At 41.9% G+C, this 243,793-nt stretch overlaps 4 protein-coding genes and 1 long non-coding RNA gene across 10 annotated transcripts; 2 read left to right on the top strand and 3 right to left on the bottom strand.

The window, feature by feature from the left end:
- Positions 1-1,794: 1,794 nt before the first annotated feature.
- LOC119651896 (palmitoyltransferase ZDHHC6) lies at positions 1,795-41,321 on the bottom strand. Of its 2 annotated transcripts, none has more exons than XM_038055723.1 (6): positions 41,085-41,321; positions 40,205-40,386; positions 19,435-19,516; positions 18,999-19,297; positions 2,803-3,015; positions 1,795-2,739 (listed from the first exon to the last, which is right to left on the bottom strand). In XM_038055723.1, exons 1-6 carry the CDS (start codon positions 41,140-41,142, stop codon positions 2,275-2,277), a joined length of 1,299 nt encoding a protein of 432 aa, XP_037911651.1. In that variant the 5' UTR covers positions 41,143-41,321; the 3' UTR covers positions 1,795-2,274. The 2 variants fall into 2 exon arrangements, with proteins under 2 accessions (XP_037911651.1, XP_037911650.1); XM_038055722.1 differs by lacking the exon at positions 41,085-41,321 and adding an exon at positions 40,832-41,040.
- A 335-nt stretch (positions 41,322-41,656) lies between these two features.
- Positions 41,657-53,762, top strand: LOC119651897 (evolutionarily conserved signaling intermediate in Toll pathway, mitochondrial). Its single transcript, XM_038055724.1, has 2 exons — positions 41,657-42,812; positions 53,418-53,762. Exons 1-2 carry the CDS (start codon positions 41,894-41,896, stop codon positions 53,678-53,680), a joined length of 1,182 nt encoding a protein of 393 aa, XP_037911652.1. The 5' UTR covers positions 41,657-41,893; the 3' UTR covers positions 53,681-53,762.
- On the bottom strand, positions 53,746-113,971 carry LOC119651895 (GTP-binding protein 2). Of its 5 annotated transcripts, none has more exons than XM_038055720.1 (3): positions 113,673-113,971; positions 69,594-71,106; positions 53,746-54,577 (listed from the first exon to the last, which is right to left on the bottom strand). In XM_038055720.1, the coding sequence occupies exons 2-3, from the start codon at positions 71,100-71,102 to the stop codon at positions 54,308-54,310; spliced, it is 1,779 nt and encodes a 592-aa protein (XP_037911648.1). In that variant the 5' UTR covers positions 71,103-71,106; positions 113,673-113,971; the 3' UTR covers positions 53,746-54,307. The 5 variants fall into 5 exon arrangements, with proteins under 5 accessions (XP_037911648.1, XP_037911645.1, XP_037911649.1 ...); XM_038055717.1 differs by having other exon boundaries at positions 113,687-113,971; XM_038055721.1 differs by lacking the exon at positions 113,673-113,971 and adding an exon at positions 100,180-100,625.
- Positions 81,579-93,126, top strand: LOC119651898. The gene is made up of 3 exons (XR_005249504.1): positions 81,579-81,715; positions 81,777-81,890; positions 92,952-93,126. It is a non-coding gene; the product is annotated as an uncharacterized LOC119651898 (long non-coding RNA).
- Positions 113,972-135,858: 21,887 nt separating the features above from the next.
- On the bottom strand, positions 135,859-232,596 carry LOC119653260 (tubulin beta chain-like). The gene is made up of 7 exons (XM_038057868.1): positions 232,208-232,596; positions 171,105-171,339; positions 170,371-170,600; positions 153,548-153,715; positions 144,100-144,364; positions 136,331-136,653; positions 135,859-136,171 (listed from the first exon to the last, which is right to left on the bottom strand). Exons 1-7 carry the CDS (start codon positions 232,262-232,264, stop codon positions 136,073-136,075), a joined length of 1,377 nt encoding a protein of 458 aa, XP_037913796.1. The 5' UTR covers positions 232,265-232,596; the 3' UTR covers positions 135,859-136,072.
- Positions 232,597-243,793: the final 11,197 nt, after the last annotated feature.

Raw genomic sequence — 243,793 nt, 5'->3', positions numbered from 1 at the left:
GATGGATGAGCATTCTACGTCGGATCACAGAATAATTAAATTGGACATTGAGAGCAACTTGGTAGTAAATAGAATAAGATAACCCAGGAGAACATACTGGGACTCTAATACAAGACACCTGAGTGACAACATGGCTCATCTACAGGTGAACGGTGGCATATAGCAACGCGATCAGGGAATTCTGTGAGTGGATAGAACAAACCAGGTTATATGAAGCTATAACCAACGACAGGACAATATTTTCTGTGTGTCTGAAGAAGGAAAATGGGACATTTGCCGAGAATGAAGAGGACAGGATGAATTGGCTTCTCAGAACTCATTTCCCGGGGTCTTATTCCACGGTGGCATTTTGCCTGACACCTCAACAACAGACAGAAACGGGAAAAAGGTGAACGGGAAACTAGCGAAAGGGGTATGCTCGGAAGCTAGAGTAAGATGGGCAATGGGAACCTTTACACAACTGAAATCACCCGGATTATATGGCATTTTCCCAGCCCTACTCTTGAGAGGCTTAGAAATTCACGAATTTCTCCTATATATATCAAGTACGCGGAGACGGGCAAGAGTCGTGTTTATTCCGAAAGCCTTCTTCAACCTCAAAAGGATCTATAGAAGGCAGAACCAAGTGGCTATTAAGGCACGTAGCTCCTACCAGGTAAATTCCAAACTGGTATGGGAACGTCTTAAGAGAGTCAATACGCTCGGTCCCCTCAATAAAACTCTCTACTCTGGGTTCTAGGCTACATTGGGTTAGAAGGCAATGAAGCAGCGGACGAGCTAACCATTATTCTGTGGAGTCGGAAATGGGTTTATGGTTACGGACTTGAAAGAGGAACGGCTGAGAGAACTTTGCTGGTCGAATGGAACGGTCCAGGGTGTTAATGGGGGATACGCAATAGATTGTTTAAACTTCACCAAGAAGAGCCTTCGTAGAGGTGGCGATGAGGAAGACGGGGCGGCAACCCTGTCGGCTAAACTAAAACCAAGTGGCCGAGGAGAACCTCCATAGTGGTGACACCGGGAGACGCTGTACTCACTGTGGCTTGACGGCCGTGATGCAGTAGGCGAATGCTCCAAAGGCCTAATCAGGGTGATCAGACAGTACAGCTCGGTTGTTACGGTTGGTCCCCTAGTGGGAATTTCATGGGGGTTATTGGTTATACTCAAGCGAGAAGAGACCTTCGGGCCTCGGCGTGGTGTTGCGTTTCAACACGGGTGCCGTACTCCTTAGTTCGGTAGAGATTGAGGTAGGTCCTGCATCTACCAGTATGAATGCTAAGCCATGCACTTGGTATAGACTGGTACCATTGTTGCTTGTCTCAGCGGGGCTCTGATTGTGGTCACGAAATCAATCCGTGTCTTAAGAAGACCGTGGGATTAAGTCGTCCAGACAGGTGCTCACGTAAACCCTCAAGGACTCACCAATTGCTTGACGACAGTCGTCATCGAAAAACATTTCTCTTACATCAAGATTCATGAGTAATGATTTCTACTGTGACTGTTTTAATCGCGTATTTTAGTTGATTCCACTTTCACTTTTAGTATAAAGACTGTTGGTTTATACTACTCCTACTCTCGTTCTCGTTGGTTATGCGCTGGAGATTATGGCCAGTACTTCCGCCGTAAACTGACTTTTGATTTTTGGGCATTTCAAAAGATATTCGTTTTCAAATCCTGCGGATATTTTTGAATCTACATTCAATCGAGTAAAATCTCAACGAATTGAAATTTAGTTGGGGATTCAGGACCCCTTAAGACAATCCATACCAGAACTATCAAAATCAAGAAACTCTGTTTTTTCAATGTTATAAAATATTTCTCTGATATATTTTCTCTTTTCGTTAATAAAATTACAAAAAATATCACCGTATACTAAATTAAAAATACAATAATTAAGTAGATAGAAGAGAACATGTTCCTAAGCTTAACCATAATTTTGTCATTACAATTAATTGATGTCGACCTATGACTGCGATATTCACAAAATGTTGCTGGATATTTATCAGACAGGCAAAGATATTCTTCAAGATGATGCGGGCAGAAACTAAGGCATACTAGAAATGTCGGAAGTGCTAACATTGGACGACTGGGATTACAATAGGAAGAGGAGGAGTCTTCAATGCGGGAGAGGAAGAGATATGTTGAATTAAAATAGTTTAGTATAGTATAAGAATCTGCGAGGACTGTGATATTAGTTTAGAGAATGAGTTGAGGTAGTCGTCTTTAACGGTCTTCCAAGCATAGCAGTATACTTACAAGTATCTAAAATTCGCTCTATTTAGTTTTTTTCTCCTCTTGACAGTCTACATGATTATGTTCGTCGCTTTCTTGGTGTTGATCGTAACTACCACTGATCTCTTCATCTTCGTTATATTGAATGGTACCTCGATCGTCATCAGGCTGTACAAGCTCCACAGCGCAACGACGCGGGAACCATCCACGTGGCAATCTTTTTGGCGATATCGAATTCGATTTGGATTTCGATGTTGTATTTTCGTTGTTGATGGCGACAGAAGATGGGCTTTCTCGTTCACCGAAGAGCCAGTGCTTTCGCCATCGTGTCACACGGACAGTATCACCGACTTCTAGCTTTATACGGGGCTCGTCGGTGCAAGGCGGGGACAAGCAAACCTTAAAGCCTTGAGAAAATAAAGGGATGTAGCTTCCGGTGGCGGGTCGTATGATTTTGTACACGCGGGTGCGGGCTCGTTTTTCCGCTTTCTGGGCAATTTGTTCACACTGGAAGCATCAAATATAAAGTGGTTTCAAATTGGTTAAATTTTAGGCAAGTGGAGTACTTACTGTGAGCGTGTATTGATCACAATCGTCTCTCACTTTCCAAGTTATACCGTCGCCAATCGGCGTGCAAGTTAAGCTTAATACTTGGAAAATGTTTTCTTTGACCCCCAAATCGTAGGGGTACACAAATTTTTCGGAAGTGCCTTCGCGTCTGTAGTTGGCTTTTTCCAGAATCCAGTCTTCAATTCCCGTCCGATTTCTCATGATAGCGCGTATCTAGAAAATATGGTCAAAATGTTTGCATATTCATTAGAATTGAAACAAAATGGAAATAATAACGACTGAGCTGTGCTTGTGTAGAACAAGCAAAATTCACGTAGTTTCTATTACTTTAAAAAAATAAATGAATCAAAATCGCGATATTGGAGAGGTAATGAATGCCTTACTCGTCCTTGAAAATATGCTTGTTTTCTACAAAACAAAAGTTATCCGACAAAAAGATACCTGTTGCCTTGTTAGAATGGTACGGGTTAGTATGGTTCCGTTTCGTAACACCTACATGACATTTTCTGGCAATTCACATACGATAAAATGTGCGTGTTTTACAGCAGTGCATGTCTCACAATAATATTGAAAGAGGGATTTCCGCATAAATATATACATACTCCATACTATTCTTGGTAAAGTGAATTGCGTGGCCTTTCCTCCTTTTGTTAGTTGTTCTAGTTTCCTTTTCTTTCAAGTCCCTTCGTAATTACGTGAAATTTAATAACGCATGAAGTTTTAATTATTGAAATTGCTCAAGTTTTGTGGTGAATCATTTCTATGGTTTCAGGCATGGTGGGTTTCGGTTGCTAATCTTACAGTGGCGAAATGTGAAAACAAATTTGTCGGAGGCAAGTTATAAACAGCAAACGGTTTGTAATAAAATTCATTAAACACTAAATTCTTTTGGAGTTGAAATCGAAATTCTTGAGAGGGTAATAAAAAGTTCCGACTATAAAGAATGTAATATATTGATAACGTCCATTTTCATATTAATAGAGAGGTAAGTTTCGAAAGCTTTTTAAATTTAAGATTGATTCCAAAATTCCAACATGTTTCCATTTCCTTTTCGGTTTTTGAAGGCTCTATTTTCACTAAAACATTTGAGGAGTTTTTCATTTTCCAGGAGAATTCATTCTGCAAGTTCTGAAACTGGAATGTGCGCACGCTCCTCGACAACGGTAGCGAGGGTCCTCAGAATGCTTGTTTTCTCCAACCTGGGTGGGAATTCCAGCGATATAAACTGGACATTCTGGGCCGAACCGAAGTAAGATGGTGAGGCTCTAGAGAGTACTCCTCTCCTTCTTGGGGCAATTTGCCTTGTACTTTGGAAAGCCAAGTGGTAGCAGACGCGAATCCGATGTCGGCTTGCCTTTGACAGCTACCGCAATGTGGGTTCTCTTGATATGGGAACCGGTTTCTGACAGGTTGCAAGATTTTAGTTCAGGATTCAATTGTACACGCACCAATGGAGACTTTCGATGTAGTGGAGAAGCATTGCTTCTACGAGCAATTAAACGCGGTTTTGGACACGCTTCCTAAAAGTGACACTGCGATCGTGATGGGTGATCTGAGATCTGACAGTCGCTTGCGTGTTGCATCCGCCACTTCTCGCAGGGGCGTTATAAGATCTGGCTGACTGCGGAATCATGGAAGCGTATCGATGGACGGAAGGGGTTCAAGGTTCTACTGATCGCTGCGAATGATGGCAGGCGTGACGCGCCCGAACTCCGATACCGAGCCAAATCCTGAGAAGTTCAATGTAGTGTACACGGTGACAAGAGATAATTTGCTATTGCGCTGATCAGGGAAGCGGAAGATGCCGCAGATCGCATTAATTTCAGGAGTGTCTACCACATCAAATCTTTCGATGGTCCTGTGAATAACGTCAACGGTCGACTTTCCATCTGTGTGTTCTGCGCATGTTTTACATGAAATGTGTGTCGATGGAACCTATATGGTTTTGGTACCCATGTGACAAGTCATAAACAATTGTGTAATTTTTCAAAGTGATGTGATATTGTAACGACGAATTTAGAAATTGCTGACAGTAAAATATACGTATTCTTCTGTACTATGACATATTATAATGACTAAATCGGATTGTCGATGGTCAGACGACCATCCTGAGTCGTCGGAGACCCAAAAAGATGTGGGGACACCTCAATCCCTCATGTGTCACTGCACAAAATTCACGGGTCTTTTCCAGTGCGTGGGTCCGCATCGGATTCTGAAAGATAAACACACACAACCGATTGCACAGCTATTCTGCTGAGTCCGAGAGAGTGTTGACGTGAGGGAGGACTGTCGGGAGGATCAATGATATCCGCCCATATGCGGATGCCGCATATGTCTCAGGACTGATTGTTGTTTACCTTCGGATTTCGTCCGGACGGAATCAATGTCGTTCCCCCTTATCTCATCGTTAACCCAAAATTTATACCTTATTTTCTGCTCAAGTTAAAACTCGCATAGGATTTGTTTGCACCTTTAGTATGTTCACACCCTTGTGGTGAAACCTGGTAAAGTGCGTCTTTGCATTGATACGCAAAAGTGATCAGTGTAACTATGAAGGACGCTTATCCTTTACTTCTCATCGAGGGGATTTTCAGCCGTCTCTCGAAGGCTTGATTTATTACGGGTCTAGATTTGAAGGATGCGTTCTGGAAATTTTCACTGAATGAGTCGTCTAGAGAGAAAGACTGTCTTCACAGTCCCAGGACGACCGCTTTATAAGTCCTAATGGCGACTATGCCGTTAGGGCTTTGTAATGCACCTTAAACCACGAAGCGACTGATGGACAAAATCATCCCTACACACTTGTGCAATCAAGTTTTCGCATAATTAAATGACTTACTGCTCATCACAGTGGTCTACGACCAGCACTTGTTGCTCTCAAGGGAAGTGGCTCTCTGTATGAGACGCGCTGGCTTGACATTGAACGTCCGGAAGAGCAAATTTGTAATGCAGGAGGTTCGATATTTGGGGCACATCATCACGATTTGTACCGATCCCGACAAGGTGCACGCCGTCAAAAATGTTTCGCGGCCGAAAACCATCAAACGGTTAGGGTTTCTTGGAATGTGTGGATGTTATTAGCCATTTGTGCCAAATTACGCTTCGTTGACCGCACCATTAACCATTTTGGTTTTTCACGCTCTGACAACGAGTCTCTCGCCAGCTCCGGTCTTGCACAGCCCGGACTTCTCCAAACCTTTCGCTATCCATTGTGACGCAAATCAACATGGCATAGGAGCGCTGCTGACACAGAAGACAAAGGAGGGAGATGAAGTTTAGATAGCGTATACGTTAAAGAAGCTGACTCAGCCTCAGGGAAACTACACTGTCACTGAACAGGAATGTTTGCCAGCCCTGGAGGCAGTGCGCAACTTTAGAGCGTACGTCGAAGGCACAACACTCGAAGTGATAACTGTCCACGCTTCGCTCAAATGGCTGATTAACCAGTCAGACTTTCATGGTAGAGTGACCAGGTGGGCATTGAAGCTTCAAGAATTCTCGTTTATCATCATACAGATTCAAGTATTAAGTCGGTAGTTAGGTCTCTTGTATGTAGCCTTCTTGGGCTGGATATTACCCATGCTCACCACATCCGGTGCAGCTCTAGATACACTGAGGGTGTTGAGCAGTTTCTAATCACTTAAAAAAATGTTCATGAATGCAGAACTCATTTGACTGTTCATACATATAGATTGAATACTCCGTTGTCTGATCACTGTGGCGTAGAGGGAAATCTACGCTACGCGTCGCGGCGAGAAACTGCACTGCCTGTCAAAATATCTTTTTAAGGTTTTGTATGCAGCAATATGGTGTTCCGAGCTCGAATAACAATACCACCTAGAATCACCTCTGACAATCAGGTGAGAGTGAACACTGAAGCCATCCACAACACAACCCTCCGCGACACCTATAAGAGGGAAATGGATGCCGCAATAACTGCAGTCAACAGAGGACCTGGAGATGAAGCATCAACAAATGGTCTTCACAATCACCTGAAGAACGTTATCGTGGATACGGCCACAAGCATACTTGGCCCCAGCCGCAAAACGGAGTCGGAACGGCTGGTTTGACGATGAATGTAAGCTAGCAACGGAACAGAAGAACACTGCATCTGAGTAATGCTGTATTCTCAAAGAACGCGGGCACGCGCGGAGACTTATCACGAACTCCGGCGAGCGGAGAAGCGACTTCACAGACGGAAAAAGGAAGCCTGGGAGAACCAACAAGTCTGTGAACTAGAAAAGTACAGGGAGCAACCGCACCAGGCGCGGAAGTTTTACCAACAAGTCAGCAGGATGAAGCCTTATACACCTCGATGCTCATTCTGCCGAGACAAAGAGGGAAATCTGATTTCCGACAGAACGGGAATATTGGAACGATGGGTTGAGTACTTTGATGAGCTACTGAACAACCAGAACATCGGCGAGTTGGAGGTCCCGCCAACTGAAGACGACGGACAAATACTGCCACCACCAAGTTTAGGAGAAACAGTCCGTGCAATTCACCGGCTAAAAAATCATAAGTCGCCAGGAGTCGATGGAATTACAGCCGAATTGGTTAAATATGGAGGCGACCAGTTACACCAAGTGGTCCATCAACTTGTGCTCAAGGTATGGGACAGCGAATCAATGCCTGATGATTGGCAATGAGGTATTATCTGTCTCATACATAAAAAGGGAGATATCACACAGTGCTGCAATTATAGAGGTATCACGTTGCTGAGTACCATCTATAAGATATTCTCCACTATCTTGCTAGGCCGGATAGCCCCATACGCCCAGAACATCATTGGCTCATACCAAAGAGGCTTCACTCCAGGCAAATCAGCAACAGATCAGATTTTCTCTCTGCGCAAGCGATGGAAAAACTGTTGGAATATGGACAACAGTTGCACCATCTGTTCATCGACTTTAAAGCCGCCTATGATAGCATAGCCAGGGTAAAACTGTACACGGCCATGAGAGAATTCGGTATCCCGACGAAATTAATAAGACTGACTAGGCTGATCCTGACCAATGTGCGAGGCCAGATAAAAGCAGCAGGATCACTCTCAAGACCATTCAACATCAACAACGGTCTACGACAAGGGGATGCGCTATCATGCGTCCTCTTTAACCTGGCCCTCGAGAAAGTGATCCGTGATGCTGAGGTAAATGCAAGAGGTACGATCCTCTTCAAGTCCGCCCAACTACTGGCCTATGCTGACGATATCGACATCTTGGGAAGAACCACCCGAGACGTACAAACTGCCTTCATCCAGATCGAGCAGGCGGCGATTGGCGCGAGATCTTGGGCTGCACATCAATGAAGGCAAGACAAAATATATGGTGGCAACGTCAGCGCCGAAGACGAATCTACCAACAACATCAAACCGCATTTTTGGCCCCCTACATGAGGATGAGGATGTGTGTCCGGATAGCTGAGTGGTTAGAGCACAAGGCTGTCGTACGGAAGGTCGCGGTTCAAATCTCGCTGGTGGCAGAGGGATTTGTATCGTGATTTGACGTCGGATACCAGTCGACTCAGCTGTGAATGAGTACCTGAGTCAAATCAGGGTAATAATCTCGGGCGAGCGCAATGCTGACCACATTGTCTCCTACAATCTTCTGTAGTGTACCGTTACGGTCTTGAATGAAGTGCTCTAACACACTTCAAGGCCCTGATCCAATATGGATTGTTGTGCCAACGATTATTATTATTATTATTACATGAGGATGGACGATTCCGTAGCCTATACAATGACGAAATCTATGAGCGATACCATGACCGTCCGGTTGTGGATAAAATCCGGCTCAATAGGTTACGGTGGGTGGGTCATTTAATCCGTATGGATGAGGATGATCCCACCCGGAAAGTCTATAAGGGCAATATCTATGGTAGGAAAAGAAGACGAGGCAGACCTTGCCTAAGATGGAGCGATGGCGTAGGCCAGGACGCCAGACAGCTTTTAGCGATATCGAATTGGTGGACCTCGGCGCAAAACCGGGATGTCTGGAGTTCCTTATTAAGGCAGGCCTAGACCGGATACCGGTTGTTGCGCCGTTGATGATGATGATGCAGCAATACACACTTGAGCGACATTGCGGGATGCGGCATTCAGTCAAGCGACTGGCGGCGGAATTACCATATGGTGTAGTTTTTTTTTGTAGTGGAGTAATGGAAATGAGGTTTCGGCGATTAAGAGTGTGATTAGGTCAAGCACGTCGCATGATTTACAATTTCTTCAGTGCACTGACGAACCTTGCTGTCAATGTATTGATGATCGTTTTCGCCGCCTTTTACACATTTGGGATTTTCGTCTGGCACTTTAGAATGCTCACTTGGCCTGTGTGTGCAATCACAATTATTACAGCGATAATGAACGTGGTAGTTGTTGGTGCTCGAACCTCCTAAAGTCGCGTTGATACTTGTGTCTAATGAGACAAAGGTTTTTACAATTCCTGAATAATATTTTTCTTCAAGGTCAGAGAATGAGGCTCGCATTTTGCTTTCTCAGTAAAACAATATTATGAGTCTTTTCGGCGCTAGCGCCTGCAGGAGCGTTTTTCAAAGTTCGTCGAAGTGGTTTGCATCTAGAACCCGTGGCCTGTTGTTACCGCTGCGACGGAGCTGCATATTTTTTTATGATTCCATTTCCTGGCTCTACAGTTTTTATTACTTTGAACATTGGGAGCGGAGATATTTTTTATGGGCATTTAAAGCGGTTTCGTTCTTTACTCGATTTTAACTTTTACTAATTTGCTTGGTTGACTCTTTCGCAGTTTAATATATCTAACTGCAAAGTAGCAAGACAGCTTTTTCACTTCCCCTTTCTTTTAAACGTTTATGGTTCTTACAGTTCTGTAAGCGGTAACACTTTCTCACTTTATTCATGGTGGCTCGGCGGCAATACTATTGCCAGAGTGGCAATTCACAGTTGACTATCGCTCACGATCGGAACTTGACCGATTTTTAGTCGTTATCTGATGTACTTTGCATCTGGATCGAATTTCATGCAGATTTTGATAAGGTTTTTACTTGAATGCTTTTTACCAAATGATTGGGTTCATTGAGAATTGTGTCTTACGTATTTGAACAAGGTTTTGAGAAAATCTCATTTATATTAAGATCTTATCGCGATCACAATGTAATTTTGTAGGGCTTGATTATATTGATCTTCATAAAAAATTCCCCAGCAGTAGGTGTTTCATAATACTTCGCAATTTTAATGTCCGTAGTCAGTATCAGATAGGACATCCGCTCCCAAGTCGTGGAATCATGTTTCCTAGACAGTATATGAACAATTCCAACTACTTGCGATAATCGTTGGAAAGTTCATCAGAGTGCAAGATAAATGTATTTACCTTCAATAGAAGGAATTTCCTCTCAAGCAGCAAAAAAAAAATAATTCTTAGGATACCCTCGGCATTGTTATCGAAGATTATGTACCTATTTCAATGGACGCTTTGATTGCCGTGCCAAAGTCAGGGTTTGGAAGTCCTTTTAAATATAACGCGGAAATTATGATCCGGTAATAATCTCAAATTGAAATTCTCAAGCGGCTAGTCAACAAATTTGCTCTTTTTAAGGTCAGTCTGTCAGTCACATGTACTTTTCTCGGAAAAATTAACACCGATTGACATGAGTTTTGGTGGGAAGGCTGGAATTGTGAACCTTCCTGAAAGAAAAAACATTACTTCCCCGAAAAAAGGCTTCACTCATAGGGTTTTGTACAAGGAAGACTATTGAAATTGCTATCAAGTCTCGGTTTTCGAAGGGGTGCCAAAAGTTCAATAAAAATTTCTAGATTAAGAAACCACAAGAATTAAAATCTTTAAAATTTCTACTTGTTTTCAAACATTATATAAATCTAAACTAAAAAGGGGATTGACAGAGCAGCATTCTCCCAACGAAACTTATTTTTTCTCTTTAATAATGATATCTTCAATGCTGTCTTGGTTGGAGGAGGGGTTCAAGGAACCATGATATTTTTCTCCAAGAATCTCAAAGAATAATGATCGTTACCGAAATTGTTCCGGATTTGGAGAAGTAGATAAGCAGATTTGTACTAAAGATAAACCCTACCAAAACCAAGGTTTTAATCTGACGGGTTATCGCATTCTTACTACTACTTTTATTAAAGATGAAAATATCGAATCGAATTTGTGGGTGGTGTTGTTTCTGCCGACGACAGCGAACCCATTAACAGGTTCTCCAAAATCTAGAAAAGCAACTATCTCAATACTTACACTTAGTTTAGGAAAAGCATATGGAAAACCACAGCCACTGCTACTTGGAAACTCCAAGCCTCCATCAACTCGAGTTTATGCCGTGTCATCGTGATACTCCGACCTGAAATAGGTCAGCTTATGGCCAGACACCCATGGGCAAGTTGGCCAGACGACGGAAGCTACAGTGGGTAGATTACACATTGTGGAGATTGCGCACTATGGCATGCATGGTGGGGGATTATTTTTAAAAAGTATCGAGGAACATGAGATGAAAATTGAAAAGCCATTAAACGCCTTACGAAAATTGCTCCTTTTGGAGATCGAAGAGAAAGCAAATGCGATTCTTATTACTTTCTCCTCTTAAGCAGATGCACTAAGTTGAACGACATGAGGAAAATTAAAGCAGTAGCACATTCCGCGGTATATGGGAATATTCATATTTTTACCTTAGGTAAACATAAATTTATTCTAAATTGCACTTTTTACAAATTCGTAATAAAATACATTTTTCCGGCAAGTTCATTGTATCAGATATCTTTCTAGCATATGCCGGATGTGCATTTTCGAAGTAAGCATAAAATAAAATGTATAAAAGTCAGAAATATAAATTAACAGCAGAAGTTGTAATCGGGATTTTGGCAGAAATGCTGCCCTAATAAATCGTTAAAAAACTTAAACTTTTGTTTTTTTTTTTTAAAAAGGGTTAATGTATAACCCATAACTCGCCCGCCCGTGCTTATTACCCTGATTTGACGCAGGTATTCATTCACAGCGACCTTCCGTGCGACAGCCTTGTGCTCTAACCACTCAGCTATCCGGAATCTAAGCTTATAGTCAATTCAGCCATGCTGCTTTCAGGGCAGAGATGAGGTAACGTTTGATCATTTGTCGAAACTACAGTTCTCAGCAACGAAAAGAAGTGCGCAATTTGTGAGAATACATATAAATGAGAGAAATTAATTGATCATAATTGTAAAAACTTTACAACTAATTCCCAAATATTGAATTTTTCAGGAAAACCCACCCTTCCTTCAAGCGTGGACAGTGCGACAGTTTTCGCCAACAAAGACATTAACTGTCCTATTGCTTTATTTTAAAGTAAATATTTTCGTTTAAAATGCACAAATCGCAAAATAGGAATCGAAACGTTGCATTTCATCAGCTCGTTAAATACTAATGATAAACTTAATTTTCCTAACTATAAAATTGACAGGAACGATGCAAAAGAAATATTCATATTTTCCGGGAACAAAAGAAGGTAGGCATTGAATATCGAACTTTGCAAGAGTAAATAAAGCTGGTAATATTCTCTACGACTTGATATGTACAATGTGTTGGTTCATGATAATCCTGAACATACTTTTCATCCAACTAGCGTATTGAAATATTTATTACGAATAATAATACACGTCATAAGCATTTAATTTGAAAAAGTTCGAAGATAATTTTCTAATAAGAAGAAAAGTATCAAAAGATTTGCCGACCCCGGAGATTCCCAGCCAATTGGTAACACATGGTCTCTGTATATCATAATATAGATGATCTTTATATGCGGGGGTGCAAGTCTTAAGTCATTAGAATTATATAGTATATAATATAGGTCAGCAGAATAATATATAGCTAAAGCTCTTTCCCCCAAATATAGTGCTTACGCTTCTAGTCCGACCTATTGCTTCGCGATGATAAGGTAAACATAGCTGATCCCTAAGCTCAATGTGTACTACACTCCTACTTCCAGTGACGACATCAATAAGGATGCATGCTGCAGAACTTATGATGTTTTCAGAATATTTCTAAATGGAAATATCGATCCCCAAACTTTAGACCCAACCTGTTTGGTCGATTTTCATAAAATTGATAATATGGTATCAACACTAACCAATAACATGAACTGCCGTGGAACACAGCACAGTAAAAATTACTAAACCCTAAACTATTCGCTTCTAACTTTGGATAAGGAATCAAGGCAAATGAATTAAGAAACTGGGTAAGGTGAAAATGATAGCCTGCGACAATCCAGTGTAAATGGTTTATGCTGTGAATCTGGAGATACAACGTACTTATCTACCATAGGTTGTGCCAAAACATAGAGTCAGAGGAACCTGTGTGTTGGATTAAGTTGCTCTACAGCGATCCGAAGTGAAACGGCGCCCTTCATACTACCCTATGTCCTATATATTATCCTATAAAAAAATCTGACAACAAAGCTGATCTTTAGCAACAATAATCGCCCCACAAAAGTACGATCTCCGAATAAATCCGTAAATCGGATCAATTCTATCAGCTAAAGGCGAATTGTGTTATAAAATTGCTTCTCGCATTACTGCTACTTAAATGAGTGGTGTTCCACAACTAGCGTTCTTTGTGATCGGTGCATCAACTAACATCTCAAATGTAAGATATACTGCAGTGTCGTTCGCCTTGTCGGCTCCCATGGTCCTGTGCAGTCAAAGACAATGAATGGCACCTCGCGGTAATGGAGGCAAAAATGTTATTTTGGATCAGTGGTGTGACACACCATAATGACATCCGAAATGAGGATACTCATAGATATAGCGTTGCTCCCATCGTGGAAAAATTGTCAGAGACGTCTTCGATGGTATGGTTATGTGATTCCCGCTAAAGAGAACTCACTAGCTAGATTGTTGAGCATTGAAGTCGATAGAAAACGACCAAAAGGCCAACCGAAGCAACAATGGCTTGATACGGTAGATGGCAATTTGAGAGTGTTATGTAGTAATACGTAGTATGATCATTTACAATGTATATACGAGTACACATTGTAAATTATCAGAGCTTCTCCCATGCATTTCTAAATGATCATAAATCGTATCGAGAAATAACATGATTATTATTTTATTTTCAGTAACTGACCGCGTATAAGATAAAGTGAATAGCAAGTCAAGCAGTGTAAACATATCGCATGTGTTCTAGTGCATGTGCGATGTTTACTTTGTTGAGATGGCCATACAAATAACTCCGTCTATGGTCATAAATGGAGCTGAAATTTTTACACATTATTCTACACATTAGTAGTTCTGGTCCATAATGATGTATTTTCGTTAAAAATTTCGAATTTTTATTTTGGATTTCCAATGAAAAATAAATCCGAGTTTTGAAGATTTGCTTCACAACTCCGTCATTTTCATCTTTAGTAAGAATTTTTATCGTGGTTCGGATGGTAGAGGCAAGTATACATAACAGGAAAACGTTTGAATTTTTGTTTCTAGAGTGCTACAAATAGGGAGGAGCTCTCTTTATTCGTAAAAAAATAAATACAAACGATTATCCAATTCATTAGTTAAAAAATGTTGCATAATAATAAGATCTCAATAATAATATATCAAACTCTGCCGTAGCCGATCCCAATCCCGATAGTGAAAGGGAGAAGGATGGATAGCTTCAGTCTGAATGCCTGTACGCCACTACAGAGGCTCAGGAAGTAGGTGCGAAAGTACAGGATCTTCGCAAGTCTTGCAGACTGGCAGTTAGGTATAAAATGCAAATCCATCGAAGGACAAACTTAAGGAGGTCATCCCGTGTGAGGGCTGCTTTTTTCGCTTTTTTAGATTTTTTTGTGAACAACTGGATAAATATACAAATACGAATTTTTCACCATAGATTTATTAATATCGTGAGCGTGCATAGTAATTTTTCCAGCCTGATCGCATGGTTGGTTATTGAAATACAGAGCAATTTATACCCCCATCTCCAAAAAAAGGTATTTTTATTAAAAAATATTAAAAGCTAAATTTTTGGTGCTGTGTTAAAGTTTCTTTTTGTGAATTTTGCTGTTTTTGCACGGCTTCTTCAATGAATAAAAAAAACGACTGAATGAATCGCAATTTTCCTAGTTTGCGGACCGTCGAAATATGTTTTGAGTAAGCCGTGAAAATTTCAAAGAATTTCGTTGGATAGATTTTGGGCTATGGTGGCAGCTGATTTTCAACATGCAATTTCGAGAAAAACACATTTAAAAAGGAGAATGCGATTTTCAGCCATAAAACTTTAACTGACAATTAATCTTCCATTTCTAGTCCATAAACCTTAGGTTTCTTCAAGAAACACATGTACAGCCTTAGCTTCAATTCTTGTCCTTTAGGGGAAATCATTCGGACCGATAAATACAAGCTTTATTACGGCGATCGACATAAATCTGGTTTATCACGTGTTTAACACTACATATAATTTCCGAACGACTCCGAATATCAAAAAATAACTTTGCCCAGATGTTCTACACTATATCTAGATACAATTGATGCCAAAAACAAAAATTCGATTCAGCGGATCTGACACACGGGATGACCCCCTTAAGGTCCGAGCGAGTCGCAGACTAGTACCGCTTTATTACTCGCAGTGACACAATCCCGGCCATCATCAGGGAATGTGTTCGACTTAAGTTCGTCATAGAAACTGGTCACCAGGAGTCAATGGGGGCATCAACAACACCGCGCCGCACTGCAGCCAATAGTTTCAGTACTCGCGTAGCTCTCTCCTTCACTGTCCGGCTGAAGTCTCCACTGATGTTCGGGACGAATTCAAAGAGCGTGTATAGAATTCTCGGAAATGGCTCCTTTGCATAGACCAGGTATCCCCAGGCTCTATGCATCTCAAGCAAATTCGAGAATTGTAGAACCTTGCTAGGCTGATTCAAGTCAGCTCTGACAATGCCAGCAGACGGGTAAAAAATAAATTCTAGTGGGTTTACAGGAACTGTCATTCCCAGTGAGACATTCGTAGTTGAAATTGTGGACACACTAAAGCAGAAACTTTCTGTCGTATGCTTTCGATTGCCTCGTTATGGCGAAAGTCACTCCAGACTGCAGAATGCAACGTACGTGAGGAATCAGCGGAGTTTTTTCAGATCACCCAACGAATCCCAATAGAAACAGAAACGAAAAATATTGGGATGGACTTTGGGGGCTACCCGCCTAGGATGCTGAGTGGATCACCGCCGAAGGCACCCACAATGCCACTGCACCGCGCATGAATTTTGCGGATGTTACCGGCGAGCCATAAACAGCTTGAAAAATTGAAGAGGCCCTGGTTTGGATCGGGTGCAGAAGTTTACCAGACGTATAAAAAGTTTACCAGTTTACACAGACGGTTGACACATAGCATAAATCATAAAACAAATCGGCCGGCGGAATTTCCACCTTTCCTCACTACGGGAATTACCTATCTTGTCCCTAAAAAGGACATGGTGTAGGACTCCGCAGACACAAGACCGATTACTTGTTTATCAACCTTCTATAAATTCGTAACGTCCATTATTAGTGGAAGCGGGAATGCGCACCTCAAAACCAACAACATTCTGTCCGAGAAGCAGAAGGGCCTGGTGGTCAAAAAAACTCTTTAGTCGCTATATCGATTAGGCCAAGGTTTTGACAGCATCCCGCACACCTAGCTAATCGATGTCCCAGGTCTGTATCGCATTGACCTTAAACTAAAAAAGTTCTTGGCGACATTCTTGAAAGGGTGCCATACCACCTTATCACTGCGTTAATCTGAGGGTACCAATACCTCAGAGCCCATCGATATACGGAGAGGAATCTTCCACGGGGGTCCCATCTGGGTTTGCATGGCACTTAAATCCCTTTCGCGGCTACTGAATGATGCTAGAGGGCATGGTTTTGCAATCAAATATGGCCTACGTGCTAAGTGCGAGCTGACACACTTCATGTGCTTAGATGATATCTGTACGATGGTATCGACGATCACCTTAGAAGTTTGTTGGGAATAGTAGACATGTTGAACCGTGATATTCGGATGGAATTTGGATTAGACAAGTGTCGAATCCAAGCCATCCGCAAAGGTCATTATGAGCCGCATGCCGGACATAGCACTGGTGACCTCCACATCGAAGCTATGATCGAGACAGACAGACTTCTACAAGTACCTAGAAATTCTGCAAGGAACCCATGCTCGAATCGGTGACCTGAAGGGTGTTTTGCTGTCCGAATTCCTGCGACAGGGAAAAATAAAATAAGCGCATTGAATCTATTCCCTATTCCTTCACTGGCTTATGCATTTGGAATATTGTCGTGGACCAAAAGTGGTCTGGAAAACGTCCAGCGCCGGATATGGACTACTGTGTCCAACTTCTGAATGCATCATCCAAACTCTGCTGTGGAACGGATGAACCTGACTCGAGATTTCGGAGGCAGGGGCGTGATTGACGATGCGGCACATCATCGGCAAGTTGGCTCACGGTAAACACATGAATTGTTTTTGGCACCTATTTGTCGAATAGCAACAGCGTCTTTGCTGAGACGGAAAGATTTATTTGACCGCCCGGATAGCTGAGTGATTAGAGCACAAGGCGGTGTAAGGAAGATCTCGGTTCAAATCTCAATGGTCTCAGTATCTTTAGGGTAATGTAATCCTGTAGTGTACCGTTACGGTCTTGGATGAAGTGCTCTAACACACTTCAAGTCCTTGATCCAATTGGATTGTTTCGCCAACGATTGTTATTATTATTATTGTTCAGAAAGGCATGGTCACCACCCGAGTTTATAAAAAGCCCGTAACGAAAAAGCGAGCGACCAGTGCAGAACGTGTGGCTCGGCGTTAGAGACGTTGGAAAATCTCAATTCTGCCTGCACTGTAACGACCCCGCAATACACCAAAGACGTAATGCTGAGTGTAAGGTAATTCATCGAAATTTTGCAACAAGCATGGGAACATGTTCGATTTACCGATGTAAGCCGCAGGCTGTACTTGATAGTTCTGCTTACAGCATATATTCTAACAGATTGCCACATACCACACAAGCCTGATGTGTTGTTAGTTGACAAGATAGGTCGCTCCGTGTATATTATTGATGTTGCTATTCCCATAATAGCAACATTGAACGGAAATACATGGAAAAGAAGATGAACTATGAGCCACTGGCACGGGAAATCAAAGAAATTAGGTGTCTCAAGAAAGTGGTTGTGCTTCCCACAATATTGTCACCTAGAGGTATTGTATCTAAATATCTCACCTCTACCCTTGATTTCCTGGAACTCTCACACAGCCTGGTTCAAACCATGCAGAAATACACCATTCTGCATACGTGTTCGATGTTGCGGGGAATTTTCGATGGATTCTCTCATTAATCTACCACCGGGCACCACCACCAGAGTCCCTTTATTTTTTAAGTAGGTAGGATCGTCCGAGCTTAAATGATTGTAGGTAAAGTCCGGCAGAAAGATGGAAAACGTAGCATTTTTCTTATTGCCAAAAAAACAAATTCTAAAGAAAGGTTAGAATAGCGAGCGTCAAATAGGAAATCCCCTTTAAATTAGAAATCTATCATTGTCATCGGCTTGGAGACCTTATCGGGACTATCCGGACAATAACAGCCTCTCAACTCCTCCTTTTGCACGTCAGAGATCAAACTCATGACCGAGAAAAATGAACCATTCAATCAAGACAAGCTGTCCCAGCCACCAAACGGGACAAAAGAAAAGAAGAAGTCGTCTAAATTATGCTCTCTAATCCCTCCTCTTTAGATCTCTCTAGTTGCCAGAATCAGGCAGTTTTTGGATTTAGTTGTACATTAGTCGATATTTTTTTTAATTTTCATTATAGAAACCATAATGCTATCAAAATCTAGTCCACAACAAGTAGCTAGCAGACCAGTCAAAGTGATATAGGCGTAGCTCCTGGCCACTAGAATTGAATCTGAATTGTATAATATGCTGAATCGGAATTATACTGACTACTAACTTTCACTTTGATTAAGATTAGCTGAAAAACACAATTTTAGCGACCAATTTTTATGGATTATTAGTTTGTGATGTTTCTTCTCCAGAAGACACAGTAGAAGAATTGGGCCGCCATACTTCAATTGGCTGTTTCATTTTCGATCTGCTTTTGTCAAATTTTGGAACAGTGGGGAGTACCCATCCAAATCCTAGTAAACTAAAGCATAAATCCCAGTAAACTAGAACATGAAACATTTTTACTTTGAGAAAATTGTAATAAAATTCAGTTACTCACTTGAAAATAAAGCAACATTCCCACTGCGATTACAACTCCTATCGCTAACCCCAAGCTAAATATGCATAATATCAAGCTCCAAAGTCCGAAATGTACTGTAGCAAGCTGAAATTGTCCATGATACAAATACCACTGGCGATGAATTCCTCGATAAAATGATCCTACTAATATGATAGACGCCTGAATCGATCCGATAACAGCGAATGCAAGAAAACTGGTGAAATATGCATGATTCGCCCAGCCAACACAGTTGTTTATCCACGGACAATGATGATCCATTTTCTTAACACAACGATTACCTGTTGAAAGTAAAAGTGTATCAGAATTTCAAGTAAATTTTAGTGTTTTGCTTTCGGGACGCTTATTTTGAAACGATGTATGTGATAATCGTATGTCATAAAAGCAACCGTCCTTATCAACGTCGTTAAATACTTACATTTCCGACAATGGTGAGAACGTGGCGCTTTGTAACCCTCACATACGCTACAATATTGTAAGAACTTCGTATCGTTTTCATCCTGTAAATAGAAACAGAAATGAGCATGTAGATAGGGCAAATTCCGGCAATATAGAATAATTGACTGACATTTGCTAACCGCCGGCACCTCCATAGGCACTCAATCAGCTAGTCACAGCCTTGTCTACACTTACAATTAGATCGAGTAGTGATTTTATCGGATATCCTGCGGTGAATTAGTTCCTTAAAGTTCACCCGGAAATCCAATTTGCATGCTTAATTAATTGCTTGCATGTCAGAGCCGACGCGCACTAGTACAGGACACAATTACTTGGGTCAGTTATTCTGACCACGGGCCGAAGGAGAGTTATGGGCGCGTAAATTTACTTGAGGTAGGCATTTCCCTGTACTGGAGAATTTGCATATTTGCTATTGATTATATTTTCATGAGACTCTCAGTAGTAATTCCGCCATATAAATGAATTATGGATTTTTAAGAATATGTGCAATAGCACTTGTTTTACGACGTTATTAATGTAATAATGGCACAGTTACGACCCTTCGGACAACTAGGTGGAAAATGGTTTTATTCCACGTAGTAATGGGACCCTAATAATGTTCAACTCGAAGCTAGTTCTCGGTTTCATAATTGGTTTTTATTTTATAATTGTTAGTGTGTGGTGGACAAGGCTATTATTCGAAAAAGTTTGCTCCTCTGAATGTGTTTTTATTGACTTACGAGTCCTCCTTCTGCTCCAAACATATGTACATACATATATAAGTGGGCTACGACATTATCTGGGATTCCAGCACAGTCTGTCTGTCTTCCACTCTACTGATCATTATCATTTGAAATATTGCGCCACTGCCGGCCTGAATCCCCGGAGCTTTTCGATGTTACTCATGCATAGTGTTTTTTGCGAAACACAAGATCCTTGTCCAAAAAATTACGCCGTCACAAAAAAAATTTATTTCAAAACGACATGCAACTTTCGACGGTTAATAGACACCGGCCTTATGTGGAGAAGTCAAGATATTTTATGAGTCCAATGGGCTATCCTTGATGTACATTTGTACATTCTGGAACAGCATAATTGCCCATTTTAGCACGATATGATTAGAGCGTAAAAATGTGAAAACGAAATATGTCATTCTTAAGGAAAAGGAGAAAGAAAGGTGTACCATCACGAATTTCTCAGCATGTGGTCTTAAAAATGATGGATTTAATCGAAAGAGCTCTGCAGCAAGATTGCTTGTCTGATGTTTACTTGTTTTGGATCATATTAACTTTTCATGCAATTTCATCAAACCACTTATCGCGCCGCCAGTGTAAAATCGGAAGCGTGCCAGGAACTAAGTCTTTTTGTTTCTGTTATTTTTCCCATTTCTTTTAATACTCTGATCCTTATATATAATTAACAGAATCTGCAACGAAGGTTCAAACACCGAAACGATCCGCCAAAGATGGTCTTAAACCCATTTGAGAAAGGAGGAGGGACGAATTATGGTAGTCTCAATGACCGTCTAAAAGCCACGCGTTTTAGGTAGTAGATGGGGCTTTTTTAATAATAATAACTGTTGGTGCAAAAATCTGATTGGATCGGGGCCTTGAAGCGAGTTAGAGCACTTAATTTTCGATCGTAACGGCACACACCGATGCACTATAGGAAACAATATGATTCACATGGCGCTGCCCATGATTTGAATCAGGTACTCATTCATAGCTGAGTTGATTGATATCCGACATTCAAGCATGATACACATTCCTCTGCCCCCAGTGAGGTTTGTACCGCGACCATCTACTGCGACAGTTTAGCGCTCTAACCACTAAGCAGTATTAGTATTCATTATTAATCGACTGTATCTTTATCCGACTAAGAAAGTGATTCTCCTGTGAAGGAGGACTAAAAATAGGAACCAGTGGACTAGCAACTTGCAGATTTTGAACCTTTCTTGTTAAAGAAGTGTCAAACATGCCCGGAATAAGGATATACTTACCGGTAGCGACCGTCGGCTATCGTATTAGAACAGGAGCTAATGTTTTGGAATGTGCGTGCGCTCCTCGACAACTGTATCAAAGGGCCCCAGGAATGCTTGCTATATCCAACTTGAGGGAGGGTTCTAGCGTTACAAGCTGGACCTGCTGAGGTTAAGTGACGTTAGATGGTGGAACTCTGGAGATGAGTCCTTCCTATTTTGGCACTGTTGTATTGTACTCGGGGAAGCCTGACGGAAGTACGCATCCGGCGTTATAGTTATTCTTATCGACACCGCATGGCGCGCCTCACTACTTGGGAGTCGGGTTCGAACAGGATATTGACTGTGACATTCCGGTCTAAATAAAGGAACATTTCACTCAATGAGTGCAGCCATTTGTATATTTCAGCTTCGCATTTATAGAGGGAAGACCTTATTTTCAACCCCTGCACCTTGATTGACTTTGCTAAGGTAGGTTGGCCTCTATGTTAGTAAGTCGTTTGGCGAAATGACTGAAAACAGTACAGTCGTCTCGACTGAGATTGGGATATCTGTCAATTTTTGGAGTTCGTTATTCTCATGTAAACTTAATCGCTAATCACTTATCAGCTCTCAGATCTTCTATGCTGATTCTCAGATCCCTATGCAGATTCTCATTTCCTATGTACTAGGAGCCGTTTACTATGCTTCTTAAGATTGTTTTGAAAAATTTGTACGACTTTCAAGTTAGTTTGCTTGGTACAGGCCCCGAATTGTAAGCCGTACGTCTATATGGGTTCTGGGATTTGCTTATAAATTAGTAATTTGTAAGCTGGGAAATCCTCCCCACGATGTGGCTTTTCAAGCTAAGCTTAGAATCCAGTGTCATATCTGCCTCACGCCTTGTCCGTTGATGATGACTTTTATATTAATGAAGTAAATGTAAGTCTATTTGATTTTCCATTTCTAGGGCTATTCTACAATGTGATCAATAGCTTTTTATAGCTTTATTGTTGCGTCTGTATTATTGTTTTCCGCGGTAAGGATAGCAGTGTCATTTACAAATGTCGCTCTTTTGGCTTGATCACTACAATGAGCAGTTGAAGAGGAAGAAGTATCGCTTCAGTGCGGTTTTCAACTTCCTCCAAACAGAAGAAAAATCATCGCGACCATCAATGCACTCAAACGGAATAGTCACTGGGCTTGGTGGTTATTCAGAGTTATTCGTCCCTGCTGCTGTAGTTCCTGCAGAGCAGCATCTTACACTTATGCGGAAATGCTGGGAATAATCCGAGAGCTGATCACTCCGAAAAGGGGCAACAGTCAAGCGATATTTGCGTACTCCCTCCTGAATATCTAATAAGGAATATCTGCGAAGTCTAATCGAGAGAGAGTAGGCTGGTTTCTGTTTCCAAAGCGACATTTGTTGGCGCAAAATGTAACATGCTTTACCGAGGCAAACTCTCAGGAGCTCACCAAGGCTACATTTTGTCATCGATATTACTTCTTCTCGTTATCGCTGACGTTCTTCGTGTTACTTTGTCTGCAAGACGTGGAGGACTTCAATGGACTATGACATTTTTCTTCTAACACCTCGACTGCATTGACATCTGTTTGCTCTTTCACCAAGTCATGGACCTTGGCCAAAATGCGGTTATCTCAACACCAATGCCAAATGGTTTCTCCTATGCTGCAAAGGAGGGGATTGTTACTCGGAACCTTCGTTAACACTTTTCTACGACGTGCCATCGGGGTACGCTTGATACAATTTCGAACGAAGAACTTCATAGGGGCACAGGCCAGTTACCCGTTGACGTGTTGATCAGAAGGCGAAAGTTAGGAATGGAAGGGCGATAACTCCACGCCATGCAGTGGAATCCACTATCCCAAGATGGCTGACGAGTAGGAGGCAATGTGGCCAGATGTGCGCTGATTTGATTTAGACATAGAGACTCATTCACAGCTGAGTAAATTGGTATTCGACATCCAGTCAAGATACGAATTCCGCTGCGATAAGGGTAAATGTCAACCATATAATATAACCGGAGGTTTAATCAGATAGCACAGGACTCATCTGAGATAGAGTTTTTCCAAACCTCCATTGTGTCAATTATTTGCGATTAATCATTTTGTGGTAATATGTCGATAGTAATAGGTGCCCAATATTGCGAGGGAAAATGACTCCATCCTGTTAAATATTTTTGTTCTTCACAGAGAATTATGTAGCCTAGTTCCTTCAATAGAAGTGCCGTTTATTCCTAGGTAGTCTCGTGAACAAGAAGTGCGTGCTCAGCCGAGTGTTTAGCTCGGTTCACGAATTGAAATTCAAGAAGAGTGCTATGGAGTCCCAGTGCTCGTCGATGAGGGATTTAATGGTCTGCGCGAAAATTTTGGTGGAGAAAGACAGAGTAGAGATAGTCCTCTATTTTTTTTATTTTGAGCCATTTCGGTCATCCTGCTCTCAGCGCAGAGGTGAGGCAGCGTCTGATGAGTTGCCTCAGCCCTGGAAGAAACATCAGTCAACTTTTTTTGATAGCCCTCTAGCTGTCTGGATGAATTGAGTTAAATTTTTTTGAGATGAGAGTTATGCGAGTACTTTTCCAATTATTAGGAAAGTGGCTATTGAGGAGGCAATGATTGACAATTAAGGGCGTATTTCGCCACGAATATGGAGAATACAGTGGTGTGCTTGTAGGGAGTGGTTGCCTAGGACGTTCACTCTTTCTGGAGTGGAGCTCTTTTGTGGCAAAAATTGTGATTTATTGGTAATTTTTGCCCAGACGTCGATTTCGTTGCGGAAAGAATAAAACTGCGGAGAGTATGACTTCTAAATAGCAACGTACAGTATTCGTCTGGTCCATAAACCTGATCACATCTAATGCAGCGACAGGTTAGGTGGCAGTTGGTTGTCGCGTGACCCACTTGCTGACAGTTTTTAAATTGCAGCACCTGTTTGTTTTTTATTATCTTAATACCATTGTGATGTCCTAACTCTCCTTTATGCAAGCAGTGTGTCCCTCGACGAACGAGGAGCCAAATGTGATCAACCAGAGATCTAGATTTGATGTGAGTTGCCTAATTTTTAATCAGTGTGCTTCGACGAATTTTCTCAACAACCGATTATTTCGTCTGAATTGGACCTAAAGAGGGAAAACAAAACATTCTTCTTTCATACTTTCCTGAATTGAGATCTAGACCTAACCCTTTTCTGTTTATTATATATTTCAGTTTGCATAGTCCATGTATAATTATTATACAAAATCATCTCCTCCATAATCATTCAACAGCCATGAATACCATACTGGATCGTTGCGGATCAATAAATGCTTTTCATAAACGGATGATTGACGAGTTGTTGATATCCTCATATGAAATTTGCAATGTCCTTAATTCAAAGCTCTTCAGATAACGAGGTGCTTGCAGAGCGTTCCACTAATGAAGGATGTGATGAGTTTACAAAGTGGTGATTTGATGAGAATTTTCACAGTATGTACAACCAATAAAGAACTTCCCGTCGCTCGAACTAGACAAAGTTAGTGTGGGCAAAATAACAATGCTATTTACATGAAAAACGTACCTTTATTATTGCTCGTTATCCCAAATTACTCAAATCAGGGTAATAATTACGACGCGTGAAGTGCTAATAAATCGATACAAATACGGTTCCAATTTAAGTTGCATCAATACACTTCCGAGCCTAAATTAACACTGGATTCTTCCGCCATCGATTCTTAATACTATTATTATAATGACATTGTCAACCGCCTTTGACTCTGGTAATAATGGATCTTTCCGATATCCACCTTGCGGTTTTTCACGATTGCATGTTCTACTACTACTGACGAATCAACTCTTTGCTTGCCAATGTTGTGCTGATGCTTGCGGGATTCAATTCCCTCAATGTATCGTATCCAGGGGTTATCATGGCTTTTGGCTTCCAAGGTAGATGATGATACTATAGTTTATAGTAACTATCGATCGAAACTACGAAACTACGAAGGCTGTTATTGCCGTTGGAAGTGGAGAGAACGTAACACACTTAAGTTCTGGGAACATTCTCGGGAAGTTCAACGTAGTGGGAATCTATTTTCACGTTGATAAGGAAGCAGAATTTGCTTCAAATAATGATAGCGTATAGCGAAAAAAACTAGCATGACCCGGTCAGGGATGTTAACGGTAGACTCATCATCATGACGAGCGGTTTAATAGGTGGAAGCAGCACTTCACTGCAGCCCTCAACCGTATAAACTTTTGAGGAGTTCCACCTTTTGTGGATGAAATGATTGGTCATCATAACATGCGGATATGTACTGTTCTTCCAAATAAAAGCAGAATCGTAAGCTTCCTACCTTTGGCGCGTGGAGAGATGATCAATTATATGGTCATGCGTCCTTCTGGAAATTCCTTCGCAAACATCAGGTGGCTCCAACGCTTGTTTCCAAATATCTTTGAGAATATACTGTCGCAATTACCAAAAGTGGAGATTGGTTGACAAATAGCCAGCAGATTTGGAAATGGTTTGACATTTCGGAAAAATTATGTCCATATTCCAACAGAAAATGTTTGAAACAAAAATGCCGGTAACATCATTGGTTTCTAACATTAAATAGCAAGCCGATATGAAGCCAGTTGGCTAATTGCCACGAGTTGCTGCTGAAATTTGATCGACTGAACGAAACATTTTTGATGTCGCTTCCACCAGGCTGACAGACTAGCTCGCCAAACTTTTGGCTTCGACCGCCGACGCCGGCTCAAGGGATCGTTGTTTGTGAGGTGACGTGGTGCTGCATTTCGGGTAGCAGTCGCCAGAACTTCCGGCAAGTCTGATTTGCTTGGTGAGAAATTGTAGCGACTGGTATATTTTTAAGTCTTTTCAGCGAAACTACGATGGTATACAACATGCCCGGCACTTGCCGAAGGTGCCGACGACCTACTAACCGATCGCCCATTTCGGGAGGTGAACCTAGAGCTTGATCTAATCCTACTCCCCGAATGCAAGATACAGTTGGCCTCTGCCAACTCAGAGACGATGGCAGTTAATGCTCCCACCATCTGCTGTAACTGAGCTACCTGTCCCGAGACACCTCACCACCCATGATTCGCACGTGGATCTCATGAATTTTGTCCGCAATGACGAACATACCAGGATGGTCTGTGTGCTCTCCGGAAGCCTCTGCAGCCACAAAAATTGTAGCAGCTCGGTGCTGACTTTGTCATCAACGGCGGTACCCGCACGCCCGTGGTAGTTACTGAGAACATCGTTAGCGGAATCGAAAAAGCCAAGAGAGAAAGCGCGCAAGTGAAAGCCGAGAAGAAGAAAACGATCCTGCGCCGTTCTCTTTTTCTATGATAACAGAAAGAGGCAGTTTCGGCTCTTGCGGGCTGACGTTTTTCTTTACTTTAGAGAGAGAGAAAAAATTATAAAAAATTAACTAATTGAATAATAATAAAAATACATATGACATGTCCGACTCGACTGCAGGCGCGGAATGGGCGCAATCTGAAGTCGTGATTTTGATTCGCTTAATATTCTCCCGAAATTCCAGGTCCAGACGATTTTCCCCTGGAATGCAGGCTGGCCCATGAAAACGGCACCGATGTCGATGTTGTTGATGGTTTCTGCTGACGTTATTTTGTGTTGGTGGCTGAAAAGCTTGTGTTCCCTAAGGTTGATAGTAATTTTGAGTAGGCTCGTACGTTGATAGGGATCGATTCTGAGCTTGCTTAGGCCGGAGCAACGTGCTATTTTGAACAAACATTGGAAGAAGACGTTCAATTTGTTATCGAGAATGAGGTCCAGGTCATAGTCGTGCGGAGTGTGTCCAACGTCGAATACATCAATCAATTTCGAATGTTTCTCAAGCGTTCCCTTGTGCTTGTGACGATTTCATTGGCATAAACACTTGCTTTGTGACAAACAAATGCATCATCAAACAAATTATCAAAATGTCCAATGGCGCACAGCGGCTACCCTACACACAAACTACACGCCTCAGAACAAAACAAAATAGTTCAACGCGCGATGACGTGGAGCAAGATCAACGCAATTGGACTGATAGGTTGATTTTCTTGCACTTTCCATTAACCAGTTTTCATTGATTGTCCCCGTCTTGCTTTACGTTCGAACTCCTACTGACACCGAAAAACGATCTTCATTGTCAAAAATTGTTTTTGGATATTATGGTCACTACGATTCACACTCGCGTGCGTCCGACACGCAAGTTGTTCGTTCCGCAACACTCTGATAGGGCTTTTAATGGGACACTGCTCCTTAAACTACCACATGGAAAAAGTGAAGGTGGCCTCGGTAGTCCTGCACTTCACTTTTATATGTAGTTATATGGCCTCCTCAGACCGTAGACAAAGTTACTTTGGAAAGATTTTCTTCACCAAGGGATCTGCGCATTCTATGCCTCTTAGATGTTCCCATATTCGCGAAAACCTGGCGCAGGCTAGAATCCTCAACGGTCTTCCGCGATGCTTTTAGGGGACAGTGCAACGGGCTTAAAATAAAAAAAGGAAATTTTTTGTTCTGTTGCATAATCTTTCAAAAACATGCAACCTTGATCAAAGTTACTATCGTGTGGCGTTCCTACTGGCACGATTTAAGTGATTTTTGGTTAGGTAGGCTCCAAATTGTAAGCATCATAGCTTAACAACTGCCGCGGTGGCTGTGTGCTTGTATTCCATTTTTTCAATTTTAAAAATGGAATTGGATTTGCGTCGATTTTACTAGACGAAGATATGATTTCCGAGACTGGAAAAACACGCAGTTTTCAGTTGAAAAAGAAGACGATGCTCAAGCTTTTATCGATGGTGTTGTTCCAGAAGTTTACGTAAATCAATTCGTTTAAAAGGGAAAGAATTTGGGGCCAAAGAACTCGTAGGTTTTCCATCATGATGAGCACATCATCGCACAATGCTATTATTAACTAAAATTTTTGATAAAACTCGCAACAGATACCATCCAATAGCCATCAAAATTCACATAATTTGGCTCTCCGCGATTTTTTTCTGTTTAATAGAGTCAAAAAAACCCACTACGAGGAAAGAGTTCCAGCTGTCCAGAGGAGTTAATGGAAAAATCGAAGATGGCTCTAATGGACTTACCAGACACGCTGATATAAGTGCGTCGCAGTCGGTGGAAGTTGCCTTAAAAGGGACAAATTTCTATTTTTAGTTTTGCACTTTTCTGAATAAATACCGGGAACTTCTCAATCAAGATAGTATGTTATCAGTTTCTTTTAACAACATCATGAATTCTAGATAATTTTCATTCTATAAATACAAAAAAATTATCTTGTGTTATGATTTCCACCGTCACTGTATATAGTGCTAAAGAACGCATGACATCTCATCATAGATTTGAGATAGAATTTTTCAAGACGCCGGAAATAGATAAGACGTGAAAATATAACGACAGGGGATATGTTTTCGTATGATGATGGTGCTCTATGATGACGAACGAGCTACGATGTGTGCTAGATATATTTCTTACTAAAAGACGAGAATATAGTAAGGATGTTGCCTTTGTTTCAAATGGGCTTTAGGTGTTAGTCTCAACTGATAACTGGGGTGTTACCTCATTGTTACAGCAAGACTGAAACCAGTTGCATGGTTGAAGAAAACGATTTTCTAGTCAGGATATTTTTGCAGTGAATTTACTGGGGCCAGCACATTTAACGGAACAGCCGGCGGTGGTCAACCCACGATTATGCCCGCAAAAAGAACAATGGATATTCACTAGGCCAGAGGACCCTATTTCGCATTTTTATGTACCTCTTTGGATTCAGTGGTGGTTGTTACTTAATCGGGGAAAGCTATCCATCTTTAATTCGCCAGCAATCATTTCATCGTTTTGGTTTTTGTTGATCGTTGTCTTATCTGAATTGTATTATTTTTTCATCACATTGAAATTAACATTTATAACAATTAGCACCTTCCTGAAGAGCAAGTATCGTCGGTTTACTGACATATGTAAATAAATTATATCCCCTGGCGAAAAGCACAATTCGATGCCTTTTTACACATTAAAAATCCGATCGATGACTGTTCATAAAGCCAAACCCACAGACGACCTCATAACTCCAACTTAATGCTAATTATGCTCTAATCCGTTTCCGTTAAATAGTAACGAGTTCTTAGCAGAGTATTGCGTGTTCCGTAGTTTTTTCTCTGCCAATATGTCTGAAAATGTCACCTATCCACAGCCTTGCAAAAAAGGATCGTCTCTTTATAGTAAATTACTTGTTGTGGGTGTATATTTCAATCAAGATTAGCATTACCCACTGTAAACAGCGGTGAGCAGGCAGGAAACTGTGTTCCGATAGATAAATACCTTAGATTTGTTAGATATTTCCCCCAATAAATTAACCGTTGTTTATTTTCTACTGAAATTTTGTTATGGCAGAAGTAGGCGCATAATTGGGGTGGCAGAGCTGGCGTTTTAAGGACATTCTATGGGCCTCTAGCGCCATTGCGCCATACCCAAATTGCGGTTGATACTGTTATTTTTTGGGGAGCGGTTCACTATATAGTACGAAAATATTGTTTGTTTCTATCCGGCGTAGTGTAATAAAATGTTTTGTTCCTTTTAGGGTTGGGAGCGTACTTCATTATGGGTGTGATCCACGTGGATTTTAAATGAACGAGTGAAGGGTGGCGTTAGAAACAAGTCATTATCAAGTGTTGGACATTTCATAAACAGCGACATTCAATCAATTATATATTTGTCAAGCCAAATCGGCTGAATGATTGAAACAAATGTTCAGGAACAGGCGAATGAATTCTTTTCGTGATTAGCAAAAATATTTCTTGCTGGGGTTTATAAAGAACGCAAGATCATATTGCCTGGAGTTGCGGAGATAGTACAAAATACTTAAAAAATTGTGGGCTAAATTGAAGTATAAAAACAAGAGCTGTCTATAAAAGTTTGTAGTCAGTTAGAGATTTACCCTAATGGAAACAGTTTCTTCCTTTCGTTTCGTTTCGACTGTATGGACTATAAATGTCACTGTCAATCATACGAGAAAAGTGAAATATTACGTCAAACCAGGGTTTTCGATCGGTGGTCAGAACTATATATGGTTGCCATACATCCATTGGTGGTCAAAGGGTAGTATAAGTCCCAGGGTGAAACGTGGATTGGTACCCACAATGGAGCATAATACCTGGGAAATGCCTGCTGAACCAACACCAACAGCTCTACTACCAAACCCTATCTCCATCTCCACATGGTGACCGCTGGGAGCTCTTTCTTAACGAAAAGCTGCAGACGGAGAAGAATGAAGGCGAGTCTCCCGCGCCTAAAAACGGAACAAATTGTACCAACTGGTCCTCCAGGTTGAGGGTTGCGTAGGGCTGACAACCCTACACGGAAAACAACTTGTAACGAAGCCACAACAGGGGCCTCGGACTGGACGGATTACACAACGACGAACCCGGCAACGACAAAGGAATAGCGATTTGCAAATTTTCTCATGGAACGTGCGCTCCCTGTACAGAGATGAAGCTGCTGAGCAGCTAGCCGATACCGTGTCCCAATACAGGGCTGATGTAACAGCGTTACAGGAGATGCGTTAGACAGTTTCCTGGAGAAGAGCCGCTACACCATATATTATAGTGGTAATCCAGTAAACCATGAGCTCGGAGTAGGTTTCTTAGTCAGCCAAAAAATGAAACCTGCTGTTATCGGCTTTGAAAACATAAGCGAAAGGCTATGCGCTCTGCTCTTGCGAGGCAAGTTTAGAAATATAAGCCTCATTAACGTTCACGTCCGTACAGGGGAAACTGCAGAGTCGGAGAAGGATACTTTCTACGAGGCAGTAGAATGAACCCTCGATCCCAGATATGATATCAAAATCATACTTGGGGATTTTAACAGCCAAGTAGGAAAGGAGCCCGTATCCAGGCGATACGTTGGCTCCCATAGCTTACACCAAAATACAAATGGTAACGGACTGCGGATTATTCAGTTAGCAGTGTCAGACGAAATGGTTGTTGGAAGTACCTGGTTTGCGCGGAAAGCGGTCCACAAACATACATGGGCCTCTCCAGACGGGACCACTTTCAACCAAATCGACCACGAGTAGATCTAACGCCGCCACTTCTCAGCCTTGATGAATGTTAGAACATATAGGGGGGCCAATATAGACTCGAATCACTATGTCGTTGGCATGGTGCTCCGAGCGCAAATAACAACACCACCCAGAATCCCCTCTGATAATCAGGTGAGAGTTAAAACTGAAGCCATCCTCAACACAGTCCTCCGCGACACCGGGAAATGAAGAAGAAGCATCAACAAACAATCTTCACAACCACCTGAAGAACGTTATCATTGATACGGCCACAAACATACTTGGCCCCAACCGCAAAAAGGAGTCGGAACGGTTGGTTTGACGATGAATGTAAGCTAGCAACGGAACAGAAGAATGCCGCATACCGAGTAATGTTGCAAGAACGTGGGCACGAACTCCGTCGAGCGGAGAAGCGTCTTCACATATGGAAAAAGGAAGCCTGGGAGAACCAACAAGTCTGTGAACTCGAAAAGTGCAGGGAGCAACCGCACCAGGCGCGGAAGTTTTACCAACAGGTCAACAGGATGAAGCCTTACACATCTCGATGCTCATCCTGCCGAGACAAAGAGAGAAATCTGATTTCCGACAGAACGGGAATATTGGAACGATGGGTTAAGTACTTTGATAAGCTACTGAACAACCAGAACATCGGCGAGTTGGAGGTCCCGCCAACTGAAGACGATGGACAAATACTTCCACCACCAAATATAGGAGAAACAGTCCGTGCAATTCATCGGCTAAAAAATTATAAATCACCAGGAGCCAACGGAATTACAGCCGAATTGGTTAAATATGGAGGCGACCAGTTACGCCAAGTGGATCATCAACTCGTGCTCAAGGTATGGGACAGCAAATCAATGCCTGACGATTGGCAACGAGGCATTATCTGTCTCATACATAAAAAGGGAGATATCACACAGTGCAGCAATTATAGAGGTATCACGTTGCTGAGTACCATCTATAAAATATTCTCCTCTATCTTGCTAGGCCGGATAGCCTCATACGCCCAGAACATCATTGGCCTATACCAAAAAGGCTTAAACGGAGGCAGGCGCGACGGTGGATGGCATTGAATTGACGTAATTGACGTTATATTCATCATTCATGAGAATTTTGATTGAGTTTACTGCGAAGAGCTCCGGATTAGTTTGATGAAGGTCCAGAATTTTGAAAGATTTGAAGAATGGATTTTTGCTCAACTTTCGGGTTTCAATGTTGACCTTTGGCCTCCCGGACTTTTTGTTACCATTCTTCTAAAGCTTTTTTTGGATAAACTAAAACTCCTTAGATTTGATGTGGAACGAAAAACTTTCGTTGAAAAAAGGTTCTAGAGAAGGGTTCCACAAGCCTTTTGGTTTCCTAGAGTTGTTTTTAATGTGAAAGATGGCTTTACGTACTTTAGACTGTAGGCACCTTTGGATCGTAGAAGTGGATGAAATTAAGATTGGGCTGTGGTGACTGTTGCTGATATTGGCCATCAACGTACCCCACATCCAACCTAAGCTGGGGTTGTTGATTAATGTTAGGTCCGGGACCGAAAGGTGTGTCCATGTGTTGTTGACGAGATGGTGGTAGGTAGGTTTCCCATTATTAAGGATTTGAAACTCTATTCCAGAGAAGAGTACTGAAAAAGCTCGTCCTTTGGGAGAATTGATAGCGTTACCCCATGTCTGGGTACGTGCATTGAAATCACCAGCTTGGACGTTTGTTCTGTCCAAAAATTGAAGTAGTCTGTTGATTTCTGTGCAAAAGGTAGATACACTGGTTGAGGAAGGAAGATATTCGCAAATAATTGTGATGCTGATTTGTAGGTTTTTAGTGGAAGCTTTGATAATGTTATGGTCTGTTTGATATGGGACTCTTTGGAAAGCAATGCTGTGTCTGCAGGAGATTATGACACCTCCAAAAAGGTCTGGTCTTAGTTTGACAACCGTATTGAAACCAAAAATGGAGAAATTATTACTTTTTTCATACTTATTGAAAATTTCTGCGAATATCACTATATTGGCATTAAGATTGTTGTTAGAATAATATTCAAGAAACGCTTTGTTTTTGCGAAGACTTTGTATATTATGTTGGAGGAACCATACCATTTGCTGCCTTTAATAATATTAATCGTTGGCACAACAATCCATATTGGATCAGGGCCTTCAAGTGTGTTAGAGCACTTCATTCAAGACCAAAACAGTACACTACAGTATACTGTAAGAGGCAATGTGGTCACCATTGCGATTGCTCGAGATTATTACCCTGATCTGACTCAGGTATTCATCCACAGCTGAGTCGACTGGTATCAGACGTCAAATCACGATACAAATCCCACTGCCACCAGTGAGATTTGAACCGCGACCTTCCGCACGATAGCCTTGTGCTCTAACCACTCAGCTATCCGGACACTGCATTTGTTGCCTTTACAATTTCCAAATCACTTGTAGTATTAATTTTATTCGCGTTTTTGTGGAAAATATGATCTAATAAATAAATAAATTTCACAGTATTAGACGGAAGAAACTCCTCAGGATTCCCGGGATTTCTTCTGTTTAATCGTTTCACTTTTACATCTTCCATTGGGGAGGTGATTCCTTCGAGGATTTCCTCCTTCATGAAGGAAGTTGGTATCCTCTTTACAATACCGAAGCTATAAACATAGTTTTGAGGAAGAAAGGCTCTCAAGCATTTCTCCTCCAACTTTTCATTTTTGACAAAATTGTTCCCATTTTAGTGGTGTCGAAGGAGACACGAAAACGTGGGCCCTGTGTTGCCAGACTCAAATGTTTTCCCAATTTGATTTTAATTGCCATATTATACTTGTTATAGACTTTCAATTATTTGCCACTTCACGTTTCGTTATTATGCCAGCTTATATTAATTTTGGTGATAATATAGACGCAGAGTTAAGTGATTTGTTTTATTTGAAACCGGTACTACTTATTTACATCTATTTTAACCAGGCACATGAAAGAGGGGATATATGAGATGGATGGGATCAACTGGGAAGGGTGCTTTGGTATAGGTAACGTCTTGTGGCTTGCGAAATTCACAATTTCTCACGAAAAGCAAAGTCAAAGAAATATGAAATAAAACGTGAGAGTAGACGCATGGTTCTGAAGCTTGATTCTTTTAGGAAGCTGATCAAGTCCTCCATCTGGTGTTGGCTTCCTTCCTTTAAAAAAGGAGGGTTGAAAAACTCTTTCCAATTGAATTTGTTCCTAGCCACACTGTGCCTCCTATACTCAAAAATAAGGTGGTCTATTGATTCCTGCACACCACATTTTAGACAATTGTCATTGTTGAGTTTGCCAATCTTCCGAAGTAAAGGTTTGCTGTATACATGGTTTGAGTAAAGTCTGTTGAAAGTCTTTGCAGTTGCTACACTATTTTTTCAGATGAAAGCTGGTATTTTAATGGGTAGTGCCTTTTAATCTGGACGTTGCCTGGTGTTCATCTTGCCATTCTGCACCACCCATTGAACAAAGAATGAAACTATGGTTCTCCCGCTGATTAGGGCTGCTTTTGCTATTGAGTGCGCCATCTTGATCAATATAATTCCACTTTTAGCTGGGCATCACAGTATTTTCTATCTCCTCGAAGTTAGAATTAGCGATTGCGTTAACTATTTCCCAGACAATGGGATGTCTGATGTCTTCCTTCTCCATATTAATTTCAATTAATATGTAAAAACAACGCATTAACTGACGCTCTCAGATGTGGAGGCACCAAATAGGAAAGAAACACTGGAAATTATAAGCACTCCACAAAGCAAAAGAAAAGCACCACGATTTGTATATAACGGCAGCTGGAGGATGATTGGGTGTACAGTATGCAAAATTCGTATTGGAACACATAGGTTTTTAACAGTTTTTTGCTTAAACCTTCGAAATTCGCACGAATTTTGAAAAATTAAAATGTGTTTTGGATTTTAAAGCAAAATATTTATTCAATTGTATAAAAATAACTAAAAATTTTGGTAACAAAAAAAAAATAATAATTTCATACTTTAACAAAAACAAAATTCGTATTGGAACACTAAAATGGATTACAAAAATTCATTTTCTTAAACACATCTAATATTTAGTTGGGTAGCCTTTTTGCTTTATAACAGCCCTTAGTCGTTTTGGCATCGACTGCACCAATTTTTCAGTCAAGTTTCTCGGAATTTTTTTTCATTCTTCCTGTAATGCAGTTTTAAGGTCACTGATGTTTCTTATGCTATGATATCTTAACCTCTGTTTAAAAATTGACCACAAATTTTCAATAGAGTTAATGTCTGGGCTCTGAGGAGGGGTTTTTAAATATTTTCTACAATTGTACAATAACCACAAGCGAGTGTTTAAAGCGGTATGCTTGGGGTCATTGTCTTGCTGAAATATGTAGCGGTCCTCAATGCCCAAGTTTCTCGCACTTTTATGCAGATTTTTTTTTAAAATGTCGATATACTGCGCGGCATTCATATTTCCTTCGATAAAGTGGAGCTCTCCAACGCCGGATGCAGCGAAACAACCCCAAACCATTAATGAGCGGTACCCATGTTTAAAGGTTGGTCGCAGATTTCTCGGATGGAGGCGAGTATTTCGTTCACGCCAAATTCGTATGCGACCATCCGACGACTTAACATTAAATTTACATTCGTCGGTAAAAATTACATTTTTCCAAAATCGGAAGTTTTTATTTAAATACCTTTTTGCGAATGTAATTCGCTTTTTCCGATTTACTGTATTTATAAAAGGTTTTCTTGCACTTACGTTGCTCCGAAATTGAAGCCGGCGAATGTAATTTCGAATAGTTTGAGCTGTTACACTTACTCCACAATATTTCTCTAGGAGGGCAGCTAGCTTTACAGCACTTACGGCATTATCCTTTCGAATTTGACGGAGAAGAAAGGACTGATGTCTGCGAGTCAGAAGCATTCGATTCGGATTATGCGATTTCTTATTGACCCTGCCGCTTGATTTGTATATTTTGATTATGTTGTAAAGCGTCGTATGACTTCTTTGAACGATTGTTGCTATTTCCCGGAGCGATTTCCCATTTTCATGCAAATTAAGGGGGGGGGGGGGGGGGGGGGGGGGTAGGGTATTTAATTTTTTTTTTTTTTCATTTTTTTTTTATTTTCGAAATTCAATCCGTAATATCTGAAGAATATTGTGTTAAATTTTCAAGTCAATTGGAGCAAAATTGACGAAGTTATGAGTATTTTTATACCTGCCGGATTTTTGTACCTATACCCGAACCAACCCCAACGCCCCGAGCTGAAGCTGAACGACAAACCAAAAAAGGCAGGATTCTTCGTAGGCAGGAGCAAAAAGATGCATTAGACATCATCGATGATAGCAACATCCTCTATGGACCTGGCATTGATGACTCAGTGTGAGGTATGTCGATAAAATTCGCTTATAAACGTTTTAACTAGATTTTTTTGTGATTAAAACTTTAAAACGTTTTTCCCACAACTCACGTTTTCAAAGTCGGTGCCCCTGATAACTCCAAAACTACTGCACCGATCCTTTTGAAATTTTAAACACTATTTCTGTACATCATTTACGAGGTAACGCTGTCGAGTTTTTTTTTTTTTATTCATAATTTTGATTTTGCAATAACAAATTAACCGATTTTTTTCCACAAAATTGTGTTTTTCACTTTAAAGTGTTCGAAAAAATGAAAAAAATTTGGAAAAAAAAAACTCGACAGCGTTACCTGGGGAAAACTATTATCTAACGAATGAACTTTGATTTTTTGATTTCAAATGATCCAGCACCAAGTTATGAGGGGCACCGCAATTCAACTTTTTTTCGAGACACGTCCGAACAATTGCTGCCATTGCCGTATTTTTTAATATTTCTTTGTAAAAATTTGATGAAACATTCTTCGAATGTCATACTTTAATGTACCATTGGTTGAGTAAATAAATTTTAACTGTGTCGTTAGAAAAAAAATCACAAAAACATGGCTTTTTTTGTACGATTTGACCTTACCCCCCCTTAACGATTAATTTTCGAACATCGTTTGATAACTCTGTTGACTTCCGACCCATTTTGATAAATTTTGAATAGTATAACTACTTATGGAAAATAAATGTAATTTTTATACTTAAAACTATTCTCTAACTCGATACACAGCCGATCATTAACTAAAACATCACAATCTGTGCAAATTGTGCATTTCCTGGAAGCGTAAAGTGTCGCACCATTAGTGTTCTAATACGAATTTTGCTTCGACTATAATGATCTATAGCCCATTATGAAAAACCGGTTTTGTTATTTTAAAAACTTTTATGTGTTAAAAGTGTCTTAACTCAAATGCAAATAATTAGAAATATAATTGTGCTAAAATCATTTAATTTTCTCGTAGAATAAACCATTTTTCTGTAAAATCATAGGTGTTCCAATACGAATTTTGCATACTGTACGTCTATCTGTAATAATTTTCCACAGAATGCTGAATAAAAACGATATGACAGTTTGACAGCAGTCACATGTGATCCGTTAAAAAAAAACAACCGTTGGTGCGTCAGTCCAATTGGATCTGGACCTTGAAGAGTCTTCATTTAAGAACACTACAGGCACAGTTAGATACTAGGCAGCTACCATACTCTCCCTTGCCCGTCACGGGGGGAATCAGTGCGAATATGCACGATTTCAAATTGTTTTGCCCTTGAGCATGAGCGAGATGTAACGAAAATCCGATCAGCTGTGTTTGACATACCGCCCGGACTTGCCAATGTATTGGTGAGATCGGCAAGTTTTTGCTTATGGGTAAGTGAATACGTGAAACAACTTTTTGCTATTGGGTGAGCGCGCCGTAGTACCAGAATAGCAAAAGCTCACCGATCTCTCTCTTACCAATTCGATTTGACGAAGATTATGCCTTTTCCTTGTTTAGCGTCTCTGATGTGTACAGATAAGCTTCTGCACGCCATTTCGCAAGTGGGGTCATTTTAGTGTGGGCACTGCCTATAGTAGATCTACTGTCACAGTAGATCTACTATAGGCCACCTTTGTGCGTATGGGTTCGTATCCCCCAATAAGCACCCTGGACTTACTGATTCTTAGGATCTTTTATTATTTATATTATATTATATATATATTATATTTATTTTTTCTATTTTTGATAGGTCTGCTTTAGCGATGAAAGCACGTTTTGCAGAATAGAACTCAATTTGTGCGCCGTCGTCCTGGAGAAAAATTTAATCCTGACTGCGTTGTTCAAACTGTGAAGCATCCGACAAAGGTTATGATCTGGTCAGTTATCAGTGGCAAAGGTACTGGACGTTTGTACGTGGTAAAAGACATTATGAGGCAAGATCAGTATATAGAAGTCTTAGAAACCCGGTTGGTTCCCCAGCTCAGAGAGTGGTTTCCGAATGGGGAGCCATTCGCTGCTCCCTGTCACACAGCGCGATCCGTGAAAACTTATTTGCAAGAGCAGAATATTCCTCTATTGGATTGGCCGCGTAATAGCCCCGATATGAACCCAATTGAAAATGTGTGGGAGCTGAAGAAGTGGGAAGTGGCTAAGGAGGTGATCACAACCAAAACCCAGTTCCTAGAAAAAATAAACCATATGCGGAACCATCATCCTTAATTGCCGAAATAAGTACAATCTTGCATTGACAGTATGCCGCGCAGAATTGAAGCTGTCATAGCGGCAAAAGGTGGCTCAATAAAATATTAATATTTTATGGTATACTTTTCAAAGTTCTCTAGCAGTTAATAAATATATATTTTTTCTAAAAAGATGTTTTATTTTTGTTAACAATTAGGTAACTAAATGTGTCTATTAATAAATTTTAAATCTAAAAAAACCTCACTCACACTACTTGAAGACCGCTCTTACAAGGTAGAAAAACCACAGTTAGATACTAGACAGCTACCTCACTCCCCCTTGCCCTTCAAGGGGGGAAATCAGTGCGAGTACACACGATTTCAAATTGTTTTGCCCTTGAGCATGAGCGAGATGTACCGAAAACCCGATCAGCTGTGTTTGACATATCGCCCGGACTTGCCAACGTATTGGTGAGATTGGCAAGTTTTTGCTTATGTATAAGTGAATACGTGAAACAACATTTTGCTATATGGGTGAGCACGCCGTAGTACCAGAATAGCAAAAGCTCACCGATCTCTCTCTTACCAATACGATTTGTCGAAGATTATGCCTTTTCCTTGTTTAGCGTCTCTGGCGTGTACAGATAAGCTTCTGCAAGCACATTTGCAAGTGGGGTCATTTTTGTAAGGGTACTGCCTATAGTAGATCTACTGTGAGAAAAACTTTACAAAAATGTCAGGCGATGACGGCTTTACGGTCTCTTACCAAGGCAGAGGCAAATCGTCAGACGCTGCCTCACCTCTGCCCTGGAAGCAGCGCCTTGGTAAGAAACCGTAAAGCCGTCATCGCCTGACATTTTTGTAAAGTTTGGGTGCAAGCCCTAAACGAGGGGTCCGTGGAGTTGCTCCCCATTTGGTCCGGTCCAGCATTAAGTTGGTGCGGAATTCTCACAATTCTCAAAAAAAAAAACTTATTGAGAAGTAACTTCCTCAAGTGTCGCCGAATTCAATTTTTATGCACCTGTAGCTTCCTCTATTGCTGAGAAACGGATATTTCTTTTTCACTAGACATTATTGTTTGTATAGGGACGGAAATGGTTGCGTGATGAACAAATGCACCGGTAGCATGCACACACATCTTACCCCTTCAACTTGTCACTATTTAACGGTACTTACCTTCGGTTTCCATCCGAGTTCCAAGTAGCCGGCTCCTGTGAACGTGGCCATCAAGAAATTGAAAACAGTCAGCGAAGACAGCAGCAGGAAAAGGAACTTATTCAGGAGCCCGCCAACCGTGTTCGGCGGCCACCACATGTTACTCATGTACAAGGTCATTAACGTGACACACTTGATTATGCCTGCAATCGGAGAGAGATTGTGGTAAGTTGGAGCTCGCAAACTAGAGCAGAGTAAAATGTAGGTCCGCGCGAAGGTTCACCGACTGACGCTACGTGCCCGTAACTGGCGTTCGCAGTAATGGGCGCGATTAGGGAGTTGGGTGTTTACGGGGTCTGTGGGTAACAAGCGATGGCGCCGACTGACGAAATGGACCCGGTCGCAGCCACACTTCCGGACTGGCTTTCTTTGCGCTGGCTGAAGTAATACCGTCTAGTCACGGAGCCGGTGCCATTCTGCAGCATACGATTAGGGAGCACTTTCACCGGGCCGGGGACCACGGGGCGTTCTTCCAAAAAGCGTCTACCGAAAACCTCCCACATGTTTTTGCACGGAAAGTCGCTTCCAACAAGAGAATTTCAATTATAGCACGCAATTTAGTCCGTCCCAGCTCCTCACGTTTCTCACCCTTGAAAAGTAAGCGGACGGGCCAAGGAATAGTCGCGATGACTCCAATCAGTAATTGAGTGCCATTTTGCATTTGTTGATAGAAGTGGGCGCTGATAACGATGCTGGCGGGAGTTCAAGCAGCTGTCGCTTCCCAATCTAGTTGGCTGCTTAGCTCCGGTTGGGAACGGGGGAAGGATACGTCAAGGAAATGTGAAAACAGGTAACAGGTGTTGAGGAGAAAGGCCGGCCCGACTGCACCCGCGGCACTTACTTAGGGCGATGATTGGTCCCCAGTGGAAGAGGCGGCGGAGGCCCGTCAGAGAAGCCATTCTACGCGAACGTTCGTCTACTCAATTATGCACGGATCATGAGATAGGGCCGAAAAGAAAATGAATTTTGGGGCAAGCGAGGAATCCTCCGAAGGACTCAACTCAACGCGACGACACAGGACTCACGCAACCGAACACTTTCACATTTACAGCGCGACTGCACAAATGTCTCATTTTCCGTGTTTGAGGATTCTTGGCGTGTTTCATTCTACTTTGTTCCTATACCGGTGAATGAGAAAGAGGAGCATAGATATCGAAAGTTTACAAACATCTGATAATGGTGTTGACAACTCGACGGCAGTTTTGTGGTGTTGACAATGCGTGGGAAATTTCTGACAGGTGCGTGAAGAAATTTTTGAAGATTATGATGGGGCCAGGCCAGTTGGAATTAGTCTTACAACAAAGTACAAGTATCTATTTGTGAGTATCATTGGGAATATTTGTCTATAAAATCTTAGCAACAGATATGTTTTCTAATGTTCAATTCAAAGATGTTTTGTTACGTGACAGTTATTTCAACGCAGCCCTGACACTTTTTGACAGTTGCCATCAGCTGTCGGCCTGCTGGTTTGTTGTTCTTGTCCGGCAGATTTAATTCCACAATAACAAGAAGTTTTTGAATTAACACTAAGACGTAAAGTTAAACTTATCGCGTAAACACAACTGACTCTAATGTGGGGAAAAGTTTTCCCGGTGTCCCTCACATATAACCTCTAAAACAGTTGCCGACATTTCGAACACTCCCGGGAAGATGATAGTACTCCGCCGGCTCATCCACCCAGCTTTTCGGACCACAATTACCGGAATACGACCTTCGATATCTCACTTACGTACCACGGCGGCAAGAGCATCTGAAAAACCACCAGAAGACGATGCCAGTGACAAAAAGAAGGAAGAGAAAACATTTACGCGGGACCACCTCCCAGCCGTCTTCACCAATTTCGAGAACATCTCGGACAAAAACAAGGAAACATATTTAAATATGGTGACAATCTTTGAAACGAAAAGTGTACATCGTCGCAACCACGTAGAGTTCATTTACGCGGCTCTTCGAAACATGGAGGAGTTCGGCGTGCACAAGGATATCGAAGTGTATAAGGCTCTGATCAACGTCATGCCCAAAGGAAAGTTCATTCCCACGAATGTGTTCCAGGCGGAGTTCATGCACTACCCTAAGCAGCAGCAATGCATCATTGACTTGCTGGAGCAGATGGAGGACAACGGTGTGATCCCAGATTACGAAATGGAGGACATGCTCGTGAATGTGTTCGGGCGCCGAGGACATCCCGTGCGGAAGTATTGGCGGATGATGTATTGGATGCCGAAATTCAAGAACCTCTCACCATGGCCCTTGCCTAATCCGGTACCCAATGATGCCTTGGAGCTAGCCAAGCTGGCGGTGGAAAGGATGTGCACGGTGGACATTCAGTCGAGGGTGGATGTTTATAACACCGAAGACATCGAAGAGGCGATCGATAAAACGTGGATCGTGAGCGGAATTAGCCCCGAGCAGGTTGAGTTGATAAAGAAACACGACAAGAGGAAGCCGATATACATCGAGGGACCGTACTTGATTTGGTTGCGAGATAAGTGTGTGAACTACTTCACGTTGAGGGCAGATGTTGACCCTAAATTGAAATTTGAAGACGACGAAGAGAAGGATTTTGATGGTAAGTTATTATTGCTAATAAAAACTTAGAAGTCAGGTTTTTCGTTAAGGATCGTCTTCAGTTTTCGTATTGGGAGGGATGCTTTCACGGAGTATGCTATATCAATAAGACTCCCCGCCCTATTTTGATTCATCATCGTCACGGCGCAACAACCAGTATCTAGTCGAGACATCGCGGTTTTGCGTCGAGGCCCACCGATTCGATATCCTTAAAGCCAGACAGCCTTCCTGGCCTACGCCATCGCTCCATCTGAGACAGGGTCTGCCTCGTCTTCTTTTTCTACCATAGATATTCCCTTTATAGGCTTTCCGGGCAGGATCATCCTCACCCATACAGATTAGGTGACCCAACCACCGCAATCGCACCGGTCGTCGTATCGCTCATAGATTTCATCGTTATAGAGACTACGGAATCGTCCATCCTCATGTAGGGCGCCAAAAATTCTTCGGAGACTTCCGCTGCTGAACTATGTACTTCGTTTTGCCTTTATAAATTTGCAGCCCTAGATCACGCGCCGTCTGTTCGAACCAAATGAAGTCTATCTTGGGTTTTTCTTTGCATAATGTCAATATCGTCAGCATAGGTCAGTAGTTGGGTGGACTTAAAGACGATACTGCCTCTCGCATTTACCTCCGCATCACGGATCATTTTTCCATTACAGGCTAAAGAGGACCCATGATAGGGCATCAGTTGTCTTAGACCGTTGTTGATGTTGAATGGTCTCGAGAGTGATCCTGTTGGCCTCACACATTGGTCAGAGTCAGCCTAGTTTGTTTTATCCATTTCATCGGGGTACCGATACCGCGTACAGTTTTACCCTTTCTATGCTATCATAGCCACCTTAAAGCGAAAGAAAAGATAGTGCAACTGATGGCCATGTTCCAACATCGCTTGCCGCAGAAAGGAAATTTGATCTGCTGATTTGCCTGGAGTGAGCCTTTTTGGTATGGACCAATAATGTTCTGGGCGTATGGGGCTGTCCGACCTAGCCAGATAGCGGAGAATATCTTATAGATGGTACTAAGCAGCGTGATACCTCTATAATTGCTGCACTGCGTGATATCCCCCTTTTTTATGGATGGGACAGATACTGCCTCGTTGCTAGGCATCAGGTATTGATTCATTGCCCCATACCTTGCACATCAGTTGAAGAACCGCTTGGTGTAGTTGGTCGCCTTCATATTTAACCAATTCGGCTGTAATTTCATCAGCTTCTGGCGACTTATGATTTTTAAGCCGGTGGATTACGCGGGTTGTTTCTTCTATGCTTGATCGTGGCCGCGGTCTTCAGTTGGCGGGATCTATAACTCGCTGTTATTTTGGTTGTTGAGTAGTTCATCCAAAATACTCACCCCATCGCTCCAATATGCCCATTTTGTCGGAAATCAGATTTCCCTCTTTGTCTCGGCAGGATGAGCATCGAGCTGTATAAGGCTTCATCCTGCTGGTTTGTTGGTAAAATTTCCGCGCCTGGTGCGGTTGTTTCTGGGCCAAGTATGTTTGGGGACGTATCCGCATATCACGATGGCTAACCACTTCATCAACAAGGGGTGGAATTTTATCGAATATGGTACAGTTCACGACTATGGCGAAAAACTTCCTTCGTTTCTTATTGCATATCACTGTTGATAAGGGGTTAATCGTTAACGTCGTCTGAGAGCCCATTGAAGGATTTGCGACCACCCCCAGTGCTTTCGTGATGAGGTACAGGGTTATGAAATCATTGCTATCTATGGAAACTTATGCTTTCCCGACCAGCGCAATAATAATTTTCTTTTGTCATGACACAGAATACACTAAACTTCCTGGGATTTTGCACGGTATCGAAACTGAAGTACGCCATCACTCTGAGCGTTCAATGGAATCTTGAATCCTTTATTTAGTTCGAGCCACTTCGACGACTCCGCAGCTAGCTACATCTTGTGATCTCAGGCTCTCCTACTCTCGAGCCGCAACTGCATCATATGAGGGGTCGATGTTGAGCTATGTGGATCGAAGCCTGCCAGAAGAGCCGGACATGACAGGTAAGCGAAGGCAAACGATTTAAATGATGACGACTAGATGATGATCCCTTTCGAGGCCGATGTTAACGACTCTCTTGTTACGTACATCCAGAAAACTGCTACTAAATCTGCCGCTGATTGTCTTTTAAGACAAGCAGAAAACAGTGATTGAATTCTGAATCCATACCTCACCTCATAATTAAGTGAACACATGAATGAAGGGGAATTAGCTCAGCTGCTAAATAGGCTTTGTAGGGGTCTCATATGCAAAGTAGGTACAAGGAATAGGAATGAACTGAAACACATATCAGTCTGAATGGCTTCTAAAAGCCACGTTTAGATAGTTGATATAATTTGAAAGTGAAACTACCTCCATACTTAGGTCACTTTCTAATTGTCCTGATTTTATGTAGGAGGAGAGACCCGAGCTCAACATTCAACTCAGCTGCCAGTGGGAGGTGAGAGTGGCATCAGGTTGTTCACACCTAATGGCATCGCGGCCAGAGCTACCCTTAGTTGCGACTGAGGTATTAGATAGACTTCACATCCGCTGGTATGAATGCTGAGCCTGCATTCAGTGCAAACCAATACTTTTGTTTTGTGCCTGTCATGGCGGGGCTCTAATTATGGTCCCCAAATTAACAAGTATCCGAAGTGGACCGTGAGAGTGATAACGCCTACATGGCCACCAACCACCAACCATTTCGTGCAATACGGATAATTGAATAATTCGCAGTCCGTTATCATTGAATAATTCGCAGTCCGTTATCATCGATATTTTTACGTAAGCTGGTAGTCAACGTATCGTATGGGTTCCGTCGCTACTTTACTGTTAAAATCTTCAAGTATGATTTGGATATCATACATACAGCCTCGTAGAAGGTATCCTCTTTCCGCTCTGCAGTCTCCTCTGTAGTGCAAATCGTTATTCCGTTTTCGTTGCTGGGTTCATCTTTCTAAAATCTATTCACTCCGAGGCTCCTTTCCACCTGCCTGGACGATCAGTTGGTCAAATTTATCCCATTTTTAGGCGAGGGAAACTCGCCTCCTTCCTTCTCCGCCTGCAGCTTTTCGTTGAGAAAGAACTCCCAGCGATCACCATGTGGAGGTGGAGATATTGTTTGGTAGTAGATGCTTTTACTCACGGATAAGCCGAAGGACTCTGGTTCTTACGTATCGGTGCTTGTACCGATGCGTTACTGATGCTGTCGAATTTAGCCCCAGACAATCACAACATAATCTTTTAACATGACAGAAGCAACCGGGAGAAACTACCGAGTACCTGTAGCAAAAGGAAGTGAGACGACTGAGATCTGGATGAAGACAATTTGATCACACCAGTTCACTAATAATTTTCAAACCAAAAAGATCTTACTCGGCACTTTGCATATTCACCATTTGAAATCAAGCAGTACTGTATTCCCCTTAGGATTTTTGATGACGATACTGTCTGGCTTGAGAACAATATTACAATTTATGAGAATAGGAATGCAAAAATTTGATGACAGTGTATTGAATTTAGTGATAAGATACGTAACGCGACAAATTCAAGATAAAAAAAAATGAAATGTGATAGAATGCAGTTAAAAATAATGAATCAAGGATAAACAACATGCGAGGCATTTAATATTGTTGATTCAATCTTCGGTTTGCCTTTGAATTTTGACTATTGGGAGATTCCAGATCTGAAGTCCTTGACTTCCAGTTTTCTCTGTAAATTTTCCAGAGGAGGTAAACGGCGACTCCGATTACCAGAGAGAGGCCAATGTACGAGACTCCCAGATGAGAATAATGGGTTGCTCCAGCGACTAATGTTCTGAACACTTGAGCAACCCCTTCACTATGCGCTGATGGCGAGAGGCTGGTATAGTCGCATGTTATAGTAGAGCCCTAGATCCAATTCACTGAAGATAATGCTGACTGGGCCCCAATTGTCGAAGTATAACCTTTGTGGATTATGCTGAAGTTGCCGGTAGCATGAGTAGCATTAAAAGGAGGGAAAGCACGGATGATGCTCATGTGGATTTCCATCTTCTATCGTCCGCTTCACTGCTGAATTTGAGCCTTTTGTTCGAAGTTACATCCGAAGATGTAATCTTTTAGTTTGTGGAAATGCTAGGTCGAGGCTCAATAATACTTGTTTCTTGTCTGGAGGGAGTAGGTATAGATTGGCTGATACCCGGCTCCTGTTTGGACAGTCGGGATTCGATATTGTCTGATCCAAAGGAATGGTCTTTTGAAGCAGCCACGGGTAAGGGTGTCCACTTGTGTATTGCCCGCCGCAGTAGCCCAGGAGCGGTTTTGACTTCGGCTACACAGACCAGACTCTTCGCCCCATTGGCCATTGGAGTGGTGGAATATGGTTCCCTCTTAAGGCGACCATTGTCTTGTCTTGTGGGTCGGACGTCGTCGGAGTTATTAGCCTCGAATTCAAGGTCGGCTCGATCTCGATTGATTTGAAAGTTGATATACAGGGCGTTCCACTTTTAGATCGCCATAGGACTAGGGCGTTCTCCACACTCTGTGGAAAAATGCCTCAAAATATACCCTCGGTTTTCCCCAAATCTTGTCAAAAAGGCTGACCTTCTATAAAATACGCTAATAAAATCTACAAAAGAGGAATCCATTTATTACCTTTCGAATGACATATAAATATCCACAACTTAGATTTGAAAATTTTCGATTATTCGATTTTAAAGGAAGAAAAACATGTCATCAAAACCAAACCAAAGGTTTTGAGATGATGAGATGTCCACCGAGGACAAAAATATTTAAAATTAGAATCATATCTATTTGAACACAGAAGGACGAAGGCGGGAGTAGACAAGCGGATTCCTTTTTCTATTGAAGTTAGTAGAACCTACGTTGTGGGAGACTTACTTCCTTCGGAAGTTGCTTTTATAACTAATATAGTTCTCTCTCTATGCTCGATCCATTCCGATCTGCCGTATACTCGTTTTTTTCTAGAAGAAAACTAGTCCAAGGCAAGAATGGGTTCCGCTGAGATCGACTTACTTTCCCCAGTAAAATAAAGGTCGGTTGAAATGAAAGAAACAACTAATAATGTGAAAACCTGAAGTCATCAAGGGAGAATCTAAATCTAGAATCAGATTCTTCACTTATTCAACGACCTCGTAGTCCAACCGGCGCCACCTGCTGAGGTCGAAGTGTTACCCGAGCATAAGAATTAGCCTCCGGTTTTTAGTTGAAACAATGTCTCTAGCAAAAGCGGTAGGTGTACACCGCAAAATACCGATGAAAGCATGAACGATTGATCGAATGACTGCTTCTGCGTCAACGATTTGTGGGAGGGTGCGCAACTAACCCTGAAGAGGGTTTCTGAGCTGGCATTGTTCAACAAATGCTTCCTTGAGGAGCGTATTGGTGCGGAAGCTCTAAAGCAACATGCTGCTGGGCAGCAGAGTAGGAACTTTTCTTACTGTCGGCTTTCTTGAATCGGATGTTAAAGCCAGCGAAGGAGGCTTGCAGCCCACGGCATCTTAATCTAAAGCATAGATGAAGGGCAATATTCCCCAATTAAAGCAATCCAAATCAGCGCAATATCTATAAGGTATTTATATTCTTCATCCAGGAACCATGGATTGTTAGCGGGGAAATTGGTGGCCTAAACTTCCAGCATATTGACCTGTTATATGCCAAAGGAAGTGCTATACTTCGCTCCTGCATGGTGACTTCAAAATATCTCCAGGCTATTTTGGTTAACGACCTATGTGATGACAATACGACAACCATAAGACTAACTATAAAAAGCCCATAGGAAAACAAGGGGATTGCTTGGTGCTCTACTTATTTTCCATACCTTGAGGTCGAACAATCATTAAAACCAGCAATATGCCAAGAGCAACAGCAAATAGCAGGTAATACTAGGATGCCATGTTGACGCCCATCATTTTTACTGGGAGAGTTCTAACATGGCCACGAGAGGATAGAAACTATTAGAGTATATGGATCGAACTGCAGTTCCTCAATCCATTATTTTTAAAGCGGCCACGCGAGAGCTTTCATACAGTGGCATGGTGGCTCTTGTTGAACAGTGGAGAATATCGAACGACATGATCATCTCAGATCATAGGCGCATTGATTTTGTATTTGGGCATGGGTCCACTTCCAATCGCTCCATTTCGAATTCCGCGGAAGATAGATTGGGCTAGAACTGAACACCGAGTTACGGTCACTGTCAAGCGCATCAAATCCGCAAAACAACCCAGATGGAAACCAGGAGCTAGACGCTTCAGGTTTAGTGTATTTCTTTTATAAAAGCGTTGTCCATTTGTCCCATTAGTACCTAGCACGTAGTATGTGCATGCATTATGTGAGAAGATTCACTTTCGCCTGATACTGACATTCAAATTCTTGAATTTCCACAGAAGCGACAAATTTGACTTATTACCACTTTGTTAGTAATAGTGCTATTTGCACCACTTGGTGGGATCATGTTCTATGTTATAGCCTATATTGCTGCACAATTTCGTGATTTTAGGATCAATTTACGGGGAGGGGACCGTCTGTAAGGTGGAAAAAAAGACTTTCAAAATTATTTTTTACAAAATACGGGCAATGTATATTAAATGAAAAATTACAATATTATAGAATATGTTAAGAATATTTGCTATTTCAGCGAAAAATGTTAAATACTAAGCCGTTGGCAGCAAATCGCCCGAGACGTCTCTAAAAAAGTCGTTTTGCGGTGATGGCTGTAGCTCATGGCTCAATCATCTGAAACGAAAAAAAAACAAAGTGATTCTATTGGTATACGTGTTTCCCTGGGTAACGTCGTCGACTTTTTAAACGTGAAGTGTTGGAAAATCGTTTTGAAGTTTTTCACACGGATAAATTGCTTTTTTGGATTCGTTTTTACTATATACTTACACTGAATATTCGATACCAGGCCCGTACAGAAAACAGCATCTATTTGCCCTTGTCTTTGGCGAATCCGACCTTCTTTGCTCTCGTTTGTAGCTTGTTCGTCCGCTTGACTTACGTATATTCTGTCAACGCACGTGCCAATTCTTTACAACTTGGTCAACTTTTAATACTCATCAACGATCATGGAGTTAGTAGAGCAAAACAGTCTTCATTAAAAGTGAATTAGCTGCAATTTCCAACAGGATTGCGGTACCACTCACGCCTTTAGGAGGAATTTTCCAGACAAGTTGATTGAGGCTTTCATTGCTGTCTTGAGTAAACTCGCCGAGGCATCGCTGCAGAAGGGCCTCCTTGCTCAATTCGCTTAGTCGTGCACCACTTCTTATCCTGCTCTCTCTGCTGATTTTTTCGACATTTTTTGGGGAAAAAATCTCAAGGTCGTATCTTCGGTGTAGTCAATTACTAAAAATTATACGTATATACTGTTATTAACTTTAACGGTATGGAGAATATTTCGGAGCCTAGGCACCATATAGTGGCAGCCTCTTGATTTTTTGGTTGGGTAGATTCTGAGGATGGGTCCGTGAAAAAATGATCCCTTTCGATCTCTCGCATTCCCCACCTTTCCAAGAAATGTTAAAAGTAAGACTAGCTTCAGAAAGTACTAACCGCGACCTTTCATTTGATATCCCACATGACTAAAATTTAATGAAAAAAATGTACACCCCTCTTTTCCATGTATAGGGACCCCCCTTAAATTGCACGCATGTTTGAGCGTTCACATTCCTACCTTTCCACCAAATTTGATGTCAATTGCTATAACCGTTTTCGTGAAAAATACGTATGACAGACAAACAAACAGTAAACTAATTTTAATTACGTTTTGTTTTAGACAAAGCACGCCAAAGAAAGGTAAATTACCAAGATGAAACAGAAACAAGAGGAGAATGACACAGGCAAGCCTCAGCCGAACTCTGAGGTCTCATTTTGCTCTTCGCTTGAATCGGTACAAAAAGCCTCACAGAGTCTTAAGACGACCTAGCAGTTGAAGTGGATCCTTTTGAAAGAACGTAGCCAAGAGTTGGATAACCTTTATTTATTTACAGAACGGGAGGTACATATGAAGCGAAGAAGAAAGGACAAACCGTCTGCTTGAAGTACATCTTCTAGGCAGCATACAAAATTACAGGTCAGGGCCGACATGCCCTTTGACATGGAAAATAATGTCATTTGAGCGGGTAAAATCGCCAATAAACTTGTTTGACTGACACAAATCTGCGGGTCCAGACGACATGACCCCTTGTGTAGTAATATAGGGAATGTATGCCCTGGGTCTACATGTTCGGAATATATTGTGGCGAAGTGACGTGGTTTGTGGAACGAGCGCACCCGTATTAAAGGCACTCAATTTTGAATTCAATGCACTGCGAGGATTGGAAAGAACCCATTGTCAATACAATACAAAGTTGGTGACGTTGATATTGTAGAAGTTATCCCAACCAAGAAAAGGCAATATATACTAATTACGTTTTTAATTCCTGGAGTTTTCGGAAGTATTCTGTGTTCGTTCCGCTGTCGATGTTAGACAGTTCAACAAGCAGCAGAAGTAAACAATAGTAACGTCGATATCGTCGTCGTTTTTGTGGCTCGGCACGGAAGAATCGTCCTGATCAAGAATTTCGCGATTACCATCTAACTTAATTTATTATCGATTTATTAAAATAATAACAACGATAACGCCGCAAAAACCATGTCGAAAATATTTTCCTCTGCTTTCCAGTCCGTGGTCGACATCGTCCTTAGGCAAAAACAAGGTAGAGCCCTCAGTGACATCAGTGGCTGCCGGGCCAGTACGGTTTCCACGTTTTGGCGAAGGAATCTGGCAGCAAGGTTCTGCCAACTTAAGACTCAATTGCGTGATGATGGGCGCCACGGGATCGTGGGGTGTGATGAATAGACAATTGAGCTTGTCTCCGACGTGTTAGAAGACGACTCCTTTGGGTTGTTGGGTGACGACAAAGTCGGCACCGAGCTGCTACGGTCTACTACCGGAGAGCCCACAGCCATCTCTGGACACGTTGGACTAAATCATGGTTTAGATCCGCCTCCCGAAAAACGTGATTTGGTAGTGCCAAGTCCCGGGACATGTTGGTCTCACCGAAAGTTTGGGGAAAAGGCCACTAAATATACAAGCCACTGCACTTATCCCCCAAAAAACTAACTTGCCGGGGACTCTAGCAACGGATAAGAGAAATGCAGAATCATGTCGCCCAATAATTTATATTCTTTTGGGTCCGCGCCACTACCTAATACAGGTGCTGAAGTGAATCACTACCGAGCATTATGTTCAGCACTACATCAATACTACACACCTTTTCAAGTCCATCCATTATCGCTGCAGAAGCTCGCAGTCGCGCGGAAAGGGATTAAAATACTTTGCAGGGTGTTCACAAAGCTTCAAAAAGCTATTGGCCTTCGCCATTAGACACGGTCCTTAAACCCAATGGCGACCTTGTGGCGATTACAGATGATTTCAGATCGATACCCTATTCCACTTGTCTACGACTCGTCGACTGCTATGTTTTTTTTTCGTTCTTGTACATACTCAAGTCATGTCACCAAATCCCTGTAGCTTTCGGAGACATTCCGGACTTTTCGAGTTCAGAGAATGTTTTTTGGAAGCGGCACAAACTTTCAGAGCTTCATCCGGTGCGTTATTCTTATATTTAGTCGCGTTCCTCTGAATCTGAGCACTTAAAACACCTCGAGTACATTTTTCGAAATTTCCTGGAGGCCGGTCTAGAACACAATGTTGAGAAATGCTAATTCTTCAGAATTAGATTTCTCAACCACCTGATTACCCCTGAAGGCATCTAACCCGGATCCAGTCAAGTTTCGAGTTCCCCATTTTCAAAAACCGTTAAGCATCTGAGAAGGTTCTTCCCCGTTATCATTCGGTTCTTACGATTAACATGTCTGGGCTGAAGACTGAAGACTCCCGCGTGATTGTGTGGCCTCTAGAGACTCTCCAGACATTTAAGACCACCAAAAAATAGCTGCTGCACTTTTGGCATTCCCTGACCAAGATGCAATCTAGTCGTATTCATCGATGTCTCAGACATTTTCCGTAGGCGCTGCTCTTCACCAGGAGAATCAAATCTAGCAGCCGTTGAGCTTTTTTCCAAGCGGCTAAACTGTTTTGGGTTAGTAGCGTGAATTTGCTAAGCCGTCTTTCGTTTAATATAAATTTCTGTTCGGCCTCAATTTTCCATAATCCATCTACCGTGAATTTCTTTTCTTTCCAAATTTATTACAATTAATTTAGGGGTACGATTAGGTCGTAGAGAACAAACATAAACATCCTTGAGTTAAGGCACATCATTATGTGACTAAGGAAAAGAATTCCCAAGAGAAGTTGAAATTGCGACTCTTCGATATTTCAGTACCCTAAAAACAAAAACTGTTATAAATCCACGGTTGTAGGCAAGCCGCCCTGATATTCAAATCAACTTCCGCCCCTAGTTTAATAATTAATTCTGGGGTTCGTAATGAATGTTTGGACGAATCCTTTCATGGAAAAAAATATGTAGCGCTTACCATCTTCAATGACAGTTAACTTGAGAATCTTGTATTTCCTGAGTTTTGTGCTAATTTGAAATTTTGGATATTTTTAGAATGTCATACAATTTATTTATAATGAAAAATGTCTTTGCAGACGTATCAAACTTGAGAGTGCCTCTATTCGGCCCACCAACGAAACAGAACCATTTAGTGCCGAAACGCTCTGTGCATCAACAGGACGATGGTACAATATTTGCAATATGCGCGACGGGCACCTCTTCGAAAGATTCATTGCTATCGTGGATTCGATTTCTCGAGCGAAGCGGGAACGTCGACTTAGGAAGTATACCAATTTTATTCAAATTTAAATCTAGGCCTGGCCCAGAACTCCCGGCAGTGACGACCGACGTCAGGTGATGCATTTTGCGTATCTAGTTTTATTGTAACTTAATGAAATTGTAACAAAAGAAATAAAGTCCCAGTTGATTTCTGAAACTTATATTTATTTGAAATTTCATTGTCGTAGTTTTACTACATAAAATTAAAACCATTTTACAGAATCTTATGCGCATATTCTATGACGAAAGTCTTGGATTTTAGTTCGAAACTGGAGAGAGTCATAAATAAAATAAAGTTAATTCACGCAAAAAATGTTTAAAATAAGAAGACTGAGTAAGAACTTAAAAGAGCTCATTCTTGTTTATGTTGACTTTTAATTACAATAACTATCGACAGCAATTGGCAGATGTCAATGAATGAATCGCGAGATTTCCTCACAGAGTCGCAAAATGTGCTTGTTTTTCCTGCTTCCTTTTTGGGTAAAATTAATACTAACTCCTAGTAAAACAAAAATCATACTTTTCCTAACATTCAAATCACAGATATGTTTCTCGTTTCCAAACACATGAAAATATTTCAAGACAATTAAGCTATTGATTAGTTTAAACATATTCGGTTTCATCTCCTCCTTTTCTGTTAAAATTTCTCAAGAAAGTGTTAATATTAGTTGAAAATTTGCTTTAATCCATGTACTCCTGACTCTACTTAATTGAATTTACGATTAAGTGGGAAAACTTGCGTCACATGCCCAATTCCCTTGGTTTCTCCTTCACGGAATAGAACGCGCATGCCGGGCCGTACATATTCTGGATGGCAAACAAACTCGAACATTACGGATGCACTATCATTGGTTCCAATTTTTCCGCCGCCCATTATTCCGCGAATTATGGCTGTTTGTCGGATGCTGCCGATGTGAACGGTTGTTTGGAAGCCGACGTAGATGGCAGTAGCGTGGAAGAGCACGGCAACTTTAGCCTGAAATTGAAAAATTAAATTGTTTCAACTGTTAACATTCTTAAGTGACTAGAAAGCATTGCATTGGAGAGGCTTCTAAAGAGAGATGGCGAAATAAGAGAGCACGCAAATGAGGTCAAATAAGACCAATTTCCGTTATAAAAAGTAGTGGTGTCAGCATATGAAGGAAATGTCAGCCGCGCATTAAATGGAATCGATTTCGTGAGAAAAAAGAGGAAATGAAAATACATTTGACAAAGCGGCTTAGGCGTCACCCCGGTTCACCGGCATCTGAGCTCTGGAAAATTCTTCGTTGAGTCATTGAAGAAAGTAGAACGCCATTTGACTGGCAAGAAAGTATCACAAACGGCATATTATCAACGAACATCTCAAATCCAAAACTTACCGCAGTGTTATCCACTCCGTTGTTCTCTATGGGTGATATGCGGTTGCATCGATCGCGGAAAAAATGCGAGGGGTGTCTTCGATGATTTGACCATACACTTCGCGCTAACGAGAATTCATGTGACAAGATTGGTCTGAACATTCATGTCGATGGGAAACGACCAAAAGGCTGGCAGAAACAATGATGTCTTGACGACAGATGAGGCCTGTGATAGGGCAAAATGACGAAACTGATCAAGATGAGCCAACTCAGTTTCCGTACGGGACAAAGGCTGAACAACGAGTAGAAGGGCAATAAAGTGCGCGTGACAGATAGACAAAACCATAAAAAAGAACAGAATCAAACAGAAATTCAAACCGAAAATATCATGTTAAGAAACTAGTGCTGAAATCTCGACATCATATGTCGATCTGATAATACTTATTAGTTTCTCCAAAATACCCTTCCTGCGTGAAGCGTTACAGGTGCATTCCCTGTTCACACTATCGACAGCTTTCTCGAAATCGATGGAAAGAAAGTGAAGCGAAATCTAAACTCCGTACATTGTTCCGAAATGACCGGAAAAGTGTTGACGTGGTCAATGAAGGAGGATACAGAACGGAGACCTTGCTCTTTGTCGATCAAGCCTTCGGAATGTTCCTTGCTGGTTACTAGGAGGTGTAGTGGTCTTCCATTCTCTGAAGAAAGTCTTGGATTGCCAAAATTTCCGTAAAAGTGGAAAAAACACAGACCATCACTCGCGGCGGTCAGTACAGCCTACAGGCCCTTCCGTTCATCAACCTGTTTCCACCACTTTGCAGGCAGTCAGATCTTATGACGCGCGGTTCGTTACCTGCGCAGGACTCAAGAAAAGAGCATTTTTGAGGCATCTCAATACTCATCGCTCTTCTCAGGAGGGATACTCAGTATATCTGCCGTCCGATTAGCACGATAACTTTCCCATTGTCCAGCGAAAGGTGAATCATACAAACGTCCGATATTGTTCATCCCTGCGAGTAATGGCGGATGTAAAGGGGGCTTTACACGCAACGATACGTTGTAGCAATTTATCGTAACGATCAGATTGTTACAATTTATCGTTGTGTGTAAACGGGAGATTGTAGCGATTTATTGGGATTGGAGTTGGAGTGGATTCTTCACCTTTCTCACCAAACAACCGATGTACAGCGACAGCAACACTACTTCCTCCATGGTTAAAGCTTTTATAAAGACTGGGGGGTCGATGTAGGGTGACATTTGACAAGAAATCGTTACAATTTAGCGTAGCGTGTAAACAGTGCTCTACTCTTTCGATTTGTTGGAGCGATAAATCGTTCAATGAATTGTTACGAGTTATCTTTGCGTGTAAAGCCCCCTTAACACGTAAGCAACCATTAGATAGTGAATTTTTTTAAGGCCGACGTCAGTGCCTCTCCGGTTATGGGTATTCAGTTGAAGTCCAACGGATCTTATGGCAGGCTCTGCCACCGAAACATGTACCACCAATGAAGAGACAGTGCAAACTGCAGAAATCCACAAACCTCCCACTATTATCGTTACGGTTGCCAAGACCGTATTTGACCATCACATGTCCGCGCTCACCTTAGCGTCTAGATTATCCATCACAACTACAATGTCACCTTTATGAAGTCTCCCCTGAACTGTGTGTAATTACTCATAGAAAGAGTCCTTCACTATATCGGAAGTGGTGCTCAGAGGTGGCGGTGAGGAAGACGGGGCGGCAACCCTGTTGGCCAAACCAAAACCAAGTGGCCGAGGAGAACCTCCATAGTGGTGGCACCGGGAGACGCTGTACTCACTTTGGTTGGCCGGCCGCGATGCAGTAGGCGAATGCTCCAAAGGCCTAATTAGGGCTATCAGACCCGAGTCTGCACGGGGACTGATCTGAAGTGGCAAATTGGTCACGAAAACTTACCAGGGGTATACTGGTACCATAGGAACCAGGAAAGCCCCTGGACTCTCATACTTCGGGTGAACTCCCGTTGTATGTGAGTACAGCTCGGTTATTTGCGGTTGGCCCCCCTAGTGGGAGTTTCATGGTGGTTGTGGTTGTGCTCAAGCGAGAAGAGGCCTTCGGGCCTCGGCGTGGTGTTGCGTTTCAACACGGGTGCCGTACTCCTTAGTTCGGTAGAGATTTAGGTAGGTCTTACATCCACCAAAAATCTATAAGATTCCTGTTAGGTAACAGCGTGAATGGATTCGTTAATAACCACAATCTTTTTGTAGATAACTAGCACATAGTGATTCGCAATTGAAAAATGCGGTGATTTGGGAAATAGGGAAAATCCATTTCTACGTGACCTGTGCGACAGTACTATGTTAGAACAACCTGGTTACAAGTTGCAGTGAAGTTCCACTTCAAGTTGCGGAGCCCGTTCCAAGCCAAGATTTGAGTTTTAGGGAAAAATACCACATTTGAGAAAGAAAGTACCTTTTAGGAAGGCAGCATTCATGTTGACACTTCGACTGCCGTTATAATTAAAATTCACGAAGTAAACGAATTGATGGATCCCTACCGTATATAAGTATGTACCGAAGACATTTAACTATGTTGAAATTATTTGTGAGGCGATAGTTATACAATTCGGTAACAATATGGGTCCTATGAGTGCTTGGTATTCGCTTCCTGAACCTTTACGAAGCTTTCTAGTTGTATGAGAAAAGCGATTCTCACTCTAAACTGGTGTGGGAATGCCTTGAGAGATTGAATACAGTCGGCTCGTCCAACAAAGTCTAGATACTGTGGGTTCCAGGCCATGCTGGGTTGGAAGGCAATGAGGCAGCGGACGAACTAGCCAAGAAAGGAGCAGGGACGCCTTTACACGGGCAGAACCCTTCTATGAAATCGGAAACGGTTTCATGGTTATGAATCTAAGAAATGAAGAGGATCGGTTGAGGGAACTATACTGGGCGGGTCTACCAGGGATGGAGCAGTCCAGGGTGCTTATTGGGGGACACGAACCCATACGCACAAAGGATTGCTTAAACCTCACCAAAAAGAACCTCCGAATCATAGTGGGAATTCTCGCTGGTCATTGTCGGCTGAACTGTCACCTAGTGAGGCTAGGGATACTTACGGACACTGCCCGCAGGTTTTGTGGGGAGTATCACGAAACCTCCATACACGTCCTGGGACAGTGTTCGGCACTTGTGCAAAGTAGGTCGAGACATCTGGGAGAACACTTAATACCAAGTGTAAAGCTGAAAGATCTGGAAGTAGGGAACATACTAAAGTTCCTGACGGTTATAGGCCTGCTTGAGATACTATGATCAACAGGTACACTATAACCAGTAAAAGGGGCACAATAGTTCTTTAAGGACGCGGTGCGACTTTCCCTTAACAGAATAATAATAATAATATATACCCCTCAATTATAAGGCAAACATATTTCTACAAGTTGACTGGTAGGTTGGGGACAAGAATATGAAGGGTGAAGTTCAAGAAGAACTACCATAATTTGAAATTGTTTTAAAGAACACAGATGACCACCATTTAGTCTAGGGCAGAGTCAATTCATTACATGTTCACCTCTACCGTGGGAACAGCAGAAATGAGGTCTCTCCGATGAGGTGTCTGCTCTGGACCAAACCGTAGCCATCTGTGTTTTTTAACTTTGGGTGCTAGCCTAAGAAAGGGGCCTATGAATCATAAAATTGGGAGAAAGTTTCTTTTCAATTGACTCATGGTTCCCTCAAACCCAAGCAAAAATTGTATTAACAGTTTCAAGAAATTTGAGTGAGATGAGAATGACTACTTCTCACTGCTTTTTCCAACGCATAGCAGAAAGAAGAATTTTTGGCCCTCTACATGAGGATGGACGATTCCGTAGCCTACATCACGACGAAATCTATGAGCGATACCATGACCATCAAGTAGTGGATAAAATCCGGTTCAATAGGTTACGGTGGGCGGGAAAGTCTATAAGGGCAATATCTATGGTAGGAAAAGAAGACGAGGCAGATCCTGCCGGAGATGGAGCGATGGCATAAGTCAGGATGCCAGACAGTATTTAGGGATATCGAATTGGTGGACCTCGGCGCAAAACTGGGATGGCTGGAGTTCCTTATTAAGGCAGGCCTAGATCGGATACCGGTTGTTGCGCCGTTGTTGATGATTATGATAGCGACAGTGAGAATAATGATGATAATAATAACGCTACAATAAAAGTGAACCATCTTTGAAATTAATATATGTATGGTACATATAGATATACGTGGGGGTGAATTTGAATTTCTTAATTCGAAATCTCTATAACTCGAACAATTTTCCTGGCAAGTGAGAATTCGACGTATAGTGAGTTTACTGTACATACATACATGTGTATTAGGGTTATAATTTTTCGAATTTTTTTCCAAATTCTGAATTGCATTAATACATCTGTCGTTACTTATTTTAACAACCACAAACTATAAAGTGAAATGAAATGACACAAATAAATGAAATCATAGGTATTTATCATTTCTTGTATGCTTCCTGGTTAAAACATGTCATTTAAAAAAAAGCAATCTTGTTCAAACCTGGAATCGGCATGGGAAATATGGACAAGGAGTTCGAAAACAACTACGAAGCGCCTTCCCATAGTTTCAGAGATGAAAAAACATATGGATGAACTTGTGAGCAAAATGTCTTCAAATAGAGACATCGTTGGTTGATTTTTAGGTTTGTATGATGAAATTAAAGGGCGCTCATAAAATAAGTAAAATATTTCAAGACTAGTTGAAGCTTTTGAAAAAACTAAACTTTCCTATTCTCTCAATGCAAGTTTCTGCAAGGGTTCGCAAGCTAATAACAAGAAGCAAAGAAGGGAGCAATTTAAAAAAATCTTTTGGTTGTATTACAAAAGTGAGCATAAATTGATTAAGTAAGAAAGACAAGGAGTTTTACTGCTGATACAGAGGAGAATACTCCCACAAAAGGAAAGTATAATTCTACAAAATCGAGATCTGAGTTGGTACCAAAGTGGATGTCCCAACAAGAAAAGCATCAAAACTTAAGTGAAGAGAACATAGCGGTTCCTACACATCTTCACCATCAAGGATCTGGCGTCGAGAAATGGAGGATGGAGAAAAAGTAAAGAACCGACTTACAGAACTTGTCCTTGAAGAGGAGCTTTGTTTGCATTGCGATGGAGAGACAATCAAAAATAAAGAATATTTGCAACAGCGGGTCAGCTAACGACTTTTTTATTCCTCTACAAGCCTTGTTGGATGAATATAGTGTATGGAGCAATATCAACATGATTATTTGTGACCCAACGGCAGTTGATACGGGAAGGAAGAACGGAGTAGTTGCGAAACTCCAATCACAGTTCATACAAAAGGATCTAGGAGCGTATCAGTTTATAGGGTGTCAACATAACATTTTTGATCTTGTTTTCTTTACTTGATGGATTCCGTGTTTTCAACCAAATTGCGCTCGCCTTGCATCAACTATCTATTTATTGAAGATATTTTTGTAGAAAACGAGAAGACTATTCTGGCATAGAAAATACACCAGCAAGAAATCTGGGTTGGAGAGATGACTTTCAGTTTCTTTTTTAACTCTATGAAGGATATAATTACTAGCAGAATTTCTATTTCAAAGTGGAAAAATCCTTCCAATTTTTCTTGTGACTTTACAGCAACTGCCTGCGAAAAAGCAGGATTTTTAAATAAGCACTATTCCGAAGACACATACGATAAATTACATGTGCTTCGTTCAAATATGGTGGCTGGGCGAGCTGTAAAATTAATTGAAGAGCATCGCAACACTTGCAAAAGTGGCAAATATCCCAATAAGAATCATTCACATAATTTGTTTAATACCATATTCATAAGCAAATAAAAATATTCTTTAAATTACAAATGCCGTTATGCACTGGAGTTTCTTTACACCTCTACAAATTTTTCTAGTTTTGTACAATGTGATATATGTGGTTGTCACGCCTCAAGATCTACGAGCCGACACTGTTAGTTCGTGGCAATGCGTTTCAGCTCCCTTCTACGTAGGGCAGTCCATATGTATCCCTTATTCGCGCCATTGAGTGCTTTCTCAACATTGATGAAGAGCAGGTGGAGCCGCTCTACAATGATCCGAAGTGCGTTAATTTGGTGCTTACAGGTGGATTCATAGCGGGGACTAGCGGGCTCCATGTCGATCAAGTCATTGAAATGTTCCTCGGAGTCTTAACGATTATTTCTACCTTCCAGTTAATACCGACTGTTTAACTCCGTTTAAATCTTCTTCTTTTTCTTCAGCCTTTGTCCCGTTCACAAGCGGGGTCGGCTCGTCGTGATCGGTTTCGCCATTTGACTCTATCGAATGCCTGATCTGGGTGCAATCTCTCTTTTAAATCCCCATCCAGCGTATCGAGCCACCGTTGTTTCGGCCTGCCTTTTGGTCGTTTACAATCGACTTCGATGTTCAGACCAATCTTGGCAAGTGAATTCTCGTTAGCACGAATTGCGTGACCATCGAAGACGCCTCTCGCAACTTTTCCACGATCGATGCAACCTCATAACGATCGCGGATATCCTCATTTCTGATGTGATCAAAACGTATAACGCCACTAGTCCAACGTAACTTCTTTGCTTCTTACCGCAAGACGCTATTTAAATGGCAGTGATAATTTCATAGATGACGATATGCTCCTCTGCGAGGCAAGCGACTTTATCTTACAGCAAACGCAGATATGCAACTTTCAGATGATGGTTTCTATCGAAGCCGATGTAACATTTTTTGTTACGCACATTCAGAAGACAATTCCTGAATTTATTGCTGATTGCGATATGGCAGCCGTGGCCCGACAAAAATGAGGCTGTAAAAGTTTGCAATCCGTTCATCGCTTTTGTTACGGTCCCCAAAACCATGCCTGCCATGTCGGAAAGCACCTTAGCAGTCAGATCACTTATCACAATTATAATGTCACCTTTTGGAAGTCTCTAATGAACTGCATGTAATTGCTCATCGAAAGTATCCTTTTCAAATATAATGGATTAGATAGTACCGTTCGCACGTACTCGAGGAGGGCGATCAGACCCGAGTCTGCAAGGGACTCATTTGAAGCCGCTCTTGCCACAAAGCTCTATCCGAGGTGTCTGATATCATGGGAACTGTGGTGGTTCTCTGAGAGCATATGCTCCAGGAAAATTCTTTCGATCCGGTTATTTGCGGATGGCCCCCTTGTGGGAATTTCATGGTGATTGTGCCCATATTGCGGGCAGTGCTACTTGCGGACGCAAGCGTGGAGTTGCATTGTACAACTCGGGCGTCGTATCTTGTGGTCTCCACAAGACGACCGCCGGATTATGCTTGCATGGCAGGCACTCACATTAAACCCCAGGGCTTTTCACCATATCACAAATTTCCGTTGGAACATTCTATTACTGTACAATTTTGATGCTACTGAGTCTGAACTAGCACTTCACAGTTGGTATGCTGGCCTCCTAGGTCAGGAGAGCGCACATAGCGGTAGCCGCTAGCTACAGCCTAACACTCGATACGCGTCTGCTGCCATTTGAATTTCCAAAGTACAAAAGCAAGAGGGAGAGGAATACTCTCCGGAGTCCTTTTTTTTAAGGAGGTGGAAATCTTCAAAAGACTCTGGCCTGGGCACGCCAAAGTGTGGGATTTTTAACCATTAAAACCATCCCCGACTCACCCCTTAAAGTTCAAGTCAATATCTCAGAAAGAAATAAAGGATAGCGAGCTAATATAGCCACCATATATTCTTCTCTGTTCTTCATTTCATGTACAGCACAGAGAATATGATAATATTTTCAGTTAAAAAACCAAATACTGTGGTTTAGTATTATTTATTTGTGTATCTAGTATGGAAATCCAAGACAGATGGTAGTACACAGGAAGGAAGGCCCGAATATGCAAAAACTTGTCTATCTTTTAAATATCAAGGTAACTACTTATGTATGAATGGAATAAATTTGGCTATCGCTTGCCAAGTACCATTTTAAACTATTTTTATCAGCATGGTTAATGATTTACTGGATTCCTGAGAAAGAGGCCCAGGTGAAAACCGTGTAGATGTACCACATCGAAAACAAAAAATGTTTTCTAGGATATCAGACTGCAACATACATACATTCACAGGAAAAAGAGTAAAATAAAATAGTCTTTAAATAAACAAAGAATATCAAGCTCTTGACTGACATCTTGTCATAGTACCGCGAAGAGGAACTTGCAGAAAAATTTTGTAAATGCAAATTTTATTCCGAAAGATTGCATTGTAGCCTTTAGAAACGATACTTTCATGGAAAGGGAGTAGGAATGGGTCACAGGAACATTATCCGAAAATATAATTTGCATTTAAATGAAATGAATAAAAAAAGAATACATCTCACAAAAACTTTTAAGCCCTGATGGATAGATTAAATAATCATTAGTTTGATATATGTGTGGGGCAATCGCTCTCAAACGTTTCAAGTTTTCATTATGTGAAACACGGATGGACAGAAAAAAAGGTATCATCGTTCCAGTCTACAATGATTCTACCCTCGTGTTTTCACTATCTTCGGTGATTTAGAAAGACAATTTGACATTCTATTCTAATGAGACACGAGATCTCATAAATTAAAGTTGCTCACATAATTACATAAAAGGCCAAATGAATTAGATAATTATGTATCTGAAAAACGGAAGGAGGAAACTGTGAACAGTTTTTATAAATCATTTGAAAATAATAAAAGTTGATTAAATGAAAATATTTTCATTTAATTGTGTCGAAATGTAACTTCTACGTACAATTCCACACAATCAAAAATCTAAATAACACCCTTCTACCGATAGCGGCAACAAATTGTTCGCGAGGAAAATATGACTCATGAATTGTTTATCTCTCTATTTTCACCTGATCTATGAAGCAACTTAAGAATTTTATGTTAATCCGAAAACCACCTCGAAAACAGATATTTATGTGTATTTCTCGTTGAATTTAGTCCCATCGATCGCTTTACATGGGCGAAAGCGTTACACGTACATTGTGCCAGGCAGCACCACAAGAAGAGCTAGTCCAATGAGTAGACCGACGGGCTGGCATCAGCAGGGCTTCTGGTTCGAATCTCACTGATAAGTTCTCAGCGAGCTAGACTTGAATGAAGGGAAATAGTTCACAAGATTGAAAATATTATTTTATACTTTGCGACTTGAACGAAAAAAAAAAAAAAAAATACAGAGAATGCCAGCAAGAAGTTAGCATTCTTAGGTGGAGTAGTAGAGTTTACATTTTCGCGACATTTGAGAATGAATGCAAGAAAAAGTGTAGATTCATAATTTTCTATGACTTAGGGTAAACATTTTTTCACTATTTTAAACAAATGTTGAAAGATAAAATCAAGGTTGAATTATCTGGTTTCTGACCAGTAGAAATAGAAAATGGAGGTTGAAGTTTTGGATAATTATTCTTTCCTACATATAAGAAGAGGCGCAATGGAAATGAAAGCAGTTTTCATTTCATGTTCATATTTGTCCGAAAACCGGCTATTTGCCAATATTAAATTAAATGAATGAGATTTTGTATGTTAGTAGCACTACTCCTGGGCTAAACAGAGCCACTATTTATTTAAGCTGGTTTTAGCCGTGTGTTATAATACATGTGTCTGGACAGTAGACTCTGGAAATAACTAGCCCTCAAATAGCGGACATTTCCAGATAACGAACGCCAATTTAGGTATTCTAAATAGCAAACAATAAGTTGCTCGAACTACCGAAAACAGTTTTCAGGACTTTCAATATTGTTTGAAACACATGTTTCTCTTTCTTTGTTAGCTTTGCGCAGATATATTTCACTTTATTTCTTTATTTAGACTAAATCTGTGCAATAAAATTGCAATATTGAAGGAAAGAGGTTGAAATAAGGGCAGCATTTCAAAACTTATGCAACTGCACTAATGAGTGTAAGTTATATTCATAATTGATAACCCATTTTGAATAGTCATGCGTTGCATATCCAAGGAATTGACAATTAATTATTTTGCGAAAACTTTTTGTTTGCTAGGTGGCTAACTATTGTGAGGTAAAATATTAGGAATTGTAAAGTTTCTTAAAAACATCTTTATTTAATGCTACTTTGAAAACGAATTGCGTATTGATAATGCAATAAATGCCGATATTTCAACTTAACTAACTTAGACTTAAGGGGGTCATCCCGTGTGTCGAGTTGGAGAAATCGATTTTTTTTTTGCATGAATTGTATCTATATATAGTGGAGAATATGTGGGCAAAGGGATTTTCCGATATTCCGAGTCGTTCAGAAATTACAGTGTTGAACAGGTAAGGAGTTTGCAGCCGCGGCTAGAGTACTCGATGAGAAAGAGCATCCAATATTTTTTTACCTGTTAGTTTTTTACCTGCGCCTTATAAATTGGAGAACAGGTATGAATATAAAAAGATGGAAAACCAATCAATTGTCTAAACTTATTTGCTGTTTGGAATAAAAAGGATAATCCAGTCTAGAGTGAGCACTGAAAGGCTTTCAAGCTATACTCATACTTATTGTAAGTATTGTGCTGTTTGTGTGTTCAGTGATTTTTTCAAATGGATCGTACGAAGGGAGATCGCTTTAACGTTCAACGTCATGCTCGCACTAAAAAACGAGTATATTTCATGGGAATCGATAGTTATCAGAGAAGAAAAAGGACTTCGCATCAACATCAGCAAAGAAACTTTTAGCAAGCATGAACATGGATGTTCCAATTGCGACAAGTTTTGTATATTGGATTTTACTGGAGTTTTCTCTGGTATTTCTGCAAATTTCTGCAAATAATAAAATGTACGTAGTAGTAAAAAAGGAATGCGTAGGACATGTCGAGAAAAGAATGGGAACGCGGCTTAGAAATGCAAAGAAGAATCAAAAAGGCATTGGTGGAAAAGGGGCTGGAAAATTTACTGATAAGGACCTCACTAAATTTTCTGGGCTGGCTATTCGTGGACACGCAAATTCGATAGAAGGAATGAAGCAAGAAATTTGGGAAACTTTCTTCCATAAATGTTCTACAGACGAAAATCCTCAGCATCAAAATTGTCCAGCAGGCGAGGGCAGTTGGTGCAAATGGCGCAAAGCGGAAGCTAAAGGAGAACTGGATAGTTTTCACCACGAGAAGGCACCTTTGACTGAAGAAGTTCAAACAGTCATCAAACCAATCTACGAAGATTTGTCATGAGATGATCTCTTGAACAGATGTTTAGGAGCAGAGACCCAGAATAACAATGAGTCGCTAACGTGGAACATTGTCCACATTAAAATGCCGTTTAGTTTTTTTCCCTCAGATGAACACAGCGCCCTCCAGCGTGGCAGCAGAAAAACACCTTTTTTTGGAGATGGGTGCATAAATTAACACGTATTCCGAAAATTGACTACGATATCAAGCTGATTTATCACATATACTAGAGATATCAATAAACATATGGTGAAAAAATCACGTTTCTACCTTTATCCAGTTCTTCAAAATAATTTTTCAAAAAAAAGCAAAAAAACGGCCTTCACACGGGATGACCCCCTTAACTGTGTCTCCGACTCGTATTTAAAAATTAAAGAAAAAAATCTTTATGTACTGCCCGTGGCGCTCGTAGCGGGATGAAATTGGAAATTGCTCAACAAATAATAGATTAAATTCATTGCTTGCACAATGGCAACACGATATCACAATGTCACACCACGGCGGTTCAAGGGTATACTGTATGACACGGTATACTATGATTAAAAACTGGGAGATCGACTCAAGTTTACCACCTACAGCTCTGATACTAAATTCTACTTTTACCTCCACGTGGTAACCGTCGGGTAATGCAGCTGCAGCTAACGAGAGAGGGTGCCGGCGGGTTCCTTGCACCGGAAAACAAATTCTTATGCTATATTTGGCTGTAGGTATAAAAAGCTATGGGAAGGACACGTTGAAAATAAATCTAAGGAGCGCAACGTGCACGGCACACGACATAGAATACGACTTGGATTGTTGATTTTGGACTGACGTTTGCGACATTTTGTTACCTGAATACATAAGGTGAAATCTTGTGAAATGGCTTTCAGGCTAATGTTGTGAACGCCTCCGTCCCGGCAAAATACTGGAAGGGCTCAGAGAACATTCAATGTTTTATAAAGTTGGTGGTGTAGGTTCAGATGCACCATACCTGATTAGCACTGATCTGGCTCTGAGCACAAGAATCCATAAGGGATTGCGCCAATCCTTGCATGGCCTCACTATTTGCATAAATAGCCATGGGATCACTTAGTGACTACACACCCGAATATTGAAAACGGCTTTGAGTGGTGAACCATTTAACTTGGATACGAATAATACAAATATTGGGTTGGGGAAGAAGAAATGTCGTATTTGTGATCGAAATTTGACGCTTTATTTAACAGAATTATCCGATTTAAGTCCATTTACAAGGCAACTTCATTCTCGAAGGAATTCGGATGCCGTAGAGATTGAAGGGACAGGATCAAGGAAGGATGTAAACCTTCAAGGGCTGCATAGGCAGTGATTTCAAGGACAACATTGGAATAGTGCTGGCTCAAGAGCCTGTACTCGTTAGGCCAGTTATTCGGCTAATACACTTAAGTCATCAAAGGTCCTACCCTAGTGGAATAGGAATGTAGTCAGAATGAGAAGAGAGTTCCTAAGGGCTCTTCAACTCCAAACTGGCCGAAGTACAAAAATGAACTAATGACGTATGCAACGTGATTAGAGAAGCAAAATGAAACAGCTTCAGGGAATTCTGCAAAGAAATTGAACAAACCACAGAATTATCCAGGCTATACAAAGCTATATCCAAAAACAGACGGGGCAATTTCATCTATCTCTCTAAAGAAGGAAGATTGCACATTTACCGAGAATGAGAACAGAATGCGAAAAAAGGAGATCCAGAAGCTAGCAAAAGAGGTATGCTCGGAAGCTAGGCTAAGGTGGGCAGTTGGGATATATATCAAGAGCTTGAGGCAGGCAAAAGTAGTATTTACACCGAAACTAACTAATCAAGTAACGTTCTAATATAGATCAGCCAAAGGCACCAAAATTCAAGGAAATGTCAGTTTGATCAACCTGAGGACCACTAAGACATGTTGGAAAGCTTACAGGCCCGTAGCCGGGAGTTATACAAGCTTCAAAAGCTGGTTTGAGTGAGTACCAGGGGGGCAATGTGGACATGCCTAACGGCATCGCTGGAGGTCATCCTGGGATTAACCCCTCTCCATCTTCACATACAGATGCAGGCAAGTAGGGCGATCTTCTGAATGGCCGGGAATATCAATGAAGTAAGGAGCTGCCTAAATTGAAGGAAAATTGATATTCTTTCTAGGCGGTACCCTGAATTACTGATATCAAGGGATAACATGACAACGAGGTTTAATTTCGTTAAAGTGAACTCCAAACTGTTATGGAAATGCCTTAAGAAACTGAACAGAATAAGGTCTGGATACTCTGATTTCTAGGCCATGTTGAACTAGAAGGCAAGTAGGCAGGCGATGAACTAGCCAGAAAGGAATGCAGCAGTCCAGGCTGCTCATGAGGGATATGAACTCAAGCGCTCAAAGGATGGGTTAAACCTCACCAAGAAGAGCCTCTGGATGATAGTGGCATTACTCACTGGCCACTGCTGACTAAATTATCAACAGGGGAAGCTAGCAATATCTACGGACACTGCCTGCAGTTTCTGTGCGTAGTGTGACGAAACCTTCATACAGTGCAGGGCACCTAGGAGGATACTTAATACAGATTCCAAGTGGAGTTAAGGAATATACTAAAATTGCTATCAGTAATAGACTTGCTGGATATACTATAGATAATATGTACTAGCGGCAGCCTATTTTTTTCAATGACACGCACCTCGAATGCTAAACGATAAAATAGGATGACTATTGAAAAAGACGCTGTTGCGGTTGGAAAAGCAGAGGCAGCCTATTTTTTTAATAGTAAACACTTTAAAGTTGTTAAAAAAAAAATATTGGCCTTGAGTGAGGAAAATCTCAATATATGCATTAGATAAAGTGAAATAACCCCAATGGAAATAATTTCGGTAGATGGCATAAGTTTATGGGTGAAAAAGTAGGAGCCTACTTTTGTAAATAGTGTACATTCCAAGCTTTATTTTAGAAAATTATCGTTGTAGCTCAATGAACAAAAAGTTATAAATATATTTGATAGAGAAAGATGACCAGTGAGAAAAAAAACTTTGTTGGGAGATGACAGGGGGTTGCGGATGAATTTTGCCCTCCAACCATATAAAATCTTGTTCTATACATGAAACCCTATAATTTGAGATGTGGCTGCTCCATGTATTCGATGACTTAAGATGCTAGAATACAAAATTTTGTTCATGTATTTTATACATAAGATCTGCATATTGCCGGCTCTCGGACTATATTAGATTTCGTAGCCGCACAATTCTTGGATATTGATTTCAACATTGTTTCTTTGAATGTTTTATAGATATGGGCGAATCTTACAAGGAAATACTTAAGTATGATATTATATATATGAACAACTAACAAACAAACGATTTATGGTATTTGTGAAATAACGAAAAAGGGGGAAAAATTTCAGTCAGGCTACAGTCTACATAAAAACATTCTCTTGTTACCACCACAAAAACAAAATTTAGAGTTTTTCATTTACCAAGTTAACGCAAAAATCAATTACCTGAAAGAAATAGGTTCCATACGGAGCAGAATCGTTCTCATTTCCATTATCTGATAGCAGTACCATACCGCTCCTTAGCGGCGGAAGCTTAGTATTCTGTGTAAATGCTAATGAAGCACTCTGGCCAGCTCGTACCACTCGGCATTGCGCTCGATTTCGATGGATTGATCGTACAACGACTGGCATGAACGAACCGTCCCGCAGTGGACCCAACTGCATTCGCATTTTCTCTGTTAAAACTCCCTTCACCAAAAGGCCTCCTAATACATTTCCAACTCCTGCTACTCGGAAGATTTCGTCAACCTGGAATTCACCTGCTTCTTGCTCAAGTCGTTCTTTCTCTGCATTGCTTATTCCGGGAGATAGGACATAGAGAAACTCTGTTAAAAGGTTCAATGCTGTTCCTGTAACGTTAGAAACGCAAAATATGGGAACAACTTTTTCGGATGAGAAATTTGATCCGGCAGTGAGCACGTCATCGTCTGATTGAACAACGAATGGGACTTTGCGACAACCTACAGATGTGAGGATATTTTTGAGCTCCTGTAGGGTGTCGTCAGGCGATTTGATGTCAACTTTTGTTATGACCACGAAAAATGGCATTTCCAAGGCTCGGACAAGTGAGAGATGCTCTTTTGCCATAACACTGAAACCGGATACGGCTGACACTACTAGCATTGCATAATGTGGGGAGTATCCCGACAGCGCCTGCACCGTCGTTTTTAAATATCGCCGGTGTCCAGCCAAATCCATGAAAGTTACAAGTTTTGTGGATCGATCACTTATTTCTTCGGACGTCATCATTTCGTTATATTTGTAGTTTATGACATTTCCTTCAGCATCAAAGCCCAAAGTTTCGTGTGATATGCATGAGGTGCGTCCAGATTGAATTTCATGCATATGGCGAAACATGTTCAAACGGGCTCGCCCTCGTCCGTTATCATATTCGCCTTGAGTAAGTACCCCTAATAGTGTAGATTTACCAGCATCTGCACCGCCGAGGACTGCAAGTCTAACTTCAATATTGTGTTGATCATCCGGAATCCTTCGCACGAGGACTTCAACTACAGAACGTCTATTGCCTAATGATTTCCTTCGTAAAACTGTCGTAGATGCACCGAGCTTTTGAGCCATTTGTTGTAGTGTTTGCAGTGATGCAGTCATGTCATTGTCAGCCAATCCATGAAGATGTCCTGAATCCGAGACTCCTATTTCGTATATAGCTTCTCCATGACCCTCTCGTAGCCTCCATTTCATTTGTGTCACCAAGTGCTCGAAACGCTGCTTAGAAGGACTGATAAGTTTCAATTTATATTCGACATTTCCTTGTTGAGGTTCGGGTGGAAGACTTCCTTTGTCGAAATCAATTTCAATTTTTGGGCTGCATGAGAAGTTACTATTGCTATCGCTATCACTTTGACTATTGCTGTTGTTGTTCATATCATCATCGTCACTGGCGTATACCTCATCGGACTGCGCTGGATCGAAGAGGCTGAAGAATGACGCCATGATTCTGTTAGAAGAGAAGATTTTATTAGGAATTTTTAAGTAGACTTAATATCAGAAAAAAATTATTTCAAACTGATCGAATAGCATGCTTTTAAGTTAAAGCTGTTGAACTTTGGATTTGGTTTCTCTGATAAGTATTATTATGTTGGTTCATCATGTAAGCCATTTCCATGAGATCTTTTGGTGGTGGAAGACTAGTACTAGTATTACTGCATTCACAACATAAGATTCAAGCATATACTCTGTCGTAACAACAGTTGGGTTTCGACAAACGGTATTGGCATCAAGGGTTCTGCGGAAGACAACATCCAAAATAGAAGTTGACACGTTTGACGAAATTTAAAACTAGGTTTTGAGACATTTTGTGATGCAACTGGAAGATATTTGTTAGATCACATTTGCAGGATTTTAATAAATTTACGCATTGAAGAAGATAACAAGTGCTCCTCGGAATATCGATAGTTGCACATCTATGTGAAATACTATAGATCAATAGACAACCTAGGTTTAAAAGATTCACGAGATCCATAAACTAGGCGAGGAAATGAGACAAATTCCGCTAATGGGGATAAACATGTTGCGTTGGACCAGTAGCATAATAGTCAAGATCACATCGGAAATGAGGATATCCGCGATGGTGGAAAGAGGTGTCTTCGATGTAATTCGCGTTGGTGAGAATTCACTTGCCAAAATTGGTCTGAGCATCGAAGTCGACTGGAAACGATCAAAAAGCCGAGCGGAGCAGCGAAGGCTTAATATCCTAAATGATGATTTGAGAGTCTCTTGACTTCGTCTAAATCAGGCATATGATCGAGCAAAATGGCGCGGTCAATAGAGCGGACCCCGTTTTTGAACTGGAGAAAGGATAAAAAGGGAAGGGGATTGGAGATAGAGCTTGTGCACGGGAGTTGGCAGTTAACGGAGCATTTTTCAGCTTACAAAAACTGTTACCGGATAGCTGAGTGGTTAGAGCACAAGGCTGTCGTACGGAAGGTCGAAGGAATTTGTATTGTTATTTGACGTCGGATAACAGTCGACTCAGCTGTGAATGAGCACATAAGATAATAATCTCGGGCGAATGCAATGCTGACCACATTGCCTCCTACAGTGTGTAAATTAACAATTTGAATAAGTGCATGAGTTCCAAAAATTTTCGAACTAATGGTTTTATTCATTTCAGTGTTGGGTGTCGATCCTCAAGGTCCTTTCCTTTACCATCGAAGACGCCTCTCTCGCAATTTTTCGATGATCGGTGCAACCCCTATCGCAGATATCCTGATTTCGCATATGATCAAGGCGTGTCATGCCACTAGTCCAACGCAACGTATTCGTTTAGATTGCCGCAAGACACATTTTATTGTCCTTTGTAGTCGGCCAACGCTCCATACACACCATTAAGGGCGACAGGATGGGCGACATTGCGATAAATTTTAGATTTGATGCGTTCGTTGATACGTAGATCACACAGTTTTGGACAACCATTTCATCCAGGTTGCGCTAATACGTGAAGCAATTTCTTAACACAGTTCTCCGTTGGCTGATAGATCCCAGATATTTAAATCGCTCATTTCTGGGCAGGTCACTGCCATTGACAGTGATAGTGCCTGTTTCATGGGGATCGGTCGTCCAAAATTCGAATACTCAAGGTTCTCTAGCTCAATAATCCCTCTAGGACCAACATCACGAATCTCCAATACATCTGAGTGAAAATAGAAGCCACGTGGCAACATAAAATTCTGCGTAAGTGCGGTTTTTTCTCATCAATGAGTGACATTTTTCGAATACAGTCGCTTGCTGAGGCAGACTTAGAGGAATTTAACGCATTTGACCAACATAACGGGGGAAAATCCAAAAGTTAGTAAGACTACACAATTAAAGTGCTTGAGTACCTAAGCATCTGCTTTTTGTAGCTATTTTACATAGCTAAAGGAGTCGGAATAGGCGTGCTTAAAATATAAATCGGATAGCAAGGACGAAAAAGACGGAACGAAAGAAATTGTTCATTAATGGTGCTAGAAACAAGTGATGGATTAGGAAAAGTAGCTTCAATAAAGGACGCTGTGGTATCATACTTGGTGTTTTGGAGTTAAGTAGTCAGTATTTCAAGCAACGAAAACAAAGATCTTTTCCTTTTTGTCTATGTGGCGATGTAACACATAGCATGTTTCGGGAATCAATTGTTCCCTTCTTCAGTGTCTCCCTCGCAAGGAGGGATCGACTGATTCCGGAAATACGACATTTATTATCTAAATCACTTTGTATTTGTGTTTTCAATAGTAAGATATTTCGTGTGGCAGATTTATTATTTACATCTGGCTAGAGGTAGGTTAGATTACAATTTGCATATGATATCTCCAACAAGACCGCGGTGCAGGTTAGACAGAAGGAATATCAAGGTAAACGTTATGCAGACTCAACATCATAGTTTGAATGCAAATGATTGTTTGCTTTTTATTAAATTTGAAATATATTCAGTCCATATTTGAGAGCTTTCAAGAGTACCAGGTGTACTCTTAATTAATTTCCGTTTTTTTCGGTAGATGGCGTTCTATGTTTTGTGTCGCTGTTGGTCGTACATACCTGTCATTTTATTTAGTTGTTGTCCAGTGTCTAAACTGCGTTGACGTTTCCCCAAAAAATTCCTCCAGCAAGTTTTTATTGTGCGTCAAATATGTCGGCGTATGTACCGAATTTCGAGCATATGCGCCTTGTATTGCTTTTCATGTTCAATCAAGGGAAAAAAGTGTCCGAGTGCCACTGTGCACTTGTGGAAGTTTATGGCGATCGTGCATTAACACTTCGAACATGTGAAACGTGGTTTCGGCACTTCAAAAATAGATATTTCGACCTGAACGACGCCGCACGCTCCGGCAAGCGTTGATGACGCCGAATTGCAAGCATTATTGGACGAAGACAGCACGCAAACGCAACGACAGCTTGCAGATGGAAGTTCAACAGCAAGCAATTTCGAAACGTCTACGAGCCATGGGAAAAGTTCGGAAGTATGGAAAGTGGGTGCCGCATGAACTGACCGAGAGACAAATGGAGAACCGAAAAGTGACGTGTGAAATGCTGCTTCAACGATACAAAAGAAAGTCTTTTCTCCATCAAATTGTTACGGGCGACGAAAAGTGGATTGTCTTGGACAACTCTAAACGCAACAAACCGTGGGTGAGTTCAGGTGGAGCATCGACATCGACGGCACGAAAAAATCGTTACGGTCGGAAGGTCATGTTGGGTGTGTGGTGGGACCAGACCGGTGTGACCCACTTTGAACTGCTGAAACCTAGTGAAATTGAATTGAATGAAAAATTGAAATGAAAGATTTAAGCCGATTGCGGAGAACCGACCAGAATATCGAGAAAGACAGAAGAAGGTGATTTTGCTCCACGACAATGCACCATCGCATAAGTCGATAGTAGTTCGCGACACGCTGGAAAAACTAAAGTGGGAGGTGCTTAACCATGCGGCTTACTCACCAGACCTGGCCCCATCGGATTACCACCTCTTTGTTTTATTGGGCCACGCACTTTCTGAGAAGCACCTCGACTCCTTCGAAAATTTGCGGAAATGGCTCATTGAATGGTTCAACTCCAAAGACAGTCAATTACACTGGCGTGGTATTCTCAAATTACCAGAATGGTGGGAGAAATGTGTAGAAAGCGATGGAAAATATTTCGAATAAAATAACTATTACGGTTCGCTTGGAATTATGTGTTTTATTCACAAAAAAAACGGACCAAATAAATGGAAAGTAACCAAAGACTGCATCCCATACGATCCTATCCAGAGGCGAATCGAAGTTCCTTATAGATTGATTCTCTCGAATCTTTGTTGGAATGTCTCGTCTTTTCATGTGCGATCAAACTATTATTTGCTTTTCATATTTCCTGTTTGGTAGGCTTGACAGCGATATAATGGCATCTACATTAAAGGCTTATCCTGTTGGTATTTTAAATTTTTAAAAATTATTAAAATAGGACAGAGATACTAACTATCTGAGACGCACAGAACATTGAAAGAGGTATTAGACGAATTGAATGACGTTCTCGTAAAGCTTTCTCATTCTCCAAACCACATACATCTGTTTGGTAGGCGTGAGGTAGCTTCAAGGGCGGAAAAAGTTGAAACAGACCGAGAGAATCTAAAAGAATAAATTCTTGCAATGAGTTGAAGTATTATGTTTCAGCAATTGTGCTAATGAAAAATAATCTGTTCAAACAATACCTCAAAGACGGTGAGGCAAGCCTGTTATCATGACCACGCCATATAATTCCATTGTAACAATACCCATATGATACCCACGCACAGGCATTCAATATGATAGTTGCAAGCAAGACAACAATACTTTGCCAACAATTGATAAAATGTTTACTTTCACTTTTGCCGAACACTAACAACTGAAGTTAGCTTCTAAGGTGAATTCTTACGTAAGCCTCAATTGCTCGGGCGCACATGCATATAAACGCAATTAAATGAAAAAAAATGTACTGAGTCTTATCAAACATGATATAATGTTACCACAATCTAGTGCAGGTTTACTTGGAACAATGTTTCACCTAATTTTATGTGCCTAGATGCATTAAGCCTCGTTTTCCACATAGTAGTTGGGCAATCGACGTTGCAATTTCCATATGAGGAGGCACGAAAACTGGTTTTCGGAGTGTCTTAACGCCAAAGTGGCTCCGGTGTGAAATATAATCCCAAATCAGAGGCATACGGAAGATTTCAGTCTAAATACATCTGAGCTTCAAGGTCAATTTGGATTCGGCAAATAAATATTTTGAGGGGAGTTCATTTCACCTCGTAATGAAGTGAATGAGATCAGTGAGTAGCGCACTGTAGTAGATCGCTCGGGACTCAACAGGTTTTGTGATCAAAGCCCAGAGGCGCAGCAGTTTGATTGACTACATAAGCTTAGGATGTAAAGCTGTGATTCCGATTCGATTGAAAGTAAAACTTGTATAGGTAACCCACCTGGTAACTAATATTCATATATCAACCGGTTTTCATGTAAACATTTTTGTAGTGCAAATAAATATACTCCTTGTACACCATGCAATAGAATTATAAATAGGAATGTTTTTGAAGTAACAAGAAACTTGTACTATCATCATTAGCAAATTTCAAAAAATTTATGGGTGGCAAGTATTTGCTGGTACATATCCGATCGGCTTTCCAAATCTTAGAAGAAATAGGAAAACTATTTCAACTATTTGTTACACGTCGGAGGTAATCAACTTTAAGGTTGATATACATAAATATCAAAGTGAATGTGCACCAACTAGCCTTTGAATGATCGATATTTGAAAAGCCTTGGTGTTTGGGGTCATCGTAATCTAGTATATACTCTGAAATACTCGAATAATAATATGAACTTTAAAAGCCAAATGAATTTCCATTTATTTTCATTTGAGAAATGGGTTGCTTCGCTAATCACTACCGATAGTTCTCAACTTTAAATGCAATTCCCTTCAAAACGTGTAAACCAAAATAAGTGACACATTTGCATTTATATGAATAAAGTATAAAGAATTTATTGAATTTCAAGGAAACTTCCCAGAATTCTTTGTTTGTAATATTTGGCACCTTCCAGGGCCTTGTTTCATAAGGAAAGTATTCATTGAAAATGTTCATTTGATAACCCACGAAACAATTATACCAACCCTCTCTGCTAAACTTTAACTCAATAAAACATTTTATTAAATTTTTGAGGGAAGAGGAAGGGGTGTGTGGTTATATGCATGCATATGATAGGCAGACAGTACTTCTACATATTTTACTTGGAGTTACTGTACAGCCTTCTATATCGAATTTGTTAATTAATTATTACTTTAAATCATGAAAACTCTACCAATGTGATACAAAGCTGAAATAATGAAAGGCAACACTTCATAGTATTCCCCTTTTTAGGAAATTTTTGCAAAAACGGCTTTGAATTGTCAAGACGAATTCATTCCTTTTCATGTTCATACACGGTATAATGAGAGACACGCGTTCAAAAGGCAGTAGAGGTCCCAGGGCGAAAAATGGGATTGATATGCATAATAGAGAATAGAACTTTTGAAACGAATATAACGCTATGAACTCTGCTGTTAAATTTTATCTTTAATTCAGGTCGTAATCGTTAGCTGTTCTATTTTAACGAAAAAACGGAAACAGAGAGGAGTGAAGGCAAGTTTGTGCAAATTTCAAAATATCAGCTGCTTAGAGGGGTCATCCCGTGTGTCGAAGCCGAGGAATCGATTTTTTTGCATCAATTGTACCTAGATATAGTGTAGAATATATGGGCAAAGTGATTTTTTGATATTCGGAGTCGTTCGGAAATTACAGTGTTAAACAGGTAAAATGTCACATGTCGGGTTTATGTCGATCGTCGTAAAAAAGTGCGTATTTATCCGTCCGAATGACTTCGCTAAAATCACAAGAATGGAAGCCAAGGCTTTACTTGTGTTTCTTCAGGAAATCTAAGGTCTATGGACTAGATTTTATGGCTAAAAATCTCATTCTACTTTTTAAATGCGTTTTTCTCAAAACGGCATGGTGACAATCTGCTGCCACCATAGCCCAAAATCTATCCAACGAAATTTGTTGAAATTTTCAGGACTTATTCAGAACATATTGCTCTGTATTTCAATAATGAACTATGCTATCGGGCTGCAAAAAACTACGCATGCTCAAGATATCAATAAATATATGGTGAAAAATTCGTATTTGTACCTTCATCCAGTCCTTTACAAAAAATTAAAAAAAAAGCGAAAAAACAGCCTTCACATGGGATGATCCCCTTAAACTTTCACACCTTACAGAGGAGCTTATAGAATCAGGTGTTAGGGCACCTCTACCAACAAACGGGACCAATCTCAACTAAATTGGCAAAGCGTTTCGCCCTATGGCTAGGGTGTAAGAATACATTCTCTCCCTGCTTGTCGTAAAAGGTAACTAAAAAGCAAAAACAAAATGTGTGGGCTAGCAACATTCTGGGTCTATGCAGTGAGATGGTGGGACCCTGAAGAATACTCCTCTTCCCCTTGCGTCGTTGCACTTTTGTATTCTGGAAAGCCAAATGGCAAAAGACATTAAACCGGTGTCAGATTATTACTGACGGTTACCGAAAGGCGAGCTCTATTGATTTTCGAGCCAGTTTCCAACAGGATCTGCAAGAAACCGATCCAGTTTAAGGAACATCACAATTATGCAGTGTTATGTACTGACAATACATTGGAAAAGGATGCTTTATATGAACAATTCAATTCAGGGGAGGTTCCCTAAAGGCGGTATGGTTTGTTCTGTGCTAATTTTCTTTTTGTGTTGCTATATAGGGGTAGCACAGTAAAAGTGTTACCATTGTTATTCAAAAGTTGCAATCTTTCGTCAATATTTGTATGCGACGTGCCATTGGGATATGCTGATCTGATACTATTTCGAGCGAAGTTCTTCGGCGCACAGGCCTCTTACCAGTGGATGAGTTGATCAGGAGGCAGAAGTGGCAATGAGTAGATTACACATCGAGGAAAGGCGACAAATTCATTGCTGGCTACCTGTTGCAGTGGAACCCACTCTCCCAAGATGGCTGATGAGTGTGCCACCCGAAGAGCATTTAGCGCAGAGCAGTAAAGGAGAAATGCAACTATCTCGAGTAGTCCTAGAAGAGTTGAAGCGTATTTTAGCGAGCCGTGCAAAATGGCTGGTAGGCGTGCTTGCAAGACTATGCTCCATTAAGGGGCGAATGCAACCGTATATAATAGAGACTCAAAAATCAGCTGAGAGTAAAAACCGAAACGATCCATAAAAAAGTCATCCGTAACACCTAGATAGAAGGGCGAAATAGATACCGTAATAACCACAGCTATCAGATCCACTGCATGGATAATTGATCTTGACCACCTGAACGCCTTGTACGGCAATAATATTCAATTTACGACAATAGACTCCCCGCCTTATTTTCACTAATGACGGAAATAATTTCTATGATGCAATCCAATAAAACACTTAAAGATCTTTTTCTAAAAGAAAAAAAAAGTGTATTTTTTAACTATGTGCAATCTTGCGTTGCTTCTAGCGATTAAAATAATTAAGACCTGCCTTTTCGTTTCATCAGTGCAAAAAAATGTTTTTTTTAATTATCAGCATTTAAAATTTCAACCAAATTCAAACGCACTGCAATTTCCACGTCACAAGTCAGGTCCCGAAACTTCAGTAGCTCATTAAAACATTGAAGTGTCAAAATGAACTTTCGTTTCAAATATTGGGAAAGACGTTGAAATATTGTTTCATGCCTTCCCCCACAAATAATTTCGTAAAAAAAAAACCCTCTCAAAGCTATTTAATCCCCGTAAGAAGTGGACACTTGATTTAATTCAGTTTCTTTGGAGTCAGGTTTAAATTTTGAGGAGCATTTCACGAGGATATCAAATGGGATATGGGATATCAAATGAAAGATCTTGATTAGTATTTTCGAAGCCGGTATTAGTTTTGACACTTGTTGGAAATGTGGGAAGTGCGGGGAAAATCTGCCCTGGAAGCAGCGTGACCGAAGCGGCTCGCAGAGGTTATATAATTCGCAGAGCACAACATGACTACGAATTAAATTGAGCGCAAATCCGTCAATTCTATTGACCAAAGGCGGACGAAAAAGAAGGGTCTTATAGTATGAAATGAACCCCGAAGCAGGATCGAGATGTGGCCATGCTTTTGGTTTTACAGGCATTAACTCTCACAATTTTGGATGTAGGCGTAGGTTCCGCCTTCAATAAACGAACTCTCATCGCTCAATAAAATATTTGTCAAATGTTGAAAGGCTTCGAAATGTGAATGTTTGCTAACAACGAACGTATTTTCTTGTTGGTTGGAGAAATAACCGGTACATTTGATTCCTTATAACTTCTATGGACTATTATTTTGCTCACTTCTATACTCATAAGTTTTTTCGATCTAGGGGCAGCAGCTTTGATGGAAATAGTTGGGTTTTCCTTAATGCAGATATGAATAATTCGATCCCGTCTTGATCATGTCAAACGTCTTCGACCTATATTTTCCTTCTCTTATAATTTTATATACGATGTGTCGTGAGATTCCGTGTCCTTGTGCTAGTTTCTAAGGTGAAATTCCCATTTTGAACCTCGTTAAAACCACAGAACGGGTCTCGATGCTTAGCTTTCTGGGTTTCACGAGTTTTAATTTAACCTGCAAACAACTGCAAAAGGTTGTATTATATATACAATCAGTAATTGAAATATTCGCTTTTTATCCTGGAGTAAATAAATGAATAAAAGACTGACTAGGAAAAACCTGATGTCAGTTTGGAAATCTGAAATTGCTTGGAAAATTCGGAATTTGATTTGAAAAATTCTAAATCAGACTTGCAAAACCTATATATAATAGTAGTATTGAATTGGTGCACCTCGACGTAAAATCAGATGTTTAGAATTCTTTGCAAAGGATGCTGACAATGAGAGATTGTAAGTCAATGGCATTAGCAGCCTATTCAACTGGAACATCACGATCACAGAATGAGTGAAAGGTTTACCGAGGTAAGTAGAGGAAAAATGCGTTTGGTAATATGTATAGTTGTAAGCGTTGCGTTGTTTACAAGATTCATTGTTGTGTTTTTTCATATGTAAGGACTCTGAAAGGATAAAGGGTCATCAAAAGACTATTTATAGTAGACCATGATATGTATAGGGAAGTAGCGGATTGTACCCGTAGAGGTTCGAACTTGGGAATTTATGAAAGCTATATTTACTTGATAGATTCGATTGGTTCAATATGATTTTTTTTTATCTTGGTGCTATTTCACTCCTGAAGGCTTATTACTTGCACAACAATAAGTATGATGAATACGAAAGTGAAGCATATTCTTATTAAAAATCCAAAATAGACAGTGGATCGATTTTAATAAGATTTAGTTTTAGACAAAACCTTAAAAAGAAACTGGGTAGATACTTTACAAATGAATGAACAGGAAACGTAACCTTAAGGCCCCTTTTATCAGTTTAAAGAAAGAACGTTTGAAATCGATTTATCGTGACAATGTGAACCCTAATAAATTGAATGAACGTTTGATTTCTGTTCAGAAAGGATGAAATTTGCTAAGGGTATGTGGACCGCAGCGATTCCCGAAGAAAGGATCGGATAAGAGTGCTAAAGTGAGATCGTAGCTCTATGAGTACATACACTATCCGCCTCCCAGAATATAGGCTCTTAATTTCTTTAGTTGGTGGTCTCAAAAAAAAAAAAAAAAAAAAAAAAAAAAAAAAATAATAATTTGTGAGCACTCCTGATAAAGCGAAACACGATTGGGCAATCAAAATCATAAAATTTTCTAACAAGAAAATTCTTGTGAATTAAATATATTACTTATTCCACGGGAAATATCGATATTGTGTACACAGATATGTAGTAATGACGTGTTATCAAGTTTGATAAATGCTTCAAATTATCACATCAAATAGATAATCAAATATATACGAATAACTTCGTTGTCATCAATTGCTTTCTCCGCAAATAAGAATAGCGTTATCTGGTGGATTTTACCCGTCAACTTGGAGTAGATAAAATGCTCGTGTTGTTTTGTGTGGAAAGAACATTTTCTTGCCAAATCATCGCCTTTGGTGAGTAACAAACTCTTTTAGCCGATAGATTAATATCTGAAATTTTATTGTGTTCCAACAGTAGATATCCTGTCATAGTGATTTGTTCGGGTCTAGTTTACTACTCGTATCTAAGGTTACGCTATTGTAGGTACGAAATGAATCTTAATTTCCTACATGAATTTCAAATGTAAAGGTGAGACAATCGACAAAATATCGAACATCAGTATGATATGTAATTAAAATAATAACAAATCAAGCCAGACGTTGATTCAACGTTGTAAATATTTAATTAATTTCAAAAGATGATTGTTTTTGAGAGATTCATTTTTTGTTTGTTATAAGATTTAAAAAATACGTTGGCTTCTTTTATAGTACATTTTCTACATATATAATTCTGTCTCTTACGATATATAAAATAAAAGAAAAGATATGTAATTTACTCCCCCCCCTCATCTGTCGCAGACATTTACTAATGTGTTGGTCAAGTTATTGTCAAGAGATTCGATAGGAGCATGAAACTATGGAATGTCAGGGAAGCAATTTTTTTTTTTTTTAATATGGATGGAGGTGGAAATCTTAGAAAGACGCTGCTGCGCCAGGTTGCAGCAGTGTGTGGGATTCACACCCACTAAAACCACGCCCACTCTTCCGCCCCTCCCCGCGGGACCACCGTGAAGTATTACTTCGCGGGGGAGGCTCTGGTTCGCTATACCAGCTCGTCCATGTCACGTCTCCGTCGCGCCGCCTTCCGAGCTCGATACAACTCCAGGAGTTTTGTCTGCACCACGGCTACTGCCTCATTTACCTCCATCCAGTTTTCCTCCGACTTCAACATCTCTTCCACCAGGTTGGAGGGCTCGATGTCCGCCCCTAAGATGCTGTTCAACCTCCTTTTCTGCTGCAGAAATCTGGGACAATGGAACATAACGTGCTCCGGGTCCTCGAGTGTAGCACCACATTCAGGACAGTTGGGAGACTCGTCCAACTCGAAGCGATGCAAGTACTTCCTATAGCCACCGTGTCCCGTAAGGAACTGTGTCAGGTGGTAATTCAATTCTCCGTGCTTTCGGTTGACCCATTTCTCGATACACGGGATCAATGTATGGGTCCACCTGCCCTTGTCGGAGTTATCCCATCGTTGTTGCCACTTGCCACACAACTCTCTCCTGATGGCTTTTCGGAAATCCGCATTCACCTCGGCTGGATTTGCCTTCCGTTTTTCGTAGAGCCAGTGTGCCTCGCTCGCTAGAAGATCTATAGGGATCATTCCTGCGATAACACACACTGCCTCCGTCGACGCCGTCCTAAAGACGCTGCACACCCTTAGCGCAATTGGCCGGTATGCCGAACATATCTTCCTCCGGTTGACAGCGTGGTTCAACGCTCCCGCCCAGACAGGGGCCGCGTATAGCAGGATCGACCTCACCACTCCCGCGATGAGTAGCCTGCGACTACACTTCGGCCCTCCCACGTTAGGCATCATCCTTGCAAGGGATGAGCTGGCATTTGCTGCCTTTTCTCGCGCATAATCCAAGTGTCCCTTGAAACTCAGCTTGGTATCGATCATCACCCCCAGGTATTTGACAACCGATTTTGAGACGACCTCACGATTACCAACCCGGATGGTAACCGTGTTGTTCTTCCTACGGTTGGTAATGAGGACCGCCTCCGCCTTTTCGTCCACCAGGTCCAGCTTGGCCATTCGTAACCATGACTTGATGGTATGAATGGCTTCATTTGCATAAAGCTCCACGTCCTCGGGATGCTTTGCAATTGCAACTACCGCCAAGTCGTCCGCAAAACCAATCAGCGTTGTCTCCTCCGGCACGTGAAGGCCAAGCACTCCGTCGTACATTATGTTCTACAGCAGCGGTCCCAATACAGAACCTTGAGGCACACCTGCTGTCACAATGTACTCCTTCGGCCCGTCGTCCGTCTCGTACCAGAGAAGTCTATCCGAAAAGTAACTCTCGATGAGCCGAGCCAAGTAGCTAGGAACACGCCGGGTGGTTTTCGAGGCTTCGGTAGCAAGACCAGTTTCTGCCTCTTCCACTGGGCGGGAAACACTCCTTCCGCCATGCACGATTCGAATGTGCTTGCGAACCACCTTGGTCTGGCCTTGACCGCCACCTTCAGAGCCCCGTTCGGAATTCCGTCCAATCCCGGAGCCTTGCTGTCCCCAATACGTCTGCAGATTTCCCAAAGTTCCTCTTCGGTAACATCAGGGATCGAGAAGACGTCCTGCTGAGCTGCCAGTTGGGGTTCTCTTTCGTCCTGCTCCTGCTGCGGGAAAAGAGTTGCAATTATTTGCAACAAGAGCCGTGGGCATGTCACCTGAGGTGATTTTCGCCCGCGGATCTTCTTCATTACAACTTGGTAGGCTGTACCCCACGGATTCGTATTAGCCTCCATGCAGAGCTTCTGGTAGTATTCCCGCTTGCTTCTCCGAATGGCCTTCTTAAGGTTGCTTCGCATATCCCTGTATTCCTCCTCACGCTCCTGGTGCTCCGGCCTTCCTCTTGTCCTGTGGGAAAGTCTTCTCGCTCGGAGACAAGAGGATCTCAAGGCAGCGATCTCCGTGTTCCACCAGTAGTTTGGCCTCTTACCGTGGTGCAAACGTCGTCGTGGCATCGTAGCGTCGCATGCTTCGGTTACACGCTGAGACAGCTGTGTGACCCTTTCCACCGCTGTTCCATCCGGATCATGGGCTCCCTCCAATGCGGCCAGGAATGTCTCCTCGTCGAAAGCTCCGATAGACCAGCCAACCGCCTTAGCCTTTCCACCTCCAGAGCGTCGTTGACTGCTTCCCCGGTTCCCAATGTGGAGGAAGATGGCCTGGTGGTCACTGTGGGTGTAGTGCTCACTCACTTGCCAAGCCATCCCCCTCACCAGTGAAGTGCTAACAAATGTCAGGTCAACGATCGAACCCGACCCTCTTCCTCGAAAGGTGGGCACGCATCCAACGTTGGCCAGCACGATGTCCAGCTCCGCAAATGACTCCAACAGAATTTGACCTCTGGTGTTCGTCGATTGGCTTCCCCACTCCAGGGCCCACGCGTTGAAATCGCCCGCAATGATTTTAGGGCTGCGGTCTCTAGCATCCAACACCAGACTGTCTAACATCTCCTCATATTGTGCTACAGTTGCACTAGGAGGAGCGTAGCAGCTGTAAATATGGACACAGTTGACCTTCGTCCTTATAAAACCGGCTGCCGGGGGGGCCATGACTTCCTGAATGGCCTGTCTTCCGCACGCCCAGATTGCCGCGTTGCCAGTCGCATCCACCGCCCAAGTCGCACCGCCGTAGTTTCTGTACGGCTCGCAAATAACCGCAACATCGACATTCGACTCTCGAATGGTTTGGGAGAGCAGGTCCTGAGCTGCCTCACAGTGATTGAGATTGATTTGTATCAATCTCATTTTCCTGTGCGGTTCAGCTCCCTCCTATATACCGGACATCTGCTGCTTCCCGCAATATGCCGGCCGTCCACACCCTCTTTCCCACTACATAACATACACCGTGGATCTCCAGTGCAATCTTTGATGAGGTGGCCCTCTTCCCCACACTTCCCGCAACTCCTCGACCTATCATGCTGGCTAGTGCATGCCGCCGCAAAATGGCCGAAATCGAGGCATCTGAAGCATCTCTTTAGAGAGATTTGTTCCCTGAGCCCGCACACGACCCAACCTACTCTTACCTTGCCCGCGGTAATCAACTTAATAGCTGATTCCGCCGGCAAACCAATAATAGCGGTCTGTGTGCCACCATATGCCTTTTTCATCCTTTTTATGGCACTCTGGTCTATATCGCCAAGGTTGAACTGCTGCTTTAGCGCAGCACAGATGTCCTCCCGTGAGGTGACTTCATCTAGGTCCTTGCACTCAACCACTATCTCCTGTTTCCGAGCCCTTACCTCAGCTTCCTCTCCAAGTACACTTTCCACCTTCCCGCGGAAGTTATCGGCCGACTTGTCGGCGGATTTACTTAACTCCAGCATCAGATCCCCTTTCTGTGTTCGCCTAATACGGCTCACATTATCCCCCAAATCCTTCAATTCCGGGTCTGACTTCACCTTTCGGAGGATGTCGGCATAGGACATATTTCCCTTCTTGGAAATAATTATTATTTCCGGGCGGAGCTTCTTTTTGTCCTTTTGCCTCTTGTTGCTCACCTTAGTCCATTGTTCGGGCCTCCGGGCGATGGTTTTTTCCACTTTTGTAGGTGGTGTGGCTGCAATCGTGAGATTACCGACTTTCGCGGGTACTCTCGCCGGTTCCGCCTTCTTTGGTGAAGAGGATTTTTTCTTCTTCGGGACTTGCTGTGGTCCAAAAGGCTCGCTGGTACCGTCTCTAGCCCGTTTTCCTGTCTTCGCGCCTGCTTTATCACGGGGAGGCGTCACCTGCGTTTCCCTTGTGACCTTGCCAACTGACGCTTGGGAATTCTTTTCTTCGAGTGCCCTGATATAAGACAATTTAATGCCTCTTATCAAGGCTCGAATATTTTGGTGGATATTCCGCCTCTCCTTGATGAACTTGCACAGTTCATTTATTCGTTCCCCGAGCGTAACGAACGCCATTCCGGTATGTTCCCGTTTGCTTTCGCGCCTTGCGCCACAAGGAATGATCTCGATTAAGGGACTATTCGTATTTCTTTTAGAGTACCGCGACGAATCTCGACTACCAAAAAGAAGCAATTAAGAGGGTCATCTCGTGTGTCAGATCCGCGGAACCAATTGCATCTAGATATAGTGTAGAATATATGAGAAAAGTGATATTTTAATATTAGGAGTCGTTCGGTAATTATAGTGTTAAACACATGATATGTCACATGTTAGATTTATGTCGATCGCCGTAATAAAGTTCGTATTTATCGGCCCGAATGACGTTCGAATGATTTCGCTAAAAGGGCAAGAATTGAAGCCAAGGCTGTACATGTGTTTCTTGAAGAAACCTAAGGTTTATGGATTAAGTATAGCAGATTAATGGTCAGTTAAGGTTTTATGGCCAAAAATCGCATTCTACTTTCTAAATGCGTTTTTCTCGAAACTGCATGTTGAAAATTGGCTGCCACCATAGCCCAAAATCTAACCAACGAATTTCTTTGAAATTTTCACGACTTAATCAGAACATATTTCTACGGTCCCCGAACTAGGATAATTGCGATTCATTCAGTGGTTTTTTTTAATTCATTGAAGAAGTCGTGAAAAAATTCCAAAATTCACAAAAAAAAGTTTAACAGGCCACCAAAAATTTAGCTTTTAATATTTTTTAATAATCCTAGTATGCGGACTGTAATTAAGTCTGTACGTTAAAGATGATCGCCGCGCCCTCTGGCGTGGCAGCAAAAAACACCTTTTTTGGAGATGGGTGTATAAATTGCTCTGTATTTCGATAACGAACTCTGCGATCGGGCTGGAAAAATTACTATGTACGCTCAAGAGATTAGTAAATCTATGGTGAAAAATTCGTATTTGTATCTTTACCCAGTTCTTAACAAAAAATTTCTAAAAAAAGCCAAAAAAAAACAGCCTTCATACAGGATGACCCCCTTAATGAAACGATCTTGCGTTTGCGTCAGGCTGAAGAGGCTTCTTATGAAGGAGAAGTAAAGTGAACAATTTTTCAACAAATATATCATCAAATGGAAAATATCGAATAGTACACCCTCATTGCGATGCGAATTATGGTGACATTTCTCTTTAGTTAACTTGGAATTAAATTGACTTCAAATCTATTCTACGACGGTTCGGAAAATATCCATTTAGCCTCAGATGACGTTGGGCACCGCATTTCTGGCTCTATTCGCTCTATTTCGATACCTTAATTAGTCTGAAAGGTCAACATTATCTGAGGTTAAAGGGATGCTTTCGAAGTGGATGTGATCAATCGGGGATGCTGCCTCGTTCAAAATTCAGTAACGTATCAGCAGATTAGGTTAGATACAGAATCAAATTTATTTAGCAATAAAACAATTCTCAATATAGGCACACTTTGGTTACGTACTTTCATTTGATATCGTGATATACAAAACGGATAAAATATTGGTTAACGTTTTCAGGAATAATTATTCCCACTTGTTTTTCTACAAGCCACCTTGAAATTCGAAAATCGTTAACTTATGCTCCAATTGGGCAGGATTCAAAAAAAAAAAAAAAGATGGAAACAATAGAGATGTTAGCTTTTTATCTGCTATTTGTAGTCTAGCCTAAAACTGATAGACAAGGGGTAGTTTCCTTGAAACTATAATTTTTAGTTTTAACTGTCGTTCGACAGCAACTTATTCCTTTCATCAGCTACTGCTTTGTACTGATGAAGTGATGAGTTAAAACAAAAAATTGTACTTTGGAGGAATCAATAATAGAGATATTAGTATTTACTGTCTTTATTTTAGATGTTTAATAACGAAATGTTGTCAAGTAATGTAAAAATGTTTATTATAGAAGACAAGTCGAGAAACCGGAAGCTGGGCGCTTCAGGTATGAAAGGTTTTGTTTGTTTCTTCTGTGAGTATATTTGAGTGTAGAACTATCCCATTTGTACGTAGCCCGTTATGAATATGCATTTAGCATGTCAGATTTAGTACTTCGGGTTGTAAATTTACAAGATAAAGACAGTTTTGAGCTACTGTAACTTTGTTTTATTTTGCAAATGGAGAATTTATGCAATTAGAATTGCAAGAAAGGATTATGCGACCTCTAGTACGAATTATCTAGAAAGATCCGCCCCAATCTGTGCAGATATTCGAAAACCACAATATCCAAGAACCGAAATCTACGACAATCTAGGACATGTTTTATGGTTCCTCAAAAAGCAGATTCATGCAGGTTAAGACTAATCTTCCTGATTAGTGTCTATTTCTTACGTTAAAACATTCCACACAAGGAGGATCTTGACGATTGAATAATTTTTAATTTACTATTCCCTGTTCCGGATCAATTTTTAGCATGCTATTTGAAGCACCATTTCAACATAGCTGACTATGAGGAATACAGTACGTGATCCGAAAAGCTTCCATCATCATCATCATCAACGGCGCAACAATCGGTATCCGGTCTAGGCCTGCCTTAATAAGGAACTCCAGACATCCCGGTTTTACGCCGAGGTCCACCAATTCGATATACCTAAAAGCTGTCTGATGTACTGACCTACACCATGGCTCCATCTTAGGCAGGGTCTGCCTCGTCTTCTTTTTCTACCATAGATAGTCTCCTTATAGACTTTCCGGGCTGGATCATCCTCATCCGTACGGATTAAGTGACCCGCCCACCATAGCCGGTTGAGTCAGATTTTATCCACATCCTGACGGTCATGGTATCGCTCATAGATTTCGTCATTGTGTAGGCTACGGAATCGTCCATCCTCATGTAGGGGGCCAAAAATTCTTCGGATGATTCTTCTCTCGAACGCGGCCAAGAGTTCGCAATTTTTCTTGCTAAGAACCCAAGTTTCCGAGGAATACATGAGGACTGGCAAGATCATAGTCTTGTACAGTAAGAGCTTTGACCCTATGGTGAGACGTTTCGAGCGGAACAGTCTTTGTAAGCTGAAATAGGCTCTGTTGGCTGACAACAACCGTGCGCGGATTTCATCATCGTAGTTGTTATCGGTTGTGATTTTCGACCCTAGATAGAAGAAATTGTCAACGGTCTCAAAGTTGTATTCTCCTATCCTTATTCTTCTTCGTGTTTGACCAGTGCGGTTTGATGTTGTTGGTTGATTCGTCTTCGGTGCTGACGTTGCCACCATATATTTTGTCTTGCTTTCATTGATGTGCAGCCCAAGATCTTGCGCCGCCTGCTCGAACTGGATGAAGGCAGTTTGTACGTCTCGGGTGGTTCCTCCCATGATGTCGATCTCGTCAGCATAGGCCAGTAGTTGGGTGGACTTCAAGAGGATCGTACCTCTTGCATTTACCTCAGCATCACAGATCACTTTCTCGAGGGCCAGGTTAAAGAGGACGCATGATAGGGCATCCCCTTGTCGTAGACCGTTGTTGATGTCGAATGGTCTTGAGAGTGATTCTGCTGCTTTTATCTGGCCTCGCACATTGGTCAGCCTAGTCAGTCTTATCAATTACGTCGGGATACCGAATTCTCTCATGGCGGTGTTCAGTTTTACCCTGGCTATGCGATCATAGTCGGCTTTAAAGTCGATGAATAGATGGTGTAACTGTTGTCCATATTCCAACAGTTTTTCCATTGCTTGCCGCAGAGGGAAAATCTGATCTGTTACTGATTTGCCTGGAGTGAAGCCTCTTTGGTATGGGCCAATGATGTTCTGGGCGTATGGGGCTATCCGGCCTAGCAAGATAGCGGAGAATATCTTATAGATGGTATTCAGCAACGTGATACCTCTATAATTGCTGCACTATGTGATATCTCCTGTTTTATGTATGAGACAGATAATGCCTCATTGCCAATCGTTGCATTGATTCGCTGTCCCATACCTTCAGCACAAGTTGATGAACCACTTGATGTAACTGGTCGCCTCCATATTTAACTAATTCGGCTGTAATTCCATCGGCTCCTGGCGACTTATGATTCTTAAGCCGATAAATTGAACGGGCTGTTTCTCCTATACTTGGTGGCGGCAGTATTTGTCCGTCGTTTTCAGTTGGTGGGACCTCAAACTCGCCCATTCTGTCGGAAATCAGATTTCCCTCTTTGTCTCGGCAGAATGAACATCGAGGTGTATAAGGCTTCATCCTGCTGACTTGTTGGTAAAATTTGCGCGCCTGGTGCGGTTGCTCCCCGTACTTTTCTAGTTCACAGACTTGTTGCTTCTCCCAGGCGTCCTTTTTCCGTCCGTGAAGTCGCTTCTCCGGAAGGAAACAGGATAGTGAAATTTCACCCAAAGTTGATGAAATTGCTGACCACCGTAATATACCAAATTTTCCGATTATAACTAATAATCGGGTTCATTGTTGTGTTGGCGATTGCTGTAATCGAGTATGTTTAGACTTAAAGTTAAGACAACGAACAATTATGGGATTAGCTCATAGTTCCGCCGAATTCAAATTAAATCAACTCTTCTTAATCTTATGAACGGAATTTCATTTGCATATTCCACTACGATTAGTAAGCACTCTTAAAAATTTCTCATTGACCTTATTTTTAATTGGGTAAGATCGTCTATGAATCTTCTAAATACCTTCCGCAATAAAATTCGATAAGAAAATGTTATTTTACAAAACAACAAAGCAACATTAGTTCAACTTTATGATACTAACTTTACCTCGATGTCGATGTTCACTTAATGTGAAAAATGTTTTGTGTTTGCTACTACGAAGAAGATTTACTCATGTCATGGGGATTTCCCCGCAAAATATAACTTATCGCGCTATTACAAAATAATTTCCGTCCGCAAAGATATAGAAACGCTTTAATCGATTATTTATTGAAATTGCGCTCCGATGGGAAAAGAACATTTCTTATTAATAACACTGTACACAAATGATCTAAGTTTTTGTTGTCTCAACCGATTGGCGGTTAAAATGACACTGACTTGGATGACTACACATTGCTTGGATATTAAACTCGGGAGAACTATTTCAAGATTGTTTCATAAAGTGATGCAATACACATATGAAGTGGAAAAGCTGATGCAATTGGTCGGTTGAATGTACAAACTGCAATCGAGCTGTTTAAGGGCTGCATTTTCTTTCAAGCACATTTATGTATGCTCGTTGTCTCAATAGAAGACTCCTCTTCAAAGAAATGCTACCTAGATACCGGATTAACTTCCAGTCTAGAGTATACGTGATAGGTGACATGAAGATACATAGAAGATTTAAAGATGTTGTTCATGGCAAGAGGTACGCGAATGAAAAGCTATCAAAAAAGTTCTTATCAGAGGAGTTTAAAGGCGTTTTTGCGATTTGTCGTTCAGGAAGTCAATGCTGATGCTCCTCAGCAAAAGTGAACAAACTTAAAAGAAAAGCAACTGCAGCGTGATCAAAAATCCACGGAGACTATTTTCAAACCTCTTTGTAAAGTTTGGCCACAGGTTAACATAGAGGGCAACACTCCATCAAGGGATTACTTCCTATGTTCAATAATGTACATAATATCTCAGAAACGCTAAACAAAGTGATCGATTGGTATATTCGGTCGATACAATTCATACCCATGCCGGATTTTCAAGGCTTTATATAATAAATATAAAACAAAACCTTATTGAAATCGCTTCACCCCCCGTCTGTCTGTTACACGCACTTTTCTCCAAAACCGCTACACCGATTCAAACGAAATTTGGTGGACATATGGAAACTATAAAATCCCACATGTACAGAAAAAATATAGTTTAAAGGGGGCTCTCCACACATGCAAAGGAGGGATGTAAAATTGTTTTCACCTAATGCATGTGGAGTATCAAATGAAAGATGATTATTTTATACAAAACCTTAAAAAGGGCTGGGGAGAAGTGGATTGGTCATAAATGGAACTTTAATATTTCTCCCGTGAAAATAGCGTGAACAGAAAAGGGGATTGCGGTGCGACTAGTCGCTATTGTCAGAGGGACATATGATGGTGCGAAATGTTATACACTGCATACAGGTAAAGTCTCATAGGAATCAGATGCCCAAAGCGGAGTCTGCCACGTTCGCATCCTGTCAGAATGACAGGAAGAAAGCAAGCAGAGTCGGAATCCATCGAACTTGGTATCGTACGTGGCATTAACAGCGCTAGATCCGCGTTCGTTCCTTTGTCTGGAAATGTAATTATTTCAACACTAACATCAAGTTGAAACTGCTTCGTGCGAATGATCATTCTGTGTTGTTATATAGGAGTAGCAAATAGGAAGTACCCTCCATTGTTATTCGAGAGTACCGAGCCTTCGACAACATTTGTAAGCGTCGTGTCATCTGGGTCCTCTGATTTGATATAATTTCGAACGAAGAACTTTGTCGGAGTACGAGTCAATTACCCGTAGAGATGTTGATGAGGAGGCAAAGGTGTGAGTGGATGGATCGCACATCATGGTAGGGCGACAATGCCATTACTAACTACACCACAGAGTGAAAACAAATACAGGTATATCTCGACTTATATCATTTTTAACTTATAACACTCGAAAAATTAAGGAGCATACTTCGACATTTTTGCTTCGACTTATCACACAATTTTTAGCACTATGTGCATACATATTTTTAATTCTAAACACTTTCATTGTCGGAATTCGTCTGCTTAGATAAAAGTGGATTGGAGGCAATGTGCACAATATGTTCAAGTTAAAATATTTCTTCTAATTACAGGCGCCGTTTGGACATATGTATTGAATATAGATCTGAAAGTTCAAACAAGTGGATAACACTGGATAAGGATCCGTTGCATGTAAGCACCCTGCTCAAATAAATCCTGAAAGGATCGGACGTTGCAAATATTGAAATCCATCCAACTATGTGCATAGTTATCTGACACATAAATAAAAGAAGCCTCGTTATATTTTTAATTCAATGTTGGTAGTAGAATTTAATACTAAAGGACGCCCAATACGATATTGGTTTGATTTCGAGTGAAAAATTAACGACTAAATCTTGATAAGAAACGGATCACGGATTTTTAAACGGATCTTCATATTCTAAGCGACAAAATTGTTTGAACAGAAAAAGGATAAAAAACACACATAGTAGTATGGATAAAGGATATAGCTCCCTAAAAAGAAGAGGCAGAGGCAAGTTATTAATTTAAAAACAAAAATGGAAATAATTAAACGTTTGGGCGAAGGAGAGAGAGCCGCGCAAGTTGCTGTTTAATTAGGATTGAAGACATGTGCTATCAGACAGATAAAAAGGAATGCGGGAAAAATTCGCAAGCATGTTAAGGCAGGTATTTTTTCACCAGGAGTACCATAATAACAAAACAGAGAAGACGGAAAATTGCTTTCAACTGCAGTCATCTAAGAAAAGGCGGAGAGTTTGTTCAATACCATCAGAAGTGAAAACGAAGCCTTCGAATTTAATGTCGAGGATGGTTCGGCAAGTTTAAATCAATATTTGGTGTGCATAACTTAAAATCGACTGGAGAAGCGGCTAGTGCTGATTATGAAGAAGCGAAAAAATTTCCCGACATGCTTAAAAGTATTATTGGTGAGACAAGTTTTTAATATCGATGAGACAGGACTTTACTGGAAGCGTTTACTATCACGCACATTTACAGTAAGTCAAGTAAGAGCGTGGTCGTGTTAATTTATAAAAAAATTTATTTGATGAAACTTTCATATTCATATATTCATTGTACCCATTACAAAGAATGATGCAATTCGGTCAATAATGTGTCCATTCACCACCGGCGTCGATAATTGCCTGGCATCTCCGAGGCATGCTTTCTACTAATTTGACGGCGTATTCTAGTGGCAAGGATCTCCAGATCCGACGAATTTCGTAAGACAACTGCTTGAAAGTGTATGTGCGTCTTCCACGAGGCTTCCGTTTAATATATGCCCACACATTTTCAATAGGGTTTGCATCGGGCGACTGCGACGGCCAATCCAATGTAACGATGCCAGATTGAGTTTTCCACTGAGTACAGATCTTGCTGCGGTGTTTAGGATCGTTGTCCTCCTGCAGAATCCAATCTTCATTTCTTGTGATGAACCATCGTTTGGCAGATGGCAGTAAAGCCTTTTTGTAGATTTTTATCATTTTCTCGGCATTTAGGTTGCCAGTAAAGAGATGCAAAGGGCCGAATCCCTGCTTTGAGAAGCAGCCCCAAAGATGCACCTTTATTCCATGTTTTACGGTCCGCTGAACAAGCCTATTGGTGGAAGTTGACCAGGCTCGCGGAGGACAGAACGTGCCCATAAAAAACATTCATCAGTAAAAATGACATTTTCAAAATCTCTATCAATATTCTCATGCGCCCAAGCGAGTCGCTTTGTCACATGTTTTTCAGTCAACAGAGGCTTCGTCATTGTGTTGCGCCATTTCAGATCATGAGTACAAAGATGGGTTCGGATAGTTTCGTAGGATATATCTAAACCTTTTGCCATTAATTTTGCTTGTCCTTGCCGCAGTGTTAAAGCAGGATTCCGCGAAAACAGAGTCACTATTCTTTCTTCATTTTTTTGTTCACTTTTCCTATCGAGCCATGTTCTGGTAAATCATTGACATTTTTAGTCACTTTATATCGCTGTGTCCACTTCTGTACAAATGCCTTCGACTTTCTCATATATTTAGCAGCCGCTGATTGCGACATTTTGGGACCTTTCGGGTGAATGCAAAGGAACACAGCCTCGTAGCGCGACGCGTACTTAGCACTAATGGCGTTTAACGTGATTCTCTTTCAAAAGATCAACGACAACTGAATCTTTGTTGACAATGCATCAAGGACAAAGCCTCCCTCTATAGGCTCACGAAGGAATTAGAGCGAAATCTTCCATTACCTGTCGGCGAAGTCGACCACGCTCTTACTTGACAGACTGTATTTCCAAGGAAGAAGCTACAACACCACGCTTCAAAGTCTCCAAGGACAGACTTACACTTGTTTTGGGTAGAAATGCCGTTGGCGATTTCAAACTGAAGCCTCTACCATTCGGAAAATAGAAGGGCCTTAAAAAATATTTCGAAAACCTCGCTGCCAATTATTTGAAGACATAATAAAAAGGTTTGGGTAACTTCGGCGTTATTCATTGAATGGTTTAGAAACGAATTTTGCCCAGGAGTCAAAGAATACTGTAGGAAGAACAACTTATCGCACAAGGTTTTGCTATTACTCATGGACATCCTGCAACTGTCAACCGCAGCGATGAAAATGTGAAAGTGGTCTTCCTACCGCCAAATACTACTTCCCTGCTTCAACCCAGGGACCAAAGTGTAATTCACCATCATCATCAACGGCGCAACAACCGGTATCCGGTCTAGGCCTGCCTTAATAAGGAACTACAGACATCCCGGTTTTGCGCCGACGTCCACCAATTCGATAGCCCTAAAAGCTGTCTGGCGTCCTGACCTACGCCATCGCTCCACCTCTGCCTCGCCTTTTTTTTCTACCATAGATAGTCTCCTTATAGACTTTCCGGGCTGGATCATCCTCATCCGTACGGATTAAGTGACCCGCCCACCATAGCCGGTTGAGTCAGATTTTATCCACATCCTGACGGTCATGGTATCGCTCATAGATTTCGTCATTGTGTAGGCTACGGAATCGTCCATCCTCATGTAGGGGGCCAAAAATTCTTCGGAAGATTCTTCTCTCGAACGCGGCCAAGAGTTCGCAATTTTTCTTGCTAAGAACCCAAGTTTCCGAGGAAGACATGAGGACTGGCAAGATCATAGTCTTGTACAGTAAGAGCTTTGCTCCTATGGTGAAACGTTTCGAGCGGAACAGTTTTTGGAAGCTGAGATAGGCTCTGTTGGCTGACAACAACCACGCGCGGATTTCATCATCGTAGCTGTTATCGGTTGTGATTTTCGACCCTAGATAGGAGAAATTATCAACGGTCTCAAAGTTGTATTCGTTCTACTTTTATTCTTCCCGTTTGACCAGTGCGGTTTGATGTTGTTGGTTGGTTGGTTTTCGGTACTGACGTTACCACTATATATTTTGTCTTGCTTTCATTGATGTGCAGCCCAAGATCTCGCGCCGCCTGCTCGATCTGGATGAAGGCAGTTTGTACGTCTCGGGTGGTTCTTTCCATGATGTCGATCTCGTCAGCATAGGCCAGTAGTTGGGTGGACTTAAAGAGGATCGCACCTCTTGCATTTACCTCAGCATCACGGATCACTTTCTCGAGAGCCAGGTTAAAGAGGATGCCTGATAGGGCATCCCCTTGTCGTAGACCGTTGTTGATGTCGAATGGTCTTGAGAGTGATCCTACTGCTTTTATCTCGCCTCGCACATTGGTCAGAGTCAGCCTAGTCAGTCTTACCAGTTTCGTCGGGATACCGAATTCTCTCATGGCCGTGGACAATTTTACCCTGGCTATGCTATGATAGGCGGCTTTAAATTCAATGAATAGATTGTTCAACTGGTGTCCATATTCCAATAGTTTTTTCATCGCTTGCCACAGAGAGAAAATCTGATCTGTTTCTGATTTGCCTGGAGTGAAGCCTCTTTGGTATGGGCCAATGATGTTCTGGGCGTATGGGGCTATCCGGCCTAGCAAGATAGCGGAGAATATCTTATAGATGGTACTCAGCAACATGATACCTCTATAATTGCGGCACTGTGTGATATCTCCCTTTTTATGTATTGATTTGCTGACCCATACCTTGAGCTCGTCGGCTCCTGGTGATTTATGATTTTTTAGCCGATGAATTGCACGGACTGATTCTCCTATATTTGGTGGTGGAAGTATTTGTCCGTCGTCTTCAGTTGGCGGGACCTCCAACTCGCCGATGTTCTGGTTGTTCAGTAGCTTATCAAAGTACTTAACCCATCGCTCCAATATTCCCGTTCTGTTGGAAATCAGATTTCCCTCTTTGTCTCGGCGGGATGAACACCGAGGTGTGTAAGGCTTCATCCTGCTGACTTGTTAGTAAAACTTCCGCGCCTTTATGCGGTTGCTCTCTGTACTTTTCTAGTTCACAGACTTTTTTGTTCTCCCAGGCTTCCTTTTTCCGTCCGTGAAGTCGCTTCTCCGCTCGACGGAGCTCGTGATAAGTCTCTGCGCGTGCCCGCGTTCTTTGAGAATGCAACATTACTCGGTATGCGGCATTCTTTCGTTCCGTTGCTAGCTTACATTCATCGTCAAACCAGCCATTCTGACCTTTTTGCGGCTGGGGTCCAAGTATGTTTGTGGCCTTATCAATGATAACGTTCTGCAGGTGGTTGTGAAGATCATTTGTTGATGCTTCACCCCCTCTGTTGACTGCGGTTATTGCGGCATCCATTTCCCTCTTATAGGTGTTGCGAAGAGCTGTGCCAGACGGGATTCTGGGTGGTGTTGTTATTCGAGCTCGGACCACCATGCCAACGAGGTCATAATCCGAGCCTACATTGGCCCCCCTATATGTTCTGACATTCATCAAGACGGAGAGGTGGCGGCGGTCGATCAACACGTGGTCAATTTGGTTGAAAGTGATCCCGTCTGGAGAGGGCCATGTATGTTTGTGGACCGCTTTCCGCGCAAACCATTTCGTGTGACACTGCTAATTGAATAATCCGCAGTCCGTTATCATTTGTATTTTGGTGTAAGCTATGGGAGCCAGCGTATCGCCTCAATATGGACTCCTTCCCTACTTGGCTGTTAAAATCCCCAAGTATGATTTTATTATCATATCTGGAACAGGCTTCGAGGGTTCGTTTTACTGTCTCGTAGAAAGTATCCTCCTCCGACTCTGCAGTCTCCTCTGTAGGGGCGTGAACGTTAATGAGGCTTATATTTCTAAACTTGCCTCGCAAGCGCAGAGTGCATAGCCATTCGCTTATGTTTTCAAAGCCGACAACAGTAGGTTTCATTTTTTGGCTGACTAAGAAACTTACTCCGAGCACATGGTTTACTGGATGGCCACTATAATATATGGTGTAGCGGCTCTTCTCCAGGAAACCGGTCCCTGTCCAATGCAACTCCTGTAACGCTGATCCATCAGTACTATATTGGGACAGGGTATCGGCTAGCTGCTCAGCAGCTTTATCTCTGTACAGGGAGCGCACGTTCCATGAGAAAATACACAAATCGTTATTCCGTTGTCGTTGCCGGGTTCATCGTTGTGTAATCCGTCCTGTCCGAGGCTCCTGTTGTGGCTTCGTAGGAAGTTGTTTTCCGTGTAGGGTTGTCAGCCCTACCCAACCCCCAACCTGGAGGACCAGTTGGTACAAATTGTCCCGTTTCTAGGCGCGTGCAATTGCTAACTTTAAAGCATACTATCTGCGTCGAACTTTCAGGCAGGTGGTCGAATGTACAGATGATATAATAGCATTGGATAAAGATGGGGATTTTGATATTCTCAAGGCTGTTGAAAATATCGAAGCTTCTTGGAAAGAGATAACTAGTGGCACAATAAACAAAGCCTGGCGTAAAATCTGACCAGAAGCGGTTCTTGAGATTGCGAGAACTATAGGCTTTGACGAAATCGATGATGAGAATATATTTGACGTAATTAATACTCCTGAAGTGCCACTTTCCAACGAAGAATTGTTGAATATTGTAACAGATGACACAGAATTGGTGCAACAAAATTCAGACAAGGGAGAAACAGAGTTTCCAGCCAAAAAAAATTCCAAATTTTTGGAACACATTGAGAAGACGTTGGAGTATTTGGAGGATGATCGAGACAATGAAAGAAGGCAGTCAATGGCAGAAGGTGCCCTTTTCAATAAGTAAAAGCGTTGAATGTTATCGGGAATTGTACAAATCGAGAAAGCTTAAAGCAAGTCAGACAACTTTAACTAAATTTTTCAAACCGTCAACATCTGGGACAGCTTCTCAACTGCAAACCTCAGCAGAGATTCATCGTGATTTGTCATCAAGTGATGAGAAGTGACTCATAAATATTCATATTTATATACATGTGCACTTTTATAATATTTTCGAATAAACCCTCTTTATTTTGATAGTATGAACTTAAAACGTATACATTTTTAGATGTATTTTGAATTGATTCTTAATAGGTGTTATATGCGAAATGTTAGTTTTGGTACTTCATAAGCAACAAGCGACAATTAACGAAGAATTCTACTCTTCTTTACCCTATGCCTACGAGCATGCATTTCTTACGCTTCGACTTATCACATTTTCGACTTATAGCGCACTTTCATGGAACCAATTAACGTGATAAGTCGAGGTATGCCTGTATCTCAAGAAGCCTGATGTACCTGTGAAAAGGAAACTAACTTTGATGTCTTATATGAGGTAAGGCAATATAAAACTCCAGTATTAGCAACTAAATAGTTTTTCATTTTTTCGGTAAGGCAAGAAATTATTAGCATCTAATAGCTTAGTAATAATTAGTTAATTTGTTTTACATCGGTGAGTTTAGAGCAAGAATCGGCGGCTTAACAGTGCAATATAGGGTATGGAAAAATTGGAACAGATAAAATCTCTTCAAGTAATCCGTAATGTGAAGAAGTTTCAATTTTTATTAATTCATTGATTCCGCAAGAAATTTCAGCCCTTTGGTGGCGTTTTTAGAAAGTGCTATTTTTTATCCTTAAGCCGCTATTCACAGGAGAAATGGATATAGACCATCGCTCATACGCTCATAGTATTTGCGTGTGAGACTCAAGAAATCGGAAAGCACTTTTAAAGAATGAGTTCGGTGAAGATGCGATGAGTGAGTCATTTCTTTTAATGAAAGCGCTTTTATTGCGTCAGAAAAATTCATTGAATTTAATGTAGATCAAGTCCCTTGAAAAAATATGGTTACCATATGGAAATGGAATTTCATTCACTTGAATAGACTCCTAACAATTGAATATTGACCTCCTTGTTTAATGGAGCGAGGCTTTCTACAAATTTCACAAATACCTTTCTCAATGAAATTCGATAAGAAAATTCAAGGTAAAAATAATATTTATTTAATTCTACAACAATCACATTACCTCGTTTCCTACCCGCTCGCTGGGTGTGAAGCCTTTATCAGCCTACAAAGGTTTGCTTGTGTGCTCGAGGGCCTCCAAGCAGAACATATACTTGGCGCACTATACAAAGTAATTCCCGTTTGAAAAGATATAGAAACGTTTGAACCGGTTATTTATAGCAATTGCACTCCGGTGATAAAAGAACATTTCTTATTCACGACACTACGCAGAAGCGATCTTAAGTTTTTGTTGTCTCAACCGATTGACGGTTAAAAGAAAACTGACTTGGGTGACTGCAGATTACTCGGATTGTAAACTCGGGAAACCATTTCACAATTGCATCTAAAGTGATTCAAAGGCAGGAAAGCTGATGAAATTTGTTATTTTGATGAACAAAATGCAGTAAAGTCGCTCAAGATCTGCACGAAGCAAATGTCTGTATGTCTATTGATTTAGTGGTAGATTCCTCCCTAAGGAAATTTTAAGTCAAACTAGAAAATGACTAGAACTCAAGAAAAATATTATTTTGTGAATTTTAAGTAAAACTCATACTCGATAGATGAAGACAGAAACTTTATCGATTTTATTTATGCCCTAAGGTGATATAATAAAGAGAGGGATTCCCTATATGCTATAGCCACAACAGGAGCCTTGGACAGGACGGATTTTAAAACGACGGACCCGACAACGACAACGGAATAACGATTTGCGCATTTTCTCATGGAACGTGCGCTCTCTGTACACAGATGAAGCTGATGAGCAGCTAGCCGATTCCCTGTCCCAATATAGGGCTGATATAACAGCGTTGCAAGAGATGCGATGGACAGGGACCGGTTTAATGGAGAAGAGCCACTACACCATATATTATAGCGGTCATCCAGTAAACCATATGCTCGGAGTAGGTTTCTTAGTCAGCCAAAAAATGAAACCTGCTGTTATCGGCTTTGAAAACATAAGCGAACGGCTATGCACTCTGCGCTTGCGAGGCAAGTTTAGAAATATAAGCCTCATAAACGTTCACGCCCCTACAGAGGAGACTGCAGAGTCGGAGAAGGATACCTTCTACGAGGCAGTAGAACGAACCTTCGAAGCCTGTCCCAGATATGATATCAAAATCATACTTGGGGATTTTAACAGCCAAGTAGGGAAGGAGCCAGTATTCAGGCGATACGTTGGCTCCCATAGCTTACACGAAAAAACAAATGATAACGGACTGCGGACTATTCAATTAGCAGGGTCACAGAAATGGTTGTTGGAAGCACCTGGTTTGCGCGGAAAGCGGTCCACAAACATACATGGGCCTCTCTAGACGGGACCACTTGCAACCAAATTGACCACGTGTTGATCGAACGCCGCCACTTCTCAGCCTTGATGAATGTTAGAACATATAGGGGGGCCAATATAGACTCGGATCACTATCTCGTTGGCATGGTGCTCCGAGCTCGAATAACAATACCACCTAGAATCCCCTCTGACAATCAGGTGAGAGTGAACACTGAAGCCATCCACAACACAGCCCTCCGCGACACCTATAAGAGGGAAATGGATGCCGCAATAACCGCAGTCAACAGAGGACCTGGAGATGAAGCATCAACAAATGATCTTCACAACCACCTGAAGAACGTTATCATGGACACGGCCACAAATCTACTTGGCCTCAGCCGCAAAAGGAGTCGGAACGGCTGGTTTGACGATGAATGTAAGCTAGCAACGGAACGGAAGAATGCCGCATACCGAGTAATGTTGCATTCTCAAAGAACGCGGGCACGCGTAGAGACTTATCACGAACTCCGTCGAGCGGAGAAGCGACTTCACAAACGGAAAAAGGAAGCCTGGGAGAACCAACAAGTCTGTGAACTAGAAAAGTACAGGGAGCAACCGCACCAGGCGCGCAAGTTTTACCAACAAGTCAGCAGGGTGAAGCCTTATACACCTCGATGCTCATCCTGCCGAGACAAAGAGGGAAATCTGGTTTCCGACAGAATGCGCATATTAGAGCGATGGGTTGAGTACTTTGATGAGCTACTGAACAACCAGAACATCGGCGAGTTGGAGGTCCCGCCAACTGAAGACGACGGACAAATACTGCCACCACCAAGTTTAGGAGAAACAGTCCGTGCAATTCACCGGCTAAAAAATCATAAGTCGCCAGGAGCCGATGGAATTACAGCCGAATTGGTTAAATATGGAGGCGACCAGTTACACCAAGTGTTTGATCAACTTGTGCTCAAGGTATGGGACAGCGAATCAATGCCTGACGATTGGCAACGAGGCATTATCTGTCTCATACATAAAAAGGGAGATATCACACAGTGCAGCAATTATAGAGGTATCACATTGCTGAGTACCATCTATAAGATATTCTCCACTATCTTACTAGGCCGGATAGCCCCATATGCCCAGAACATCATTGGCCCATACCAAAGAGGCTTCACTCGAGGCAAATCAGCAACAAATCAGATTTTCTCTCTGCGGCAAGCGATGGAAAAATTGTTGGAATATGGACACCAGTTGCACCATCTATTCATCGACTTTAAAGCCGCCTATGATAGCATAGCCAGGGTAAAACTGTACACGGCCATGAGAGAATTCGGTATCCCGACGAAACTAATAAGACTGACTAGACTCAAAACGAACATCTATAAGATATTCTCCACTATCTTGCTAGGCCGGATAGCGCCATACGCCCAGAACATTATTGGCCCATACCGAAGACCATTCGACATCAACAACGGTCTACGACAAGGGGATGCCCTCTTTAACCTGGCTCTCGAGAAAGTGATCCGTGATGCTGAGGTAAATGCAAGACGTACGATCCTCTTCAAGTCCACCCAACTACTGGCCTATGCTGACGATATCGACATCATGGGAAGAACCACCCGAGACGTACAAACTGCCTTCATCCAGATCGAGCAGGCGGCGATTGGCGCGAGATCTTAGGCTGCACATCAATGAAGGCAAGACAAAATATATGGTGGCAACGTCAGTACCGAAGACGAATCAACCAACAACATCAAACCGCACTGGTCAAACAAAAACACGAAGAAGAATAAGGATATTAGAATACAACTTTGAGACCGTTGACAATTTCTCATATCTAGGGTCGAAAATCACAACCGATAACAACTACGATGATGAAATCCGCGCACGGTTGTTGTCAGCCAACAGAGCCTATTTCAGCTTACAAAGACTGTTCCGCTCGAAACGTCTCACCATAGGGTCAAAGCTCTTACTGTACAAGACTATGATCTTGCCAGTCCTCATGTATTCCTCGGAAACTTGGGTTCTTAGCAAGAAAAATTGCGAACTCTTGGCCGCGTTCGAGAGAAGAATCATCCGAAGAATTTTTGGCCCCCTACATGAGGATGGACGATTCCGTAGCCTACACAATGACGAAATCTATGAGCGATACCATGACCGTCCGGTTGTGGATAAAATCCGGCTCAATAGGTTACGGTGGGCGGGTCACTTAATCCGTATGGATGAGGATGATCCCACCCGGAAAGTCTATAAGGGCAATATCTATGGTAGAAAAAGAAGGCGAGGCAAACCCTGCCTAAGATAGAGCGATGGCGTGGGTCAGGATGCCAGAATTGGTGGCCCTCGGCGCAAAATCGGGATGTCTGGAGTTCCTTATTAAGGCAGGCCTAGACCGGATAACGGTTGTTGCGCCGTTGATAATGATGATTCCCTATATCCCCACGTCCGTATAATTCGCATCCCGGTCCTGATTTTCAGCATAATTTTCACCCCGGGTCCGGGTTTTCTCTCTACGCCTTAAATGGATCCATATATTCGTTCGGTTTTTAAGGGATGAAATGAAGCAAGTTTTTTTTTTTTCATACAAAGGATGAATTTCAATCAATAATTGACCTTTTTCCATCTCTGTAACAATTTCATTTGGTTTGGAGTTAGGAGGCGGAAAACGAAGGGAACGATTTTCCATTGAGGGAATTTTGCAGAAAAAGGAACACGTGGAAGTCAGGTGATTCAAGCTCTGATGAGTACCGTACTGTTCTGTGGCCCGACCTCGTGACATTTGGCGCCATCATATGTCACTCTGTTAATAGCTATATATAGAATGAACCTACTACGTAGAGCACGGCAGATGTATTCCGTGGTCACACTGTCGAAAGCTTTCCCGAAATCGATGAAAAGCAGATGCAGCGAAGATTTGAGCCCCACACACTGTTCCAAAATGATATGTAGGGTGTTCATGTGTACCAATGCAGGAGGATTCGGAGCGGAAAACAGCCCGCTCTCCGTCGATCAAACATTCGAGATGTTCTTTAATAACTCTCCAATTGTCACATTCAAAACGGGTGTCATTCTTTGTAATCTTAATGATCATCCCCTTTTTCCATTCTCTGGGAAAGGTTTTAGATTTCCATACGAGTGAAAGTAGCAGATCTGCAGAAACCGCAGGTGCAGTAATACAAAACGCTGCTAGGAGACCGTCAAGCTCAGCGTCTTTACACCGTTTGAGAGCATTGATGCGCAAAATAATTTCTCTTTTGCTTGGAAGAACGGTCCTTATTCGAATGTCACAGTGATTGGCCATATCATCCACAAGAAAGGGAACCTCACCGGATGTGATACGGTTATGACCCGCGGTGAAGAGCTCTTTCCACTTCTTCAGTTGTTCGTCACCGTGGACGAGTAGTCGGCTGTTAACGTCTTTCACAGGACCATCGAAAGGTTTGGGAGCGGGACTTGCGGTAACCGTGAGAAAAAACTCGACACCGGATTCGTGTGATTCGAGAGTACAAAAACACATTGCCATAAATGCGGCAAGAGGGAGAAGAGTACTTTCCAGAGCCCCATCATTTTACTTCGCTCGGACTCAAAATATCCAGCTTATATCGTTGGAATTTCGAGCATTTCTAGAACCCTCGTTACAGTAGCAATAAAGTTTCAAAATTTGTAAGTTGCTAGTCCACAAATTTCTATCCCTTTTAGTCGGCTTTTACGACAAGCAGGGAAGACTTTGAGTATATTCTTAAGCCCCAACTCAGGGCCATTCCAGCCAAGTTTTACTAATTTTTGTTGAGTGATTATTGTCGTGTTGGGTCTAGCGTTTTCTTGGTGGAACATGATACCCTTGCGATTGACTAATACTTGGCATTTCTTATGCAAAGCTTGATCCAACTTCCAATAGACCGTTTTTTCGTGAGGGAGTAGTTCGCAAAATAGTATACCCTGACGATTCTCTCATATGGATAATAAAATCTTCTTCGGATCCAGGGCGGCCTTCGGGGTCGTATTCTTCGGCTTACCAGCGGTTAACCGTGATCTCTTGCACACTATATTTTGATATATGATTAGCTGTTCATCGCCAATCACTATTCGTTTCAGAAACAGGTCGCTTTCTTGACGGTTCAAAAGTAAATTGCAGATGGACCTACGAATGACCAGGTTCTCTTTGGACAGCTTGTGCGGCACAACTACATCAAGGGAGGACACGCAGCGAAGCTATTACAAATGCCTTTAACCGGTCCACAACCTACTTTATGTGCCTCCAAAATCTCTTCAATTTCTAGTCTTACTCGACTAGTGCTTTAATATCATTCCAATCAACCTCGGCGGGCTAAGCGCTGCGCAAATCATTTCTGAGCGAATATCTCTGAGTGTGCCTTTGCAGCTTATTTGCCTTTCTCGAAGTAATAAAGTAACATATGCCGACAATGCACCTTATTTTCCAACATGTTCAACACTAACAAAAATAATGGCAGTGAAACGAGTTTTAACAGATGAAAGCAGCTGACCGTCCCCCTTTCAAAACATATGTACAGTAGCCGCTCCATAATTGGAACTTGCAGAAATTAGAAAAGTCTGGAAATTAGAACAAACACGCTCTGAAATTAGAATAAGTGATTCTAATTCCGAGCTTTTGTTGTGCTTTTTTTCCATTGTTCCAATATTCTCGTTTTTTCAGGGAGAGTAGGTGTATCTGTTTACACGTAAAGATAGACCATCGGAATGCCAACCAAATATCTCTATTTGACACATTACTTTGGGCTAGTCTCGCCCTAGGGGCCTGCAAGTCAGGAAATTCCTTTCACCAAAGAAAGGCAATTGTTAGCACAAAGAATCACCTGCCATTCGGTCCCGCACCAGTCGAACTCTTTCCTTTTCGCAACAAGAACCTGGACATAATGCGCAAAACGTGTCCATTTGTCAGCGTCTCTGAGCATCTTTCACACAACTTGCCCGGATAAATGAATCCCATCCTCTCACAAGCAAAAAGATGTGATCGGCGCTGTCCTCCATTGCAGAACACACAGCCAGGGATTCGTAACTTCCTTTGCACTTGTAAATCGTTTTACGTTCCTTTGCAAGGAAGGTAACGAGAGTCATTACCGCGACCACCATCACTATCGATTCTGACATGTGCAGCAGGCAAACATTACTCCGTCTCTATACTTTCACACGGCAATTGCGAATCAGCTCCTTGTCAAAGTATTAGCCGAAATCTGAGCGCCATAGGACAAAACGGACTACGCTGCATTCATGAAAAGATGTCTCCTGCTAAAGGCAGTACTTCTAACGTTTGCCATCAGCCGACTTAAGGCCGAAACCCAGCCCAGCAGCTAGCCAGTACCCTTAGTAGTAACAGCCTTACAAGAAATGCGCTGAACAGGGACCGGTTTCCCGAAGAAGAGCCACTAGACCATATATTATAGTGGCCATCCAGCAAACCAAAACCACCTATATAGACTTCGATCACTGTCTCGTTGGTACTCCGGGATTGAATAACAACACTGCCAAGAATCCCCTCTGACAATTAGGTGACAGTTAACACTGAAGTCATCCATAATACAGCCCTCCGTAACATCTATAAAGAAGAAATGGATGTTGCAATAACCGCAGTCAACAGAGGTGCTGGAGATGAAGCATCGACAGCTTCAAAACCACTTGAAAAAGGTTATCTTGACACGGACACAAATATACTTTTTCTCAGCCGCAAAAAAGTCTGGTTCGACGATGTAAGCTAGCACCGGAACGGAAGAAAGCTACATACAGAATAATGTTGCATCCTTAAAGAAATAGGGCAGGCACAGAAACTTATCGCGAACTGCGTCGACCGGAGAAGCCAACTCACAAACGTATAACGCGTCAACCGCACCTAGGCGCTACCACTCGCGGTTACCTGAAATGCACTTCAGCTCTTCCCGAGACGTCCGCGTTCCACCTCCGTTCTGCGCCAAGTGCTCTTGGGGCAACTCACTCGACGACCCCTTTCTGAGTGGAACCAATGCGTTATCCGTATATAGCTACATATCCAACACATTCCTTCATATTTTTTCAAACTACAAGCCATACGTACATATCACAGCATAGGTATTATCCTCCCCATTCACAAACAAACTGCCTATTTCTGGATACTGTACATACAAATGCGCGTATATAAATTGATCGTACCCATATTTCCGATTTACTTCGTGCGCAAAAGCATACATATGTACATATACAGTACGTATATTAAACACGGCAGGTTAATGTACAGATATATCTATCTGAATTAGACACTACCGGCAAACTTAATTGGCACGCATATACTATATACCTATATACACACATGTCTGTTCAGAGTAATTGATACTCATATACAAATGACTAAAAAACCAAAACAAAATAATTCTTTGCGACCCCATTCATAAGAACTCATTTCGTTGTGGTATTGACGAGTTGATATGTGATGATGACGTCATCTAGGTTGTAGAGTGCACGAAATTCACAAAAATGGCAAAGTTTTTCCCCCCATAACTATGTTAATAATAGTTGGATTTTCTTCAACCTTGACCAAATTGTTGTTATCCCTCATCCCCATACCGAATTTTGTACATCTGGAATGAACATAAGGGGGGTTGCCAGGTAAATTTATAAAATGTGGAAATATATTATTATTAACTTTATTTGTGCAGATATCGGAACCGAATGTATTCTGAGGCCTAGATTTCGTACAGATGCTCCGCTGTGATTTTTTTTCATATTTTTCGGTTGGATAGGTTCTAAGAACGAAACCTGTTACACTTTTTGTGGGTCATATTTTGAGCCCTCCCTCCCCTGTCTCACCCAGTGTCAAATATGGAACCAATTTCGAAAAGTACTAATTGAGTCCTTTGATCTGATACCCCACATGACCCTATTCTGGGGAAAAAAATTACACCTCCCTTTCGTATGTATAGGGTCCCCTCTTGAAACTCAACAAAAAAAGTAAAGGGACACACAGACCACATATTCTCATTAAATTTGTGGCAATCGGTTCTGCCGTTTCAGAGTAAATCGAGTGTGAACCGATTTTAATAAAGATTTGTTTCACACAAAATCTTAAACATCTTCATAATAACAATAATTTGATCTGATCGCTTCACTCTAGGAGTTCAATATTATTAACAAATGTGAAGAAGACAATTTACAATAGATATAAAAATGGCCGGGGAGAAGTAGATTCTTCATGAAGGGAATTTTTCACTCGAATGTCAATTATTCTGATTAATTATGACGTTAGCATCTTATTTGATAAGTTTGAACTGCTATAACTTTGACACTAATAGCCAGATTGGCATTTATATACGCGATACTGATCTTTACGCCGGTGTAGTACTCCTAGGATGAACTTAAGGGGGTTTTTCAGTCAATTTATAAAAGTTGGTAATATACTATTACTGTTTTTTTGAGCAGATATCGGAATGGGACTTATTTTGAGGCTTAGATCTCATCCAAGCTATCAATTAATATCAGTTTCGGAAAGTACTAATTGAGAGCTTTCCTTTGATGCCCAACACGACTACATTGGATGAACAAATTTTTACATCCCCATGTATGGGAAGCCCCTCTTTAAACTCCACGCAAATTTATGTCATTGACTGCTTACGTCGAATTTCATAGTTCCCATCTGTCCACCAAATTTCGTTCAGATCGGTTTAGCCGCTTTGGAGGAAAGTACGTGTGGTAGACAGACAGACATACAGACAGTGAATCGATTTCAATTAGATTTTGTTTACACAAAACCTTAAAAAAGCGTGAGGAACGCACTGGCCAGCGACGCATTAAATGGTGGCGATTTGGTGAGAAGAAAGAAGAAACGACCTCACTCATACGATTGCCGACCATTACGAATGTCGAAGAATCATGGAACCAAATGAAAGACACGATCCACAAAGCGGCCTCTGCAACCCTCGGGGTCACCAAACCGGGTCAGCGGTACATCAACCGAGATACTTGGCTTTGGAATGATGATGTTGAAATGAAGGTCCGTGAAAAGAAACGCCTCTACCACAAATTTCTCGACGATAAAACGCCTGCTAATTGGCAAAATTTATAAGAATGCCAACCGTGAAGCAAACAAGATCTGTATCGACTTGCTAAAAGGCGTAATGAACGCACACAGGATATCGAACACTTCTGTTGCGTTAATGGCAAGAACAGTACTTTGCTTACCAACCGTCGAGCCGCAAGGGATAGATGGCGAGAATACTTCGAGCGGATTTCAACTGAAGAATTTGCTCATCCTCCACTTCCACAATCATTGCCGACATTTCCAATATGGAAAAAGAAAGGTAATCCAGCAGAATGTTCAAATTACCGTTCGATCTGGTTACTTTCCCATATCATGAAGATTTTTGAACGCATTCTTGACAACCGTATTCGCGAAATCGTTGAAAAAACCGTGAACCAAGCCGGATTTGACAAGAACTGCGGAACTACTGACGCAATACACGCTGCGCGATTACTCATGGAGAAACACCGTGAGAAGCATCGCCCCCTTGTAGTGACCGCGGCTGCGCGACGGGAGCGGAATTTCATTCGGCTCTTTCTTAATTAATTTGCTTAAACAATGCATTTAATAGTGTGCAATTGCCTTAATGTTCGCCGCAGATTGCACATTATTGAATGCATTCGAGCGAATTGATCTTGACAAGAGGCGAATGATTTGCCGCATCCGCAGGCGCATGCGCATGTTGCCGCAACATTGCCTAGCGAGTGAGAAAGGCTATGTAGCGGGAATAGAAGCGGTGCACGAAGAGAGAACGAGGAGAGTGTTGCTTGGTGAGGGAAACTGGGAGTTTAGGGATTTGGCGTTGGAGGAGGTGGACAAGTTGAAGGAGCAACAAGAAGAGGAAAGATTTGGAGAGGTTGGAGAAAAGAAGAAGAGTTTTGGCGGCAAAGGAGTGAAGACGGAGAAAAGAAAAGAGGAACGGAATTGGATTTTGGAAGAAGAGTTTTGGCGGCAAAGGAGTGAAGACGGAGAAAAGAAAAGAGGAACGGAATTGGATTTTGGAAGAAGAGTTTTGGCGGCAAAGGAGTGAAGACGGAGAAAAGAAAAGAGGAACGGAATTGGATTTTGAAGAAAGTAGTTTTGGGATTTGGCGTTGTGAGAGTGAGGACGGAGAAAAGTAAAGAGAGGAATTTAATCAAGAAAACTAACACGATATCGTGCTAAACTCTAACACAAGTGATTTCTAAACGAAGATTCCGTGAAAAAGTTCAAATCGCTGACAAAACGTTCAATCATTAACCAATAATCAATGCACCGTGATTTAAAGCAAAAAGGAGAAAAACAATTGAGATAATTGAAATATCAACTAAACGAAATTAATATTTAGCTGCAGAAGTAAAGTGGCGGAATTCCCGCTGGCCGGAGGATGTCGATAAAGGGCGGGAACCTCACAGGCCGCGCCTCGTACAAGATCTGAGGCGGAAGAGACGGCAATCGAGACGGTGATCCGTCGTGGATCTTCCCCTCCTTGATCGCGGCACTCGGGTCCGGAGACTTACGGCTCCACGCGCGCGGTCGAGCCGGTTTTTTTTTTTATTTTCCAATTTAGCTCGCGTTCTGGTTTTCATCGATAGGCCGTCGCGAAATCCTACTTAGAGTCGAATTTAAAATCCGGTGCGGACCCACGCATCGGAAAAAGGCACGTTGTTTTTAGTAATGAAGCGTGAGGGATCAAAGCGCTCAAAGGACCCCCCCACATTCCCGAGCCTGGCTAGCACAGAGGCGTGCAAGAACGTGTCGACCGAGCACTTTGATAGAGCTTCAATCTTTGTGGGCAGACCTTCACGGTCAATGTTGCCAATTTGTTTAGCTTTTTGGGATAGCTCTGCCCTCTAGGTCGTTATCGGCCCCTCAGGATGATCGACTGGATCTCCTATCCCATTCTTATCATTACACTCTTTACATTGCCTTTATGGATCTAGGGAAAGCCTGTGACCGTGTACCACATCAACTCATCTGGTATGCTTACGACAACACTTCATGCCAGAAGAACTCGTGCGCTGGGTTCAATTGCTCTGCCACGATCCGAAAAGTAAAGTTCGAAGTATGGCGGGTGTATCAAAACTGTTTTGTTGGTGTTCATCAAGGAAGCGCCTTACACACTGCTTTATGCAGATGATGTTTTCCTAACATCTGATAGCAAAAAGTGGAATGAACGCCTCAGGCAACACGGTCTCAGACTGAATTTAAACAAAACTGAATTTTTGACGACTGATCCCTATGAAACAGGCATAATCACTGTCAGCGGCAGTGATCTGCCCAGAACTGAGCGATTTAAATACCTCGGGTCAACGCTGTCAGCCAATGAAGAACTGCGTTATGAAATTGTTTCAGGCATTAACGCAATCTGGATGAAGTGGCGTTCCACAACTGGTGTTCTTTGTGATCGACGTATCAACGAACGTCTCAAATCTAAAATTTACCGCTCTTATGGTTCTGAGTGTTGGCCGACTATAAAAGACAATGAACGGCGTCTTGCGGTAATGGAGACGAAGATGCTACGTTGGACTAGCGGCGTCACCCGTTTAGATCACATCTGAAATGAGGATATCCGAGATGATCGCACCGTAACAACCTGACATTTATCTGCTTTTCCTCTGTAACTTTGTGGGTATATTTTCAAGTATATTAGGAATCGATTGACACGAGAAAAACTATTTCGATTGTTTCGACCTCGTAAAGCAGACTCCCCCATAACAACGCAAAGGGAATCCCCTTTCGTTGTAAATTGACTGCATACCCTGAAACTGTAACAGTTGTTATTCAGATAATCGAACCAGATCTGCCTCCACCGGTACCTGTTAATGAAGATTCCCTGTGCAAGCAGCGGCGACTCTTAGTAGATTGTTTTGTTATCAAGCAATTAAAATCATGAGCTAGAAATTCGATTATAAAATTGCAAGTTATCTCAGCCCCGTCCAATGCTATACTTTCCGTTGAGCAGCTTTGCGAGTAGGTCCGAATGACTATGTCCCGAATAACGAATTTGAAACATGGAAGCGTCCATAATTTCCTTTTAATTTGCCTCAAGTATTTGAAAACCGCAAAATTGTTCGAGCAATTAGAAGTTGTGAGATATTATTGAGGAGTTGGTGGATTGGCATCAAGAAACTCACACTTCCGTATCACTTACACCATTTACGCGTTAGCAACAAAGCCAAGAAATGGAGTAAGTTTTTCTTTGCTCATCGAAGGAGTCCTGCATTGAAGGATTTTCTTTTATTATTTAATTTGCTCCATTCTGTCATCATCGTGGCTAGCAATTGCCTTTTTTGGATCGACTCCAAGTTTGGCGCTCATCGGTCGCTCGTCTGCTCGGGTCTATTGATTACGCACTCGACGCACGTCAAGCGTTCGTTGATTCCACGTAGCTCCAACCTGGCTGAGTCGGAGCCTCTTATCGCCCGTTCGAATGTCCACTTTTTGGAGCTGGTGTGACGTGCCAGTCAGCAGTGGTGGCACTTTTCTCTTATCTCGAGTGTGTTGCCCATTTTTATTTATAAACAAATAACGTTTGATGCTTGGGAGATGTGGGAAGCTTTTGCAGTGGACAATCCCCCGCTCGACCTTGTGTGCGAGCAACAGAAGGTCATGGGTGCCCGATGCATCTCTCGAAAGGAAAGTATTGATTTTGCCAGGCAGTGCAGATGGGGGTCCCAGGGAGCTAAGGAGGCTGCTTCTTGGCAATGTTTGTTGTGATTTGATGTTTGTTGTCTCCTTTGTTTACAAGCTTTCCGTTTTCCTCAGCGAGTTGGCAACGAGCCCGATTATGCTGATTGCTCGACATTGGTCAGCTGTGCCGAGCATTAACTTTTGCTAGTTTTGCGTCCGAACTTCTGCTTTGTTATTATTTTTAGAGCGTGCGATGCTCGGTCGCGGCTTGGATGTTACTCAATCATTGGTTGGTGGGTTACGAAGTAACGTCTGTGGATATCTGGGGCTCCACCGAATTGCGCGCGTGAAAGGTACAAAGAAGAGGACAAAGCCCCGGATCGGAAAATCGGGGCCCATTCCTACTCGTGCGGAATTTGCGGTCATGCCTCCTAAAAGGTGAACTCGGCAGGCCCTAAGCGATGCCGTTCACTTGCGTCCATTTATTTACAAATAAAAGCGAAAAAGATGATAAAAATAGAAACCGAGATAATGGCAAGGCGCCCACCATGTACGAGCGACGACAGAAGCCAACCCAAGCAACAAGAAAAAGGGAAGCAAACGAAACAAAAACGCTTACCGCAATTGACTCACTTTTGTTTTGCAAACTGGCTTCGCACTCGAACTTGTTTTCGTCACTCTGAGTTCGCCAATTTCCTTAGATCCTCATGTGCCGCCGTTGCTGGGGTCTTGACACTAATTTTCACCACTTTTCGCAATGATTTGAACACTTCACTTTGCCATTACTGCAACACTTTTGGTGCGAGCGACACCGAAACCCACGAACGTCCGAGCGAAGCGATTTTGACAGAATAAACAAATTTTGTTGTGTGAGGTAACGAGCTGGGAACTGCGAGGAGGAAGCTTATTGGGCGTTTGACGTTTGTGTCGACATTTCATGCAGAGAACGGATTACGACATAGCCAGGGATCACACCGGAGCGTGTATGTGCTGAGACTCTTGTGGCGGCATCTTGTGGGTAATTATATTGGGCTAGGCACAATCCCAAATTTGCAAACATTGAGAACGTAATATTAACACCTTCACTGCCAATATAAAATTTAAACTACCGGAAGGATAATTCCTAGCTAAACCTTGCCGCATAAAAACAGAAGATGAAAAAAGTCAATACATTTATACCATAATTGGAAATATACAGTCACTCAAAAAAGTATTCGGGCAAGTAGCTTACTTCACTTTTATTTGTAAATATGAACTCCTAAATAAGGGAATAAGTAAATAAATCCTTTTTAATTCAATAACGACATTATAAAGAACATTCTACTTTAAAATTAATTAACGTTTAACTTCCAACGGTAATATAAAAATTAATTTTATCATTTTCTGCATGAAATTATTGTGAAAAAAGTATTCGGGCCAAGAGCAGTTTCTTGCAAAATAACGGTATCTTTCAAGAAGAAATAAGATAAGAAAACCAAATCTGCCGAAAGAAAGAATAGGCCAGGACGTCCATGCATATTCGATGAGGGAGAAGAACGTTGGATTGTAAGAGAAATTAATAGAGAAATGGAAAAGGTGCTGCTGCAAGGAGGAAACCTTACATGAACAAAGCAAACAGAATTAAAAGAGTAAATTTCGCTAAACAGTATATAAACAAGCCATGGGAATTTTGGAAAAGTGTTCTATTTTCCGATGAGACTAAATACAATACTTTTGGCTCAGAAGCGAATACTCAGGTGGAGATTCGTAACATCCAAGGCTCAGTAAAATATGGAGTAGGTAGCCAAATGGGCTAGGGCTGTATGTCGGCAGCTGGGGTAGGAAACTTACAATTAGTTGATGGTACCCACGATGGAGCATAAAACTTGGGAAACGCCTGCTGAACCAACACTAACGGCTCCACTACCAAACCCTATCTACACCTCCACTTGGTGACCGATGGGAGCTCTTTTTGAACGTAAAGCTGCAGACGGAAAAGGATGAAGGCGAGTCTTCCGCGACTAAAAACGGGACAAATTGCATCAACTAGTCCTCCAGGTTGCGGGTTGGGTAGGGCCAACAACCCAACACGGAAAACCGAAGTTACGAAGCCACAACAGAAACCTCGGACTGGGCAGATAATACCACGACAAAGGAATAACGATTTGCGCATTTCCTCATGGAACGTGCGCACCCTGTACAGAGATGAAGCTGATAAGCAGCTAGCCGATACTCTGTCCCAAAATAGGGGTGATGTAACAGCGTTACAGGAGATGCGTTGGACAGGAACCGGTTTCCTGGAGAAGAGTCGCTACACCATATATTATAGCGGTCATCCAGTAAACCATGTGCTCGGAGTAGCTTTCTTAGTCAGCCGAAAAATGAAACCTGCTGTTATCGGCTTTGAAAACATAAGTGAACGGCTATGCACGCTGCATTTGCGAGGCCAATTTAGAAATATAAGCATCATTAACGTTCACGCCCCTACAGAGGAGACTGTAGAGTTGGAGAAGGATACCTTCTAGAACGAACCCAAGATATGATATCAAAATCATACTTGTGGATTTTAACAGGCAAGGAGGGACAAAGCCGATACGTTAGCTCCCATAGCTTACATCAAAATACAAATGATAACGGACTGCGGATTATTCAATTAGCAGTGTCACACAAAATGGTTGCTGGAAGTACCTGGTTCGCACGGAAAGCGGTCCACAAACATACGTGGGCCTCTCCAGACGGAACCACTTTCAACCAAATTGACCACGTGATGATTGAACGCCGCCACCTCTCTGCCTTAATGAATGTCAGAACATATAGGGGGGCCAATATCTCCTTGGCATGGTGCTCCGAGCTCGAATAACAACACCACCCAGAATCCCCTCTGACAATCAGGTGAGAGTTAACACTGAAGCCATCAACAACACAGTCCTCCGCGACACCTATAAAAGGGAAATGGATGCCGCAATAACTGCAGTCAACAGAGGACCTGGAGATGAAGCATCAACTAATGATCTTCACAATCACCTGAGGAACGTTATCATGGATAAGGCCACAAACATACTTGGCCCCAGCCGCAAAAGGAGTCGGAACGGCTGGTTTGACGATGAATGTAAGCTAGCAACGGAACGGAAAAATGCCGTATACCGAGTAATGTTGCATTCTCAAAGAACGCGGGCACGCGCAGAGACTCACAAAGCGACTTCACAGATGGAAAAAGAATGCCTGGGAGAACCAACAAGTCTGTGAACTAGAAAAGTACAGGGAATAACTGCACCAGGCGTGCAAGTTTTACCAGGAAGTCAGCAGAATGAGGCCTTACACACCTCGATGTTCATCCTGCCCAGACAACTAGGGAAATCTGATTTCGGACAGAATGGGCATATTGGACCGATGGGTTGAGTACTTTGATGAACTACTGAACAACCATAACATCGGCGAGTTGGAGGTCCCGCCAACTGTAAGTGTAGAAGAAACAGTCCGTGCAATTCATCGGCTTAAAAATCGTCGCCAGGAGCCGCTGGAATTACAGCCGAATTGGTTAAATATGGAGGCGACCAATTAATCCAAGTGTTTCAAGGTGAGGGACAGCGAATCAATGCCTAACGACTGGCACCGAGGCATTATCTGTCTCATACATAAAAAATTATAGAGGCATTACGTTGCTGAGTACCATCTATAAGATATTCTCGGCTATCTTGCTAGGCCGGATAGCCCCATACGCCCAGAACACCATTGGCCCATACCAAAGAGGCTTCATTCCAGGCAAATCAGCAACAGATTAGATTTTCTCTCTGCGACAAGAGATGGAAAAACTGTTGGAATATGGATATCAGTTGTACCAATTCTCCATCGACTTTAAAGCCGCCTATGATAGCATAACCAGGGTAAAACTGTACACGGCCATGGGAAAATACGGTAGCTCGACGAAATTGATAAGACTGACTAGGCTGACCCTGACCAATGTGCGAGGCCAGATAAAAGCAGCAGGATTACTCTCAAGACCATTCGATATCAGCAAAGGAAATGCCCTATCATGCCTCCTCTTTAATCTGGCCCTCGAGAAAATGATCCGTGATGCTGAGGTAAATGCAAGAGGTGCGATCCTCTTTAAGTCCACCCAACTACTGGTCTATGCTGACGATATCAACATCATTGGAAGAACGACCCGAGACGTACAAACTGCCTTCATCCAGATCGAGCAGGCGGCGCGAGATCTTGGGCTGCACATCAATGAAGGCAACGTCAGCACCGAAAACCAGCCAACCAACAACATCAAACAGCACTGGTCAAACGAGAAGAATAAAGATTGGAGAGAGATAATTTCTCCTATCTAGGGTCGAAAATCACAACCGGTAACAGCTACGATGATGAAATCCCCGCATGGTTGTTGGCAGCCAACAGAGCCTATTTCAGCTTACAAAAACTGCTCCGTTCGAAATGTCTCACCAAGGGTCAAAGGTCTTACTGTAAAAGACAACGATCTTGCAAGTTCTCATGTATTCCTCGGAAATTGCGGGGGCCATAATTTCAAACATGAAGAGATTAAATGATTTGAATGAGGAGGTAGTTTGTTAGCCGAAGTCTTAAAATGAAAGATTGCCTCTGAAGATATCATCATCAATGGCGCAACAACCGGTATCCGGTCTAGGCCTGCCTTAATAAGGAACTCCAGACATCCCGGTTTTGCGCCGAGGTCCACCAATTCGATATCCCTAAAAGCTGTCTGACGTCCTGACCTACGCCATCGCTCTATCTTAGGCAGGGTCTGCCTCGTCTTCTTTTTCTACCATAGATATTGCCCTTATAGACTTTCCGGGTGGGATCATCCTCATCCATACGGATTAAGTGACCCATTGAGCCGGATTTTATCCACAACCGGTCATGGTATCGCTCATAGATTTCGTCGTTATGTAGGTTACGGAATCGTCCATCCTCATGTAGGGGGCCCAAAATTCTTCGGGGGATTCTTCTCTCGAACGCGGTCAAGAGTTCGCAATTTTGCTTTTTAAGAACCCAAGTCTCCGAGGAATACATGAGGACTGGCAAGATCATAGTCTTGTACAGTAAGAGCTTTGATCCTATGATGAGACATTTCGAGCGGAACAGTCTTTGTAAGCTGATATAAGCTCTGTTGGCTGATAACAACCGTGCGCGGATTTCATCATCGTAGCTGTTATCGGTTGTGATTTTCGACCCTAGGAGAAATTGTCAACGGTCTCAAAGTTGTGTTCTCCTATCCTTATTCTTCTTCGTGTTTGACCAGTGCGGTTTGATGTTGTTGGTTGATTCGTCTTCGGTGCTGACGTTGCCACCACATATTTTGTCTTACCTTCATTGATGTGCAGCCCAAGATCTCGCGCCGCCTGGATCTGGATGAAGGCAGTTTGTACGTCTCGGGTCGTTCTTCCCATGATGTCGATATCGTCAGCATAGGTCAGTAGTTGGGTGGACTTGAAGAGGATCGTGCCTCTTGCATTTACATCAGCATCACCGATCACTTTCTCGAGGGCCAGGTTAAAGAGGACGTATGATAGGGCATCCCCTTGTCGTAGACCGTTGTTGATGTCGAATGGTCTTGAGAGTGATTCTGCTGCTTTTATCTGGCCTTGTACATTGGTCAGGGTCAGCCTATTCCGTCTTATTCATTTCCTCGGGATACCGAATTCTCTCATGGCCGTGTACAGTTTTACCCTGGCTATGCTATCATAGGCGGCTTTAAAGTCGATGAAGAATTGGTGCAACTGTTGTCCATATTCCAACTGTTTTTCCATCGCTTGCCGCAGAGAGAAAATCTGATCTGTTGCTGATTTGCCTGGAGTGAAGCCTCTTTGGTATGGGCCAATGATGTTCTAGGCGTATGGGGTTATCCGGCCTAGCAAGGTAGCGGAGAATATCTTATAGATGGTACTCAGCAACGTGATACCTCTATAATTGCTGCACTGTGTGATATCTCCCTTTTTGTGTATGAGACGGATAATGCCTCGTTGCCAATCGTCAGGCATTGATTCGCTGTCCCATACCTTGAGCACAAGTTGATGAAGCACTTGGTGTAACTCGTCGCCTCCATATTTAACCAATTCGGCTGTAATTCCATCGGCTCCTCCTCCTCACTACTATACGAACTGCAAAAATTGCCTAAAATACGCTCAAGCGTATGCTGATGACGTGGCTGTGCTTGTTGTTGATCGGGATCTTGGAACGGTGTTTAGAAATATACCACGTGCCGCTGATCTGATAGACAGTTGGAAAATTGGCTAGACTTTGCCTCCCAGAAATGAAGGGTACAACCCTTCAACTCTCCGAAAGAGTGAAATATCTGGGATTCACTCTAGATACAAAGCTTCTTTGGAACAGACATGTAGAGGTAAAATTTAAGCGGGTTATCACCTCTTATGGGCTGTGCAGACGGACCTTTGCCTCGATATGGGGGCTTAAACCTCATGTGGTAATGTGGTTATACGTTACTATCATTAGGCCAATGTTTGCTTGTGCATCCGTAATGTGGTGGGTTAAGGTTTTCACAGTAAACTAGCCCCACTGCAAAGAACTGCGGCACAGCTCCAAATGCATTACTCAAATTGGAGCCTCTGGACATATTTATTGAAAGCACTGCAATGAGAGCAGATCATAGACTAATTCGATCAGATCTGTGGGGGGCACAGAACATTGGAAGAGTTACTGGGTCACAATGCCTTTCGATTCTCGGGTCCCCATACATCTGTTTAGTAGAAGATATGACGTTATCCTGCAACGTAGAGAGAACTGGGAAATCCCACAGGAATGCGTGGCGGGATATAAGGAAGTCTTCTACACCGATAGCTCGAAAACAGATCAAGACTCTGGAGCCGGAGTCCACCTTTCGAATAAAAACGAGAAATGGGTTTTCCCCTAGGGACAATAGGCAACGGTTTTCCAAGCTGAAGTATATGCGATCCTAAGGGTGGAAGCTAAGTGATTGATAAGCGGTTGAAAGGCAGGCGCATCGCAGTATAGCCAGGCTGCATTGAGGACGTTGAGTAGTCTTTTGATTACCTCTTAAGCCGTTCAGCAATGCAGAAACCGTTTGAACTCTATCTTAAGATTTAATATGGTGGAGCTACTCTGGGTATCTGGTAAAGGGAAATGAAATCTCGGATGCTTTAGCAAAAGAGGAGAATAGGAATAGGAATTATTTGAAATGATACGTGTCCCTTCTGTAATGAGGAAGCGGAATCCATGGAGCATAGGCCATGACTCCAAACGGCCAGACAGGGATATCGAATTGGTGGACCTAGGCGTAAAACTTGTGTCTGGAGATGGGTATGTATCCTTCCATAAGCATGGTAGATTGCTCCATTCCTGGTAGGTTCACCCAGGATAGATCCTATAACTGTTCGTCTTCATTCTTTAAGGAAATCGCCATGAGCCACTTTCCGGTTCCGCACAAGGGTGCTGGTCCGTATAGCGGCATCCCTGGTCCTTTCCTGACCAGCTCGTCCGCTGCCTTCTTGTCTTCTCACCTAATGTGGCCTGGAACCCAGAGATTAAAGTTCAACTGTTTGGACCCAAGCATCTTGATAGCCGCCTGGTTGTCGATTAAAATAGCAATAATGCTCTCTTTCGAGGTTGAAGGAGGTACATCTATTTATGACGTATCTTTTCCCTTGGAATACACCACTGAGCCTGCCCATTGGTTCAAAATACGTTTCACTTGGACGAATGTCCCCAGCGCCTCTGTTGTGAGGGACTCGTTTGTGTACCAGGTAATCAGTTGCTGGTTTAAGCCATAAGTCGATGCAATGATCTCCCAGTTTGCCCTGTTAAATCAACATATTTCAAATTTCTTGTCGAAATGAAACCTCATACGCATGGTATACCTTGGCAACAGTAATTCGGAATATTGTATAGAAGCAAGGCCAAGTTTTCTGAAGATTGCCTTCTTCCATCTGAATGTAAAAATGGAGAGTAGTCAATCCTAGAAGGACTCTCCACGGATACCGTTAACAAGTCCTTCTTGTCCAGTGATACGCACGCAAGCCAGTCTTTGAGTAACACTACCGCAGTTACGCTAAGTAAGGTTCTATCTAGCCAGATTACTAATCATTAGCCTTACTATTGTAGTGTATTTCAAGTGTTTTCAAGAACATCCCCATTTTTTTCCTGCCATAGAGCTGTAAGTCATCAAAACCTTTGTAGCTTTCCAACATATGTTCCCAAAATGTGTGTTCCATGTAGTCTAACGGCTCTCAAGTTTACACTTCCTAGTGAATGGCACGATGGTAGCCTTGGCTGGATTATTGCGTATCCTTGTCCTTTAGCACCAGATACTGGTAATTCTTAATCCGATTTGGTTGAGACTTGCCAATTTTGGCAAACTGTGGCAGTTGACAAAGTTAAGTGCGCTTTGCAGTTTTAACGAATGTCGTTAACCAACATTTCTATTATTGCGCATATCCACCGTGGTTTGGAGTTTCTGAACTTAGTCCACTCTTAATACCGCCCTCCTGGAAACCGCACTTGTATTTTAGGCATTGCATCTGATATAAAATGAAGTTCATGAAACTGGGCAGCATAGAGCTGATCCCTATAAGCAGCCTACTGATGCATCTCGTTTCCCTAAGACTTGGTATCATCCTTACTGTTACTGACATTCAATAATTGAGTAGCTGTCCGTGTTCAGAAAAGGAGGTCTACAAAATGATATGTGTCCGTTTTGAAAAGAGGAAGCGAGATCCACGGGATAGTTCAACACAGATATCAGCTTTTTGGTCCTGATGAGTTTAGTTAAGTGGGTAACATCACGTTCATTAATAGAAATTCTGCGATACAATGATCGCAATGTGGTGGAATGATCTGCTAAAGTTTGAGTGCGGCAAGGCTATGCTTCCCCTTACCAAATATACACACACTCACTCAGACACTATTGCTACTTTTCAGTGAGATTTGGACGTGAAAAGAGAGTCCTTTTTTATAATGGCGATTTGTCAACTATTCAGTTTTTTCCGCTGGATCTTCTCAGAGTCCAACAAAAAAGACCTGCAAGCAGGTACAGTGGCTTTTCAGAAGTATATAATTCTATTTGGATTAAGTCAAATGCCTTTATATTGGGATATTCCGTGGGCTTTAGTATATATTTGGTTCCCCATAATTCGGAATTAACGTTCGGGACTATCTCCTGCCATTTCCAATCAAATGGAATAATGGCGTAGCTGAGAGTACTAGGAGTGTGTGTTTGAGGTAAAGGAGAGGCAAATCCTCTGAGCGATCAGACCTTAGCAGTCCGTTGTACTCGATTCCTCCGTCGAATGGAATATCCCTGATTCGTTTGTCTATCGCAGGCGCTCCGTTAGTGGATGCGATGCTATCCTCTGTGATGCGTCAAAAGGGGGGGAACTTATATAGTAAATGCTACGTGGATCCCGCTTCCGCATTACCGGATCTTGAAGAATCCCTATTCTGAACATATGCCCAGCTAGTGAATTATGGCCAGCCAGAATGCTGGTACTTCTACAAGTTTTCCTGCTTTTCGACAGGATAAACTTTGCCGTATGTTTGTTGCTTTGCCAACTTTGCCCACCAGTATGGGAAGCTTGTTCCTAGTTTTTGATAGCAGAACTAGCCATTGTTAGTTTTCTTATTTCTGGTTCTGTTTCGAGCATGGGAGAAATCCATTCATGTCCTTTTACTTCATAATGACCGGGTACCCAGAGTAGTTCCACCGCATTGAATCTAGAAACAGAGTTTAATGGGTTTCTGCATTTCTGAAAGATTTTTGAAGTGATTAAAGGTCTACTCGCTTCAGATTGTGCAGCGCTCGTCTTTCAACTGCTCGTGAATCACCCAGGTTGCCACTCCTTGCCTGAAAGATCGGCGCATATTGTCCCAAGGGTAAAGCCCACTTCTCATTTTTATTCGAGAGGTCGACTTCTGCTCAAGAACAATGTCCTGTTTTTGAGCCATCAGTATAGAAGACTTATGTATATCTCGTGACGCATTCTTCGGGAACTTCCCAGTTTTCTCTATGTTTCAAGATAACTTCATATATGGGGATTTGAGCAGCAGACGGTATTGTGAAAATTGGATTTAGCTCCCCCAATAACTCTTTGTGCCCTCCACATCCATTGTTTCCACATAGATCTAATTGAATTAGTCTATGAGCTGTTCCCATTGCAGTGCTGCAAATCCAGGAACTTCAAATTGAGTAATGCATTTAGAGCTGCACCGGATTAAGTGCTTATGGTATCGGTAATATCCAGACGCACAGTTCTTTGCAGTGTGGCTAGTTGACAGTGGACATTTTTTTATTTCACCTTAACCCCACACTCAGGATACAGAAGCGAACATCAGCCTCATGATAAAAACATATATCCCCATTACTCCTGAGTCCTAAGCCCCCACGCCGAGGCAAAGGTCCGCCTACCTATCTTTATCTTTCATCTTTGTTCCAAAGAAGTTTCTTGTCTAGAGTAACTCTCCGATATTTCACTTCTTCTGAGAGCTTCAACTATGCCTCATCTCTAGAAGGCAAAGACCATTTAATTTCCTGCTTTTCAAAGGTTTGTGTAAAACAAAGCCTTATTGAAATCGGTTTACTGTCTGTCTATCTGTTTGTTTGTCCGTCTGTCCGTCTGTCACACTCATTTTTCTCGAAGACGGTTATAGTGATCGACACAAAATTTGGTGAAAAGGTGGGAACTGTGAAGGCTCACACATACAGTTAGTTACATCCTTCTATAATACGTTGAATTTCATTTTTTTTCACCAAATATAGCTTTCCGAAGCTGGTTTTAGTTTTGACATATTTTGGAAAGGTGGGGAGTGCGGAGGGTTGAAATTGATCATTTCTTTAACGGGCCCATTCTCAGAAGCTACCCAACTGAAAAATCTGAAAAAAATCAGGGGGCTGCCACTATATGGTGCCTAGGCTCCAGAATATCCTCCTTACCTGTTCAAATAAAGTTAATAATAGTACATTACTATAATTTTTAGTAATTGACTGCGAAACCTTCCATAAGTTCATCCTAGAACCATGAAAATTCGCAGCATTGTAGGCTATAACATAGAGCATGATCACATCAAGTTTGGTGTCGCAATCGCACTATTACTAACAAAGTTATAATAGATCAAAGTTGTTGCTTCTTTGCAAATTCAAGGCTTTGAATATCAATATCACTCGAAAGTGGATATTATCACATAATTTATGCATATATTACGTACTAGGTACTAACGGGGCAAATAAAAGAAGTACACAAAACCTTTCTTACCTGAAGCGTCCAGATTTATCGACTTGTTGTAAATAATACCATCGTGGTTTTATTTCGATTTACTGGAAGTCTATGCCTGAGGCAACAACTGATCAAATCAACGACGCGTTGTATATTTCTACACACCGTTCCGAGGCCTCAACCTACTATAAGCATCCACGTCACCCGCATAAGCCTGAGGTAGATTTTGTAGTTTATAAAGCAGTGAGTTTATCAAAATACTCCACAGAAGTGCCGATAGCGCACCTCTTTGAGGGCGTCTTTTCATTGCTTCCGTTATTAGATAGCGATCAACATCCACTCAAGCACACAACAATCTCTGCTTTAGCACATCATAGATCCACTTAATTAAAGTTTCATCAACACTATGTTCCCTGACAGATGGCATCACAGAGCTTTTGGACAGGTGTACAGTCAAACGTCCCTTCAATGTCCACGAACACTCCCATTGCGTACTCGCCTTTCAGAGTTGTGTCAACTATCTTTGAAATCCAGCAGTGCAGAGCAGACTTACAGGACTTTCCACGTTGGTAAGCGTGTTGGTTTTCATTTAGTGTATGCGACCTTAATGCCTTCACACGAATATGACGATCAGTCAGTCTCACCAGACATTCCAGTGAAAATGATGTCAAGTTGATTTCTCTGAAGTTCTTTAGATTTTAATAGTCATCTTTCCCAGGCTTTGGTATGAAGACTACCTTCACCTTCTGTCAGGAGGTAGGCGCATAGCCCAGAGCAGGGCATTCTTCAAAAAATATTTCTTAGAAGTTGCTCTAAGGGCTCTATACTCTTCTTTAGCATCACTGGATAGGTACCATCCATGCTAGCTGCTTTGAAGTTTTCAAAGGATAATATAGCAGCTCTCGCCTCTTTATAGTTAGCAACCGCTATCGTGGTGATCCATTTCACCTTGCACCACTTTCGTGCTGAATGGACACTTCTGCCACCTGATCTCCCGGGTGGTAAGAGTCTGCAAATATTCAATTCTGGAGTTAGTGAAAATTCCATCCGGTTTTCTAAGAGAATCTAACTTGGCCGGCTTATCCTTTCTAAAGACTCTGCATCGCCTTCCTTTCACTTTCCAATTCCTCACAGTATGTTTTAAAGAAGTTTCGTTTTACGGCCTCTTACATTGACATTGTGAGTTCCGGAAGTTTAAGCAGTCTTCATTCTTATTGATTATAGGAATATAGGATTTTACAAGCACGATTCAGAAACCGTATGGTTGATTTCATGAGTCTTGCAGTTCTCGATTCCACCATGCAACCGCTTAAACCCTTTGGTCTCGGTAAATAGGACTAGCCTCTTCAAAGCACTCTAAAAGTGCCAAAGGACTCCGTAGGTGCTTAGGGAGCTGCACTTTGTTGCAAAGTTCATTGATGTTTGTTCGATCTGTATTCCTAGTATTCTATCTTCGTATTTCAGACTGTTCGTCTGCAATAGTCAGACTAAATTCTAAGTAACTGTGATCTGAGGGAGTGAGACTTCATTTACCACTCGCCAGTCTCTCTTTATAGTGCAGATTGTTAGGTCAGTTACTTTACAATTATTATAAGGGGAGTAATAAAAAAATTGGTCCCACAACTGCTAACAGCATTATTGCTCTTGAAATCAGCGTGAATATGGGAGTAACTGGTCCATTCAAACCGTAAATGTGTCCGGCCATTAAAAACGAAATTTTTTCTTCCACCATATTCTGTCATTTCCCTTTCGTATTACATACGAATGACTTTGCCTTTCCCACTAAAACATTCCTCGGGCATAAATAAAACAGCTTTATGGCATCTCTTATTATGTTCTTGTAGCAGAGTCCTGGGAATAAAACTTTCTTCCGGAAAAATACGGAAATCGCCTAAGCATTTTCGCATATTTCGCATGTACTCGTATATATAAGCCAAGGCACAGTCAGGAGACGAGGTATGAGGTATGAAAAGAGGAGTCTGAAACGGTGTCCTGATGTTCATCTGAAACCCAGTATCAGCTGGAAGCATGGGGGCAAGCTGAGACTTTCGCGTATTGTTTAGAATTTTTAAAAAGACAAAACCACACCTTTGGGGATTTCATTCCTGACGACACACAGTTCCACCACCATTTGCAAAGGATTATCCTTCCTCTGAAAGAAGTATGCGGACCAAGTCGAGCTCGCCACACACCGCGACTCTCTCAGACGAGATAAGGAAAAAAGTTTGACTACGGGAGAACCTTTCAACTTGTTGGAAACGGACAGCGACATCCTAGACGCAATCGTCAGAACTCTCGTATTTAAACGTTTCTTTCTCGGTTATGCGAAAATGCCTTTCAATTTTTCTCCGACAGCAACTTTTCATAGATAAATCTCTTGATATTTAGAAGAACGACAAACGGGCGAAATATTTAAAATAAAATATGCCAAAGATATCAGAGGAGAAAGTTGTGGCTAAGTGCAATCATGTTGAGTTTTATCTTTGAAAAGAGGAAAGTGTTGATAGGGGACAAGTTGTTAATATGTAGGCTTGGCTGGCGAACAACTTGAGAAATGACCCAACTTTTTCGGCAGAAATGGGGCAACGAATTGAGGCAGTTTAGATCAAAATTTGTTCTATTGCTTCTGCCGAAAAGTATTAGATTACTCGCCCTAATTGAATCTAATCGGAAGAATAATTTATTTAGGGGCTGTGCTGCTATGCTGCTGATTTTTATCCAAATAATAAGGGAATGTTACTGGGTACTCGGTTGAAGACGGAGCAGGAAAATTGAGTAAGTGATGATTTTTGTGATAATAAATTTTGCTTTCTGGGTAGGGCTGACAACCTAACATGGAAAGCGATCTGATACGGATCCGCAGATGCTACCTTGAACTGATTTTCGGTAGAAAAAAATAACAAAGCAGACCCTGAATTGTTGGATCTCGGTATGAAACCGATATGTCTGAAGTTCCTTAATAAGGCAGGCCTGGGCTGAGTACCGTTTGTTGCGCTGTTGATCATAATGAATGGTTTTCGCTAAACTTATGACGGGCTCCACGAAATGTTCCCTAACTGGATCAAGGATTATCCAATCTTACGGACTGTCGCTTTAGTGGTTACGGTTTTGCTAGCTTCTATAGATTTCGCCGCTTCTTATTTACTATTGTCTAAGAGAGAGTTCTGGAGCGTCATCATCAACGGGGCAACAACCGGTATCCGGTCTAGGCCTGCCTTAATAAGGAACTCCAGACATCTCGGTTTTGCACCGAATTCGATATCCCTAAAAGTTGTCCGGCGTCCTGACCTACGCCATTGCTTCATCTCAGGCAGGGTCTGCCCCGTCTTCTTTTTCTACCTTAGATATTACCCTTATAGACTTTCCGGGTGGGATCATCCTCATCCATACGGATTAAGTGACCCGCCCATCGTAACCTATTGAGCCGGATTTTATCTACAACCTGACGGTCATGATATCGCTCATAGATTTCGTTGTTATGTAGGCTACGGAATTGTCTATTCTCATGTGGGCGGCCGAAAATTGTTCGGAGGATTCTTCTCTCGAACGCGGCCAAGAGTTTGCAATTTTTCTTGCTAAGAACCCAATTCTCCGAGGAATACATAAGGACTGGCAAGATCATTGTCTTGTACAGTAAGAGCTTTGACCTTATGGTGAGACTTTTCGAGCGGAACAGTCTTTGTAAGCTGAAATAGGCTTTGTTGGCTGACAACAACCGTGCGCGGGTTTCCTCATCCTAGCTGTTATCGGTTGTGATTTTCGTCCCTAGATAAGAGAAATTATCAACGGTCTCAAAGTTGTATTTTTATTCTTCCCGTTTGGCCAGTGCGGTTTGATGTTGTTGGTTGGTTGGATTTTGGTGCTGATGTTGCCACCATATATTTTGTCTTGCCTCCATTGATGTGCAACCCAAGGTTTCGCGCCGCCTGCTCTGATCTGTTGCTGATTTGCCTGGAGTGAAGCCTCTTTGGTATGGGCCGATGATGTTCTGGGCGTATGGGGGCTATCCGGCCTAGCAAGATAGCGGCGAATATCTTATAGATGGTACTCAGGAACATGATACCTCTATAATGTGTGATATCTCCCTTTTTATGTATGGGACAGATAATGCCTCTTTGCCAGTCGTCAGCCATTGATTCGCTGTCCCACACCTTGAGCACAAGTTGATGAACCACTTGCTGTTATTGAATGACACGGACTGTTTCTTCTATACTTGGTTGTGGCAGTATTTATCCGTCGTCTTCAGTTGGCGGCACCACCAATTCGCCGATGTTCTGGTTGTTCAGTAGTTGATCAAAGTACTCAACCCATCGCGTCAATATGCCCATTCTGTCGGAAATCAGATTTCCATCTTTGTCTCGCAGGATGAGCATCGAGGTGTAAAAGGCTTCATCCTGCTGACTTGTTGGTAAAACTTCCGCGCCTGGTGTGGTTGCTCCCTGTACTTTTCTAGTTCACAGACCTGTTGGTTCTCCGAAGCTTCCTTTTTCCATCGTTGAAGACGTTCTCCACTCGACGGAGTTCGTGATAAGTCTCTGCGCTTGCCCGCTTTCTTTGAGAATGTAACATTGCTCGGTTTCGGCATTCTTCCGTTCCGTTGCTAGCTTGCATTCATCGTCAAACCAGCCGTTCCGACTCCTTTTGCGGCTGGGGCCAAGTATGTTTGTGGCCTTATCAATGATAACGTTCTTCAGGTGGTTGTGAAGATCATTTGTTGATGCTTCACCCCCTCTGTTGACTGCGGTTATTGCGACATCCATTTCCCTATTGTAGGTGTTGCGGAGGGCTGTTTTGTGGATGGTTTCAGTGTTAACTCTCACCTGATTGTCAGAGGGGATTCTGGGCGGTGTTGTTATTCGAGCTAGGAGCACCATGCCAACGAAATAGTGATCCGAGTCTATATTGGCACCTTATATGTTCTGACATTCATCAAGGCTGAGAGGTGGCGGCGTTTGATCAACACGTGGTCAATTTGGTTCAAAGTGTTCCCGTCTGGAGAGGCGCACGTTTGTTTGTGGACCGCTTTCCGCGCAAACCAGGTACTTCCAACAACCATTTTGTGTGACACTGCTAATTGAATAATCCATAGCCCGTTATCGTTTGTATTTTGATGTAGCCAATATATCCCTGAATACGGGCCCCGTCTGCTGCTTTTCGTTAAAAAAAGAGCTCCCCGGTCACCACGTGGAGGTGGAGATAGGGTTTGGTAGTAGAGCTGTTGATGGTGGTTCACCAGACATTTCCCACGTTTTATGCTCCAACGTGGGTACCAGTCCACGTTTCGCCCTGGGACCTAAAATACTCTTTGACCACCTTTGGAGTATCAGTTGCGGATTAAATGATTGGTGATGTAGTTATCAATCAGGTTACGATCAGCAGGTGGCTGCGTTTAGAATTTGTTTAATGGAAGAATATGAGAGTAAACTAATATAATTTGATGGTGTATGCCTTTCCAAGCAAGTTCAGTTCATCATTCTTTCCTTTAACTTTAAGCCTCAAGCGGTTCACTATTGGGGGGAATTATCTTCCTGCAAAGACAAGCATCCTAAATAATGATGTCTCCACCCTGAGCACTTTCTTCATGGGTCTATTAATTTCTTCAGTCTTTCTTATTATAGCAGTTGATTCATGAGCAAAAAGTCTGGCGAATTAAACTACTGATTAATAACGCTGACAGTCGTAGTAACTCAAGTCATCATGATCTGTGGGGCTGGTCAGAAGATCATCTTGAATTACCTATGGAAAGGTCACAGGTATACATTATTTTGGAAAAATTGGCCACTAGTGCTGGTTCGTAATTAACCGCAGCTTCCGCTCAGCCACGTCGGTACATGAAATTGTAGTGTGTGTTTCATTAGTTAAATCGGGAAGGCCGGGAACCACCCTTGACACTTTGGTCCTTCACATGGCATTTTAGAAAATCCAAGAATCCCATGTCCAACTCATTGGCTAAAATAAAGGGCTCGTCGGATGCCTATAGACAAGCAAATAACTATATACATTTTTAGTTATAGGTACATGGTCACCTTTATGCGCAGGTTGGATAGATGGGAACAAAACGTCAAAGTGGAGGCGAAGAGAGGGAAGTTTCTTTACCATGCAGACTTTTGAAACTCCAGTGCCGATTGTAAATCTAATCTAATATTTCAAGCATATGGAAGAAACTCGAATAGACCTCAAGGGTAGATTCATTTTGAAAGAGTTCGATGTTCTCGATCAGGCTGGAATATGCGAAGGATCAGAATGAAAGGAGCGTAAAAACGTTGAACAAAGGGCGGGTGATACCCCTTAGAATAACAAATTTGAGCAAGAGAAAGTTGAAAGGAGGCTACAAGAAAGAATAAGTTTTTCGTGAAAGGAAGAAGATTCCTTAGAGAATTTTCTGAGAAACTTTTCATGCTAGTATAATTTACTCCATCGCATGGCATCCCCAACGTACGCTCACCCGAAATACTGTTGAGTTTTTTGTATAGGTGTAGGTGTCAGCACCTGGATAAGTTCCGTCTTACTGGAAAACACGATTAATGAGACGGCGGTACACCACGCCAAGATCTTCTCGCCCATTAAAAGTCATAACAAGAACACCCGCTTCCCTTCGACCTCAATCAATAATCATCTATCATGAACGAACTCAAGGCTGACCACTCTCGGCTCGAATTCATGGTGGCTAACTTCATAATGCGCAAAGACTTAGCATTAATCTATTCTCCCGATGAAATCGCAATCGGGACTATTCGTCGCGACTTTTAAGCCCTCTCAAGAGTTAAATGACGTTATGAATGGAAGAAACAGAAGACGAGGCAAACCCTGCCTGAGATGGAGCGATGGCGTAGGTCAGGACGCCAGACAGCTTTTAGGGATATTGAATTGGTGGATCTCCTTATTAAGGCAGGCCTAGACCGGATACCGGTTGTTGCGCCATAGATGATGATGATGATGAATGCAAGGTATATCCTTCACCAAAAGGTAACTCTCAAAACGATTAAAAGCATTGGGAAACCAGGCCGAAGCGAAATTATTTTTGTTTGAGCATTGAGGGAGTTTCTGCCCTGGATGGGGGAGGCCCTGCCCTGAACGAAATTGTCAGTTCATTTTTTTAATCTTTGGGTATTTAGCTCAAAAAGGGGGCCGTACACCTTGGATATGGAAGAAAGTTTCTTCTCAATTTGTCCGGTCCGACATCTAATGGTTACGGAGTTAGAACTCCCACAATATTCAAACAAAAATAATCTTGTGAAGGTCGTCTGAACCGAAAGTATTGAATTTGCTTTCATCGGAAAAAAATCACTTTTTCCACCACAAACTGTGGTACTGACCCACTGTTTCGATAAAAGTAGCATGTTTTTCTTATTAACTATGTGGGCGTATAGTTTCTTATGCGCAATACATGATTTGTACCCCCTAGGTTTAAGTGCCCGTGTTATTGTTTTTGCCTCTTCATTTTCGACCACGCTGTTCTCAAAAGATCAAAAATCAAAAAGATACGAGATAGCCTATCAGTATTTTTCCGCTTTTTAAGGTTTTGTATGTCTGTCTGTCTGTCAGTCACACACACTTTTCTCCAAAAGGGCTAAATCGATCCGAACGAAATTTGGTAGACATATGGGAACTATGAAATCCCACGCATTGTGTGAGTGACATAAATTTACGTGTAGTTTAAACGGGGGCCCATACATGTAAAGGGGGATGTGAAAATTTTTTTCATCAAATATAGTCATGTGGGGTACCAAATGAAATGTCTCAATAAGTACTTTCCGAATCTGATATTAGTTTTGACGTGAATTGCAAAGTGCGCGAGTAAGGAGTCAAAATGTACAGACTTAAAGTGAGAGTGGACTCATTTTCAGAAATTACCCAAAACAAAAATCCGAAAAAAATCAGGAAACTGCGCTTGTTCCATTCCAGTATATACTCAAATAAACTTACTAATAGTATATATGGTTTCAGCTAATACAACTACTTTTGCTTAGGGATGGGTGGCGTTGAGCCCGCCATCTGCTAAATGCCGGAATGACTGTTTTCAGAAAGTACTAATTGAGCCACCACATGACCATATTCAGTAAAAAAAAAGTTGCTTTCCCCTTTTACATATATGTATGTGGAGCCCCCCTAAAAGCCAACACAAAATGATGCAACCGTTTGAAAGTAAATCTCGTGTGGCTGAAGGACAATCGGACAGACAGGGAGACGGACAGATAGACATTGAACCGATTTTAGTAAGGTTTTGTTTCACACACGAAACGAACATACTTTGTGGTCTAGATTTCTCCTTGATTTTCTTTTTCAGATTTTTAATTTGATTTTGTACATCCCCCCATTAAACGCAAATTTATGTCATTAACTGTATGCGTGGAATTTCATAGTTCTCTTATGTTCTGTGTATGTATTGCTTATGAAAGAATATTTGAGAGCACAGTTCTGCCCCATTTGTATCTAGCTGCTTATGGGCTTAGTATGTCTATTCACTATTCACTTTAGCATGATACTGATAGTAGTAAATTTGAACGAAAGAGATACTTTTGGGCTGTTATAACCATGTCAGTAGTAGTGCGATTTGCACCAAACTTGACAGTATCATGTTCTATATGGCTATATTATTGTGAAACTTGGTGATTCTAAAATAAACTTAAGCGGGGTTTCCCTCTATTTTTAAAAAATATAGTAATAAAAATTAGAAAATAACTCCACCGTAACGGTTTCAAGGCCGGTTTGGAAAGAGGAAGGATGGATAGCTTGATTCCGAATGGCTATAGGCCATCACAGTATCTCACGAAGTGGGTGAGGAAAGTGCAGGAAATTTACAGTTTTGTAAATTACACACATTGGCATCGAATGAGAATAAGGAGAAATTTAAGGTTCGGTATGGATAATCGGTGACAGGGCTGGCTGCTGCAGCTGTTGCGTCATTATCTTTGGCGACCATTTCAGCAGATTCGCGAAGTCAGCGGATGAAGTAGACACAGCATATGAACCTGTTTATCATTCGCTCCTGCTACGAGGTAGCAGTGATGGAGGTAGGTATAACATTTTGTCGCTCCCTGTTGCACCAGAGGTTTTGGAAGCGTTCCCCGCAATATGTGTACTCGACTGTATAGCGAGTTGCAGATTAGTACCGATTTATTACTCGCAGTGACAAAATTCTGGCCGAACGGCACGAACAGCATCACTCCGCATTGCGGGCAACGGTTTCAGGACTCGCCGAAGCATTTTTCTTCCTCGCCTATATGCATTTCCAGCGATTCCGACAAGTCTATCACAAATCAACAATGAGATTGCATCTCGACTGTGTGCTTATATACGCTCCTACAATTAGAATCGCTTGTGTATTGTGGTGCTGTTGCGGCTGTTTGATTGCACGGTCAGAGGATCCTTCATTAATAATTGACAATATCAGCAGACGGGTGAAGAATAAAGTGCAGAGGGTTTACCGGAATTGAAATTGTGGAAATACTAAAGTAGAAACTTTGTGTCGTATGCAGTTGGTTCCGATGGTATGGCTAAATTCATTTGAGAAGTGTTCAAAATGAAATATACGCGAGGAACCAGCGGAGTTTTTTTCAGATCTCTCAACGAATCTCGACAGAGCGTCCTATCAGTACAGTTTTCGGCAAGGGGAGCAAAAGAAAATCGGGGTTACCTGCTGAGCATGCTGACTAGATTACCGCTAATGGCGCCGCTATGTCACTATGTCCTGCATGAATTTTGTGGATGTTACCGAAGAGGAGGTTCCACTAGCCATTAACAGCTCCAAGAACTTTGGGCGGGGGGCTGGTCTGGATCGGGTGCAGAATTTCTGGTATGAAAAGTTGATGAGTATACACAGTTGGTTGGTACACAGCATAAACCAGGCCATTAGTCGGTCTGAGGGATTTCCACCTTTCTTCCCTGCGGGAATTTCCTACATTGTCCTAAAAAAGGACATTGTCCACACTCAAGATTAATTACTTGCTTACAAACCCTCTACATGTTCATTAGGTTTTTTATTAGTGGAACGGTCAAAGTGCACCTCGAGACTAACAACATTTTGCCCGACGAGCAGAATGGCTGCAGAGTTGGGATAAGGGGTCGTAACGAGCAACTCATTATCGACTCGGTAGTTGTAGGGCAGTCAACTGGAGGTCGCAGAAATCTCTTTAGTTGCTATATTGATAACGCCAAAGCTTTTGACAGAGTTCCGCACACCTTGCTTATCTATGTCCTACATCTGTATCGCATTGATCCCAAACTTATAAAGTTTTTGGTGATATTCGGATATATTCCGATGGAATTTGGATTTGGAAAGTGTCGAATACAAACCATCTACAAAGGTTATCAAGGACCACATGCAGGACGTAGCATTGAGAACCTCCACATCCAAGCTATGACCGGAACAGACTTCTACAAATACCTAGGAATTTCGCAAGAAACCCATGCTCGAGTTGGTGTTTTGAAGGATACTTTGCTGTCCAAATTTTCACGACGTGTAAAGCTGGTATTGGAATCGCTGCAGTGCTCGGTAGTCCTGCTTAACGGTAAATGCTCAACGCTAATCACATTATTAGTATTTTCTTTCCACAAGTTTCAACTGAATCGAATCTACCCACTGTTCAAGTGGATCCTGACAAAATTGCCGAGGTAACCACCGAAGAGGTTCTTGAGGACACGAAGAAGATTGTTGAAAACAAAGCTCCAGTCTTAGATGGCATCTTGGATAAAACGCTGCTAAGGACTGTCAAGATATTTCCAAATTGGCTCGTACAAGTATTCATGGCGTGCTCCGAAGAAGGTATTTTCCCGGAAAAGTGTAACCAACAAAAGCTAGTGCTGATTTCGATGTTGAATAGACGTTTGGGAGATCCTTCGCTTTATAGGCCTCTATGCCTACTTCGGATTACGAAAATTGCGGAGGTAGTAATGCAGGCCAATAAATGTAGACTGCTCCCAATTACCTGATGCGCATTATCATCCGGGAAAGACTATTGTCACATATTCACATCGGACAACCAACGGAATTCCGCAAGGGCCGGTGCTCGGTCCTCTCCTGTGGATAAATACGACTATCCTGGCGCAAGAAATTGAGGAGATCGTGATTTTACCAAACGAGGCAATGAAATCTTCGCGTTTGCAGAGCATAAGCCGGAGGTAGTTCTTATCACCAAACGAAGGAAGCATACGCCAAAGAAGATTAGGATTGGCGAACATACCATACATTATCAACCAGCGTTCAAAAAAGTCATATTTGACCAAAAATTAAACTTCAAGGTACATCTTGGAAGTTTATTACTATAATAAAAGCATTGTTGGCGAAAATGTTACCGAGTATAGGCGGCCCATGGCAAAGCCGTCGGTTCCTTATCTACAGAACTGTTAGGTCGATTTTGCTTTATGCAGCTCCTGTCTAGACCTCGGTGTTGAAACAAAAAGCAAATAGAGAAAAGATTGAACGCCCATACTTCCGAGAATATCGTGGATCACATGCTAGCTTCCGAAAAACTTTGGAGGGCGGTGGGAAAACTATCGAAGGAGCTGATAAGTAGCAATACGAGTCGCAGTTTATTAGAGATTTGGGAAGAGACGGAAATCGGTTAATACTGAAGCTTCTGTTCATGACGTTCTTTTCAGTTCAGACATACAAAAAACTCATTTATATGAATGTACCAAAAAACTGTATTTACTTAAATAATCAAAATGGTTGCACTGTGGCTTACAAAAGGAACAAAAGTTATTCAGAAACATTCATCTTCTTGAAAACTGAATCCTCGTTATTTTCATTACAACTTCAACATTCTCTGCATCACCCCAAATTGTCTCCGTCAATATGATAAAAAGCTGAAGCGCTACGGGGAGGAGACGGGAATTACTCGAATACCTCGGGCTGTTGTTCTTGCCCGTGTTCTTGTTGCTCCTGCAACTCGTCCTCCTCATCAAATTCGACTTCATCGTCAGCCGTGGCTTCCTAAAATTACATCCAACAAAAATTAATTAATTACCTCAAGCGAAAGTAAAAATTCATTATATTAAGGCCGTGTATTGTGTGTCTGGAGCGCTATGAATTGATGAATGACATTTTGCAGAAAATGAATAAATGCGGGAGAGGAGACACAAATAAAAGTACCTGATATTGTTGATATTCGGAAACCAAGTCATTCATATTTGATTCAGCCTCGGTGAACTCCATCTCGTCCATACCCTCGCCGGTGTACCAATGAAGGAAAGCCTTGCGTCGGAACATGGCTGTGAATTGTTCGGAAATTCTTTTGAAGATCTCCTGAATGGCAGTCGTGTTGCCAATGAATGTGGCGGACATTTTCAGGCCACGTGGAGGAATATCACACACGGCCACCTTCACATTATTCGGGATCCATTCAACGAAGTAGCTGCTGTTCTTGTTTTGGATGTTGAGCATTTGGGTGTCAACCTCCTTCATCGACATTTGACCTGCGGAAGATGGGAGGGAAGCGGTTAATCAAATGATATGAAACTTATGAGGCTGTTTTCCGCCCTTATAGTCATTTGGTACGACGGAAACTCCATTATGAGTATAATATGCAAAGGCAGGAAGTTATGGGAGCTAAATGGGTGTTCCAAAAAGTAGTAGTTGGTCTAGTGATTTCGAATACGAGGACGAATTGGACATCTTGGCGACGTGCAGTTTATGGGACCAACTTAATTATTTGAAAGTTGCAATTAAATCCTTCAACATGTAGGACTTCATGTTTGCAAGCGCTGCAAAGATTTTAGCACCAAAACTATTCAAACGAGTCAGACTTAATTGAATTCTCCAGTCGTTTTCTTCCAACGTTAACGTCCTACAATATGGAAGAAATTAAGAAATGAAATCAAAAACGAGCCACCCTCAGCTTCCATCACCATCAGCCTGCAAGCGTAACGGATTTAACTGCCGTCAAGGCTTCTTGATGGGAATTCCCGCAGAGACGACCCCAAGATTTCGCTTCAATCAGTTACTTTCCCATACCAAGACGGGAATGCTAACCGGCGAATATTTATTTTCATGAACGGATTTGAATGACGGAGAAACGAATTGGTGGAAATTACCTCGACGTTTTTCTACGACCGTGATTTACTTATTCGGGTGGAAATTGGACTTTTTTTGTCATCACGATGGTTCTTATTCAATTTGTTTCCTCAGCGGCAGCTGCTAGTGCAGAAGGTTCCAACAATGATAGTGGGAATAGAAGTAGCCGAATTGTTGGGGTATTGCCGATTTTGGGGTATTTTCCGGTTGCCATTGGTTCCCCATTTGAGTGGAACCTTCATGAATGGACAATTTTCACGAAGCTGCTAGTGCCAGTTTAATCTGAATCTCTTGCAGAATAAGTGGAACTAAAGTCGACCTTGAGTGTTCATAAGTTGAGGATAAGATTCTGTGGTAGAACAATGGGCTAAAAGGGGGAGCTTTGTAGCAAACTTACTAAAATTTCTGGAGGAATACCATTAGACAATAGCCGGCAGCCCTCAACATTGGCGAACACTACACGAAATTTCTGTCAAGGTGAACAGGATTCCCTTGCACAGTGTCGCCTGTTTTTTCATTTCTTACTTGATCTTTGCCAGAATAGATGGAATGAAATTGATTATGGGTAACAAGTACTTTGCCATTTTCCGTACAATGCTTTGGGATTTTTCCTCGTCTTCACAGTTTTCAAATTCGATTCAAGACGTCCGGGGTCGACAAGGTAACGTCAAACACTTTACAGTCGAGGGTGGTATTCTTCCGGTCCGATTAAAGGACTGAGCATATTCATCAGCATTGATTTTGTGATCAAACAGCAGCTGTTCGTCATTGGGGAGCACGGAAGATGGATGTTTAGTGTTGTTCGGAATCAGAAATGGAGCAGGAATTACATAAATTGTACATTTTCGAAATGTTTCAAGTGAAATGACTTTGATACATCCATTTGGTTAGGCAAATAAGGAGATACTTAAGTTTGACTTTAGGCTGGAATGTTGATTCCAAGTACTGGGAATTGGTGTCTGGTGTGGGGGGAATTTCTATTGTGAAGATTTCGAAATCCATCCACGATAGGTAGTTTGTGAATTTGACTTGAATTAACGAGGTCAAATCATTTAGCATGATAGATAAATAAGTTGACTTCGTGGAGATAACACAGGGACATTTCTTTTTATTGCAAAAACACAACATAAAATTGGTTATCAAACCAGGTGTTATGTTATATTATTCTGTTTGGTACGGTTGTTTAAGGGTGTTCTGAAAATTTTCCAAAAGGACTTCAGGAGAAAAGGCTAATGTCTTTTACTGCCAAAAATTTGCTCATCTGATGGATTCGCATGGCCCAATTATAAGCAGTTCCAAGACTGCCAATGGTGGTCAAAGGGTAGTGCAGATGCTAGGGCGAAACGTGAATTGGTACCCGTGATGGAGCGTAAAACCTGGGAAACGCCTGCTGAACCAACACCAACAGCTCTACTACCAAACCCTATCACCACCTCTTGCTAGTGATCGCTGGGAGCCCTTTCTTAACGAAAAGCTGCAAACGGAGAGGGATGAAGGTGAGTCTCCCGCGCTTAAAAACGGGACGTATTGCACCAACTGGTCCTCCAGGTTGGGGGTTGGGTAGGGATGATAACCCTACATGGAAAACAACTTGTTACGAAGCTATAAATAAAACGTCGGACTGGACTGATACCACAACGACAAAGCTGGCAACGGAAACGGAATAACGATGTGCGCATTTTCTCGTGGGACGTGCGCTCCCTGCACAGAAATGAAGCTGCTGAGCAGCTAGCCGATATCCTGTCTCAATATGGGGCTGATGAAATAGCGTTGCAGGAGATGCATTGGACAGGGACCGGTTTCCAAATAATATAGTGGTCATCCAGTAAATTATGTGCTCGGAGTAGGTTTCCTAGTTAGCCAAAAAATGAACCTTGCTGTTATTGGCTTTGAAAATACAAGCGAAAGGCTATGTACTCTGCGTCTGCGAGGCAAATTTAGAAATATAAGCCTCATTAACGTTCACGTTCCTACAGAGAAGACTGCAGAATCGAGGAAGGATACCTTCTACGAGGCAGTAGGCCCTTCGTAACACCTATAAGGGAGAAATGGATGCCACAATAATCGCAGCCAACAGAGATCCTGGAGATGAAACATCAACAAATGATCGTCATAATTATCTGAAGAACGTTAACATTACATGATAGGGCCACAAACATAGTTGATACTACTCCGCCGCAAAAAAAGTCGGAACGGCTGGTTCGGCGATACCGAGTAATGTTGCATTCCGAAAGGACGCTGGCACGCACTGAAACTTATCACGAACTCCGGCGAGCAGAGAAGCGATTTCACTGAAGGAATAAGGAAGCCTAGAAGAATCAACAGGTCTGTGAACTCGAAAATTACAGGGGGCAACTGCACCAGTCGCGGTAGTTCTACAAACAAGACAGCAGGATGAAACCTTAAGCACCTCAATACTCATCCTGCTAAGACAAAGAGGGAAATCTGATTTCTGACAGAATGATTATATTGGAGCGTGGAAAGAGTATTTTGATGAACTGCCCAACAACCAGAAAAACGGCGAGTCGGAGGTCCTGCCAACTGAAGATGAGGGACAAATACTGCCCCCCCCCCCAAAGTATAGAAAAAGTGTCCATGCAATTCATCGGCTTAAAAATCATAAGTCGCCAGAAGCCGATGGAATTACTGTCAAATTGCTTAAATATGGACGTACTATGACGCCAAGCGGTTGATCAACTTGGGTCAAGGTGTGGGACGACTGGCACCGAGGCATTACTTGCCCCATACATAAAAAGGGAAATATTGCAGTGCAGTAATTAGAGAGGTATCATACTGCTGAGTACCCTCTATAAGATATTCTCAGCTATCTTGCTAGGTCGGATAGCCCCATACGCCCAGAACATCATTGGCCCATACCAAAGAGGCTTCACTCTATCAAATCAGCAACAGATCAGATTTTCTTTCGGCGGCAATCGATGGAAAAACTGTTTAAGTATGGACACCAGTTGCAAGATCCTTTCATCGGCTTTAGGGCCGTCTATGATAGCATAGCCAGAGTAAAACTGTACACGGCTATGAGAGAATTCGGTGTCTCGACGAAATTGATAAGTTAAGGTCATATAAAAACAGCAGGATCACTCTCAAGACCATTCGACATCTACAACGGGTAATGGGATGCCCTATCATGCGTCTTCTTTCACCTGGCCCTGGAAAAAGTGATCTGAGGTAAATGCAAGAGGCATGATCCTTTTTAAATCCACCCAACTACTGACCTCTGCTGACGATATCGGCATCATGGGAAAACGACCCGTGCCGTACAAACTTGCTTCATCCAGATCTAGCAGGCGGCGCGAGATCTTGGACTGCACATTGATGAAGGCAAGACGAAATATATGGTGGTAACGTCAGAATAAAGATATGAGGCTGCAACTTTCAGACCGTTGATAATTTCTAGGGTCTATCTAGAGCCGAAAATCACAATCGATAACAGTTATGATGATGAAATCCGCGCACGGTTGTTGGCAGCCGCTCGAATCGTCTCACCATAGGGGCAAAACTCTTACTGTACAAGGCGATGATCTCGCCAGTCCTTAAGTATTCGTCCGAGACTTGGGTTCTTAGCAAGAAAAATTTCCGCCGCGAGAGAAGAATTCTCCGTATAATTTTTGGCCCCCTATATTAGGATGAACGATTCCGTAGCCTACATAAAGACGAAATCTATGAGGGATATCATGACCGTCTATGTGGATAAAATCCGGCTCAATAGGTTGCGGTGGTGAGGCAACCAAACAGACATAGACGCGTCGCAAAAGGGTGAAAATACAACAATACCAGCGTAAAATGGATGATGATGACAGTGATTTCATTCATTCATTACGAAATCAACGTCAAAGAAAAAAAAAGAGAAGGGATAAAACATGGTCAGACACCCTTCTCATCAAGCCGAACGAAGGGAAATCACACAATCAAGTATTTTCTGAAAATATCCGATTGCCTGTGAATTTGAGAATTAGGTGAACTTAACAATCTTTCGTGGCAGCTCTTCATGAAATTCGCAACAATTTCGAATCAGTAGAGTTCGAGGACACTTCAACGCCAAAGCCTTCGAATAGGGCAACCAGGTTCTCGGAGTATAAACATTTCCGAGGGCACTAACCCTGACCTGACCTTCGCTACATAGTTCTTAGTGTCAGCGGTATAATGATGGAATTTACTGGTACATTTTACGGTCAGTGAATGCCATTACATATCCTTTGAAGTGTTAAACGTCTCGACCTAATGTTTTGACACTGCTACGCGTAGCTACTGAGTGAAACATTTTCAAATTCATCGAAACTCTCTTAGGAGGGGTAAACTATCCATAAGATCCGGGCGGTGACAAAAGAACTGCGACTGCTTAGCTAGTGAAGTCAACAATGACCCTTATCACCAAAGCTTGTAATTCATCGGTGACTCCGTCACGGGAAGTCATCTGTGTACTGGTGGACGGATGAAATTGCAAATTGCGAAAGAGCGCAAAAGAAACTTCATCATGAATCAACAGGCGAGAAGCTGACAGGAGGCAGTCAGTGACCCATGGCCCATGGGGTGTCCGGTATAAATTGTTTCACGGAAGCAATGACGATGGAAGAAATCGGGCAGGTACTATTTTGTGCGCACCCTATCCGATCTGACACTGTCCATGAGAGGGAGAGCATTGGGTTATATTAGCTCTTCACTGCAAAGGAACTGGAAGAGGTTGTTAAAGGCCAAAAAGCACCAGGATCGGGTGTTATTCCCAGCAAAGTGCTAAAATTTGTATTCAAGTATAAACTGGACTTGCTGGTCAGAGTTTTCAACGTATGATTGACAGCGAGTGTTTTTCGCTTTTGATGGAAGATTGGGAGGTTCGTGCTGATAAGCAAAGACAAAGGCGTCTTCAGCGTACCGCCCTCTATATGTTGGACCAAACGGGGAAACTGCTTGAGAAGCTGATCAAGTCAAGATTGACTGACACAATATGTGCTGCGGGAGACTTTTCACCAAAACAAAATGGTTTTGGAACGGGGCAGTCCACAATTGATGCGATTGAGGAATTGGTCCAGACGGTGAGACTAGCTACAGTACACAGTCGCCATTGTCAACGAGTGGTATTCCCTTTGATGCTATAATAGATGAAAGAAACGCCTTCAATTCTGCGAGGTGGTGCGATATACTGAAGGCGTTTGAAGCCACCTTCTGCGGATATGAAGCGACTGTTTGAAAGACCGTGCCCTGCTCTCCGTGATCCGCAAGGAAGGATATCTGATAAAATTCATCTGGTCGGTTACGCGAATGATGTCGAGACATTGGTCGCTGCACGTACGGTCGATTCAGCTCAGTGAACATTGGCAATTGTGATGTGGCTAGTCAGTAGATGGATTCTTTCTAGCTTTGGCGAAAACTGAAGTAGTCGTTCCGACCGAGGAAAGGTGTGAAAACCCTGTGTTTTCTATTCAGGTTGGCGAAATTATAGTCTCGGCATCCTGATGGACACGAAGATGAGTTTCTTCGAGCAGATTCGCTACATCTACACGAAGGTCTACTATATACCTCACAAAAGGTGAAGCCTTTGCTTGTGAAGCGATAGCCCGCACTTTCAGCGCATGGCAGCAATCATGCGAAAGAGAGTCGTAGGGACCATGGCCTGTCAAAGGAAGGGTGGCAAGATTTCCGGAGACCTTATTAAGGCCACGCTGCAGAGCGCGAGCACGTGGAGTATTTGTTTGTTTTCTGCTTTAGTAAGTTAGACAATTTTTATCATAGGAAGCTTCTGTCGACAGCATTTCATCGTATTTTTTGCGAATTTAGTGGTCTCACCACTGCCACATTTTTTATCGCGGCAACTTTTAAAAGTTGCAAATGATCCTACAACTTGGGATGGGACTTGTTTTTCGCATTGTGTTCAGGACTGCCACATAATAGGAAGTTATTGTCACATATACCCCCTGTGCCTTTCTTACCGCTATTTTAGCTTATTGCAGAGCAGTGCAGTAATCTAGGAAAAGCACTTGGCTAATGGTTAACAAACCCTTCCGAACATTATCCAACTGGACAACTAACGAACATAATAAACTAATTGAATTCCGTTTACTCGTATAATAGGTAGAATATGTTCTTGAAAGCTGTGTTTTTTCAATTAAAAGCTTTCCGCTGTCTTATCAAATTAGGATAGAGTTTGTGACATTAATTAGTGAATAACAATTTATCTTGGCTTGAAACACTGCAGCTACTACCGGTTCCAGGGAAATTACTGGAAAATTTCATTTTCTTTGCTCTGAAAATAATAACGTAAATGGAAAATGATTTATAACCCAAATGCCAAATAAAAGCTATAGTGGAAGGCTTATTATAAAAAATTGATCGGGGGGGTGGGGACGAAAATCAAATATGTCCTGTTTAATATCATAGAAGTGTATTCCCCACAGCTTAACTTGTTAATGCTCTATGGAGCTCGCGTTTTATATAGAAATATAACAGCAAAATGCAGGAAGCGAAGGTTTAATGAAAATAGAGACTTCCATAGACAGGGATTAAAAACAAATCAGTGCCGTAATAAAATATGATGCGCCTTGAACAGTTACATAGTGTGTATATCTCGACAAGTATCTTAAATATCATAAACCCAGTCTTCATTGGTGTTCATTCAGGAAGGCACTGTTAATCAGGAGGCGAAGGAATCTCTGTAGTGAATGCTGACAATACCTCCCCCTTTCGATAGCTCCAAAGGCACTATATTTTCATTGTAATAAAATCCCCCCATGAAGGATTTCTATTCTATTTTCTCCGCTTTGTATATTTATATTACCTTCACTTTAATTAGGCAAACGGCTGTGTTAATTAATCATACGAAATTAATGGTATCCTACCTCGGAAAATGGCAGCGACTGTCAAATAACGTCCATGTCTAGGATCACAGGCTGTCATCATATTTTTCGCATCAAACATTTGTTGCGTTAGTTCGGGGACGGTGAGGGCACGATATTTTTGGCATCCTTTCGCTGTTAATGGTGCAAAGCCGGGCATGAAGAAGTGCAAACGGGGGAACGGTACCATATTAACGGCTAATTTACGTAGATCAGCATTCAGTTGACCAGGGAAACGAAGGCAGGTTGTCACACCAGACATCGTTACCTATTTAATGAGAAAATTTTTAAGAATTTGAATAAAAATGAGAAGAATGCTGTGGGGTTAATTAATATTTATTTCATAAGAAATTTAAAAATTGATTGTTTCAAGCAATTGCTTAGAAGTAAAAATAAGGAAAATGTAGCTAAAAGTTCCCAAATCTCAGTTCCATGATTTAGAAAAGTCTTTGATATGTTTGGTTAGGTATAAACACTATAAAGATATTATTTACATTAATTAGTCAGTAAAATCTTAATTTTGTACTTCCGTGAGTGTGTTATTCTGAAACAGCATTCCTTCGAAAATAATGAGAATCCGGATCAGAAATATTGATTGCATGAACAACATGAGTGATAATATTAGTTGTGTCCTTGATATTTGTTATCTGAATCTCAAAAGTATGATTGTGGTTCTAATTGGTCAGAGTGCAGGTTTCCTGTACTTTCTGCAAATAAGGTGTGAAGAGAAAATTTCGCGCAATGGACCCATAGTGACGTTAGTAACTTCAAAAAGAAACTGCAACGATCTAAGTGGAGGGAATTCTTAGAAACGACTTTATGGCTGACTGTTGGACCTTTCAGTCCTACCTCGAATGAAAAAATACACATGAAAGAAATGCACGAAAAACTACAGATCGATGGAAAGTTGATTGCGGACCAGGAAAATTTACTGCTTGACGGCTCGTGTGGAAATGGAAAACTTGCGACCCGTGTGGCAAGTTCAAGGAGGAAAGATCCAAGATGGATTATATCCTCACTCGACCTTTCGTCGGTGTGGGTGCAGCCAAAACCTTTTTTATGACAAAATTAACAAAATTTGTTGTGTCGAAAAGTTTTGCGCTGCATTGTATATTAATATATAGAAAAAGCGGAACTAAAACATATTAATTTCTTTTTCTTTTGTAAGTTGTTGATGATGACCTTTGATTTCATACACACAAAATAGCATTACCTCTTAATTGATGCAATTTTTTAGAGTTCCGTGTGCAACAGAACCTGTTCGTCCGTCTGTCTGCCTATGTGCCCCACCCATTTTCTCAGAAACGGTTACTGTTATTGATACGGAATTAGGTGGAAATGGGTAGATTCTACCAGGCAACCTCAGGAGTTGCAATGGGTAACCACTTTTCTCCCCTGTTCGGCGAAATATTCATGAAAAAAATGGAAGAGGGGATGGAAAAAGGGAATACCTTCCATTTTGAGTAAAATATGAGGATGACGTCCTTGCCGTGGCCAAGACGCAAGATGCAACCTCCGTGTTGGCAAGTCTCAACAATATTCACAAAAAAATTGCTTTCGCAATGGGAGGAAAAGAGAAACTTTGAGGAAGAGAAAGATGGTTTTCTTTTCACCGTGAAAATGAATGGATACTAGGGAAAAAGAGTAGAATATCTAATGAGATGAAAGGAGAGGTAACGGAAGAGGAGGGATCTAATGCACCTAAGCATGCAGCAAGAAACGCAGGAAAAAGAAATACATTTCTTAGCATCTACTCAAGGGCAACCCGCAGCATTGAAAAATTAGTGGCGACAAAAACCTGGTGCCGATATCCACAAGTAGGAAACAGCAGTTGAAACAAAAACTGGGTTCCCCAAAAGACTACCTGTATCTGAGGGAAATCTGGGGAGCGCAACATCATGCTCTTTTCCCAAATAGAAATAGTTACGCATCAACCTAATCAAAAACTCGGGGTACTTGATCAGCTAACTACTGGAATTTAAGTTTTCGGCAATTCGCCAAATAAAAATAGTGGCTAGGACTTTTTCGGTGAAACCGATCACGACGAGTCGACCCCGCTTGTGAACGGGACAAAGGCTGAAGAAAAAGAAGATTGACCGTTGAGGAACTGGCTCCCGAAATATCGATATATGAGATTATATGATATATACTAGGGTTGTTCCTAATTAAAGAACAATTTACTCTTTTGTAATCACAAAAGCTTTATAAAAAGACTCTCCGAGTTAAGGAAAACATCTAGACCGTGGAGGAAATTTTTAATGAAGAAATGAATGATAGAGTGTGTATAATCTAGTAAGAAGTGTATGAAAACGTCTTTTAGAATGTTTCATAGATAATTCAATACGACCCCGGACAAAATAGCTGAACAGTAGCTTAAAGGTCATCTATCTATATTAGTACTGACTATCCTTGTCTAGATATTAATCCGTTCGACTTTAAATTGTAGTCAATTTTCAAGGACATGAATAAAAGCGCGCAAAAGAGCTATGGTAGTAAAATACCTATCACTTGTTTAGTGGGCTCGAAGGCATGCTGGCAAGGAAGGGAAAATGTGACCCAGAGTAGCAAGCGAGATATATTATCCTCTCTAAATGGAGGACACCACCAGAAAGTTGCTCTCGAAGCTCATCAAGCCTAGATTGGTTGGCACAACTCGTGTCGTGGGAAACTTGTCGCTAAATATTGTTTATAGGGGTATCACGTTGCTGAGTATCATCTATAAGATATTCTCCACTATCTTGCTAGGTCGGATAGCCATATGCCCAGAAAATTACTGCCCATACCAAGAGGCTTCACTTCATGCAAATCAGCAACAGATCAGATTTTCTCTCTGCGGCAAGCGATGGAAAACCTGTTGCAATATGGACATCAGTTGCATCATCTTGTCATCGACTTCGAGGCTGTTGATAGCATTGTCAGGATTAAACTGTACAAGGCCATGAGAGAATTTGGTATCCCGATGAAATTGCTAAGACTGACTAGGTTGACCCTGACCAATGTAGGAGGCCAGATAAAAGCAGCGGGAACACTCTGAAAACCATTCGACCTCAACAACTGTCTAAGACAACGCGATGCCCTATCATGCGTCCTCTTTAAACTGGTCTTGGAAAAAGTGATCCGTGATGCTGAGGTAATTGCGAGGGGCACGATCCTCTTTAAGTCTACCTAACTACTGGCCTATGCTGACGATATCGACATCATTAGAAGAACGACCCAGATTGAGCAGGCGGCGCAATATCTTGGGCTGCACATCAATGAAGGCAAGACAAAATATGTGGTGGCAACGTTAGCCCCAAAAACCAACCAACCAAACCAAATAACATCAAACTGCACTGATCAAACGGGAAGAATAAAGGTAGGAGACTACAACTTAATAATATGAAGGCCGTTGATAATATTTAGGGTCGAAAATCACAACCGATAAAAGCTACGACGATGAAATTCGCGCACGGTTGTTGGTAGCCAACAGAGCCTATATTAGCTTACAACCAGTCGGGAAACCGGAAGCTCAATAGAACTATCCCATTTGTACGTAGCCCGTTATGTATATGCATTTTGATGTCTGACTATCCACTTTAGTCTGATATTGATATTTAGTTGCAGTAAATTTACACGGAAAAGTTAAGTTTGAGCTATTGTAACTTTGTTAGGGACAGTATGATTTTGATCAAACTTGGAAATAATATGCTTCATCTTATATTTTATACTACTACCAACCTTTATAACTCTGGGATAAACTTAAGGGGGGTTTATATTCAATTTCCCCAAATATATGGTAATATACTGTTATTAACTTAATTTAAACAGATATCGATATAGAGAGTATTTTGAGGCCTGAGCACCATATAGAGGTAGTTTCGTGCATTTTTTCAGATTTTTCGGTTGGGTAGTTTCTGAGAATGGGTCCGTTAAAGAAATCATCACTTTCCACCCCTCCCACTCCCCGCCTTTCCAACAAATATCAAAACTAAGACCGGCATCGAAAAGTCATGATCAAGATACCCCACATGACTAGATTCGGTGGAAAATTTTTTTCACTCCCTTTTACATGTATGGGCACCCCTCTAAATCTCAACATAGAAGGATATTACTCACTGCATGTCTGGGCGTTCACAGTTCCCACCTTCTCATCAAATTTCGTGTGAATCGATATAGCAGTTTCTGAGAAAAGTGCATGTGACAGACAGACATAATGTTAATAATGTTTTACTTTGCAAACATAGGATCAAAACTCTTAACATATCGTAAAAGACTATGATCTTGCCAGTTCTCATGTATTCCTCGGAGACTTGGGTTTTTAGCAAGAAAAATTTCGAACCTTTGGCCGCGTTCGAGAGAAGAAACCTCCGAAGAAGCTTTCGCCTCGTACATGAGGATGGACGATTCCGTAGCCCACGTAGTGACGAAATCTACATCAATCATCACTATGACCTTCAGGTTGCGGATAAAATCCGCCGCAAACTCTGCCTGATATGGAGCGTTGGCGTAGGCCAGGACACCAGGTAGCTTTTAGGGATATCGAATTGGTGGACCTCGGCGCAAAACCGGGATGTCTGGAGTTTTTTATTAAGGCAGGCCTAGACCGGATTAGAAAATGTGTCAGTGCTGACGCAGCTCCTGAAAGTCAAGTCATTTTGGACGCTTTAGATGAGTCCGTCGTGCAAAATAAGGACATCAACTTTGGATGACATGCTGGACTCAATGCATTCCTGTAAGATGAAAAAAATGAAGATGGATGGCAGGGGTAGTAAGTTAACTAAGGCTCCTTGAACCATCGGTTGTATGCTCCTAAACCGACTATACCTAGTCCGATGCAGTATGTCGAATGAGGTTAAGAATCGGGGCGATGTTCTAGCCTTGGATGGTTGGATGGCATTTTCATTCATACAAAACCGAAACAAAAATGAGTTACGATCGACCAGTGCTTCCTTGCTGTAATTTATCGGGAAGTGAAGAATCTTAGGAATTTTGAGGATTTTAAGCTTTCAAAATTAACAATCCAACTGGTGAGAAATACGATCGACTCACATTACATTTTTCGCGCTTCAATAAGCGAGACAAAAGAAAAAGCGGTTGGATATTTGAAGTAGCACAAAGTGATCGTAAGCCCATAATATATGCAAAAAAAATCCGTAAGTAAGATTGTCTTTTTCATATCTTTTATTTATTTTATTTTATATATTTGTGAAGTAGCTAGTTGATGAAAATTTCTAGGCTTCGTTTTTGGAGTTTAAGGATCTTCTGTGCAGCAAGTTTTAGTCGCTGTATATCTAGGCTGCAGGGTGAGTAATTATGCTTCATTTAAAATTTTCGTTTCTTTTCTCGGTTCTGCGCTTTCTCTGTATTTTAGAAATACTAGTTTCGAGAAATTTTAGGACCAAAAATATTTGCTAACCTCAACGTTTGTTCAGCATTTGCGATTACATCGTTGGATATTGACGGAGTCCCGGTCTTCTCTTCACTGTTAATTTCATTATCATTGGCTCTAAACTCTCTATACTACTTGAGAACTGTTCTTGACATCCATTACTTGTCTTACGTTTCCGGCATATAGTGATTTCGTTTGAACTTAAAAAACTGATTTACTGGTTGAGTTGGGTGAGTAGAGTTTAGCGAAAATGATTGAAATTAATTATCACTAGTTAGGAGGGGGACGAGAGCTGTGAAGTCATATATAGGTTAGGTGGTTAAAAGTCCTGGGAGTTTGATGTGATCACCTATCATGTAAACATAATTTCACGGTCTTCTTTGGACATAGATTGACTTCGGGACCACAATCAGGGCTCCGCTTTAAGTAGCACAGCAGTATTGGCTTGTATTGGGGGCTCGCTTAGCATTCAAAGCAGTGGATAGGAGGCCTATATAATATCTTTCGCAATTGACGAATACGATGAATACGACGGAAGGCCGCTCGACCACGATACTGCAGATGAAGCAGCGTCGATGGACGAAGAGCTTCCTCCGTCGTTGGAAAGCTGTAAGCGCGTATGTATTAGTAAATCACGGGTTTACATCAAAGATACCGTTTGCTAACATAAATGAACGCCCATGGCGTCTAAATTGAAGATATCAGAGTACAATCGACAAACATAGAAGACAACATAGAGAACAGTCATTTGTTTAGGAACTGAGTGGCTCTGAGTCTGGCCAGCCTGAGTCTAATTCTATTTTTGTCTAGGAATGATCCAGAACCACTTCTGGATTGGTTTTCGATTATTATAATTCATGCCCATGTCGGATTTTTGAATTCGTGTATTCGAGCTATTATAATAAGATAACTTTCGGTCACCCTAGTCTTGAGGGGCAGAGGTGAGGTAGCGTCTGATGAGTGGGCTTCTGTCCGGTGAATGAAACCATCAGCGAATATACAGAATATATAGACGAATCTCTGAGTATGTAATATTCTCGTTCAACAGCCCACTGGCGGTCAATAGGTAGGACTTGACTAAAGTGCAAATTTTCCGGGCGAGTATTCTTTCCTCATAGTATCTCCCACCGAGTCCAATGAGTTCAGAAAGCAATTACGTGAATTAGTAGAAACTGCCATTTGGTATAATATTATAGAAACATAACAAGGGGTCTCACTACCCTTATCTTGAAGAAGGTTTAAGATAATGTACTACTACACGCTAAATAAAAATAAAATACTGAGATCGAGAAAGAAGACGAGAGCGATCTGTGTTGATTTGTCAGTCACGCACCCAGGATGGCATTTTGCGGGAAAACTTCGAGCAAATTTGAATGGAACAATTTGTTCATTTTCCATTTCCACAAGCACACCTGTCACTGTCGCAGGAGTTAAAGAGGGAATCAAACAAATAAAATTGAGGAAAGCGGCATGACGACATCGCAGCTAAGCTCCGGGAAACGAAGTGTTGGGACGCATTTCTGCATCTAGAGATGAAGTTGACCGCATGCCATACAAACTCATCCCTTATACCTACTTTGTTGTAGCATTTAGTGCCAGAAAACTTATATTAGGGGTTACATTTTTCTACTTCGATCCGTAGAGTAAAGTTCGAATTGTAGCAGGGTGGTATATGAAGAACTACTTTATGTGGCTGCGGTGTTCGTCAAGGAAGCTCGCCCTCGTGACTTCTTTTTGTTTTTTACATGCCAGAGCTTTTAATGCGATGCGACATGCGATTTCAATAAAAATGCCTATCAGTTCCAGCGATTTGGCGAGAACTGAACGGATTGTTAACTGTGGTATGAAATTTCTTCACGCATCAGCGCAATTTGGGAGGTGGGTCGACCTGTCGCCTCCTGTGGTTATTAGCGTTTGTCTACAACCAAAACTCAAGAACGCTGCCTCGCCGTAATGCAGAGGAAAGTGATGCGTTGAATTAATGGTGATTCGCTGAATGGAGATTTGAGAGCTTTCGACTCCGCTCGCACTAAAACTATGATCGAGGAAACTGACGAATTCGATCTAGACGAGGCGATCCCGCTACAAAACCTGACAAAAGCTACATAAAATGATGTAAGAAAAGAAAAATATCCGATGTTGTAAGGATAATCAACCTGGCAAAACTTGCAATGAGACAAAATATTCTTAAAGGGGTAACCTTTAATATTTTTTTAAACGCGATATGGAACTATTGCTTCTCTTGGAAGTAGGATGAATATTATACTGAATATGATAAATGTTTCAAATATTTTCTAAACATGAAGGTTATTTATTTTAATAGAGTTGCTTCCAACTTTATTAGTAATTTTATCACACGAGGAAATCATCGCTCATGCATATTTGCATGGAGTTAAGGGGGTCATCCCGTGTGTTGGATCCGTGGAATCGATTTTGGCATCAATTGTATCTAGATATAGTGTAGAATATATGGGTAAAGTGATTTTTTGATATTTGGAGTCATTCGGAAATTATAGTGTTATATATGTGACTTATCACGTTCACATGCTAGATTTATGTCGATCGCCCTAATAAAGTCCGTATTTATCGGTCCAAATGACGTTCGAATGACTTCGCTAAAAGGACAAGAATTGAAGCCAAGGCCGTACTTGTGTTTCTCCAAGAAACCTAAAGTTTATGGATTAGGTATAGCAGATTAATGGTCAGTTAAGATTTTATGGCTAAAATTCGTATTCTACTTTTTAATGCGTTTTTCCCGAAACCGCATGTTGAAAATCGGCTGCCACCGTAGTCCAAAATCTATCCACCCAAATTCTTTGAAATTTTCACGACTTATTCAGAACATACATTCTACGGTTCGCAAACTAGGATAATTGCGATTAATTCGGTAGTTTTTTTTTATTCATTGAAGAAGCCATAAAAAAAAGCCAAAATTAAAAAAAAAAGTTTAACACGGCACCAAAAGTTTAGTTTTTAATTGTTTTTAATAATCCTAGTTTGCGGACTGTAGTTAAGTCTGTACGTTAAAATGCCGTTTACTTTTTTTCTCTAAGATGATCGCAGCGTCCTCTAGTGTGGCAGCAGGAAAACACTTTTTTTTGGAGATAGGTGTATAAATTCTGGAAAAATTACTATGCGCGTTCAAGATATTAATAAATCTATGGTGAAAAATTCGTATTTGTATCTTCCTCCAGTTCTTCACAAAAAAATTCTAAAAAAAGCCAAAAAAAAACGGCCTTCACACGGGATGACCCCCTTAAGTGATCAGATAGTGTTAGTGATAGAAAGAGAGATGGGAAAGTAATAAGGAATTCATTATTCCGTACTGAGATGGAAGCATAAAATGCAGAAAGGCATTTCCCATATTCATATTTTTTGAATGTATAAAATAATTTATTTTCAATTGGTGCAAAGCAGAAAATACTACACAGTATATGGCGCATCGGCTTCTTCCACGTCGTTTTCACTCCATTAATGTAGGCCAAGATCCAATTATTTCTAATTAAATTAACGTTCTCATTCATGAATTAGCTCAGTATCTAGTATTTTCTGTGCGCTATTGAAAGAAATCATTTTTATTGCACATCCGTAGTCAGCATTAGGAACATGAGCAACACATCAGCAATAGCATCAGCAGCAGCGCGGCAACAGCAGCACATTATCATCCGCATTATTATCAGTCAATTTAACATATCGTAACTTTGGAACGTACTATATGCGGTAATTTCTCTTAATCAGCATCTGCTTTAATTAGATCTACATATGTATTCTCTCTAAGGTAATATGGAGCGTATATAAACACGTTTTGCTGCCTTCACATGTCGGGCATATGTCTTCCTCAAAACATCATAGATACTTACGGAGATTAAGTGATTTAGATCATGATATGTTGGTGTCGTCATTCTTAATTGCTGGAAGCATATGCTATAGAGAGCTTCATTATCAATACATGTTGTACAATCTGTATTTTCAGTAAGCTGATGTACAGTTAATGTTGCATTATATGGTTCTAATACAACTTCAGATACCTGTCAAATGTGAAAAACAAAACTATAACTAAGTGTAATCAGTTGATAAACTCACAGAAACGAGATGATTAAGGTCTCCGTAGGTTGGTGATGTTAGCTTCAATGTGCGGAAACATATATCGTATAATGCCTCATTATCAATACAAAATGTTTCGTCTGTGTTCTCGACGAGTTGATGAATGGATAATGTTGCATTATATGGCTCCACAACTGTATCAGATACCTGCAAATGGAAATTGGAAAATTAACGACATTTACGTTTTGAAACTTTGGTAATACCTATACGGTAGTGGGACAATAGGATCGAAAATTTCAGTGAATTCAGGATTTTGTTTCATATATGCATGAATTAAAGCGTTGAGTACTTGCTGCATTGCGAATAATCAGTAATTCAAATAAAATTAACAAAAAGAAAAAGGATTCAAACTAACTGGTGAGTAGATGGAGTTTAAGCCCACATTGGGCGCTATTTAAACTTTCAACACTTTTTGCTTTTCAGTTAAATTGCCACTTGTTACGGTAAAGAGTTCACGTCTACTACTTTAATTTTCTACGCCATAAGATTCAGCATTGGGTAGCATGCTCCTGTTAATTGTGTTTGACACCTTTTTGGCACTAGCAGCCATTGGCAAGTTTGTTTTGTGATTTACATCTACCTGGAATATCTCTTCGATATCATCATAAGTGGGTATCATTTCTATGAGTAACTTCCTTGGTTGTTTGCCTCCGCTCAGTGGCTGCTGGAGAAAGAGTTCCGAATTGTTGGGGCTTCATTAAAAAAGACTATCTGCTGACTTGAAGAACTAACCGTCGATTTGCTGCAGGCCCTATGGCTTGGCTTGCTAGTCCATTATCCATTATTGTGAACACCTGGGCCGCTCTTCAGTTTAACCTTTGCAGAAATCATTTAAATCGTATTTTTGATAGTATTCTTTCTAACCTCCCTGCGCGTTGATTTTCCCAATCCCGTCATATCTCCCCATCATCTTGCTCTCAAGTTTGATGCTCAAATTATCCGATTTCGCTCCTCTGTCCCCTTGCCGTGCGCGAATCTGCCAAGTTTATCTTTCGTAAGGCGAATTTTGAAGGCCTAAATTCAGCCCTGGCGTAATAAGTTGAACCCCCTCCTGTCACTATTAGCACGCGACCGAAAACTTCCCTTATTCTATACTATTCTATCAGATCGCTTTCATTGTTCCTACTCTTCCTCTCCTGAGTCCCTGAACTTTTACCCATCGTATTCACCACTGAAGTTCACAAAAAACATCAAAACCTTACTGCTAGCAAAAAGTTTCTGGCTTTTGGAAGTCATGGTGACTTCGTTTTTTTCAAAACTTCGTAGAGAACAATTTTCGTAGCTCTCATCATCCCCATGCACAAAAGTGACGATCGCACTGTTGCTGCGAATTACTGCCTTATTTCTCTTCCGTTCCAAAATGTTGGAAATATATTGGGTTGGGGAAAAAGAAATGTCGTATTTTGTCAATAGATGGCGACACTTAAACATATCTTGTGTTGTACTTATCGCATCGGGTCATACTATACGGTGATTTGAAGACGACAATCTGTGCTACAAGTGTCTTTTTAACAGTATTGTGATCGTACGCTTGAGTCTCAAGTTATAGCGCGTCAAAGTTGGAGTCCACCAACCAAGAAATTCGTCATATTTTACATTTTCACTACCTGAGAGGTAAAAATGCAAGGAAGGCGGCCAAAAAAATTTGTGAAGTTTATGGGCCCGATACTGTAACGATTCGCACAACACAGCGTTGGTTTGATTGATTTCGTTCTGGTGTAGTGGATGTCGAAGATACACCCCGTACTGGTAGAGCACTCGTCATAGAAACCGATAAAATTGTCGAAATCATAGACTGGCATGCGATTCGCTCGATTGACCGGGAACTGGGTATAGACCATAAGGCCGTTTGGAATCATTTGCAGAAGATTGGACTCCAAAAAAAGCTAGATGTTTGGGTGCCAAACGAGTTGACGGAAAAAAAATCTCTTGGACCGAATCAACGCCTGCGATGCACTGCTGAAACGGAACGAATTCGACCCATTTTTGAAGCGAATGGTGACTGGTGACGAAAAGTGGATCACGTAGGGCAACCTCAAGTGAAAAAGATCGTGGTCGAAGCGCGGCGGGCCGGCCCAAATCATCGCCAAGCCCGGATTGACGGCCAGGAAGGTTTTGCTGTGTGTTTGGTGGGATTGGAAGGGAATCATCCACTGTGAGCTGCTCAACTATGGCCAGACCCTTAATTCGGTCCTCTACTGTGAGCAACTCGACCGTTTGAAGCAGGCGATTGACCAGAAGCGGCCAGAATTGGTCAATAGGAATGGTGTTGTGTTCCACCAGGGCAACCCTCGGCCTCACACATCCTTTATGACCCACCAGAAGCTACGGGAGCTTGGATGGGATGTCCTATCGCACCCACCGTATACTCCGGACCTGGCACCAAGTGATTACCATCTCTTCCGGTCCATGCAAAACGCTGGTGGTGCTACTAAGATGGCCTCAAAAGAGGATTGCGAAAACTGGCTGTCTGAGTTTTTTGCAAATAAGGAAGAAGGAAACAAAAACTTTTCCAGTGTGGGCTACCATTCCCGCTTCGCCCCTTCCTATAACATTCTCGTAGACTATATATATGTTATAGTGGACAACTTTTCTTCCTCCAGTGGTTCTAACCATATATTGAGGTTCTTGCTTCCTCTTTTTTCTGAGGGCAATAGATAATTTGGCCTGTTTATTGTCCGTTAAATAAATAAACTGGTGCTCGCCCATCCGGCTTCTCACTTTGCCGCTTACCATAAGGAATAGTGGTAGGTGTTGAGTAACTAAATGCTAGATGCTATTCACTGAAATTTGCTATTGCGCTTTAAGATCTTGAGTAAAAGGAAACCTTGTTAAAAAGTGGTCTCACTCACTAAAGTTTACTACATGGACTTTTTCTGCTTGGCGTTGTCGTTTAATTAGTCGGATAATCATCGACAATTAGAGTTAGACATCCCTAAAGTTGCCAAAGTTCCATCGTCTGAAAGTGAGCGGGAGAAATTGTCCGAAAGGAATTCGCCTTAGGCTCATTCATGGATATCGAAGGCATCTTCAATTATGTTTCATTTGCGGCACTTTATGACACAACAACAGAGAATAGAATTGATCAGTTGGATCCCTCACATGGTGGAGTGGAGGAAGATCCATATATTGGTCGAAAGGAATGTTATTGAGGCAGCATGTTTTAGGGGGCTGTCTGCAAGAAGGGTTCTCTCTTGCTTGTTATGGTTGATGGTATTGGACACCTTATTATGGCCCATGGAAGACACATGTAATAAAGATCCAATTTGCGAGCACAGTACGTGAATGCTCCAACTCTGCAGATAATCCACAGTTAGTGTCTCTGTAACGGACTCACGGTGAATAGACATTGAGGTGTTATACTTCATCGTATACATCAAGAGAGAAGAATAATCTGCACTGATGAAGATGAATCGGGCTCAAGAATGTTTTCGCAATGGAATGGAATGGATTAATGGATTATGGAATTAGCCACACGTCTCGGAATTTGTTGGGATTGCCGGGCAGCGTTATCAGCATTAAATAGCAACAAGCTCAACAAAGACTCTCGCAACTGAATGGAGAAATTTGAATTCCTGCCGCCAGGCGGAAGACTTTGTGAAAGATCCCGGGATCCCGTGAGCCAGGATGGTAGTGTCGGCTATATGTAGCCAATGTCCGAGACCAGAAGGGGGCAGATTTGTACTTCATATACAACTGCTCGGCCTCCTCAGACCTCAGAAGAAAATACCTTTCTAAGGTTTTCTTCACAGAAGAATCTGCGCACTCTCTGAAAGATTTTTTCAGATTCGCGAAAGTTCGGGAGACCATTGGATAGGTGATTTAAGGGAACAGTAGATTCAGCTTAATAAATGCATGAGCGTTGGGAACTGCAGCTACCCCTACCTAACTAAGTTAAATTAACGCATTATACGCTACACCGGTCTGGCACGAAGCACTAGCACTGAGGGTGTGCAGCGCTTTGATGACAATCTTAGCCGAGGTAGCATATGTTGTTGCGCGAATGACCCGATGAAGATAAGTAGAATGAATCTTTCTGAAAAAGATACGGAATATCGGAGCCCTAAAAAAGTGACAGCAATGGTGGGATGATTCGCAGAGTGGTCGGTGGACCCACATGCTGATTCTTTCATATTATTGATTGTATTGAGAAACCGGCGTGCAAAGGCAAAGTGACACAATTCCAGTTAGGGCATGACCGTTACAGGAAGCATCAGGTTGTAAAATTCCTCTCTTATCCCAAAAGATGCACACATAACGAGAAGCGCGCAAGGGAGGAGCGAGGAGTCGCAGGCTTGGCTGCGTAGAGTGCAGGTTTTCTTGTAAAGAAATGCTTTGCGGCGGCTCCGCGGAGAATGAACTCCAGGTAATTTTAGTGTGTGCTGCAACTTCGCGCAGTAGTGTTTCTAAAATTTCCACTCTCATCCATAATAAAAACAAGTCGGGAAACCGGCAGCGAGACGTCTCAGGTATGAAAGGGTTTGTATACTTCTTTTATAAAAGCACTTGAGGTGACATTTGTCCCATTGGTACTTAGCACGTAATGTAAATAGATATATTAGGTGAGAATATCCACTTTCCCGTGATACTGACATTCAAAGTCTTGAAGCGACAACTTTTACCTATTATAACTTTGTTAGTAATATTTCGATTTTTCCCACACTGGATGTTATAGCCTATATTACTGCACCTCCTCCCTTTATTAGATATATTATTCGTCAACTTCGGATGTTGCATGTTTATGTAAAATAGTTTCATCTAACTGGAACACGCGGTGTGTTTTTATTTTATGATCTGGAAAATGAGTCTCTGGAAGAATTTTGATAGATATTATCTTCAATTTCACTTGTAGGCTTCCCCCGATACCGTTGCTCTACCAGCGACTACCTGCGTGACATTCCTCCCTCCGGGTCATTCAGACGATATTTTGAAACCATCCACACATGCTGTGCCCATATGGTGACAGCTACTTGTTTTTTTTTCAGATTTTTCGGTTGGGTAGTTTCTGAGGATGGGTTTATGGAAGGAATAATCACTTTCGACCAGTCAATGTCAAAAGTAAGACCGGCGCATAAATCCGTGGGGTAGCGTCTATAAAATCGAGACAGGACGATTCAGAGGCCATTCATCTACATAGATCACGTGCTCTATTCATTTGTTAAAAATAATGCAGAGGTTATTTCCCTAGCAAGAGAGGGGCATTGATACCTTTTGAATGTGACACCGGTTCCTGTATTTGAATTGGGGAAGCAAACCGAATAAGGCCTGCCGTCAAATGTAGACCGGATATGTTCCTGGAGTTGTTCGAAGCGTGCATGTCGGGGGGTATCTTTAGTGCACGATGGAAGCGGCAGAGGCTGGTGCTGTTGTCTAAGGCTGTCAAACTTTCAGGGGAACTGTGCTCCTATAGACCTATATTTCTTCTACATCTATGGGGAAAATGTTGCAATGGATAATTTATAATATATTACTTTCGGTCGTCGAAAGCCTTTCAGATCGGCAGTATGAGTGCCGTAGAGCTAGATCAGCCATTGGCACCATCAAAATGGTTATTGGCTTCTCCGAAAATGCAATTCACGGAAGGGGTTGTGCCAGTAAAAATTGCGTGGTGGTGACCCTGGACGTGGGGAATGCATTTAACTCGGTCAACTGGAACCTTATGATTGGTGCTCTCCCCTACCTTGCCGCTATTGTCGATAACTACTTGTTAGAGCGGACGTTTTGGTATAATACTGATGATAGACCCAAGTACGTTGTCTCCGCTGAGCCCTCTCGGGTTCTGCGCTGACGCGCTGCTGTGGAACATCATGTACTTAACTTTCCCATTCTGGAGGAGGCAATGGTGGTGGGTTACGCCGACGACATAACACTGGTTCTGGTCGCAAAGCATTTGGAAGATGCTGAGTTGTACTCAAGCGAAGCAATCAGTGCTGTTAAGGTTTGGTTAGAGAGTGCTGGACTTGCACTTGCGGAGGAAAACGCGGAAGAAATTCTCATCACTGAGCGCCGCAAGAGATATTACGCCTGTATTAGAATTTGAAATGGTATCATCCCTTTGAAACTAGCTACAAATACTTGCGAGTAATGATAGACAACTCAATTTTAAGCAGCAGATAAGGCATACTTGCAAAAAAAAATGCACCACGGGTATGGCTCTGGCAAAGATGATGCCGAACATAGGAGGGCCGCGGCATACTTGTAGGCTGCTTACAACCAGGGTGGTAAGTAATTTTAAGCGTTGAATGTTCAGGCAATGCAGATAAGCTGAATGCGGTCTACAGAAGAACAGTCTTAAGAGTGTGTTCCGGCTTTAGGACCGTCTCAGATAATGCAGCTTTGATCATCTCGATTGACATCCTGGAAGACATATATAACATCAGGTTCATCTCTATTTTATTGCAAGTGAAAAAAGCGGAAAGGAAGAGATCCATAAGCAGATGACAATGGCGATGAGACCGGCCTTACAGGTTGATCCCTTCCATCGGGGAGTGTCAGAAAAGAAAGCGTGGAGAGATCAATCTCACCCAGTTTCTCACCGATCATGGAGGATAGCGTCAATATCTGTACAGGTTTACATTGGACACCTCACCTGATTGTCCAAACTGCGACGGGGTCCCAGAGGACCCAGCGCAGTATTCTTCTAATGCCCTAGGTTCGTGGAAGAAAGGAAGAACCTAGACAAACCTCTAGGTAAAATGCTATCCTCAGAAAATTTTATCCGGAGAATGGTAACTTGCCAGGATGATTGGGATGCCATCAACTTTAAAATTGCAGCAATCCAGGATAATTTGCGAAAAGCAGGAGAAGTGAGGAAGGCACGGTTAAGAACTCCGCGGGTAGACGGAAGGGGACCTAGCTAAAGTGAGCTAATTCCGTCCGGTAGGGAGGAGACGGGGCGGTTTTAGTGGGTAAAAATTACTCCTGGTCTGGGCACGACAGAGTCCTATGAAGATTTCCACCTTGTTTAAAAAAAAAACACACAGACAAACAGTAAAGCGATTTTAATAAGGTTGTCTTCAGGTTCTTTTGTTGGTTCCTCAAAATGTCATAGGAAGATGGGAATCCAATCTTTGTAAGATGAATGCGGATGAAGAAATCTCACCCACATTGGGCGCTGAATCCAATTCGTTTACTCAGCTTATTCATTGCATTCCTTCATGAAAATTTATATCTTTCTATTTCACACTCCCAAAATATATATTCCGTGAAATAGCATTTGCAACCAACATTGGACATTGTTTCGCCATAAATCAAAGTCCTTAGTTGTTGGGAATTGGCGTATTCGAGTTCCGCATCTATGGCAAAACTTTCTTCGGTAAGCAATAGCTGGTTCCATTTCCTCATACAATTTCTATTAATTAACCTTTAATTGACTTATACCTCTCCCAACTTAAAGTTTTGATGACAAGCCGAACGATATGTAACCTGTGTTCGCTGTCTGCCTCATATACGCACATATACTCTCCTAGTATTCAGAGGATGGCTGGTATCAGTGCTACAGTTTCAAATTAGGATTTATAAATTAGACTAAGTGATTTATATCATGCGTAGCGAGCCTCAGTCAACTGCAATTAGTATTGGTCGATCCAGCTATAACCAATGTTGTGTAGAGTGCAGTGCCAATGAGTTTACATAGGTACATATCTACATTAACCGCATAGGGTAGCCGTTGGCCATCAGACAACCGTATTTGATTGGATATTGCTGTAGTTCACTTCCTGAAGGGTTAAGATAGGGTGAAACGAAAGAGGTTGTCTTGTATGTTGGGAAGTGAACATTCCTGTAGGGGTAATTGTGTTACGGAGTTGAAAATGAATACAAGTTTCTTGAAGGGTAATAGGTACACTCAATGTTTGCAGGAAGACAAGTGCACACTGCGTCTTGGCTAAGATTCATAAGCCACAGAATTAACGCTGCAACACTTGAAATGCCGCTCCTACACCCATTCATGCCTAATAAATTGTAATCCTCAATAAGTTAAGTGCAAATTAAACTTCAGCAAAGTCATCGCAAATTTTCCGCAACACCTTGCTTTACATTTTACACATCATCCTGGAAAATTAGAGTACACTTGTAGCAAAGCAACGGGTGAGCGCCACCCCCTGCGTGCGGTACCGAATGCATTGCTCCTTTAGCATGTTATCTACATAAGACCAATATCAGACATTTAAGCCACATAAATCATAAGCAATTAACTCGTCAGAAATGATACGACTTAGTGTCATTCAGCGTGACGTGAACCGATCCCAGTTATATACATAAATATGTACGCAAACATCACCTTGCCAGCACACTCGCATGCATATACAATGATGACAACGCCGAGGAGTTCAGCATGCATCATTTACGTTAAATGTCAATTAAAGAGACGCTTAATGCCGCATTTAGCGGATTTACGCAATAACACGGCCCTTGCATGGTATGCAAACATGTTAGCATTGAAATGAATTAAAATAATCCTTAAAGTTTCGAGACCCACTTACACATGCACGGTTATGGAGGAGTGCAAGACTAACCGCTTATCATTTTACAATTTTTAATTACTTTTTGCTGGCTTAGTGAATTTTGCTTTCCGTAAGCCTAATCGGCGCTAGAAAATGCGAAATGAAGGGGGAGGCTCGAAGGCAGGTGGGAAAAATGATTGTAATCTATGGAAATTACAAATGGGGGGTTAATATGTCCACTCGAACAGGGAACTCCTTTTGTTTCAACTAACCTTGTCTCTGCGAAGACCAACTTACTTTCTATAGGAAAAACAAAGGGAAAAACTTCGACCATGTCAATTCGACCTGCAGTCAGCGAGCAACTCTGAAATCATCGATGGGGAGTTCCCACTAGAGCCTAGAGTCACATTTTCCCCATACTCAATTCGGACCTAGTCCTTAACGGATGAGCCAGCACTTCTAATCCTAAGCTCCCACATTTTGATTTAAAAGCTGTAGCCATTGGGATGAATGTATTTTCCTCTGTATAGGTATGTATTTTCCCCTGGTCAGGAAATTGTCTTCCGGCTTTTAGGTAGATCGTCCTTGGATACACCGCCTCAGTGCAACGCGCTTCCGGGCAAACTACAACCCTCAGGCTGTACAAAGGTCAAATCGATCCTTCGGAGCATCTGTGGCTAGGGAAGTTCTGTTTTTTTCTTCAAGATGTGTGAAAGTGCGTGTGACGAACTTTAAAGAGGGTCACTAAGCTGTCAATAAGTGCTTTCTCTGGTCAACATAGCAGGAGAAAGAGCCGATAAGCCAGCAAATTTCCTTACTATTGGGAATCCTGGACTAAATGTTATCAAGGATCCGTTACAAATGCGTTGCCGGTTTTACTACGGGCTCCAAAGGCTAGTTAATGGCATCTTCATTTAAAGCAAAAGCTGCTGGATGGCAACGGTGCTTGTCATTTCTGAACCAAGTCGACTCACATTTCCACTACTAGTCAATCTGGTGGTGAACTAACGTGAACGGCGATGACATTGACGACCTGGCATGGCATGTATTCTTGATTTGGCAAACAGTTCAGATTCAGTTGCATTAGTACCCGAGTGGGTAGGGTAATGTTGCAGCTGTCTCCGCCCTAATAATAATCTTGACAGGATTGCATGTACGTTCTAAGCAGTGATACCATTAAGTTGGCATTGCGGGCTCAGTTGAGATGGACTCTTGATTAGGACCCGATCCTGTTTCAGAACACAAACTTCCATACGGATTTATGGCAAACCATGCCTTACCTCGCATAGACGCTGGAACGGGAAGATAGCGCTTGCAGCTGGAACAGCTACAATGAAAACACCAACAACAACAATAGTGACAACAAACATGATGAGATTACCGATAATAGCCGGAATTTTTAGAACGAGCAACAATACACAATGCTCACCGTGAAGTTACGACCTACTGAAAAAATAGAAAGGCCAACTTTTTTAATGATGAAGGTGACTAGTGGGAGTGGCACCGAAGAGGCTAAAAGTCCTGGTGGCCACATCGCAGCTTGCCATCAAATTCGAGTTCGGAAGAAGGGCTACGAGAAAATATTGCGAACTCCGAGCTATGTGACACCCCTTTGTCGGAAAAAACCTTTACGAACTCTCAACCAGGTGAAAACAGGGAGGATAGGCCTCGTCCGGTCAACGATAGAGCAAGGAAGGCTACTGAAGAAAAAGCCTGCTACCATCATCCAGCGAAACACATTTATGAATGTCAAAAATCGCATAATGAAGATGGAAGAACCGCTGGACCTTACTGCACAGCAGTGAAACTCCTAAAAGATAGCCGCAGAGGAGCTAGTTAAAAAACATAGCGATAACGCAGCTCCCTATACAAAACACAGTGCCCCTAGCTCGCCAGAGAGAGAGAGATAGAGAGAGAGAGCAAACAATCGATAAAAGGAGACGAAAACAGCCTCAATCTGCCGACAAGGACGTAGCAGCAAGAATTCCGCGACGTGGGAATCAAACGGACCAAGCTACTTCGAAAAAAGGAGAAAATTCAACAACTACAATCTAAGCTTAATAGCCGTGGCCACTGTAGAAAAGTCATTAAACCGAATGAAGGGAAATCTTTCTTTTTTCCAGAAATCCGCTATAATGCCAAACAGAAGATTTTGGAGTAGATGAATCTATCCGGCGGACTCTAACTGGCAATGTACTGATACTGATAGAAGACTGATAAGAAGAAAACGTTTTGTGTGACACTACAGAGCATTCTTAGCACAAAAGCAGTGATTCTGACCCTTCAAATAAGGGATATAGACTGTCTTATGAACAAAGAAAGACGGAGGAAGCGATAAAAAGGGATTACCCAGAGGACGAAAACTGGCCATCGTCATTGGCCCTGAAAAGACCACTAGCTAAGTTTTTCATTGCAGAATAGGGTGAAGGGTCTATGGAAATACATATAGCAGGGGCTTGGGAAGCCAGGACAGAAGCACTTTGTGTTACAAATGTGGCGAACCTGAGCACAAGGCGAAGACTTGTGAGTCAGCAAAAGGAAAGTGATCTGCAGAAAAAAGATGTGGGTCATGTTGCCGGTTTCGAGTGGTGAGAGGTATTGAAAGAAGAGTAACAGGAAGCCAAAAGCCAAGCACCATTACCATCTTGCAAGCAAACAAGCATGGGCGCACAACTGCACCCGACATAATGGGGCAGTTGGTGCAAGAAAGAAGAGCGAGACTTTTTGTTTCAGTACCGAAATAGGAAGTCACCATCATGTGATAAATATTGCTAACTTGCGGTTAGAGGTTGCGTGGAAATAACTTTTTTCAGCATTTACCTCACACAGAATGAATCTATGTCTGCTTTTTCGAATAGGCCCGACGCCTTAGAGAACAAGATTAGAAAAGGAGAGTTCTAGTCGGGGATACTTTAACGCTAGAACCCTTAAATGGGGTATGCCTCAACCGGCTCGAGACACATCAGAGATTGTCACAAGAATAAGATTTATTGTCCTAAATACAGGCAGCACTCCGACATTCCGATGCTCTGGTTGCGAGAACTCTGACGTAAGCTTTACGGGCCACCGATAGCAGGTACTGAAAGATTTCACGACCAGTGGTCATCAGTAATTTTTTTTCGAAGTAGCAAAAAGCTCGTGTCAATGTTTTGACGTCCCACAAACATCTTCCTGCTAGAACATCGGGAAAATCGAATTTGGAAAATTTGTCGAAGGTAAATCAACGACAAGACCTAGGATCAGGCAGAAGATGAGTAGATGAGGAAATGAGTACTGAGAAATGCCCTCTCTTCACTGTAAAAAAAAACAAGAGGATGCGGTGTTGTCCATGGAGGTCAAAACAGTACCAGGATCGGATAGTATTCCCAGCGCATGTTTGACAGTACGTTTATCCCTGCCTATGGAAGGTTGCAAGACTTGTGCTGAGAAGCAAGGGTAAAGGTGAGTCCGCGGCGCCGTTAGCCTACCGTCCTCTCAATATGTTGGACACAGGGGAAGTTCATCAAGGTAAGACTAACTGACGCAATATGTGCTGCGGATTTGTCCTCGGCCTTGACATTTCAAATGCCTTGTACGATAGTCTTGTATGACTCGACATGCCTGATGAATCGCAACTGGTCGGATACGCGGATGATGTTTCGGCACTGGTTACTATTGTGTTTAGCCGGTAGTTTGCCTGAGACTGGAGTCTTTCCAAAAAAATTCGTAACGAGTAACATTTCTTCAAAAAATGGGGGCCCTGTATATCCCTTATTCCACTAGTCAGTCATCATGGTTTGACAGTGGAGAAATTCGAATTTTTGTACTTCCGACGTGCTGATTTAGATGTCAACGAAAGTGTTAATCCTCGTTGCTGAACAGTGATTTCAAACGACTTACAGGCTATCTGGTTAATTTATGTGTAAGTAAGTGTGAGTTTAACTTAACCGTGAAAGATCAACAGGGAGGAAAGGACAGCCTCTGGTACTTTGCTTATTTCCCCTAAAATGACGACAAAGTTCCCAGTGGAACATTCATAACAAATATCCAATATGATAAGGCAAGGAGATACTAGCCTTGTGCAATGTTTACGCCAATCTAGACTATTAGAGTATCTAATAGGGATCGAATTGCAGATTTTCATTTTGTGTAATGAATCCAATTTGTTCAATGGGATCAAAAGGAAAGTCATCGATATCACCTTTTTAGTTTGGCAGCTTTTGCCGGATAGTGGCGGGTATCGAACGATATGACGTTTTCAGTCGGCAGGCGCATTGGTTGCATAATGGCGATAAAATCATCTCCAGCTCCATTTCGAAATCTGCGGATCATACATAGATTGGGCAACATACACACGAGCGATTAGCGCCTGAGTTACGCTAACTGGGAGACGCATCAAACTCAATGTCGGAACTGAGAAAACAACCGACGTGGTCGCAGCTGAGAGAAACCGTCTGAGTAATTTGTCGATTGAGTAAGCTAAAAGAGGATAAAACAGGATAGCGGAACTAGGATTTGGCAAAACAACGGAGAACGATAAGAGCACTCTTCAATCGAGCTCTGAATACTGATTCACTTGTGAGCCGAAATCGGCGGAAGTCTCTCAAGAGTTTAAAGTCAGATGCCATGAAGTGACATTCTAGGTGACGTTGAAGTTGAGGTGGATTCATGTCAAAGAACGTTGCAAGCAGCTGGGTAACCTATGTTTATAGAGAGGGAAGTATACAAAACAATGTTAAATAGCAAATAATTTGCTGAAAACGCACTTCCCATGCAACATAGAATATCACAATCTAGAGCAGATAGCCATTCGAATCCCCTCGCGACCTGGTTTGCCGGTGATTTTGCTGCCTAAATTCTCTAGAAAACAGAAGAGGACGGTTGCTGCGAACTTGGGAAAGATCCCAGCCGACGGCAGTGGAAGGTACTGCCAAAGAAGTGAAAGCTCCTTGGAAATGAAGACATGGTCGTTGGTGCATCCTCAGCTGTTCCAATATACAGAGAAATCGGACGCAAGGCAGCGGAACGTTCGGCGAAATTTGGGGACAAGCTTGTGTGTGTCTTTCTGTTCGTCCCTCTGTTCGTCGTGAACACTTTTTTCAGAAACGGTAATACCGATTGACACGAATTTGCGAATGAAAACTCATGCACTTTTACGTTGCAAAGCGGGGTGTAACTGTTTTCACCAAATATAGTCATGTGAGGTATCAAATAAAAGGTCTCGATTAGCACTTGAAAAGCCGAAAAGTGCCTTGTCAAATCCTGAGTTGTACATTTACGAGATCATCAGTGCGATGAAAATTTGACTGACAGTGATAGAGCGTCTCCTGATGAAACATATGATAGAGCCGGTTTTAATCGTTAATTGAAGGAATTAAAATTGGACTAGCATATGGGTAGTCACCGCACTTTTACTTGAGGTTCGGTTGTCAAACACAAAGGGGTAATGATGGGTGCGAAGCCCAATTTTGAAAGCTACCTGGAGTCTGGCTGATAGAATTTACTCAAAGTATTCCCTGATTGTCGAAAAAGGAAACTAAAAGCGACAGAAATGTGTGGGCTAGCAACCTGGAATTTTCGAAGTTTTCTCGCTACTGAAACATCAACTGCCCCTCGGCTAGGAACTAACTTCACGGTTACACTCTTTAGCAATCGAAAATGGTTTTTGATTCCAATAATATTGGCCAGTATTCTCAACCTAAGTGAAGCAATGCTGGGATTTTAGAAGGTACATTTCCTCCTTTTGCGGGGCTGTTCTTTTGTCCTTTAGACAGCCTCGTGGTAGTAGTTCCAAACCCTTTGTTTGATTGTTGCTGATAGCTATCGCAAGGCGTGTCTTCTGTACTCCGATATGGTTTAAGACTGTACACTGTTACGTATTAATGAAGATTTTCGATATAGTGGCAGACTCTTGGGATTTTACGTAAATTCCTGCAGGGTAGACATAATGATTGGTTCGTTTACACTGAGTGCAGGCTCAGCAGTAACACCAGTTAATGCGACTCCTCTGTCGAAACTACGAATTACAGATGTGTTCATCCAGAGAATCATCCTCATTCGTAGACCTCATCTCCTAGCATAGGTCCTTTTTCAGGCGTAGAAGGCTATATAGTTCTTTTTAACTATCACCTCTAGGTTCTAACTCCAATTTAACTTAGGATCCAGGATTACGCCCAGATACATTACATTACAGGAAAGAACCGGAATTTATTCATTTAGCCACAGCAGGTAAAATCCGTGTACGATTGCCTTCGCGGAGAATAGCATCATCTTCATTTTGGTTTGAGGAGGGAAGCATTTCTGACACCAAGTCATACGCAATCACCTTCACCCCGCTCCTGTCCAATATTCGTAGAATTTCATCTATTATTGTCAACCATAGTACTCGAGTGATGCCATTACCCTGACCCGCACCTCTGCTTACAGCTCTGGTCAGGTAGCTACTCAGATCAGACTACATTATCCTAGTTATTAGCATGGATATTATCGAATGCATAAGATACCCCTCAAATCCAATACTGGAAAATGGCAAATGCTTTTTATATCTTGGATAATCCTTCTCGTGGCCGTTCAACCGTGCAAATTATCTCGTGGAGAGCGGTTTCGATGATTTTAATTTTGTGATATGGGTGCTGAAACTTGGAGAAGGGCGTTCTCTGCATAATCATCCTTAAGTGGGAGTCCATGTTGCGGACAAAAGTCTTACATATCGTGTACTCATTGCCGCGCCTGCCCGCTTTCAGTACGTATCCCAAAGAGATACAGCTCTGATAAATCGCGTCAGTAAAACTCTTTCGTGCTGCTTCTGTAGCATATTTTTACACCCCCTTTTTACAACCCCCTAAATTTCAACCTAGGAGCAAACAAAACCTTAAAAAGATGGGCTTCTATATTCCCTCGAGAACGTCTTACTCAGTGTTGAAGATTCGCTATATTGGCAATTTGTGTCTGATGTTGAAGACCTCCCTGGCCAGTTTCCTGAGGATAGATAGATCTTTATTCCAACACGGTGGTAATGTCTTCTTGCTCTATTTAGCAGGGCAAGAGATTTTGAAGGCGGTTTCGAATGACTTTTCTAAAGTCTCGACCCTTGACTCTGGTTCGTTTAACGTGCCAATCTTACTCACTTGCGCACCGGAGAGTTTGATCTTCATAACCAGACCAAACTTTCTTCGGCCTATTCTCTGGGGATTTTGAAAGGGTTTCTCTGCAGCCAAATCTAGACTCTACCTATCTAGATCTCAAGTCAGGCATTTTTCAGTTCTTCACTCTAAGAATGCCATTGTACCAAATAACTTGCGATGCAGCTTCGTAGCAGCAACCATTGGGGATGCGTTCCTTGTAGACTCGGGTCTAGTTGACCTCCTCGAGTACGTGGGGACGACACTTCCAAACGGTTTGACTGATCCGAGATAGCGGAGAAGTTTGTTTTCGTCGTGATGAATGACAAGGCGAACTTTGATTCCGATAATGCCTTGCTCGATTGTATGGATGGTCTTGGTGACTATAACAACAACAAAGGTGATAATTTGCGGACATTGTTCGAGCATAGAGCCTGCCACAAGGTCAGTTCGGTTTCAACTAACCCGCAACAAACATTCAATTAGGCCGTAAACCTTTCAATAGTTTTGTGGAAGACATTAACGATAGGGTGGTGGGGGATGTGAGCTGTTCTCGAATAAAATCAAAGTTCTCTTTGCTATCAATGTGTTCAAGTGGAAAAAACCGCTCGTCTTGACGGACTCATAACAATGAACACATTCAACAAAGTTCCTACTTCTACTCATTCGCAAATTCTGGGGATCTGGTTTCCCAGTGAGTGGAAGTGGACTAAGATTACAAAAAAGGGCATTCATCTGTGATTACTGTTGTAAGGATAATCGTTCTAATAATTCTCCCTCGATACATTAACAGCACTAAATCCGCATTCGAGGTTTTTTTCCGAAAATTTTGAAATGCAACTGTCTTAATACCAACAACAAGTTGAGGTTGTTCCATGCTAATGTTTTCTCTGTGCTGCTGTGTGAAGGCAGGATATTGAAGGTAATCACCGTTGCTACTTGAAAACTCCAAGCCTTCGCTAACACTCGTCCGCGTCGTGACATGGGGTACTCCGCCCCGACAGATTTTCCAACTAAAAACTTCGTCGGCACACGTTTCAGATACCTGTAGACGAGTGCACGAGAAAGCGGAAGTGGGAGTGCATACGTCGCATAGTGAAAAAGGGCGACAAATCCTTATCTTAAACTTCGGTTTTTTAATTAATAATTCAGTACAAGATATTCACTAAGATTTTCAAGCTTATTGGTCCACTCCAGCTTAAATTGAAAATGCTTTGCAGGTAAAACAATTGAATTTAACAACATCGTATATACGTACCTTTGGTGAGGGAACCACTGAAAATGTGTTCATAATCCTGTCTGGATATTCTTCTCGAATTTTCGATATCAGAAGTGTTCCCATTCCTGATCCAGTACCACCGCCCAAGGAATGTGCCAGTTGAAATCCTTGCAGACAATCGCAACCTTCCGACTCCTTGCGAATAACTTCAAGCACGGAATCGACTAGCTCTGCACCCTCTGTGTAGTGTCCTTTGGCCCAGTTGTTACCTACATATAAAGACATCATTGAAGTAATCATTGAGATTGATATTCAATTGCTATTAGGCTCTTGAAGCGAAACATCTGTGCATTCTCACACACGCAAACATTCCCTTGGAAGCAGTGGAAATTCGAGTTTCCTACGAAAGTGGTTGCGCGAGGGTTGAACTATCATTCGAAATTGATTGTTCAAGAATTTTCCAATTTTCACATTTCCATGCAGGGCGAAATTACCGAATTCACGATGCTGGTAATAGTTTGGTTGGAATTCAGTGAGGGAAGTTGATGAAATGATAGCATCAGATAATTTCGCATCCAATTAGGGGGTAGCAGGTGCATATAGTGTTTCTGCAGCAGTTTGGTAGTAATTGGGTTTTCCAGAACAAATATTCATGCGGGAATCTTTCAAATATTTTTGGGCAGGACTTTTCAGCGAATGAATGAATGAAAATTAGACATTCCACATGCGATATCCTTCAAATGTTCACAACTTCAAATGGTTAAAATACTTACCAGCTCCTGATTGTCCATAGACGAAGTTGTCTGGTCGGAACAATTGGCCGTAGGGAGAGGCTCGAACTGCATCCATGGTGCCAGGTTCCAAGTCAATTAGGACCGATCGTGGTACGTATTTACCGCTTGTGGCTTGATTGTAATAAACGTCAATACGTTCAAGCTGCAAATCATTATCGCCATGGTACATGCCATTTGGATCGATGCCATGCTCATCAGAGATTATTTCCCAGAACTGCAAGAAATTAATTTGATAATTGAGTTAGTTCACGATACAGAGGGCAGAGAATAATTGAGGGATATTTCTAGGGGCGGAGAAAAGACTGAAGAGCGAATATTCAAAGCTATTTAATTAATTACAAAATTCAAGCTCACAGGAAGCCTTCTAAAAGGATTTTTTACGGTGTAATGGGAAAGGTAATAAGTATAAGCAAGAAAAAATCCTTTTAGGACATAGTCATGCCGAGAAACGGCTCCATAATGCTGGAAGAATCCCGTATTTACCGGGCAGCATCACTAAGATTTTCTGATTCAATGCGCCTTTTTACTGAGCGCTAGGACAGTTGGAAGTCTATGCTTGAAGATATTCCGCTTTTTATTTTCCCAAATGAAATTTGCCTGAATCGGATATGAATTTTACATGGGGCTCATACTACTTTATAATATGTTATTCACTTTTACGGTTGTTCATTTATTATTTAATTCCTGGCAGAGCTTATGCGCCTCTCCTTAGTTACGGCTGTTTCGAAAATATTTCCATTTTATTTGTTTTCATGTTATTTTGAAATAATCTCATTGTAAAATTTTATTAGAATAACGTTGTTGCGAAGCGTACGGAAGGTGCATTACCGCACATACACAACCTAATCCACCAAAAATTAGCCATCCTTACTTTCGTAACCTCGTCTACATTTGGCTGTTAACCGAGAAACATCATGCTAAAGGACTTTTCTATAGATTCTCCTTTTACCTTTTTGCTTTCCTATTACTTGCTCTAATATTCCAAAGGCATGTTAAGTCCATTTTATGGCGAACTTTATGATTTGAATGGCTTTTCCAGGGATTTAGTTGGCTGACAGAAATTCCACACAAGGCCGTGCGGTGGTTGTATCTGCGACCATGTTCAAATAGTCGGATTACTTTGCATTTAGGTAATGTTTAAGTATCGTGAGTAGTAAGACATTCTTTCAGATAATGTATTTAATATTTAATGGTAGATTCGAATTCGGGGCGAGAGGCCTTTTGTAGTTAAATGGGGAGGATAACATGCTATTGAAGTTTGTAAGCGTTCCTTTATCACAAGTTTAACAATACTTTCGAGATTCTTTCTGCATGGCGAAACATCTCAAAGTACATTATAAGTAAGTAATTTTGCATGAAATAGCTATCTAGATAACCTAAAAGAGCACTTGGAGCTAGAGATGAGATGGTAGTTTCACTGAATTATTTTCTTTGTTGTTACCTAATGGGTTTGTTATTGGATATAAAGTTGTAGCGCTACTGGGGTATCTTTTTCCTGGTCTCGTTTGTTGTGTTGCTAGACTGATGCGGGAATTTACAGAAAGTAGCAGTGGAAATTGAACAGATATGTGAGTTCGACATCCGTTGTTTTTGTGGAAGATTCTGCAATGAGTGTTGGCCAATAGAGAGTTTGGTAGAAATAATAGTAGGTGAAAGTGGCGTCTTTTGCGCGAAAATTGATACTCCCTAAGAGAGATGTTAGTACGAAGTGAATATCGGGTACGTTCAACGCATATACATACATATGAAACCATCGTGTACCTGAATATTATTATATGAAAGATAGACAGAACCTTTCATACCTGAAGCGTCGAACTCCTCCCCGTTTTCAGATTTTTCGTTTTATTCTCAAGACTTGTCTTTTAAAAACTGCGTTTAAACTTAGAAAATTGTTATATTCTGAATGGTCCAAACATCCTCTGAAATTTTCAACGCGTTTAACTCGAAAACACGTTTTCCTCATTTTTCCCTGGAACCACATGATCTATTTGAATAATTTATTTATCGAAATAATTACAACACTCGTGATTACGGCCGGAACTAGAATGTCTGAGATTCGTTGACATTAAGTTCCGTTTTTCCATGTTTTAGTTAAAAGTGTGTGCGATTTTGGAATTTAATTTAATAATAAAAAAAACGCCATTTGGCCTTATTTCATTTCTAAGAAATTGCAATTTTTGAACTATTAATTGCGCTCTGAGTGTGAAAAGTGCCCCGATGGATGGTAGGCAGATATTTTAAGCAACCCCGGAAAAGATGTGAATTAGTAGAACATCCTAAAGTTGGTATGAACTGAATAGTACTTAGGACCCATAACTAATGAAATCGTCATTAGCTGATAGGGCGGTTGTGTGAGGTCCACTTCTCCTCCTGGATGGAAACCACTGTCATCAAACTGGACGTAACGTGTACCAGCTACTGCATTCCTCATGCTGCTTTAAAAAGGAACTCCATACATCCCGATGTTCTGCCAATATCCATTAATTCGATTTGCCTAAAAGCTGCCTGGCGTTCTGGCCTAGGTCAGCATTCCATCTGCATAGTCTGCCACATTTTCTTTTGCTACAATAGATAATGCCTTTATCGACTTTTCGGGCTAGATTATCTTCACCCACACACGAATTAAGTGATTCGTCCACCGTAACCTATTGAGCTGGGTTTTATTCTCAGCGAGACGGTCATGGCATCTCTAAAAAATGTCGCTGCTGTATAGACTAAGGAATGGTTTATCCTCATGTAGGGGCCCAAAAAGTTTTCGGAGGACAAAACCCAGGCTGCCGAGGAAAGCATGAGAACTGGCAAGATCATTGTCTTTTATAGTAAAAGTTTTGACCCTATGGTGAGACGTTTCGAGCGAAACAGTTTTGTAAGCTCAGTTGGCAGCCAACAACCGTGCGCGGATTTCATCGCTGTAGTTGTTATCGGTTGTGATTTTCGAACCTAAATAGGAGAAATTACGGTCTTAAAGTTGTAATCTCCCTTTTGCCTCTCTGGTTTTGGGGATAACGCTTCCATATATTATATATATCGCCTTCATTAAAAAGATATCCCGCCACCTGCTCAATCAGGATAAAGGCAGTTTGTACATCTCTGGTTGTTCTCCCTATGATGTTGATATCGTCAGCATAGAGAGTGGACTTGAAGAGGATGGTGCCTCTTCCATTTACCTCAACATCAAGGATCACTGTTTCCACGGTGAGGTTAAAAAGGATGCATGATAGGGCATTCCTCGTCTTGGACCGTTGTTAATGTTGAATGATCTTGTGAGTGATCCTGTGGCTGCTAATTGACCTCGCCTTATTGGTTAGGGTTAGCCTAGTCAGTCTTAATAATTTGGTATACCGAATTTTATCAGGGCTGTGTACTATTTTTTGCGTGGTTGGTGGTCGTCTTTAGTCGATATTTTGGTTGTTGAGCAGTTCATGAAAATATTTAAGTTATCGCTTGCTCATACGTTCGAAGATCGGATTTCTCTCTTTGCCTCGACAGGATGAGCATCAAGGTGTATGGTATTATTGGTAAAGCTTCGACGCTTGGTGCGATTGCTCTTTCTATTTTTCAAGTATACAAATATGTTGGTTCTTCTAGGTTTCCTTTTTCTGTCTGTAAAGTCTTTTCTCTGCTCGACGAAGTTCCTGATAGGTCGTTGTGCGTGCTCGTGTTCTTTGAGAGTGCAGCATTGCCCAGTATGCAGCATTCTTCATCGTCGAACTAGTCGTTCCAACTTTTTTGTCACATCCATTTCCCCTTTATAGGTCTTACGAAGGGTTCTTGTTGTGAATGGTCATTGTATTCCTACTACGAAATTATTGATGCCGAGTGTCTGAGGATAACGAAGAAGCGGAGTTCTGCTCAAGAGCCAATATTAGAAGGTCATCCATATTCTGAACAAAGTTGTAAAGAATAAGGAAACCCATACTGTCGACAGGTGGGACGAAAAAAACCTCATCAAATACCAAGGGTTGTTGAGGAATATAGTAACAAATGCTTGGAAAATCAACATCGATATTGTTAGGAATGACTTACGGACGAAGGTGGTGGATTGCGATTCCACAAGCAGTAATCTGAACGTCAAAGGGGAACAAGGGCTGCTTTGAATGCCTTTAGGTAATCTGTGGGTATTGCATAAAAGTATGTGAAAACCAGCTCTCCAGGGAATTTTTAAGAGATCTGTTGTTTGCATCTGATGGCTAAAGAATGGCTCAGATAAGAACAAGTTCGCTTAATCTTTGCGTAAAGCTCCGGAATTCCTTGAACGAGAAGTATCCCATGGTGAACAAGGTGTCTACTCCATCTAAATGGAGAATACTTCGAAGCACGGGAAAAGGCAGAGTATAGAGTCGAGTTCGGCGTCAGGGACTCCAACGCCTTTCTCTCCAGTCGACGCTGCCTGTTGGAGGAGATCATGATCGACGATCTGAAGGGAACCGACTTCATCTTACACAAGTAAACCATGCTGAAGGTAGCGCAGCTAATTTTGCACCACTTGAAGTGTGTCTGAGCTAACTTGCTGGTCTTCCTCCGAGAGGAAGTCAATGATCCAATCGCACTAAGCCTTGGATTGGAGGAGGTCGAATGATTGAAGGCTTTCAAAACAAACCTTACAATCTATTCCACAGCACTAAAGACACTGATTGGGGTTAGTCTAGAGTATATTTTGTCTCTAGGAATAACTTACATGCCTTTCTGTGTTCTGACTTGGGTTTCAGTGTTCTAGCCGTGGTAAATTTCAACAAAGACCATATATATCTCCTCCGCTTACTTGGTTCACGATTTATAGTTAGAATTCAGGACTTTGTAGAAGATATTTGAGATTGTCTCTACAGTCTCATTTTTGGCGAAATACAACGAGAACACATTGCCACGGTGAAAGAACGAACGGTCTCTGCAACTGACTAGGGATTTTTTCAACACCTGCTATTGGCACAAATGCTACAAGGTTTAAAAAGGTATACATCTAAGAGGAAGCAGTTCTGGTTAGAGAATCAAAAGTATTGTCAGTTTTGCGATTCTGGTCTACAAACATAGGAGCCCATTTCCTTTAAAAAAGTTAGAAGGCCCCTAGATGGAGTTTTGTGGTACCACCCTGGAGCAACGGACTTCTCCACTAGCGAGGAGGATTGTTAGTTGTTTGGAATTTATGCAGCCCCAGTTATGTGAGAATATCGAATTGCCAATCTTCTTTGTATATAAATCTCTGGAACCAAACGGCATAATGGCAGTTATGCTCCACAAACAACAAGAAGCGCGGTTTCAGATATGTACCGCAATCGTGGAGATTCACGTGCGTTTTTCGGCAAGTTCGGCAAGGTCTTAGAGACGACCTTTGATCAAATCTGAGGACACCTACCTAAAGGGCGAATTCACAGAGATTATCCTTCAACAGCTAATTAAAACGGTCTTTATAAGTACTACTAGAAACATATTTTAGCTACTTTCCTGGATATAGAGGGAGGATTTAGTAAAGTGAATACTAAAGCAAGGGGCTCTAATCAGAGTAACTTAGGAGAGAGTCTTATGAGATGGATAGAATCCACGCCAAGAACCAAGTTAATCCACTCTAATCTAATTCCAGCAGATGGACGCCCTAAGTTTACGCCATCCGTCCGAAGCTTTAGGAGAAAATGATGGATGATAATCTACGGATATTAGAATAAACTAAGATGAAGCTGGTGGGGTATGTCAATGATTTGGTGATATTGGTATCAGGGATGGAGCGCGCGTTCTTAAAGGCGTGCCTGTGGGTTGCAGGAAGCGGACTTAAAATAAATTCAACGAAAACAGGGCTGATTATTTATTGGTCAGGGAGGTGCTTCTGAACTTCCCAAGTCTGGTGGCTGGGTTGTAAAGCTGTACGTGCTTAGTAATATCCAGGACAACGTACTGTGGAATTGATGCGGGAGTATCCTTGTCATTAAGACTTGGAGATAATATTCTTCAGGCTGGTGGGGTAGGCGTTTAAAGACGCACTGAGCAGCTTGGGTGGAACGCTCAAGCCCTCTTTTCCCAGAGTTCCTTGTCGTAGTCAGATAGAGAGATATTGAGCAGATTTTACAAACAAAACCTTATCAGTAGGGAACAATCCTGGCAAACTTTGGACTTCAAATTCCTCCGAAATTGCACCTTGATGCCCTGATGCCCTGCGAGTTGGAGGAAGCTAGTATGTTGGAAGTATAAACACATTTCGGTAATAACCGAGTTTCCAAATTTGTCAGGCCCTAGTCTACAAATTATATAGGGTGTTGGGAAAACACTGACATCTAACGAGGAAAAACACGAAGTGGCTTATGATGGTGTATGGCTGGATTCTTGACCTTTGAAGTTGGATACTAAAGGGTTTGAAGAGGAAATTGATTTAAGCCGAAGCCGAGTACGAGGAAACACAATCCTTGTCTAACTTCTGCCTGACTACACTGTTTGGCTCCAACTCAGAGTACATCCTGCAGAAGCTGCCCCTTCAGTCCTCCATCATTGCGTCTAACACCACCAACTAGCAACGTCGACAACGACCGTTTAAAACTGAAGTATGTACATCAAAAACAATTTTTATTCTTATTTGGGTTAAAGACCTCTTTTTTGCATTTTTCCACTTAAACGTTAATGAGATTCGAGGTTTGATACATTTCGTATTTCACTTCGCCATTTCGCCACCATAAACAGCTTCTTCCAGCGCAAGCACGTTTTCCTGCATTTTAAGCCATGGCTTATTCTCCAGTCGGTTTGCCTTTTATTTTAATTTCTTTTTGCGCAAATAAGTGTAAAAAAGCGTGGGGAAAGCCTTGGGACATATTTTCTCCTCTAGTGGTGTACACAGGATGTACACAGACCTTTCTTCGCTTCCAGTTAAGTTTTCAGCCTGGCGTTCCTATTTGGTGGAATGAGCACTTTTTCTGTAAGTTTTGTAAAAGTTTAAATGACGTTATAGCTTACGGTGTGGTTCCTGTTTTACGGCAGGAGCGGCGTTTAAGGTAAAATAGGTACGGTTACTTTTCAAAAACATATAAATATGCTAGGATGGCTCTAGCCTAGAAGTTGCATGGTGTGAGGCTATTTTCAGCAATTAATTATTCTTAATTGCTCTTTAAAATGAACATTATCTGGCAGCCATTGTTGCGAGGTGTAGCGAAACTATCCTGGAGGCTTTTCATTAGTAATGTAATTAATTTTTGGCATAAATTTCATTTTAGTGGGAAAATATCCAGAAAAACTAGCGAAAAGTTTGGAAGAAAACTATGGAAACTTTCCTCTAGTCTGCAGGATAAGTAAAAATTAAAGATAAAACAACTCATTTAAAACGGTTTGTAGATCTAAGGTAATGTTTGGCATAATTTTGAAATTTTATTGTCCTTAACGCTGATAAATTGGGAACTTCATAGCATAAGTGGAAAATGTGTGGTGCGGCGCCTGCAATATTTCCAAATGAAGTAAATTGCTTGCATTTTAGAGGAAGTAAAAATATTTGCATGTTTACCATTAATTTCATTTTAATTACTCAGAAATATCATTGCATTTTCATGCTATAGTTTATTATATCTTTTATAGCACTCACAGGGTAATGATTAATTCATTGTACAAATTGTATGTACATATGAAGTGGTCCTAGCGTGTGGGTAAAATGAAGATATATAAAAGAGCACTTCCTTAGTAGTCAATTTAATTCGCCTAAAACGGTTAAAAATGAAGAAGGGAAAAACCAGGCTAGCCATTCGATGGTCATAATAACTTCGCCCGATTTAGAGAAAAAAGCCGCAATTACCTCGAAGTCTTCTCCTGAAATAGTTGACAGCGACTGAAAGGTATAGAGATTTCTGGGCTGTCAGCTACTTATTCTTCTCTTCTCTTTTATCCTTCTAGCACCTAGGCCTCTCAGGGTGTAAGTAGGGTAAACCTCACCCGGATTACTTTTCTAGCGATTGTAACAATGAGAGCTGAGCTTGGTCAAGGTTCAGTTTTTGAAGATATCTGCCCTCAAATTCAGTAAGTTAGACAACTTTAAATGAGCAGCAAATTTACCAGAAACAAACAACTTTAATCAACCATAATTTTGTTGAAAATAGTTGTATTTCTACCAAACTTGTTAGTATGACGCTTCACATTATTGCCTATATTACTGCTTGTTTATTATCGCAGATAAAATGATTAGGGGCTTCTAATGGGTTTCAGGAAAAAATGGCAATATACTATTATTAACTTTATTTGAGCAGATATTAGAATAGCTAGATTTCCAAGCTTAGATGCTATATAGATGCTTCTTCATGATTTTGAGACCTTTGGCCGGATAATTTCTAAAAATGACCCCTTAATTTAAGTGTTCCTTTTCTGATCCCCTCACTTATCCCTTCCTTTGCACCTGGTCTCAAGCCTAAGGCTGATTTGGGTAAAAATTCTCGAGGCGTTTCATTTGAAGACACACGTGAAAAACTGTTGCATCCCCTTTGCCTATATACGGATCCCTCCTTAAGCTCAACATAGAAGGATATCATTCACTGTAAGGGTTTTGAACCTACTACTGATTTGACGAAGGTTATGCTTTACCCTTCCTCGGAGGCTATATGTGTGGCTTAAAAAACGTACATTCACAAGTCTGAACTTTTAAGTTCGGTAAATGCCTATTAGATAAATTGTGATTCGAACTTTTCCACCAAATTTCGTACTAATAGGTATGACGGTTTCTGAGAAAAGATAATTTCTGTGTGACGGATAGACTGTGAACCGATTTTAAAAAATCTTAATGAAACACTGGAACAAACCACATCAAACGTCTACTGCAATGTATTTGATTTCGCGATTAGATCAATTGTAGCTAGGAACCATTACGTTGCTTTACAATGAAGTTCAGGCTGAGCTCAAGAGAGCCTTCATTACTTCCGTTTATCGATCCGCTTCCACAGACAAAGTTTGCAAAGGCAAAGAGTCTAACATGCGGTGAGGTCGAGCAAAACGAGTGCAATCGAGAAAATGAATGATGTCGAATGTATTTGCACGGGAATTATACACTTCTCACTCAATTAGCCAGATCTTATGACGTCCCTTCGGGATGAGGCCGGATTAGGGAAAGCAATTTGAAACGAGGTTCTCTCAAAAATTCAGCAGCCCGACTAGCATAACTCACATTACAACTAAAGCGGACCATACTACAGCTAATCGTATGATAAACCGATTTCTCCGCCACTTCAAAGCAATCCGCCATTTAGCGGATGAAACCAGGACTAACTCACATTTCCAAACAGTTTAGGCCAATTATAGCTAGAATTTAATGGTATTATCCTTTGGCTGACAACATGGCATGTCTGCAAAGAAATCACTCCAACAGCCGTATAAGAGCCCATATCGAGTTATCAACAAAATGGACCTCATAGTGTCCATTGATCGACTCGAACTTACTTACGCGGTGGTCAACGACATTAAATTAAAATCGATCTTGGAACAAAATCAGGACCCTATCGTGGTGATCTCTATTCCCAGGAGAGATATCCCAACAATCAGTTCAGTTCTCGGTCAACAATTTGATGTGGCTCTTGGCTGTTGCTAACCAGCATAATTTCCTAACTTATCACGAGTTGGACGCTACCTCAGGGCGGAACTGGAGAGAGCTAGGATGTGGTTAATATGACTCACATAGTTCAAATAAGCAAGCATCGCAATGCAGCTACTCAAGAGTTGACAACTCCTCAATTTAATACCGAATGAGTTGAGGCCAAACTTTCGATGCAGGGTTGATGCTTTGGAAGAGACTATCCTAGCACGGAGGAGCAGGTCTTGATTAGGGATGATTTTAATATCAGGGAATTTGAATGGAACTTACCTGATCCAAATTCCAGGGGAAAATCCTAGAAATTGTGGCGAGGATGCCTTTTAGTTTTAAACATCGAATCAATACCAACGTTTCGGCACCCAGACTCCGAAGATAACATTTTCGACTTAATCTACGCTGTCAGTGGAAGGGTGGATTTTGGAAGTTCTTCTGGCAAAGGACCATCAATACATTGCGTTCAACGTGATGTTATCTCTCGACGTACACTAGCCCGGCCCTTTACCTAAGTGAGAAACGTTGCGAAGCTGAGCAATCTGTATATTGTTGAAGTTCCGTCGATTGTTAATAAAAAACTCGAATAAATGTTTCCATAGGCAGCTAGCAAAGGTGACTTTAATGGGATACAATTCTCATTTAAAATTCGCCAGAGAGATGAAGAGAAGAAAAGGGGAGATTACTTACACTTAGGACAAAAAAAAGGTTGGGATGAGAGAATAGTCCCTACCCTTTAGCGGATTCAATTGAAAAGGTAGGAAAAGTAGTCCCCTTCCTCTCCTACACTCCGTCGTGCCGCTACATTATCTAGGATCCAGCCAAATTATTCCTGCGTATTGGCAAAAGTAAAGGTTCTACCTAGGATTCATGAATCGCGAAATTATAACAACTACAAATTCGCCCACGTAAAATATCGCCAAGTGGCTGCCAGGTAGTTTCAAAGAATTAGCATCTGAAAGATCCATTACGAATAGAGAGGATTTTATCTGGAAACTGCTTTTTAACCTGGTAGGGAAGGGGAATTCGATGTGCGTAAAAAATTTACTGAGATATGCATGAAAGATAGCCATCTGATTTATTGAAGAAAATTTTACAATGGAACCATATTACATTACATTGAAAACGTTAGAATAGAAATAGATTAAACCATGTAACGGACAATATTACAAAAAGTCCACGGACCCTCTTCCCGCCCAACCGGACCGAGGGGCGACCAACCTAAGGATGGGCTGAAGGCAACATCCAAAGGCCCGCATCACAGCGATGATGCGTTTTAACGCAAAGTGTGTGCGACCATGCGAAAATGTATTACTACATCCCGATTGTCGCAAACACTTCAGCCAATGACGCGGAGGTCCTACACTACAGAGACACGGATCTTATATTGAAGACAGTGCGGATCAAGACTGAAACCCATTAGGTCAGATTGTTACCGGACAGGACTCTTCGGACTATAGCACAGGTTGCAAGGATAACTGCTTTTTGCATCTCCATGTATAGTCCAGCCCTAAGATCGAGCGTTTTCAGCGCTTTATGTAAGTTCTGCGGGACTAATCCCGTCGCTGAAATTATTACTGGGACTACTTCGATCTTTTGTAGTCTCCAAGTCTGCTTCATATCGTCTGCCAAGGGGCCGTAGTTCCGGATTTTTTCGTGCTGTTTTTCAACAGTGTTCCGGTCCAACGGTACGGCTACATCGATTATAAAGCACGCTCGTTCTTCCTTCAGAAGCAGAACTAGATCGGGTCTGTTATGATTAACACTGTGGTCGGTGGCAATAGTGTGATCCCACAGTAGTTTGACCCGATCATTTTCCAAGATTCTCTGCGGAGTATACTTATAATAAGGATGGTAGGTTGCCACTAAGTTATACTTCAACGCAAGGTTTTGATGGAGAATCTTGCAGACGGAGTTATGACGATTGGTGTACTCGGTACCGCTCAACATCCTGCACGCAGATGTTATGTGCTGGATGGTCTCCTCTTCACAGTTGCATAACCTACAACTGGAGTTGGTGATTGAGGAGTCGTGAAGAATGTACCGTTTATAATTTTTTGTTGGGAGCGAAGCATCCTGAATTGAAGTTAGGAATGCTTCGGTCTCATAGAAAAGTACACCATTTGTCAACCATTTGTTGGAGGCTTCGATGTCAATGCCTGACAACAACAAATTTTTTATATGACCTCCGTGAATGGGTTTCTCTTTCCACATGTCGATCTTCTGTTGGACTGAAGTAACATTCGACATGGGATCCCATTCTCTGCTTCTCAAGTTCAAAGGAGATAATTTATTATCTGCCATGACGGTAGCCTGATGTATTTGGCTAGAGAATTGTTTCTCATAGAAAAACTCACGAAGAGAATGCACTTGATTGTAGTGCAATGTTTTTAAATCAAGTACCCCCCTTCCTCCCTGATGACGTGGGATAGTGATCCTCAATTTTTCGGCAGCTCTGTTGTGCATGTTGTTGTTTGCAAGAACTACCCTTACCCGTCTATTGACAGATTCTAAATCAGTATTACTCCATTGTATCACACCGAAAGTGTATAGAAGGACGGGAATGGCGAAGGTGTTGATTGCCATGATTTTATTTTTCCCGTACAGCTCAGTTTTAAGGACAAGATCCAGACGCCGTTCAAATTCCCCCAGCAACTTAGATTTGATTATTGTCACAGCAGGTGTTGTTGCTTGCAATATGCCGAGGTATTTGTAGACGTCGTCCGAATCCATACCCTCAATTCGGATGTTATTTTGGCTGTATCCTTCGTTGTCGGTGTGTTTCCCCCGAACAATTGTTTTTATGCGACATTTCTCCAAACCCAACTGCATGCCGATATCCCTGCTGAACTGGGTGGTGATGTCCAGCAAGGAGCGAAGGTGGTTCTCATCTTTGGCATACAATTTGATGTCATCAATGTACATTAAATGGCTTAATGAACATTTCGACAATATGCCATGCTTGACTTGGAACCCGTATTTGCTTTCATGCAAAAGATGGGATAGCGGATTCAAAGCCAAACAAAACCACAGTGGGCTTAGAGAGTCGCCTTGGAAAATGCCACGCCTGATTGGTATCTCTCCCGATGTTTGCGAAGATACCGATAGCTTCGTGCTCCAATTCTTCATTACTGTTCTCAGAAGAAGAACAACATTCGGGTTGATTTTATACAAGCGTAACACTTGTAGTAACCACGAATGTGATATGGAGTCAAAGGCTGATTTATAATCGATGTAGGCTGTCGAGATGTTTCGTTTTTGGTGGACAGCCTGCTTTACAGCTACCGTATCGATTATAAGCTGTTCTTTGCAGCCTCGGGAGCCTTTTGCGCATCCTTTTTGCTCCTCAGCTATCAATTTATGAACATCAAGATGTTTTGAGATGTTCGCGCACAGAACTGAAGTGAAGACCTTGTAGATGGTAGGAAGACAAGTAATTGGTCGACATTTTGAAGGGCAAGAGACACACTGTTCCTCGGGGATGAGGAAAGTTATCCCCTTGGTGAAAAATGGTGGAACTAAATCAGGATCGGCAATCATCTGATTAAATTGATTTGCCAATATCCTGTGAGTGCTCTTGAACCGCTTCAGCAAGAAGTTGTGAATTTTGTCAACTCCTGGCGCCTTCCAGTTACCTGCCTTGTCAAGGACTGCTTTAACGTCGACTTCAGTTACGTCAGGCATGGTCATTTCGGGGAGGGCTTCGCATGAACGCATAAGGTGTGGGAGCCACGCTGCTTCTAAATTGCAACGACTGGATTCGCTCCAAACACTTCTCCAGAAGTCTTCTGCCTGATCCAGATTGAGGTTACTTTCCCTACCTGAGTTGATGAGATTTTTGTAGAATCCTCGTTGGTTCTGGAAGAACAAGGTGTTGTCTGTCCTTCGCTGAAAGCTTTTCTGATACCTACGGATGCGATTGGAGCATACCGCAAGTTTCTGCTTCAGCACCTCGAGGATTTCTTCGATTGGCATATCATTGGACAGATGGTAGTTTCCAATGATGTTCGCAACGCATCTGTGCACTCTTGGTGATGGATTTCCAAGGAGTGCTTGCGTCACACGACCAATCTCCTTTCTCAACTTTTCGACTCTTTTGTTGAGTCGAAACACCCAGAACGGTAAAGTCCTTCTGCGCATACCTCTGTTATTCGCTCTAAGATGTTGGTTATGGAGACGAATAACCGTGGCAGCTGCAACGTAGATCAGGCTGTGGACCTCTGTAGCAGTAATCTCGCTAGCCAAACGATCAGCCAAAATTCTGTCAACGGCAGCAATGATGTTAGTAGTTGCCGAAGTAAACTTCAGTTTTGGGATCCTTGGCCTAGCGTCTGGGAGAATCTCAGCATACTCTGTGAATGCGACCTGGAATGCGGTCAAAGCCTCACTATAAATTGGGTCGACATCCCCAGTTACTAAGCTTCTCCTGACTACTGGATTCATGGAGTGCCTTACAGGTGGAGTACTTGTGTTACTCCTTTGACTAGTCCGGTAATTTGATGACTCCAGCCCGAGCTCAAGTGAAACCTCTTGGAAGATTTGTTGCCTAGTTGGTAAGGCAACTCGGTTGTTATTCACGATCACTCGGTACTGGTTGACGACGTTCTGTTCCGGAACATGACTTAGCTCCGGAAATCGGGTTATGAACGCGTCATGTAGTCGATGTCTGTACCCTGATGGATTCCGTTCCAAATCCGTGACACGGTAATAGGCGCGGACGATAAATTCGTTGAGTTGGTTCGTCCAAACCATACGACGCCTAGGTCTCCCGTCCCTGATGGTTGACGGCATAACCGCCAAAACATCCAAGGGCGAAGAGCCGCTCTGATGTTGTTGAACGACCCTTAACCGTGTTGGGTACTGTCTTCGTGTCCCGGGGGTCCCATTTAAAGAATTTAAACCAAAGTCCCCAATTTTATTCCCACGAGTAATGGGGAACCAGTCAGCCCTGCAACAGAGCCCCAATGTTGTAATGCCCCATGGTTACCTCCAAAGGTAGGGAAGGTATTTGGAGGGGAGCCGCTGAAATACAGTGTAACGTCACTGCAATTCATCCGATAGGCGCGTCGATCCCTTCACCCCGGATTACGGATTTGTTAAGGAGGTTTACTCCCCCTGAACGAGAAGAATCGGTAAGGGAGGACGAACACAAAGGGAAACGTTCTGCTTGTCCGCGGCTACTTATTTACAAGATTAACTTGCGATATTCGTAGCTGACCCGGTGGGTCATGTCATTATCCGCAACCCATGACACGCGGCTGGTCGCATGCAGCTCTGCGTTTGCAACTCAGGTGAGGATAAACCTGGTACGCCAGGAATATATATATAATATTGTCCATATATATATATATATATATAACTAACCCTGGCGTACCAGGTGCGCTCTGCGTTTGCAACTCAGGTGAGGATAAACCTGGTACGCCAGGAATATATATATAATATTGTCCATATATATATATATATATATAACTAACCCTGGCGTACCAGGTTTATCCTCACCTGAGTTGCAAACGCAGAGCTGCATGCGACCAGGCGCGTGTCATGGGTTGCGGATAATGACATGACCCACCGGGTCAGCTACGAATATCGCAAGTTAATCTTGTAAATAAGTAGCCGCGGACAAGCAGAACGTTTCCCTTTGTGTTTGTCCTCCCTTACCGATTCTTCTCGTTCAGGGGGAGTAAACCTCCTTAACAAATCCGTAATCCGGGGTGAAGGGATCGACGCGCCTATCGGATGAATTGCAGTGACGTTACACTGTATTTCAGCGGCTCCCCTCCAAATACCTTCCTTACCTTTGGAGGTAACCATGGGGCATTACAACATTGGGGCTCTGTTGCAGGGCTGACTGGTTCCCCATTACTCGTGGGAATAAAATTGGGGACTTTGGTTTAAATTCTTTAAATGGGACCCCCGGGACACGACGACAGTACCCAACACGGTTAAGGGTCGTTCAACAACATCAGAGCGGCTCTTCGCCCTTGGATGTTTTGGCGGTTATGCCGTCAACCATCAGGGGCGGGAGACCTAGGCGTCGTATGGTTTGGACGAACCAACTCAACGAATTTATCGTCCGCGCCTATTACCGTGTCACGGATTTGGAACGGAATCCATCAGGGTACAGACATCGACTACATGACGCGTTCATAACCCGATTTCCGGAGCTAAGTCATGTTCCGGAACAGAACGTCGTCAACCAGTACCGAGTGATCGTGAATAACAACCGAGTTGCCTTACCAACTAGGCAACAAATCTTCCAAGAGGTTTCACTTGAGCTCGGGCTGGAGTCATCAAATTACCGGACTAGTCAAAGGAGTAACACAAGTACTCCACCTGTAAGGCACTCCATGAATCCAGTAGTCAGGAGAAGCTTAGTAACTGGGGATGTCGACCCAATTTATAGTGAGGCTTTGACCGCATTCCAGGTCGCATTCACAGAGTATGCTGAGATTCTCCCAGACGCTAGGCCAAGGATCCCTAAACTGAAGTTTACTTCGGCAACTACTAACATCATTGCTGCCGTTGACAGAATTTTGGCTGATCGTTTGGCTAGCGAGACTACTGCTACAGAGGTTCACAGCCTGATTTACGTTGCAGCTGCCACGGTTATTCGTCTCCATAACCAACATCTTAGAGCGAATAACAGAGGTATGCGCAGATGGACTTTACCGTTCTGGGTGTTTCGACTAAACAAAAGAGTCGAAAAGTTGAGAAAGGAGATTGGTCGTGTGACGCAAGCACTCCTTGGAAATCCATCACCAAGAGTGCACAGATGCGTTGCGAACATCATTGGAAACTACCATCTGTCCAATGATATGCCAATCAAAGAAATCCTCGAGGTGCTGAAGCAGAAACTTGCGGTATGCTCCAATCGCATCCGTAGGTATCAGAAAAGCTTTCAGCGAAGGACAGACAACACCTTGTTCTTCCAGAACCAACGAGGATTCTACAAAAATCTCATCAACTCAGGTAGGGAAAGTAACCTCAATCTGGATCAGGCAGAAGACTTCTGGAGAAGTGTTTGGAGCGAATCCAGTCGTTGCAATTTAGAAGCAGCGTGGCTCCCACACCTTATGCGTTCATGCGAAGCCCTCCCCGAAATGACCATGCCTGACGTAACTGAAGTCGACGTTAAAGCAGTCCTTGACAAGGCAGGTAACTGGAAGGCGCCAGGAGTTGACAAAATTCACAACTTCTTGCTGAAGCGGTTCAAGAGCACTCACAGGATATTGGCAAATCAATTTAATCAGATGATTGCCGATCCTGATTTAGTTCCACCATTTTTCACCAAGGGGATAACTTTCCTCATCCCCGAGGAACAGTGTGTCTCTTGCCCTTCAAAATGTCGACCAATTACTTGTCTTCCTACCATCTACAAGGTCTTCACTTCAGTTCTGTGCGCGAACATCTCAAAACATCTTGATGTTCATAAATTGATAGCTGAGGAGCAAAAAGGATGCGCAAAAGGCTCCCGAGGCTGCAAAGAACAGCTTATAATCGATACGGTAGCTGTAAAGCAGGCTGTCCACCAAAAACGAAACATCTCGACAGCCTACATCGATTATAAATCAGCCTTTGACTCCATTGTATAAAATCGCTTGTATAAAATCAACCCGAATGTCGTTCTTCTACTGAGAACAGTAATGAAGAATTGGAGGACGAAGCTATCGGTATCTTCGCAAACATCAGGAGAGATACCAATCAGGCGTGGCATTTTCCAAGGCGACTCTCTAAGCCCACTGTGGTTTTGTTTGGCTTTGAATCCGCTATCCCATCTTTTGCATGAAAGCAAATACGGGTTCCAAGTCAAGCATGGCATATTGTCGAAATGTACATTAAGCCATTTAATGTACATTGATGACATCAAATTGTATGCCAAAGACGAGAGGAGATAATAAATTATCTCCTTTGAACTTGAGAAGCAGAGAATGGGATCCCATGTCGAATGTTACTTCAGTCCAACAGAAGATCGACATATGGAAAGAGAAACCCATTCACGGAGGTCATATAAAAAATTTGTGGTTGTCAGGCATTGACATCGAAGCCTCCAACAAATGGTTGACAAATGGTGTACTTTTCTATGAGACCGAAGCATTCCTAACTTCAATCCAGGATGCTTCGCTCCCAACAAAAAATTATAAACGGTACATTCTTCACGACTCCTCAATCACCAACTCCAGTTGTAGGTTATGCAACTGTGAAGAGGAGACCATCCAGCACATAACATCTGCGTGCAGGATGTTGAGCGGTACCGAGTACACCAATCGTCATAACTCCGTCTGCAAGATTCTCCATCAAAACCTTGCGTTGAAGTATAACTTAGTGGCAACCTACCATCCTTATTATAAGTATACTCCGCAGAGAATCTTGGAAAATGATCGGGTCAAACTACTGTGGGATCACACTATCGCCACCGACCACAGTGTTAATCATAACAGACCCGATCTAGTTCTGCTTCTGAAGGAAGAACGAGCGTGCTTTATAATCGATGTAGCCGTACCGTTGGACCGGAACACTGTTGAAAAACAGCACGAAAAAATCCGGAACTACGGCCCCTTGGCAGACGATATGAAGCAGACTTGGAGACTACAAAAGATCGAAGTAGTCCCAGTAATAATTTCAGCGACGGGATTAGTCCCGCAGAACTTACATAAAGCGCTGAAAACGCTCGATCTTAGGGCTGGACTATACATGGAGATGCAAAAAGCAGTTATCCTTGCAACCTGTGCTATAGTCCGAAGAGTCCTGTCCGGTAACAATCTGACCTAATGGGTTTCAGTCTTGATCCGCACTGTCTTCAATATAAGATCCATGTCTCTGTAGTGTAGGACCTCCGCGTCATTGGCTGAAGTGTTTGCGACAATCGGGATGTAGTAATACATTTTCGCATGGTCGCACACACTTTGCGTTAAAACGCATCATCGCTGTGATGCGGGCCTTTGGATGTTGCCTTCAGCCCATCCTTAGGTTGGTCGCCCCTCGGTCCGGTTGGGCGGGAAGAGGGTCCGTGGGCTTTTTGAAATATATACGCCAAATGAGACACTTTGCAATAATCATCTGGCAGCTGCTTAATACTTACTTCTAGGTCTCACCTAACGTCCGATTTCTTTTTTAAGGTTTTGTGTAAACACAAAACCTTATTAAAATCGGTTTACTGTCTGTCTGTCTGTCTGTCTGTCTGTCTGTCTGTCTGTCTGTCCGTCTGTCTGTCTGTCTGTCTGTCTGTCTGTCTGTCTGTCCGTCACACGCATTTTTCTCGGAGACCGTTGCAGCGATTGACACCAAATTTGGTGGAAAGCTGGGAACTGTGAACGCTCACGCATACAGTGAGTTACATCCTTTTACAGCGAATTTAAGGGGGGGTCCCCATACATGCAAAAGGGGGGTGTAAATTTTTTTTCCATCAAATATAGTCATGTGGGGTATCAAATTAAAGGTCTCGATCAGTACTTTTTGAGACTGGTCTTAGTTTTTACATTTGTTGGAAAGGTGGGGAGTGCGGGTGGTTGAAAGTGATCACTTCTTTAAGGGGGCCATTCTCAGAAACTACCAAACCGAAAAATCTGAAAAAAATCAGGAGGCTGCCACTATATGGTGCCTGGGCTCCGAAATACCTTCCACACTGATATCTGCATAAATAAAGTTAATAATAGTATATTACTATAATTTTTAGTAATTCGCTACAGAACCCCCCTTAAATTCATGATAGGACCACGAAATTTCGCGACAATATAGGGTATAATATAGAGCATGATCTTTCGTGGAAATCGCACTATTACTAACAAAGTTATAATAGGTCAAAGTTGTCGGTTCTTCGCAAATTCAAGACTGTAAATGTCAATATCATCCGAAAGTGGTTATTCCCTCATAATATATGCATATATTACGTGCTACGTACTAAGAAATACACAAAACCTTTCGTACCTGAAGCGTCCAGCTTCCGGTTTCCCGACTTGTTACTTTATAAAGTAATTAAGAGTTACAGACAGATGGAATATATATGTAAATAGCAGAAAGTCGTCCCAATGTAAACAGTTGATAATGTACTGAAGAAGAGCACAACTGGTGCCTCGAAATGCGCATTTATAAATTGTATTCTTTCCTAGGAAAAAGTAATAGTGTTTTTATTGTGTATATGTTAAGGCGTGGCCAATTTGGCTGTTTGGCACAGCGTTTGGAAGAAGGTGCGGGAGCATGCATTAAAGTAGAAGAGTACAGGTGAGTTAAAGAGCGTTCCTCTCCATGAAAGATGAAAAGGCACGAGGACCTGATGATATTCCGGCTGAAGTACACAAATTGAAGATCCATTACGGCTGAAACTAATGCTCAGAGCATTCAACGCTTGCCAGAAAGGGGAGATTTTTTTTGCCACTCGGTATGCTTGACACAGCCTGAATGTTCTAAAAAAAATGGAAAACTGGAATCGTCGGAACAATTAGTGTTTTCTAGACTCGCCTTAGCGATACGGACTGCATGGGACTTCCCTTTGAAGCGGTTCGACTGTAGAGCAAGGAAATCGCCATCGACCTTAAGCGTGCAGCCATCATTCTCAATAGGTAGCGGACTTCGTTACAGTTGATGTTAGAAGTACCTTGAATTTCATGGTAATGAGCGAGGCGATTTTATAGTCAATGCCAACGGTTAAGTACCTTGACGTTCGACTCAAGCTTTTCCAAGTAAATCAAAGCGACAGGGTACGAAGATGCAACTGGCTTTAAACATTCCCAGCAGGAGATGCCTTCTTATGTGTGTGATTCAGTCCGAGCAGAGGGATGGGTTGATGCCCTTAGCATTGAGGTGTATTGTAAGTGCGTTACGGAGGTGCAAAAGCGGGGAACTGTGCTTCATAGCCGGCTGCAAAGGAGACTGCGTGGAGTCGGCTTCCCTTTTGCTGAGTAACACAATACCATTTACAAGCGCAATGGAGAGGATTCAAGAGAGATGGTTGCACGTGAAAAACATACATATATTGAATGAGTGGCATCTCTTTTGGGAAAATAGGTCAAGATGCAAACATACTAATTGGGATCTTAGGTGCGTGGCTGAATTGAAAACATCCTGAGATTGATTCTTTCTTTACCTTGCACTAGTCTAGGTTTTCTGTAAAACAAAACCTAATTAAAATCGGTTTACTGTCTGTCGGTTTGTCTGTCTGCCTGTCGGTCACATGCATTTTTCTTAGTAACAGTTATGCCAATTGACACCAAATTTGGTGGCATGTGGGAACTATGAACGCCCAGAAGTATAGTGAATTACATCGTTCTGTGTGGAATTTAAGGGGGCAAACCATGTTAAGAGGTTTTCAGAATCGACTTTTTCTTTATTGATAAGATCGTTAGCCTAGCTATGGTATCTCAGAATATGCTCTAGAAATTTCAAAGCGAAATTCGTGGTCCTTTAGATTTTATGGGGGTAGAAGCGAACGATTATCGGGTACAGGCTCAGGAGATAGTCGCTTTATGTCCTTACGAAATATGGTAGCGTTATGAGTGTTTATAAATACCTAACATCATTCTTTTGCACAAGTGCATTCGTATTTGTTGTAACGATATTTTGTTTCTAATTAGGAGCGATAAATGTTCGCATATCCAAAAGGCAATTTTTTTAAATAGTTTTTTTAAATATGTTTTTCTCGAATTCTTGTTCGAAAAGTAATAAATCACTCATGATGAAATTGGGGGGTATGATTCAATTCAAAATTATCAAGAATATGAAATCATATTTTTAAGGGTGCTTTTTTGTGTAATTAGTGAAAATCGAAAGACTCTATGAACATCTGCGAAATTTTTTCTTTTCATTATTTTCAGTTGCATTGGGGTTCATATAGTTAGAAAACTAGTTAGTGATGTAAAGTTCGGACTAAAATTGGAGTGCTACACGTCCTACAATTGGAGAACTCCAGTCACCACCTTCAGCGGAGTATTGTCGCGTAACTTTTTATTTTTAGCTTAAATATTTCAAACAAATTCTCGAAAGATTAATGTAATGTACAAATTTAATTGAATTCTGAATAATTCTTGCCACTTAAAGAAAATCTCGAAAAAGTAATTAAAAAAAAAAGATGTTGCGAAGTGTTACCGGGTGAAGCCGTGTTGCGTATTACTTTTGGGATCTTCTTATTGTGAAGAAGATTGAGCTCGACCGGTGGAGGGACTGGATGGTGGTGGTTCTTTGAGATAATAAATTCCCTTGATCTTTTCCCCTCTTGCTTATGATAGGGAGCTTTTAGTTGGTATACCGGCAGCCTTAAGGTGCGGAGTGACTGCGTGCGTGCGTAGTGAGAGAGCTGTCAAATGAAGTTCATTGTACGGACTTGTATGAGGCAATATACAACAAGCCCGATGCGCAGTGCGGCACCTAAAAAAGTTCCGAAAATTGAACTTTTGCGATGCGTCACACATAATAGTTTGTTGATACTTCACCTTGTTTGTAATATGGCGGCGCTTTTCGTTTTGGGCAGTTACTGTTGAATGTAATTAATTTGAATGAATTCGTTTTGAGAACTGCGAAAGGAACTATTTGCGTTGCAAGTGCTAATTATTAATGTCATTTGCATTAGTCCCGCCGTGCACTCTTAGCGGCATTTAATTGTATGAATTCCATAACGTAAAATATAGGAAGACCTGCGTGCGCATATTTCATGTTATAAAAATCATACAATTAAATGCCATTAACAGTGCACATACCTCCGGCTTAAATTCAATTTCCACCAAACCTATATTACTGCAAAATTTTGTTAATTTACCCTCAACTTAAGGAGAATTGGAAATTTACTGTGGTCCCCCTATAAATTCATCCTAGATCGGTAATATAGGTTTTAATATAGGGCAGCACACTGGAAAGTTGAGTGGAAATCGTACTATTACTAACAAAATTATAGTGGGTCAAATTTCCGTCTTCGAATCAAATTACTACTCCCTAGAAGATAAAATGTCAGTACCACATCGAATTCAATATCGGGTACATTCAATGTGTATATACTACGAGCTATATATAGGGTGCGCACGATATTTGAGGACATACATATATGTGACTCTAACTTCCCCAAACCATTATTTTTCCTTTTGTTCTTTTTTAAATAAGACATGGAGGACTACAACTTAACTTAAGAAATGAAGAGAAATGCAGTTATCATTGCTATATGTGCAAATGACACCACGTCAGGTAGCAAGGCAGAATCTGGTGCAAAACGCAAAAGACACGAGTAACGTTCTGACACTGTTCGACTTGCAGAATTTATTCAACAAGTGCAGCCGGTCATTGACGAGGAACCCTCAAAATCAATGAGGCCATTGCGAGGGAGCTTAATATTTCTGATGGTTTTTCGTCAAGTCGTCCATGAAGATCTCCGTTGTAAATCCTACATTATGCGCAGACGCCAACATGAGAACAGCGAGTTATCCGATCGAACCGCCTTCTAAGGAAAATTATACATCCTGAAATGTTATGGTTCCTGACGAAAAAAATTTTGATCAACACCAAAAGACCAACCGCAGAAATGACATATGGCTACGTTACAACCCTACGTAAGCTCCTGTTTTTATGCACTCGAAGTTTCTAGCACATTGATTTGGTGGTATTATGAGCAATAAAGGACTTGTTAGACCACCACATTACTTAAGGATTGTGAATTCTGCTGCATACATCGAGGTTCTGGAGACAGTGGTGAAACCCTGAATTGATAGTGTACGCGGTGACAGCCCAAACATCTTTCAGTAAGACTGTGATCCTGCACATAAAGCGATGGCGACACAAGATTGGAGAGCCGAAAATTTCCATGACCACATAACACCGAACTTATGACCACTTACTTCCGAGACCTTAATCCCCTGGATTACTGCGTATGGGGCGTAGTTGAGCGTGAAATAAATAAGGATCCTCATAACACCAGTTCTACTCTGAAGGCTGCAATTAATACTGTTATCTTCAATATGAATAAGGGGTATCTGATTCGGGCATGCAATCGTTTCTGGACCCGGATCGAGGAAGTTATTGCAGTTAATCGAAATTTTTAATGAACGATTTTATAGATATATAGATATAGATACATTTTTTACATTTACATTTATTTTATAGATATATACCATAATAAGTTGTCCTCAAATATCGTACGCGCCCTGTACATATAAATGGAACCATTGTGCACCCAAATATTCTTACATAAAAGACAATAAAACCTTTGATACCTGAAGCGAAGAGATTTCGGTTTCCCACTTGTTTACTTATTGTTTGTTCGTCTTTTTTGGATGCAACTTTTTCTGAATTAGTAACTGAATTAGAATCAAATTTAGATAGTGAAATGCATTTGATATTCTGGGAGGTGTTTTACCCAGTCTAATCCTGGTCCTTGGTCTCCAGGAGTATTCGTCTCCATACACAAAAGTAACCCTATCCTAAAACGTATGCTCTACTAGTGATTACAATGCAACTGATATCTTCTAATTTGAGTAATATAAATTAATAGTGAAGAGCGAATTCGATATATGCACCAAATGCAGTTTGATTTAAAATCACTTTTATGCAGCAAATGTTCAAATTCAGTAGATTTCTTGGTTAAAAATCGAACGAAGGATATAAAATTGGAAAATATTTTAAAATCTGAGTCCCGTTCTATATTCAGGACATGATGTTGCTGGTGAAGCTTGCTACTCTATTCTATTCAGTTAGGCTATGTTTTCTATTCTTTGGGACGCTCCGTACTCACGTAGACCTGTCTCCCAAGTTGTTTTCTTTTCGTGTCCTTGTTCATCTTTCTTGCAGCCCCAATTCAGTGGAAGGCAGCTAACTGAAAGACAAAAGTGTGCCTTGAAATCCATGTGGTTCCTGACAAAAACTCCTTTCCCTTTTGTTACTTGTTCGGTCGTGTCTAGTGTCTACTGTGGTGTTGTTGCCATTTGTCTCCTTTACGTATGCTTGGGCTTTCTGACATAAAGAATTCAGGATAAGTTTCATGACAAATAACTCAAACTGTTTAACAATGGGTGAATATTTGATTTTTTCGTATTTCATGCTCAAGAATTCGCTATTTTTAGGTGGCTTTTGTTGTTCTTTTCCAACTTGGGCTGCTTCAAGCTTTCCTTGATGCAAACACGAAGCACGTGGAAAAGGACATAGCCAGACAACTTATTGTATTTTCTGTTCTTTCCACGTGGAAAATTCTCACGAATTGTGTAACAGCATCCGTGTCTGAGGAAATATAACTACGCAGGTATATTCGAAGCCATCGCGAGAAATCAACCTTTTTAAATTGAGAGGTGCTCGAATATCCTTGCAAAATGGGAATGCATATCTATTCCCTTTAAAATGTTGCAATGACCTCTGAAGGATCCTATTTAAAGGACACAATCCATTTTTCCAGAAGAGTGTGCTTGAAAAGTTGTAAAATTCTTTTTATTGTATTGCACAAAGCGCTAGATCGATACCGTAACAAGCAGCAGCAATGTTAGCCATGAGCAACATATTCGCCGTACAGACATATGCGGGTAAACAACAGGATGGATGAATCTGAAATGTTGCTCTTTAGCTAACAGATTTTGCATCGTTTCAGATATGTAGGAGTACTAACAACTGACTTTCTCGTTTTTGAATTTCAATGTTTCGAGCATATCCTGGAGGAAGTTATCCATCTTTTCAGAATCGAACATGCGAATATGCATGAAATATTCACAGCATCAAACTCGACTGGAAGATGTACTTGCGAGAAATATGAGTGTATGCAAAAGGAGCAAACTGAGAAGAAGCGGGGCTGGCAGGCGGAAAACGCCGCATGTACTCGTTGCGAAAGTTTCAAGTTCATATGCATACGTTGAGTAGTAAATCATATGTAAAATTGGGGATCTTGATATTCGCGTGTATGATAACAAAGAGGTAAGGTAAGTACATGAACATGCTTCGACGTCTCCAAGCATTTTACAATAAATCGTCCCTTCAGCACGTTATATTTTCAATCTATAGAACCTTGGGGAGCAATTCGGGAAAAATTGCGCTCTTGTTTCGGGTACTAGGTTCGCTAGACGAGTTTCTATTGCACCGAGGGCTGTATGCGTACAAGTGAATGACTGAACGTTTAAGTTTGGTTTGGGCTTAGCATTTTTATCAGCAGACGTAGTAGCGTTTCAAACAATATCTTTCCAATCTGCGGGATCTGCCTCTAATAAAACAAAGGGCTCAAGTTCAGACTTCATCACAACCCTCACAGCTTTTGGAGTTATTCACTAGGAAATATCTCCAATTAGCGATTATGCTCTATTCCATGATTTCAGTTATAATATATAAGCGAGAAATATATGAGCTGTAAAAGCATAAAAATACATACCTATCGAGGAAAAGTGGAATTTTGTTAGTAATTGTTTGCTGTAAATTGATCTTGTTTTCGAATTCCAATCGTATCTATAAAGATTGATTGTTAAGATAAAATTTTCGACATGATGGTATTTGAAAAATGTGCAGAAATGAAATATTTCACGTTTACTAGTACATCTGATGTCATCGAAGCTTAAAAGTGTATTGGCCGTAAAACTTTTTCAAGGTTCGATGTTGCTCTATTAAGTTTTCTTTTTGTAAATATAGAGATTATTTTACGGGAAAACTATATCGAGTATGTAACTTATTACGTCTAGCATATCATTTATGGAGTTCTGTTCCGAACATGTTATTATTGTAGATATTATTCCAAAGTAAATCATGTTGAAATAGTTCTTACCCCACCCGCTTTCTATTCAAGCCTTTCCTTTAATCGATTTCTTGTTATACATCTGGCTTTGCATCGTTATTTGCAGCATATATTCTCATATTTCATCTTCTTATAAAATTGTAATGACAAAATGAAATTAGCGATAATCTAAAGAACATTCTGAGTGGCCGGAGACGATCAAGAGGAAGCTATCCCTAAGACCTAAAAAGATGACGAAATTGACTGTAAAGTTCGGCAACAGATATTGAAGTTCCATCCAAGTGCTCCGTCGACACGTGGTCTCGCCTCTGTGCTAGCCAGGCTCAAGAATGTGCGCGGGGTGGGAGTTTTTTGTTCAATTCAATCCCTCACGATTCGTGGGTCCGTAGCGCATTTTCGAAATTCCACAAACAGGGGAATTAGTACAAGTCTACCGAACTAAACTAGAAAGTGAAAATAAAAAAGAATGTCGGCACACGTGGAATCGTAATATGTACTCTAGCCCTGAGTGCCGCGATGGAAAGAGAGGATCCACAACGGATCACATCCTCGCCCAATGTTCCCCCTGCCTCCGATGGATATGTGAGGTGCGGCCTTAGAAGTTCCCACTCTGCCTTGGCAGTTTCGCAGGGTCAAAGAGGAGGAGGGAGAAAGAAAGTCCTCAATTCATAACGAAATTCTGAAATTCATGTTCTTAGTATGTTCAAACTGAACACAATATAGGAATTGTAAATATGCCAAAAGATAACCAAAAAAAAGTTGGAAAACCGGAAGCTGGACACTTCAGGTTGAAAGATTTTGTGTATTTCTTTTATAAAAACATTTGAGTGGGCATTTGCCCCATTAGTACCTAGCATGTAATATATGAATATATTATGCGGGAACTCTCCACTTTCGCATGATACTGACATTCAAAGTATTGAATCGGTATAGAAACGATAATCTTCACCTATTTTAAATTCGTTAGCAATAGCACGATTTCCACCAAATTTGACGATGCTCTATGTTATAGCCTGCATTGCTGCAAAATTTCGTGACTCTAGGAGGAACGTAAAGGAGTTTTGCATACTATTATTAACTTTATTTGAGCAGATATCGATATAGAGGACATTTCGGAGCCTAGGCATTATATAGTGGCAGCCTATTGACTCAGTGACCTCAGTGAAAGAAATGATCATTTTCAACGCCCTGCTCTCCCCTCTCTCCAACAAATGGCAAAACTAAGATCGGCTTCGAAAAGTACTAACCGAGACCTTTCATTTGATGACCCGTATGACTATAGTTCGTGAAAGAAAAATACACCTCCTTTTGTATATAAAGTCAACGTTGAATGGTATAGCACTTTGTGTGCGTGTTTGTTCACGGTTTCCACCTTCTCACCAAATTTGGTATCAATATTGTTTCCGAGAAAAATGCGTGTGATAGATGGATAGATAGATAGACAGGTTTTGCTTTACACAAAACCTTAATAATATAACTAAATGCGATAATAAATGGTTATAAGAAAACCTAAAAACAAAATATTAAATGAATATATAAAATCATAGAGGTTAAAATAATATCGGAAGAAACAATAAAGAATCAATGGAAAATATAATGAAAAAAAGAAAGAAATCAAAGTGGAACTTAACAAAATAATATCCCTCAAAGGTCTACTGGATCAATTTTCCAATTTTACACATTTGCCTTTTTATCCCATAAAGACGAAATTGCTTCTTCTCTTCATTAGGAATTTCCGATAAAAATTAAGAATTATAGATAACGTGTCCATTTATGCGCCCCTTTTTTCCACCTCATGCCGACGTTGACTCGGTTGTAAAGCCGCTTTCAAATCTTTTTATCTGGAACTCATCCGCAGTTCACTGGCTTCTAGGACTGGAACGAATGAATGAACTGCCCAGTTTCAAAATGGTCTGAACTCTCATCTTACAACACTACCAGTTATGTCCGATTTTCGGAATGTCTTCTGAACAATTTCAACAACAACTTGCAATTTTGGCGGCACATGAGACACTCCTGGCTGTTGGACTGCGAATTTAATCACTCGCATTTAACTTCTCTTCTTCAATTCACAAAAGCTCAGTTCCGTGCAAAAATCAATAAAATTGATCGTTCTGCAGGGGTGGCTCTAGTTCGAGTAGTTGACATCAGTCAGAAAAATGGGAACAAGTCGGAAACCGGACTTTCGACGCTTCGTCTTTTCTCTTCTGTAGCCAAAAACGAACTCCCCATGACAGCTGATCAGCTGCCCATGCAATCAGCCGGTCTCTGTCCCACTAGTTCCTATTTCTGCCTAGCTCGGCCTTAAATTTCAAAACTCAATGTAGGCACTTCAGAGACAACAACAACAAAAACTTTCACCATGCCTCGCCTATAAACAAACGGCGGCTAGAGCAAACACCCAACAATCCGATGATTGCTTCGCTATGTTTGATCATTGCGTTGCGAAACAACAACAATGTTCCATGCTTACCTGCAAGCAAAAGGTGAACGTACATTTGCTCCGTTCAACATTGGCTTGTACTATTCGAAAAATATTAATAAATAAATCTGGAACCGTTTTCAAATGTAAAGAGATTCTTGAGTTTAGGGGAAGTGCCTAATAGTTACGTTTTTCTTTTTTGTAAAATAAATAAAATTAATAATTTTTTAAATGTTCAATGGTGAAGGTAAATCAGTGTCGGGAAATTGGAAAATTGAAAGGTGGGGAAAGCAAAGCGCAACATGAGCAAACGAAGGAATATTGAATATTATTAAATGCATTCTCCCGTTAGATTGCCAGTGAAGACGGCAAAGGTAATGTTGCATATATCGCGATGCCGAAGACATTACAAAATCAGATATGGTTGCTCTTCACCTCTTGATGAAGTATAGAGCGCCAATAAAACTCACACGCCATCGTACCTGGTCCACTGAAATGCGCTTCAACCTCTTCCAAAGTTTCCCGAGACGCCTCTTCTACTGTTCTTTGGTAAGTGCTCCTGGGGTTCAATTCCACTGTTGCAAATTCGAAGGGATCCTTAGTTTTGTTGGTTTTAATCTTCAGTCCAAAATCTCCCCCTTCTTTCAAATCTAGAACCATCGCCCGGTGAGAGGGCAAATAGAACATCAATGTAGTAGAGATATTTGCGAAAACATATCATGTCATGTCGTGAGATTTTGTTGTTCTGATATTCACAGATAATTTCGTCGGAATGCCTCTCCTGCGTAGAGCGCGCTAGACACTCACCCTGTTTAGGCTGTCGAAAGCGTAAAATCAATGAAGAGCAGATGAAGCGAAGATTTAAACTCCGCTCACTGTTCCAAAATGGTCCATGTTGATGTCGTCATTGCAGGAAGATCTAGAGCGGAAACCAGCCTGTGCTCTGTTGGTCAAGCTTCCGAGATCTTCTTTGATGCGTTCCAGGGTTATTTTAGTTATTATTTTTGCAATGGTAGGGTACACGAAGATACCACCTCCCACAATTGTCACAATCTGAACGGGTGCCCTTTTTTGATATCTTAACGACATCAGCTTCTTTTATCTCTGGGAAAGGATTCGAAATCCAAGGATTTCTATTAGAGTGAAAGTAGCAGATTTTCAGCAATTAAAGGTGCAGCGCAGCGATCAATAACTAACTGGGGAGGGCTTTGATGACGGAAATAGATTCCCTTCTACTTGGAGGAGCAGTGCGTATCCGCATGATACGGTGACTATGATTATGTTATGACTTTCATCCACAAGATACAGAACCTCGGATGTGATGCGGTTAAGAACCGTGGTGAAGTGTTCTTTCCACCTCTCAGTTGAACCTCATCGTCTATGTGAAGTCGACCATTAACGTCCTTCACAGGACCAACAAAAGATTTGCAACCGCATGCAAGCTCTTTCGTTACGCCGTAGACGCTTGCGTCCTACTTCTCTGATTAGCGAATTACAAACTGCCTTTTACCAAGGCGCAGATTATGTTGAGCTTCATCAATACACTGCCACGACTCCGTAGTCAAGCAAATCTATTGACGTTCCTTTGGACGTGATATTTTTTTATGGTTTTCCAATGCTGATCGTTATTCTCAGGCGGATTAGTTAGGGTATCTGGAGTCCAATCAGGAAAATAGCTCTCCCACTTTTGAGCGACATATGTATATGTATACACTAATGACCAAACGATGGAAACTGCGGATATGTGTCTCAGCAAGTTGTTGTCAGAACCTTGGCATTCAGATCACCCATTTTGATCACAATGTCATCTTTAGTGAGCCTCTCTTCAACTACATACAATCGCTTCTACAAAGCATCCTTCTCCACTATATCGGATGTCTATGTTGGTGTATAACACTGTGAAGATGTTTATGATTATGTTATGACTTCGCTTAACCTGCACCGGAATCTTCCACTCAGAAGTCTGCCAGAAACCGGGTCCCAGGTCAAGAGAGCGCGCCTTGCGGTAGCCATCATAAACGACTCGACATTGGATTCGCGTCTGCTACCATTTGGCTTTCTAGTGTAGAATGTCCTTGAAATTCTCGCTCGAGTTGAAGAATGTGCGCTTTCTAGGGACTGTCGATACCATTGCAGAGAAGCGTGCGCACATTCCAGGACCCCAATAGTATCCATTTTTGATATTCAAAGATATTCGACGTGAGGGAGGTCCCTATCCGAGGCGTTTTTGACGTTTCGGTAGCAATAAAATTTGGGAATCTGCAGGTTGCTAACCCACAAATTTCTTGCTTGCTTGCTTCTTATAGCTGGTAGAGAATCCTTTGAGAATATGTTTAAGCCCTAACTCACAGGGCAAATCATGCTCTTTGATAAAACTCTGTCGAAAATAAGAGTAGGTAAGGTTAGATTTTGAGTTCTCCGAGAGTTGAATATTGTCAAACATCAAAATTGTCTATAAATTCAAAATTAGTCTACATATGTGGCGCAGCAGGAATACGCGAATACGAGCGGATAGATGACGCCGCCGGCACTCTCCGCGCGTTTTAGAACTCGCCACAGGAGCCAGCCGTGAAAAGGTGTCGTTGGTTGGAGGCAGAGGACCGCATGGAGAATAACCGGTCGCTTCTGCTCCAGCCTTCACCGCAGACAGTCAGCGCTGCACTTTCGACGACAACTAAGTAAAAATAACAATCCGGAATAGACAGACCGCATACGTTCTGAATCGTTCGCGCCTCCTATATGAGTGTACCATTTTATGGTTTTTGCAAATTGTTTAAGGAGTGCAAAACAAGAAGAGCGGTTCTCTCTCGCAGCAGAAAAGTTTATCTGGCTGCAGTGGTTGACTTCGATTTTGAGGAAAAGTTCATCCGTTAATTAATTCAGTTAACAGTTAGAAATAAAATTTATTTTTTAGTGGACAGTAATCTGGCACTTTTTGTTTTGACAATTATAAGGGTGTAACACACACACACAAATGGTTCCCGTAGCTTCTGGATGCAGCTCTATCGTGAGTTGTGAGACGGAGAAACAAATCTGGTCAGTCATGAAACATCTAGATCTCACCTACTAGCTTAATATAGCTGACAGTATTTGTTAGTAAGCCACAAAGTTGATGCCAGGCTGATACAGTGGCGACAGAGTTGGGGGTTGAGAATTCGCTCAACGAAGTATCGATGTTCCCTGGAATGCTCACCTTCTTCAATTTTAGCGATGCAGGCAAGACATTCTACCCAACTACTGGCCTATGCTGATGATATCGACATTATGTGAAGACCGACTCGAGTCGTATAAACTGCCTTCATACAGATCGAGCAGGCAGCACGAGAAGAAGGCGAGACATATGGTGGCAACGTCAGATAGTTGAGACCGTTGATAATTTCTTCCATCTAAGGTCGAAAGTCACAACCGATAAAAGTTATGACGATGAAATCCGCGCACAGTTGTTGTTAGCCAACAGAGCCTATTTCAGCTTGCAAAAAGTGTTCCGCTCGCAACGTCTCACCAGAGGGTCAGCGCTCTTACTGTACAAGACGATGATCCTGCCAGTCCTTATGTATTCCTCCGAGACTTAGAAGAATCTTCCGAAGAATTTTTGGCCCCCTACATGAGGATGGACGATTCCGTAGCCTACATAACGACGAAAACTATGAGCGATACCATGACCATCAGGTTGTGGATAAAATCCGGCTCAATAGGTTACGGTGGGCGGGTCACTTGATCCGTATGGATGAGGATGATCCAGCCCGGAAAGTCTATAAGGGCAATATCTATGGTAGAAAAAGAAGACGAGGCAGACCCTGCCTGAGATGGAGCGATGGTGTAGGCCAGGACACCAGACAACTTTTAGGGATATCGAATTGGTGGACCTCGGCGCAAAACCGGGATGTCTGGAGTTCCTTATTAAGGCAGGCCTAGACCGGATACCGGTTGTTGCGCTGTTGATGATGGTGATGAATTCTGGTTTTCTCCTAGACAAGATCAGTTAATGATAGTAGGTATGCTTGACACGCTATGTTTCCGTATCTTTTGAAGTACATCTGGATTGTAATTGATGTTGTAGAAATTGGAAAAAGTGCTAAAAAGTGGTTTTTATTTCTCTAAAGGGCGTTAAATGCGTGGACATATTCAGTAAACTGTGATTTATTGGAAATAATACGAAAAAAATTTGTCCATTTCCACTTTATTAATAAATGCATAATAAAACCGCATACAAACGCATCGCTTGTATTTACACAACACTGCAAATAATATTTTATTTATGACCCTTTAAGTGCACACACATTACGAATTTGCATTTTATAGGGATTTCATTCGTGCCGAATCAGAAAGAAATTGGAAGCGGGAGCGAGCGTTCGCCATATTATATATTAATAAATGACCCGGATAAGTTGTTAGTGCCTGATTGTACGTGGAAGCGGTTATTTGTTACTGTTGTACATTGTGCACTTACGGGGATACAAATACTCATTATTCGATAGCGCAAAAAGGAATGGCAATAACAACCCCGGGAGCTAAAATAATACCTTAGCATGCTGAGAGTGATATTATCGCCAACATCGCTTTTTTTACTGCCCTTATTAAAATATAATATGTAAGCGAATGCGGGCTGTGGAGCCAAGCGATTTTAGTGGGACATTTAAGGGTATCTACTCTTTTTCTTCGGGCACTTAAAGATTTAAATATAATTTCGCCCAAAATAGGATTTTCCTTAAGAAAATTGGGACTATATTTTGGACTCCATCATAGACGTGCTTTCCTCGGATGCTGCCTCGTTACAAAGAACCAGTGAAAGGTTGTGTCGACCATGACATAAATAATTTTGAATTCAGTAAATGAAACTATCTTTTCTATGAAAATTCGCTTCACTATCATGTCCCTTAGCCAAGGATGAGTAGTGAAAAGCACTCTTCAGTAAGAAAATTGTAATCTAGTGCTCGATTGTATCGTTCGTTGGCTCATTTGGTTCGCATTCATGAGGAAGGGTGCGGCATGACGGCATGTGGTTTTTCAAAAATCATTTCCATATTTATGACACGCGATATTTTCGGGCCTATTTTAGATTTTTCCTGATGGCAGATATGCTGTTCGCTTCCACTTACATCCTTTCATACCTTCAGAGAGGAAATCAACCCTTCACCCTGCAATACGGTTGAAATTTCCAGCGTTGTATGTAAATGCAACACAGTGTTGCGGGGTGGGGATCATACATCACATCACATCCATATGTATGTACGAATCTATGTATTTGTTTTCGATATAGTATTTCCGGACTGTAGTCCATGATGTAAGATGGTAATTTCTATATAATGGGGAGGAAATATTTGAATCAATTTTGCCGTCTTCGAAATGAGGGTTAAAGTGAAAAATTATCCAAACAGTTTGGCCTAATTGAAAGTGATTTGAATATTTGCAATTCATACGACCGGGGAAGGGAAAATTGAAAACAAACACGGAAAGAATTATATGGGAGGCAAGTGTGGGCTGAATTTGGGTGTATTTCAATTATGTGGTGTTTTGATTCGGCCGTGTTGAGTGTGGGAGATAAGCGTAGATGAAAATGGAACGAATCTCATTTGAATAATACTTTGGAAGGCAAGATACGTATGTACTGAATTTGCAATTGCTGATCAGGAAGGTGTGATAATTCAAGATATTTCTGCACCGCATTCGTAGCCTTGGTATTTTTTGTCAATGACTATTTCTGGGGTGAAAGTAGAAGTCTGGATGTGTGAAGTTATTAACAGGCGAGGAGAACCCTAATCAACATTACAATTTTGGCATTGCAATGGGCGCACAATTATAAGTTTATGGGAATATAAAATGCAATGTCCCGTGCCGAACGGAGAGAATCTGGCCCCGTAGAGAAATTATGCATTCCTTTATTTCAATAATGTCTCCGCTCCAAGGATTACCTCTTATCCTTGCTTTCTTGAAGCTATCATTTTCGACGTGCAAACTGTGATATGAGTCCTCTAGGACACTTATATTTTTGAGATAACAGGGCTAGACTATCTTTCAAACAAAGAAACGTGTAGCAGGCGATACAAGATACATTAATAATGTTAAGCTAAATGTGATACACCTGTGAAGCTCGAAAAGCAAGAACTAAAAATTGAATAGATTCTTCAGTGGTAGATTCGTGGAGATGTGGAAAGAGGAGGGGGTAATTTTCAACCCGGACCCAGATTTTCTCCCCACAAAGCAGTCGGGAGGATAGTACAAAAATAGTCCCTACCAGATGTTGCGCAGTTTATGAGAGGCAGGTCAGGGTTGCATAGTAATCTAAGGCATTTAGCTTAGGAATGAAATTTAAATAGACGCTACTGAGTGATACTATCCTCAAATTCCTATTTCAGGTCATTGTCACTTCTTAAAAAAGTGATGCCTAATGCTAAGAGCATTACTTTTCTCGTTAGACACCGCCTTTTCAGCGTTACACGAAGTGTTCAATTCATGAATATAGGAGCTACACACTTTGACTCTACCAGTCGATTCAGCTGTGAATGAGTACCTAAGTTAAATCAGGGTAATAATCCAGGGCGAGTGAAATGATGACCACGTTGTGTCGTACATTGTACTGTATTGTGCACGTTAAGGCCTTGAATGATGAATGATACAAACTGGTAACCCGAAAAATCGGTGCTCTGCGGAAACCCTGTCCACTTAAGGCCGAGCAGATGGACCGCATTATAAGGGTACTCTTCCCTGCGCACCCCGTATGGGATGATGACGTCGGCGCGGACAGCGCAGAGGTCTGTCCACTTTTCACTATAAAAGAGTTGCAACAGGCAGTCCTCTCTATGAAAAACAAGAAGGCGCCAGAACCCGATGGTATTCCAGCAGAGGTATACAAACTGGTATTCCAACACCGGCCATACCCACTGCTCAGCGCATTCAACGCTTGCCTGAAAGAGGGCATTTTTCCTGCTCGTTAGAAGGTGGCGAGGCTTGCGCTGATCCATAAAGGGAAAGACGACCCCGAATTGCCGTTTGCATGCCGCCCACGTGCTCGAAAAGCTCTTCAGAAGTAGACGCGCTGCCGGAGATTTATCTCCTCGGCAGTTTGGTTTTAGAGCAGGGAGATCCAGAATTGATGCTGTCATGCAAGTCGAGGACGCTGTTCGACGAGCAGAGGCACATAGCCGCCAAACTCGATGGGTGGTGCTCCTCGTAACACTTGACGTCAGAAACGCCTTTAATTAGGTAAGATGGAAAGATATTCTAGGCACCCCAGACAATACTTTCAATGTGCCGAACTATGTCTTACGGATATTGAGGGACTATCTGAGGAACCGCTCCCTGCTCTATGAAACACTAGAGGGTCAAAGGAGGATGGAGGTCACGTCGGGGGTAGCACAGGGATCCATCCTGGGACCGGACCTCTGCAATGCTTCCTATGACAGTCTACTTAAACTCGACATGCCAGAAGAGTCGCGCCTGGTCGGCTATGCAGATGATGTCGCAGCGCTTGTTGCTGGACGCACTGTTGAACAGGCGCAAAGCAGACTCGGCATATTGATGCGACGGGTAAGCGGATGGATGACTACTCATGGTTTCAACCTTGCATTGGAAAAAACCGAAGTAGTCATTCTGACTAAAACGAGAATTCTGACCCTGCGTCTCATGTCGTTCGGCGAGTCGATAATCGAGTCAAAATCAGCGTTAAAGTACCTCGGGTTGATTCTTGACTCAAAGATGAGCTTTTCTGAGCAAATTAAAGCAGCAGCGAACAAGGTTGCAGGCTAATGGCAAACATTGGGGGTCCTACGTCTAGCAGGCGACGTCTCCTGATGAGTTCAATGTAGTCTGTCCTGCTCCACGGCGCAGAGGTATGGGCTGACGCTCTTAACAAGGAGGTAAATGTCTCGCGCAAGTACAGAGACATTTAAAGGGTGGCGCCTGCGTACCGTACTGTCTCTAAACCGGCCGTGATGGTGATCGAGGGAGTGATTCCCGTTTCCCTTCTTACTAGGGAGCGTCAAGCCATATACAAGCGCAAGGAAGATGGGCCAAGGGAGGTGGTTGCTCGCGAAGAACGGCAACGCGCTCTAGACGAGTGGCAGCTCTCGTGGCAAAATGAAACTAGAGGCAGATTGACTGCGTGGCTCATCGGCAACTTAGGTGCGTGGCTGAATCGGAAGCATGGTAAGACTGACTATTTCCTCACCCAATTTTTAAGTGGGCATGGAAGTTTTCAGTGTTACCTGCACAAGATTGGAAAGGCGCGATCTCCGGATTGTGTGTTTTGCAATGGAGTTGTGGACAACGCCCACTAAACTTTTTTTTCTTGTGGAAGGTGGGGTGGGGTTCGCCAGCAGCTATATTTAAACACAGGGGATCTCTCTCCAGACAACATTGTCGAAGAGATGCTAAGGAGTGCTGACAGATGGAGCCGTGTTGCCCATTACATTCGGGCCTTTCTCGTTGCTAAGAAGATAGCGCTCGACCGGTGGAGGAGCCGGATGGCAGGGGGTTCCTTGAACTGACAATTCCCTTCCTCCTCTCCCCTCCCGTTGGTGAAAGGAATTCCCAGATTCCCCAAAAAAAAGGTCTTGAATGAAGCGCTCTAACGTGTTTTAAGGCCCAATCCAATTGGATTGTTGTGTCAACGATTATTATTATTATAACTCGCGGCCGATGTGCGGCTTCTTGAGTCCTCGCCAGATTCACGTTCCCACATAGCGTAATCATTGGAAGATAATTTTTTTCACTTTTGTGAAAATCCTGCACTTAGTGTCTACTGTGCGATCAGCTAGAAAGTAGAGTACGGCAACTCCCGTAATCAGAGAAACTGAAAAGCTGATTACGGTCGGTCTGTCTGTGGCACTGTTGCCTAATTCTTCCAAAAAACGGCAGAGGAAAGCGCAAAGGAGGAGGAGCAAATGCTGCTTGTCAGAATATTCCCCTCTCCTTTTCATCATCATCATCAACGGCGCAACAACCGGTATCCGGTGTAGGCCTGCCTTAATAAGGAACTCCAGACATCCCTTTTTTGCGGCGAGATCCACCAATTCCTTTACCAGTGGAAAAAGGTAAAGCAAAGCTGGTCTAATACCGATATATGAAAATGGATAACCGCATATCACACAATATGAACTTTCGGAGGCTTCCAACCGGCGGAAGCGGAAGATACCACAAAAGAAGGCGGAGTTACTTGGGAATGAGGACATAGACGTTGCTGCTGTGGAAAGATTCGGAGAAATTGGACTCAAAAAAGCGGAGCCTTAAGTAATCTAAGTTTGTTCTTTAAAAATGTTAGAGTTGGCGAGTGTTAGACGAAGTCTCACTGTGAGACCACCGTTACTTACAGTTGGCGGGCATAAAGCGTTCTCCTGGTGGTACCGAGAACTTCAAGAACTCAGAAAATCAGTCAGATGATTTTCAAGCCATGCTTGCAAAAGCAATAACAATTTAAGCTGGTTAAGCTTCAGGAACTCTCAGTGTGAATATAAGACGTTCATTAAAAGTTCTAAGAGAGACTCCTTTAGAACATACTATGAGGAACTGGAAGGCGTGAAAACTCCAGAATAGAGTCAGTGCTGACTCTCTTGGAAGTACACTATCCAAAAGGAGCTATTCTATGTTTCGAGCATTGCAATTCTCTAGCTATGAATGACATCTATTCAGTTATGCTATGTTATGTTATGCTCTGAGTTATGCACCTTTTGGCAGGAAGTTAAGGTAGTTTGGTACGATAGTCTAGGAGAGATGACTTCTCTAGCCCACAAAACTTTCAGACAAATCAGCTAACATTGTTCTTGTTAAAATATACGGAAAGGCGTCATTTTTGTAAAAAAGCGGAAAGTTTTGTGAGTCTTTTTTCATGGAACTCTGAATCTCGAGCAAACAGTGGGGGTGTCCTTGGCGATTTTTGATTCATGGTGTCGCTGATACTTTCGTTAACTGGATCTTTGCTATGTTCAAGCAGAGATTGCTGTGTGCTGCAGTAGGTATTGATTGTTACGTGACAATAGAAGCTACGAAAGGCTGGTCTCATTGCGGTGTGCTACTTCTGTAGAGCATTTGATCGACTCATTATTATATGAACTGTAAAATCCGCCAATAAAAGCACAAGCTTATGCGAAATGACGTGACTGTTGACCGAGATTTCGGAATGATGTGTAAAAATATACAACGAAGTGTTGATTTAATTAAGGGCTAATGCTTCAGGCATGGGAATAACCCTTAAACTCTCCGAAAAAGTGAAATATCTGGGAGTTATCTGAGATAAGAGGCTTCTTTGGAATAACCGTGTAGGGGTGTGCTGATGAACCTTTACCTCGATGTGGGGACTTAGCCCTTATGTGGTGATGTTGAAATATGTTGCTCTCACTTAGCCAATGTTCGCTTGTATATCCGCAGTGTGGTGGGTTGAAGTGCGACAAAAGGGTTTCTACTGTAAGCTAGCCTCACTGCACGCAACTATATGTTTGGGCATTCATTATCCCACGAGCACGAAATCCGGAGCATTACACAATTTGCTCGCCTTGGATATACATACATATATGTTTAGAACACTGCAATGGGAGGAGCGGGTAGACTATTATATTTTGCTTAGATCTGCAGGATTTTTCCTTGGAGCAAGATTTAATAGTCTTTCTGGCTGGGTGCTGGGTGATTAAGGACAGACGCACCGCAATGTGTAGCAATAATTAAGCTGCCCTGAGGGGCAGGGCAATCTTGAACAGCGTTCAGGAATGCAGAAACCGTTTGAACTCTACATAATAAATGCTTTGGGTACCGGTCACTTTGACCGAGTGAGATATGAAATCTTAGAGTTCTTAAAAAAGAGGGTTCCATTTTTCGCGGCCCGGATTTTCGTTTCCGTGGAGGGGGCGTCGAAATAGCTTATTTTTCATCCCGAACCTGGATTTTTTTTCGAGGGATCTATCCCTGCAAACACATATTTCGCGAAGTGGCGTTATTTGCTGTGTGGGTTAAGCTTAGTGTTCTGTAAAGTGAAGTCGGAAATACAGAAAGGCGAATGGAGATGGGGAGATAGGGACTTTAACAAAGTCAGTTTAATTTCGCACCTTCGAGGGACTACATAATTTTTAGGCTAGGTCCGGATTTTTTTTAATAACTCTGGCTGTCGATTCACATAAGAAATTTCATGGATCTAGCTAGGTATAAAATCCAGAACTAAAATAAGTTATGAGTTAGTGGAATATGAGGACACGAAAGTGGATCTAAACATTATAATTAATTAAGGTGGAAAAACTTAAGTAAGGTCCTATGGAGGCCCAAAAATAGGCTGTTTATGGTTGCTGCATTCGAATCCTTTCAATGGACACGATCATTACAGATTCCTTCATTCCTATTACTTGCCCTCATCGAGCTGAGAACATCAATGTAGAGGAATGATGAAGACTGTTCTCTTTTCGATATTATAGAAGTAGAAGGGAGAGTACTTATTTATGAAGGATAAGGAGCCGCCAGGGCCATAGAGAGGAAATCCGGGCTCGGGTGCAAATTATGCGAAAAAATTCGGCCCCTTTTTAAGGTTTTGTTTGTAAAACAAACCCTAATTAAAATCGGTTTACTGTCTGTCTGTCTGTCCGTCTGTCTGTCTGTCTGTCCGTCACACGCATTTTTCTCGGAGACGGTTGTGGCGATTGTCACCAAATTTGGTAGAAAGGTGGGAACTGTGAACGCTCACGCATATAGTGAGTTACATCCTTTTACGATGAATTTAAGGGGGGGTCCCCATACATGCAAAGGGAGGGTGTAAATTTCTGTTTCATCAAATATAGTCATGTGGGGTATCAAATTAAAGGTCTCGATTAGTACTTTTCGAAGCCAGTCTTAGTTTTGACATTTGTTGAAAAGGTGGGGGGTGCGGGGGGTTGAAAGTGGTCATTTTTTTAACGATTCCATTCTCAGAAACTACCAAACCGAAAAATCTGAAAAAAATCAGGGGGCTGTCACTAAATGGTGCCTAGGCTCCGAAATACCCTCCATACCGATATCTGTTCAAATAAAGTTAATAATATTACATTACTATAATTTTTAGTAATTGACAGGAAAGCCCCCCTTAAGTAAACCCTAGAATCACAACATTTTGCAACAATATAGGATACAGCATAGGGCATGATCCTGCCAAATTTGGTAACAATCGCACTATCACTAACAAAGTAATACTAGGTCAAAGCTGTCGCTTCTCTGCAAATTCGAAACTATGAATGTCAATATCACTTGAAAGTGGCTATTTTCACATAATATATGCATATTTTATGTGCTACATGCTAATGGGACAAATGCACACCCAAATCTCTTTATAAAAGAAATACACAAAACCTTTCATACCTGAAGCGTCTAGCTTCCGGTTTTCCGACTTGTTTTTCATTGAAATTTGTATTGCGAGCTCCCGATAAAAGTTCAGGTTCGGGGGAATAGTTAAATTGAATATTATTAGATTAATTGGTGTAAATAGCAAATAAGGTAAATTCGAGAAAATGGGAGACTGAACATTGAAGTAAATGTTGTTCTTTTGCTATGGCCTTGGTGCATGGCTAAGCAGTTATTGACATATCTTTTGATAATTAAGGAGCAAGAGAAGTGAAACAGGTTTGAAGTTTTCAATAAAAGTAAGCCCTCTAGCACTGCTTTACAAGGGATTGAGAAATTAGTTTTTCGAGATTTTTGTTGATGGTAATGCTCAGAGGGAAGGAGATTTACTGTTTGCTAGAAAAAGGTTAAGGAGCCTGTCGGACCCAAATCGACAAGGGGGTAACGAATAGTTATAAACCAATGGAAAATAATAATCAATAAAATTATAGGGTAATTGTGGGGAGTTGGCAATGAAACTAGCGAAAATGGATGGATACAAGTAGGGAAGGACTGAGTAGAGCTGCAGCAAATACAAATGTGAGGCCAGAAGAGATGGAAATTCAGCAGCTCAAATTGGGTGGTGTGCTAACACTTTTCTAAGAAAGCCAAGTTGAGGTTGTTGCAGTTAAGATTACTAAAGTTATTTGGGGGGTTGGATTAATAGCGCTGAGCGTATAATGGTATACACCAATGTAAAACGAAATAGGGACAACCAATAGACTAATATTTTTTTTCACTTGGTTAGACTATGCTTCAGGTCAAGGTTTTCCGAGCAGACAAGTCCTCATATGACCCCTTCGTTCAGTTGGTTCATCACTTGCGCGGCTTAGGAGCTATGATAAAGCACAGTCTAATTGAAAATAAAATGAAATAAATGACAGTAACAAACTGTGGGGATGCGCTACTCCTCTCTTGATGAGAGTAAAAACAAACATAGGAAAAGACAAAGGGGATTTCCAAAATCCCATGTACCATCTGCTTTATGTATTTCCCTCCGTTGCCAGGCTAGTCTGGACTTCTTTTTCGGAATACTTGTAGGATCAAGCAGGGATTCCGCTAAAAAAAGAACAAAAATAAGCCACATGGATATAAAACCATATTAGGCACACCATCGAAGGGCGGCCATCGACTTAAGGTAGCTGACCAGTCGCATCATCGCTGTGGTAAAATAAGTGAGCCAGCTGCTGGTTTCCTGCCCTAAAACGAATGTTGTTAAAATGGGCGTAACAAGGACACTTACGCCGAAACTTTTGGTCCCAGTGGATCAAACACGGGGAAACAAGTTCTTTTCAAGAGTAGAGAATGGCGGTAGGAACAAGATGGAGAAGATAGTACTAAATACTAGGCGTTGTTAATGGGTATAATATGAAATATGAAAAACCTGGTGTCTAAAAGAAGGCGCTAACCACTCAACCTAGCGTAACCAACTTGTGGAAAGCCTTACAATGATATAAAAAGGGTTGGCAATGATACGGAGTCAGCCAATCTGATCGCAAAAGTTTTGGCAACTCGACTATGGAGTAGAGTGCACCCTCAACGATCATCGCACCATTCCAATTTGCATCAAAGGGGAAAGGTGGCATCAAACTCGGTGTCACTCGGCGCATTAAAAGCATCACATCTCTCGGTGGTGCTATATTGGAGAAGCACATGGAATGATCACCGCTCGAAAGGTCCATGCCTTCGTCAACATCTGCGTCTGTCGTGTCATAGTGGTACCCTGGGCCTCATAATATCCAACAAACGCTAGAACTTTTGGTCAGAAGGTCGTAGTTTGGTAATGGTCACACATTAAGAATGGGTCGTGTGTGCGCATTACAGACTATGCCATGCAATTGAGTTCATTACCTCACGAGAATCAACGTGTGGGTTGCGCTTGAAACACACGGCGTTTCGCGTCAAAGGATCAATGGCAACTATATGGTAATATTGAGTAATTTCTAAACCAATCTATGAATGTTGAATAAATTTGGTGAAGAATTTTTCGTTTTTATACAAAAGTTTATTAGACACACACACGCTGTTTTGTTAAACTCACCCCACCCCCACTTGCGGGGTATGAGCAGATGCTGAACATTTTTTTTAACGTGGCGGGATGTGAGCTGATAACCAAATGTAAGAGGGCGTGCTTTGCTCGAAGCGTGGTGTAGAACATGGTAGTCGCGAATGGTGGGATCTCATGCACTTTCAGAGGGAGGCTAGTTAGTGGGGGCTATAGTGACAATCACGACTATGTAATCTGCATAGTGATCAAGGGTGAATAGGGTAGAATGCCTAGTGGATTGTCCGGACAAAATCCTTTGTGAGGGGGACACGTTTTCCCTGTCACTCGAGCCTAATACAGCCCTGAAGGGTACGGCCACGGTAAAAGTCCTCTATGTGTACCACCCAATGGGTGTCGGAAGCATGAAATGCTGCTATGCCCAAAAAGGCGACAATTTCCCAATAGTCAACCCCACTATAAAGAAATTGCAGCCTTGCGATCTGTATCTTTTTGGGCAAGGAGTTTTATCAGAAGCTCAAAGAAAACCCCCCGTGATGATCGACTGGAGATACATAGGAAGCTGCAGGGCCCCTTAAAAAAGGAAATTCAATCAAGCCGGAGGAACTTTTTGAAACAGTTGTGCGAATATACCGATATAATGCTACAGGGTATTAATGAAAAGGCTACAGGTGAATTGTTCACGCTTTCTAAAAGACATTGTTGCCACTCTGTTTTTCCCAGAGGGGCAGTGAAGGGCAAATAGTGACCCAGCTCAACGCGCACGTGGTAACTCCAGTTGTTGAGGCAGAACTGCGGGAAATATGTGATAGGATCCGTGGCACTAAGGCATCAAGGCATCATTTGATGGTATTCCTGAAAAAGTCTTCAAGCTTGCTGTGAAGTCTAGGCCAGACTTTTTGTCAACACTGTTGGCGTGTGCCTAAAAGGAGAAGTATTTCCTGCTTAGTGGAAATAGTAAAGGGTGGTGTTGCTTCCATGTCTGTGGAATAGAATGGGGAAGATGGTGGAGAGTCTACCTCAACACAATCTGCAACAGGTTGTTACGCATCCTCAAAAGCGGTAATACCCAGTAGAAGCATCAGCATGTGAAAGTACGGTAGGGAATTTGTTAAATGACGAGCTGCCTACTATGGCAGTGGAGTTTAAAAACGCATTCAACTTTGCCAACTGAAAACGAACTAAGGGCATATTGACTGACTTAGCTGTTCTCGGAAGTTTGGTACTATGGATCGATAGGGCTCCAAAGAGTGCATCGTCGGTACTAGAGGGTGGGTACTGGGTCGTTGTGGAATATCAGGTATAATGGACTCATAGAAAGACTATGATTGTCGGTTTTCCTGATGATCTGGCTGTAGTTTTAACCGAAAAGTACTCGGAGTGTTTACAGGTCTACGACACGGAGGCAGTGCAGGCGGTAAAGCCAGGACTGGAAAAGGCTGGTCTGATCCCGGCGAATGCAAAAACGGAAGCGGTCTGAATAACGAACCGTAAGAAGAAAAATTCCATGAAAATGGAAGTCGACCGACATACAGTCGTCCCTAAGCTGGCTACCAAATACCTGGAGTAATGGTTGACCTCAAACTAAGCTTTAGGAAGTACCTAAAGTATGCGACTCAAAAGGCGGCTAATGGCAATGCGTTACGCAAAAATGTTCCGAAATGTGTACCAGAAGCACAAATTTACCCCATGAACTATTACCTAAATGGTTTTCCCGCGAGATAGGGGCTGGAGAGAGTGAGGTAAGTTTTTATGAGTGCGAATCGCCCACACGCTCGCTTTAGCACGTTCGCACGGCTGAACTGGATTGGACGAGAACAGAAAAAACATATTCTGTTGACGCTGTGGGAATGGTTTTTTAAATCTGTAATAATCAGTAGGTGGTTCAGGGGATATTTGAATAATATCATTTTAAACTCCAATATTATATTATTTGACAATAATAAGGCGGTAGGGGGTCAATACTTCCTTTGCACTTGTCAGAATATGAAAATATCGACGAATCAGATGCGTTCATTGATCAAGTGCCCTTTTGATTACTCGGGAAAGTTGAGATACTTCGGCCCCCATAACTACGCCAGTAAAGCAGTTACATGGGACGGGCAGCACTGAATCCGCCCATTTTCGGACACCACCTCCAAGGATTCAAAAGAGCAGGTAGAGCACAACTACCCCCCAAATCTGCCCGTTCCGCTTAACATTTACTGGCCCATTTATAATTTCTCACAGCTCTGTCATTACAAAATTTACCTTCGCTTTGAACCATATTCAAATCAGCTCAATTAGCCGTCCGCTAAAATCTAAATATTTGAATATCCTGGCACAATCTATTTTGTTTGAGCGTTTATGCGGGCTAAGTAAATATCGAACTCATTTAATTTTACTGCATTTTCCGCTTTTACCGCACACCAATATGCACACATGTCTGGTCTACCCCAGAATACACGGAAAGCGTGGCAACCGTGTCAGATGGCGGATTTCATGCAATTTAGAATGTTCAATTTCCCTGTTCACTTGTTAATATTTTCCAGGCTGTGATATATCACTTATGGCCACCAGTGGACTCGGCGCTTTCGCGAATATGCTGGCTTATGTTTTCACAGCGAGTAAATCAATGCGGGAGATAAATATTCTAATAGAATTGAGCAGGGAGAAAGCAGTGTGCGTTGACCAGCTCGACAAATTGTGACCGGGTTTAATTTTTTTAACCCGCATTTGAGATTCGTTTGGGACGAGCGAGGCTGGCTGGAAAGGGTTCCAAATTTATGTGAAAATTTTATGTTTTTAAGCTCGAAAATTAACTTGTCGTCGAATATTTGGTTTTGACCTCAGCAGTTTCACTACCATCGACATATAAGATGGGGAGATGCAAAGGCTTTTACTGGGAGAAGAATGCATCTTACTACAAGAATACTGCTCAATAGCGTCAATAATATGCTTTGCTCCGTTATAAACAGGGTCTCTGTCCGACTGTTTTACAGCACGAGGATTTCAGATACGGATTCAGCTCCTAATTCTGACATCAGGACCCTTTCATGCAATGAAAACTGCAAAGTGGAAATTCAGCGAATCAGATGGTGAAAGGCTGCAACATTTTTACTACCCTTTCTTTTACTGTTCATCAAATGTTGGTAGTTGGGAAATATTTACATTGCATACGTACGAGTACGTGCTGAATGCTTAACTCCCTCTTCTGTTTCCCAACATGCATATTTCATTGGCTTTTATTTTCGCTTCTCTGCAACTCGTGAAAATACCCGATAACCGCAGAACCTCGGTTAGTTATGTTTTTCACGGCACACAGCCATGTAAAGTGGAAAAAGCCGCTGCGGTCAATCACAACGCGGGGAGTCGAAAGCATGCGGGCAAGAAAACCACCAGCGTGGGGGTGAGTTGTGAAAATTGACGAATTCACATGGATCGCCGACAATGCCTTTGAATGCACAATGCACGCCAGCTATTGCCGTTTTAACAACCAACAGCCATGAACCAAATTTTTATTTTATGCTTAAAGTGAATTTCCGCTAGAAAATTGTCGCTAATAAAAGATGAATGGAAACACCATAGTTTTTATTTGAAGTTTTTTTTCAAACGAATGAATAAATCCATACACCCACCCCCAGAGAGCCTGGCCCATTTGCGAGTTCGATTAAAGGGTGTACACTGCGGATTGTAGATGAAATATTCAACGGGGGTTGCAACCTGGGCTCCTCTATTGGACGTGTATTTATTACGCTCCTCGATTCTGTTGTGCGCATTAATTCGTTTGTTTCGATAGAAATTTACTGTAGTGGACATTAAAAAATTGATGAAAAAGCTTTTAACGAATATTTGCATGGAGTCGGATGTAGAATAAAAACATGGCAAGAGGTTATAAGTGACGTGTAATTTTTTATAGGGTGAAATGGAGGGTATTGTGTATATGGTGCAGTATGTAGCTACGTACACATGATATTGTTTGGTGGTAGTACTTAGTAAAATTAGAGGAAGTGTTTTATTGGCGTTTAGTGAATATTTATGCAGCTTTCAGCAAATTGAGGTAAGACAAAGTGGACTTTTTATAGTTCAGGTGTTTATTTATTGCGGTCGAAAAACACAATGGGGCGGGGAATATGGAATTCTACTTACAGACTTTTGCTTTTTAAGGTTTTAAGAAATGGTAAAGGTTGAATTTTCAACCCCATCTCCTGGGGGAGTGAAAGGCGTATGCAGCGAGAAGAGAGGAAGCCGATGAAAAATCGTGGCATTCGGGTTTAATTTTGAACCCTAACCCTGTAGGGGTAGAGGAGAGCATGACGGAAGCCAGAAGTCCACTCCCCGTTGTAAGATCATGATGGTCACCCCGTTTAAAAAGTTGTGGCGTTTCAAATGGGAAGTAATTTACTATCATTATGGTAAAAGTGAGTGTACTAGCTCCACTCCCGAAGGAGGAGATGGTAAAGAGGATATGTAGACGGAAAAAATGTCCTACCTTTCTATCCTAGAAGGCCGTAACGCTCACCGTTCCTTAAAAAATTACGATGCCTCGAAAAGGTTTTCATCATCACCGTGTGCCAAGTGGGTTGCAGAGGGGGTTTCCCCCTTTCATTTTCTACTTCCGCGCCGGCGCAGAACAAAATCTTTCAACAGGGGACGACTGCCACAATTCTTCAATGGTGTTGGAAAGGGGGGACCTTCTCCTTCCTACGTTTTTTGGTTCCCTCTTCGGTGGTACGGTTTATAAACCCCTTTACCCTAATAGTCTCAAAATACCCACCATTTCGATTGCCACGGCTGGTGGTGATGGCTACGATTTTCAAACGGAATTTAAGAGAGAGGATCTCCTGCCTCTCCTTTCGTATCTTTGCATTGCATTTCTGGATTTAGAGAAAGCGTTTGACCGTGTGTCACACGAACTCATCTGGTATGCTTTACGACAACACTTAGTACCAGAAGAACTCGTGCGCTGAGTTCAATTGCTTTACCACGATCCGACAAGTAAAGTTCGAAGTATGGCGGGTGTATCAAAACCGCTTCGTGTCTCTTTTGGTGTTCATCAAGGAAGCGCCCTCTCACCATTTCTCTTTGTTCTTCTTATTGACGCCGCCTCACGGGATATACAACGTCCAGCGCCCTACACACTGCTTTATGCAGATGTTTTTTTCCTAGCATCTGATAGCAAAAATGATCTCGAGCAACTTGTCCCAAAATGGAATGAGGCTAAAGAAAAAGAAGAAGAATCGTTGGCGTAACAATCCAATTGGATCACGGCCTCGAAGTGTGTTAGAGGAATTCGTTCAAGACCGCAGCGGTACACTACACTACACTGTAGGAGGCAATGTGGTCAGCATTGCGTTCGCCCGAGATTATTACCCTGATTTGACTCAGGTACTCATTTACAGCTGAATCGACTGATATACAAATCCCACTGCTACCAATGAGATTTGAAACCGCGACCTTCCGTACGACACCCTTGTGCTCTAACCACTCAGCTATCCGGACCGATGCCCAAAATAATCTGGCTAAGAATATTAATGAGCATTGGACCCCCACTAAAAATGCTCTGCTGAAGGAGTTTTACTTCTGCTGGTTAACGGCGTCATCGTAGAAGCCGATCAATAAATTCAAGGGATTGAAGGCTCTATTAATCTTTGAGAGTAGTGACGAAGGTGACTCGGTCAAGCTTCAAAATCGTGCAAAATCGCGGGAAGTTCAAGGTTATATGCTCCATGACGAAACGCTAGCCAAGGAAGTAAAAGTTGTTGAAAATGATAACAGTTTCAGAATCGCATATCAATTGGAACAATGATCGATGATCCTGTTAGGGACGTTAATGGCCGTTTGTTCATTCATGATGATGAACAGCTAAAGAAGTGGAAGGAGTACTTCAATAGTGTCCTCAAAAGTGTAACTAGCGTTAAAGTTCTACCTCTCCTGGATGAAATGGCTAGTCAACTTAACATGCGGATACCGGCTGTTGAAGGAGCAGTGAAATCATCTCTGCCACCAATGCGTTCAAAAAGTTTAAAGCTTGACCGTCTCCCCAGGGAATACTTCATCACAGCTATTGTAGTTTCAGCTGGATTGCTACTCCAACTTATACGGAAATCCCGTTTTCTCTTGTTGATTCGGCTGATTAATGCAGCTTTCAGTCAAACTTTGACACATTACATCAGTGGAGCGAATGGAATAAGTTACTACTTAATGTGAGAAAATGTTGCATCATAGCATAATGATGCGCAAGGAAGATTTATTCGATTCCTAATATTATCTACTTAATTTATTGTGGTCGTTTGTTTTTCTTTAATCAAACATCTCTACAATTGCGGAGATCCTTGCATGACCCATGTGGCCTTTTCAACCTTTATAACGACTTGATAGACAACTCTCTAGGCTCCAAAATATAATGCTGTGGCACATCAAACAATATTTGCAAACTTGACGTCTTTGAGGACCCATTTGCGAAGCGAAGGTTTTATGCTACTTCAACTCCACATTATATGCATATAAGTAATTGGAGTGTTTTCCGCTTATTGCAGATCAAGTAAATGAATAAATAAAATAGACAATCTCAGGGGGAGCAAAACAGTGCTCATCCATAATAAATCCTTCCGTAACCTATGAGGTGGAAATGGAGGGCGCAATAAGTAAACCCATCACATGTTCTCGAGAAGAGGCATCGACAAATGAACTTTGCAACCACTTGTACTTTCTCCCATTCATTCCTTTGTGGAGTATTGAGCATGCTCATTATCTCAGGTTTGTGCTTTAGTTTCATTATCATCACATTTAATTCTTTGTTATTGATAAGCCTACAGTGGCGGGGGAGCACGAATCCGAACACAACCATCCAAGACGATCTAGATTCGAACCCGGGATAAACGAATCAAGAGGATGACGATCAACCACGATATTTGGCCACAGTTGTAAAAAAGTCGAAACGACTTATTCAATAGTGACTGTAAGTTCGCAATGGAATGGCAGAATGCTCCATGCCTGGTAATGTAGCAACCTTAAAGGACATGTGGGCGCAAAGAAACTTGCCACGAACTTACTTCCGTGGAGAGCGACTTTCTAAAGAGAAAAAGGAAGCCTGGGAGGGCAAAAAGGCCTAAGAACTCAAGCGCAGTATACCAGGCGTGGAAGCTTTAAGAACGAGACAGTAGAATGAAGCCATCGATACCCAAACTGTCGGGATAGAGGGGAAATTTGATTTGACCGTACGGGTAGTATATTGAAGTGATAGGTTGAGTCAAATCAGGGACAAATCCCACTATCATGAAATACGGAGGAAACGGTCCGTGCTGGCGAGAATTAGAGTCGTTAATAGTGAAGCACAACACCTTATTGACTTAGATATAGGCACTTATAGTGTAACTGCTGATGCGCAAGGCAATTACATTGTGATGGATGATGCTCTCAAACTCGAGCTTACAGAAGAGCACTTTGAGTCGGTCCATCAGCCAAGCACGAACTTCGGACCAACGTCACTTTTTTAAATCCTGGAATGAGATTTCTATAACTTCAAAAGTAGTCTAAATGGCACTTAAGTTCTCGGGTTTAGTCCTGCGATGCAGGCTAATCTCATACCGAGTGATAATCTGCTTGATTACTTTGTCTCATGTGGGGAATTATCCTTCATATTTAGATGGGTAAACAAGAGATCATCCGGCACAGATGGCATTCATAAGAAGTGTGTTAAATACCTGGGTGGGCGTCTTGACGAACGTCTTCAATTTAACGAGCAGTTGCGAGTCAAAGTTGCGCTAGAAAGCGCTCGCAATGCATTCCTGTCTCTTTGAAGACTCTTTTATACTCCATATCTTAGCCGAAAGGTTAAATCATTTGCTACCTTACTCTGGTTAGACCAGTACTCATCTAGGAGTGTCCAATTTGGTTTAACTTCAGTGCTAGCTAGATGGGGAAAATACGGATCTTTGAAAAGAATGTCTGCTTCGACAAATTATGAATATTATGTAACTATGAGGTGATGTGTGCAGCTGCTGCTGTGTCGAGAATCGACACAGTTATCGTTAGATTGATTTGGAATCATATAGTGTGATCCGCTTCGCATGGTGAGAACCCTTGGGTTTCGCAGCCGTTCAAACCCAAATGATGGGTACTCTGAGGATTCATTCCTTCCGAAGCTTTCGTGTATCTGGATAGGAAAGGTTTAGTGCTTGATTCCGCCGGTGACCCGATTATGTATCATATATATATAGGGCGGTCGCTGACAAGAAGATAGAATATCCCCGGAACTTTACTACGAGGTTTCGGAATTTGACTGGAGAAATGCCAGAGCGAGAACAATTGATGTTAAGCGGGATGAAAACGAGAAATCCTGGTGTTGGTGACTTCGGGATGCCGATTTGGGGGCGGCCGTGCTCAGTTCTGCCATTTGTCTCGTGGTGGGACGGGTGTTGTTTTCATTTCCGGTCGTTATGAATTAAATTTTCTATTATATTGCATTGAGTTCATTTCGCTGTTTATTCATCAAAAAAGAAGAAAAAGATTGTAAAATATGAGAATATACATATTATTCATTTTATTATTATATTAAAAACATAACAAAGCAAAAATGGCAATTTAGAATCATCATCGCTAGAGAGCGATGGACACAGCCGAACGGAATAAATATGCAGTCGGGCAACCACATCAAGCAGTTCATCAACTAATGCTTCAGATTTGGGAGAGCGAATTTCTGTCTGGTGACTGGTAACGAGGCATAATCTGCCCTATACATAGAGGGGCACGCTGAGAACATCATCGGCCTATACCAAACAGGTTTTAATGCCAGACAAATGTGCAATTGATCAGACTTTCTCGCTCCGACAAGCGATGAAAAAACTGTTGAAACATGACCATAAGCTGGACCCCTTTTTCGTCGACCTCAAGGTCGCCTATAGCATAACCAGGGCGGTCGCCTATAGCAAAACATCGCCATGAGATAATTCGGTATTTCCGCAAAATTAATAAAATTCGCTAGGCTGACCTAGACAATCTGCGTACGGTTGTTGGCAGCGAACAGCGTCTAATTCAGTTTACAAAAGCCATTTCGCTCGAAACGTTTCCTTACAGGGTTAAAGTTCATAACATACAAGATAATTATCTTGCCAGTTCTCATGCATTTCTGATATACTTGGGTTCTCAGTAAGAAAGGAGGATGAACCATATGTAACCTATATAACGATGAATTCAATGAGCGACACACCGACCGGTTGGTTGTGAATAAAATCAGGCTCGATAGGCTAAAGTCCTCGCGTCATATGTATTAGATGGATGAGGGTGGTCTAGGCCGAAATGTCTGAGACCCTGCCGTAAATAGAGAGATTGAATAGTACGCGATGCCAGACCACTGCTAGGAATATCGAATTTATGAACTTCGGCGCAAACCCAAGATGTTTGGCGTCCTTATTTAAGGCAGGTCTAGACTGGACACCGATTTTCTCGCAATTGATGATGAAAAGGTGAGGAGTACAAGGATTTTTCGTTATTTTCTTTCAGTGTTTGGCACGATATATACCCAGGTCCTTGGTTTGTTCATATTCTTCAGCGACATAAGCGAGAAATTGATAAAGATTTTTAACCAGCGAAACAGACACGGCATCAGAGCTATTTTTAAATTTTGCTGAATCTTCGCGGTTGCTTTTTGTCACTTATCCAATTGTGAGGCGTCTTTCGGTTCTCACAACAAGTCCTAACTCCAAAGGAATTTCTACACCCTTTCATACACACACATTCTCCACTTCATTACAAATTCCCGATTTCCTTGGGGACTTCTGCTTCCAACTCTATTGAGAAACATTTATTCCATTTGTAATGTAAATTCGGGCCATAATTCACCAGACAGTCGATCAAGACCATGTGATGTATGCGACTCATGAAATGATGGCATCAATTCAACAAATTTACTTCGTTTAAATTCAAATGAGGAGAATAATTGATAAAGGTCATTCCTGGTTCGTTGACTGTTCCAATAAGTACATCGCCTCTGGGATGTTGGTTCACCCGGGAAATATTACAAACGCAAAATGAGCAATCGCCGGCTGCTGACACTAAGGAGAGCCAAGTTTTCTTGGGCAAACTTTGTTTAATTAGTTGGAAACTTGACTCGGCCACTTGAAATGTGTCAACTATCCAAAGCATCAACCACTATTTCGAAATTGCCTAACAGCATCTCAAGCCGAATTGTGCCAGATAATAAACAAAATTCAGACAATCAACAAAATTTTCCCAATTCCGATATTGCGAGCGATCCGAACGGAGAAACGTAAATTATATCATTTCATCTGTTCGGAGATGCTTCATTCAAATTAACTTTTACGTTTGCCCGCAGGCAGTTTATGCTGAAGTAAAAGTATCTGAAATATGGAGCGAGGTGCAGGACCGGCAGAGTTGACATTGACGAACAGGTACGGAGGTTGGGACGATAAAGAGAACATTCTCTTCCGACTTTATCGATGTTCTTCGCAAAACTTAATTCAGCTCGAGAGTTATTCAAAGTTTTCGGAAATTCTATAAGATTTAGTGCGCTCCGCTTCGCTTCTACCGCCACTATCTGTGCTGCAGATTGTAGATACACCATACTCGTACAGTCATCATTCCACCTCTAGCTCTACTTTGCCAACCTATTTCGTGTAGTTTTCATTAAACTTTAAGATAAGTTTGTTTTCTCCATCTCATCGCTGCTGCAGCTGCTATTGCTCTGCTGATTCGGATGTTGTTGCTTGTCTGTTGTGTTGTTTCGACGTTGTTTTACAGCTTAATGTGTTTGTTGGATGAAAATACACAAAACTACACTGAGAGTGTGAAGTTATTTTAATAGACATATTGTTACGCTCAATATGATGCAATAGGATTATTTACAGGAGTAATTACTCGGCAGCAGAAGACGAAGGGATGGTTGGGTTTGTTTGTGTACTAGGCGCGATCTTGAAACTGAAATGTTTGCTGTTTACCCCCAGATACTAAGAAGCGTTTAGTGAAAATACTTTTAAGCGCTGCACTAATGGTTCGGAAAGGATATGAATACGAATAATCTTTGGAAAGCTTTTATATGGTAATTGGATCCTCGAGTTTGTATAACAACAACATCAAGTTATTTTATTTTGACGCCATATACAAGTACGTAATGTTAGCGCGTTATATAGGCAATTCAACTTCATTTTTCAACTCTGCGGCACATATGTCCGTATGAAAACATCTCGGGTATTAGCATAATACTTTACCATACTAGATTGAGCTCTAAACGTGTGCCCAACAGAATAAACGTTTTGTAGTTCTCCGTTTGTGGATTGTCAAATAGGGACGACAATTACAGCTGGGACTGCTGAACCACCACACGCAGCAGACTCGCCAGATAGGGGCGGTTTTTCAGCAAGACCATACTTACATCTAAACACATTAGTGGTTTGTATATGTCCAAGCCTCTTTTTTTCTACTGACACTAAGGGTGTCAAAGTTGTAGGATTGTCCTTATATCTTTTTGATACAAAAGGACCGGGTCCGGTTTAACGAAATTAGTGTTATTGGATCAGTAAAGGGAAGGAGCATCTTTAACAATTGAGGAAGTACAAGGCCGAGGACAATTTTGTGCAGAATGGGGCCATGCTAGAACACTAGGTCCATGGTAATTCGAAAAGTATCATAGTTGCCTCTATGAACCTACCCTGTCGTTTGCTGTACCTTCTATTGACGTAAGAACGACGGGATCTTGTAGCGTGTGTGCAGAAAGTGGAAGTAGTAAATGAAATCCCATGGAAGAGAAGCTGTTTGACTGTGTGGGACCTGCAAAGTAATTGACGAAGTAATTTGTACTTTAAAGATTTTAGAGCTTATTAGATGAAATCTGCCTGTCACACACTATTACTTAGAATTGACTGACTGTTTGTTGCGGGCAATGACCCAAACTCCATGAGGATAAATTTGCATTTCCCTAAGCAAGTAAAGACTGCTTTGGGGATAGAAACTCTGAATTGTACACTTCTAGAGCATTCTGAAAGGCTTATCCTAACAGTTGAACCGGTAGCTGATACAACCAACAACGGCAGAAGCTCAGGAAATTAACTAGATGACTTCTGGATCGCGCTTGTGAAAGCAAAAAGGGGGTTGATTATATGAGACTCGTAAGAAGTTCGAAACGACATTGCTTCAGAACCTACTATGAGGAACTGGAAGGCTAAAAACAGATTGCAGGCCGTTCAGTATCCCTAAAAGGGATGAGTCAGCCAAGTTGGACTCTTTTAGATAACTGGATGAAACTCTCACGAACTGCAGAGATGAGTTAGACTCTCTTGGAGGAATATCATCCAAAAGAAGAGGTCGTAGTTGAGGGAGGGAGAGAATTAGAGATTTTCGCAGACGGTTTTGTAAAGGCAACTAGAATCCTACGGAAACCGTGAACGCCATCCAAATTGTTCGACAACCTCAACAAAAATTGGGAGCGTGCGGTGACCAGTCTGATTGAGAACCTTGGTTTTCTTGATATTTTTATTCAGACTTGTGTGCATAGGCATATTCATGCACTGATCGAAAAGGTGGGAACGCTCACCAGTTGACAAAAATGGCGAGGGAAAGGAGACCCAGAACAAAAAAGTTACAGTTGAGTTAAAAGATAAATAAGAAAGTAACGATACAGCGTTTTGGAAACCCAGTATCGATTTCCTGCTTAAAGCGGCAAGTAGAAAGATCATATAGGAAATGCTTGTGACAAACCCTTGGAGAGGAATGAAGAAAAACCCGGTAAAAGAAGAGCGGAACAAATGAGCAAATGATGCAGAATTACGAGGGGATGAAGCGAAGGAAGCTGAACCAAACAGCTAAATAAGCTTGATAAAAATAAATGTCAACAATTGCAAGGCGGACCTACTTTCGCAGATTATTTTAGAAACGAAAGTAAAGGTGGCAATTTTTGTGAGAAATCTATCAACCAGTTTGGGCCATCTGGCAAAAGGGTCTCTGAAGAAATCGTGGCATTCGGGGGAGAACAACCAGTTACCAGAACAGTAAAGAACAACAGTTAACACAACCAGTTACCAGAAAGTAAAGCCCAATACGAGGAAGTGTTGGACTGTTTGATGATGAATAGAAGAGATGACAGCTCTAAAATAATTGCTGAGAAATTCTATGCATGAGTAGTACACTGCGGTACTCGCCTGACTATGGCCAAGTATAATAGTAAACTTTTCTCGAGGCCTTTATGAAGCCGAGAGAGAAAGTTAGTGCCTTCTTCACGAAAATAATGGTCTGACTGCCAAATGAATGCTACTTCGACCATCAGGCCACCGTCTTTGTGATCGGAGATGGAGGAGTTGGCAACAGAATGTGTTCTCCAAACAAGACAACTAGCCTACTTGGCTGGTTCGCCGGGGCTTGTGGGGAAGAAATATTTCTAGTAATGGAAGAAACGTAGAGAGAAGGCGGAGCAGTTGCCTCAACATGTAATCAAGGCGTACGACGCTATCGTGGTATACATATACCACTCCATACGAGAACGATGTTTGGGGTGGCGTAGCAAATCCATTTGCACCAGAAGAATAGTTATAAGGGAAGTTATTATTTGGTGTGGGTGTTAATTAAAGTCGCCGTATAGCATTCATTCACTTCATTGGAACTTTAACACCCCAGGGCTAATTGGCACCTCCGTGATGGACTCACTGTGAACGCTAGTAAGACTGGACTAGTTGTGTTCACTAGGAGGTACATGCTAAAAACCTTAGTAGGAGCGGAAATCCAGCTCAAAAATCGCTGGTAATGAGAAGGCTGACAGACTTGCTCGTCACGGGTCTGAATCCATAATGATGGAGCCGGAACCAGCTTTTGGCATTCGGCCATCCACTGTCAAATCTACTCTGCAGAGTGAAATGACAAGGATTCTCCCAGCCGAATGGAGAAATTTAAACTTTTGCTGGCAGGCGAAAATCCGAAAAAGTACCTGCGTCCTGTGGTATTTTTGTTGTCTCTCAAGAAGTGGGACATGAAAACACCAGTAGAGCTTTTAACGGGATACTGCTCCTTAAACTCCCATATGGAAAAGATAGGGTTTGGCTACATGCAATCAAGGAGGAGGAGGAAAAACCGGCCCTGTAGCTTCCCGGCCTCCTCAGACCTCAAATGAAGACATCTTGGTAAGGCATTTTCAATGAAGAAGCTGTACGGTCTCTGCCTCTGAAGAATGTTTTCAGATGTTTGGAACGCCGTGGGCGGGCAACCACTGAATAGGCGATTTACGGGGATAGTTCAATGAGCCTGACAAAGGCTTGAGTGCTCGGAGCTACGATTCCCTGCAGTAATCTAAATTAAATAACTGTCCACAAGTCGCTGGTTCATCAGAAAATCTAGCAAACTTATTAGGAATTTCTTGATTTCCGCAAACTCTTTCTCAGATGAAATCCCCCACCAGAGTTGGTGTACTTCCAAGAGAAGAGGATGATATGCGTCCATGCGAAAGCCAAGGAACCAGTGGCCAAGGTCCAAAAGGGTCATCTCAGAAAGTAGCAGTCTTGAAGGGGATGCTGCAATAGTCATAGGAAGAGCAAGTAGAGCATATCATACATGAAAATGGTATGCGGTATGTCGGATCGCCATCAGCAGTGCGACGACTCCAGGGCAACCTTGAATTGGGAAAGGGGAGGGGGGTGTCAGAGTTCCCAGAGAGCACGAGAAGACAGGAAAGTGTACTCGACTGGGACATGTATACTACAGATACAAGCGAGTTTCAGTAATTTGTCAGTGATTATTGTCGAAGGAGGGTCCCATTCCAAGATTTACCGCAAATTCCAATCTTGCCCTTCCCCCTAGTGTCTGATTTTCCTACGTTTAGCGAGGGCCTGAGTCAGTCTGTATCATTCCGAAGTATCTTTAATTTTGTTTACGGTGTATCCGAAATCTGAAGGGTAGACCGACTGATGTTGCCTTAGAGTAAACTGACGGGGAATGTAAAGGGAGTTATGGAACATTTAGGAGCGTATGGAGGAAAATCTTGGTATTGGGATTTTAGTACAATTGGTAAAGCTCTCAATCCAATGCAGTCGACTTTCCAAAATTTGAAAGAGCTGCATTCTACTGAGAGGAAGGCGTGAATTCCTTGCTGGTTGGGACATTCATTTTCCTAGCTAAAAGGAGAGGAATAATCCGTTTAGCTAAGAAAATGAATGTCCCAACCCGCAAGGAATTCGAGTATCGAGTGATAAATCTTCACATTCATGCAACTTGAACAAAAGACAGATTGCTCTGGTTGAAAAGTCAAGCAAGGACAAAAAATGATTGATTGTGTGTTTTATATATTCCAACGGAAAGGGGAAGCTGAAAACCGAAATCTGTCAAGGATAGCACGAAACGGGGCGTCCAAAATCCGACCATAATGGCACACTCTGGTACCATTCTTCTTACAGTCGTGGTCAAGATGAAAACAAGAGTTACCATCTAAGTGCGTTCGTTGCATGGCGGATCAGGGCAGCTAAAGCAACTATATACCTGAGGCCCTGGTTAAAAGACTGCGCTTCAACATGAAAGAGGAAATCTGGAGGCTTAATGGAGGACTATGCGAAGTGTTGGAGTACGGATTGAAATTAGAGCACTTGTCGTGAGGCCTCTAACTAAAAGAGAATTCCCTTACTTATCTCGGTGGATCAGTCTGTTATTTCCAGGCAAAAAACTAGCAAATTTGTCACATTCCTGTGCTACAGGGGTGCAATATCTTGCTGCAGCTGTTGACAGAGAGGGTGTCAGTGGAAGATGTTCAAAATGGTTTGATTGGGTGGTGTTAGGTCTCGCTGAGGCATGCGTTCTTAAAGTCATCACTGCAAATAGTTGGAGGAGTTCGAAGTTCTAGCTAGCTAAGAACCGTCTAGGATACGCGGATCAGCAGAGGAGATATTCTACTACATACCATCAGGAAAACCTTCAGTTGGAAAATTCTTTCTGCAAGACATTGAATAACTTTTCCGGGAAAGAGAAACGATTAAGATGCGCCGAGCAAGTTAGTTTGGAGAGGTCGGAAGTCGTCGAAGACATGGGGAATTTGAACAGCACTAGATCAGAGTTAGTAAGCTTAAATAATAATCGTTGGCGCATCCATATTGGAACAGGACCTTGATGTGTATTAGAGGACTTCACTCAAGACCATAACGGTACACTACAGTACACTGTAGGAGGCACTGTGGTCAGCATTGCGTTCGCCCTAGATTATCACCCTAATTTTACTCAGGTACTCATTCACAGCTGGGTCGACTGGTATGCGACGTCAAATCACAATTCAAATCCTACTGCCGCCAGCGAGATTTGAACCGCGACCTTCTGTATGACAGTCGCGTGCTCTAAACACCCAGCTACCCGGACACTAGTCAGCTTAAACAAGGTAGTATTGTTCCCCAGTATAATTATCGAAAAAACAAGCGCATCTGTTCAAAATTTTATTATTATTTTATTCATTAGGCTTTACTGAGCCTTCAGCCACTCTTTAGAAGAACGTACTTCGAGAATTTGATACTACCTTGAACTAGTTAGCCGAGCAAGTTTCTTGGTGGGTGTATCCAGGATTCGCCTCAACAGTTTAAGTAATTCTTCCAAACGTCACCCTTTTTAGCCGTTTCCCATCTTATTCGTTGATGGAGTGAACACCCTATTTTAGTTATTTTAACCGCACCTACTTTCGAGGTACTGGTAACTTGGAAAAAATAGAGATGGATACCATCCTTAATGCCTTTAAAAGTGTCATCTACTGAAAATTGGGAGAAGATACCGCGCAGGGTAAAAAAGGGTATTTCCTCCTTTAGGGTGTCATTGTGGGGAAAAGGGGTTGTGATGTCGGATACCAGTCGATTTAGCTGTGAATAAGTACGAGTCGAGGGTAATAATTATGGGCGAGCGCAATGCTGACAACATTGCCTCCTACAGTGTATTGTTGGCCTACATTTTATCGCTAATAGTTCCTCAAAGCAATGCAAATGAGTTAATATATTTTCGTTAGTTTTTGATAACGTTCTACCATACTAGAAGGTCACCACATCCTTCTTACTTACTCTTGTCGGTTTCGGCACCAAGAGCGATTTCGAATTGCAATCACTTTACATCTCACATCGCATTGAGGCTATTGCCATATGCGGGAGTTTAAGATGAATAAAGTCAATTATTCAAAAGTTGGTCGATTTTTCATTTCTAAGTATTCCTTTTGGTGGCCATTCTGTGCTAAGACTCTATTATGCAATTGCTTGACCCCAGGCGCTTCTGATAGCGGTCACAAGGGAGGGTAAAGGGCATAACCTGGATTTGACAGTGATAACAGACATAGTTGATGCCCTATGCCCTATTTACTGAGATCGGACATAAACTGGCGCTCTACTTTGTAAGTATCAACTCAGTTCATCGGTCGCAATTTTTGCTATAGTTCAAGACCACTTATGTATCTTCCTCGCTCAGATATTCATTGCAATGTGTCAGATGTCTAGCACGTTGCTCTGCTGATCTGAATAATATATCAGAGTGACGATCTGCATTGGAGCGCACTCAACTTTGCAGATCTTCACGTATCAGCGCATTTTCTCTTCGCCACACATTTCTGAAAGCTTTTTTGGGACGTTCAATTCTCATTTTATACATTTTCACGGTCCGGAATCTGTACTTTAATTAAAAAGATACGCATGCGTATACTTCAGATATACGCCATTTCCCCAACTTGCAATCACACTATGTGGAATAACACTCGCGGAAATGTTTTGTTGGGAAGCCGCCACATAAGAAGTTTTGACAAGTTTTTTTTTTATACGATGGTTATGCGAACATAGGAGGACTTCTGCGATATTTATCCAAAAAATTAAATGTATTGTTGGATTTACAGATAAGATTCAAGTTTATCACACTAGGGGTTATGAGGCAATAAAGTATTATCAGCGCGGAGTGCTAGTGGTGTGGAAAAGAGACGAGAAAAGTATATTTGGTGACATTGAAGAAAATCTAGTGGATTTTCCGATATGCTTGCTTGAGCGAGAGGGTGAGCATGTGAGTCACGCGCTGGCACATTTGATGAACATTTATATTTTCTTGGGTAATAAACGGAAATAGATTTCTGAGACTTTTCTCTTCCGACTTCGCGGAACCCATCAGCTCGAAACTACGGTTGTGAAGCTGGAATGTCTACGCTAGGCGGACTTACCTTCGAACCAATTTGGTTTCCGCACTGTCCAGCTTGAAGATGCACAATTTCCCTCATGGTGATCTCTTTAGTATTGATTTAGTCCAAGATTTGTTGAAAAGTTGAACTTGTCACAATGTGCACAGTGAATCGCACTAAACTCGAAAATTCGGTATTTCAGGCAGTGATAGAATCTCTTCTTAAACTCTTCATGCAATCGTGCACGCCCCGTTTATCGCGACTTCAGATTTTCTGTTTCCACCGCTCGATTGCTTCGGATTTTTTAAAAATGAAGCCAAATTGAGTGAATTGAAGAAATTAACGACGGCGACCACGACGTGCTTCTTCGTTCCCCCAGTTGATTTGTCCGGCCGGCGCGACACTGATAAAGTACTAGGAAAAGTTACTAGAAAATGTGTGCCAAGCTTTAGCGAATCTAGATAGTCTAGTAAGAAGCTAAAAAAAGTACAGTTGGTAGCTTTCGTTATGTGAAGAGAGCGCGTCGTGTAGACTGTATCTTTTGTATGGCGCCAGACTGTGCTGGGTAAGAAGAAGACAGTGTGAACCACAGATTATTTTCCACTCGGCTAACTCAAGAAAATAGCCATAATGAACGTTCCGCGACTACCCGAGCGATTCTTGCAGAAGGCATGGAAATCCGCAACCTTCCCAGTCATGCCATGGTAAATGCTGTTCCTTGCAGAAGTTCTAGTTGGTTGTTAGCTTCTTATTGAAGTTAAGACTTCTTACACTTGCTGCGTTCAGTGATCATTCTTTCGGTCGGTGATTATCAATCGGATTTACTAATGCTCCAACTTCTCGCTTCTCCTTGGCGTTCTTCTTCGTAAGCCGTTTAGCAAAAAAGAAAGAATTTGTAAAATCGAAGAGAAACACTCTGGGTCTATGTAGTTTGGAGCATGGAAAGGGGGAAGCGCAATGTACGTAAGATGGATTAAAAATGGGGCATATGCTTGCTAGCTCGCTAGAATGTGCAGAAATCATGCACTTGTAAGGTTTTTGGGGCGGATAATGGGGAACATAATGATATATCTTCGAACACGCTTCGTGCGTCACACCTTTCAGGCGGAAATTGTTATTAAATGTGAATTTTCGCGTTAATATATGTACACATTTCTTCTGAGCTTAGTCATAGTCTTAAGAATTCTATGAAGAACGTGACAACATCGAACAAAATATGTAGAATTCATTTAAGGCAACGAAATTAATTTTTGATGTGCGGATGACACGCCCCAAACTCAACTGCGTTGCATTTGAAATGTGTCAGGTAATTTCTTAGGTTTATAAAATATCTAATAAACAGACAATACAGATATCTGTCTATACGAATATCAATTACACCCTACATTGGATGCAATACTCTCACAGGTTATTTCATAAAAGTTTATTAATTTTATTGTGCGATTTTCCCACGAAGTAAGTCATTCGTTGGTGGCATAGAAATGCTGTAGAACCTCAGAGCTGAATGAACAATGCGAAAAGTCATTACTACAAACGGTGAACTCACCTGCCCGAAGTAGCGATCGCGACCTCGTTACTCAGCCAGGTGTCTCACAGGTGAGTAAATAGTTTTCTGTCTGTTTGAGGAAAGAAAATATTGCTTGGTTTCAAATTCGGGGCTAAAATTAAGAGTATTACGAAAACAAGTTATTTTATGAGATTTTTTTCTATCTCCGGTGATCATTCTCAAACGTTTTACTGGTAATCACTCCGGGTGAGTAATTTGTAATAACTTGGAGTGACGAAAAAATTCTGGAAACTATCTGGGGCTGAGTTTTGTTAACTGGAATATCGAAAAAGTGTAAAATATCTTTGAAGACTTTAACAGCTGACTTGTAATTGCATACACCTCCGCTAGCCAAGTGGGGACTCGGAAAGGTCAGTAATAATCCCTGTCTAAGTCTGGGTCAAGTAGAGTTACACCTCCTAGTGGGAGCCCTGAACAACTTTTAGACAACCATCGTGTGATGAGCAAACGTGAGTGACGTCGTTTGCTGGAGAAGAGCCACTACACCATATATTATAGTGGCCATCCAGTAAACCATGTGCTCGGAGTAGGTTTCTTAGTCAGCGAAAAAATGAAACCTGCTGTTATCGGCTTTGAAAACATAAGCGAACTGCTATGCACTCTGCGCTTGCGAGGCAAGTTTAGAAATATAAGCCTCATTAACGTTCACGCCCCTACAAAGGAGACTGCAGAGTCGGAGAAGGATACCTTCTACGAGGCAGTAGAACGAGCCTTGAAGCCTGTCCCAGATATGATATCAAAATCGGATTTGGGGATTTTAACAGCCAAGTAGGGAAGCAGCCTGTATTCAAGCGATACGTTGGCTCCCATAGCTTACACGAAAATACAAATGATAACGGACTGCGGATTATTCAATTAGCAGGGTCACACGAAATGGTTGTTGAAAGTACCTGGTTTGCGCGGAAGTACGTGGGCCTCTCCAGACGGTACCACTTTCAACCAAATTGACCACGTGTTGATCGAACGCCGCCACATCTCAGCCTTGATGAATTTCAGAACATATAGGGGGGCCAATATAGGCTCGGATCACTATCCCTTTGGCATGGTGCTCCGAGCTCGAACAACAATACCACCTAGAATCCCCTCTGACAATCAGGTGAGAGTTAAAACTGAAGCCATCCACAACACAGCTCTCCGCGACACCTATAAGAGGGAAATGGATGCCGCAATAACCGCGGTCAACAGAGGACCTGGAGATGAAGCATCAACAAATGATCTTCATAACCACCTGAAGAACGTTATCATGGATACGGCCACAAGCATACTTGGCCCCAGTCGCAAAAGAAGTCGGAACAGCTGGTTTGACGATGCATGTAAGCTAGCAACGGAACGGAAGAATGTCGCATACCGAGTAATGTTGCATTCTCAAAGAACGCGGGAAGGCGCAGAGACTTATCACGAACTCCGTCAAGCGGAGAAGCGACTTCACAGACGGAAAAAGGAAGCCTGGGAGAACCAACAAGTCTGTTAACTAGAAAAGTACAGGGAGCAACCGCACCAGGCGCAGAAGTTTTACCAACAAGTCAGCAGAATGAAGCCTTATATACCTCGATGCTCATCCTATCGAGACAAAGAGGGAAATCTGATTTCCGACAGAATGGGCATATTGGAGCGATGGGTTGAGTACTTTGATGAGCTACTGAACAACCAGAATATCGGCGAGTTGTAGATCCCGCCAACTGAAGACGACGGACAAATACTTCCACCACCAAGTTTAGGAAAAACAGTCCGTGCAATTCACCGGCTAAAAAATCATAAGTCGCCACGAGCCGATGGAATTACAGCCGAATTGGTTAAATATGGAGGCGACCAGTTACAGCAAGTGGTTCAACAACTTGTGCTCAAGGTATGGGACAGCGAATCAATGCCTGACGATTGGCAATGAGGCATTATTTGTTCCATGTATAACAAGTCGGGAAACGGGAAGCTGGACGCTTCAGATACGAAAGGTTTTGTGTATTTCTTAGTACGTAGCACGTAATATATGCATATATTATGTGAGAATATCCACTTTCGGATGATATTGACATTCATACATAGTTTTGAATTTGTAAGAAGCGACAAATTTGACGTATTATAACTTTGTTAGTAATAGTGCGATTTCCACCAAACTTAGTAAGATCATGCTCTATGTTATATCCTATATTGCTGCGAAATTTCGCAGTCCTAGCATGAACTTAAGGGGGGTCTTGCAGCGAATTACTAAAAATTATAGTAATCTACTATTATTAACTTTATTTGTGCAGATATCAGTGTGGAAGGTATTTCGGAGCCCAGGCACCATATAGTGACAGCCTCTTGATTTTTTTCAGATTTTTCGGTTGGGTAGTTTCTGAGAATGGCCCCCGTAAAGGAATGGTCACTTTCAACCCCCCGGCCTCCCCACCTTTTCAACAAATGTCAAAACTAAGACCGTCTTCGAAAAGTTCTAACCGAGACCTTTAATTTGATACCCCACATGACTATATTTGATGAAAAAAAAATTTACACCCCCCTTTTGCATGTATGGGGACCACACAAGTTTACACAAAACCTTAAAAAGGGAGATATCATACAGAGCAGCAATTATAGCGGTGTCACGTTGCTGAGTACCATTTATAAGATATTCTCCGCAATCTTGCTAGGCCGGATATCCCCATACGTCTAGAACATCATTGGCCCATACCAAAGAGGCTTCACTCCAGGCAAATCAGCAACAGATCAGATTTTCTCTCTACGGCAAGCGATGGAAAAACTGTTGGAATATGGACAACAGTTGCACCATCCATTCATCGACTTTAAAGCCGCCTATGATAGCATAGCCAGGGTAAAACTTTACACGGCCATGAGAGAATTCGGTATCCCGACGAAACTAAGAAGACTGACTAGGCTGACCCTGACCAATGTGCGAGGCCAGATAAAAGCAGCAGGATCACTCTGAAGACCATTCGACATCAACAACGGTCTACGACAAAGGGATGCCCTATCATGCGTCCTCTTTACATGATGGGAAGAATCATCCGAGATGTACAAACTGCCTTCATCCAGATCGAGCAGGCGGCGCGAAATCTTGGGTTGCACATCAATGAAGGCAAGACAAAATATATGGTGACAACGTCGGCACCGAAGACGAACCAACCAACAACATCAAACCGCACAGGAAGGATAAGGATAGGAGAATACAACTTTAAGACCGTTGACAATTTCTCCTATCTAGGGTCGAAAATCACAACTGATATCAGCTACGATGATGAAATCCGCGCATGGTTCTTGTCAGCCAACAGAGCCTATTTCAACTTACAAAAACTGTTCCGCTCGAAACGTCTCACCATAGAGTCAACGCTCTTACTGTACAAGACTATGATCTTGCCAGTCCTCATGTATTCCTCGGAAACTTGGGTTCTTAGCAAGAAAAATTATGAACTCTTCGCCGCGTTCGAGAGAAGAATCCTCCAAAGAATGTTTGGCCCCCTACATAAGGATGGACGATTCCGTAGCCTAGACAATAACGAAATTTATGAGCGATACCATGACCGTCCGGTTGAGGATAAAATCCGGCTCAATAGGTTACGGTGGGCGGATAACTTAATCCGTATGGATGGGGATGATCCAACCCGGAAATTCTATAAGGGCAATATCTATGGTAGAAAAAGAAGACGAGGCGGACCCTGCCTAAGATAGAGCGATGGCGTAGGCCAGGACGCCAGACAACTTTTAGGGATATCGAATTGGTGGACCTCGCGCGTTACAGTCTACAGATACCTTTAGATGTGGCTGTAATACCCCAGCAACGACAAAAGAAGTGCTGGAGATTTGCGATAGGCTGATGCCCATACATACTAAAGAAAGCCCTTAAGCTGGCCGTTAAGTCGAGGCCAGACATTCGTAGAGTTGTTTGTAGCATGGTTGGCGGATGGGATGGGAGACATGGAAAAGACAAAGGCTAGTGTTGTTGCATAAATCTGGTAAACCTCTTGGTAAACCATCTTCTTATAGACCTATACTTCTATTGGACACCAAGGGGAAAATGTTAGAGCGAATAATTTACAACAGCTTGCTACCGGCTGTAGTGGGTCTGGGAGGCTTACCAGACAGACATTTCAGCTTCCATACGGGCAGATCAACCGTCGACCCCATCAAACTTGTCACTGGCTGAAAATGTGATGCACGGAAGGGGTGGCACTAGCAAGTATTGCGTTGTGATTGCCCTTGACATGTAAAATGCGTTCAATACAGTCAGTTGGAACCTTATAAGGAGGTTATTGGCGGCAATTGGTATACTCAGTTAATTAACTGCATTAGCCGACAGCCATTTAACAGATAGAAAGCTCTGGTACACAGGGGTGCAGTGTTCTGTGACCATTATTGTGGAACATCATGTATAATGATGTCCACAACGTCCCAGTCATTAGCGAGGCCACAATAGTGGGTTACACCGATGTCATAGCGGTGATTGTTGTTGCAAAAAATCTTTAATAGATGTTTAATTGTATTCATCCGAAGCAATAACTGCTATAAAAAAGTGGTTGAGATATTTAGGTCTTGCACTCACGAGGATAAACAGGGTCGGTGGTTATCATGAAGCGGCGCAAGGAAATTACTGCTCGTATCAAAATGGGGTTGCACATCCTAACTTCAAAATCAGCAATTAAATACGTTCTAGTGATGACAAATGCGAGGCTGAATTTCAAGTAGCACTTACAACATGTTTACACCAAGGCTTCCAATGGTAGCATCAATCTGGCAAGGATGATGCTAAATGTTGGGGGACCGCAATGTACTTATAGACTGCTTATAGCTAGAGTGGTGACCTCTATACTTCTCTACGCAGTGCCAATTTGGTCAACTGCATTGCATACCGTACTCAATGCTCGAAAGATGAACGCGGTTTATAGAAGGGCCGCTTTAAGAGTGTGCTGTGGTTATAGAACCATCTTAGACGAAGTGGCCTATGTAGTAGCCGGAATCATGCCGGTCGACATGTCGGCCGATGGGATGACACGCATCTATGATGGACCCGATTCTTCTTCTGATCGGCACGTGAAAAACGACGAAAGGAAGGAATCGTTAAGCAGGTAGCAACAGCGGTGGGAGCGGGCTGAAAAGGGTGAGTGCGCCCACGAATTGATTCCCAGCATCAAGAGGTGGACCCCGAGAAAGAATGGTAAGCTAAACTATGATCTTACGCAGTTTCTTACAGGGCATGGCAGTTATCGCCAATACCTCTTTACGTTCAAACTGGACAGGTCATCGAACTGTCCAGCTGCGACGGTATTCCGGAGGACCCGGAGCATGTTTCCTTTCATTGTCCTAGATTCGCAGAGGAAAGGAAGAGTTTAGAGGAGACATTGAGAGGAGCAATAGCACTGGAAAATATAATTTGTCAAATGTTTGCGTGCCAGTAGAACTCTTCTCTTAGTACTTTCCGACCACACTAGTGAAACAATAAAGCCAATGTAACCCGATTTTCGTTTTTTTAAGGTTTTATTATTGTTAAAATCAATTCAATGACTGTCTCCTCGTTTGTCCGTTTGTCTGTCTGTCCGTCTATCCGTGTTTTTTTTTTCTTGAGGAGGTGGAAATCTTCAAAAGACACTGCTCTGGGCACACCAGTGTATAGGATTTTTACCCATCATGCTCTACGGAACCACCATAAGATATTACATCACGGAGCGGAGTCAGCTCACTCTAGCTTAGTCACCTTTCTTCTATACGCGGCGTATGTGACAGCACTTTTCTCCTCTCCTTTGCCTTTCGTAGTTTGTTTTGGATAGATGCGATCATGGAGTTGAACGCATCTTAATTCTCCTGATGTGCTACTATTTTCGGCACCAGATTCTCTGGTACCAACATCTCTCCTAGAGTCTCTTCTAGAATCCTCCTTTCTTCCAGAAATCTTGGACAGTGGAAGAATACATGCTCTAGGTCCTCTTTGGCACCATCGCAATTTTGACAGTCGGGTGAGGTCTATAATTTAAACCTGTGCAGGTATTGGTTCCTCTGTGCCCCGTGAGACACTGGGTTAGATTATAATTAATCTCCAACCACTCTTTGATGGTAGGAATGAGCTTGTGAGTCCGACCCTTTCCCGAGCGTTCCCACCGTACTTGTCATCCATTTATGGATCTCTCCCTCTCAGCGTTCTTTACCTGCGATGAGGGAGAGATTGGCATCATTCCAGAGATGGAGAATGCTGCATCATCTAAGACAGTCCTGAAGGGAGAATATACGCTCAGGGCTGTCTTTCTGTAGACTGCGTTCAGTTTGTTAGCGTTACCTGCCATCAGCAACGCCTCCCTCCATCAGTGTCATACCAGAGACTCCTTTCAGCTAAATAACTATCAAGGATAGCATCGAGATAGGCGGGAATAGCAGCTTTCGCTAGAGATTTGCATATTAGATTCCAATTGGCCGAAGGCATTATTCACGTCCAGAGCAACTACCACGAAATGTTTGCTGGTACTACCCTTTCCGTGGATTGCATCTTCGGCCAAGCCAGTAACCAATTTGATGGCATCAATGGTTGATCTGGCTTTACGGGACTCACACTCCCTATCTGAAAGGCCACCTAATCTATTATAGATTACCCGCTCTAACATTTTCCCCATTGATGTGCAACCCAAGATCTCGCGCCGCGTGCTCGATCTGGTTGAAGGCAGTTTGTACGTCTCGGGCGGTTTTTCCCATGATGTCGATATCGTCAGCATCGGCCAGTAGTTGGGTGGACTTAAAGAGGGTCGTACCTCTTGCATTTACTTCAGCAACACGGATCACTTTCTCGAGGTCCAGGTTAAAGAGGACGCATGATAGAGCATCTCCTTGTCGTAGATCGTTGTTGATGTCGAATAGTCTTGAGAGTGATCCTGCTGCTTTTATCTGGCCTCGCATATTGGTCAGGGTCAGTCTAGTCAGTCTTATTAGTTTCGTCGGGATGCCGAATTCTCTCATGGCCGTGTACAGTTTTACCCTGGCTATGCTACCATAGGCGGTTTTAAAGTCGATGAATAGATGGTGCAACTATTGTCCATATTCCAACAATTTTTCCATCGCTTGCCGTAGAGACAAAATCTGATTTGTTGCTGATTTGCTTGGAGTGAAGCCTCTTTGGTATGGGCCAATGATGTTCTGGGCATATGGGGCTATCCGGCCTAGCAAGATAGCGGAGAATATCTTATAGATGGTACTCAGCAATGTGATACCTCTATGAGACAGATAATTCTTCGTTGCCAATCGTCAGGCATTGATTCGCTGTCCCATAGCTTCAGCACAAGTTGATGAACCACTTGCTGTAACTGGTCGCCTCCATATTTAACCAATTCGGCTGTAATTCCATCGGCTCGTGGCGACTTATGATTTTTTAGCCGGTGAATTGCACGGACTGTTTTTCCTAAACTTGGTGATGGCAATATTTGTCCGTCGTCTTCAGTTGGCGGGACCTCCAACTCGCCGATGTTCTGGTTGTTCAGTAGCTCATCAAAGTACTCAACCCATCGCTCTAATATGCCCCTTCTGTCGGAAATCAGATTTCCCTCTTTGTCTCGACAGGATGAGCATCGAGGTGTATAAGGCTTCATCCTGCTGACTTGTTGGTAAAACTTCCGCGCTTGGTGCGGTTGCTCCTTGTACTTTTCTAGTTCACAGACTTGTTGGTTATCCCAGGCTTTCTTTTTCCGTCTGTGAAGTCGCTTTGTGAGTCTCTGCGCGTGCCCGCGTTCTTTGAAAATGCAACATTACTCGGTATACGGCATTTTTCCGTTCCGTTGCTAGCTTACATTCATCGTCAAACCAGCCGTTCCGACTCCTTTTTTAGTATGTTTGTGGCCGTATCCATGATAACGTTCTTCAGGTGATTGTGAAGATCATTTGTTGATGCTTCATCTCCAGTCTCCATTGACTGCGGTTATTGTGGTATCAATTTCCCTCTTATAGGTGTCGCGGAGGGCTGTGTTGTGTATGGCTTCAGTGTTAACTCTCTCACGCCCCCCTATATGTTCTAACATTCATCAAGGCTGAGAGGTGGCGGCGTTCGATCAACACGTGGTCAATTTGGTTGAAAGTGGTCTCATCTGGCGAGGCCTACCTATGTTTGTGGACCACTTTCGGCGCAAACCAGGTACTTTCAACAACTATTTCGTGTGACCCTGCTAATTGAATAATTCGCAGTCCATTATCATTTGTTTTTTCGTGTAAGCTATGGGAGCCGACGTATCGCTTGAATACGGGCTCCTTCCCTACTTGGCTGTTAAAATCCCCCAAGTATGATTTTGATATCATATCTGGGACAGGCTTCGAAGGTTCGTTCTACTGCCTCGTAGAAAGTATCCTTCTCTGACTCTGCAGTCTCCTTTGTAGGGGCGTGAACGTTAATGAGGCTTATATTTCTAAACTTGCCTCGCAAGCGCAGAGTGCATAGCCGTTCGCTTATGTTTTCGAAGCCGATAACAGCAGGTTTCATTTTTTGACTGACTAAGAAACCTACTTCGAGCACATGGTTTACTGGATAGCCACTATAATGTATGGTGTAGCGGCTCTTCTCCAGGAAACCGGTGCCTGTCCAACGCATCTCCTGTAACGCTGTAACATCAGCCCTATATTGGGACTGGGTATCAGCTAGCTGCTTATCAGCTTCATCTCTGTACAGGGAGCGCACGTTCCATGAGAAAATGCGCAAATCGTTATTCCGTTGTCGTTGCCGGGTTCGTTGTTGTATAATCCGTCCAGTCCGAGGCTCCTGTTTTGGTTTCGTAACAAGTTGTTTTCCGTGTACAGTTGTCAGCCCTACCCAACCCTCAAGCTGGAGGACCAGTTGGTACAATTTATCCCGTTTTTAGGCGCGGGAGGCTCGCCTTCATCCTTCTCCGTCTGCAACTTTTCATTAAGAAAAAGCTCCCACACATTTTATTATCTTATTCTCTAATTACTTACGGATTTCGCATGTCTTAATTACCGTCCTGCATACTTCCGACAAACATCCTAATTATGTTTTACAACCCATTTGCTTTGTATTGATGACGCATTATGATATTGTGGTGCGTCATCGAGTTGCATTGATGGCGTAACTGTGCTACCATTTTTTATGTGTGATCTACTACTGTCGAAAGGCAAGAGGACATGTAGAGGTACTTTCAGTATTCTAACTGGATTCATGCGGGATGATACATGCCTATTATCTGACAGGGAAGCAGAATCTGCCGATCATTTCAGAAACTCGCCTATGGACGCATTTGACAGTAGATTCTTGGTGTTGATGTACTCTAGCTGCTGCGTAATATTCATTAACGGAGATCTAGCAATTTATAGACGAATCTGAAATATTGCATTAGGGCGGGGGCGTGAAGTTCAATGGACTACTACAATCTGAGCGGTTAGAGGTTACGCCCCTCACCTACCTCACACATGTGAAGTATAGCCCTGCCTTCGTGGTTGACAACAATGAAACAGCAGATGGTCATCACAACTCAATCACGCTATAATGTGGGTCGACATGGAATAAGGTGATGTGTAATATCGAAGTATCGGCTTCCATAGATTTACTACAGGATGTCAAGCTCGTACGAAATGGATTTCCATTCCTTCAGGCTGAATAATTGTTTTCAAGATCCACAATACTTTGAGCTCCACTTTGCAAGCTTCCGCTCAGGACTTACCAAGCAGCTGTCACTATTTTGCGCTGCGTATTTCTGGAGAGATACACTCGTCGGCTGTCCTGGGCTGGTGGATTCCATTGAATATCATATCCAGCACTGGAGTTGTCTCCCTTTCTTAATGTGTGACATATCCATTGCCAATTCTGTCTTCCGTGCGTGCCCCGATGATACGTCGCAACTAAGTATTGACGAAGGCTTGGAGCATTTGAGAAACATTGGTGATCACTTTTTATATGCTACACTCGTACGGTGGCGCAGGGAAACAAATTGGCACGGAACAGTTTTTACAGTATATCGGTTTTTAGATAATTAGATTTCCAAAATTTCGAAGGGGTATCATGCGCTGTCAGTGAATCGACTGACAAGTGGGCCGTGCAGGAAGATTTGGAGTGGAATCTAGATTGCCTCGTCTTTGTTCTTTGATACGTTCTAGGA

Source organism: Hermetia illucens, chromosome 3, assembly GCF_905115235.1.
Source record: "Hermetia illucens chromosome 3, iHerIll2.2.curated.20191125, whole genome shotgun sequence".
Taxonomy (NCBI): Eukaryota; Metazoa; Arthropoda; class Insecta; order Diptera; family Stratiomyidae; genus Hermetia; species Hermetia illucens.
The sequence above is the reverse complement of the archived record's forward strand: the minus strand, read 5'-3'. Positions and strand labels throughout refer to the sequence as shown.

Coding starts and splice junctions, on each gene's coding strand:
- LOC119651896 (XM_038055722.1), bottom strand. CDS start 40,904: ATGCAAAATGGCACTCAATTACTGATTGGAGTCATCGCGACTATTCCT. Junction 19,517..40,204: donor AACTCGGATGGAAACCGAAG/GTAAGTACCGTT, acceptor TTCTATTTACAG/GATGAAAACGATACGAAGTT. Junction 19,298..19,434: donor TTCTCACCATTGTCGGAAAT/GTAAGTATTTAA, acceptor TACTTTCAACAG/GTAATCGTTGTGTTAAGAAA.
- LOC119651897 (XM_038055724.1), top strand. CDS start 41,894: ATGATAGTACTCCGCCGGCTCATCCACCCAGCTTTTCGGACCACAATT. Junction 42,813..53,417: donor CGAAGAGAAGGATTTTGATG/GTAAGTTATTAT, acceptor ATGTCTTTGCAG/ACGTATCAAACTTGAGAGTG.
- LOC119651895 (XM_038055720.1), bottom strand. CDS start 71,102: ATGGCGTCATTCTTCAGCCTCTTCGATCCAGCGCAGTCCGATGAGGTA. Junction 54,578..69,593: donor ATGGAACCTATTTCTTTCAG/GTAATTGATTTT, acceptor TTTCAATTTCAG/GCTAAAGTTGCCGTGCTCTT.
- LOC119653260 (XM_038057868.1), bottom strand. CDS start 232,264: ATGAGGGAAATTGTGCATCTTCAAGCTGGACAGTGCGGAAACCAAATT. Junction 170,601..171,104: donor CTATGGACAATCAGGAGCTG/GTAAGTATTTTA, acceptor CTTTATATGTAG/GTAACAACTGGGCCAAAGGA. Junction 136,654..144,099: donor AGTCGCTGCCATTTTCCGAG/GTAGGATACCAT, acceptor CATCTTCCGCAG/GTCAAATGTCGATGAAGGAG.